General features: G+C 44.9%; 1 protein-coding gene across 1 annotated transcript; it reads left to right on the top strand.

Annotated features, from left to right (window-relative positions):
* The first annotated feature begins 95428 nt into the window (after nt 1-95428).
* Nucleotides 95429-274050, top strand: SPATA16 (spermatogenesis associated 16). The gene is made up of 11 exons (XM_030215677.1): nt 95429-95473; nt 139326-139958; nt 146283-146428; nt 179317-179406; nt 199447-199531; nt 215402-215549; nt 224257-224403; nt 227667-227779; nt 241800-241964; nt 246557-246640; nt 273514-274050. Exons 1-11 carry the CDS (start codon nt 95429-95431, stop codon nt 273709-273711), a joined length of 1854 nt encoding a protein of 617 aa, XP_030071537.1. The 3' UTR covers nt 273712-274050.
* The last annotated feature ends 14308 nt before the right edge of the window (nt 274051-288358 follow it).

Genomic DNA, 288358 nt, shown 5'->3' with positions numbered 1-288358 from the left:
CACACACAGACCTTGCCAACTGTATGATTAAGAATCGTCTAATGATTTGGGGAAGAGATCAATCACTGTAAGAAAATTAAATGAAAGACCTACAATGTGCACATTTCATTTACAGTGGCAGTGGCTATATTCCAACTTTCACCATTATACATGTACACAGTTCCCTAGCAGTAAAATACGGTTTTAGGGACTAAAATGTTAACATGAAGAACACCCTTTGGGTCAACTAGCCAGGACCGTTCCAAGACTCCAGTTGCACTAAAATGAATTAAATTGGTAACATGCTCAACGTCCCCAACATTCTAACAAAGATGACGTCTGTAGTGATTTTTTAAATTGGTGCCACAGGACCATAGGCAGAAGAATCTACCCTTCTTTCAAACTGCAAAAATACTGACAACACACCTATTTGTAGCATAAATTATTTCCAATTTAGATTCACAGCCCAAAGAATTTTTAATTCGGTGCAGGTGCTTTTCCACAGCCCCCCCCCCCCCCCCCCCCCCAGACACCCCAAGAGTCAGTTCAAACCATATTAAATGTTTGGATTTCCTTCCTATCGCTGAGGAACTGAACTCGGTCTACATATATAGCTGTACGTCAAGCTTTGATGAGGAATATGCTAAAAACTGTGTTTAATAAGAGTCAAAGGGGAAATGAGTGTACAGTTCCAGAGACTGAACGGTTTGCCAGGGCATGGGCTACACAGCTCCTCAGCCATCTGCACAAAGCCTGCCTTCTCAGTCTTGCAAGCTAGACCTTACCCTTCATCATCTTTTCTGCACACTTCATTTCTTTTATAGCTCTCTTATTCCTGAATCTTGATTTCTCCCTTTCTAGCCTCCCTCAGTCATCCTTCTCATCTTCACCAAAGCTCAGTACCTTTGTTCACCACGGTGCAGAAAAGCTGCAATAAATATCACGCCGCCTTTAGAATGCAGCAACCCCCCCCCCCCCCCACACACACACACACACACACACTCGTTCACACCTGCCCCCCCCCCCCCATCTTTCCCTCATGCACATTATCTTTCTCCCCATTCCTTTTTGACACATACCTACATGCGATTAAAGGGTCAGCCCATCATGGAAGAAACGAGGGGGTGGGGGGGGGGGAGGGGAATGAACGGCATAAGAACAAGTGACAGCTTAAAAAAAAAACCCACGGATTTTATAAACCAACAAATCTTTCCCATAAAGAAATAGAGAACTGAAGACTTGCCTTATAAATGACAGCCTCAGTCTAGACAACAGAAAAACCAGTTAGTCCCAGCTGGTTGCAACTCATGTCTTAGAGCTGAAATGGGAATATTTCCATCAGATAATGAAACTGAAGTAACTTTTTTTTTTGTATCATATACTCAGATCCAACCCCCATCTTTGGAAAATATTTAGTTACTAGTGTATTGAATTCCCATTTAAAACCTTCATTTTATCCCAGTGTCCAGTCCTTCTCAGAGAATTGTTAACTGTTTATCTTTCCTTTTAAATGCAAATAGAGGCTTTTGTGCCCAGTTATTCACAGAGTTCAAGAAACTGTCCTGGTCAAGAAAGCAGGGGATCTTGTTTATCAGACACCTCAAATGCAAAATCCTTGTTTTCCATAACAGAAGCGTTACAAATCTTTCAGTGTGGATGCCAAGAAAACTCTTTAGTAACAGAATCGTTAAGTGAGATATAATAAGCAGCAACCTGCAAGCCGAAGAAACACAAACAAAAACCTGGCAAGACAAGAACATCCGAGTGACAGCAATTAAGCACAATTATTTTGCAAAAAAAAAAAAATCCCCAGACCCACAGAACGAAAAGTTGTTTGCAGTACGGTGAATGAGAAGGAAGAAAGCAGTGGTTCTTATTAGCACACTTACCTTTTCAGTCATGTCCATTTGTTCCAGATCGGTAATCACAGATGCATGCTGTTGCTTAATTTTAAGTTAAAGCGTGATCACATTTAACCTATAGCTTCATGCACTATATAGTCATACACTAAAAATAAAAAATAAAATAAAATCGCTCGCGACTACCTTTAAAATCCAGCGGCTCCTCCAGACATTCCAAAGGTTTCTCTGAAAACGAGTCAAATATCTTTAGCAAGCTCTCTCTGTACGTATATAATCCTTCAGAAAAGAGCGAAAGGCTTGTTACTAAAACCCAGAACTTGGGAGAAAGAGGTGGATCCGTGGAATCCCGTGTGCACAACTGCAGAAAAAAAAAAAAAACCAGAGAATTCCCATCGAGAGGATAACAATTAACAACAACCCAAAAATAAAACCCCACTTGAAAGGAGCAACTGAGCAGATCTTTTCAGCTACTGTGTGCAGAGACGTCAGCAGCTGAACCCTCCGCCTGCTTACAGTAGCGAAGTGAGGCTCTGAAAGCCTGCTGCAAAGCCCCCGAATGCACTCGGACTGTGGGGACCTCGGAACATGGCTGCCGTCCCTGTTCCAACAGCTGTTTCGAGGTGGGTTCTAAGGCCAGAGCAGGGCAGGAGGTTGTTGTGGAGGGGTAGGGAGGTAGTTGATTGCAGATAGAGGTAGGGCAGGATGAAAGGCCAGGAGGCTGAGCAAGGAGAAAGCTTAGAAGCAGGGGGAAAGAAGGAAAGTTATTTAGAGTATAAGGTTCATTAAGCAGCTACAACAAGGGGAGAGGGGGGCATGAAAGTGTTCATAAGTTGTTCTTCAAAGCCAAAAATGTTCAGCACAAAAGGAAGCCCTGGTTGAGTTACAAGAAGGTTCATCACAACTCTGCTCAGTGTTCTGCTGGTGGTTAAGAAAGCAAATAGAAGGTTAGGTATTATTAGGAAAGGAATGGAAAACAAAAATGAGGACGTTATGATGCCTTTGTATCCCTCCATGGTGCGACCGCATCTCAAAAAAAGATATAGTGGAATTAGAAAAGGTACAGAGAAAGGTGACGAAAATGATAAAGGGGGATGGGACGACTTCCCTACGAGTAAAGGCTGAAGCGTCTAGGCCGGGGCTGTACAGCTTGGAGAAAAGACGCCTGAGTGGAGATATGATAGAGGTCTATAAAATAGTGAGTGCAGTGGAACGTGAATCATTTGTTTACTCTTTCCAAAAATACTAGGACTAGCAGGCATGCAATGAAGCTACAAAGTAGTAAATTTAAAACGAATCAGAGAAAATGTTTCTTCACTCAACGTGTATTTAAACTCTGGAATTCGTTGCCAGAGAACGTGGTAAAGGCAGTTAGCTTAGCGGGGTTTTTAAAAAAAGTTTGGACGGCTTCCTAAAGGAAAAGTCCATAGACCTTTATTAAAATGGACTTGGGGAAAATCCACTGCTTATTTCTGGGATAAGCAGCATAAAATGTATTGAGCTTTTTTGGGATCTTGCCAGGTATTTGTGACCTGGATTGGCCACTGTTGGAAACAGGATGCTGGGCTTGAAGGACCTTTGGTCTGTCCCAATATGTCAATACTTATGTACTTAGTTCACACTGGGCCCCAAGAAAAGATAGTGATAAAAAAATATATATCTGCAAAACATAGCAGTGGCCCCACTCGACTCACTCCACTCTCTCTCCTGCACCCCTAGAAGAAGAGAAACAGGACAAAAACAAAAACATTTTGCAGAGAACAGAAACAGCAAAAAGCAGAGCTGGCCAGGGGGATAATGATGTCACTGGAGCCATGAGTCAGGGGTCCTTATCCTCTCTCATAATCAGTTGATCCAACAAAGATAGTGCTACACTATTCAAAGCAATACTGAAACAGATGGTCTTCACTAGAAGGAACCAGAACAAAATGAGAAATCTTTGTTCATTTTATTCTGGTTCCTTCTAGTGAAGACTTTCTGTTTCGATACCTTTTTGAATGGTGTAGCAGTCTCTTTGTTGGATCAACTGTTTATAAGAGAGGCTAAGGTCCCCTGACACAGGCACTTGCTGAAACACGGCCGTGTCAGGTCGACAATAAAACTAGTAACCTGAATGTAGCTCCAGTGACATCATGATCCCCATGGCTGTCTGGGCATTCCCTCTGCCACTGACATCACTAGCCTGTCACTGTTACATTATTGGAGATGCCCTGGCACTGACTGACAGGGAAGAGGGTAGAGTTAATCCACAGCGAGGGACCAGCATTAATATGACTGCTTCGAAATGCTGGTCCCTCTTTGTTCCTGCACCTGCTATGGCTTTGCGAGTCCCACTTCTCTCGTCCCTGGATGCGAGCAGGTTTAGGCCTTCTTCCCACCAGCACTGGTCTTCCAGATAAGGGAAAATTAGGTTCTTACCGTGATAATTTTCTTTCCTTTAGTCATAGCAGATGCAGCCATTACAGATGGGTTGTGTCCATCAACCAGCAGAGGGAGATAGAGAGCACACTTTTTTCAGTGCCTCATACCAGCTTGCTCCACTGCCTCTCTTCAGTATTTGAAGCTTCCAAAGCAGTATGGCAAACCGCAATGGGAATAACATAAGCTTTCCTCACAGCGAACGATGGCCCTACAACAAAGGGCATTAACTCAGAATGGAGGGAATGAAACATCCTCCCGGAGGGCATAAACTCATCCTCCACTGAGACATAACTGGAGGGAATAAACTCATCCTCCCAGAGGGAATAAACTCATCCTCCAAAACATGAAACTGGAGGGAATTAAGTCATCCTCCTTTAATTGAACAAGAATCCTGAAGACTGTTTTCCGACTTTCTCCCAAGGACGGAATCTCCAGGAAACACGAACAGAACATGAAATAGATTTAGAGCAGATAGCATCAGACAGGGAGGGATTATGGCTGCATCTGCTATGACTAAAGGAAAGAAAATTATCACGGTAAGAACCTAATTTTCCCTTCCTTGTCATCAAGCAGATGCAGCCATTACAGATGGGATGTATCAAAGCAATCCCTAGATAGGGTGGGAACAAGCCACACCACGTGCCAGCACTTGCGCTCCAAAATGTACGTCCCTCCTGGCAGCCACATCCAGCCTGTAATGTCGGGCAAAAGAGAGCTTAGAAGCCCATGTTGCTGCACTACAAATCTCTGAAAAGATAGATTCTTTAAGCCAGCGGGCAATAGTGGCTTTAGACGCTGGAGACCCTCTGCGAGGACCTGATAGCAAAACAAACAGATGATCAGAGGTCCTGAAAGAGTTAGTAACTCGCAGATACTGCAGCAGAGTCCTGCGCACGTCCAACAGGTGCAATTGCCCAAAAGATTCTGCAAACTCCTCCTCGACAAAGGAGGGCAAGAAAATAGGTTAGTTTAGGTGAAACGCTGAAACCACCTTAGGCAAGAAGGAAGGCACGGTCCAAACCGTGACCCCGGACTCTGAAAACTGCAGAAAAGGGTCTCTACAGGACAGCGCCTGGAGCTCTGACACCCGTCTCGCCGAAGTAATGGCCACTAACAAGACGGCCTTCAATGTCAAATCTTTCTCTGAAGCACGTCGAAGCGGTTCAAAGGGAGCACCCTGAAGGGCCTTCAGCACTAGCCCCAGGTTCCAAGCTGGAAAAGGTGCACGCACGGGAGGACGGAGCCGAAGCACCCCTCTAAGAAACCGTGCCACATCCGGATGAGCAGCTAAAGACACGCCTTCAACCTTGCCACGCAGGAAGGCCAATGCTGCCACTTGCACCCGCAGGGAATTATAGGCCAAGCCTTTTTGTACACCATCCTGCAAAAAGTCCAGAATTGGCGAGACAGGAGCCCGCAGGGGTATGATCTCTCTGGAAGCACACCAGACTTCAAACTGGTGCCAAATCCTGGCATAAGCCACGGAAGTGGAACGCTTGCGGGCTTGCAGGAGAGTGGTAATTACTTTATTGGAATAGCCTCTGCCTCTCAATTGCGCCCTCTCAATCGCCAGGCCATAAGTCCAAATCGGTCAGCGTCCTCCATGGTCACCGGACCCTGTGACAACAGGTTGGGAACCAGAGGTAACTGAAGGGGATCCTCTACGAGCATCTGTCGGAGGTCCGCATACCAAGGTCTCCTGGGCCAATCCGAGGCGATGAGGACCACTTCTCCTGGATGCAGCCGAATCCGCAGGAGCACTCGCCCTATCAAGGGCCACGGAGGGAACACATACAGTAGGCCCGGAGGCCAGGGTTGAGCCAAGGCTTCCAACCCCGCCGCGCGAGGATCTCTCCGTCTGCTGAAGAAGCACGGGACTTTGGCATTGGAGCTTGTCGCCATTAGATCCATCATGGGCTTGCCCCACTTGGCACATATCTGCAGGAACACTTCGTCTGCAAGTTCCCACTCCGCTGGATCGATCTGATGCCTGCTTAGATAATCGGCTTGCACGTTGCTCTGACCTGCAATGTGAGCTGCCGACAGAAACTGTAGATGCAGCTCGGCCCAGTGGCAAATTTGTTCGGCCTGCGCGGCTAGAGCTCTGCACCGAGTGCCGCCTTGTCGATTTATATAGGCCACCGTTGTCGTGTTGTCCGACATCACTCTGACAGCCAATCCTTCCAGGGTCACTTGAAAGGCCAGAAGCGCCTGAAACACCGCTTTCAACTCTAGGCGGTTGATGGACCACTCCGACTCCTCGGGTGTCCATAGACCCTGGGCATGCTTCCCCTTGCAATATGCGCCCCAGCCTTTCAGACTGGCATCTGTCACCACTAGGCACCAATCGGGGAGCGCCAGCGGCATTCCTCGCCGCAGCATGCTGTCTGAGAGCCACCACTCCATGCTGAGTCGGGCCGCAGGGAGCCAAGAGAGTCTGCATTGGTAATCCTGAGATACTGGAGACCATCTTTGGAGTAGAGCATACTGTAGAGGTCTCAGGTGCGCTCTCGCCCAGGGTACCAGTTCCATGGTGGCCGTCATCGATCCAAGCAGCTGGACAATGTCCCAAGCTCGCGGGCGGGGCATCCTCAGGAGCAGACGGGCCTGATTCTGAAGCTTGCACCGCCTTTGCTCGGGTAGGTACACATACCCCGAGACTGTGTCGAACCTGGCCCCCAAATATTCTAGAGACTGCGAGGGGGTCAGGTGACCTTTGGCCAAATTGACGACCCAGCCCAGAGATTGAAGTACTGAGACCACTCTGGCTGTTTCATGCTGACTCTCTGCAGCAGAGTTTGCTCGAATGAGCCAGTCGTCCAGGTACGGGTGAATCCGAATACCCTCTCGCCTTAGAAAGGCAGCTACTACCACCATAACCTTCGAAAAGGTGCGGGGAGCTGTGGCGAGGCCAAAAGGCAAGGCCCAGAACTGGAAATGCTTTTCCATCACCGCAAGCCTCAGAAACTTCTGGTGCGGGGGCCAAATTGGAATGTGCAAGTAAGCTTCTTTCAGGTCCAGAGACGTGAGAAACTCTCCTGGCTGTACCGCCGCAATGACGGAGCGCAGGGTTTCCATGTGAAAATGCCGCACTCTCAGGGATTTGTTTAATTCTTTTAAGTCCAGAATAGGGCGAAAAGACCCTCCTTTTCGCGGCACCACAAAGTAGATGGAGTAGCGGCCGCAGCCATGTTCGGCGGGAGGTACCGGGGACACGGCCCCTATCTGAATCAGACCTTGTAAAGTCTCCTCTACCGCCGCCCATTTGGCGGCAGAACCGCATCGGGACTCCACAAACACGTCTCTTACAGGGGCGTCGAATTCTATTCTGTAACCGTCTCTGATCAGGTCCAAGACCCACTGATCTGAGGAAATGTTGGCCCACTCCACGGCAAAGAGGGAAAGACGTCCTCCGATGACAGGACTCGAGGAGAGGGCCGGCGCACCATCATTGAGAGGGTCGCCCCTGAACTCCAGGCCTTGAGCCAGTGGCTGTGGAACGTTTGTCCGAGCGAAAGGAGTTCCTCTGCTGAAAACGGGCATGAGAAGTGAACCCAGCAGAACGCCCCGGGCGGTACCTTCGAGCTTCACGGAAGTGAGGTCTGTAAGAGGAGTGGACCGCCGCACCCTTAGAGGAAGGCCGAGGCCTATCTTCGGGCAAGCACTGGGGTTTAGCCTCACCCAGGCCCTTCACAATTTTCTTCAACTCCTCACCAAACAGAAGGCCTTGAAAGGGCAACTTCACCAACCTTTGCTTAGAGGCCATGTCCGCCGCCCAATGCCGTAGCCAAAGAAGACGGCGAGCCGCCACTATTACTGCCATGTGTTTAGCCGAAGGTCTGACAATATCATAAAGGGCGTCAGCAAGAAAGGACAGGGCCGACTCCATCCGCGGAGCCACATCTGAAAAGGGCTCCGCTCCATCACCGGGCTGTTCCACTGCCTGTTGCAACCAAGCCAGGCAGGCTCTAGCAGCATAACAACTGCATGCAGACGCCCGAATAGTGAGACCTGCAATTTCAAATGACCGTTTAAGTGCTGATTCCAATGCGGGCTCAGGACTCTCCATCTCAGCGGAGGTCGCGCCATGTGGTAAATTTACCACATGGCGCAACCTCCGCTGAGATGGAGAGTCCTGAGCCCGGGGGGAGGCCTCGGAGTGAGGCTGATATGGGAGCCACTAGCCCCGGCAGAGATCTGGGTGCCCAGGGTGAGTTTTTCTTCCCTGATTTTGTCTTATTAATGCATAAAGCATACATGCTTAAAAGAGCTCTCCCACAAAGCCCGGCATGGGCCTCTTCTAATCCCCCCCCGGTGGATTCTAGCCTGGGTATGCCCTCTGAGGCGTTATTCCCTGATAATTGGCAGAATATGAAGCGCAGAAGGGCTCATTCCCCTTCAGAGAGTGCTGCACCTCCTCCCCCCCCCGTGGTCGGGCTGCGAGGATTCGGAGGACTCTGGCAGGCCTTCATGGTCTGAGGAGCCACAGTCTGGTGCAGAAGTGACTCAGGATCTGGACGATCCCTCTGCGGTGAGGATTTTCCACCGTGATGAGCTGCCAGCGCTTTTTTCTGATGCCCTGTAGGCTCTCTCTATTGAGGACCTGCCAGTGGCACAGCCTCCCTTTTCTTTGCATTCCCTTTGCTACCCTGGGGTGTTGTGAAACTGAACCCATAACTTGCATCGCAGAGGAAGAGCTACCTAGCATTAAGTAGCCTGATGGTTAGTGTAGTGGCCTGAGAATCAGGGGACCAAGTGGAAGGAATAGAGCAACAAAACTTCTCACAGAGAGTGTTCAAATCAGAGTTTATTCAAAATTCTTCAAAAACATTGATGACAACCCGACACTCCTTCTGTTTCGGCCTTAACGGCCTGCCCCAGGGGTCTAGGGGTTTGTAATTCAGTACGTACAGATATTTTTTATTTATTTATTTTTGTTACATTTGTACCCCACGCTTTCCCACTCATGGCAGGCTCAATGCGGCTTACATGGGGCAATGGAGGGTTAAGTGACTTGCCCAGAGTCACAAGGAGCTGCCTGTGCCTGAAGTGGGAATCAAACTCAGTTCCTCAGTTCCCCAGGACCAAAGTCCACCACCCTAACCACTAGGCCACTCCTCGCAGCACTCCATACAGCACTCATTGCTGTATCCGTTTTTGGAAATCTACTTAGATTGGATTTTAACTGTTTGATGATTAGTCTTGGAAATACGTATTGAATTACAAATCCTTAGACCCCCTGAGGCAAGCCGTTAAACCGAAACACGAGGCGTGTTGGGTCGTCATCAATGTTTTAGAGGAATTTTGAATAAACTCTGATTTGAACACCGTTTTGATTGTAGCCACAGAAAGGCGAAATTTTAAGTCCCATCCCGCCTATTGTCGTGTAGTGCAGGGGCATGGCATCCCTCGAGTCAAGTGGTCTGGCCGCTTTTTAACTCCCAAATGGAAAAAGGTAAAAAGAGGAAAAAATAACCCCCCCCCCCCCCCCCCCCCATATCCAAAGCTTAATCCAGTCCGGTGTTTCCAGCTAACCAGTCAAACTCGAAATCCTCACAGATCAAAACACAATCAGCTCCTGCTCCTCCGGAGCCGAAAGATATCCTTAATCTTATTTTCTTACACAAACTTTTGGTAGTGCTGTCAGGAACACATCTTCCAGGCTCTTCTCCCCTCCCCCACCAAGTCCAGTGCAGTTCTAATTTAGAAGGGAAGAAAAAAAAAAACCTTCCAGTATCTTTGCACAATCACAGGGCTCAGGGCAGAACCCCCTGAGTGTTAAAAATTCACACCTGCCTACACACCCAGCACCAAAGGTTATATAAAGCAAAAAAAGGAAGGGTTTAAAAATCCCATCCCACAGTGTCTCCCACGCTGAAGTTCAATCAGTTAATGCACTCCCTGTAATCCTAAGCACACTGTTGTAGAAGATTCAGCTTCTAAAGCCACACCTCCCACTTCTCAGGTGTTTTACTGGCCCGATACCACCCACAGTCCTCCAGAGTCTCAATTGCTACTTGCAGGTCCATTTCACTCTGTATAAATTTCCTTCTCCTCCTTCCATAAACTCCATCTGTACCAGCTCACTCCCCATGTCAGCATCTTCCCTGAAAGACAAACCTGGCCCACCCCTTCCCAGCCTCTCTTTGGTTCCATCATATACTGTTTAGTCAGCCAGGGATATTGGGCGTGGTCTAAGTCCTGCCTGCCCCTGAGGACTGACTCCAGCTTTTCTGGGAAGGAGCTACAGATATGGTCTGGCTCGTCTCCCAAAGACATTCCGGGTTTTCCCCTGTCCTGTGGACTCAATGTCCTGGGTAGAATACCTACTCCCTTTCTCATCTCACTATGTAAACCATTTTGATTGTAGCCACAGAAAGGCAATATATCAAATCCCATCCCCTTTCCATTAGAATCAGTGCAACCAGGGTTTTTCTTTTTCAATTCTACTTTCTATTTTATTTTCTGGGGTTGTTTAATAGTATTCCTTGCTTTAGTTGCTCTTGGTGCTGCCATGCTGCATCATGCAAAAGTTTTCCCTTTTGCCCTCTCCTGGCCCAAGATCAGTAAGAGGGGGCAACCCACACGAATACCCCCACCTCCAATGATCTAGCTGCTGTCGCTGTGGTTGACCATGTCTTGTGGAGGCAGCACCATGCTCCCGAGCGTTATATTGGTTCAGCTGATCTTCCACTCCCAGCAGTCCTTCAAGATTCTGAGCCTCCTGCCACGGCTTTGAAGGCACCTCAGAGCAGGCTGTGCAGTGCTGGTGACTCAACCTTGACTTTGAATGCTGTTGAACTACATCATCGACCTTTAACTCATTCAGATGACTAATGATAGTACTAACCCACACAGTATACTGGGCACTGGTCTTACACAGGATTCTTCAGCTCCCCACCAGAGTGGTCCTGCTACCAGGAGTGACAATACAAGGATACATTTGCTTCAGCCAAGATGCCTCTATTGAGCCTCCCCTTAGCATTCTGGCTCTGAAGTTTGCAGATGCCATTCCAGTTCCACCTTGGCATCTCCAATATGGTGGTCTTCACAAGACAGTGGCAGACACAGCAGTCCTATGGGAGGTATTCCAGCCAATCCTACTCCAGTTCTCCAGAGAGGTGTCACTCGCACCACTACAGATCCAGGTAAACCTCACGGGGCAGAAGTGGGTGATGTTGACATTAATATGAGTATAGCCCCAGTAGATCACAGCATGGGGAATTGGAATGCCATAGACATCGTAGCCACCACTGTGACCATCACTCTTGAACTCCATGTACAGCTTCTATGCTCCATACACCAGATTGTCATACTGCCCACCTACTCTCTGAATTAAATTCAGCTTATACTACTACTACTACTTAACATTTCTAAAGTGCTACTAGGGTTACGCAGCGCTGTACAATTTAACATAGAAGGACAGTCCCTGCTCAAAGAGCTTACAATCTAAAGGACACGTGAACAGTCAGTCTGATAGGGGCAGTCAAATTGGGGCAGTCTGGATTTCCTGAAAGAGTTAGGTGCCGAACGCAGCATTGAAGAGGTGGGCTTTAAGCAAAGACTTGAAGATGGGCAGGGAGGGGGCTTGGCTTAAGGGCTCGGGAAGGTTGTTCCAAGCATAGGGTGAGGCGAGGCAGAATGAGCGGAGCCTGGAGTTGGCGGTGGTGAAGAAGGGTAATGAGAGGAGGGATTTGTCCTGTGAACGGAGGTTTCGGGCGGGAACGTAAGGGGAGATGAGGGTAGAGAGGTAGTGAGGGGCAGCAGACTGAGTGCATTTGTAGGTAAGAAGGAGAAGCTTGAACTGAATGTGGTATCTGATTGGAAGCCAGTGAAGTGACCTGAGGAGAGGGGTGATATGAGTATATCGGTTCTGGCGGAATATAAGACGTGCAGCAGAGTTCTGAACAGATTGCTAAGTGGGAGACCAGTGAGGAGTAAGTTGCAGTAGTCAAAGCGAGAGGTAATGAGAGCGTGGATGAGAGTTCGGGTGGTGTGTTCAGAGAGGAAAGGGTGAATTTTGCTGATGTTAAAGAGGAAGAAGCGACAGGTCTTGGCTGTCTGCTGGATATGCGCAGAGAAGGAGAGGGAGGAGTCGAAGATGACTCCGAGGTTGCAGGCAGATGAGACGGGGAAGATGAGGGTGTTATCAACTGATGCCTGTATGGGTTACGATTACCTCCCCTCTGTGCATGCCCCTGCAGACTAGCAGTTCTGTACCCCTGTACAGCAGATGTAGCAGTTCCACCCATTAGTGTGCCTGGAAAACAAATGATCCCTGCTTCCAACGGAGCATCAACAGCACTATTGGGGTTTTCTGTTGGTGATACAACAACAGCTCTACAGATTAAAGGGGACAGAGGTGGTTTAGCGGAAGACCTGTGAGAAGCAAGTTGCAGTGATCTCAATGTGAAATGACGAGAGTATGAATGAGGATTTTGGTGGTGGGCTTAGAAAGGAAGGGATGAATTTTGGTGATGTTATAGATAAAGAAACAACAGGTTTTAGCAATCCGTCGGATATGTGCAGAGAAAAAGAAAGGAGTTAAAAATAACCTCAAGGTTATTAGCTGAGGAGACAGATATTCCCATCCACCCACTCAAATTTTGATCTGCAGAATAAAGCCCAAATTCCCCGTACAAATCTAAAAGACCTCAGATTCTTTTCATATTCAGAAACAAAGCACTGATCTTTCAGCAATGAGCTACTTTTTATAATTCAAGATTTATCTTAATTGCATCCCTTTTGACAATTTTTGCAAACAGAAGCTAGGAACTGAATATCATCAACAAATAGATGGTTAAAACCAGAGAAGACATAAAAAATATTAAAACAATAACAAGATAAAACAATTCCTGTGTTGAAGGGTGGGAGGGGCGGGAAGGAGTTGGGGGGGGGGGGTCTGGGTGGATGGAAGGGAGGGTAGGAGTGGAAGGGAGAGGGAGGGTGGGGTTGATAAAGAGAACAACTTATGTTAGAACCCTTGGTTGCTATATTGTACTTACCATTTGAATAAAGAAGATTTAACCATAACAAGATAAAACAGAACCTTGAGGTAATCCACACCATAACAGTCATGCATGGGGGTATTCATCTCCTAAAATAAACTGGTTCTGACGTCCTTGCAAAAACGACCGTTTTAACATGGTCCCCCCAACTCTCATCACCTTCAACCTTTCCAATAACAGGCAATGATGAAGAGAATTAAATGCTGCAGTTAGAGCTGCCTAAATCAGCATCCTAACCAGGCCCTGATCTAATGTAGGATAAACCTGGTCCACCACACAATGATATTTATGAAACCTGGATTGATGATCATGTAAGATGTTTTTACTATCCAAAACTCAACCAATTGCCTTTCCACAGTCTTCTCAATTTGCCGTTAAAAGGGACATTCTAAATATGTCTCTAACTTTCAACTAATGACAGTCTAGGGCTCTTTTCTTGGGGGATTTGGTAGATGAAAATATGTGGTTCTGTTTCTGGTCTAAAGTTATGAAACCTCTTTCCTCTGCAGCGGTTTTGCAGTCTATGTTTTTTTTTATATCATAAAACCAATTGGACTCCTCGAAAACTTGCTACTGCTGGCCTGAGCTCATCAGACAAATGTTGGCACTGTTTGCTGCAAGTGGGTACTTTCTCTCATATGCTATAAGAGTGTCCTCCGATCTTTCAATTCTGGAAGGCTGTTTGGAATATTATACAAAAACTTTTGCCCATAACTGATGACCTGACTTATTCAATTGTAATTTTTCAGTCCGTTCATGCAACTTTTGATTTGACCTCCCCGCAATCAAAACTATTGGACATTCTCCTCACTATTGCTCAACGGCATATTTTGCAAAACTGGAAAAATGCACAGTTGATCAATATTCATTTCTGGTGGAATACTGTCCTGCAGCATCAGAAGTTTGAGCTCGCCATGGCTGCAAAAAGTCGGATGATAGTATCTAAGAAAAATATTTGGTCTATTTTGGACAACTACCTCCAAACTATTCAGGCCACACCTTAAACCAGTACAAAGGACTTATTTGTTAAACACCTGGATGCTTTCCCCTCCTTTTTTCTCTTCTTTCCTTTCCCACCTGTTGTGTTTCTTGCTTCCTATGTTTTTCCATCATTGTTTTCCTGTTATTTGTATTCTTTGAAAATTAATAAAATATTTGGAGAAAAAAAAAAAAGAAAAACTTCTTTCATGATGAGGTATTAACAATCTTAGCCAACTCTCAGGGGTCCTTTTACTAAGCCACGGTAGCGTTTTTAGCTGGCGGTAAGTGCTGAGATGCCCATAAGAATATAATGGATATCTCAGCGTTTACCACCAGCCGATTTCTGCCGCGAGCTCAAGATTTTACCGCAGCTTAATAAAAGACCCCCTCAGTGTTTTAATTCTACCGTGAGTTTTATTGTCAAAGAGGAAATCTAAGCAGTTTACAATTGAAAATTGGGGGAGGGGAATCATTGGGAAGTAACTAAAATTAGTCAGGCATGGGGAAGTCCATTGGTACACGTGTACTAATCTGGATACTAAGTGGACGGAAATTTTCAACCCAAGAAATTTTGCCAGGTTGCTATTTAGTGTCCTGGGCAAATTCTTTGAAAACTGGCCTAATAAATTCTCTATTTTGTCTATATTCTTTCAGAGCCATCAAAGAAAAGCTAAATATCATTTTCTTTTTAGATTTGCACATCAGACAAATCATCTGTAATTCTCATTCTCTGGCCTTCAGTTTCACTCTCTGGGTAATCCACTCTTAGCAACCAGGGTGAAATGACATGCTCAGCTTCACTGATAGCCCATTGCTCTACCCATTAGACTAGTGGTTCCCAAACTGTGGGTTTGAGGGGGGGAGTCACAAATCAGTGGACAATCTCCTCTCGGAAGCTGTGTTGCAACTGCTACCCAAACAGTCAATGCATATTCAAGGTCCTGTCCATTTTTCCTTTTGGACTTTGTTAGACTGGAAATCAATGCATAGGGCTGGAGTCTGTGAATGTGTCAGCATACCACCCTCGATCACTGTTCCAGCCACCTCCACTTCTCTGCTTTGGACATGCAACGGAAGGAATGGGGACTAGTGATCTTCTGGGGGGGGGGGGGGGGGTCATGTGAATTTTTAAACATTAAAAAAGGAGGTTCACTGGAACAAAAAGTCTAGGAAGTGAGAAATTTGGCCACTCTACTCAAAGCATGTACTTGCATAGACCCCCATCCTCACTCATAACTGCTATACCCAAAAGTAGGCCCTGCAGTTTTCCCCCACATTACTTCTGGATAGTTGAAGTATGAGATGGAAAGGCTATAAATAAAAATTGGGGGGGGGCTGGAAAAGAGTGAATATGACTGGGGGGAGGAAGGTGGAGAAAAGAAGTAAATGGGAGTGGCTAGGACTCAATAGTGTTATTACCACATCTGACACTGCAAAGCAAAACACCTTTCCAACCCTGGAAATCAGTGAGAGACTGCCCTCCAGGTGAAATCCCTGGGTCCACATTTGTTTCTCTGCTCTTCTGAGCAATGTCCACTCCTTTGACTGATAAGCTCATCACCTATCCAGCTTACCACAAAATACATCCGTCCATGCTTGCCTTCCACCCTCTGGAAGCCCTTCATCATTGTGAGAGGAAGTCCTAATGAGATGAGGTCAATCCCCATTTGCCCCTGTCCTTCCACTGCCATAATCCAAATGGCGCTGGCTAAAGTCATCACTCCCCTTTATTCCGTATTTTAAAAGGTAGGGAGACACCTTAAGTAACGAGGTTAAAAGAAGATGATGATGTGCAATCTTTTGCTAAGATCGATTTATTGTCAAGGCATTTTCGAAGTGATGATAAAGAGAATGGTAATCCACCTATCCAATGCCAGATGTTTACAAATCATTAATCCTCAGCTTGCATTAAAATATTGCACCATTCTCTTTCCAGTTGCAAGAGTAAAATAGCAGGAAAATTACAGCTGGTTAAACTCAGAGTGGAGTGATATCAGTAGTAAGGTTACCTAGCTTTTGTCAAACCTAATCCATGCACGTAAGTCTGGGTGCACTGGAATGATGTATTGCTTGGCCACAGGGGAATGGTTTTAATTAGCATAATCCCTATCCAATTATAAATGAGGTTAATTAGAAGCAACAGACATAGGTGAAAGTGCAGTATCGGTGTTAATGTACAAGAAAACACCGGAGGTAAATATGTCAAGAAAGACCAGAAAAAAAGTGGAAGAATTAGTCATTTCCACACACAAAAAAAAAAAACCCACCTTGATTTATGAATTGAATTTACAGTTTAAGAATGTGTGACCAGCCCATTAAATGCAGGATTTTAATGGCTGTAAAATATGGTTAAAGTGTACAGCACTGTAAAAGGTAATTGTTGCAAGATAACTGTCTGGCTGCACTTATTAGTTTCACATATGGGAAGATATTCCAGTGTTGCCTTGGGGGAAGAGCTGATGTAGTATATTTTATAGTTGGTAATAAAGCTTCCTTTGGCATGTCTTCCATTCCGTTTCCCTTTCGTAGATTTTTCTGCATTTTCCTTGACAGGAATACACTGTTGTCCAGCTGCTGGCTAATACAACACATCAGAAGGACACCGTGGGGCTTTTATAAAGAAACTTTACTTTTCCACTTGAACTATAATCTTCCTCTTCCCTGTCACCTCCTGGGTCCCTCACTAGCAGTCAGGGAACCTTGACAGCATTTATAAATGCAACAGGAAGAATCGTTGCAAAAAAAAAAAAATGTAATCATTTCTGCGCCCACAAGACACAGCAACGGAAAGTTCTCAAAAGGTGACGACTCTGCAAACAGAGGGCTCGTAGGAAAAATCTCACTGATTTCTTCCAGTAACACATTTTCTAAGAGGCATGTTTTCAAAGCACTTAGACTTACAAAGTTACATAACCCCCCCCCCCCTGTTTACTGAGCTGCGCTCGCAGCTGCTGTGCAGCAATGACGACGCAGCCCATTCATTAGCACACGGCAGCTGCTAACGTGGCCCTTTAACCAAGTGGTGTTGGGCTACCACGGGTGTAGCATGGACTACATCGACACCACTGCCTGGTTAGGGCACCCACCAGTGGTAATTTCAAAGTCGGCACGCGGTAGAAAATATTTTTCTATTTTCTACCGTGGGGGGCATTCCCGGCAGTAATCAGCAGCGCATCCGCATTGGAGCATGTTGCATGAGTAGCACATGAGCCCTTACCACTAGGTCAACGGGTGGCGGTAAGGGCTCAGGCAGTAAATAGCCATGCCCTACGTTTAATTTTAGCACAAGGCCGTTTACTACCCCCATTTTAAAAACACTTTTTTCCCCAGCCACGGTAAAAAAAATGGCCCAGTGCGTGCCAAAAACACGCACCCACACCACCGCAGGCCACGTTTTACCTTGAAAACACACCTCTTCACTCAGGCTTTCCATGGGTTGGCAGCGGCTGTCTTAGACCCTCTCTCCCCTTCCCCCCCCCCCCCCTTTTTCTGGCTCTCCTTTGACCTTTGCTTTCCTATCATTGATTTGTGGTTCCTTGCTCTCTTTTTTTTTTATTTTGCTTTATAAACTGCTCTGATTACCTTGCATTGAAGGATAGTATATCATGTGTCAAATAAACATGAAACTGGAAATGCAGCAGGAACCAGAGCTGGAGCTTGAGAAACCAGAGCAGAATCTTAGAGGTGCAGCTGGAACCCGAGGCAAAGAGCAGAATTTTACTGAAAAAGAAGCAACTTCACCTTACTGAAAAACTTGGATAGCACTCTGGTTACTGTGAACAACTTCCTGTTCCCAATAACCCCCTTTCAGCCTGACTTTGGGCAATTCAGTTTATCAAGGGAGAAGGGCCAACTTACAGTCCTTGGCCCTGCTTGTCCAGCTTCCTGGTTTCCTCTGTTGCTAAGTCACCTGCCCTTTATTTGATGGCTATTGGAACCTCACCGGTCTATTTCTCTGACATGATGTTGCTTACTTTCATTATGCTCAGGGCCTGTCTTAGCAATTGCGGGGCCCTGTGCAGACCAGTGTAGTTGGCCCGGGCCTGCACCCCCCCCTCCCCCATCACTATAAGCCATAATTTTTCAGTTTAAAAGGAGGTTTCGCGCTCTTGGAACACTGCCTCACCCCATACCTTGATATGCATCCACCATGTTTCAGTAGAGAGCGGCAGATAGTGGCAGCGATTTTCATATCCTGTCAGCTGCTGAGCCCAGAGCCTCCTCGCTGCTTCATCCCGCCCTTGCGGAAGCAGGAAGTGACATCAAAAGGAGGTGGGCCACAGCAGCAAGGAGGCTCTGGGCTCGGCAGCTGACAGGATATGGAAATCGCTACCGCTGCCTGGCGCTCTCTACTGAAATGTGGATGCACATTAAGGTACAGAGCAGGGAGGGGTTCCGAGACAGGAGGACAGACGTGCCAGAGATGCAGGGCCCCCAGGAGCGCAAGTGTGAACAGCCCTGTCACTCCTGCCTAATACCGGCCCTGATTATGCTGCATTAAGAATAATGACAATTGCTCAACACCCATGTGACCTGATTCAAGTACTGACGTTCAAGTGTTCTCTTCTAAAGGCGTGCTTGGCTCTAGTCCCCATTTAACTTTCTCTCAAATAAGAGTGAAATGCATGCTACTCTGGAGTGTAGTGACCCGGAAATGCACCCTGTGTGACATGCCTCCAAGTGCTCCTGCCCACCCTCCCCCCCCCCACCCCGTCACCACCAAGCAAAGGAGGATAATTTTGGCACCCCCGCCTCCATTGCACCTTAGCTACGGTCTTAATTCCACCTGAGGAACACTTTTGTAACTGTTTAACCTTGTTGTGTTTACTTCTTGTGACCAATCATACTTCTAATGATTATCAGATACTTAAGGACAGGGGCGTAGCCAGACAGCCAATTTTGGGTGGGCCTGAGCCCAAAATGGATGGGCACAGAATTCAGCCATCCTGCCCCCCCCCCCCCCCCCCACTGTGCTCGCCACATTCTGCCTCTCTCCCTACCCTCAAACGCAAAATATTAAATACCTGAGCTGGTGGGGATCCATAAACTGCACCAGCTGATCATTTCCTCCTCCTCCTCGGGTAGCTGATTCTCTTCCAAACAGCAGCTGGCAGCACTTGACTTGAGCTGACACCACTGACAGTAGTCCGTACATGCTCAGTGCTTCCGCCTGGTGAAAACTGAGCATGTGCAGAGGGGCCAGTGTGTGGTGCCAGCTCCCATTTGGAAAGGCATTGGCTGCCTGAGGAGGAAATCTTTAGCTGGTGGGGTTTGGGGATTCCCACCAACCACAGCAAGAGAGCCACAATATTGGGTGGGCCAGAGTACAAATTGGGTGAGCCACAGCCCAACCAGGCCCACCTTTAGCTACGCCACTGCTTAAGGAGTGTTTTTTTTTTCCACAAAAAACAAAACAAAAGCAAAGCAATCATTTATAGGATTGCGTTTTGATAAAACAATAAAGAGGGTCAGGTACTAATATGCCAGCACTGCTTGTATCTGAGAAATTGAACATACATTTTTTTCAACCAAAGAGTTATAGTCAAATAAAGCCAGTAAAAATAACATGTACAATAAATATGGCAAGAAAAAATTTACAAAAAAACAAAAACCTACACTTGATGGAAAATACACGCACAAGCCAAATTTCCTGCTTAGTTAATATATTTTATTCTATGTAAATGTGAAAAACTTTGCAAACGGTGCTTTTTCTAGTAAAATGCAAAATAATATGTACTGTTTTGTGGTCTAGAATGCAAGCACCATTTATAAAGCTTTTCATATGTTAGTACAGTGCAGTGGTGTGCTGGAGGGGGCTCTCACAGGCTCGCAAGAGCCGTTTGTTAAGTTTTTAAGAATTTTGGGAGCCGGTTGTTAAAGTAGCCCCCCCCCCCCCCCCATGGCTACTTTAACAACTGGCTTAGAAAATGCTCCTGAATTCTCTTTTACTTTGCTGGCAGGGATGCTGAGCCCTGCAAACCAAGTAAATAGACTGCTGCTATTCCCCGCTCCTTGTTTCCAGCTCTGAGCAGCAGGCTGGGACTTCTCATGCAGAGCCAGACTGCTCAGAGCCAGAAACAAGCAGTGGGGAGTGGTAGCAGACCATTTATTGGTGGTGGGGCTCGGGCTCCCTGCCAGCAAAGGTATGCCTAGCATGCACGCACGAGGGAGGAGAATTGAGACATAGATTGCCGCACCAGTCCACCCCTGGACCCCCCAAATTGCAGGACTGGCTACGCCCGGAGAGAGAACCCATTGTTAAAAATTTACCAGCACACCCCTGGTACAGTGTGTCCGCATCAAAGGCATCAGCCAGCATAAACAGTATGTAGCAGAAGTGTCATTTCTTTTTGAGATTTGTATCAATTCAAATATGTTATCTTACCATTAAACCTGTGTAGCACAGCCCCCACAAAATGTCCTCTAGTTCACAAGAGAACATTTTGCAATCCATACTCCTGATTTGACCCTGTGAGGTATTAGAGACTAGGCCTGCCTATCAGTCATTGGTCAGGGATTCAAAGCAGGAGTTTTGGGACACCAATATATAGGTACTCTTGTTTGGGCACCTATACACATTGGCACCAGACTTTTAAGAGGGGGTTCAAAAAGTCCTGCTTTCTGTCCAGCCTATTCTCCCTCTCTTCACCTATTTGAAACGGGGGCCCAAACTGGTTCCTGGACTTTCTCGAGATGGTAAGGATTTTTCTGCCGTCATCTACTATGTTACTATCCTGCTTATAATCGAACGAGAAAAACGCCCAAGTTCCGACCTAAATCGGGAGATAGACGTTTATCTCACAAAAACGAATAACGCAGTATAATCGAAAGCCGAACTTGGACGTTTTCAACTGCACTCCATCGCGGAAGCGTACAAAGTTGATGGGGGCGTGTCGGAGGCGTGGTGAAGGCGGGACTGGGGCATGGTTATCATCAGAACAGAGATGGGCGCCTTTCGCCGATAATGGAAAAAAAAGTATGCGTTTGTAGCTAGAATTTAGGGCACTTTTCCTGGACCCTGTTTTTTCACGAATAAGGCCCCCAAAAGTGCCCTAAATGACCAGATTACCACCAGAGGGAATCGGGGATGACCTCCCCTGACTCCCCCAGTGGTCACTAACCCCTTCCCACCACAAAAAATGATGTTTCACAACTTTTTATTTTCACCCTCAAATGTCATACCCACCTCCCTGGCAGCAGTATGCAGGTCCCTGGAGCAGTTGTTAGGGGGTGCAGTGGACTTCAGGCAGGTGGACCCAGGCCCATCCCCCCCTACCTGTTACAATTGTGCTGCTTAATGCTTATTAGTCGTCCAACCCCCCCAAACCCACTGTACCCACATGTAGGTGCCCCCCTTCACCCCTTAGGGCTATAGTAATGGTGTAGACTTGTGGGCAGTGGGTTTTGAGGGGGATTTGGGGGGCTCAACACACAAGGGAAGGGTGCTATGCACCTGGGAGCTCTTTTACCTTTTTTTTTTGTTTGTTTTTGTAAAAGTGCCCCCTAGGGTGCCCAGTTGGTGTCCTGGCATGTGAGGGGGACCAGTGTACTACGAATCCTGGCCCCTCCCACGAACAAATGCCTTGGATTTATTCGTTTTTGAGCTGGGCGCTTTCATTTTCCATTATCGCTGAAAAACAAAAACGCCCAGCTCACAAATTGTCGAATAAAACATGGACGTCTATTTTTTTCGAAAATACGGTTCGGTCTGCCCCTTCACGGACCCGTTCTCGGAGATAAACGCCCATGGAGATAGACGTTTTCATTCGATTATGCCCCTCCACGTATGTTAAGTCTTATCTGTCCCCGTTTCCCCACAAGTGGAATTTGACTTGCCAGCAGCGGTGCAGAAGTCTGGCACAGTGTTGCTGGTGGTGGAGGTCTGGGCTGGCCAGGGGTGTAGCCAGACCTCAAGGTGGGAGGGGGACAGAGCCCAAGGTGGGGGGCACATTTTGGTCACCACCCCACTGCCGCCCCCCTTCGCCGCCTCGCCACTGCCACCACCCCCTCTGCCGCCCCCTGCTACCACTGTAACACCTTGGCTGGCGGGGGTCCAAACCCCACCAGCTGAAGCACCGCTGCCGCAAACACCTTGGCTGGCGGGGATCCCCAACCCACAGCAGCTGAAGACTTTGTCCAGCGCTGTTGCATTGCCTGCCCTGCTCTGTCTTCCCCTCACGTCCAGCACACTCATTTTAGTGAAACTGAGCGTGCTGGACGTGAGGGGAAGAGAGACAATGCGCCGCAACCGCCGCCGCCACAGACTAGCGCTGGACCCCTGCCAGCCAACCAGGAGCCCAGAGCAAATTTGGGGGGCCAGACCCCCGTGGGCCCGCCTAGCTACGCCACTGGGGCTGGCAGCAGTGTATTTCTCTTTTGTGAGGCAGCTGTGGTCCTCACAGCAGAAGGGAGATCATAGCTGCCTCAGGCAGTGCTCATGGCTGTCCCAGGTGATGTCTGTGAGAGAGGATAGAATAGGCCCTGTCCTCCCTCACAGGCAGTGCCTGGGGTGGCTATGATCTCCCTTCTGCGGTGAGGACCACTGCTGCCTTGCAGAAGGCAGATGCACCGCTACCAGCCTAGGCTGCTGCCGCCTGTAGCACAGTGCCTGTTCCAATCCAGACAGCTCCCAGCTCAGATTTACAGAGTAGTTTTAGATGCTGCCCGTTTAGGCATCAATATAGTAGGGCCCCAAAGTCACAGGTGTCCAAATGGCAACACCCAAACAGCAGTGCTGAAACGGCTGCACCCAAAAGTCATGCTCCCCAGAGAGTGTTTCCTTCATTGCTTTTGGAGGGAAGGATAAAAGACCTATATCCAGGGGCCAGGTATCTTCTTATTGACTCTGCGAAAGTTCAGGAAGAGAGACTGCAGAAGCCCAAGGGGAGGGAGGCAGGGCCGGTCAAACCCGGTAAGCAGGGTAAGCGACGCAGGGGGGCGCCTGCCTTCAAGGGCGCCGCTGCGGCGCTGCGCCACCATACCGCGCTGCCCTTGGTGCTTTAAATCTTTAATTTACCTCCGTTCCAGCAGCCGCATCATTTGAAAGCCCTGCCCCGTCTCTAGCCTTCCCTCCCTTCGTGAGTTCTTTCCGCAGCCCCGCCTTCTGACGTCTTTTCCTCGAGGGCGGGACTGCAGAATGAATTCACGAAGGGAAGGAAGGCTAGAGATGGGGCAAGGCTTTCAAATGATGTGGCTACTGGAACGGAGGTAAGTTAAAGATTTAAAGCACCAAGGGCGGCGGGGGATGGGGGCGATTCGGGCGAAGGAGAATCGCTGGACAGGGGCAGGGTGGGAGAAGAGAGAAAGGAGATGCTGGGGGGGGCGGGGCACATGGGTGCCGGAGGGGGGGGACGCGTGGGTGCCAACTCATCATCTGCAGGGGGGCGCCAGAGACCCTAGGACCGGCCCTGGAGGGAGGGCAGACTTTCTTGTGGTTGGCTAGGTTATAAATGGCAGAGAGTGCTGTTAGCTCTAAGCTGGCTAGGTTTAAACCACAGATAAGTCTGAAGTATTGGACCCTAGAGACAGGTGACGTGGAAGGGACTCCGCGGTGTCTATAAACTGAGGAAGCAGCTAGGAGTGTTTTTACCTCAGCAGGGTGAACAGGATCAACAAAGTCCCTCACGTCCTGATGAAAGAGAGATTTGGAGCTCGTGAATTAGGCAATTTTGCTGAAATTCTATAAAATTGTGCATGCAAATTTAGGCTCGCACCCAATTTAATTAGCAAGCCAATTTGTGTTGATAATTAGGTGCTAATCAATTATCAACACTAATTAGTCTTAATTGAAATTTACCCATGTATTTTTAGCCTGTGGCTGGCTCGGGTGGGGTAGGGGAGCAGAGTTTTATTTCCCCCCAAACAATCAAGATTACATTAAACCCCCCCCCCCCCTGTTTACTAAGCCGCGATAGTGGCTGCAGGTGCGCTAATGCCGACACAGCCCATTCACTTTTTTTAAATATTTTACCCCCTGTTTACTAACCCCATTAGTAAACAGGGGGTAAAATATAAAATCAAATCATCATCCAGTATGTAGATAAAACCTTTAAAAATTACCTTTTGAGGGAGCTGAAATCAAGCAACTGCATAAACAAATATGAATGTTAAATAAAGACCACACTGCTCCTGAACTAATATTGTTCCAACAGTGAACGCAATCAGATTATTCAGGGCCAAAATTTTACTGTACCTAATTTTATAGTTTTATTTCAATGCAAATCGAATAAATTTGCAACTCATCCACCCTGTGAACAGAAAAGCTACTGATGAGGAAATCTAAATGACGAGGAAACCTGCCATAGCAGACATTTCATGTTAAAGAGAAATCTCCTTGAGTTTGACAAATATTCTCTCCAAATACTGTACACAGGGCCGGTCTTAGCAAGTGTGGGGCCCTATGCAGACCAATTTGGTGGGGCCCCACCCTAGCCACGCCTACCCTAGCCCCGCCCCCACCCTAGCTCCATCCCATTGATAAGATTATTCCATTTTTAGCACATTTTTTTATTTACGAAATTTCAAATAAAGACAAATGAAGTTAAACTTGTACAAAATAAACTGATTGAAAGAATAAGCACAATGCTATCATGAAACCTCCCCTCCCCAGGAATTATTCAGTTCAAGTCCACTACAATTAGTAGCGGGCCCAAGCCGGGGGTGGATGCTGCGCCGGCGGTGGCGGGAGCGGAGTGGCTGAGCTGCGGGAATGGGGATCATCTCAGGCGACTAAGGCGAGCAGCGGTGGAGGTCGGAGTGGAGGCACGAGCGAGGCAGAGTTGAGGCGCTGCGCGGGGCCCCCTTAGGCGCGGGGCCCTATGCGGTCGCCTTGGTCGCCTCTGCCTAAGACCGGCCCTGACTGTACACGCACTAGAGAATGGCACGGGGATAAAGTTTGTCCCCACCCCATCCCCATGAGCTCTGTCCCCATCCCCACCCCGTCCCCGTGAGTTCTGTCCCTGTCCCCATCCCTGCAAGCTCTAACTCCATCTCCTAATGGATTTCACCAATGATATGTACTGGGGACTGAGTGAAGACATAGCAAGATATCCATGAGGAAGAGGAAGTAGGCTTTAGGGGAAGAAGCCATACTGGGGACAGCAAAGAAAGAATTTAGGGATAGACTACTTTAAGCCAATTTTGGAACGAACTACTTTAAGCCAGCCTGAGAAATGTATTTCTCCCAGATCACTCCTTTATAACCAGTCGCATCCCCTATCCCCAGCTCTGCTTCTCTTGTACCTCAGTACAACTGGGGAGCAACCTGTGCATTTGCATAAGATGGAATTTTCTGGGGCATTGCAGGTGGTCTGGCCCTGCCACCTGAAGAGGAGAAGAAAGAGCTGGCAGTTAGGGATGGGGGGGGGGGGGGGCTGGCGGGGCCTACATGGTAGCGGAGGAGGGTGAGCCCGGAGTTCAGGGCGCTGAAGGATGGCAGGCACATCCACTTCACGCCATAAGTAGCAGCACCTTACTCTCACACTCTGGAGCACTGATCGGTAATCCTAGGCTTGGTGTCTGTTGAACGAAAAACCCTCTCCTTTCCCTTTCTCCTCAACATGAGTATTACTTACATTTTCCTGCAGTGATTCAGTCACAGGCCAACTCCATGGCCTTCCTTCTGCCATGTCCTGCTTGTACTACTGCTTCCTGTTTTGACGCAAAACAGCTGGCTGAAAGATTCTGTGCTTTAACCCCCTAATTTTACTAAAGTTACCAAACATTGCGCATGCGCCCAATTTAATTGAATAGCGAGCTAATTAGCACCAATAATTGGCTTTTTAACAAGCAATGATTGGTACGAATTAGAATTAATTGGGATTTATGTGTGTAAATTTAGGCACATCAATTTAGGGATCCGTGTCTAAATTTTACGCACAAGTATAAAATGGGGACGCAGAGATGTGAGGGTCATGGGTGGAATAGGGGCGTTCCAAGCATTTACGCACGTTGTTATAGAATATGGGGATGGCGTGTACATTTGCATCGTGTTTCCATTGGTGCAAGTGGCCACACCTAAAGTTAGGCAGAATTCCTGGGCATAAGTGCTATTCTTTAAACCACACCTAACTTTAAGCTCAGCTTAAAGAATAGCGCTTTTTTTGCTGCCGATTTTTTTTAGCGCCATATATACCTTAGAAGTCTCTTTTTATTGTTTCTCCCCATCAGAGTGAACCAGGTTAAATCAAATCAAAAGCAAACTCTGGCAAGTCAGGAATGACCAGAAGGAACCTGTACACAGTAAGGTTTTATTTATTTAGGGTTTTTTTTTTTTTATCACTGTCAACATGATTGAAACGATTGCCATTAAAGGAACTTTCAGAAAGTAATCCAATGTGCAGTCTGAAATAAAACAGCACATGAAAAGAGGGGAAAAAAAGAGACCAGGGGGACTTCATTTTATTTTTCAGCGTCTTTCTCTGTAGCCCTACGGTTTTCTACCAAACCCATTTTTCTTGTCAACAGTCTGATTTCCATCTGTGAAGTCTGCATCTTCTAAATGTAAAGTCGCTTTGTGATTCCAAAATTTTCCCCAGTGTTTCAGTGCCTCGATGGCAGAATTAATTCTTAAAGTTGCTGTAGATATTCTGAGAGCTTGTGCATTTCTCCAGTCCCCATTTAACTTTATTTCAAATCAGTGTGGAAGATATGTCAACTGAGCACCCACTTTTGAAACAATGACGTCAATATTCAAAGATGGATGAGCATCTAAGTTAGGTGCCCTTTTCCTAAGCTGCAGCAAAAAGTGGCCTTAGCACGCCCTTGTGCAGGTTTTTCCACACGCTTAGGTCATTTTTGCCACAGCTGTAAAGGGGGAGATTCTATATATGGCACCTAAAAAAATCTGCGTGGAAAATATTTTCACCTAAGCGTATTTTATAAGCGGCACCTAGATTTAGGCGTAGTATATAGAATACCCTTAGTTGATATCCCAGGGCCTAAAACTAAGTGCATCCATTTACACCAACGTAAATCCCAGCATGTAGATTTAGGCGCAGAGGGCCATATCCTATAACTATGTTTGTAAATTTCGGAACGCCTATTTCTATGCCTATAACCATGCCCCTTTTTGTCTGAGTGTGTTAGAAGTTACAAACAGCGCGTTACAGAATACGCTTAGCGAGTTGTGCGCATAAATTCTAATTATTGCCAATTAGTGCTCATTATTGCTTAAGTGCTGTTATCAACGTTAATTAGCTTGTTAAGCCGATTAAGTAACGGACATTATTAAGGAATCCTGCCTGGATTTTGGGCTTAGATCTCTAAGCGCGCTATATAGAATTGGGGGGGGGGAATAGCCGATTTTTCCAGTTTTTGTATTAATAGCCATGTGCTAATGGCAACATTAGCACATGGCCATTAATAAAAATTACCATGTGAGCACTTACGACAGTGATCCTGCGCTAACCAGTTAGCGTGTGGTAATGGAGTTGGGCTAATTGGTGCAGGAATGCCCGACATGCCCCTTCCCAAAAGGCATAGAAATATTTTTGAGCACATGGATTAGCAAGGGTTAACATGGTACTTATTGCAGGATGCCTGAGCGCATCCCGTGGTGCACCATTTAAAGCTACATTAGGTGCATGTTAGGTGAGGAGCTTATATTCACAAGCCTGTTTGGCTGATTAAATAAGGTTTTTTTTAGGCTTCTTTTTTTTATTAACTAGTAGGGATGTGCATGTGTTTGAAACAATATGAGAAATATCAATATCATGTCATTTTAATGCTGAAACTTGAAATTTTGTTTTATTTCCCTGTGTTGGAAATAGAGGGATCCTTTTACTAAGCTGTGGTAAAAAGGGGCCTGCAGTAATGTGGGCATATGCTTTTGAAGCACACTGGACCATTTTTTACCGCAGCTGGGAAAAAAGGCTTTTTCCATGTTAGGAGTTACGGACCAAGAAAGGGATCTTGGTGTCGTCGTCGATAATACACTGAAACCTTCTGCTCAGTGTGCTGCTGCGGCTCGGAAAGCGAATAGAATGTTGGGTATTATTAGGAAAGGTATGGAAAACAGGTGTGAGGATGTTATAATGCCGTTATATCGCTCCATGGTGCGACCGCATCTTGAGTATTGTGTTCAATTCTGGTCGCCGCATCTCAGGAAAGATATAGTGGAATTGGAAAAGGTGCAGCGAAGGGCGACTAAAATGATAGCGGGGATGGGATGATTTCCCTATGAAGAAAGACTAAGGAGGCTAGGGCTTTTCAGCTTGGAGAAGAGACGGCTGAGGGGAGACATGATAGAGGTCTATAAAATAATGAGTGGAGTGGAACAGGTGGATGTGAAGCGTCTGTTCACGCTTTCCAAAAATACTAGGACTAGGGGGCATGCGATGAAACTGAGGCAGTGGGCAAAGAAAGTGTTAACTCTGATACATAAGAAATGATATTAAAAGCTTGAAGTTTGAATTCTAGCTTTTTACCTTGCAAGCAAGATAAAGGAATGCAGGCTGGAATTAATTACTAGAAGTCTAGCGTTTGCCGGGCTGGGTTAGAAAGGTCAGAGACAGGAATTTCTTTCACCCTTGTGAATAATGAATGCTAGCTCAACATTTGTATACTGTTAGGCATACTGTAGTTTAAAGCTGAAATACTATTTCAGAAGTTCTTGATATGTAGATTTTGTTATAAGAAGATAGCTTAGATATATAGACCATTATAAGTATGTAGAATATGTCTTATAAGGATGCTTACTTTAGAATATGCTGTATTCTGTGTAAATTAATAATTCTGTGTGGAATGTTTGTTCAACTCTCTGTCTGACGTTCTGAGTAGGGCTGCAGTGAAGAGGTCAAACATGTGTTTTGACTTATCTGCAGTTCTGGCTGGTTCAATGTATAAGCTGATAGGTGAAAGAGGTCAGGACTAGTCAGCTCTCTTCTCCTTGATTAATTGTAGGTAAATGTAGAAATGGTCCTGAATGCCATTAAGTAAGATTGGCTTTTGACCTCTTTAATGAATGCCAGAGTTCAGCTAGCAGGTAGTATGAAGCTGATTAGGAATATGAGAAATCAATCATAATAACATGTAAGAGACTGGAGCCCAAATGTCTGGTGTAAGGGGCCCCAGGTCACAGGTCAGTTTGAGAAATATCAAACCTATGTAACTGATATTTGTATAGTAATGATTGGTTGAGGCAAAGTGACCAATCTATTCCTTAACCAATTGGAGAGTAAGGGGGGGCTAGGCTAGGAGGGGGATAGAACAGTATTTAAGTAGGAGCAGAAGCAGTTTACGTCAGAAGGAGAGCTGGAAGAAAGCTGGAAGACAACAGGAGAGACAGCAGAAGAGAAGCAGCTGAGACAGAAGCCACATGACACAAAAAGAGCTGAGAGAGAGAGAAGAGAGCTAGAACTGATGTCCTGCTTTGTTTGCTGGCAAATAAAGAAGATTTCTCTCTCATACTGGTGTGTGCTGTCTGACTCCTGAAGCATCACAAATTCCTATCTCAATTCCTGCAACAATTCTTGGTGGCAGCGGTGGGATGAATCCTGCATTAATCCCAGCACCCAACTGACTGGAGAACATTCGCCGGGTATGTATTCTGTATTCTGTATTGTAATCCTAGCTAGGAAATTGTAAATCAGCCCCTCAAAAAATTGAGGAAGGAGAGCCTGATCAACTCTCAGCGAAGGCCCTAGTACCTTCTAGTCGCGGGGACTAGAAGCGAAAACGCTTGAGCTTATCTGTATCTGAGAAATCTGAAATTGTTGGGTGGGATTTTCTGTATGGAATGTGTGATGCGTGAATGATTAACTGAGTGCGGACTTCTTATAGCTGCGTTTTCAATTAACGCGAGTTCAATTGACCAGCAACGGAAGGAAGCGATTGTTGTTTGTTCTACCCTTTTGTTTCCGGATCTGCGGACCCCTTACCGCAAATCCAAAAACTCCCTCCCTTTTGTGTGTTGTAACTGTAAGCATTATGGGTGGGACATCATCTAGACAAATTGCTACCCCCCTAGATTGTATGCTTAAGAACTTCAAAAAAGGATTTTTAATTAATGACTATGGACAGACTTTAAGCTCAAGTACTCTAAGAACCTTGTGTGAAGTTGAGTGGCCATCTATGGGAGTGGGGTGGCCCCCTAGTGGCAGCTTAGATATTGAAGTAATCCGGAAGGTCTACAGCATAGTTGTAGGAGAACCAGAATATTCTGAACAACTCCCTTATATAGATTCCTGGGACAGCCTTGTGACTGACCCTCCCTCGTGGTTGAAAACTTATATGGGATCCCCAGTAAAATTCATGTTAGGCCAAGTTCAAAGAAAGATTAGAAAATCTAAACTAGAAGAGGGAAAGAGCCCTAGGAAGCCTACCACCCAATCGGTGGCTTCCGCCCCTACCCTGTCCGAGAAACCCATACTCTCTGATGACCCCTCAGACCTTGAGCCACCACCTTATGGCCCATTGTTGGGGTTCCGTGCCACCCCCAGAGATCCACGCCGCCCAGCCCAAGCCTCTCCAGCACAGGCTTCTCCGGATAGTTCTTCCCCTCCTGTGCAAAACCTGCCACACCCTAGGTTGGACTTTTCACCTGGCCTCTACCCTTCTGTGCCACATCCTCTCCTGTTAACCTCTGAAGACCCGCTTTGGGTTCCACTCCCTGACTCCTCAACTCCTGACAGCCCAGCCTCTCCCTCTAATACCCCTACCCATTCATTAGGGGCCCGGCATCCCTTTCAATGGACTGAATCACCTGTGACCACCTCTCAGTCTATGAGTACCCCTCCCCATCCCTCAGGGGTTCAACCTACCTCCACTGAATGGGTTAGACCCGCTGCAATCACTTTTGAGCATGATAGGAGGGTAGCTCCTAGCTCTACCTCAGGTTCCATTCCCACCTCCTCGAGAGTTCTGCCACTCCGACAGGTAACCATCACTCGACCGGATCCTAATAATGAGGGTCAGGTTATACAGGCACAGGCCTATCAGTATGTACCCTTCACAACCACTGATCTCCTGAATTGGAAGACGCATTACCCCTCTTATACTGAAAAGCCTCAGGCAGTGGTGGACCTAGTGACTAGCATTATGGCCACCCATAACCCAACCTGGACTGATTGTCAACAACTTCTCCTGACCCTCTTCACAACTGAGGAGAGGCGGAAGATTTTGCAAAATGCTGAGGCCATCACGCGAGAGCGTGTCCCCGGGGGGACACAGGACCCAGAGGGATGGGTTAGAGCTCGGTTTCCTCGCGCAGCTCCAGATTGGGATCCAAATGATGGGCAGCACTATGAACTGTTGTCTGGCTATCGCCGGGACTTACTGGAAGGTATGAGGAAAGGCATAAAGAGGCCCATTAATCTAGCAAAGGTCTCTGAAATTCTCCAAGGGGCAACTGAATCCCCTGGGGCCTTTCTAGAGCGACTAATTGAAGCCTACAGAACATACACCCCATTTGACCCTGAAGCCCAAGAAAACCAGAGAATGGTGAATAGTGCATTGGTGGCCCAGAGTATGCCAGATATCCGGAAGAAGTTGCAGCGTCAGGAGGGATTCACAGGGATGAATACCACCCAGCTAATTGAGATCGCAACCAAGGTTTTCATTAATAGAGATCAGGAGGTGCGCCGAGAGGCTGACCGGAAGATGCAGAAGAAGGCCGACCTTTTAGCGGCAGCCATTACTAATTCCACCCTTAATCGAGGTCGACCTCTAGCTAATGGGAAGCCAAAATGGGACCCCGGACCACCAGCCAGGCCCCGAGATTCCTTCAATCAATCCCGGCCAAGGGGGGAGAATCCCAGACCAAGATTGGAGAGGGATCAGTGTGCCTATTGTAAGGAAAGAGGGCACTGGAAAGATGAATGCCCCCAGAGGCGCCAGGGACTGAGAAGGGGACCAGGAGATCGAGGAAGCCGAGGCCGAGTTCGAGAGGGAAGATATGAGCCTCCTGAATCTGACATCATCGGGATAGCTGAGATGGCAGAATGGGACGAATAGGACAGACCGGGTTCCTACAAACTGGGCTCCCAGGAACCTATGGTCAAGTTAACTATAGGGAGCCGCTCAATTCCATTCATGATTGATACGGGAGCTGAACATTCTGTTGTAACGGAGCGATTAGCGCCTGTGTCTGGAAAAACTGTCCGAGTGGTGGGTGCCACGGGGGTGCAGAACCGGAGGCCTTTCCTGACGACCCGTAGATGCCAATTAGGCTCACACACAGTCACTCATGAATTCCTGTATATGCCAGACTGTCCAATCCCTTTGTTAGGCCGAGACCTGCTGTCCAAGCTTAGGGCCCAAATTTCCTTTGATTCTGATGGCCAGACTTCAGTCTCCTTTCGGCCCCCGATATCCAGCCCTAAGGGTATATTGAGTTTCTGCTGCCCTCTTGAAGAAGAATGGCGGTTGCATCAGTCGCATGGCCAAGTTGACCTACCCCTGGCAGACAGCTTTCAGGTCAGTGGGGTATGGGCAGAAGATAATCCCCCAGGGTTGGCCCGAAATATTCCTCCTGTCCATGTAGATTTACTTCCAAGTGCCCGGCCAATCCATCTTCGCCAATACCCAATTCCCCGAAAGGCTCTGGAAGGGATTCAAGCACATCTGAATCGTTTGTTATCCCATGGAATTATTCGTCCTTGTCAGTCTCCATGGAATACGCCACTATTGCCAGTTCAGAAGCCAGGGACTGAGGACTACCGGCCAGTCCAAGACTTACGAGTGGTCAACAAATCCACTATTTCATTACACCCTGTAGTGCCTAATCCATATGTCCTGCTAGGATTGATACCTTCTGGAGCTACCCATTTCACGACACTAGACCTAAAAGATGCCTTCTTTTGTATTCGGGTGGCCCCCGCCAGTCAATTGCTTTTTGCCTTTCAATGGGAAAACCCAGTAACAGGAAGGAAGCTTCAGTATACATGGACCCGCCTGCCACAGGGGTTCAAGAATTCCCCCACTATTTTTGGGACAGCCCTAGGGCAAGACCTTAAGACTTTTAAATCTGAGCCTTCCAGGCGAGTTTTACTCCAGTATGTAGATGACCTCCTGATTGCAGCAGTGACCCAGGAAGAGTGTTTTGAGGCTACTAGAGAATTGCTGGAGCTACTCTTGGATGCAGGCTATAAGGTCTCACGCTCAAAGGCCCAACTCTGTCAGTCAGAAGTGAAGTATCTGGGCTTTTGCATTTCCCAGGGAAGTCGGAGACTGGATGCTAGTAGGAAGCAAGCAGTTGCTGCAATTCCCCAACCCAAGTCCAGAAGAGAAGTTAGGGAATTTCTGGGAGCAGCCGGATTTTGCAGAATTTGGATTCCAAATTTTGCATTGATGGCGAAACCCCTTTACCAAGCCACAAAGGGGGGTGAAAAGGAACCATTTGAATGGGGACCTACAGCTCAACAATCCTTCATTGCTATAAAGAAAGCCCTACTCCAAGCCCCTGCGTTAGGCCTTCCTGATGTGGAGAAACCTTTCTCATTGTATGTCCACGAGCGACAGGGGGTTGCTCTGGGTGTGCTGACCCAGATGATGGGATCCTGGCAGAGGCCTGTTGCATACCTGTCTAAACAGCTGGATGGAGTGGCTAAAGGATGGCCAGCCTGCATGAGGGCCATTGCAGCAACAGCCTTACTGGTCCAGGAAGCTGATAAGTTGACTTTGGGGCAAGAACTGGTTGTTAAAGTCCCCCATGCAGTTCTCACCCTCATGGAGTATAAGGGCAACCACTGGTTTACAAATAACCGCATGGTTAAGTACCAAGCCAGCTTGTGTGAGAATCCACGGATACACCTGGAAACAGTGGCTACATCCAATCCTGCTACTCTTTTGCCAGCATCTGAGGGACCACCAGATCATGACTGTATCCAAACTATGGATGAAGTGTACTCCAGTCGACCAGATCTTAAAGATGTGCCTTGGAGGGACCCAGATGTAATTTATTTTACAGATGGAAGCAGTTATGTGGAGAACTCCAAGCGACTGGCAGGCTATGCTGTGGTGACAGAAGACAAGGTGATAGAAGCAAGAGCCCTGCCCCAAGGAACTTCAGCCCAGAAAGCAGAACTTGTGGCCCTCATACGAGCTCTGGAGTTAGCAGCAGGACTGGTAACCAACATTTATACTGATTCCAAGTATGCTTTTACAATTCTACATGCTCATGGAGCTTTGTATAAGGAAAAGGGACTCATAAATGCTGCAGGCCAACCTGTTAAGTATGGACCTGAAATACTTCAGCTGCTAGAGGCTGTGTGGGCCCCTAAGAAGGTAGCTGTTATTCACTGTAGGGGACACCAAAGAATAGATACTCCAGTGGCCCGAGGGAATCGCCATGCTGATCGGGTGGCCAAGGAAGCTGCTCGAGGACCCCCAGCAAGTACTGTGACTCCCCTGTTCCAAATTCGATTGCAAGAATGGACACCTATGTATACCCAAATGGAAGAGAAATGGGCTCAAGAGGAAGGTGCAGTAAGGAGACCTGATGGCTGGTTACATCTCCCTGATACCAGAGTTCTGGTGCCACGCCACCTAGCTTGGCCTGTAGTGTCTCAAGCTCATGACCTATCACACTTAGGGAAAACAGCACTAGCCCGCCTACTCAGTCGAGCAGTGGTGCTGGAAGGATTGGATAGTCTGGTTGCCACTGCCTCTGCCCGATGTACTCTCTGTGCCCAGAATAATGCTCGTCAGGGACCCCGTATTCCACCAGGAGTTCAGTCTAGAGGACTAACACCCTTTGAGTCCCTAGTTATAGACTTCACAGAAATGCCCAGGAGTGGTAGGTTCCGATACCTCTTAGTTATGGTTTGTACCTTTTCTGGGTGGGTGGAAGCATATCCTACAGTCACTGAGAAAGCCACAGAAGTAGCTCGAGCCCTCCTTAGGGATGTCATCCCCAGGTATGGACTGCCCCTTGCCATAGGTTCAGATAATGGTCCTGCCTTTGTTGAAGCTACACTTCAGGCCCTGTCCCGCGCATTGCGCATTACCTGGAAATTGCATTGTGCCTATCGTCCCCAGAGTTCAGGGCAGGTTGAGCGAGCAAACAGAACCTTGAAAAATAGCCTAGCAAAGATTTGTCAGGAAACCCAATTGAAATGGCCACAGGCATTGCCACTAGCCCTTTTCCGCCTCCGATGCACTCCAACTAAAGGAACAGCCCTCTCTCCCTTTGAAATTGTGTATGGGAAGCCCCCAGCCATTTTACAGGGAATTAAGGGAGACATAGGGATTTTAGGGTCTGCCCAGGTACAGGAGCAGGTAGCCCTCTTGGGCAAGATAATTTCTGAGCTTCAGTCTTATGTGAGAGAAATAAACCCTGTCCCCTTCCAGGCTCAGGTACATTCCTTCCTGCCAGGGGATAGAGTTTGGGTGAAAGATTGGAGGCTTCAGCCTCTGGGGCCCCGATGGAAAGGACCTTTTACTGTTTTGCTTTCTACCCCTGCAGCTGTGAAGGTCGCAGGGATTACTCCATGGGTCCATTGGTCTCGAATTAAGTCTGCTGACCAGACTGAGCCCAGCACGGATCAGACGGAGCCTAGACAGTGGAGAGCAGAAAGTGATCCAGCGGAGCCATTGAAGTTGCGCTTGACCCGAACCAAAGAATCTACTAGCTGAAAAGAAGGGTCAACTGCATACTGCAGGAGCGGCTGAACTTCGGCTTCACACTGAGACTCTTTCTTGCCTGATTCTGGCTTTCTTGGAATTTGAAAGCTTGATCCTTGTCAGTTGAGGGTCTATCCCAACTGGTATAAGAACTCAAAGACTGAGAACACTATATGAGAGTAATCTGTGATTAGCACAGACTGTTGAAATATTATTGCTTAATTAGTTTGCGGTATTTGTTTTAGATTAGGAAGAAAGAAAATGTTAGTAGTTTGGATGCTTTTGTTGTTTTCTACTCCTTGCCTCCTTGTTCCTAATACCCCAACTCGCTCCAACCTTTGGTTACACTCTGTCCAGGAACTAATTAGCCAGGCAAAGATTACTTCCCCTTGTATTGTGTGTTCCCGATTTTCTCCTTATACCACAGATGTCCCAGCTGTTCCTGTTCCTGTGCAACTCCCAGCTCTTATACCTCCCTATTTTTCGAGTTCAGGTCCTTGGAGCCAGGATTATACTTGGTGGTCCTTTTATAATGCTACTTCCCCCTCTGACTCTTCTCTAAGGCCAGTTTTTACGTCTCCCTATCCAGCCTCTGGAGTGTTTTGTTTAACAAGAAACATCTCAACTGTTCTTCCCATTCCCTGTAACTATACTAATGTTCTCCCAGAAAAAGGAGAATCTGTGTGGGTAGTTTCTTCAGGTACTCCTATGTGCCCTACTACCGTACCTGCAGATTATGACCCAGGTGATTATCTGGCTCCTAAGCGTACCACTGAGAAGACTATAGTGTCCAAGCTTATTTTCTACTTTCATAAGTCCCCGGGGTATGAAGAGTTACTAACAAATGAGCAGCCTGTCACAATTGGGGATTGGCGCCTATGGTGTGCAAAGTCTCCATTTCGACTTCGTTCCCCCTGGGATAGGGGCTCGCATTATGGGCACCCTAAGTACCTTGTCCAGCCTGAGCCAACATTTATTGGGAACTTTCCTCACCCTCTCCTTGGTCATTACTGGCTCTGTGATAATGTCCTCCACATGATTCTTCCCTCCACATATGATTTTTGTGTATTGGTAACCTTGAATTATTTTCCTAAAGTTATTCCTCTCAAGCCACCATCCCCGCACCGCTCTAAGCGAGAGGCTTTGTCCTTACCTTCCTCCGTTGCCACAGAGGATGAGGCGATTGAATTAGCCCTCCAGTATATCAATTCTACTTATCCTCTGACTAAAAAGAGACTTGTAGCCCTTTCTGCCACGGCCTGGATTCCAATTGGAGGCCCGGTAGCGGATATTACTGAACTAGGTATGGCTACCCGGAGACTTCAGTCCCTACTTCATGTTTTAGTTCATGAGCTGAACGTGGTAGTCAATGCATTGCAGGATCAAATTAATGAATTAAGTATAGTTTCTCGGTATAACCGTATGGGTCTTGACTACCTCTTTGCAGCCCAGGGTGGTCTCTGCACAGTGCTAAATTCTTCAGAGTGCTGTACTATTGTCATAAATAGGACGCATGTAGTTAGGCATGCCATGGATAAAGTCCTACAGTTGGCTAGCCTTAATGTGGAGGATTACCGAGGAGGATTAGACTTTACCTCCTGGTGGTGGTCATTGACCTCCTGGATACGTCCTTTGTTCATTTCCCTAATAGTCTTAGTTTTAGCAGGGTTGTTGTTTTGTTTCCTGGCCTCATGTGCTTCGGCAGTATGCCGTCGGACCTTAACAAGTAGGGTAATGGTGATTCACAAGTCTATTCCCAGTTAGGATCACTATAATCTCCAGAGTTTGAGTTATGAGACTTATCTCTGCATAAGCTGATTTTAGTCTCAAAGGGGGGAATGAGGCAGTGGGCAAAGAAAGTGTTAACTCTGATACATAAGAAATGATATTAAAAGCTTGAAGTTTGAATTCTAGCTTTTTACCTTGCAAGCAAGATAAAGGAATGCAGGCTGGAATTAATTACTAGAAGTCTAGCGTTTGCCGGGCTGGGTTAGAAAGGTCAGAGACAGGAATTTCTTTCACCCTTGTGAATAATGAATGCTAGCTCAACATTTGTATACTGTTAGGCATACTGTAGTTTAAAGCTGAAATACTATTTCAGAAGTTCTTGATATGTAGATTTTGTTATAAGAAGATAGCTTAGATATATAGACCATTATAAGTATGTAGAATATGTCTTATAAGGATGCTTACTTTAGAATATGCTGTATTCTGTGTAAATTAATAATTCTGTGTGGAATGTTTGTTCAACTCTCTGTCTGACGTTCTGAGTAGGGCTGCAGTGAAGAGGTCAAACATGTGTTTTGACTTATCTGCAGTTCTGGCTGGTTCAATGTATAAGCTGATAGGTGAAAGAGGTCAGGACTAGTCAGCTCTCTTCTCCTTGATTAATTGTAGGTAAATGTAGAAATGGTCCTGAATGCCATTAAGTAAGATTGGCTTTTGACCTCTTTAATGAATGCCAGAGTTCAGCTAGCAGGTAGTATGAAGCTGATTAGGAATATGAGAAATCAATCATAATAACATGTAAGAGACTGGAGCCCAAATGTCTGGTGTAAGGGGCCCCAGGTCACAGGTCAGTTTGAGAAATATCAAACCTATGTAACTGATATTTGTATAGTAATGATTGGTTGAGGCAAAGTGACCAATCTATTCCTTAACCAATTGGAGAGTAAGGGGGGGCTAGGCTAGGAGGGGGATAGAACAGTATTTAAGTAGGAGCAGAAGCAGTTTACGTCAGAAGGAGAGCTGGAAGAAAGCTGGAAGACAACAGGAGAGACAGCAGAAGAGAAGCAGCTGAGACAGAAGCCACATGACACAAAAAGAGCTGAGAGAGAGAGAAGAGAGCTAGAACTGATGTCCTGCTTTGTTTGCTGGCAAATAAAGAAGATTTCTCTCTCATACTGGTGTGTGCTGTCTGACTCCTGAAGCATCACAAATTCATGTATTAATTCCTGCAACAAAACTACAGTGTAGTAAATTTAAAACAAATCAGAGAAAAATTTTCTTCACCCAACGCATAAATAAACTCTGGAATTCTTTGCCGGAGAACGTGGTGAAGGCGATTAGCTTGGCAGAGTTTAAAAAGGGGTTAGACTGTTTCCTAAAGGACAAGTCCATAGACCGCTACTAAATGGACTTGGGGAAAAAATCCACAATTCTGGGAATAACATGTATAGAATGTTTGTACGTTTGGGAAGCTTGCCAGGTGCCCTTGGCCTGGATTGGCCGCTGTCATGGACAGGATGCTGGGCTTGATGGACCCTTGGTCTTTTCCCAGTGTGGCATTACTTATGTACTTATGTAAATGGGGGATGGTAAATGGTCGTGCGCTACAATTAAAAATAGCGTGCAGCTATTTACTGCCTGAGACCTTATTGCCAGCCTTTGACCTAGCAGTAAGGGCTCACGTGCTACTTGAGCGGTACTCATGCAGCACACGCCAACGTGGGCACACTGCTGAGTACCGCCGGGAACGCCTCCCCCCTCCGGGGTAGAAAATAGAAAACTATTCAACTAATTGAGGTTGAAGGGGGCAGACTCAGGAGGACTAATGTCAGGAAGTATTTTTTCACGGAGAGGGTGGTGGATATGTGGAATGCCCTCCCGCGGGAGGTGGTGGAGATGAAAAGGGTAATGGAATTCAAACATGCGTGGGATAAACACAAAGGAATCCTGTTTAGAAGGAATGAATCCATAGAATCTTAGTGGAGATTGGGTGGCGACGCCGGTAATTGGGAAACAAAACGGGAGCTGGGCAGACTTCTACGGTCTATGCCCTGATCATGACTGAATAGATAGAGATGGACTGGAGTGTAAATTTAAAGGGGCTTCGATGTTAGCTTCAGAACTTAGTACAAGAACAGTGCTGGGCAGACTTCTACAGTCTGTGCCCTGAGAATGGCAAGGACAAATTAAACTCGGGTATACATATAAAGTATCACATATCATGTAAAATGAGTTTATCTTGTTGGGCAGACTGGATGGACCGTACAGGTCTTTATCTGCCGTCATCTACTATGTTACTATGGGCCCTGTTTATTAAGCCACACTGTAGATGTGCTCGCATTTTTAGCACTCGCTAAGGATTATTGCGCACTAATGCTAGACACACCCATATATTCGTATGGGTGTCTCTAGCGTTAGTGTGCGTTAAAAACACTAGCGCACCTTAGTAAACAGGGCCCTGAATGTTACTATGATAAGCTATAGTGTCATGCGGTAATTTGAGAATGTATATGTGCTAACCATGCACTAAATAATTTTCTCTATTTTTTTTGAGGGGGTATTCATAAGTGGCTATTCGACACCGCTTAGCAACTTCGTGGGGTGGGAGATAAATTATTAAAATGTTGATAAAGTTATTTACATTTTATGGTTATTTATTTAATATGGACTTGTAATAAAACTGCAACCAATGTTTTGCCAAGACCTCCAGTATTCTTTGAGGCCGATTTTCAGACCGTGGGAGTTAGATCGGCTACTGCGCTGAGATCTAATTTTTCAATGCCAGGCTGTTTCTGGTGACCGGCATTGAATTTCTGGTTTATCTTTGGACAGTCAGAATTTAACCGGCCAAGCTGATATTCAACCCTGGCCATTTAAATTCAGACTGGCCAAAGATATTCTAGGGTTGTACACGGTCAAATATGGCTGCCAAACTTGGCTGGTCACAGTTTAAAAATTGGAACTATTCAACGGTGCATGGTTGTCCATATACCACTGAAGATTGGTGGATGGCTGGTGCTGATCCTGGCCGGTCAAATGCCGCTGGATATCGGTGGGTGGGGGGTTGCATTTATTTGAGTTTTGAATGTTTGGGTTTTGGCTCATCACAGAGTGAGAGTTCGAGTGCCAATGTTATACAGTGGGATGGGCTCCCCAAAAGTGTGGAGCTTGTAATGACAGTCCTGGTTCATCCTCCCTAGGGATGGTCCTGTGGGAGTTGAGTTGCACTTGCTGTTTGTAACATGTCGATGTTACCAGATATCCCTACTGCTAAGGACTTGATCATGGGTTTCCTTTCCAAAGCTGTTCTATATACTGCAATAATTGATGTTTTATTTAAATTATGTTCCTGCATTCAATTTTGGATTAATTTTGTTATAATTTTGAAATTCTGTTGTATATAAACCTTTAGTAATGTTTGATAATGTGGTTATCAGGGGCATGAGAGGTTTTGGGCAGAAGTGGAATAGAAAAAGGGGAATGAGATTTTGGCTAGGATAGATACAAGATTGGTCAGGATGCTGAACAATTGTGCTATTGGTACAGTTGTATTCTTACTTAGTTGTTACACATTTCTGCTAACATTAAAATGTTAACACTGCGTACGTATTAAACATTTTCTCACAGCTGTTCACAATCAAACTCATGAATGAATTAGTCCATGGCGTTCACTGCATTCCTCTTTTCTATCTTTTATTGTTGTTGGGCATTCTGCAGGATGAAATTGGAAAGCATGTGTATGCCATTTTTCCGTATAAGCATTCGCAATACTATGGTCGTTGTGATGGAGGGACTTCTCTTCACAGCATCAAATATTTCCGCTTTAACAGATCCTCAAATTAATGGCTCAGGAGGAGACTGGTTACACCATCTGTTCCACAGAAACTGTTTATGCAGCCGATGAACCAGTCATTTATTTCTCGCCATTTTCTAGTCAGATTAATTGAGGATTTTTCGAGTCTTGAGTAGCTGACAGTACAAGCAGAAGATATAGAGAAGAGAAGAAAATAGCTTGTAAAATAGGTATCACCAGAAACCTACATTTTCATTCTAATTTTATGTGGACTAACGTAGGGCCCCTTTTACTAAGCCGCATAGGCGCCTATGCATGCCCAAAGTGCGCCAAATTGGAGTTACCGCCCGGTTACCGCCTGGCCCTTGTGGTAATTTCAGTTTTGGCATGCGTCTGCTATGTGTGTCTGAAAAATATATATCTTTATTTTTTAGCACACGTAGCGAATGCGTGCCAAGTGGCATCTAACGTGCATAGGTCATTACCGCCCAAATTCTTTACCGCTAGGTCTATGGCTGGCGGTAAGGTCTCGGACCCAAACTGGACGCGCGTGGCAATTTTGATTTTGCCGCACGTCCATTTTCGGTAAAAAAGGCATTTTTTGTAGGTGCCCTGAAAAATAATTCTTTGCATGCCCAAAACCCGCGCCTACACTACCGCAAGCCATTTTTCAGCACGCCTTTGTAAAAGGACCCCATACTGAGCAAATTTCTTTATACAACAATAAATACATCTATGTACTTTAAAACATTTTCTCAGTTACTGGCAGCAAATTCCATTGCCAAACGCTTAAATTTTATTCAGTTGGGTTCAATTTCCTTCCTCACGGATTTTCTGTCTAATAAAATGCTTCAACTTTCTTCAGATGTTCTTTCTGTTATAACAAATGGCGTAGATTCAAGTAAATATTGCATGAACATGGATGAGTTCTCTGTGGATGAGATTTCTAACATGATACACAATTCATTGCTTGCTTTGACAAACGTGCATTGGACCTATAATTATACAACAACTCCAAATTGCAAAATGTTAGGCTCTGAAAAAAGGAAGTGGCAATTTGAAATGTAGACCCAGAGAGGTAGATAAACTATCCAAGGTCAGGACCAGTGCATAGTTTTTACCCTTGGGGTTTGCCACAATAATCAAAGTTAAATAAATAAAAACAATTCAGGTACTTAACAGCTAAATGAATAAAATTAAAATGTGAAAAATAAAGGAAAATCTTGACAGTAGAATGTTATTTTTTGCCAACTAATCAGCCATGCCTTATATTTATTGTAGAATTTTAACTTTTTCAAATCCTTTTTCAATGAGTCCATTTTCAAAAGATGTAACCAACTAATGTTGAGGTATATTTACTAGAGTGGGGTAACAAAATGGAATGAGAAAAATTATTTATGGAATTTCGAAGAGATTTATGAACCTATGGTATCTGAGTACTGCAAGTTCGTGTAATCCATGGTAATTTTTCCTGTAGTCCGGCGGGAATTTTATAAATGGTGCTCAAAATTCAGCACCTGAAAAAATCTGTGCTAAGCGTGCCCACTTTATAGACTCAGTCTTAGTGCTGATTCCCATTTCTAACTATAGGCGCCACACTTACGCCTGTTGCAACCTGGTGCTTAACTTCTTGGAATGCCTCTGACACGTTCATAATCCTCCCATGGCCATGCCCAGTCTTGAGTTGCGTGCTATGGAGGTAGGCGCCCTGCCTTATAGAATAGCGCACAACTAGATGTATATGCAAATTCTAATGGGTGCCAATTAACATCAATATTTGGTTGTTAGCACCCTGATGGTTATTCAATTAATTTGAGCTTGTATCTCAGGAGAGTGCCTAAATTTGGGTGCGCAAAACTGGGCACCTTATATAGAATCCAGAGGATTGTGTCTTCTATGTCACCTTCCAATAAAGTAAAATTTCAGGTGAGCTAATGGACACAGAGCATCCTCTACATAGCCCTGGTCTAGGGCAAAATATAAGATTAGAGGAGGTCCCCTGAGTAGCTCTGCCCCCTCCCACCCCCCAAAAATACAAAGCCAAGCCTCTTCACCCTCCTGGACCCCCAACTCATCCCTCCATTATAAAATACAAAATGGGCGGAAGTTATCCTTATTCGGCAGCTTAAACCCTAGTGGTACGTTTTGTGAGATTACTTCTAGAGGTGTCATTCTGAACCCGGGCTAGCAACAGGGCAAGATCATCCAGGGATTGCTTTTGCCCCATCACTAAAACATGAGGTGGAGGGAAGGTGGCCATGATGCTGTTTGAGGGTTGGGATCTGAACGCTACCAGGCTGCTTAGGGATATTGGAAAGGGATTAGGGGAGCCATTTGTTTTAAGCAGTAGGCTATATGGGGATGATAAATGCATGCCAGTAGCCCAGGTGCACATTCCCCAATATCTACCAATGCATATATTGGAGTGGAGGAGTAGCCTAGTGGTTAGTGCAGTGGACTTTGATCCTAGGGAAGAGTGTTTGATTCCCACTGTAGCTCCTTGTGACTCTGGGCAAGTCACTTAACCCTCTATTGCCCCTGGTACAAAATAAGTACCTGAATATATGTAAACCGCTTTGAATGTAGTTGCAAAAAAACTTCAGAAAGGCGGTATATCAAGTCCCAGTTCCCTTTCCCCTTATTTCCCTACTTACCACACATTCATTTTTGCACCTAACGCAAAGTAATTGGAAAATCTCACCACAATTTAGTACACAGGCCTCTTAACAACAGTTAGGGCCCTGTTTACTAAGGTGTGCTAGCGTTTTTAGTGCATGCTAAAATTAGTATGCGCTAAACGCTAGAGATACTCATATGTTTCTATGGGTGTCTCTAGCGTTAACGCGTCTATAGCGAAGCTTGGTAAACAGGGGCCTAAGTAAACTGTGCTGTTTGTGGTCAGTCGAAATTTGCTAATGATTCTATTGGCTTTCTATACACAACAGCTGGTTTTCAACGGATGAAGCAGTTAATAAGCATGTTCAAATTAAATTAAACACTTCAGTATGCAATATTATCACAAGCTGTTGACTTTGGATCAGGATTTTATCTTACATTTCCAATGAATGTGAAAATATATAATAAAAAAATTTTTTTATGCTGTACCCTACAATTTGGATCAGTTTTAATTTTTTTATTGAAATTTTAACAAAATTAACAGGAATTCTCTCCTTACGGAAATGTAGTTGAAACAATGAAACAAAAAAAAAAAAAAAGAAAAGAAAATTAAACAGCACAGGTAAATTAGACATCCACTTTCAACCTATCACCATAAGAAGGATTCCAAAGCTCATAACAGTCTTTGCCAGTGGTTCCCAAACCTGGTCCTGGAGGTACCCCAGCCAGTCAGGATTTCAGGATATCTACAATTAATATTCATGAGAGCTTTGCATGCACTGCCTCCACTACATGCAAATCTCTCACATGAATATTTATTGTGGGTATCCTGAAAACATGACTGGCTGGGGTGCCTCCAGGACCAGGTTTTGGAACCACTGGTCTATGAAACGCAATGATGATAACAGAGACTACTTTCAAAGGAAGAATAACAATCCCAATTTTTCACTAGATGGGTATTGCCAGGCTATATATCTCTCACTTTGCTTTCTCAGCCTGGGGCTGTACCTGCCTCAACAACTCAACAAAAATATTACACATTGAGATGGATTGAAGAATATATATGTATTATCTTGATACTTTATCATACACTTACAAGGAAATTTAAGTACGAAGAAAGCCCCTATATCCAAAACTCTAGAGCATATCAAAAGGAATTGCTTTTGCCCCCTTTCCAACAACAGGAAACATTCTTATATTCAGTGAAAGAAAAGGGGAGTTTTTGTTTCTAAAATAGAGTCGCACAAGCCAGTCCCTGTCAGGGTCCAATGCCAGTGTCACTATCAATATGGCAGATGTAACGAGCTGTTCCCGAGATGATTCCAGAAAAGAAGTCCTGAGAAATTGGTGAAAGAATGACTTGACCATCTTCCCCAACTTTTTTCTTAAAAGGAGATAGGTACAGGTGGAAGAAATTGAGAAGGTAGTTGCAGGTGCTCAGTCGTATATCTCCAAAACATCTCTTGAGGTGAAACTCCAGGTTTCTTAAGAAAATTGATCAAATGGCGATTCCTGCGTCTGACCAAATTTTCCAAGTTCTCACATTCTACAAGCAAATTTGAGTTGAGTTATCTCTTGAAACCACAAAGAGGGTCCACTTTGGGAAAACATTCTTCCAATTTCTGTAAATGACTTTCCATTCCCAGTAAGCATGGTCATCAATTCTTTTTTCCAATTTTGAAAATTGACCTCCACTCAGCACTAGCTGTTTAAAGACAGATTCTGGCCAAGTGACACTATTAAAGACTACAACAAATCCTCCAAAGTATTAGGCCTTACCCAATTAAACTCCAAATTTCCCATGGCTGGGCTCACCACACAGCTTTGGGCAGTAACAGCAGACGTGCAGTCATCCCCTGGAACCTTTAAGTTGGGTAATCAACCCGCTGGCCACTTCCTGAGGCCATAGCCCTCGTGAGACCGCTACAGCCATGCCTCTACTTGGCACACTCAGAGAGGAAGTGAAGTCATCTGCCCATGCCTGTTCCAGCACAGATTCGGTTTTCCTCATGCCTGCCAGGTCGATGCATTCCAGAGGAGCTGGAACATGCATCTTGCCTCCAGCTGCCCCAAGTGAACCATCCCCAGATGCTGGTCCTTCCACCACATAGGCATCCATCAAAGAAGCAATTGGGAGAGGAGCTGACAAAGCCACCTTTCCTTTTCTTTTTACCGGGCATATGATTAGTTAAGGAGTCAATGTGATAGTGTCCTCTCCTTAGGATACCATTTTGGAATCCATCACTGGTTCTACCCTACAATTTGGATCTATTGGTCATAGTTTTTTTCGGTGTACCCCAAAAAGCCATATATTTTTCAAAATTCATATATACTGCCTACACGTCCAAAAGCTATTGAAATGGTATATATTCAGATACAGTAGGTATTTTTCTGTCCTTGGAAGGCTCACAATCTGAATTTGTACCTGTGGCAATGGAGGGTTAAGTGACTTGCCCAAGATGCCAAGGAGCAGCAGTGGGATCTGTACTGGGCTGCCTTGGTTCTTAAGCTGCTGTTCTAATCATTAAGCTACTCCTCCACTTCAGGTAGACAAAATAGGTCAAGATTCTAGTCCAAACATCTACCTGACAGGCCTCTAAATCAACTACCTAACTAAAGCCTACACATTTCAGACAGGGATAACTAAACTGATGCACTCATTAAATGAATTTAGAAAATAGAATTTATACTTGTGAGTCAGCTGCCAGACTCAGCGAGAATTAACTAACAGCAAAGGCTTGCATGATTTTCTCGCTGATGTAGCAGTTTAAAACGTTTATGAAAAAAAATTTTCTGTGTTATTTTCTACTAGTATTAGTCACCTCAGCAGTGAAGATTATCATATAATTACAGTTACTTCTTTACTGGATAACTTTAGTTTTGATACAGAACACTTGTTAAAATGCTGGCCACATCAATATTTTTAATATGATGTATTTCTCTCTTGGCTTCTATCATTAATATAGTTTCCGGGACTGCACTGACTGAAAGAAAGATATAAACACTACTTATACATCTATTCCGAGAAAGGATAAGATAAAATGCTCTTTATTATCTTCTAGAGATAATTGCTATTTGGTGGGCTACGATAACACATCGCAATTAAATGTTATATCAGTGAGACTGAGTCTGAGAAAGGTTGAAATCTAAAGTCCTGAGCTGGCTTTAATGTCTCAGAGTGCATGGGGTTTGTTTGTTTTTTCTAAATTCCTAAAGGACTTTTACTCTAATGAAAATGTTATATGGTGGGGGGGTTGGGAGGACAATTCCATTAAATGGGTACTAACATTTATATGCATACTATCAGGGCAATTCTATACCCTGGCAGACGTACACATGTATGATCATGTATGTCAATCAATGGTAGTGAGCCACATAGATTATTGCAGTGGAATATATGCGGGTTGTAAAGTGCAGCTTATGAAAAAACTACAGACAGCCCAAAACACAGCTGCCTGACTGATATTCAACAAAACAAGGTTTGATAGCGCAAAACCTCTTCGATTGAAACTACACCGGCTACCTATCAAGGACCGCATTACTTTCAAAATTTGCTCTCTGGTCCACAAGATTATCTACGGTGAGGCCCCAAGTTATATGATTGATTTAATAGATCTCCCAGCCAGAAACAGCATCAGTTCATCACGTACTTATCTAAACCTTCACTACCCAAGCTGTGTTGGACTCAGATACAAGACAACCCACGCATCCAATTTTTCTTACTTAAGTACGCAAATGTGGAATGCATTACCAAAGAGCGTTAAAATAATGCCTACCCATCAAGACTTCAAACAAACTCTAAAGGCATACCTGTTTCATAAGGCCTACCTTATTGATTCTACTTAATAACCTCAACCCTACAATGCAACTATATATACATTGCAATGAATAGTTTATTTCTAATCCCCTTGTCCCTTATTGTATCCATTTACCCCTACCTTACCTGACCCTTTTTATTATTGTACTTGTTTAAAAACTACCGTACTTGGCATCCACCATTACGGTATTTTGTAAGCCACTTTGAGCCTGCTGATGTGTGGGAAAATGCGGGATACAAATGTTACAAATAAAGAAATGATATAAAATATAACACTTACCAACACCATAGGTGCAGATAATTGGCAGTTACCCCCCAGATTCTATATATGGTGCCTAAATTTGAATGCCAAAATTTGGGGAGTGCACCCAAGATGCATATGCAAATTAATTGGCTAACAATCCATTATCGTCAACTGGGTGCTAACAACCAATTATTGAAGTTAATTGGCACTCCTTAACATGTGTGCGTGCATCGAGCTGCACATTAATTTATGGCACCTAATTCAAAAGGGGGCAAGGCCTTGGGAAGGGCATGGGAATGTCAGGGGTGTTCCGAAATGTTATACATATTGTTACAGAATACTGCCGCAGCAAACCTAACCTCCTCAGGAAATTCTCTGAGTAAAATATGCACCAATCATTCTGGAACAACAATACACAACACAACCTCTAACTGTAATGCATCTTTTCAGTTAAGAAACCCAATGACTGTTCCATAAGTACTATCAGTTATCTTGCCAGCCACTGTAAAACACAGCATCATACAACCTTGTAAATGTAAATGAATCAATGTACTCTCTAACAACTGTAAAATGTAAACCACATTGAACCGAAACTCGTTTTTGGATTATTGTGGGATACAAGTATGAATAAATAAATAAATTAATAACTTGGATGCCAGCATTTACACCAGGTTTCAGCAGGTGTAAGTCTGGCGCCTAAATTTAGGCATGGGAATTGGTGCTAGGTGCAAGTCTATGAAAGGTGCATGTCCTTTATAGAATCGCACTTAGCAACGATTTTTTTCTGGTGCTGAAATTTGAGCACCATTTAGAGAATCCCTCCTAGGGGCTAGATTCTAAAAAAATCAGTGCCAAAAAAACACTTTTCTATAAGCTGCACTTAAAAAGTTAGGCACAGCTTATAGAATAGCTCTTAGGACTAATTCTATATATGACGCCTAAACAATCAGCGCCAAAATGAAAAACACCTAGGCGTATTCTATAAAGTACTTTATTGAATAAGCCTAAATTTTCGAGTGGTTTATAGAATACTTCAAGCGCCCATCTGCACAACTAAATTTAGTCAGGGGGCAGTAACACCAAGTAAAATTGATGTCAATGCCAATACCTAAATTATGGGCAGACCAGTTGTATTCTATAACCACATGCATAGCTTTTAGAAACACCCATGACCCACCCATTCCATGGCCACACCCCCTTTTCAGCAATGCGACTTAGAATTTATGTGCATCACGTTACAGAATATGCGTTAGATAGTTGTGCGTGTATATTCTAATTAATGCCAATTAGTCTCAATAATTGCTTAAGTGGCAATTATCAGCGCTGATTGGCTTGTTAACTAAGAATACGACTGGATTTGCAAACGCAACTTAGGTCGCGCTAGATAGAATCTGGGATTTAATGTGTGTAAGTGCTGGGCACTGTTCTATAATATATGCACCAAAGTCACTTACACCCAGATTCTATATATGGTGCTCAAAGTTAGGCACGGATTTCCGTGTGCAGTTTCCATTTCCACACATATCTTAATTGGCTCTTAATTGGTGCAAAGGCTCAATCAATTGACCTTTTCAAGCATTAGTTGGAGCCAACTAGTAGTTACACATGGAAATTTTGCACCCTATTCTATATCCCCTGTACATAATTTCCATCGTGCTTATTTATTTATTTATTTAACACATTTATAACCCACCCATCCAAGCATCTTAGCAGAGTACAAAAAAACCCACTCATAAAATTAACATACAAAACATTCACCACTTTCTACCCAAAAGAATCAAACACTGTCCCACATCAGTCAAAAGCCTTACAGAACAACAAAGTCCTCAGCTCATTCTTAAACTGAGAGACAGAAGAGATATGACGCAAAGCGAGAAGAAGAAGAGAATTCCACAAGCAGGGACCTGCAACAGCAAAAAGTCGCTCACAAATTTCCTCCAGACGCACTTGGTGAAATAAAGGAATGACCAACAAGTCCAAATCATGAGACCTCAAAGCCCTTGAAGCAGTGGGGGGGGGGGGGGGGGGATCCACAGGGGCCTGGGCCCCCTAAATTGACACTGGGGCCCCTGGTTTGGCTGGCGGGGTCCGCAACCCCTGCCAGCTGAAGCATCTGTCCCACGCTGGTCTTGGCACATTGCCTGCCCTGTTCTTCTCAGTTGTGCCACGCATGCTCGTTATAGTGAAGCTAAGCGTGCCCAGTCAGTGTGACTGAGAAGAGCAGGGCAGGCAATGCAAGACCAGTGCGGGCAAACGCTTCAGCTGGTGGGGGTTGGGAACCCTCGCAAATCAAAGGATGATGATGCGGCGACGGTAGGGCGGTGTGATGGGCAGGAGGGCCAAAATGTGCCCTCCCCCCCCATCAAGGTCAGGCTAAGCCACTGCCTTGAAGGACAATATATCTGCAAGATATTGACCAAGGCCAACGGTGCACCATTACAAACTGCACAAACACCAGCAACTAAAGCTTAACTCTAAAGTGGGCGTGGCCATGGGAGGGGCTTAGTTAGATCAAGGGCTTGCTTAGAAATTAGGTGCAGGGTTATAGAATACTATCATTACCACACCTAACTGCTGGACGTTTGGCACTATTATTTACACTATTTGGCCTAATTGCTAGCGACCAAAGTTAGGTACGAGAATGATTGCTAAACTAGCTTTGGGCGACCTTTACTGAATTCCCCTCTCAGTATGTAACTGTGAGGGGGGAGCCAGAAAACAAGTAGGCAAACGATCCACAAGATCCAGCATGGAAAATAACATAGCAGATCACAAACATAAAAATGCAAAGGTCCAGTTTATTCACCACATAAAACAATAAATAATTAAATAATTAAAAGCCCGACATGGCCATATTTCATCCTTTCAAGGGCTGCATTAGGGACTTGCAAGATTACTTTCAGTGAACACATAAAATTATGCTAGTACAAATCATAAGACCAAAATACCCCCCTAAAACTTTTGAATAAAAGTTCTATATATACCAGTTGTTAATACAAATCATATAGAAATAAACAGGAAAGAGCAGATTTATTTCCTGCCCTCGATGAACCCACAGCCACTAGACCACCAGGGCCCTTCAAAGTAGGGGTGGACAACGGCAATACGGTGAGTGGGGGCACTGGTTGTGGTGGGGGCAGCAGCAGCATGGCAGGGGTCTCAGAGTACTTTCAGTGCCCAGGGGCCCAGAGTACTCTCAGTCCGCCCCTGGCCTGAGCAGCGCGGAAGTCAGCAGTGTGCTTCAGTCATTGACACCAGCAATCCTACGCATGCATTGGTGGCTGAAGAGTGCCTCTGCATTGTTCAGGCAGCACAAGTGGGGGCTCAGGCAGTGGACCTCTTCGTCTGGTGGAGCTTGGCTGTCCCCACTAACCATTAAAATTGGTGCCACAATTTTGGAGGGGGCTTGAGCCCATAATGGGACAGCCCAGACCTGCAAGGCCCCCTCATGGCTAGGCCTCTGGCCCAAAACACTCCCTATCCACACTCTATTTATTTATTGTATTTGTACCCCACATTATCCCACCTTTTTGCAGGCTCAATGTGGCTTACAGAGTATGGAAATGAGAACGTCATTACATGATATAAGGAAACAGTTGATCGATCATAAGCTGAGGTGAAAGAGGAATTTAGGTAGAAGGTGTTAGGTAAGGTTGTGAAAGAGGTGTTTTGTCCATATCCCCTGGAAATCTCTGCATGACATGAAAATCCACATGTAAATAGAGGCTTTCTAAAATCGTTGTTTACATGTGTATGCAATCTACAAATATAAATGCCATTGTTTACACATGGAGATGATTCTATAATAACCCTTATAATTTACTAATTATAATATGTGACATGTGCTACAGAAAGATACTGAAAATACCATGAAAGTGGATAAAGAAATAGAGAATATGCCCAGAAATGCAGATAAGGAGGAGGGTCTATCTCCTCTAACCTACAAAATTAAATTCACTGAAGATGATCCTGTGATGACCTAATATTCCACAAGCGATCTTTGGATTGATGGCTGCCTTCAAAAGTCACAGTATTTAGTCAGCAGCGCGTATAATAGGCGGAGAAGAAAATATGTAACTATCAGCATAGTGGAAATGAGAAAAGAATTGATATGAAAAAGATAACTGAATGCAGTTGCAGCAATTAAAAAAAAAACCTTGCAAGAAGCTATGCCAGAGGATGTCAATGTTACGAAATACAATACCAACACATTTGTGATGATTCACAAAAGAAAAACAAAAACTAAATGAAAATGAGAAGACAAATGGAGACGGGACAAGACCAGATGTTCTCCCCCATGAACAATTAAATCGGGAAAAAATGGTGATAATTAAAGACAGAGATGGCTTCCTGCAGACGTTCAAAAAGTTTCAATGCCAACTCTACTGAATGCATCCGTAGAGACACAGTAGGCATGAGTATCCACTGTGAAATAATGCATTCCCATGGATAGAGGGTATGCTTTCTGCCTTGCCAGATGCGAACAGATTTGGTGGTTTAGAAAGGTTGCCTACCCTTGACTTCCTACTGCTACTTTATCAGTCTCTACAATTCCTCATTGTTCAATAATGTACTGTCTATAATCTTTACGTTTGCTCTTTACCAAATGGTAATTGAAGGGCTACGAAATAAGCCATACATAGGAAAAGGGAGATCAGAGATTTCTTTTATCAATACAGCGTTCTCAAAAATTTTGAAAACTTATAATTGCAATTTATGAATAGAATTCAATATGAAGTAGTTTCAATGGTATTAAAGAAGCTATAAATGTGGCTATTAATATTATTCATCAATCAATATGACTGTCAGAACCACTATTATCACGTCAGCATTAGAAACAATACAGCTAACAACATTTATCCCCAGCTAGAAAAAATTGCAAGAGTTATGTAACAGCCTAAAGGTGGGGGGGGGGGGGATGACAAGTTTCACGAATCAGCAGCTAGAAGGAACAGCTGTTAGCTGGCTGATGGATACAGAATAAGCTAAGGATATAATAACGGGATGTGGGGGGAAGGTTAAGTATATCCGTATGGAAGCAGGGGGGATGGTTTTGTGTTGGTTTGACCAAGGTTTTGGATGTTGGCTGTTATGTGAGAATTGTATGATAAAGGTTTAAAATTCAATATAAATTAAGGGGCCGTTTTACTAAAAGGTGTTATGTTCTAATGTGCAATTGACGCGTGAGAAAACGCTTTCTGCAAAGTATGTTAAAGCATTTTGCAGTCATTTCGCCTTTTCTGTGCACTAACTGCCCTTTTTAAAAATAGTTTTAGGAGGGGGTGTTTTCCGGTCAGGGAATGGGCAAGGAAACATTATTTAGCTAACGTGTTCTGATTAGCGTGTGCTAACTGGATAATGCAGGGTTAACATGGGCGCATTTAGCACCTCTTAAATAGAAGGCAGTACGGGCTCCCATATTAACATTTTGCTGGTAGCACAATGCTAATGGCAACATAAGTGCATAGTCTGCCAAAAGAAAAAACAAAAAACAAAGGAAAATGTTTTTCAGAAATGTCGTGTTGAATTTGGGCTTAGCACTTGGGGAAGTCCCGCGTTAAAATGCACAAAGCCCAGATTCTAACGCCTTTTAGTAAAAGGGCCCCTAAAGACTAAGTCAAATGCCAAACACTAATACAAAAAACATTTTATAACCACTGTTCTCCCTAAGCTGAGCGGAAGTCATCCAACTGCACTGCTGCCAGTTGGGGGTGGGGACAGGGGTGTGCTGGTAAATCTTTAACAACAGGCTCTTTCTCCAGACATAACCAGCTCTGCAGTTGGAAGGACTAGGATTGGCCGGGGTGGGGGGGAGCAACACTTGCCTCTCTCTCCTCCCTCCCTTCATGCGGGCACGCAAGGCATACCTTTGCTGGCAGCCAATAAATGGACTGCCACCACTCCCAACGTCTTGCTCTGAGCAGCATGCTGAAACTTCTCACACATGCTGGAGAAGTCCCAGCCTGCTGCTCAGAGCTGGAAACAAGGAGCGGGGAGCAGCAGCAGTCTATTTACTTGGCTGGCAGGGCTCAGCATCCCCACCAGCAAAGTAAAAGAGAATTCAGCAGGGGCCCAAGCCCACATTTTGGAAGCCAGTTGTTAAAGTAGCCATGGAGGGCCCTACTTTAACAACCTGCTCCCAAAATTCTTAAAACTTAACAACCGGCCAGTGGCGTAGGAAGGGGGGGCGGGGGGCGGTCCGCCCCGGGTGCACGCCGCTGGGGGGTGTCGGCTCCCCGCTGGTGAATTGCCCTCTCTGCCCCGGAACAGGTTACTTCCTGTTCCGGGACAGAGAGAGCAGTGAACCAGCGCGGAGCCGACACACCCTAGCAACGTGCAGTCGGGGCGGATCGGCCCTCCCGCCCGTCCCTCGCCGCAGGTATGCGCTCCGGGGGGGGAGGTAAGCGCTCCGGGGGGGGTGCGCTCCAGTGGGAGGAGGGTGCACCGTGCTGCACCCGGGGGGGGTGCGCAGCGGCGACCCACCCCGGGTGTCAGCTCCCCTCGCTACGGTTCTGCAACCGGCTCTTGCGAGCCTGTGAGAGCCTGCTCCAGCACACCACTGGTTGGGGGTTTGCTACAATATTGTGTTTTCAATCGCTAGGGACAGGCAGGTTCCCTGGAGTCCTGCAGAGCTTGCTTGTCCTTCACTACTGAAAATGTGATACTGAAACAGCACCCCCTCCTGGCAGGACTGTAGGTGGAGGACTCCCACTCAGCTTAGAGGGAACAGTGCTTATAACTTGGTAGTCTGGTACATCATTACAAAATGAGACAATGAGGCTGATATTCACTGGAAGATAACCTACATGGTTATTCACAAGATTATCTACGGGGAAACCCCAGGTTACATGTATAATCTGATTGACCTCCCAGCCAGAAGCAGATCAAAATCTTCTCGAACGTATCTCAATTTGCATCTTCCTAATTGCAAAGGACTTAAGAACAAGACATATTACGCATCCAACTTTTCCGTCATAGGCAGTCAACTCTGGAATGCATTCCCAAGATCCATTCGATTAGTCAATGTTCTTCTACCTTCCGAAAACTACTAAAAACTTACCTCTTCAAGCAAGCCTACACAAATAACCTTACTTAAATTTACAAGACCAGACAATAAAACTGAATCTGGAATATCCTCCCCATTTTTTCCTTTATTATATCCCTCTTCCTACCCCTCCCTACACTATCTAATACATCCCCCTTCCTATCCCTCCCTAACATTTTCCCATACTAAACTACATGTTAATCCCTATACACTCCCTCCTACCATTCCCCTAACTCTTGCATCCTCCTTCTTGCCTATCTTACCTTTCCACACATAAACGAGTACCTCTTTACTTACAATATCATAGCTGCATCCATTTTATATCACTTTGTTAACATGATTTCTATGTAAGCCGCATTGAACCTGCTATTGAGTGGGAAAGTGCGGGGTATAAATGTTACAAATAAATAAATCTCCCAACGACCGGGTGATCCCTTGATTTTCAGTGGTACATAACCAGATAATCCTGTTGAAAATGTAGGAAGACCACCATAGCATTATCTTGTTAGTGTTGGGGCAGCCTGGGGGTGGACTCATGGCAGAGTTACCTAGGCATCACTAATATTCCGTGGTGTTACTTGAATAACTAGCTAGTTAACTTAGGGCAGCAAAAGTGCTGTTCTAATTTTACCAGATCACTGTTGAATATCGGCAGTACCTGAGTAATTTCTGGCAAGCTGCCATGTGTCCAGATATAGCTGATCCCCAGATAAGAGCCAGCACAGAATACTGAGGCGCAACTCAGCCAGCTGACCACTGTTGGATTAATATTATCCCCAATATTTTATAACTAAATAAAAGCACACGCACGCTCATTCTATAATCATGCACGCACTTTTTTACAATTAGCTGCAGTGGCATAGCCACAGGTGGGCCTGGGTGGGCCAGGGCCCACCCACATAGGATTCAGGCCCACCCAGCAGTAGCACACGTTTAGTGGTAGCTGGTGGGGAACCCCAGCTCCACCAGCTGAAGACCTCCACCTGATGGTAATGAAAACAGCGCATGCCTGCTGCAGACTGCCAAGGTGGAAAGAAGCGTTTTCCCGCCAGCTGAGATATTTTTTTTTGTGGTGGTGCAGGGGGGGGGGGGGGGGGGAGGGGAGAACACTTGGTGCCCACCCACTTCTTGCCTAGGCCCACCCAAAATCTGTTGTCTGGCTACGCCCCTGGTGTGCAGGTTAGAGAAGACCGACAGTTATGTACAGGACTTAAGTGGTAGACAAACAGGAAGTGGAATTATGGAGCTGGAGGAGGGGGCAGGCGGGCCAGGGCAGGAGCAACAGGCACCAGCGCAGCATTTCACATGCTATTCATCATTTTTCTCTTTCATCAACGGTCTTTTTAGAGACCAGCTTATGTTTATTTTACCAGACGTATTGTCAAAGATAAAATATGATTATCAAGTATACACATCAAGACTCCTGAGGCACGCACGTATGTGCCGAAACATGGTACCATGTCGTCGGCATAAATAAACACCTATAATTTTACTTCGGAGCCCTGAGTCTGTTTTTGATGAGCCTGATCCTCTTCCCACTCCTTGTTTTTTGACTTTGTCCACCCCGTGGGACCTTTGTGTTCTTTCCATCTTTGTGGTCTTTTTTTTCCACTGACAGGAGGGTAATATATGGGTTTCTGGCCCTGCTGCCACTACACGGACACTTTCTCCATGTTTTGCATCGAGTTTCAAATTACATATATATCGTGTGGATGGGGTTTCTGTATTTCCCAACAGTTTCCACTTGCATTCGTCCCCTCGGTCACACTGAGATTCGCACATGTGCTTTTTGCTATTTTGACTTTCTCTGTGTTTCTGGGGGCATAGATATATCCATTTTAGATGGGACCTCACGTGCGCACCTGCTTTCATGAAAACATGCAGTAAATCTACACATGGTCACTTCCGTATGCCTGATTATACTTAGGGGTCCTTTTACCAAGCTACGCTAAAAAAGGCCCGGCAGCAGCGGCAGGCGCCATTTTTCCCACTTGCCAGGGACCTTTTTACCGCAGTGGGTAACAGTGGCATAGCTACGTGGGGCCAGGGGGGCCTGGGCCTCCGTAGATTTGGCCCTGGACCCCCCTACCGACGACCCGCCCAAACCCCACTGCCACCACCAACCCGCCATCGCCTGCTTTTGCTGGCAGGGGACCCCAACCCCCGCCAGCCGAGGTCCTCTTCTTCTTGCAAAAGGCTTCCTTCTGTTTCTGCAGGACGTCAGAAACAGAAGGAAGCCTTTTGCAAGAAGAAGAGGAACTCGGCTGGTGGGGGTTGGGGGTCCCCCGCCAGCAAAGGTAGACGACGGCGGGTTGGTGGCAGGAGGGGGTGTCGAGAGGGTCAGCAGCAGGGGGGGTCGGCAGCGCCGGGGGGGAGCTAAAATGTGCCCCCTCACCTCGGGCTCTGGACCCCCCTCCTGCCGAAGTCTGGCTACGCCCCTGGTGGGTAAAAAGCCCCTAAAACTAAAATGGCCATGCGGTAAGATTACTCCTACTGCATGGCCGTGTGGCAGGGAGCACTTACTGCCACCCATTGAGGTGGCGGTAAGGGCTCCCACGGTTACCCCGGCGGTAACTGGGCAGTGCACGGCACTGCCTGATTACTGCCAGGTTAGCGCTATGGTAAAAATAACAAAAATATTTTTCGGCATGCTTGAAATGGCGCACATTCGAAGGCAGAACTACCGCCAGCGGCCACATCAGGCCTTCGGTAGTTCCGGGTTGCCGCTTAGCAAACCTTTCATAAAAGGGCCCCTTAATGAGCACTAATGAATGACACCAGCTTGCTACAAGGATTTTAATATACCAACATATGTAGGTGCCTTCAGAGCAGTGTACATGGTATATGCCAATTGCATGCAAACATACGAACAAAAACAGAGAGAAAACGTGAGTAAAAAAAGGTTAGGAAGGAGCAGGAAGGAAAAAAGTACTCCATTTGGTAAAGGACAGTGAAGGACTGGGCTGCTTCAAAATGTTTAAAACATGAGTAACTCAAGGATCTTGCTTGTCAGCAGTGTCATTCAACATTTTTTTTTTGTTACCGTTATGCCGGCTGTTGAATTATTTTAACATTTAGTTCAGACTCTACACGGACGACATCCAGTTTTTACTGCCATTTGCTAATTCAGTTCAAGCTACTTTTGATATGTTGACTTTAATTTTACTTTCAATATATTACTGGATGAAGGCAAATTGACTTAAGCTGAAATGTTAACAAAATAAATATTTTCTTACTTGCTACACATGTTTCTTCTGATATGCGTTTGAACTTTAAGTTCGGTAATAAGGACATTCTGATTATGCATGAATTACATCATTTGGGGGGGGGGGTGTTCTTGTACATTCCAACTTATTAATGAGGGATTACGTTTATAAAATCATCAAGGATGTGTTCTACAAGTTGACCATTACCGAAGCCCTATAACTTTCGAATGCTACTACTACTACTTATCATTTCTATAGCGCTACTAGACATACGCAGCGCTGTACACTTGAACATGAAGAGACAGTCCCTACTCGACAGAGCTTACAATCTAATTAGGACAAACAGGACAAACAAGAGATAAGGGAATATTAAAGTGAGGATGATAAAATAAGGGTTCTGAACAAGTGAACAAGGGTTAGGAGTTAAAAGCAGCATCAAAAAGGTGGGCTTTTAGCTTAGATTTGAAGATGGCCAGAGATGGAGCTTGACGTACCGGCTCAGGAAGTCTATTCCAGGCATATGGTGCAGCAAGATAAAAGGAACGGAGTCTGGAGTTAGCGGTGGAGGAGAAGGGTGCAGATAAGAGAGATTTACCCAGTGAATGGAGTTCCCGGGGAGGAATGTAGGGAGAGATGAGAGTGGAGAGCTGCAGAGTGAATGCACTTATAGGTCAATAAGAGAAGTTTGAACTGTATGCGGAAACGGATAGGAAGCCAGTGAAGTGACTTGAATGGTAGCACAAAGCCTAGTTTGACCTTGTTTTGATTATTGCAATGGGCTATTTGGAGGGATTTAGAAGACTCATGTTAAAGCCCTACAGGTAGCCCAGAATGCGGTGGCTAGGGTCCTGACTTAAGACTCCTGAGTGGTGGAATCTGATACGAACACATAACTCCAATTTTGAAGGGTCTGTACTGGCTCCCTATTAAACAAAGATTATGTACATTGTTTTAAAAATAGTAACTGGACAAGCCTCAAAGATCTCAGCATCCAGACTTCATGTATATCAGCCAAGTTGGTCAATAAGATCAACTGATCAGGAATTATTGGAGTGGAGGAGTAGCCTAGTGGTTAGTGCAGTGGACTTTGATCCTGGGGAACTGAGTTCCATTCCCACTGCAGCTCCTTGTGACTCTGGGCAAGTCACCCAACCCTCCATTGCCCCATGAATATATGTAAACCACTTTGAACATAGTTGCAAAAACCTCAGAAAAGCAGTATAGCAAGTCCCATTTCCCCTTCCCCTTCCCATTTCATGTAGTAAGATTAGAAGAACTTAGAAATTCAGTTTTTCATATTGTGGGTCCTCTGCCTTGGAATAAATTGCCCTTAAGGCTAAGAAAGATCAGAAGCACATCCTGAGTTTAAAAAAATTTTGAAAAATTTTTTGTTCATACAGGCATATCAGAGTGTGGAAAATTAGTGAAGAAGATGGGATTTATTAGACCTGTAACTAGCTAATGTTGGTTTGTCATAGAGTCTGTTGAAAGATTAACTGTGTATGTACAATTGTGATCTGCCAAAGACCTTTGGGAATGAGCAGAATACAAGTTTTTAAATAAAGATTTTTAAATAAATAAAGAGATAAACTATGCGGTCCCACATTGCATGGCTTGGCTTGTCCAAGGTATACTACATGCCGGTAGCTAAGAAGGGTAGGGAGGGTTAGAGAGGATAAGCATCCTTGCAAAGAAAGGTTTTAAGGACAGTACAGAAATCAGTGAAGGAAGACATTGATCTTAAGTGGGCAGGTAAGACGTTACAGAGAGAAAGACCCATAATACTGAAAATTTTGGTGCAAGTAAAATCGTAACGAATTTGCTGAAAAGAAGAAACTTGTAATAACTTAGACTAAGATGAGCATAGGGTCCTGGAAGGAGTACAGGGAACTAAGTGCCGAAAAAGATAAAATGATGAGCCTAAGTGGTTAATTTTGTGGACCAGGGTAAGAATTTTGAAAGTGATTCGAAGAGAGATGGGAAGCCAGTGTTCATTTTTTAGCAAGGACGTAACATGGTGATATTTTTTGAGTTAATAATTTTATGGCCATGTTTTGTACTAATTGGAGATGACAGAAAGATAAGGTGAAAGAGGCTATTATAGCCAAAAGAATATCTTTCAAAAAATGGAAAAAGGATCTGAATGAAGAAACGAGAAGATGGCATAAGCATTGATAAATTAGATACAAACCATTGAAAATGAAGGCAAAAACTCTTCATAAAAACTTTTTCACGCACATTAGAAGCAGGAAGTCGGTTGAACCCTTAGATCAGGGGTGGGAACCTTGGTTCTCAAGGGCCACAACCCAATCGAGTTTTCAGGATTTCCCCAATGCATATGCATGAGTTCTATTTGCATAAAATGGAGGCTATGTATTCAGATAGGTCTCATGCATATGCATTGGGGAAATCCTGAAAGACTAACTGGGTTGCGGACCTTCAGGACTGGGGTTGCCCCCCCCCCCCCCCCCCCCGCATTAGATCATTACAGAGTTCAAGGAGCACTCAGGGAGGACAAGGACAAAGGACTAGATTTTATTTATCACGCCTAAAAATATCGGTGCTGAAATGAAACTCGCCTAAGTGTATTCTATAAAATACGCCTTAATTTAGGCATACTTTATAGAATAAGACTAAATTTCCATGCAGTATATAGAATACGCCAAGCGCTGCTCCGTGCAACTAAATTTAGTCGCAGGCACTTATGCCAAGTAAAACTTGGTGTAAATCCCAAGGCCTAAATTATGCGCAGACCGGGTATATTCTATAACAACGCGCATAGATTTTATAAATGCCTATTACCCACTTATTCCATGCCCACTTTTAAACTACACTACTTAGAATTTACACGCATCAGGTTATAGAATATGCTTACACAGTTCTGCACGTAAATTCTAATTAATACCAATTAGTGCTGATAATTGGTTGTTAACATCCAATTATCAACACTGATTAGCTTGTTAACCAATTAGCTTATGTGCATTGTTATGGAATACACTTCAATTTCCGCACAGAAATCTCGACCCAATATATAGAATTCTTGGGATAGTGGACAGATTAAATTAATTCTATGTTTTGGTCTTTACTGAGGGAGATAAAAGACAGCTACTCAGAAATGGTATTCAAACATGCCAATTCAGAGGAACTGAAATGAATCTTGGTGAAGCTGGAAGATATAATAGGCCAAACTGGCAAGCTGAAGAGCAGAAATCACCCAAGAGTACTGAAAGAAATCAATAATGAAATTGCAGGTCTACTATTATTCAAATCATTTGCTATGCCTAAAGATTGGAAAGTAGGCAATGTAAAAACAATTCTTGAAAAGGGTTCCAGGGTTGATTTAGAAAACTACAGACTGGTGAGCCTGACATCAATGCCAGGAAAAATGATAGAAACTATTAGAAGGAACAAAATTACCGAACACATAGATAAACATGGTTTAATGAGATAATGTCAACATGGATTTAGCCAAAAGAAGTCTTGAGTCATGAAATTGCTAAAAAATTTTTTGAAGGTGTGAATAAAAAAATGTGGATAAAAGTGAGCCGGTTGATGTAATGTGTCTAGATTTTCAGAAAGCTTCTGACAAAGTTCCTCATGAGAGAATCCTGGAGCAATTTTTTAAAAAGTCATGGAATAGGAGGAGATGTCCTGTTGTGGATTGGGAACTGATTTAAGGGTAGAAAACAGAGACAAAAGTGGATGGTGGGACTGATGCTTTTTGATATATTTATAAATGATCTGGAAAAGGGAACAATGAGTGAAGTGATCAAATTTGCTGAAGACAAAATTATTTAAAGTTGTTAAATTGCATGTGGATTGTGAGAAATTGCAGAAGGAACTCAGGAGACTGAAAGACTGGGCATCAATAGTAACACAGTAAGTGATGGCAGATAAAGACCTGTACGGTCCATCCAGTCTGCCCAACAAGATAAACTCATTTTACTTGATATGCGATACTTTATAAGTACATAAGTATTGCCATACTGGGAAAGACCAAAGGTCCATCAAGCCCAGCATCCTGTTTCCAACAGGTCACAAATACCTGGCAAGATCCCAAAAAAGTACAAAACATTTTATACTGCTTATCACTGAAATAGTGGATTTTCCCCAAGTCCATTTAATAATGGTCTATGGACTTTTCCTTTAGGAAGCCTTCCATCCCTTTTTTAAACTCCGCTGAGCTAACCACCTTTACCACATTCTCTGGCAACGAATTACAGAGTTTAATTGCATGTTGAGTGCCTTTCTTGGTCCGTGACTCCTAACGTGGAACCTTGCATGATGTAGCTATAATTCGGGTTCCTCTTTCCCACATGCATCACTTTGCACTTGCTCACATTAAACGTCATCTGCCATTTAGACGCCCAGTCTCCCAGTCTCGTAAAGTCCTCTTGTAATTTTTCACAATCCTCCCGCGATTTTAACGACTTTGAATAAATTTGTGTCATCAACAAATTTAATTACCTCACTAGTTACTCCCATCTCTAGGTCATTTATAAATATGTTAAAAAGCAGCGGTCCCAGCACAGACCCCTGGGGCACCCCACTAAATACCCTTCTCCATTGAGAATACTGACCATTTAACCCTACCCTCTGTTTTCTGTCTTTTAACCAATCCTCTCCATGAAAAAAATACTTCCTGCTATTACTCCTAAGTCTACCCCCCTTCAACCTCGATTCATGTCCTCTAGTTCTACCACCTTCCCATCTCCAGAAAAGGTTCATTTGCGGATTAATACCTTTCAAATATTTGAACGTCTGTATCATGTCACCCCTGTTTCTCCTTTCCTCCAAAGTATACATGTTCAGGTCGGCAAGTCTCTCCTCGTATAGTTTGCAACGTAAATCCCATACTGTTTTCGTAGCTTTTCTTTGCACCTCTTCCAGTCTTTTTACATCCTTAGCTAGATACGGCCTCCAAAACTGAGCACAATACTCCAAGTGGGGCCTCACCAACGACTTGTAGAGGGGCATAATGTTTGCCAGTTATCACAGTATTTTCCCTGGCAAGTGCATATATTTCCCAGGAACTTGACTGTAATCATTTATTCATGCCACTGGGTACACCAATTTTATTTGCTTCACTAACCAACAGGTAAATAATGTTGCGTCAGGCCTCTGACATATAAGTCGCTTTAGCGAACAGCTGCATTTCCATGAAGGCATTTTTCAATGGCTTAATTTTCTTTTTCAGTTTAAACATATGCTCTGCCTTCCTGCATTTTGTGCTGCTTTAAAAGAAATGTCTGTGGTTTAAAAGAAAAATACAGAAGTCCCTCAGAAACCTGAAGTATGTCACTACACAAGCTCATCCTTCATCTCATGCTCTTGAATTTAGAAATTTGCAACCAAATCATACACATGCATTTGACTGGAAGAGCCAATTTAGTTTTGAAAATACAAGTGGTATCATAACCTTTGGGATGACGTTCAAAGGTATTTCCAGATTCCCCCCCCCCCCCCCCCCCCACAGTAACCATTTATCATCGATACACTTTCTGCAGAATTTCCCAAAGGATACAACATACTAAGTGTGTGAGCAGCCTTAATTATGGGAAAATTGCACTGTCTACCTAGACAAATATAATCTGAATGAATAGTGCTGAGGAGGAAAACACGCAGGACCAAATATTGGGATTTTCAGCATTAAAACAATGAAAATACCTGCTCACTTAACTGCAACTTAATTTATATGAAGAGCGGTGCAGAATGTTAAACACCTTTCTTGGAAACGAATGCAATTTTTTCCCCATCCTCTGAGGAAGTATTTTACATCTGTTGTCAAGTCGTTGCTGAGATACCATCAGGCTTATTTTCGAAAGTGATTGCCGGCCATTTCTCGACATAAATCGGGAAATGGCCGGCGATCTCTCAAAAGCGGCGAAATCGGTATAATTGAAAGCGGCGTTTTTGACAGCATCGCCGCTTTCCCGTCGCCTCGCCGGCGAAAGTTCAAAGGGGCGTGTCAACGGCTTAGCAAAGGCGGGACATGGGTGGGCATGGGCGTGGCTATCAGATGGCCGGCTTTCACGGATAATGGAAAAAAAAGCGGCGTTAAGCAGTATTTCGCCAGGTTTACTTGGTCCTTTTATTTTCACAACCAAGCCTCAAAAAGGTGCCCCAACTCACCAGATGACCACTGAAGGGAATGGGGGATGACCTCCCCGTTGTCCCCCAGTGGTCACCAACCCCCTCCCACACTAAAAAAAAATACAAATAAAAACCTTTTTTACCAGCCTGTATGCCAGCCTCAAATGTCATACCCAGCTCCCTGACAGCAGTATGCAAGTCCCTGGAGCAGTTTTTAATGGGTGCAGTGCACTTCAGGTAGGCAGACCCAGGCCCATTCCCCCCTACCTGTTACACTTGTAGTGCTAAGTGTTGAGCCCTCCAAACCCCCCCCAAAACCCACTGTACCCACATGTAGGTGCCCCCTTCACCCCTTAGGGCTATAGTAATGGTGTAGAGTTGTGGGGAGTGGGTTTGGGGGGGATTTGTGGGGCTCAGCACCCAAGGGAAGGGAGCTATGCACCTGGGAGGGGTTTTTTTTGTATTTTTTAAACATTTTTAGAAGTGCCCCCTAGGGTGCCCAGGTGGTGTCCTGGCATGTCAGGGGGACCAGTGCACTACAAATGCTGGCTCCTCCCATGACCAAATGCCTTGGATTTCGCCGGGTTTGAGATGGCCGGCATTTTTTTTTTCAATTATCGCTGAAAAACAAAACCGGCGATCTCAAACCCGGCGAACTCTGGCATTTGGCCGGGCTAAACCGTATTATCAAAAGAAAAGATGGCCGGCCATCTTTTTTGAAAATACGGTTCCGGCCAGCTGTAGTGCTGCCGCCACAATAGATCACCGGCGAACTATTTGGCCAGCGACGTTCGATTATGCCCCTCCATGTCATCCTGGTACTCAGTGTGATTTTTTTTAAGTATTTCTGTAGGCATCATTCTTGAATATTTCCTATCTTTTTGTATTCAGCTCCTTACATCACTGTTAAGTAAGCACATCTGAACAAGTGAAAAGTGTTTATGTTTATGACTCTACTTATATACCGCCTTTCAGAAAGTGCCCATGTGGAAAGTAATTTTATCTTGTCGCGCCTAGCTCAAGTGCATTTTCATGCATCTATTTTATGCCTAGTTCAGAGAGTCAAGTACTCACCTACTTGACTTCATACAATACTAGGTTCACATATGTGCATGTAAATAAAGGAATCTTGGGGTCTTTTTACTTTTACTGAGGAGAACCTGTCACGTAGTTACACCGTTATCAAAATCAGGGCTCAAGGGTCCATTTTATCTCCAGTTCTTTTTTTTTTTTTTAATTTATAGAAGTCTTTATTTAATTTTGAGAAACAGTTCAAATGCAAATACATCTCAATGGCAAATACAACGCAAATGTAACCCCCCCCCCCCCCAAGGACTTTGAACAAGCCTCAAAAACAGATAGATAGTATATTATTTTCTCAAACTAGAAAGTTAACAAATAATCTTCTCATGAGCCTTTTACCAACAATTATTCAGGAATCCACCGTGCCTTTTTTATGCAGATGACATATTGCTAATTCATTTACTAATCCATTCAATCCTGACATTTCGCCTTTACAATCATGTCTTAGAACTATTGCAAACTGACTAACTGAACATCGCCTTATTCTGAAGACTACTGTTTGTTGGCTTACTGGTGACTTTTCCTGTCCCACCTTTGATCTCTCTACTCTTGGCACTACGATATCCCCAGTTACTTCTTTTCGGTATTTGGAAGTCATTCTGGACTCTCAACTCTCCTTTAAACCACAAATAGCTTCTGTCTGCAAATCTGGCTTTTACATCCTCAGACAACCTCGTTCTGCGATTTTTTTTTATTTTTTATCATGACTCTTTCCATTCCCTTTTTCTTTCACTTCTTATGTCTCGGATCGACTGTTGCAATATTGTCTACACCAGTGTAACAAAGGCTACTCTGAAAAGACTTCAGACCTTACAGAATACTGCCATTCAATTACTCTGTCGTGCTCGAGCTTCCATCAGTGTCACCCCACTTCTCAAACAGGACCATTGGCTTCCGACTGAATTTCGTGCTTCTCACCTTTAAGGCCTTCAGATTAGGTACTCCTCAGTATTTGAATTCCCTTACTATTCCCTATACGCCAACCCATTTGTTGAGATCACTGAACGATCACCAGCTGGTGCTACCTGGTCCCAAACATGCCCAATATGAATCTACATGTCACTCTGCATTCTTCTTTACTGCTCTTTCCCTTTGGAACTATTTACCCTTAACGATTTGTGGTGTCTGTTAAACAGTCTAAATTGTTAATCAAGACATGGCTGTTTCAACAAGGACGCTCCACTTCATTCTCTGGATCCTGGGTGTATCTCCTCTTGCCCTCAACACCTTTGTTTGCCTACCCTACTATTTTATGTCTGTATGGTCTTGGACAAGTGTCTTTCCTATTTATAATATGGAGTTCCTTTTCCTTGTGTTACTTTTTTTTAGCCTGCAAACCACCTAGCATTGCTAGTCAGATGCGTGCGGTATAGAAAGTTCCAAATAAATAAATAAACCACATTAAGCACTAATTCATGCTTAATGTGGGGGAAAAAGGCCTACTGTAAAACATGTTAAAGCATTCTGTGGTAGTTTGTCTCTTAGCAGGCCTTTTACAAAGCCACGCTAGCATTTTTAGCTTGCGGTAAAAATCAGCCCATGGGCATCTCAACGTTTACTGCCAGCTGCTTTTGACCGTGAGCTAAAAATACTCTTGCGGCTTTGTAAAAGACCCCCCTCAGCACGCACTAATTGTGATATTAGCGCATTCTAACTGGATAACATAGGAGGCAGGAAGTGTTCCCACATTATATTGTTGCAAGTCCCGCATGCTAATTGAAAAATTAATGTAGCTTAGCAGTTTTAAAAAGGTTTGGTCGGCTTCCTAAAGGAAAAGTCCATAGACCATTATTAAATTGGACTTGGGGAAAATATTTCTGGGATAAGAAGCATTAAATGTTTTGTACTTTTGGGGGGATTTTGCCAGGTATTTGTGACCTGGATTGGCCAGTGTTGGAAACAGGATGCTGGGCTTGATGGACCTTTGGTCTGTCCCAGTATGGCAATACTTATTTACTTATGCTACTATTTGAGATTCTGAATGGAATCTTGCTAATCTTTGGGGTTCTACATGGAATTAAATATGACCAAAACCGAGCTTCTCATTTTCCCCCCCAAACCCACCTCCCCGCTCCCCCCATTTTCTATTTCTGTTGATGGCTCTCTCATTCTCCCTGTCTCCTCAGCTCGAAACCTTGGGGTCATCTTTGACTCTTCTCTCTCCTTCTCTGCTCATATCCAGCAGACCGCCAAGACCTGTCGTTTCTTTCTTTACAACATCCGTAAAATCCGCCCCTTTCTTTCCGAGCACTCTACCAAAACCCTCATCCACACCCTTGTCACCTCTCGTTTAGACTACTGCAATCTGCTTCTTGCTGGCCTCCCACTTAGTCACCTCTCCCCTCTCCAGTCAGTTCAAAACTCTGCTGCCCGTCTCATCTTCCGCCAGGGTCGCTTTACTCATACTACCCCTCTCCTCAAGACCCTTCACTGGCTCCCTATCCGTTTTCGCATCCTGTTCAAACTTCTTCTACTAACCTATAAATGTACTCACTCTGCTGCTCCCCAGTATCTCTCCACACTCGTCCTTCCCTACACCCCTTCCCGTGCACTCCGCTCCATGGATAAATCCTTCTTATCTGTTCCCTTCTCCACTACTGCCAACTCCAGACTTCGCGCCTTCTGTCTCGCTGCACCCTACGCCTGGAATAAACTTCCTGAGCCCCTACGTCTTGCCCCATCCTTGGCCACCTTTAAATCTAGACTGAAAACCCACCTCTTTGACATTGCTTTTGACTCGTAACCACTTGTAACCACTCGCCTCCACCTACCCCCTCCTCTCTTCCTTCCCGTTCACATTAATTGATTTGATTTGCTTACTTTATTTATTTTTTGTCTATTAGATTGTAAGCTCTTTGAGCAGGGACTGTCTTTCTTCTATGTTTGTACAGCGCTGCGTATGCCTTGTAGCGCTATAGAAATGCTAAATAGTAGTAGTAGTAGTAGTAGTAATGTTGCTACTAGTTGAGAATCTGAATGGAATGTTGCTACTCTTTGGGGGTTCTACATGGAATGTTGCTATTGTTTAGATTTCTGCCAGGTATTTGCAACCTGGATTGGCCAGTGTTGGAAACAGGATGCTGGGCTTGATGGACCTTTGGTCTGTCCCAGTATGGCAATACTTATGTACGTATGACCTGCAAAACAATTAAAAATCTTTAATATACTGCTGAAGTAAATCTGAGCTTAGTGGGCAGGGAAGTCCTGCATTAGCATGTGCTAAGCCTAGATTTTGCCACAGTTTAAAAGGGCCCACTTGTAATCTATGCATATCTCTGCTCCAGCCATGAAATGTAAGTGTGTACAGTCACACTAAGCAGTATTTTATAAGAGGTCATTTATAAGAACATAAGTGTTGCTATACTGGAACAGACCGAAGAAACACCAAGCCTAATATCCTGCTTCCAACAGTGGTCAATCCAGGTCACAAGTGCCTGGCAAGATCCCACAAAGTAAAGCAGATTTTATGCAGCTTATTCCAAGACAAGCAGTGGAGTCCATACCTTTTTAAAGCCCTGCTAAGCTAACTGCTTTTATCACATTCTCTGGCAATGAATTCCAGAGCTTAATTACATGTTGAGTGAAGAAATATTTTAACTGATTTGCTTTAAATTTACTGCTTAGTAGCTTCATTGTGTGCCCCCTACTTCTTGTATTTTTAGAAAGGGTAAACAAGTGATTCACGCCTACCATTCCCACTCCACTCAGTATTTTATAGACCTCTATCATATCTCCCCTCAGCCATCTCTTCTCCAAGCTGAAGAACCTTAGCCTCTTTAGCCTTTCCTCATAGAAATGTCATCCCATCACTCTTATCATTGTTGTCATCCTGGTGGCCAAAACTGCACAGTATTTGAGGTGTAGTCGCACCACAGAGCAATACAAAGGCATTATAACATTCTCATTTTTGTTTTCCATTCCTTTTCTAATAATTCTTAACATTCTGTTTAATCACTTATCCATGTAAATTACTAAAATATGAGTATCTGCATACATTCTTAGCATCTAAAGCTCAGGGTACATTTATAACACTGCACTTTGGTTAATGATCTGAAAATGGGAATGATGAGTGAGGTGATTAAATTTGCAGCCAACACAAAACTATTCAAAGTTGATTGTATGTATGTAGATTGTGAAAAATTGCAAGAAGGTCTTAGGAAGTTTGAAGATTGGGCATCCAAATGGTAGATGAAATTTAAGGTGGATAAATACAAAGTGATACTCATTGGGAAGAATAATCGACATCATAGATATTTGATGCTAGTGTCCACCTTGGGGATTAGTATCCAAGAAAAGGATCTAGGTGTCATCGTGGACTGAAATCTTCTGCCCAGTGTGAAGATGAGGCTTCTGCTCCCACTCTCCAACAGGCCTCACTGGCCTGTGGCCTCTGAACAGGACTCCAAACAGTCTCCTCCCAGCATCCTGAGCAATCCAACCTCAAGCTCCTGGGCCCCTTTCTCACTCAGGGTGAGCTGGTTCTCAGTATGCAAATTGTATGCAGATTAGCATGTTATCCTTTCACGCTCAGGGTGACCTGGTTCTCCAGAGGCAAAATTAAACAGGTCTTACCAACAGCATATTCAGGCAATTCTTTATTCCAGCCCCTGGGCACAGTTCTTCTAACTTAAATACTTTATACATATACATATCTTCACACTGAGCCTCCCCACACAGATTCCTGGGCTCAGCATTAACCTCAATACTTTGGGGACTTCTAACCCCAGGCTTTGCAGCCTGCTTCTCAGTACTGGGACACACAGCCCTACTTCTTCTTTGGACACCCAGTCCTTCCTTTCTTTAGACTCACAGTCCTTTCTTTAAACACACAGTTCTTCTAAGTACTGAGGCTACATAGTCCAACACTAATGCTTTAGGGACTTCTTACCCCAGCCTGTTTTTCTTCCTTGAGCACACAGTCCACCACAAGTCCATAGGGTTTAGCCAGTTCTTTCCAGGGGGATCCTCTTTCTTCAGCTACCAGCTCTCTCCTTTTCATTTCACATCTCAGGTGGGGTATAAAGTGGTTAATTAGCTACACAGGACCCAGCCCATAACCTCCTACACCTGTGGACCTCCCAGGGCTCTCCCCGGTCCTAGCGACCTCCATCTATTCTCCCAGCGCCCTCTAGTGGCCTACCCTGGACATCCTGGACATTTTTAGGGGAACAGCACCATCTAGTGGCCTGCCCCGGCTAGGACAGCCTCTTATTTATCACACCAGTGTGTGGCAGCAGTCAAAAAAGCAAACAGAATGCTAAGAATTATTAGGAAAGGGATAGAAAATAAGATAAAGAATATTATGATGGCTCTGTATCGCTCCATGGTGTGACCTCACCTTGAGTATTGTGTGCAATTTTGGTCACTGTATCTAAAAAAAGATATAGAAGAATTAGAAAAAATTCAAAGAGTGACCAAAATGATTAAGGGAATGGAACTCCTCTCCTATGAGGAAATGCTTAAGAGGATAGGGCTCTCAGCTTGGAAAACAGACAGCTGAGGGGAGATATGATTCAGGTCTACAAAATACGTGAGTGATGTAGAATGAGTAAATGTCAATTGATTTTGTAGAACAAGTAAACGTCAATTGATTTTTTTTTACTCTTTCAAAAAGTACAAAGACTAGGGGACATAAGTACATAAGCATCGTCATGCCGGGACAGACCAAGGGTCCATCGAGCCCAGCACCCTGTCTCCGACAGCGGCCAAAAGAACAAACAATTTGTCCCGCCCATCCCAGAAATAGTGGGCGGGAAGTTACATGGTAATACTTTTAAAACGAACAGGAGGAAATATTTTTTCTCAATGAATAGTTAAGCTTTGGAACTTGTTACCAGAGGATGTGGTATCAGCGGTTATTGTATCTATGTTTTAAAAAGGTTTGGACAAGTTCCTGAAGGAAAAGCCATAGTCTGTTATTGAGATAGACAGGAAGCCACTGGTTGCCCCAGGATTGGTAGCATGGAATCTTCTTGCTACTCTTTGGGGTTCTACATGGAATGTTGCTACTATTTAAGATTCTAAATGGAATCTTGCTACTCTTTTTGGGGTTCTACATAGAATGTTACTACTATTTAAGATTCTAAATGGAATCTTGCTACTCTTTGGGGTTCTACATGGAATCTTGCTACTAAATGGGTTTCTGCCAGGTACTTGTGAACTGGATTTTACACTGCTGGAATCAGCGTACTGAGCTAGATGGACCATTGGTCTGACCCAGTATGGCTATTTTTATGTTCTTAAGACAGGAAGGTAACTATTTAACTTATTTTATGAAGCTACATAGGGGTTCCTTTACAAAGGTGCAGGAAAACATGATCTTAGCATGCCATTACGTGGATTTTTCCCACAGGCTTAGGCCATTTTTGATGTAGCCAGAAAATGTTTAGTTTGCAATTTCTGGCATTAATGGCGAAGCACTAATATTGCCATTAGCGTAAGGGCCCTTACCGTCATCTATTTTGTAGGTGGAAAGAATAGGGCTACCATATGGCTCCAGAAAAAGGAGGACACATTGATCCAATCTGGGTTTTGCTTCCATTGAAAGCAATGGAAGTAAAACCCAGACTGGTTCAATCTGTCCTCCTTTTTCTTACTTAACTTCACAATCCTCGCACTCTCTCCCTCCCCTCATACTCTCTCACCTCACTACTAGCCCCTTTCCCTGACATTTTCTAACCAATTTCTATCCACCCTCACACTTTTTACCTCCCCTAACCTCAGGGCCATGCCTAGGGTCTCCGGCGCCCCCCTGCAGTTGGCCCCGCCCCCCGAAAACAATTGCTACACTACCCGCCCTGCCCCCCCGAAAACGATCGCTACACTACCCGCCCTCTTCTCCCCAGATCCTTTTCCTTTGTTTAAATTTACCTCTGTGTCCGGCGGCAGCGTAGCATTAATGAGAAGGAGGCGGCGCTCCCCCGCCCCGACGTGTCAGTCTTCCCTTCGCTCAGTGTCCCGCCTTCTTCTGAGGTCATTTCTGATGTCAGAAGAAGGCGGAACTGAGCGAAGGGAAGACTGACACGTCGGGGCGGGGGACCACCGCTTCCTCACTAACGCTACGCTGCCGCCAGACAGAGGTAAATTTAAAAAAAAAAAAAAAGGAAAAGGATCTGGGGAGAAGAGGGCGAGGTAAGCATGGTGCGGCGGGGCGCCCCCCCCAGAGGATGGCGCCCTCCTGCCATGCTTACCTCGCTAACCGTGTTGGCACGGCCCTGCCTAACCTCCTCCTTTTCATACTCTCTCTTTTCCTCTGTCCTCCTCCCCCCTTTTACTGTCTTCCCCTCCTCTATCCTCATCCCCTTGATACTCTCTCTTGTATGTTCTTTCCCCATTCTATTGTCTCCCCCTCCTCTGTCCTCCTCCATTCTCTTCTCCTCTATTCTCCCTCCCCTTCTTACTATCTTCTCCTTCTCTATCCTCCTCCCCTCCATACTCTCTCTTCTCCTCTATCCTCCTTCCCCCTTTTACTATCTTCCCCCTCCTCTATCCTCTTCCCCTTCATACTCTGTCGTCTCCTCTATCTTCTCTCCCCCTCTCCTTGTACTGTCTTCCCTCTCCTCTATCCCACTTCCTCCATGCAAACAAGCTTATCAGCACTGTGTGGACTGATGGACAAATAACAGACAGACAGAAGGACCAACAGGCGCTAAATTATTAATCTCCTTTTTCTGAACTGGGCAGATGTATCTGAGGTTTCTACCTTAAAGAATCCCACATCTAGTACAATGCTGAACTTTACTAAAATGAAATATGCAAATCTTTATTTTTTTAACACAGAAAGATCATTAAAGCTTGTAAAGAACCTTCATAATATTATATACTTCAATCCTAGAACAAATCAGAGCAATGCACAAATTTGTGAAGATCAAGATAAACACCTCACATACACAATGGTTCATTGAGATATGTTAGGTTATTACCTGAGAAATCCCAAACAGAAGCTGAGACACAAATGGGGAATCTAAAATATTTATAGCAAATAAGTGAAGGATTGCTTTATACTGACACACAGATCAATTGCAGTAGCATAAATTACTGGAATACTTAAAGCATGCCATCTAGTGGTTGATTAATGCTCTCACATTTTTACATTTCTAATAGCATTTATAGAATTTTAGTTGCACGATATAAAGCATAGACTACGCTGATTGTCATTACCCGGCACAGTACTGACCTTGCATGGCTGCTTCATAAAATATAGACAAACTTATAATCCAATTCTTAAAACAGCTGGGCTACTGCTTACTAAAGCCTTGCAGATACCACATGGAAATTGCCAAAATACTACTACTAATCATTTCTATAGCGCTACTAGACGTACGCAGCGCTGTATTAATCTGTGGTAACTGCAAACCTTCTGTATTAAATATTGGGAGATGCTGCCAGCATTTTTGAGAGGGCTGTCATGCAGAGCAAAGTTTGTTATCTTGCATTGACTGCACAGCAGATAACAAGTTTTGCAATTAACTGATGCAAGTGATAGCGTGGCTAGCGGACAGGCTGGGAGCCCTCGCAGACACAGACAGAATGTAGTGTAAAGTCAAAGGAAAAACATTATTGGTGAACAAGTAATCAAAGCAATACAGACTATTCCCGTTACAGCAGTGGCGTAGCGAGGGCAGGACGGTGGGGGCGGTCTGCCCCGGGTGCACGCTGCAGGAGGGGTGCAGGGAACAGCCGCGCGGCTGTCAGCTCCGCCGGTTTCCTGCTCCCTCTGCTGTTACTTCCTGCTCCGGGGCAGATGGAGTATGGAACTGGCGGAGCCGACAGCCGCCCGGTTGCTCCCAGCAGCACCCCAGCAGGCAAGAAGAATGCACCAGGGTGGGGGGGGGGGGAGGCTTGGAGGTGATGCGTCGGGTGGGGGAGGAGTGTCATGCTACACCCAGAGAGGGGGAGTGTGCAACAGCGAACCCCCACCCCGGTTGGCAGCTGACCAAGGAACACCACTGCGTTACAGACTCAGTTCCAATCTAAGCAACAACCACATTAATATTTACTTCCATCCTACTTCTCTCTTAGTTACTCACACATAAATCCAGGCCTGGCTCCAGCTGGGACACCCAGGACCTGAGTCTTCCCAGACAAATAAAGGCATTCTTTTACCTTTGCAGTCTTCTGTACCTTCTTGTGCAATCCCTGGACATCTACTTCTTAACACAGGGTGCAAAAACCTCTGAGCTAGGGCCACTCCTCACTTCCCTGGGATTCCCCCACAGGGACTGCAGCCCAGCCAACACTTTGGGAGGATTCCTTCACTTGGAGCCTCCCTGCAGGAGATCTCTGCTCTCAGGATTTCTCTCCTGGAGATCTCTTGCCTTGGGGCCACTCTGCTCCAGGACATTTAACCACCTCCCGGTCAGAACCCTACCCCTTTGACTCAGTCTCTGACATGGCAGGTTAGCGCCACCTGCCATAAGGAGGCTAAACTTCAACCTCAGAGAGGGAGTGTTCTTAGTTAACAGTTAATATGCAGTAATAACCTCAACCCTTCCCTGTTCATTCCCTGCCCCAAAAGAGCATTTTCTGTAGTCATACATATGATTCAATTATTAGTAGTATAATCCTTTTAGTACTGGCTTGCTGGCTAAATGGATAAATCCTTCTTATCTGTTCCCTTCTCCACTACTGCCAACTCCAGACTTCGCGCCTTCTGTCTCGCTGCACCCTACGCCTGGAATAAACTTCCTGAGCCCCTACGTCTTGCCCCATCCTTGGCCACCTTTAAATGTAGACTGAAAGCCCACCTCTTTAACATTGCTTTTGACTCGTAACCACTTGTAACCACTCGCCTCCACCTACCCTCCTCTCCTCTTTCCTGTACACATTAATTGATTTGATTACTTTATTTTTTTGTCTATTAGATTGTAAGCTCTTTGAGCAGGGACTGTCTTTCTTCTATGTTTGTGCAGCGCTGCGTACGCCTTGTAGCGCTATAGAAATGCTAAATAGTAGTAGTAGTACTAAGCCCTAATGCTGGCTTAGTGCACCGAAAAAGGCTCACCACATAAGAAGTTAAATTAATCACTCACTATTTATTTTTGGAATTATTTTTTTGGAGGGGGCATTTTGTGTTCATGGAAGCACTAACCAACTAGCGCATTTCACATTAGCGTGCTTAATGCGGGGATAATATGGGAGTAGTTACCGTCTCCTAATTAGTTCCTGCACAATAATAGAAAAATTAGCACAGGACCAGCTGCACTAGAAACAGACTTAGTGCAGGGAAAGTACAAAACCTCTTTTTTACCGCAGCTTAGTAAAAGGGCCCCCAAATTAAATTCAAATTAGCTGATTAATACGGCAATTTGTTCATGCTGGCGGTTCACATGTTTTACTGTTAACATGCTGTAAAAGCTGTACTAAGTGCCAATTCTGTAATGACATTTGCGTGTGAAATTGATGTTATAGAATAAAGTAAACATCATCTTGCGAGTGTCTAACTTTAAACACGAGCAACGGTAATGGAATTCAAACATGCGTGGGATAGACACAAAGGAATCCTGTTTAGAAGGAATGGATCTATGGAATCTTAGCGGAAATTGGGTGGCGACACTAGTAATTGGGAAACAAAATGGGAGCTGGGCAGATTTCTACGGTTTATGCCCTGATAGTGACTATATAGATAGGGATGGGCTGGAGTGTAAATTTTAAGGGGCTTCGACGTTAGCTTCAGAACTTAGTATAAGAACAGTGCTGGGCAGACTTCTACGGTCTGTGCCCTGAGAAAGGCAAGGACAAATCAAACTCTGGTATACGTATAAAGTATCTTGTTGGGCAGACTGGATTGGACTGTACAGGTCTTTATCTGCCGTCATTTACTATGTTACTCTTTGGGGTTCTACATGGCAGAGGCGTAGCAAGACACCCAATTTTGGGTGGGCCTGGGCCCAAGATGGGTGGGCAGAAGAACGCCACCTTGTCCCACAAGTGATTTGGTCTCTCCTTCTCTCACCTACATGCCATATGGAGGCATATTTTCAAAGCACTTTGGGAGGCTAAGTTCCATAGGTTTCTATGGAACTTTGGGAGGCTAAGTGCTTTGAAAATGAGCCTGATGGTCTCTCAAACATCCCCCTTCCCCTGCATACATTTAAAATAGCAGATTATCACTAGCAGCGAGCAGTAACTAATACACACTGCTCATCTTGACCCCATAGCCTTCCATCTGATGCAACTTCCTGTTTCCGCATAGGCAGGAATACATCAGAGGGAAGGCTGTGGAGCCGGTACAAGCAGTATGTATCAGTCGCTGCTCACTGCAGGTGAAGATCTACTATTTACAAGGTATGCAGGAGGGACAGTTGTTGAGAGTTTTTGGCTGGTGGAGCTTGGGGATCCCTGCCATCCACATCATAGGTTTGCTACTACTGGGTGGGCCTGAGCCCAAAGTGGATGGGCCTGGGTCCACCCAAGCCCACCCTTGGCTACGCCACTGCTACATGGAATGTTGCTACTAATTGGGATTCCGGAATCTTGTAACTCTTTAGGATTCTAGAATCTTCAGAACTTTTAGTACAAGAACAGTGCTGGGCAGACTTCTACGGTCTGTGCCCTGAGAAAGGCAAGGACAAATCAAATTCGGGTATAAAGTATCACATACCGTGTAAAATGAGGGTTTTTTTTTGTTACATTTGTACCCCGCGCTTTCCCACTCATGGCAGGCTCAATGTGGCTTACATATTGTATGCAGGTACTTATTTGTACCTGGGACAATGGAGGGTTAAGTGACTTGCCCAGATTCACAAGGAGCTGCCTGTGCCTGAAGTGGGAATCAAACTCAGTTCCTCAGTTCCTCAGGACCAAAGTCCACCACCCTAAACACTAGGCCACTCCTCCACTGTTGCTACTATTTGAGATTCTACATGGAATGTTGCTATTCCACTAGACGTTGGCCCTTGCAGATCACCAATGTGGCCGCGCAGGCTTCTGCTTCTGTGAGTCTGACGTCCTGCACGTCAGACTCACAGAAACAGAAGCCTGCACAGCCTTCTACATGAAATGTTGCTAGTGGAATAGCAACATTCCATGTAGAATCTCCAATAGTAGCAATTTTATTTTTGTTACATTTGTACCCTGCACTTTCCCACTCATGGCAGGTTCAATGCAGCTTACATGGGGCAATGGAGGGTTAAGTGACTTGCCCAGAGTCACAAGGAGCTGCCTGTGCCTGAAGTGGGAATCAAACTCAGTTCCTAAGTTCCCCAGGACCAAAGTCCACCACCCTAACCACTAGGCCACTCCTCCAAGTTTATCTTGTTGGGCAGACTAGATGGACCGTACAGGTCTTTATCTGCCGTCATTTACTATGAGCACTTAAGCCATGTCAAATGCTGCCACCTAAAGTTCGCAGTTGCGTATGTAAGTGAAAGTATTCTGCAACTTTTATGCGCAACTGCTAAACCTGCTCCTGACCCGCGAATGGACTTGCCACCTTTGTAGTTGCGCGCTACAGCATTACGGCCCAGATGCTCAAAACTCCAGCGCTGTTCAGTACGGTGCCAGAAAAATACTGCTAAAACAGTGCTGCAACACAGTTCCCTAATGCTGAACGCTAATGACATGCAAATTTAGGCACACTGTTAACGTTGAGCGTTAGGGAGTCCAAGGGAGGATCGTGCCTGTTGCATGCGCTCAAGAATTGTGCATTAGGTACAGCTCTTGAGCACATGCCCAGAGCACCAGAGGGAGGACGAGAGAAGGGGGAAGAAGAGGTGCCAACTTGATCAGAGCTGCTCATTTCCTGGACGAGAGGCAGGGCAGTGGTGCTGATTCCTGCAATCACAAAGTCAATTTTTGAAAAACAAGTTAGCTTTGACAAGTCACACCAGGTAACATGGGCAATGTATATCCAGAGGCCATTTCTCCTTCCCTCCCCCACCCCACAAAAAAGTCCCCCTACTTGCATTCAACTTTGGAAACAAAATAAATGCAGGACATGCCAGACTGCTTCTCGGAGCTGTAGCTTCTTTTATGCCCAGGTCTATGGACTGTGTTTGTTGTGGCTTCATTTGCCCTGATGCTGTTGTAAACTTGCTTCTCTTTCTTGGGACCCTATCGCTAGCTCCGAGCTGGCGTAGGGTTTTCAGCAACAAAAGCACTATTGTTTGGCACACTTGCTGCTGAGCATTGCGGAGGAATAGGGAATTAGCTCATCAGCATGCATTTGCATTCTGGTCAGGGCCACCGAGGGGGTTGGGTAAACTTCCCTGGGCCTGGCCTATAAGGGGGGGGGCCTGGCGCCGGAGTCTGTTTCTTTCCTGCTCCTGTCGGGACCCGGGTGATTGCGTTAATGTGATGACCCAGTCCTGGCACAAAGGAGCAGGAGAGAGACAGACCCCGGCGCCAAGCTTCCTTTGGAGACCGGAGAGGAGCAGATGCACTGACACAGAAAGGTAGAGGAGGGGGTGGTGGCAGCCTAGCAAGCAAGCGATTGAGGGGCGGAGGCAGCTGCATCCCAAGTGGGGGGGGGGGGGCGGTGGCTGCATCCTAAGTGGAGAGGGGGCAGTGGCAGCTGTGGCAGCCCTTCCCCAAGACCGGCTCTGTCTCTCGGCGGCCCTGATTCTGGTTGCGCTATCCCTTGGCACGGTCATTATTCCCCATGATAGGGGCCTTTAAGAATGGTGTGCCAGCAAACGCGGGCACTAATCTGGCATTAATGGCCTCTAGCACCCACATTTCTGGGGCCTCAGGTGCTAAGTTTAAGTGCGGTTTCGTCCATACCTACAAATTAGCACTAATTAATGCCACTTATGGGTTAATATTGGTACTTAAGGCCAATTCATACTTAATATAACAATCAAGTTAGATGCACAACTGGTACTATTTTATAACTTGCACTTCCAAATTTGTGCACTAGTTGGAAATTTGGTTGCCCAACTTTATAGACTCTGAGGGACAGGTGCTGTTTCAATACCATAGGGCATGCAAGCAACATATAAGAAAGTACAAATAACTAACTTTGCAGAGAATTCTGGTATGGACCCCGCGAGCCATTCCTATGTGCATAAGTCCTGCAGAACATTGGCATGTCCATGGAAGGCGCATGGGCGGGTTAGGGACGTTCCTAAAATTTGCACACAGTGTTCTAGAATACCGGGGATATTCACCCAAATTGGGCACCAGGAATTTCACCTGAGTTCCGTAGGCGCAAGTCATGCCTGCCCAAATTTGGATGCCAAGATTGGCGCTTGGTGCTGTTCTATAATGGGAGCTCATCTTTGAGTGCCAGTTATTCAACAGCATTGAACGCCAATTTTTTTTCCAGCGACGATATTTCAGTGCTCTTTACTGAACCTAGCCCTAACTGCTGGATTCTATGCCGAAATCCAGGCATATCCTATAACAGCGTACGTAACTTAATTGGCTTAACAAGCCAATCAACATTTTTAACAGCACTTCACAAGCAATAATGAGCACTAATTGGCAATTATTAGAATTGACATGCACAGCTGGCTGTGTATTCTGTAACTCACAGCGCATAAATTCTAATGCACAGAGTCAAAAAAGGGCATGGTGATGGGTGAAGAAATGGGCGTTTCACGGGCATTCCAAAATTTACATGCACTGTTACAGAATATAGCTCTCTACGCTAAATCTATGCGCCGGTATTTATGCCACATTTTCCTTGGTGTAAATGGATGCATGTAGTTCTAGGCACTGGGATATCAACTAAGCATATTCGATATTCCACGCCTAAATCTAGGCACCGCTTATAGAATGCACTTAGGTAGAAATTTATTCCGTGTGGATTTTTCAGGCACGATATATAGGATCTAGCCGTAAGGGTGTGTAATACCAATTGTATCTTTCACTCTGGAATGGCGATCGCCATGACGGAACAATGTATTTTATTTATTTATTTATTTGTAGCATTTGTCTCCCACATTTTCCCACCGGTTTGCAGGCTCAATGTGGCTTACATTATGCCGTAATAGCGATCGCCATTTCCGGGATTACAAATGATGTTGTATTAAGGTGCATACATGGTAAAGTAGAAAACAAAGTGGTAGTGCGTAGAAGTTCCTGAGTGAAAGAATAAATGATAACATAAGTTAGATGGTTAGCTATAGAAAGTTCATTTCCAGCATGAGAGATAACGTGATAGTGCCTATTGCGTAACTTTCATTAATAGCAGCAAGGTTTTCAGTCAAGTACAGAGAGTTTGGTTTTGTCTAGTTCATGTAAAGTCTAGTTGTCTAGTATTTAGGATACATCGTTGTGGTATGCCTTCTTGAATAGGTCAGTTTTCAGTAGTTTTCGGAAGATAGTTAGGTCGTGCATTGTTTTTATGGCCTTTGGTTGTGCGTTCCATAGTTGCGCGCTTATGTAGGAGAAGCTGGATGCATATGTGGATTTATATTTAAGTCCTTTGCAGCTGGGGTAGTGGAGATTCAAGAATGTGCATGCTGATCCTTTTGTGTTCCTAGTTGGCAGGTCTATGAGGTCTGACATATAGATCGTGGCTTCACCAGGAACGATTTTGTGGACCAGGGTACAAACTTTGAACGCAATTCGTTATTTTAGTGGGAGCCAGTGTAGTTTTTCTCTTAGGGGTTTCGCGCTCTCGTATTTCGTTTTACCAAATATGAGTCTGGCTGCTGTATTTTGGGCAGTTTGAAGTTTCTTAATGATTTGTTCTTTGCATTCGGCATAGATGGCATTGCAGTAATCTAGGTGACTTAGCACCATTGATTGTACCAGGCTGTGGCATATTTCCCTTGGGAAGAAAGGTTTGATTCTTTTGAGTTTCCACATTGAGTGGAACATTTTCTTTGCTGTGTTTCTCGCATGGCTTTCGAGTGTGAGATTTCGGTCAATTGTAACTCCAAGAATTTTCAGGCTATCTGAGATGGGAAGGGTGTAGTCTGGGGTGTTTAAGGTGGTGGGTTTGTTCCTGTTGTATTGTGAGGAGAGAATGAGACATTGTGTTTTTTCTGCGTTTAGCTTTAAGCCACATTGAGCCTGCAAATAGGTGGGAAAATGTGGGATACAAATGCAATAAATAAATAAATAAATGCTTAGTACAGCTTAATAAAAGGGTCTGTTAATTTTAGTTTGAGAGAGAGCCTGCCTGTCAGAAGCGCAGCTTTAAGTTATGAAAACAGATCTGTGTCCACACCGTGCACACATTTGCCGTGTTCTGGTATGATCGATAATGAGTGTGACAGAACACAAGGTCACAGAGGAAATCATGTGACAGTCAAAGTGAATGCCAGAGAATAATCTAATGATAATTTTGCATGTATAATAGTTTAAAATAAAATTGATCCAGCTACACAATTACGTAAACCTTTGATTTATCTTATTCAGTAAATGCTTCTAATTTGCTTCACTTGGGTAATGACTCATTTCACTGAAAAATACATTGCTGGCGTTTGCTCTGTTCCCTTTAGACTTTGTTTTGAAACACGTCCTTGACAAGTTTGAAGCCACAGCCTCATATTAAATAAGGGAACGTAGTGAGCTGAGAAAAGGGGTCATAGAGAGTACATAAGTATTGCCATACTGGGAAAGACCAAAGGTCCATCAAGCCCAGCATTCAGTTTCCAACAGAGAGACAGCTCAGTACTTAGCTGGATGGAGAAAATAATGTTTCAAATGTCTTGGGTAGTTTCAAATCATTCATATAGGGGTATTGTTTACGAAAGGACATTAAATCCGTGCTTAAAACATTTCTGCGTATTCTATAAGTGGCACCTCGATTTAGGAGCGGAAATGGCTTGAGCGGCGATAACCCAGAGGTAACTGGGCATCACCGCGTGCTGCCTTGTTACCTCCAGGTTAGTGCGGGAGCACTTATCGCCACCTCAATGGGTGACGGTAAGGGCTTCCTGCCACATGGCCATATGGTAAGAGTTGGCCATGTGTGCTGGGGGCTTTTTTACCTGCTGCGATAAAAAGGGCCATGGCGTGCGGGAAAAATGGCCCCCATTGCTAGCACAGGGCCCTTTTTCCCACAGCTTGGTAAAAGGACCCCTTAGACCTTGTCCAACATGTATCTGGCCCTATGTATAGTGGATGTAATTTTTTTTACATAGCATTTCACAAAGACTAGCAGGGGATAGGGTGGAGTGGAAAAGCAGTAGCTGAATCTTGTTCCTTGTTTCCACCTAACTCAGCTGAATATTAGTGCTTAGCAGCTAGCCCGGTCACCGGCTATGTCATGCAACATAGCCGGTTGGCGCCAATATTCATTGGCTAACTGGTTAAGTTTAGCGATCAGATAGACCCGCATAAATAGCAGGCCTATTTTTGGCCATTAATATCGCCTTAACCGGCCATGTGCATAGTAGCCAGAAAACCCCTGGAAATTCAATGCAGTTCACTGGATATGGCCCGGCATTGAATTTCTAGGTTTGCCGCCCACTGCGGGAGACAACCCAGGTAACTCCCACAATCTGAATATCGGCCCCCGAGTCTTTAAATAAACATAAACACAAACAGCAGATGATACCAAAAACCCTTCATTTTCTCTGATCCCATCTACAAACTCACATGTAAAGAACATACTGCTAACTATATCGAAATTAACAGGCCCCAACAGCATCTCAGGATAGGTTTTTTTTCCCCCAAAAATTCTTTTTACTTGTACAACAACTGTTTTATCTAATTCCCCGGTGTGATTCTATGTAGTGCTGACTCAGAAACTATTGTGGAGAGTGTTGTGCAACTATAATAGAGAGATACAATTCATTTTCAGCCTCCTACACACAGGCACTTTGCTTTGATCTGATAAAGAGTGTGCTGTTCTTGAAAGCTAATCGCAAATGTATTAAGTTAGTCCAAGTAGAAGGTATCCTCTCCAACTGTTTTGCGTATCGTTATGATTGCCTATCCAAGTAGATTATCATAACAACCAGTGCGTTTTTTCTACCAAAAAAGGTGCCGGTATTCAAATACTAGGCCACCCTTCAGGGATGGGGTGATCACTGAGGTACCCACCCCACAAGAGCCAGGCCCCCTGCAACCAGTCACAGAATCTTTGATAAGGCAGAATTGGTGTGTAGAGCCTGAGCTCTTTCATTAAAACTCGGGGTCCATAGGTCAATATTAGCAGACAATAGAAATGGTGCCGGTATTGAGTACCCCCAAATACCCCCTCAAAAAAAGCCCTGATAACAGTAGTCTATGTAAGCCATCTAGAACTAATTGTATAACTGGAAACCATAGATGCAAATTCAATTATTTATCTGTTTATTCAAATTAATAAGTAGACGGTTTCCAGTGGAAACCCAGGCAGGGGCGTAGCCAGACAACAGATTCTGGGTGGGCCTAGACAAGAAGTGGGTGGGCACCAAGTGTTCTTCACCAGCACCACCACCACTAAAAAAATAGCTGGCGAGAAAACACTTCTTTCCACCTTGGCTTACCATCAAAGGGAAGTCTTCAGCTGATAGAGCTTGGGATCTCCACCAGCTACCACTAAATGTATGCTATGCCACTGAACCCAGGTGACATACAACAGTCATAACAACACAAGGAAATGCAATATGAAACTAAATAATGTATATAAATATAACAAGTAAAATTACAAGATCAAGATAGTGACTACTGGGGAGGCTGTGGCTTGAGTCACTCTTTGGTGGTCTAAATCACATGGGGATGCACGCAGGGCAAAAAATGTTTTGGGTTTATTTGAGCTTTTTTCACAACTTCCAGTCGTTTTTTCTATCTCATTTCACACACTTTTTTTTAATATGTGTTACTTTGTAAGTTAAAAATGCTCTAAACTGATTTAGCAGACCCTTAATTTGTTGAGAAGCACTAATAAATTGATTGTTATTACTACAAATAGTGGCCTTTTCAGTACAGCAGGAAAACGGGAGTCTGGTACCAGTGCAACTGTGGGACTGACCGATCTATTTAAGGGCTATTCCTCCTGCCCCACTGGATTCAGCGCTGACTTCAGTGCATAGAGCCTTGAATGACTCTGTACAGATAGGATCCAAGGAAGCCATGGAGGTTGTGCTGATGATACCTTTTGCAAAGCAATCCTTGTTACTTGCTGCATAGGGGGATCAGCCACTCTTAGTGGAGAGAAGCATAGGAGCAAGAGTGGAGCCAATGGGGTCCCAGACAGCAGTCTTAAGTGAAGAAGATGGTAGCAAACACCATAACTTAGATCAGTTCTTCGTATTTAAAACTCAAAATATATATCTATCTCTCTATGTATATATACATGGATAGATAGATAGATAGATTTTATTTATTTTTATTTTAGTTACATTTGTACCCCCGCACTTTCCCACTCATAGCAGGCTCAATGCGGCTTACATATACAGGTACTTATTTGTACCTGGGGCAATGGAGGGTTAAGTGACTTGCCCAGAGTCACAAGGAGCTGCCTGTGCCTGAAGTGGGAATCGAACTCAGTTCCTCAGAACCAGAGTCCACCACTAGGCCACTCCTCCACTCTAGATAGATAGATAGATAGATAAAGAACTCCAAACAGCTCAAAACACTGCAGCCAGGTTCATATACAAAATCTCTTGTTCTGAAAGTGCCTCCCTTTTATTAATCAAATTACACTGGCTTCCCATCAAAGTGAGAATCACCTTCAAATTAGGTACCTTTATCGTTCAAATCCTAAATGCACAGTTCTAGACTATATGGTACCATTAATAAACTTACCTCAAAGAAACACTAAATATGAGGCAAGAAACTTTCTCAGACTACACCTCCCAAATTGCCAAAAAGTGATCTACAAAACTGTTCACTCTGCAGACTTCACTTACCTGGGAACCAAACGGTGGAACTCCTTACCACCCAAAATAAGAAATACACAGGAATATACTAGATTCCACAAAATCCTCAAATCATTCCTATTCAAACAAACCCTCACAAAGATCAACCATATCGCAAACAACTAATTATTACCTGAATTGGTTATTACTCTAGTTACCATTAACCTTCTCTTTGCTTCATGTACAATTTCTCGTTCATAATAGATTTTCTAAATGTTAAACATCCATAGTTATCCCGGTATGTTTATGATACTGTATTGTAAAATTGGATTCTTACAACAAATTACTTTCTTATGCGTTATTCTTGGTTATGCATCCTATACTGTTTATTGTAAGCCATATTAAACTCAAACTTGTTTGGGATAATGAGGGATATAAATGTCACAAATAAATAAATAAATAGTTTATTGTACTGTGCATATGATTTGACTCCAGTTGAGCCACTCATCTATTATCCCAATGACTTTGTACTACCCATCTTGTCTCCTCTATATATCTCAACTGCACTTGGCCCCTTGGCTACCTATTAAAATGTTTTATTTTATTGTATGAACAGCATTAATATCATATCTATGTTATTTGAATGTTTTAATTTGTGCCTATTAAGGTGTTTCATTTGTAATGTGCTTATATTGCATCATATCTATATGAACATTCTTCCATGCTGCATATTGTGATGTCATTTGTATTCTACTGATATTTATCAAATTTTTGTTCTGTGGTTGTTTTACATTGCTGTTAAATGTGTACGTTTCTTATACTTTATCACGTTAGTCTTACTACTAGGATTCTTTGAGCGGAGACCTCCAATAGATCACGTTGAAGTAGCTATCCCGCCATGTACTGTACAGAACCCAAAATCAGGTTGTCTAGGAATAATGTAGTTCCCAGATCTCCTGGGGTGCTATGGGAGACAGGTGCCCCCCTTCTCTCCATGATCCAGTTGATTTGGAACCCAAGAGCAGATAGGAGGAGGCTGTGTCTCTCTTTTAGCATAGCATGTGTTCATGGGAGCTTAGTGCTAGACAGTCAGGCATGACATAACATGATCACTCCCTTCTCAACACTCTTTGAGTCTTGGTATTAGTATGCGTTGAACTGGCAGTATGACTACCAGGGCCGCCGAAAGACTGAACTAGGCCCGGGGCAGGGCCGCTGCCACTCCCCCCCCCCCCCCATAACAGAATTGAAATACCTTGGCTGGTGGGGATCCCGAGGCCCCACCAGCACAAGACGCCTTCCTCCAGCACTGACTGCCTGCCCCTGTGGCCGCTTTTCCTCTCAGGGCATGCTCAGTTTCAAAACCAAGCATGCGCACCTGAGAGGAAAAGCAGCCACTCAGCAATGGGCGGAAGAGCAACGCTGAAGTAAGCTCCAGGACCTCCCCAGCCTCCAAGGGGGGCACGATGCCGGAGTTTTCTCTCTCCTGCTCCTGTCGGGATGCAATCACTTGGGTCCCGTCAGGAGCAGGAGAGAGAGAGAGACCCCGGTGCCGGGTCCCCCTTGGAGGCCTGGGCCCAGGAAATTTTGTCCCCCCTGCCCCCCCCCCCCCTCTTGGCGGCCCTGATGGCTACCAGCTGCTCTTCTTATTCAGCTAAAAAGATGCAATGTTCTGTTTAGCGCCTATAAAATTTGTACATATAAACATTACAGAGTGTTTCAGACATCATCTCCCCCCCCCCCCACCAGCCTATCTCTCCCTCTTTTACTCTCTCAGAAAAGTATTTCCAGCAGCTGCTTTTATAACTTTCAAATTCTTCTGCACCTCCCATTTCACTTGTTAAAAGCTTTTAAATTGAAGAGTTTGGAAAATGTTCTAAATCCAGTTGTCAAAGTGAGTCATAGCCATCTGTCTCATGCAGATAGGAGCCATTAGTGGGCAAAAGCAAGGAATGTTCCGTACCGTATGCAAATGTCTTATGTTGTTTTACATTTTCATGTTTAGTTATTTTACATGGCATATTGGATTGGGGTTTTAAATACCTTGAATAATACCAGGTATGGGAAACAATCTTCTGTAAGAAGACCTGATGGTATTCATCCCAGAGTATTAATAGAACTAAAAAATGAACTTGCGGAGCTACTGTTAGAAATATGCAATCTGTCCCTAAAATCGAGTGTAATACCGGAAGACTGGAGGGTAGCCAATGTTACTCCGATTTTTAAGAAAGGTTCCAGAGGAGATCCGGGAAATTATAGACCGGTGAGTCTGACGTCGGTGCCGGGCAAGATGGTGGAGGCTATTATTAAGAATAAAATTGCAGAGCATATACAAAAACATGGACTGATGAGACAAAGTCAGCACGGATTTAGTGAAGGGAAGTCTTGCCTCACCAATCTAATGCATTTTTTTGAGGGGGTAAGCAAACATGTGGACAATGGGGAGCCGGTTGATATTGTATATCTGGATTTTCAGAAGGCGTTTGACAAAGTGCCGCACGAAAGACTCCTGAAGAAATTGCAGAGTCATGGAATCGGAGGTAGGGTATTATTATGGATTAAGAACTGGTTGAAAGATAGGAAGCAGAGAGTAGGATTGCGTGGCCAGTATTCTCAGTGGAGGAGGGTAGTTAGTGGGGTCCCGCAGGGGTCTGTGCTGGGTCCGTTGCTTTTTAATGTATTTATAAATGACCTAGAGATGGGAATAACTAGTGAGGTAATTAAATTCGCCGATGACACAAAATTATTCAGGGTCGTCAAGTCGCAGGAGGAATGTGAACGATTACAGGAGGACCTTGCGAGACTGGGAGAATGGGCGTGCAAGTGGCAGATGAAGTTCAATGTTGACAAGTGCAAAGTGATGCATGTGGGTAAGAGGAACCCGAATTATAGCTACGTCTTGCAAGGTTCCGCGTTAGGAGTTACGGATCAAGAAAGGGATCTGGGTGTCGTCGTCGATGATACGCTGAAACCTTCTGCTCAGTGTGCTGCTGCGGCTAGGAAAGCAAATAGAATGTTGGGTGTTATTAGGAAGGGTATGGAGTCCAGGTGTGCGGATGTTATAATGCCGTTGTATCGCTCCATGGTGCGACCGCACCTGGAGTATTGTGTTCAGTACTGGTCTCCGTATCTCAAAAAAGATATAGTAGAATTGGAAAAGGTACAGCGAAGGGCGACGAAAATGATAATGGGGATGGGACGACTTTCCTATGAAGAGAGGCTGAGAAGGCTAGGGCTTTTCAGCTTGGAGAAGAGACGGCTGAGGGGAGATATGATAGAAGTGTATAAAATAATGAGTGGAATGGATCGGGTGGATGTGAAGCGACTGTTCACGCTATCCAAAAATAATAGGACTAGAGGGCATGAGTTGAAGCTACAGTGTGGTAAATTTAAAACGAATCGGAGAAAATTTTTCTTCACCCAACGTGTAATTAGACTCTGGAATTCGTTGCCGGAGAACGTGGTACGGGCGGTTAGCTTGACGGAGTTTAAAAAGGGGTTAGATAGATTCCTAAAGGACAAGTCCATAGACCGCTATTAAATGGACTTGGAAAAATTCCGCATTTTTAGGTATAACTTGTCTGGAATGTTTTTACGTTTGGGGAGCGTGCCAGGTGCCCTTGACCTGGATTGGCCACTGTCGGTGACAGGATGCTGGGCTAGATGGACCTTTGGTCTTTCCCAGTATGGCACTACTTATGTACTTATGTAAGAGCTATGAACTGTGTTAAATCATGTACACTTGCTCTTTAAATCATCAGCAATTTTCTTGACTAGATATCAGTTTATTATTCCTATTGTCAGAAGTTTTTGTAAGCTTTTATCATATCCTTCTGCACGAAGGCACTGAAGCAGTTATTAAGGGAATTTATATAGTTAAAAAATATAAATGTCTATCTCTTCATCCTACATTAGGAATACTATTGGGCTCATTTTCGAAAGAGAAGGGCGCCCATCTTTTGACATAAATTGGGAGATGGGCGTCCTTCTCCCAGGGTCGCCCAAATCGGCATAATCGAAAACCGATTTTGGGCGTCCTCAATGCTTTCCATCGCGGGGATGACCAGAAGTTCCTGGGGATGTGTCAGAAGCATAGCGAAGGCGGGACTGGGGCGTGCTTAATACATGGGCATCCTCGGCCGATAATGGAAAAAAGAAGGGTGTTCCTGTCGAACACTTGGCCGACTTTACTTGGTCCTTTTTTTTTACGACCAAGCCACAAAAATGTGCCCTAATTGACCAGATGACCACCGGAGGGAATCAGGGATGACCTCCTCCTACTCCCCCAGTGGTCACTAACCCCTTCCCACCCTAAAAAAAGAAATGTTAAAATATTTTTTCCAGCCTCTATGCCAGCCTCAAATATCTTACCCAGCTCCATCACAGCAGTATGCAGGTCCCTGGAGCACTTTTAGTGGGTATTGCAGTGCACTTCAGGCAGACGGACCCAGGCCCCCCCCCCCCCCCACCTGTTAAACTTGTGGTGGTAAATGTGAGCCTTCCAAAACCCACCAGAAACCCACTGTACCTACATCCAGGTGCCCCACTTCATCCCTAAGGGATATGGTAGTGGTGTACAGTTGTGGGGAGTGGGTTTTGGGGGGGGGGGGGGGGTTGGTGGGCTCAGCACACAAGGTAAGGGAGCTATGCATCTGGGAGCTTTTTCTGAAGTCCACTGCAGTGCCCCTAGGGTGCTTGGTTGGTGTCCTGGTATGTGAGGGGGACCAGTGCACTACAAATGCTGGCTCCTTCCACAACCAAAGGGCTTGGATTTGGTTGTTTCTGAGATGGGCATCCTAGGTTTCCATTATCGCCGAAAATCGGGGACGACCATCTCTAAGGTCAACCTAAATGTGGAGATTTGGGCGTCCCCGACCATATTATTGAAACGAAAGATGACCACCCATCTTGTTTCGATAATACGGGTTTCCCCGCCTCTTCGCGGGACGTCCTGCGAGGACGCCCTCAGGAAACCTTGGGCGCCCCGTTCGATTATGCCCCTCCACGTCTTCTACATGGCACCATACAACTGTAGTTCTCATTAAAATATCAAATAACATGAAAAACACAGTGGGGCTAATTTTTCAAAGCGGCAAATGAATGATTTTCTTTTTTATCCAAAACATCCAAATCAACTATTTTTGAAACACATTTTAAAGTCTGTTTTCTATGCAGTTCATCCGCAGTGCATCCAAATCATAAAGGGGCGTGTTGGGGAAGGATTTGGGCGTTCCCAAAACCTGGATGTTTTTCTGCCATAGTGGAACAAAGTGAAAACGTCCAGGGCTAAAAGTTAGTCATTTGGTCTAAACGTGTTTCATTCACAACTAAGTCACAAAAAGGAGCCCTCAATGACCATATGACCACTGGAGAGATTAAGGCATTACCCCCTCCCACCCCCTAAAGATGTGTAAGAAGCAGTACATACCAGCCTCTATGACAGCATCAGATTTATTTATTTATTTATTTATTTGTTACAATTGTACCCCACATTTTCCCACCTTTTTGCAGGCTCAATGTGGCTTACATAGTGCCGTGAGGCGTTAGTCGCCTTCAATGATAAAACAGATACAAAGTGATGTTATTATCAAAGAGGTTCATGTGTTATCGAAGATATTAGTGGCCAGTCCTATTAGAGCAGCAATCGGGTCCCTGGAGTAGCCTAGTGGTTGGTGCAACGCAGTGTAGAGAAGGGGACCCAGGCTCATATAGTAACATAGTAGATGACGGCAGAAAAAGACCTGCATGGTCCATCCAGTCTGCCCAAGACAAACTCATATGTGTATACCTTACCTTGAATTTGTACCTGTCCTTTTCAGGGCACAGACCGTATAAGTCTGCCCAGCAGTATTTCCCGCCTCCCATCACCGGCTCTGGTACAGACCGTATAAGTCTGCCCTCCCCTATCCTCGCCTCCCAACCACCACCCCCTCTTCCCCCCAACTGCTCCGCCACCCAATTTCAGCTAAGCTTCTGAGGATCCATTCCTTCTGCACAGGATTCCTCTATGCATATCCCACGCATGTTTGAACTCCGTTACCGTTTTCATCTCCACCACCTCCCGCGGGAGGGCATTCCAAGCGTCCACCACCCTCTCCGTGAAGAAATACTTCCTGACATCTTTCCTGAGTCTGCCCCCCTTCAATCTCATTTCATGTCCTCTCGTTCTACCGCCTTCCCATCTCCGGAAAAGATTCGTTTGCGGATTAATACCTTTCAAATATTTGAACGTCTGTATCATATCACCCCTGTTCCTCCTTTCCTCCAGGGTGTACATGTTCAGGTCAGCAAGCCTCTCTTCATACGTCTTGGAACGTAAATCCCATACCATCCTCGTAGCTTTTCTTTGCACCGCTTCCATTTTTTTAACATCCTTCACAAGATACGGCCTCCAAAACTGAACACAATACTCCAGGTGGGGCCTCACCAACGTCTTATATAGGGGCATTAAAACCTCCTTTCTTCTGCTGGTCACTCCTCTCTCTATACAGCCTAGCAATCTTCTAGCTACTGCCACCGCCTTGTCGCACTGTTTCGTCGCCTTCAGGTCCTCAGATACTATCACCCCAAGATCCCTCTCTACTGATATAGTTGTGGTGGAAAGTGTGAGCCCTCAAAACAACCAACAAAAAACCTACTGTACCCACATATAGGTGACACCTACAGCCATAAGGGCTATTGTAGTGGTGTACAATTGGGCACATTAGTTTTTTCGTGGGTTTTTTGAGGGCTCATCATAAAATATAAGGGGGTAACAGTGAGATGTGTACCTGGGACCTCTTATGTGAAGTCCACTGCAGTGCCCCCTAAGGTACCCCTCCAGTGGCATTCCTAGGCTGGCTGACACCCGGGGCGGATCGCCGATGCGCCCCCCCCCCCCCCAGCGAAATTACCCTCCCCCGGGTGCACGCCGCTGGGGGGGTGCCGCACGCCTGTTGGCCGAGTCCACTCGCTCCCTCCCTGCTGCTCCCTCTGCCCCGGAACAGGAAGTAACCTGTTCCGCGCAGAGGGAGCAGCAGGGAGGGAATGAGCGGACTCGGCCAACAGGCGCACGGCACCCCCCCCCCCATCGGCGTGCACCCGGGGCGGACTGCCCCCACTGGTACGCCACTGTACCCCGCTGCTCTGCAGGAATGTGTGTGTGGTCAGTCTACTAAGAATGTTGGCCACCATACATCCCAATGACTTGTTTATGTGCATTTCCTAAGCTCTTCCATAGTATGCACTAACTGTGCTAATTCATGTGGTAACTGCTTACCATGCGTGAGTAAATAGGCCCATTAGTTCTCTAAAAGAAAGGGCAAGTTCTAATTTTCCCTACAAATGCATACCATAAAAATAAAGCAATAAATATATGCAGAAGGAGAAAGTATCGCTGTGTTTAAAAAGATACTGAACCCATTTATTACCTGTTCCCTTGCATTTCAAGTTTATGATTCTAATGCAAGGCATTTGGACTTTAAATGTATTTAATTACTTATTATGAGCTCAGTATATACCATAGGGACTTTTCTTTCTACTCCTGTAAAGGGGTGGGGGTGGGGGGGGGGAAGGAAGAGGTCCCTGACAGGACCTGTGAGAGGGTAATGTTTTGGATTAAAAACATATTTTCTTCTTTCGAGGACCCGTAGCACTGTGTTTTATTTTACAGCTGTACCTGCATGGTGCCCTTGGCCTGGATTGGCTGCTGTCGCGGACAGGATGCTGGGCTCAATGGACCCTTGGTCTTTTCCCAGTATGGCATTACTTATGTACTTATGTCCTCTACTTTGCTCACTTTTATTACATAGAGCAGTGATTTAACCTATTGTGATGTCATAGTGGCTCATTCCACCAATAAGAGCCAACCTCATTAGTGATGTGACAATGGCTTGATTGTATAGAATGTTTGTACATTTGGGAAGCTCGCCAGGTGCCCTTGACCTGGATTGGCCGCTGTCGTGGACAGGATGCTGGGCTCGATGGACCCTTGGTCTTTTCCCAGTGTGGCATTACTTATGTACTTATGTCCTCTACTTGGCTCACTTTTATTACATAGAACAGTGATTTAACCTATTGTGATGTCATAGTGGCTCATTCCACCAATAAGAGCCAACCTCATTAGTGATGTGACAATGGCTTGATTGTATAGAATGTTTGTACGTTTGGGAAGCTCGCCAGGTGCCCTTGGCCTGGATTGGCCGCTGTCGTGGACAGGATGCTGGGCTCGATGGACCCTTGGTCTTTTCCCAGTGTGGCATTACTTATGTACTTATGTCCTCTACTTGGCTCACTTTTATTACATAGAACAGTGATTTAACCTATTGTGATGTCATAGTGGCTCATTCCACCAATAAGAGCCAACCTCATTAGTGATGTGACAATGGCTTGATTGTATAGAATGTTTGTACGTTTGGGAAGCTCGCCAGGTGCCCTTGGCCTGGATTGGCTGCTGTCGTGGACAGGATGCTGGGCTCGATGGACCCTTGGCCTTTTCCCAGTGTGGCATTACTTATGTACTTATGGGGAGAGCACCTTCTCATGTGTTTGGGTGCTCCTTTAACTACATATCATTTATTTATTTTTAGGGGGTGATGGCTGTCAGTGGTATTAGTCAGTGGTGATTTATACCAATTGCATAAAGATATCTTCATGGAATGTAAATGAACATATGTTGCTTACATGTGTCATTTCAGCTGCACATTTTCTGGTTGCCTAGAGGCACAGACACAAATTTCTAAATTGCTCTGACTCAGTGTATTACTAAACATAAGCTGACCAATATTAAAATCCACTAAGGTAAATCAGCAGTGAGTGCTAAAGGCATAAGTGGTTTTGTTTTAAAATGCTGGTGTGGAGATTGGATAAAATTTTCATCGGTACTTGGCTAAAATCTATCAAATGCCTGGAAGGGAGTTTACAGGTGGTTCAAGGGTTGGGCCTGAAGTTATACAGACATAACAGCGACTCTCTGCGTAACTTTCCCCGTTAAATTGGAATTGGTAAATGACAGGTGTAACTTTACGCAAATATGTTATCCATATGTTACTGTTTTTTAAAATTTAAATACCAGTACTCAAACACCAATAATGCAACAAATCAAATAACGATAATGCCGGAGTGTGAATAATTTATTTATGGGTTACTTATATCCCACATTTTCCCACTCATGCAGGCGCAATGTGGCTTACAGAGAATTAAATAGAAGTACAAAGTTAAAACTTAGGCAAGTACACAAGAAGCAAATAGGGGAGGAGAATCTAACAGCGTGAGCTAGGCAGGGTAAGGGACAGGGGATGCATCAATCAGCAGAGTAAGTTGGGGAGTAGGTCTTGGCAAGGGCATGGTCTACTTCTTGAAAAGGGCATGGTCCACTTGAGTTTTAAGGTGGCGAGGTAGTGTGTTCCAGTGCTTGGGACTCCAATAGAGGAAGGACGAGGCGACATCAAACCAAAGCAATTTTAACAGAAAACAGCACAAATAATTTTAAAAAATAAAATATTTCCCCTAAATTAAAGACCTGTCTTTAATTGTTTTCCAAACAAGCAGGTAAGATGACAAAAAACAAAGATATATATGAAAACTATTTCAAGTTTCTTGGGCAGTATAAGTAAAAGCTCATTTTCTTGTCGATTGTGAAGGAGCATTTTGGATAATCCCCAATCCTTCTTAAGAGACAATAGTCCAACTAGAGTGGGGCCTAAGGGAAGAAGCTAAAAGCCCAGGCCCAGAGAGAATCAGAATGCCCAGACCAGGAAGAGGGAGATCTCCAGCTTACTTTCACAGGATTTATATTTCAATAAAGGTAGGGTCCTCTTTTAAGAGGACATGTCCTCCTTTCGAACTTCTTCAGATATGTCCTCCAGGTTTTTTAATTTTCAGGAAAATATCCTTTTGTATGTGCCTGCGATCAACACATCTATCCACATAATGAGAGAAACTATCTCTGGCCTATTAGTCAGTCTGGACACATGGGGGTGCTAAAGAGAGAGAGAAAGGCATTACTGATCTCCTCTCTGTTTCCCTGCTGGTTGAATCTGTCAAAGGAATTCCATTTGTGCAGCACAATTTTAAGGATATGTTATACAGAGACTTTCACTTGTATCTCAGAAGCCAGCCAAAGTTGTTGAGGTACATCTGCTTTTCTGATAAGTACGCTTCGGCTCAGATTCAGTCAAACTGAAATCCAGAAATTTTTGAAAACTAAGTCAGTCACTGTTTTATCTGTGTTCATTAACTAAAATCCATTTACACATTTGCTACGATTAAATATTTCTTATCAAAGATAGCAACCGTTTTTATTTTTTTGTGTCATTTTGTCTCTGCAAGTATGGTAATCCTGCATAAACAATATCCAGCTATAAAGCCTACAATGGTAAGTCAGGCTTTCTTTTGTTCCTTTGTGCTAAATAAAGCTTGTTTTGTGCTCTGAACCTGGCTTAGCTGGCTTGAAGGACCTCACCACAGAGCCAGAACCTATAGGTGCCCTCCTCATGCCTACATCAATAACCATACTTCTATCAAACCAGGAAGAGCTAACAAACTCTGGTACAAGGAGTGCCATTCCCTTTTAAGATTATATTTCTGCAGGCATACCACCAGAGAATGTGGCACCCCTCAAACCTGACATTTATACTCCAAGCATGACACTCGAAAAATCAATCTTTTTAAATTGAAAGCCAGTTCAAATGAATCAAAACTAATGGAAAGTATACAGAGTGGAGGAGTAGTCTAGTGTTTTGAGCAGCAGGCTGTGAACCAGAGACCAGGGTTCAAATCCCGCTGATGCTCCTTGTGGTCTTGGGTAAGTCACTTTTACAGAGCCGCGCTACCGATTCTCGGTGTGCCAAATGAGAGAAAGCCCATTCAGTTCCTATGGACTTCCTCTCATTTGCCATATGGGAATCGCTAGCCTGGCTTTGTAAAAGAAGTCCTTAACTCTCCATTCTCTCAGGTTCAAACTTAGGGGTCTTTTTACTAAAGGCCTTTAAGACCTTAACAAACAGATAGCACATGTTAACGGGCTCCTGCAGAACGCGCTAAAGCATTTTGCAGTATTATGCCTGTTTGCACGTGGTAACCTGCTCATTTCTTATTTTTAAACATTTTTAGGAGGGGGTATGTCATGGACAGAGAGCGGGCAGTCCTATGTTATCCAGCTGCTACTACTACTATAACACAGGGTTAACACAGGACCACTTACTGCCTCCTAAATAGGGAAGCGGTAAGTGCTCCCGTATTAATTTTTTGCAGGTACCAAACGCTATTGCAAACAGCGCACAATCTGTGCAAAAAAAGACCCCCCCCCCCCCCCCCCAAAAAAAAATGCTGTGTTAAATCTGGGCTTTGTGCATGGGAAAGTCCTGCATTAGAAAAAGCCAAGTCCAGATTTTACCGCACTTTAGTAAAAGGGCCTCTTGGCTTTTAAGCCCTCTAAGGACAGGGAAGAATTTGTTGTACCTGAATGCAACCACTGGAAAACCATGAGCTAAATAAAGGATAATATTTCCATTTTGAACAGCAGCAGTCTGTCAGCTCTCTTTTGCAGAAGTTGATGTGTCTAAACTAGCAACAGGTAACATAGTAAATGACAGCAGATGAAGACCTGAATGGTCCATCCAAACCAGGGTCACTGGGGGGAAATTCCCCAGGCCTGGCATCCAAGGGGGGGGGGGGAAGGGGCCTAGTGCAGGCAAGCTTCTTCCTGCCTGCTTCCGGGATGGGTTTGTCTTCTCTTGGTTTCTCGCTCCTGCTGCGTGCCACCCAGGACCGGATGGTTGTATTAAAGCGATATCGCGTTAACGCAATCATCTGGGTCCTGGGCGGCACACTCAGCAGGAGTAGGAGAGGACAGCAGCAGTCAGTAAGGGGATGAGCGGCGCAAGTTGGTGTGGCGGCAGTCTGAGTATGGGGGGGCGGCATGGCGGCCCGAATGGGGGGGGGGGACGCAGTGTTCCAGTCCTGGCCTGGCTAGGTCTCTCGGCAGCCATGATCCAGTCTACCCGACCATCACACTCATTATCAACTCATGATTAAATCAACAATGAATGTGATGTAAAATACATCGTCATGGTCTTTGTTTGGCGTTTCTGGGACATAGATCATAGAAGTCCACCTGGCTCTGACCTTACGTTTTTACTGGAGTTGCTGTCGAAGCCTGCTCCAGCCTATCCATCTTGTCATTGCTGTCTTGTCTTGTCTTGCTGTCGAAGGCCTTCCAGCCTAATCGTCTTCTCATTGACAGCCTTGTAAACAAGTATAATTTGTTACGATAATCCATTTTATTCATGAGCAATGCATGAATAACTATAGCAAAATCATTACTATCTAAATAAGGACATTGCTGTCACAAATACTGCAAAGATCCCAAATACTGAGCAAATTGCAGAGCAAACCTGATTTCACATTTTTAGATTACCATCAATCTGTATTTCCAGACTGGTGGCTACCTCTACGGACACTAGCACTGTGCCTTCAGTCTGAAGCAACACTAAAGGTGTTCTTTTTTTTTTTCTGAAAATCCACAATACCTTAGACTTTTCAACATTAAATTTTAATTTGTGCATTGATAGCCAGGAAGTTACTGTTGCCAGACAGCTGTCCAATTGTGCTGTAAAAAGATGTCTGTTCTCCATCCATAAAACCTATCAACTAGACATTATTGGCACAATTGAAATATTCAGTGCCAAAGGTAGTAATTAATGTTTACCAAGGGAAAGAACTGAGATTGCCATGTTCGTCTTCTTGGATATGTGGAAATGAAGTAATAACAACCAAGTTGTGGGTGAGACCTTTTTTTTTTTTTTAACTAACTACATTAAGTTAAATCAATGGAAAGATAAACAGATTAGGGGATGGGAGAAAGGGTGGAGACATGAGGGACCACATAAGAAGAAAAAGGCAAACCAGAACAGAGAGAGAAACTGAAGGTCCTTTTACGAAGCTGCAGTAAAAGGGGGCCTGCGCTAGCGTCAGCACGTGTTTTTTGACATGCAGCGAGGCCCCCTTTTTCCGCATTGGGTAAAAAGATGTCTTTTTTGCTGGAAAACATGGCCATGCGGTAAGTGAACCACTTCGCTGTGCGGCCATTTCAGGGAAGAGCGCTTACCGCCACCCATTGAGGTAGAAGTAAGGACTCCCGTGCTAACCCAGCAGTAATCTGGCAGCGTGCAGTGCTGCCCAATTACCACCAGGTAAGCACTGGCGCTACAAAAATAGAAAATGGCGCCCAATGGGGGGTGGGAACTACCACTGGGCTCCAGGGCCGCCAAGAGGGGGGACAGGGGGGGGGCAAAATTCCCCGGGCCTCCAAGGGGGGGCCCGGCACCGAGGTCAGACCGCTGGCGCTGCAGTCCCCGGTCTCACCTGCCTGCCTCCACAGCTCCGGGCCCCCTGCATTCGAAGCTGCAGTCGCAGATCGCCTCTTCGGGCCTTCCCTCCATGTGTCCCGCCCTCGTGGAAACCGGAAGTTACATCAGACGAGGGCGGGACACAGGGAGGGAAGGCCAGAAGAGAGGCGATCTGTGACTGCTGCTTTGAACGCAGGGGGCCCGGAGCCGTGGAGGCAGGCAGGTGAGACCGGGGACTGCAGCGGCGGGGGGAGTGATGGGGGGCGGCAAAGTTGGGGGGGAGCGACAGGGGACGGCAGGGGGAGCGACGGGGGGGCAGTAGCAGCGGGGGGGGGGGGGCGGAGGCGAGGCGGCCTTGCCTCGGGCCCGGCCTAGTCTCTCAGCGGCCCTGCTGGGCTCCTGCAATAGCCCAGCAGTAGTTCCAGATTGGCGAATAGCAAGCCAGTTGCTGCGTACCAACCCTTTAGTAAAAGGGCCTCTGAGAGACAGCCTGGGGGAGGGATAAGAGGGAAAAAATAATATGCTACTGATAAATTACTTTGAAGTGTCCTGCTCGCCTTTAAAAACATTTCACATTGATTCAGTGGAAAGCACTATAGTTTGATATCAAATGCTGAGATGACTTTTTGGCAAGAATTTAGGGTGAGTCTGAGGAACTAATCTATTCTGGAAGAACTGCAGGAAAGAAGAGTAAGAAACAACAGCTCTAAAATTCATGCTGTTGACTAGAACGACACCTTTGCTGGTTCCAGAAACTGTATGAATTGCTCATGAAGTTCATTATAGAGGGGTAATCCTAGGAGTGGCCTAGTGGTTAGGGTAGCATAGTAACATAGTAAATGACGGCAGAAAAAGACCTGCATGGTCCATCCAGTCTGCCCAACAAGACAAACTCATATTTGCTACTTTTTGTGTATACCCTACTTTGATTTGTACCTGTCCTCTTCAGGGCACAGACCGTATAAGTCTGTCCAGCACTATCCCCGCCTCCCAACCACCAGCCCCGCCTCCCACCACTGGCTCTGGCACAGACCGTATAAGTCTGCCCAGCACTATCCTCGCCTCCCACCACCGGCTGGCTCTGCCACCCAATCTCGGCTAAGCTCCTTAGGATCCATTCCTTCTGAATAGGATTCCTTTATGTTTATCCCACGCGTGTTTGAATTCTGTTACCGTTTTCATTTTCACCACCTCCCGCGGGAGGGCATTCCAAGCATCCACTACTCTGTCCGTGAAAAAATACTTCCTGACATTTTTCTTGAGTCTGCCCCCCTTCAATCTCATTTCATGTCCTCTCGTTCTACCGCCTTCGCACCTCCGGAAAAGGTTCGTTTGCGGATTAATACTTTTCAAATATTTGAACGTCTGTATCATATCACCCCTGTTTCTCCTTTCTTCCAGAGTATACATGTTCAGGTCATCAAGTCTCTCCTCATACGTCTTGTAACGCAAATCCCTTACCATTCTCGTAGCTTTTCTTTGCACCGACTTTGGTCCTGGGGAACTGAGGAACTGAGTTCGATTCCCAGCACAGGCAGCTCCTTGTGACTCTGGGCAAGTCACTTAACCCTCCATTGCCTGCCACATTGAGCCTGCCATGAGTGGGAAAGCATGGGGTACAAATGTAACAAAAAAAAACAAAACACACATCAAGCATTTGACAAAAATGGCCTTTTTTAAGTTGAGGCTGGTAAGGCGACTTTGATCCTATCGTGCAATGGAGAATCTTCACACAGAGTTTCATTAATTGCTTATGTCCAAGGAGGTTGTATGACAGAAGACGGCATGAGCCTACCTAGACCATTCTGTGGACTGAAGCCAGTAGACGGAGTTTGCCACCATATTGTGTGACCCCAAACATTCGCAAACACTGTTGAAAGCAATAGTAAACTTGAGAAGTTTATGACTGCCTGTGTGTGGGGTTTTCTTATTTGAAAGCTTCCCATACGTAACCGGAGGGTTTTTTTTAATGTCTGCGGGGTCTTGGGGTGTAAGCTGTGGTACGTGGGTGCGGATGCTCCAGAGCAGCAGCCTTGTTTTTGTAGCCACAGGAGGCTTGATATTTGTAGAGGGCAGCTTTAAGAAAGACATTGGCTCTACCTGAGCCTCAGGGCCGAGTTGTGGGGGCCCCTCATAGGTTTAAAAAAAAACCTTGGGTTGCATATGGGAAGCTTTCAAATAAATAAAACAAAGCTGTCAAATAAAAAGAAACCACACATAGGCAGTCATAAACTTCACAAGTTTGCTGTTGTTTTCAATAGCATCTGCAAATGTTCGGGGGCACACAATATGGTGGCTGATGCGTGGAGGAGACGGCTTCAGCTTTTTGACATCATGCCATCTCCTTTCATAGAACCTCCTTGGTTATGTCTTTAGTTGACTACTGCAGCAGTCTTTTGTTGGGTTCACCTACATCTGTGATTAGAGTACTACTAGAATTCCATGTAGGGATCAGTCTTGGCTTCATTGCATTGGTGACCAATGTCAGTGCAAGTCAAGTGAGGATGGGAATGGGAAGGAATTTTGCTCCCACTTTTTCAGTACTAGCTCCTAGGTGAGTTACATTCAGGTACAGTATATATTTTCCTGTCCCTGGAGGGATTGAAAAGCACAAGGCTTCTGATCATCGGCTCATAAGTTTGTAGTTGAAGCAATGGAAGGTTAAGTGACTAGCCCAAGGTCACAAAGCACATCAGCAGGATTTGAACCCTAGATTTCCTGGTCCTCAGGCCACTGCTCTAACCAATAGACAACTATGCCACTCACAGCAGAGAAAAAACATTTACACTTTTAACCAAATTACTGTCATGTTAAAAGGTGCAAAATGAATTATTTTAGCTAAGAATACAGCTCCAGCCGAAAGAAGATGTCAGAGCTCAGTTTACCAATCTGTTATTTTTTCAAGGGTGTTAATAAACATGCAGGTAAGGTCGAGCTGGAGGATATACTGAGTCAATATTCAGTCATAGGTATTGAGCAATGTGGACAACATCTAATTTGAAATGTCTAAATACCTATCCCAGAATATCCATGTAGAACTTGAAGCAAATTAGGCAACTCAAATTCACCTGCTGTTTGTGCTGTCCATCTAGATGCATAATTAATACATCTAGCAGCGAAACTATTGCTACTTAGACATTTAAATTACATGTGTCAAAGTGGCTCTGACCACCAAATGCTCCAAAGCCCGCCCACTTTGCAGACAGAATTTTGGTCCCATTGCCAACTACATAAATATCTAGATTTTCAGAAGATGTTTGACAAACTCCTTCATGTTAGACTCCTGAGGAAGGAAACAGGAGTTAGAGGTGACAGATGATATCCTTGTATTGCAAAAATCTTCACTATCCAAGCTACAAAGGACTCAAATGCAATTCAACCTATTTATCCAGCTTTTCCTACATAAGCACACTACTATGGAACGCATTACCAAAAGCCGTGAAAACAACTTATGATCACCTAAACTTCCGGAAATCATTCAAAACTAACCTGTCCAAAAAGGCATACCCTACCGACCCAACTTAAATGCCTGTACCCTGCAACACAACGAAACCAAAGCTCGTAATGGACATATAATAACTCTTCCTCTCTACGATTCCCTAATGTGTCTGTACACACGAACCTTATTCTACCATAACATTACTGTATTTATTCATACCGGACTTGGCGAACGCCTCTACAGTACTATATAAGCCACATTGAGCCTGCAAATAGGTGGGAAAATGTGGGATACAAATGTAACAAATAAATAAAATAAATTGTAAAGCTTAGCTATTTGAAATCTCTTTTTTATAGTTTGAATATTAAGGGGCTCTTTTACTAAGCTGCGTTAAGCAGCTTTATCAGCATGGTAGACAGTAGAATAGGCCCACACTACTGTCTTCTGTGCTAAACCAGGAACCGTCACGTTAAAATTGCCATGTTAGTTGCCCTGGGTGTGACAGGGGCAGGAGGAGAAGTGACAACTAGCTCATAGGGTCTTTACCATGTGCAAACTATCCTGACCGCCGATAGTGCAGCTGAACTTACTACCACCTCAACAGGAGCCAGTAAGTGCGGTTGCACTACCAGCAATCCCATGGTGCAGCTGCATAATCAGCAGCAGCACAGACCCCATTCTTTTCAATTTCCCCCCTCCCCCACCGCAGTGGCGTAGCCACGGGTGGGCCACCTTATTTGGACTTTGGCCCACCCAAAATTTTGCACTCTTGCTATGGCTTGCAGAGGTCCTCAAACCCCCGTCAGCTGAAGATTTCTTCCTTCTCAGGCAGCCAGTGCTCTTTCAAACGGCAGCTGGCATCACTTGCCTCGAGCTGAAACCAACACCAGCCCCTCTTCACATGCTTAGTTGTCTTGCATTCACAGCCTGCTGGCCGTGGCATCAGCTCAAGGAAAGTGCTGCTGGCTTGTTTGGAAGAGCGCTGACTGTCTGAGCAGGAGGAAATCTTCAGCTGGCGGCAGAGCCGTAGCGAGGGGAGCTGACACCCGGGGCGGGTCGCCGCTGTGCACCCCCCCCCCCCCGGGTGCAGCACGGCGCATCCTCCTCCCACTGGAGCACCCCCCCCCCGGAGCGTGCATACCTACAGCGAGGGACGGGCGGGAGGGCCGATCCGCCCCGACTGCACGTTGCTGGGGTGTGTTGGCTCCGCGCTGGTTCAGTGCTCTCTCTGTCCCAGAACAGGAAGTAATCTGTTCCGGGGCAGAGAGGGCAGTGCACCAGCGCGGAGCCGGCACCCCCCAGCGGCGTGCACCCGGGGCGGACCGCCCCCCCTTCCTACGCCACTGGCTGGCGGGGTTTGTAGATCCCCTCCTGCTAAGGTATTTAACATTGTGGGCTTGCAGGTGGAGGGAGGGATGAAGAGCAGAGCAGAGGGGGGCTAGGGACGGGGGAGGGCATGAATTCCATGCCCACTCACCCTGGACTCAGGTCCACCCAAAACTGGCTGTCTGGCTACGCCCCTGCCCCACCGACCATTTCAGAAAGAGCATGCTCTTTCCAAATAGTGCACTGTAATTCAAAAGAGCAGCTTTGCTCCCAACATGAAAAGAATGGGCAGCAAAAATGATCAAAATGAGCACAAAGACCTGGCTTGACCACTGTTGGAAACAGGATACCAGTCTCGATGGACCATTGGTCTGACCCAGTAGGGCTACTCTTATGTTCTTATGAACATTTTCTGGTTGCCCATCTCTAATTGTGCAAAGCATATGTAGAATCTGTCCCTAAGCGCTAATCTTTAAGCGTTGCTTCAGGCTGAACGCCCTCTGTAGAATACTGCATAGAGTAGATTCCCGCACCCAACTGTGTACATAGAGACTTACACCAGCTTGCAAGTTTGGGCATGTAACCCCGATATTCTATCACAATGTGCCTAAATATTTGGAACACTATGACCCACCCATGCCCCTCGCGTGGCCACACCCCCTTTGGGTTGCATGTGAGATGTTTTGTGCACGCAACATGGTGATGCCCCTGGTTATATGATTGACTTCATTGATCTACCAGCCAGGAATCGTAGCAGCTCATCTAGTACCTATATGAATCTTCACTATCCTAAATGCATTGGCCTTAAATATAAGATGACCTACGCGTCCAATTTCACTTATTTAAGTACGCAACTGTGGAATGCATTAGCAAAAGCAGTGAAAATGATACATGACCATCTACAATTCAGGCGAACTTTGAAGACCTATCTGTTTTGTAAGGCCTACCTTGCTGTTTCTGATTAGCAGCCTCAACACTGCACTGATTTAAAAGACAATGTTATTTCTTATATCTTTCTTCATATAACTCTAGAAAACCAGTTTAGGTAAGCAAAAGACAATTAATTCTAAGGAGGAAAACGCCTTGAGAAGCACCTCTTCTGCTTGCTTGCAAAAGGAGGGCTAGACTTTCTTCATCATCAGCTAAAAACCTCCTAGTCTTTATGACTTGTTTAGATTCTTCTACTCAACTCTTCCTTCTCGAATTTACATTAGCTTTATTTAAATGTACTTAGTTTAAAGACGTGTGTTATCCTTCCGTCTTTCACTGTTGCTATGATCTTTGCCATTTATTGTTTCCATTTACCCCTATCTTCCCTTACCCTGATTCTATTTGTATTTTTTAACATCGACCGTATTGGAGCTCCCAAATACAGTGACTTGAAAGTCACATTGAGCCTGCTAATGTGTAGGAAACTGGGGGACACAAATGCTGCAAATAAATAAATAAATAAAATAGGGCATAGGCAGATGTGCGTACAAATCCAAATTAGTGCCAATTAACTGCCAATCAACTCCAGTTAACATCAATAATTGGTTGTTAGCACCCAATTGACTAATTAGTTTGTACATGCTTCTGGGCCCTGGGACCAAATTTGGGTGCCCAACTTTGAACAATCTAGAGGTATGTGTCCTTGTAAAGTAGCAACACTCATCCTGCAGAAGTCGTCGCTAAAATGAAGCTGTGGACATACATTCTCACTTGGAAGCAAGAGTAAATATTTGCTTGCAAAGTATTCACAAGTATGCACGTAAAGCACAAGTCCATCCATGCTCTACCCAAAACCCATCTCGTAAAAGTATTGCATGCTCTGGTCATCACGTGTTCTATTGTCCAGGGCAATTTTATAAGCCTTAGCAAACAGAATGCTAGAAATTATTAGGAAAGGGATAGAAAATAAAACCGAGAATATTGTGATGCTTCTGTATCGCTCCATGGTTGTTGTTATCTCGCCTTGAGTATTGTGTTCAGTTCTGCTCGTCATATCTCAAAAAGATATAGCGGAATTAGAAAAGGTTCAAAGCAACCAAAATGATTAAGGGTATGGAACTCTTCTCGTGAGGAAAGGCTAAAGAGGTTAGGGCTCTTCAGCTTAGAAAAGAGAAGGCTGAGGGGAGATATGATCGAGGTCTACAAAATCCTGAGTGGAGAAGAGCGGATAAAAGTGAATTGATTTTTCACTCTTTCAAAAAGTACAAAGACTAGGGGACACTCAAGAAAGTTACATGGTAATACTTTTAAAATGAACAGGAGGAAATATTTTTTCACTCATAGAATAGTTAAGCTCTGAAACTCACTGCCAGAAGATGTGGTTACAGTAGTTAGCGTATCTGAGTTTAAAAAAAGATTTGGACAAGTTCCTGGAGGAAAAGTCCATAGTCTGCTATTGAGATAGACATAAGGGAAGGCACTGCTTACCCTTGGATTGGCAACATGGAATTTTGTTACTATTTGGGATTTTGCCACTGTTGGAAGCAAGATACCGTCTACATGGGCCATCAGTCTGCCCCAGTGTGGCTATTCTAATGTTCTTATGTTCTTAAAATCAGTGCCTTGGGAACTTACAAATTTCCCACCTGCTGGAAATCTGTGACTCCTTTTGAATACTAACTTGGCAATTTATATTACAATTTATGTGCACAGGTCTCAACTACTTATATTAATACACACTCCTGGATGTATGACATTCAGAGTCTGGAAGAGCAGAAAATGAGCAAAACATGCCTGCTACTTGGATTATCTTTATCTACCAAGACTAATACTATTGCCAAATACATATCATTATAATTAGTTCTTTTTCAAAATATCAAGGATTTGTAGTGAGGTGCAATGATGTACAGTGTTAGGAAGTGAATGTATGAGCAAAGTAAGGCAGAAGGAAGGAAAACAAGAATTCACTGTAACAGATTTATTTTTAATGATGATTCAAAAAATGCCACAAGACCTTCCATGTATCAGCCTTTAGAACTGTGTCTGGCAGCCAGTGCAACAGTGAAATGTTGGCAGTACCCCAGGAATATGTCAGTACAAGCAAGTCATAAAAGTTTTATCCACAATGTTCAAAACAAATACCTATCAGGAAAAATCTCTGAAAAAGAAACTCAAGAGACTTTAGACTTAGAAATTTAAATAAAAATGGTTTTTTACCTGCAACCTGTTCAGTCAGTGGCAAGATCGAGAACAAACAGCACCTCACAGAGGGACAGGCTGTGCTGCTGATGCCTACAGTGAGTCAAAGAATACGTCCTTTGTGAATGAGTTAGACTAGGAAAAATTTTACTTTGGCTTTGATGATATTCTTAGCAGTACTAGCTCTGACTTTCCTTATTAGCACTGGCACCTGACTCCGTTTCATAAGGGACAGGCTAATCATACCTATAGCTCTAATTGTCCCATTTAATTGACATATAACACAAAGGGCCTGCGCCAGCTCCAGTTGATTCACAATGCGGCAGCAAGACTCACAGAAGGTTGCAAGCGACGTGACCCCATCACACCATTTTTGCAAAATCTTCATTGGCTACTAGTACACTACAGGGCTAAACTTAAAACTCTATGTCTGATCGTCAAGGCCCCCAAAGGAAATGGCCCTGAGTACCTGAAGAATAGGATGATCCTCCACACACCGCCAAGGACACTAAGGTCCTCTCAAGGACTGTCACTAACCACACCCTCTCCAAAAGTCATTACAGGATGTGAAACCTGCAAGCGAGCCTTCTCCGGAGTAGCCCCCACACTCTGGAATGCATTGCCTGAAAGCCTCCTCTTAACACTACTTCAGGAAGCAGGTGAAAGCTTGGCGCTAACCGGACAGTAATCAGCATTGTACACGCACTGTCGATGAGCACCTGGTTAATGCGTGAGACCTTACCACTAAGTCAATAGGTGGCGATAAGGTCTCAGACCCAAAATGGACGCACACCAATTTTCATTTTGCCGCACGTCCATTTTCGCCCCCCCCCCCCCCCCAAGGCTTCTTTTGTAGGTGTGCTGAAAAATGGACATGTGCGCATCCAATTCATGCATCTACAGCAGCGCAGGCCATTTTTTGGCGCACCTTAGTAAAAGGATCCCCATAGTCCTTCACAGTACCTGCTTTTAATGTGAGAAGGGGAAAGGAATTAAGAATGCTCAGCTCTGAAGAAAAAAAAACCCTGAGTGTTCTCGTCTGTGAGCCATTCTTAGAATGTAATGGTTTGAACAGTTCAGAGCTTGGCCACTGTCTTCAGAGCTGATCTTGGTAAGATGATGTTAAAGTGTGCAGCTGGAGGGTAAGTTCCCCTTTTTAATTCTGTTCTTTTCAAAGTGTAAATCTGAGTGCTAAAAACAAGGGGGAATAGGGCTTTCTTCTTTCTGGAGAGATCATTATTAATAGAATTTAAAATGTTCTGATATTCTTTCACTGTCCTACAATTATGCAGTGGAAGTTGCTGCTGGGTGGTGGGATCAAGTCAAGTAGTGTAGCTGAGTTTATTAAATGGTTTTGACGATTTCCTGGAGAATGAGGGGCCCTTTCACTAAGCCGCCTAAGCATCTACGCGCGCCAAAAATGGAGTTACCACACGGCTCTTGCGGTAATTTCATTTTTGGTACGCATCCGATACCCGCTGCCGAAAAGTCATTTTTATTTTCTGCCGCGTGTACCGGACATGCGCCAAGTGGCATTTGGCGCGTGAGACTTTACCGCTAGATCAATGACTGGGGGTAAGGTCTCAGACCCAAAACGGACAGGCGGCAATTTTGATTTTTGCCGCACATCCTTTTTCAGCAAAAATTTTAAAAAAGCCTTTTGTACAGGTGCGCTGCTGAGAAATGATTCTGTCAGTGCCCCAAACCCGCGCCTACACTACCTCAGGCCGTTTTTCAGCACACCTTTAGTAAAAGGACCCCTGAGCCAGGGAAGACTTGGAGATCACCACCTCTTAATTTTTTAGGGCAAGCACAATGAGATGGGTCTGCTAATTGAGATCTGTTGAGTACTTCCTGGTGACCTGGACTGGCCATCGTCAAGCGATAGGATGCTAGGCTAGATGAACAGTTTTTCTGAGCCAGTGTGGCACATTTTCAGATTCTTATGTTAAAGTTTCTTTTAGTAATAAGTTTGAAGATGGGGGGTGCTGTTCATTTCAGGGTTCATTTCTTATTATAAAATGGGCTGTACTCCAGCCTATACTCTCCCACAGAGGGGAGCAAGTTCCCCTTTCAGCTGAGACCAGTCTTCTGTCCTGGGAAACAGAAAAGATAATGGTCAAGAGATAATGTTTTCATACAGCACTGTGGTGATAAACATTCAGATAAGTAATAAACACAGGGGAAAATATAACAGACCCACCAAAAATGTATATATATTATGCAGTGTAATTTGAACCATAACAGGCATGGTTTATTATGACAAAACCAGAATTTATCACCAAAACTAATTAGAAATATAATTGAACAGACCTTGTTTCCCCTTAGAAGGAAGGTGTGTAGTCCTTTCTCCATCAAAAACAGTTTTTGAATTAAATATAGCAATATAAATTATAATGCCTTCAAAATAGGCCTTCACATCATCTCGTATTCCACATCAGTCCCCAGATGCAGGGAATACCCGTGCCTGTGGAACCGGCACTTTCAAGCCCTCTTCTGTTATTGTTGGGTTGACAAGAACTTGCCTTGAGTTTAAGTAACCATCAAATTATCCCAACTGATTCTGTACCACACATCTTGTTCCCATCACATATCTGCTCTTGGTCCCTCAGCTATATGTTAAGCGGTATTGTAGAAACTATTTAGCATCATATCTATGTTAGTTGAATGATGTAATTCATGCTTATTAGGTGTATCATTAGTATTATGCTAACGTTGTATTATATCTCTGGTATTTGAATTCCAGTGCTGTTAAATGTGTATATTTTTGATACAGTTTCATTGTACTTCTATTATTAGGTTTCAATTTATTGTTTTCAAGTTTACCTCATTTATTGTATGTATGTTTATTCTTGGTTATTTTACTATTGTTATGCTGTTAACAAAATTGTGTTATTCTATAAGCTGCGCCTAAAGCTCAGCGTGGTTTATAGAATAACGCATAAGTGTTGTGGTTGTGCGTAAATTTAGGCATGACCATTTGTACCAATAAAAATGTGGTGGAAATGCCTGCACCTAAATTTTACGAGCAGTGCTCCAGTAGTAGTAGTAGTAGTGCACTGTTATTCTGTAATTACATGCGTAACTCAAAGCCATGCCCACGTTCCACCCTGAAACGCCCATGACCGTCCCCTTTCCATACCCCTTTTGGGGGGGGGCACGCGTAAAGTTTAGGTGCAGATCCTGCACTAACTTTACACATGTAACACCTAATTAAATCTAATTAGTGCCAATTATCCCTTGTTATAAAACCAATTATTGGCACTAATTGACTCATTATCCTATTAAATTGTGCGCACAGATCAGGACCGTGTCTAAATTTGCATGCTCAATTTTCAGTGTAGCCAGACCTCGAAGTGGGAGGAGGGCAGAGCCCAAAGTGGGAAGGCACATTTTGTCCCGCCTCCCGCCGCTCCCCCCTGCCGCAACACCACATACCTTGGCTGGCGTGGGCCCCTAACCCCCACCAGCTGAAACGTTTCTCCAGCGCTGCTGTCCTTACATGCTTGTACGTCTTTCCCTCACATTGCGCATACTTAATTGAGCATGCGTGAAGTGTCACGCATGCTCAGTTTTACTAAAGCTGAACATGCGCACAACGAGAGGGAAGCAGGGCCAGCCAAACCTGGAGCCCTGGATTTATTTAGGGGGGCAGGCCCCTGTGCCCCCCCCCCCATAGCTACACCACTGGTGCAATCGTTAAGATGCAAATAAAATAAGATACGATGTGTGGTCCGAGCAGGATTTACCCTTCAGTGGACCCTAGACAAATCAAGAACATTGACCTCCCCCCACCCATCACAACGCAAATGCAGTTTTAAAATTCCACAACAAGGACCCAGCATGGCTCTGATTGCAAATGAAAACCAGCAAAGCAAGAAGCAGCTGATAAGAATCCTTGTCCATTGCCAACACCTCATGCCAAATTGAGGACAGTGCACTGGAGGATGGAGAGAAGAGACATGCATCTGTGAGCAGAGGTAGCTGTGGTCTTCCTCCCCTCCCCCAACACACTCTCTTCTTTCTGCCAGCAGCTGATTTATCAGGAGCATAAATCTGCCAGGGAAGCCATTGGCTTAGCATATCTGAAACAGCCCTTCCTAAACATTTGGGCCCTAGGGGGTGTGCCTAGTTTACCTATACTTTGATTCTGCCCTATGTATTATGATGGTGATCTTGTCTAGCCAGTTATCTTCCAGAATTCTGAACCAGAATTATTCTACACTACCCGTCCGAGTTTCACGTTCTTTGTATTACTTGAGTAAATTTTCCTCTTACGCATGCATGAATTCCTCTGTTGGCAGGGATGACCTGTGCATTTTTTTCTGCAGAATCAAACTCATAATCACTGATGCAGAAGTGCTATCTAAAGAGTTTGAAGTAGGCCCTTAGGACTTGATTCTGCCAAATTCAGGGATGCGTTCAAAATTGTGTATCTCGGTCTATTTAATTAACTGTCTCTGCTTGTGACCACGGAACGCTTTCAGCTTTACCTCATTTTCCTTGTTTATTTTTTCTGGATATCTCTTCTCTTCCCCTGCCCCAATGATATTATATACCTATGAATGCCTCAGCTGCAAATGGCACTAAGGGGGTGGGGGGGGAAGGGGAGAGACATGCTTTATGCTCTGCAGTTTCAGAGGAGAAACTATTCAGGTAGTTTCCCATTGATAATTAACTGTGTGCATTAAAAATGCATGCCTACTTTGCAGTTCTGAAAAGTGCCCTCATTCTGTCTGATGCTCAGGTGCTTGAATCACAAAGAAAGGGATAAAAGCAAGTTATTTCAGGCTCTTATAAATATATATTCTTCTTTTCCTGGGAAATTGTGCTCAAACCTAGCCAGCTCTTATTTATTTATTTATTTATGTGTTTATTGGGATTTATTAGAGGTGATAGTGCCTTTGTAAAAGTCTCTGGTGAGGCCCCGTTTAGAGTACTGTGTGCAATTATGGAGACCGCACCTACGGAAAGATGTAAACAGGATGGAGTTGGTCCAGAGGGCGGCTACAAAATTGGCAAGCGGTCTCCATCATAAAACATATAAGGACATGCTTATGAACCTTACATGTATACGTTGGAAGAGAGGCGGGAAAGAGGGGATATGATAGAGACGTTCAAATACCTCAGTGGCATTAATGTACAGGAGGAGAGCCCAGGGCCGGCCCTAGGCTTTCTAGCGCCCTCCTGCAGAGTATTAGTCGGCGCCCCTACCCATCCAGAGGCGGGATCACTATGGCTCCGCCCCCACAGTAGACACACCCCTTTTACCAGCCATGGCATCATTGAAAATATTACACCAGTATAGAAGAAAAATAACTTAGCACACAGACCAGGAATTAGGAGAACAGACAGTCTTGCCAACTCTGAAAAACAATGTGTTATCAAAATTTCAGAATCTAACAAACAGATCCCTATTCAGACACTTGGCCTTGCAGTCACACATGTAGAACAGAGATAGCCCCTCTTCAAATTCTTCAAAAATTAACCTGAAATCCTAAGAAGTTAGACTCTGCATGCAGCACAATAGCCTTCCCATCGAGCACAGCTTAGGATCTAGCTAGGACAGACTTAATCAGCATAAACTAACATATTCTACAATCTGAGTTGGACAGACTAACAGGAGTTACTGAAGTGGGAATGAGAGATAGGTGATGGTTAGGAATTGAAAGCAGGCATCTAGCCCTCCTGTCCTGTGAGTTGCTGTGTTGGGGGTGGGGGTGGAAAAGGGTGGGTCAGGTGCAGCACTAAACAGCAGTCTCTGACAAAACAAGGGTCCAGGCTCTGCTGTGCTGTCTCTGTCTGAGCCCTCTCTGGGCAGAGGACAGAGGTTAGCTGAGCTCCCACAAGTTATTTCAGTCAGAGCCAGATTAAGTTGGAGCAGTGATGTCCTCTGACAAACACAAGGAAGATATTTCTCTGCTTGGGAGAGGGGAGGGGACGGGACAGAGAGCTGACAGCTTTGGAGCCAGACTGAGATGAGCAGCAGAGATTAGATACTCAGCAGAGCTTGATTGCTTGCAAAGTGGTGCCCTTGTAAGGCAGGTGCCCTCCTGCAGTGCTTACCCTGCTTACTGGGTTTGACCGGCCCTGGGAGAGCCTTTTTCAAAGTGAAGGAAAATACTGGAATGAGAGGGCATAGGACGAAGTTAAGAGGAAATAGGCTTAGGTGGAATCTAAGAAAATACTCTTTCACGGAAAGGGTGGTGGACACGTGGAATGGCCTCCCTGTGGAAGTAGTGGAGACAAAGACTGTTTCAAAATGTTAAAAGATGTGGGACAGGCATGTGGGATCTCTTGGGCAAGGAGGGGTTAGTGGTACCTGAGATGGGTAGACTGGATGGGTGATTTGTGTCAAAAGATGGGCGTCCTTCCCTTTCAAAAATAAGCTAGATATTGATTCTCCTTGAGAGAGAGGTCTCAAAGGTATATAGAGGGCTAACTTATTCTTTAGATACTCTGGTTCTTTTTGTCTGAGGACCTTAAAAATCAAATATAGAGCTTTAAATTTGGCCAGGTAAGAAATGGTAGCCAGTATTGCTTTGCAGGAAGGGTGTGATATGGTCATGCCGCTTACAGCCTTCTCTAAGTCATGCTGCTGTGTTATGAATGACTCATTTAGGTTTGACCAATGTCCAGTCATTATATCTTCCCTTGACCACCAAGGAATCTGGGAACGGGAACATTTTAAATGCATCTTTTTAAAACAAAGGTTGAACATCCTTTTCAGGCTTCTTATCTATCCTTATCCTGAACTGTCCCTTAACCATCTCATCTCACCCCAAAGACGCAGACTATGCCCTCCAAAACTCACAAAATTCATTGTATAATCATTTTGCTTGTTTATCTGGTTGAACCTTCCATTTAGGTTTTTATCACACTCCTCAGACTCTGAAGGAGAGAGTGTTGGTAATTTGGTATTTTAGGTTGTTTGAGATTTTTGTTGTTGTTGTTGTATGTCATAATTTTTTTGCATTTACTGTATGTTTTTATTTGGTTTAATATATATATATATACTTCTTTTTTTAAATTGCTTCCATTTACCATTTTGGATGATTCCAGTGTATTGAGAAGGTAGTCTACAGAATTTTAATAACTAAATGCTGAAAAACACTTAAGTAGTCAGCATGTTTTTTAAAAAAGATATAGTGGAATTAGAAAAGTTACAGAGAAGGACGACAAAAATGATAAAGGGGATGGAACGACTTCTCTATGAGGAAAGGCTAATGTGACTAGGGCTCTTCAGCTTGGAGAAAAGATGGCTGAGGGGAGATATAATAGAGGTCTATAAAATAATGAATGGAGTGGAACAGATAGACATGACTCACTTGTTTAATCTTCCCAAAAATACTCGGACTAGGGGCATGCAATGAAACTACAAAGTAGTAAATTTGAAACGAATCAAAGAACATATTTCTTCACTCAACGTGTAATTAAATTCTGGAATTCTTTGCCAGAGAATATGATAAAAGCAGTTAGCTTAGCAGGGTTTAAAAAAGGTATGGCTAGCTTCCTAAAAAAAATTCATAAGCCATTATTAAAATGGACTTGGGAAAAATCCACTGTTTATTTCTAGAATAAGCAGCATAAAATGTATTGTACTGTTTTGGAATCTTGCCAGGTATGTATGACCTGGATTGGCCACTGTTGGAAACAGGATGCTGGGCTTGATGGACCTTTGGTCTGTCCCAGTATGGCAATACTTATGTACTTATGCTGTTATATGGATAAATTTTAGTTGTATAAGTCACTATGGGGTCCTTCTACTAAGCTACAGTAAGCACCGTGTACCACAGTTTAAAATGGCATACCGCAGGATGCGCTCAGGCTTCCTATGGTAACTTTGGAATCTACGCATGCTAAAAAATATTTCGTAATTTTTCTGGAAGGGGGCATGCCTGGAGGAAGAGAGTGAGCATGTCTGTGCTAATTAATTAGTGCATCTACATTACCTTGTGAACTCTTACTGCTTACAAAATGGGTGGCGCTGAATGCTAAGAAGAAAAAAGAGGAGTAGGCGAGGACCAGTCCCAATCCAACACAAGGGAAAGAATTTGGTGTACAAATTCTTTATTATACAGACTCAAAGCAGATCTGCGTTTCGACACAGAAGCACATAAGTACATAAGTAATGCCACACTGGGAAAAGACCAAGGGTCCATCGAGACCAGCATTCTGTGTACGATAGCGGCCAATCCAGGCCAAGGGCACCTGGCAAGCTTCCCAAACATACAAACATTCTATACATGTTATTCTTGGAATTGTGGATTTTTTCCAAGTCCATTTAGTAGTGGTTTATGGACTTATCCTTTAGGAAACCATCTAACCCCTTTTTAAACTCTGCCAAGCTAACCGCCTTCACCACGTTCTCCGGCAATGAATTCCAGAGTTTAATTATGCGTTGGGTGAAGAAACATTTTCTCCGATTTGCTTTAAATTTACTACACTGTAGTTTCATCGCATGCCCCCTAGTACTAGTATTTTTGGAAAGCGTGAACAGACGCTTCACATCCACCTGTTCTACTCCACTCATTATTTTATATACCTCTATCATGTCTCCCCCTCAGCTGTCTCTTCTCCAAGCTGAATAGCCCTAGCCTCCTTAGTCTTTCTTCATAGGGAAGTCGTCCCATCCCCGCTATCATTTTAGTCGCCCTTCGCTGCACCTTTTCCAATTCTACTATATCTTTCTTGAGATGCAGCGACCAGAATTGAACACAATACTCAAGGTGCGGTCGCACCATGGAGCGATATAACGGCATTATAACATCCTCACACCTGTTTTCCATACCTTTCCTCATAATACCCAACATTCTATTCGCTTTCCTAGTTGCAGCAGCACACTGAGCAGAAGGTTTCAGTGTATTATCGACGACGACACCCAGATCCCTTTCTTGGTCCGTAACTCCTAACTTGGAACCTTGCGTGACGTAGCTATAACTCCCTCAGGAGTTGACAAATCAGTATGGATAAGAATTAAAACTACTCACAGTTTCATGTACAGAAAATGCAAAATCTATAAAACACAGCGTTCATGACGAAGCAGATAACAGCCCAAAAAGGTAGTCACTAAAGCTGCAAATAATCAGGAATTTGTGGAAGTGCTTGCATGGTGATTGTTATTATTGGCCTGCACTAATTAGCGCATGGCCATTAATAAAAAATTGAAAATTGTCCATTTTATTGCTATGGTAAAAATGGTCTTAGTGCATAGGAAAAATTCGTAGCTTAGTAAAAGGACCCCTATATGGCCACAAATGTATCTGCAAAAAGTAGAGCGGGATTAAGGATAATCTGAGGCCAGATGTTTTACAGACAGTGACAATATTTAGCCCCTATTCATAAAACATTATCTCTGCATTTTCAGGGGTAACAGATAAACAGAGTGTGGCTCAGAATATTTGTATTCATTTGCTGAACTGCTGCATATTAACCTCATTGTTTCCATGGACTTCATTGAATGCCCTCGTCTAGTTCAGCTACACAGTTCACTGACAAGGAGCATACACCAGCCCCTCCCCCTGCCCCCCCCCCCCCCCCTCACCACCACCACCACCACATTGGTGCACATTCTGCAACAACCCAACAGAACACTGCTCTCAACTCTTCCCGGCAATTAACACTGAAAACACTCGTGGATTAATAGAGAAATACCTTAGTAGTTAGAGAAGCAGATTGCAAAGCAGGGGAGGCGGGGTTCAAATCCTACTTATTCCACTGTCACTCATGATGACCTTAGGGAAGTCACTTCATCCTCCATTGCCTCAGGTACAAATTCAATTGTGATCCCATTTGGGCAGGGAAATAACTCAGGTACCTGAATGAAACTTGCCTCAGGCACAGGCTTAAAAAGACAAGCAATCAATCCAAATCCAGGATGCAAGGGATCTCCCTATATAAAGAAACAGGTTGGTTGCTCATGATCCTTCTTGTTATTGCCAGCAGGAGCTGAGCTCTTTTTTTCATATAATTTCAGGATTTTAGGATAATAGTAAAGGGAGGGGGGGGGGGGGGAGTCAGGTTAGGACAAATCTACACAAGAGAAGTTCCACTCCAACCTGTACTGTATGATTCTGCCTATGACATTTATAGTGATACTACTACTACTACTACTTAGCATTTCTAGAGCGCTACAAGGGTTACGCAGCGCTGTACAAATTAACGAATAAGGACGGTCCCTGCTCAGAAGAGCTTACAATCTAAAGGACGAAATGTCAAGTTGGGGTAGATGAGATTTCCTGAGAAGAGATGTAGTGATTAGGTGCCGAAGGCGACATTGAAGAGGTGGGCTTTGAGCAATGATTTGAAGATGGGTAGGGAGGGGGCCCGGCGTATGGGCTCAGGGAGTTTGTTCCAAGCATGGGGAGAGGCGAGGCAGAAGGGGCAAAGCCTAGAGTTGGCGGTGGTGGAGAAGGGTACTGAAAGGAGGGATTTGTCTTGAGAGCAGAGGTTACATACATGAAAAGTGAATTCCTACTGTTCAGTATTTAATCACTGTAGTCAGCATGTTTCTTTTAAATATAGTCCAGCTATTCATATATTTTGCACGTATTTTATGCACCTCTCTGCAGAAGAAGTGGTACTGAATATATGCAGATCGCCTGGTGGCATTCAGCCACTGTCGGCATAGCTGTACAGATAAATTTAAGATAGCCTTTTGCTGTTCTATTAACTTAGGTGGAACCAGGTCTAGCCCAAGGGTGTCAGACACCCTAAACCCTAAACCAACCTTCAACCATCAGGCACATCAGGAAGCATCTCCGCTTTCTCTCTGTATCCCACTCAGGGTTTCCAATATCTCCCCTTCCCTTCTCTACGCTCCCCCCTCCCCCCCTGTTGCCAGCATCTGCCCTTCTCCTCCTACTACTACTACTATTTAGCATTTCTATAGCGCTACAAGGCATACGCAGCGCTGCACAAACATAGAAGAAAGACAGTCCCTGCTCAAAGAGCTTACAATCTAATAGACAAAAAATAAAGTAAGCAAATCAAATCAATTAATGCGTACAAGAAGGAGGAGAGGAGGGTAGGTGGAGGCTTAGTCCACCAATAAGAGCCAACCTCATCAGTGATGTCACAATGGCTTGATTGCCTGATACTTGGCTCACTTCTGATATTGTGATGTCATAAGGGAAAGGGGGAAAGGGAACTGGGACTTGATATACCGTCTTTCTGAGGTTTTTGCAACTACATTCAAAGCGGTTTACATATATTCAGGTATTATTTAGTACCAGGGGCAATGGAGGGTTTAGTGACTTACCCAGAGTCACAAGGAGCTGCACTGCACTAACCAATATGCTACTCCTCTACTACTACTACTAGTACTATTTAGCATTTCTATAGCGCTACAAGGCGTACGCAGCGCTGCACAAACATAGAAGAAAGACAGTCCCTGCTCAAAGAGCTTACAATCTAATAGACAAAAAATAAATAAAGTAAGCAAATCAAATCAAGTAATGTGAATGGGAAGGAAGAGAGGAGGGTAGGTGGAGGCGAGTGGTTACAAGTGGTTACGAGTCAAAAGCAATGTTAAAGAGGTGGGCTTTCAGTCTAGATTTAAAGGTGGCCAAGGATGGGGCAAGACGTAGGGGCTCAGGAAGTTTATTCCAGGCGTAGGGTGCAGCGAGACAGAAGGCGCGAAGTCTGGAGTTGGCAGTAGTGGAGAAGGGAACAGATAAGAAGGATTTATCCATGGAGCGGAGTGCACGGGAAGGGGTGTAGGGATGGACGAGTGTGGAGAGATACTGGGGAGCAGCAGAGTGAGTACATTTATAGGTTAGTAGAAGAAGTTTGAACAGGATGCGAAAACGGATAGGGAGCCAGTGAAGGGTCTTGAGGAGAGGGGTAGTATGAGTAAAGCGACCCTGTAGGAAGACCCCAGATTGCCAGCATGTCCCTTTGCCATCTCTTCCCTCCCCCATCCCCCATGGCCAGGATCTCATCTCCTTTTTCTTATCTCCACCCCACATCCAACATTTCCATCCCCTTTCTCACCCCATTTCCAGGCCTCTGCCACCCTCCCTTACCTTTTCCTGTTCGAGTGCTACTCAAGCCATATAAGCACAGGCCCGCACTGAAGCTCAGCTGGCCATTTTGAATTTAGGAGAGAGATAGTGTGAGACGCAAATAAGGGTACTGTCTGTTAGGATTTATATTTATGTAGCTTTTTAGTAATTTAAAATATTTTAGTTTATATTTGTGCTTTCAAAACACAACCGTGTCAGCACGTTCCCCTTAACTTAAGATAAGTAAAAGTTTCATATGTTTAAGCAAGTCTATTGAGAGATTTACAGTGAATAATAAATGCATAAAAAGTTTTTTAAAAATTTCTGAATTTTGGACCGACAATGATTTGAATGACAGTTCCCTGAATGGGATTTGTATTCATTCAGCAACAAATTGCACTTCCGATGGTCCAGTACCTATATTAAGGAACTATATTTTGTACTAATGAATGTGATATTGGTACAAACTGGAGAGAATACATTTCACCTGTCAACACCTACTGAGTTCCATGACGTGATGCCCTTGTTGTCTAGTTTCAAATTAGAAAGGTCGGTATAAGTTATCACGGAGGTAAAATCACAAACAGCCCCTTTTACAAAGCTGTGGTAAAGGGGGCCTGTGGTAGCATCGGCATGTGGATTTGCCGCATGCCGAGGCCCCCTTTTACCACAGCAGGGAAAAGGCTATTTAGGAAGCAGTAAGGGTTCCCACACTAACCCTGCAGTAACCAGGCAGCATGCAGGGCTGGTCGATAACCGCCAGGTGAGCCTCCAGCTCTAAAAAAAATTAAAGTATTTTTTCAGCGCTGGAAATAGTGCACAGTACAGAAAGGGACCCAGGTCCATATTCCACTTAACTGTTTACACTTGTGGTGGAAAGTCTGAGCCCTCCAAAACCCACCAAAAACCTACTGTACCCACATATAGGTGACACCCACAGGCATAAGGGCAATTGTAGTGATGTACAGTTGGGTACAGTAGGTTTTTTGTGGGTTTTGGAGGGCTCCCCGTACAATATAAAGGGGTAACAGTGAGGTGTATACCTGGAACTTTTTTATGTGAAGTTCACTGCAGTGCCCCCTAGGTTGCCCCACTGTTCTGCTGGGGGACCTTTGTGCCAGTCTACTAAGAATGCCGACTTTCCTGCTTCCAATGGACTCTAGATAAATCTGGCTTTTTTTCAGCTCATTATCTACATGGCTTTCCTGCTCCTGGTGGACTCATTATAAAAGTGACTTTTGTTCAGCTCCTGGTACTATTCTGCAATCTACCATGGGTGGACTCTTCCTCGTCTTCCTCATCATCAGCGTTGTCTTCCGTTGTCTTTCTTGTGAGCTCTGTACATGGAGAAACCATCTCGTAAGATCAAGTGAAGTGTGGGAAGCAACAAACCCAGCTGGCCAACGAATCTACTCTAGGGTGGAGAAAAGAAGAAGAAAAGCTGAGAGGTTTGCCCTGTAGTATGGAAAAGGAAACAGAATTACAAAGGAAAAACAATTAAAAGTGCCTAGCGATGAAAACTTGTTCAATATCAGTGGTTCGTCCAAGCTCGGTCACAAGGTTTCCCTATTTCAGGCCTCATTATGAAAGCACAGGCTGAAAAATTTGACCAGCAGCTAAATGGGCAAGAGTCAATGTTCAAAACCAGCAACGGATGGCTTGACAGATTTAAGAAAAGGCATGCCATGTTTGTTTTCAGAAAACCGACCACACTAGATGAGTTCTTGTACTAGTACTGTACAATAATGTTTTAATAATGTTATATATATATATATATATATATATATATATATAGTTCAACAGTGTGTATGCCTAGTTTCGTAGCAAATAAATATTTTGCACCAGATCAGTTATTGCTTCATTTGCTTTCACTTTCAGTTGACCCTGATATAACATGACCCCGTATCTTCAAATCCTTGCTCAAAGCCCACCTCTTCAATGTCGCTTTCGGCACCTAACCATTATTCATCTATTCAGGAAATCTAGACTGCCCCAATTTGATTGACTGCACTTTTTTGTCCTTTAGATTGTAAGCTCCTTCGAGCAGGGACTGTCCTCTGTTGTAAATTGTACAGCGCTGCGTAACCCTGGTAGCGCTTTATAAATGTTAAGTAGTAGTAGTAAGTAGTATATCCACTGTAATATGAAATGCTGGAGAAAACGTGAAGCGGCATGTTAAGAGAGGCAAAAAAGAAATGCAAGAATTAATCAATTGAATAAAGAAAGCTTTAGTGTCCTTACGACAAGATTTGGCTTTTTTTATTTTCTTTGTACTCATGAAGAAGCCCTCAGGCAGCCCTTGGGCAGAACAAGGGCTGTGATGGGAGAAAATACTCTAAAGACTGCTATAAAAAATAAATGTCCAAACTCAGATACTTAAGGTATTTTGAACTGAACTCTCTGAGCAACAAATGCTTACATATACCTACTACCACAGCTGGGGCACCGTTTTCTTTGAAATGAACCTTTGGAGAAAAGTCTGCATCTCTGTTTAAGACAATTTATGTTTTCCACATTATATTGTCACAAGGGTTGGACAGAAGGTTTTTGGAATGCGTGATGATTAGATGAAATATCCTCTGGGAACCCAGGTGTTGAAATATTGGATTTTATGACTACACTCCTAGAGATACATTAGGCCTGATATTCAGCCAGAAGCGGGCAGTGCTTTTGCTGTCTGCCACCGGCGTTAAATCCGGATATTCAATGCTCAGTCATTTCAGGAAACCAGCATTGAATATCCAGGGGTTTTTTAACTGGTAAAAAGTTAACTGGATAAGTTACTATTCAGTGCTTTAGCGGTTAAAGATAGGCCTCTGCTCAGTGTGCGGCGGCGGCGGCTAAGAAAGCAAATTGTTAGGTATTATTAGGGAAGGAATGGAAAACAAAAATAAGGACGTTATAATGCCTTTGTATTGCTCCACGGAGCAACCGCACCTCGAATACAGTGTGCAATTCAGATCATCGCATCTCAAAAAAGATATAGAGGAATTAGAAAAGGTACAGAGAAGGGCCACGAAAATGATAAAGGAGATGGGACGACTTCCCAAAGCAGCTAGGGCTCTTCAGCTTGGAGAAAAGATGGCTGAGGGAAGAAATGATAGAGGTCTATAAAATAATAAGTGGAGTGGAATTTCTTGTTTACTGTTTCCAAAAATACTAGGCCTAGGGGGCACGCAATGAAGCTACAAAGCAGTAAATTTAAAACGAATCGGAGAAAATATTTCTTTACTCAAGGTGTAATTAAACTCTGGAATTCGTTACCAGAGAATATGGTAAAAGCAGTTAGCTTAGCAGGGTTTAAAAAGGTTTGGCTTGCTTTCTAAAAGAAAAAGTCCCTAAGACATTATTAAAATGCACTTGGGGAATATCCACTGCTTATTTCTTGGATAAGCAGCATAAAATGTTTTGGGAACTTGCCAGGTACTTGTCACCTGGGTTGGCCACTGTTGGAAACAGGATTCTGGGCTTCATGGACCTTTGGTCTGTCCCAGTATGGCAACACTTATGTACTTATAAGCCTGATATTTATGCGGCCTATTTTAATTGGTAAATATAGCCATTTAAGTGCTGAGTATCTGTGTCTCGCCAGCTATGTCAAGCGATATAGCCAGTTAGTGGCTACCACTATCCACGGTTATTTAGCAGGAGATAACTGGTTATCTCCCACTGAACATCCACAGTTAGGTAATGATATGCTATTTAACTGGTCAGTGGCCATGTCTGGCCAGTTAAATAATTTTGAATATTGGGGGGATGGTCTTTTATTAACATTGTTTTAAGCATAAAAGCTGATTATTCAAAATGCTACAAAATGTTTGCTTTCCAATTAACTGTAGAGATCCATATTTTATTGTTTATTTGTATTCAATAGACTGTATTATTGTTTCGCCTTTTGCTTGCTGGCGTGTGCCAAGCTAACTCATTTGGAGACATTACCCTTAATAGAAGTGTCAGCATCAAGTGACTATTTTGTGTAATGAAGGGAGGAAAAAAGATCCCCAAGCACCAATGAATGCAATCAGACAACAAGAAAATGTAGCAAAAATAGGCAGAAATGGTCCCAATTGTATTGGTCAGCACTATCCTGATTTAAAAGAACTTCCAAGCACACCTTGATGTATAGCCTGTACGTTCTGCAAAGTTATTCAGGGGGGAGAAACATTAGCTTTGAGGTCTACAGTGTTAGGACACCATCATCGCCCGGGGGGGGGGGGGGGGGGGGGAATCATTTGAAAACCAAACAGGTTACTGAAACATGGGTGGTGTTCAGTTGGCAAAAAGCCTGAAGAGCAATTCTATAAAAAGGTGCCTAAATCTAGATGCCAATTATGCACACACTTTTATAGAATAGATGCGCTTGCACGCGTGAATGATGCCAAGAATGGGCATTTATGCACGTATGTGCAATGCACTTTTCTAGAGAATTGGTGCACTATTTGCATGGCGTGTAAGAGCAAATGTGCTGTCGTTGGAGCATGGGCATGTCATGGGCATTCCGACTGGCAATGCATACACCTTATAGAATAGTATCTCTGCAACACAACGTAACTAAATCACAGTACAGACTGGACACAAATCTTCCATTGCACGATCCCAATGTGGTTGCGCCACATTAACTCTATCGAACTACTTAACCACAATGTCACCTTGTATCTTTCTACATTGGAGTCTGCAAGTGCTGCTCCGGAACTATGTAAGCCACAATGAGCCTACAAATAGGTGGGAAAATGTGGGATACAAATGTAACAAATAAATAAAATAAATAAATAGTATCAGATGGATGCATTTTGAGGTGCACTTAGGCGCACCCGCTTATGCCTGCCGTTGACCTGGCATAAGCTGTCGTGCCTATGTTTCAGCATGCCAAAGTGGTTTTGCACTATTGCTCTATGATTCGTTACGCATGCCTTATCACTATATAGAATTGACGCTAACCGCCGCATTCTATATATCGTACCTAGCATTCTGCACCAAAATCCAAACGTATTCTATAAAAACGCGTGTAACTTAATTGGTGCAACAAGCCAATCAGCGTTTTTAACAGCACTTAACAAGCAATAATAAGCACTAACTGGCAATAATTAGAATTTACATGCACAACTCACTAAGCGTATTCTGTAATGCACAACACCTAAATTCTAATGTATGTAGCCAAAAAGGGGTGTGGCTACAGGCGGGGAAATGGGCGTTTCATGGGCGTTCCAAACTTTCTGCACACTGTTCTAGAATATGCATCACTGTGCCTAAATCTACATGCCGGTATTTACGCCACATTTTCCTTGGTGTAAATGGTTGCGTGTAGTTCTCGGCGCTGGGATATCAACTAAGCATATTCTATACTGTATACCACGCCTAAATCTAGGCGCCGCTTATAGAATACGCTTCGGCAGAAATTTATTCTGCACGGATTTTCCAGGCGCCATATATAGAATCTATGCCCTGTGCGCTTCTTTGTCTCACCTACATTTAGGTTCCTCCATAGCTTCTGTGTGTTACATCAGTCAGTAATTTGCAAGCACAGAAATAGTTGTACTGGACAACTCTATTCTCCCAGCTCTCTGCTGTGTATTCTAACATAGTAACATGGTAACATAGTAAATGACAGCAGATAAAGACCTGAACAGTCCATCCAGTCTGCCCAACAAGATAAACTCATTTTACGGTATGTGATACTTTATATGTATACCCAAGTTTGATTTGTCCTTGCCATTCTCAGGGCACAGACCGTAGAAGTCTGCCCAGCACTCTTCTTGTACTAAGTTCTGAAGCTAACGTCGAAGCCCCTTAACATTTACACTCAGCCCATCCATATCTATTCAGTCACGATCAGGGCGCAGACCGTAGAAGTCCACCCAGCATTGGTTTTACTCTCCAATTACTGATGTCGCCACCCAATCTCCACTAAGATTCCGCAGAACCATTCCTTCTAAACAGGATTCCTTTGCGTTCATCCCACGCATGTTTGAATTCCATTACCGTTTTCATCTCCACCACCTCCCACGGGAGGCATTCCACGTATCCACCACCATTTTCTATAGAGATACTTCCCTCTGGGACTTTCCCTTCATTGGTATCTGATCAGTAGCAGGCAAATCTCCTTCTCTAGTAGAAGAACTAGAATAATTCTTCTGAACGTTTACCGCTGAGCCTCTGCTGGTACCTCTTAGCAGCAGCAACTCTGTAACAGCGTCACAAGCCTGGGAGTCCTTCCTCTCTGATTTTGGCAAGTAAATTCACTCTCGGTCCAAACAAGATGGCCTCCAATGCAGGCTACGAGTATGGCACCAACTCGCATCTAGACTTATCATCTTCATTTCTTTTTTTCTTGGGATCCTACTGGACCCAAGTTGATCAATATTCAAAGTGGTTTAACTGGTGAGAAATGGCACCTGGCTGGTTAAATCATTTGTTTGGGACTAACCAGTCATTTTCAGCAGCACTTAACCGGTTACTGCTGCTGAAAATGTCAAGTTAGCACCTATCTGAAAACCGACTATTTTGAGGGCATTCTGAGGGCGGAGTCAGCACTTAGTCGGTTAATTACTGATTTTCAGCACTTAACCAGCCAAGTTAACTGCATAAATAGGGCTGCAAAAAAGTCAGTGCTGTCTTTACATGGTAACCTATAGCTGAATATCGCACTTAACTGGCTATGCATTAGCCGGCTCCGAAAGCCCAGAAATTCAATGCTGGTGCCCAGGCATGGCCCAGCAATGAATTTCCCAGCATAACACTAATTATCAGGCCCCAAGTGTGCTATAACTCCTTGAAGACCCCGTGACTTCTGACTTCTGACCTTGAATCCAGTCATCTTCCCTGGAGGAGAGGTAGAAGAAAAAGAAGAAAACCTTTTAGGTTACTCTACAGAATACCATCTCTCCACCCCCCCCACCCCCCCCACACACATACACAACTTCTCTCTCCCATTGGGAAGTGTCTCCTTCTTGTTGACATCATATGTAAGAATCTATGGAAGTATTTTGGCAATCAGTAAAGGAAAGGTTCTTTTGCGACCCGCTTATATAAGCATTAAAATGAGAACAAGCAGTAAATTTGAGAAATCAAGTGCACCCAACACGCCCTAGCATATGAGAAAGATTCATTCCTTCACGGTACATGCAAAACTAAACTATTTGGAGACTCTACCTCCGAGAAAAAAGCTTGATACTGCAACACCAGATAGAGTAGTAAAAGAGGAAAGCGTGCAAGCTGTATTTGTATGTGCTAATAAAAGTGTCAGTAGCAAGCAACTACTGAGTACAATACAAAGAAAAAGAAGACCATCAGTTACCAAGCAAGGATGATACAACATCAAACCTGAGAAACTGAGAACCTCTCCAATATACCACGGCTTAAGAAAGGTGAATTCCTGTCATTCCATGCACAAGACAAACGTACCCCTAAGAAAACAAGTCTTAAAAAGATCCATCACGTCAGTCTATCTCGGAAACACAGAGAGCAGGCTGAACAAAAATAGATTAAAGCATATTTTTCCCAGAAGAAAGCTAAAAATAGGATCAGTGGTGTCAGACATTCCAACATTAAGAATAGTGAGATGAAAGAAATAGGTTGTTCATTGCCTAAAAATGGTGATAATCTTTATAAATTTAGGAGTCTATTTAGGAGCCAGATGCTAAGACAAGATTCAATCTGCACAGACATCACATGAAGATAGCCGATGCCAATCAGGTTCCCACCCCGGTGGGCCAGCATTTTACAAGACCAGGACACTGCACCAGTAGTTTCATAGTTAGAATCCTGAAAGGTAACTTTAAAACAATACAGGAACGTAAGACCTTTGAAGTCAGAATGATTGAATATTTTGACACCCAACAGACAGGACAACAAGGATCTGGGTTTTCTAGCCCATTATAAACCATAAAATTGTATTTCTCTGTTTATCACCATCCTCTCACCTATCCACACCCATCCTGTTAGAATATCAATGAAATGCTTTGATGTCCCCATGCATACCTCCTTCCCACCCTGTCAGACTGTCAAAGTAATGCTTGGATGTTTCACTTATATATACTATCTGCTACCACATTTGCTTATTTACGATCTGAGGAAGAAGGGCAACCTTCGAAAGCTAATCAAGAAATGTATTAAGTTATGTCCAATAAAAAAGGTATCATCTTATTTTCTTTTCCATGTTTTATTCTGTTTGATTTTTATTGATATCCTTAAGAGTGAACCAACACGGCTACCATACCTCTCTACTTAGGAGTCTATTCTGAAACCTAGCCATTGTACCCAATAAAGGGATAGATTCTATATATGGTGCCTTAACATAGTAGATGATGGCAGATAAAGACCTGTATGTTTCATCCAATCTGCCCAATGAGATGAACTCATTACATATGATATGAAGTGATACATCATATGAATACCTGATCCTTGATTTATCCTTGCCATTTTTAGGGCATAGACCATAGAAGTCTGCCCGACACCGACTTTCCTACCTAACCTCCACTGAGCTTCTTTGGATCCGAACCTTCTAAACAGGATTCCTTTGTGTTTGTCCCACGCATTTTTGAATTCCGTTACCATTTTCATCTCTACCACCTCCCACTGGTAGCACAGAAGCACTTAGTGCTTGCTAAATAGGAGGCAGTAAAGTTCTCCCAAGCAAACTCGGGGCAGGTAATGCGCATTAATCCAGACAATAACACATGATCTGCGATTAAACAATTGTGCGAATGCCCCTTCTTGATGCTGCATTAGTTTTGGGCTTGCTGTCCGTTAAAATTCAGCATTATAACGCATTGAGGGGCATAATTGAACGAAAACGTCTATCTCCATGGGCGTTTATCTCCGAGAACGGGTCCGTGAAGGGGCGGAGCAAACCGTATTTTCGAAAAAAAAATAGACGTCCATGTTTTATTCGACAATTTGTGAGATGGGCGTTTTTGTTTTTCAGTGATAATGGAAAATGAAAACGCCCAGCTCAAAAACGAATAAATCCAAGGCATTTGTTCGTGGGAGGGGCCAGGATTCGTAGTGCACTGGTCCCCCTCACATGCCAGGACACCAACCGGGCACCCTAGGGGGCACTTTTACAAAAACAAAAAAAAGGTAAAAGAGCTCCCAGGTGCAGAGCACCCTTCCCTTGTGTGTTGAGCCCCCCAAATCCCCGTCAAAACCCACTGCCCACAAGTCTACACCATTACTATAGCCCTAAGGGGTGAAGGGGGGCACCTACATGTGGGTACAGTGGGTTTGGGGGGGTTGGACGACTAAGCATTAAGCAGCACAATTGTAACAGGTAGGGGGGGGATGGGCCTGGGTCCACCTGCCTGAAGTCCACTGCACCCCCTAACAACTGCTCCAGGGACCTGCATACTGCTGCCAGGGAGGTGGGTATGACATTTGAGGGTGAAAATAAAAAGTTGTGAAACATCATTTTTGTGGTGGGAGGGGGTTAGTGACCACTGGGAGAGTCAGGGGAGGTGATCCCCGATTCCCTCCGGTGGTAATCTGGTCATTTAGGGCACTTTTTGGGGCCTTATTCGTGAAAAAACAGGGTCCAGGAAAAGTGCCCTAAATTCTAGCTACAAACGCATATTTTTTTCCATTATCGGCGAAAGGCGCCCATCTCTCCTCGGCCGATAACCACGCCCCAGTTCCACCTTCACCACGCCTCCAACACGCCCCCGTCAACTTTGTACGCTTCCGCGATGGAGTGCAGTTGAAAACGTCCAAAATCGGCTTTCCATTATACCGATTTATTCGTTTTTGTCTATCTCCCGATTTGGGTCGAAATCTAGGCATTTTTCTCTTTCAGTTATAAGGTGGATTACGTCCTAAACTGAATGCATTTTAGTAAAAGACCCCCTATGTGTATAGAGGTAGTATATAAAACTCATTTAAATAAATAAATACAATAAAATGATGTAGGAGTAAACATATACACAAGTGCTGACAAGACCGTGTGTGCGTTCCCAAGAGCATAGTGGGCCAAATTCTATATATGGTGCCTTAAAAATCGGGGCTGAATACCACGTGGTAGCGTGATTCTATAAACTACGCCTAAAGTTAGGTGTAGTTTATAGATATGCTTACGTGCCATTCTTGCGACTAAAATTTGGGCATGTGGGCTCCCTAAAACCAGGCCTAAATCCTTATGCCTAAAGGTGTATTCCATAATAGTGCGCATAGATTTTCAAACGCTCACAACTTGCCCATTCCACACATGTGGCTACACCCCATTTTTGACTGTGCACATTAGAATTTACACACACCGCGTTATAGAATACACCTAGAAAGTTGTGCATGTAAATTCTAATTAAAGCCAATTAGTGCCGCTAACTGGTTGTTAAGTACCAATTATCAGCGCTGATTGGCTTGTTAATCAATTAAATTCTGCACTCGATTTAGCCATGCAGCCAAATGAAGTGAATTTCGGGTACCGTGGCTGGAACTCTGGCAGAGCTGTGATATCCATGTGCGTTTTTGTGAAATATACATGTACAAGCATACACACAAACACACACATTTATATTTCTTTGTAGCAGGTGTAAATTTGGGCGAGAGAGTCTTTTTTATAAAGGCACATATGTTACCTTTATAAAACACTCAACAACACAGATGATACAAGGCAAAAGACGAATAAGACATTGCTGATTTGGGTTAACGGTTTTAGTACACGCCTAAGGGGGAAGTATTGGTAGAGCTGCATAATAAAGATGGTTTATAAATCCGTTCAATAATGTCAAGCTAAGTATACAGTAAAGAAAAAAGTGGGTGCTGGTTTACGCTGATGCAGCACCTTGTGAAAATTGTATGTTATTGGAAAACAGAATGAAAAGTGCTTATGCTGTATTTGGTTTAAAACATTTTGTGGAGAACAAGTGAACATAATTGTTTAAAGTTGCACGGAATGATTCTTGTAGCAGTTTAAAAATAATCATTGGTAAAATGAAACAGCAAAGAACTGTGGAGCCGTCATTCTATTTCATATTGTGGTGGCCAGAAAAAGTGCTCTGACGTTTACAACATAGACTCCTTTTCAATGTAATTTTCATGCTGCTCTTTTTCTTATGTCGTCTGTGTTTTGAGTGCATAGATCAATGCTTCTCAACCCAGTCCTTGAGGCACATCTAAGTCCCAACAGCTTTTCAGGATATCCACAATGAATAAGCATGAAATAGTTTTGCATGCATTGCCTCCTTGGTATGGAAATCTTACTCATGCATATTCATTGTGGATATTTATTTATTTTCAGCACTTGATATACTGCAAGTGATCCCTGAGGTGACTATTGGGCTCATTTTCGAAAGAGAAGGACGTCCATCTTTCGACATAAATCGGAAGATGGATGTCCTTCTCCCAGGGACGCCCAAATCAGTAAAATCAAAACCCAATTTAGGACGTCTCCAACTGCACTCTGTCGCAAGGACGGCCAAAGTTCAAGGGGACATGTCGGAGGCGTAGCGAAGGCGGGAGTTGTGCGTGCCTAACACTTGGACGTCTTTGACCCATAATCGAAAAAAACAAGGATGTCCCTGATGAACACTTGGACGTTTTCACCCGGACCTGTTTTTCTTATAACTAAGGCACAAAAAGGTGCCCGCAATAACCAGATGAACACCATAGAGAATCGGGGATGACCTCCTGTTACTCCCCCAGTGGTCACTAAACCCCTCCCACCCTCAAAAAACGTCTGTCAAAATATGTCGTGCCAGCATCTATGCCAGCCTCAGATGTCATACTCAGGTCCATGACAGCACATGCAGGTCCCTGGAACAGTTTTAGTGGGTACTGCAGTGCACATCAGACAGGCAGACCCAGGCCCATACCCCCCCCCCTACCTATTACATTTGTGGAGGGAACAGCGAGCTCTCCAAAACCCACCACAAACCCACTGTATCCATATAGGTGCCCCCCTTCACCCATAAGGGCTATGGTAGTGATGTACAGTTGTGGGTAGTGGGTTTTGGGGGGGGGGGGGCTCTGCACACAAGGTAAGGGAGCTATGTTCCTGGAAGCAATTTATGAAGTTCGCTGCAGTGCCCCCTAGGGTGCCCAGTTGGTGTCTTGGCATGTCAGGGGGACCAGTGCACTACAAATGCTGGCTCCTCCCACGGCCAAATGGCTTGCATTTGGCCGTTTTTGACATGGACGTCTTTGGTTTTGAAAATCGCCAAAAGTCAGAAACATCCATGCCTAGGGACAACCAAATCTAGGGACGTCCAAATTTAAGGATTTGGACGTCTCTGACGGTATTTTCAAAACAAAAGATGGATGTCCATCTTGTTTCGAAAATACAGGTTACCCCACCCCTGGATTTTGCCACTTTACAAGGACATTCAAATCGCAACTTAGACGTCCCTTTCAAAAATGCTCTTCCATGTGGTTTACAATTTCTGTTACAGGTACTTTGCACTGTCCCTAATGAGTTCCCAATATAAGGGGCCCTTTTACTAAGCCATGTAAGCGCCTATGAGCGCCCAATGTGCGCCAATTCTGAGTTACCACCCAGCATGGCCTGGGCAGGAATTTCATTTTTGACATGCGTCCCCTATGCGCGCCAGAAAATAATTTTTATTTTCTGGCGCATGGCACAACTGGGCAGTAAAAGGCATTTGACACACATAGACCATTATTGCCCGGTTAACGAGTGAGACCTTACTGCTAAGTCAATGGCTGGCGGTAAGGTCTCAGACCCAAACTGGAAGCGCGTCAATTTTCATTTTGTCGCATGTCCATTTTCGGTCAAAATGTTTTAAAAAGGCATTTTTACAGGTGCATTGAAAAATGGATCTGCGCGCGTCCAACACACACACCTACACTACCGCAGGCCATTTTCAGCACACCTTAGTAAAAGGACCCCTAAGTTATATATTGTACCTTGGGCAATGGAGGGCTAAGGGACTTGCCCTGGCTCACACAGAGCTGCAGATGGAATTGAACCTGGTTTCCCAGGGTCTCAACCCACTGTAGATCGTCAGGCAGCAGCAGGAAGCAAACCTAGTTCCTCAGGTCTGCAACCCGCTGTACTAACCATTGGGCCTCAAGGTCTGGGTTGAGAAGCACTGGCATAGATATTCTTTTCGAATGCTTTGGGGGACGTTTTATATAGGCTCCCAGTTATGAAATTACCCCCACGCTGTTCAGTAGCATGTCTAGATGGGAGTTGCAAGACATGTTTTACTAAGTTTCTCACCTACCCTTACAAAAAAAAAGTTATGGAATGAACCACTCAGTAGGTAGACATTAGACAGAGAATACGGGCTGTGTTGTGAAATTCGGCCACTAATTCAAGCAGTAAATCCGGCTCTTATTGAAGGTCTTTGCTGTCCTGGGATAGATTGGTATAGAGCATTCAATCACTGCGATCTTCTTATATGGTTGCCCATGTGTGGAGATGTTGAGGTGGGAGGGGATGGTGGGTGTGGGACCATACTACAAGAATACTTTATTACTATTTGAGAGGAGGAAATATTGTGATTTACATCTGTCATATTTTTGAATATTATACTTTTCAATAAAATACAAATGAAAAAATTTTTTTTTTAAGAATTTCTGAAACTTAAATCTTATGACATCCTTTTTGGACCATCAAAAAACCACACAGTGAAGAGTGACTTGTCAAGGAGGAAAATGTCTCATACACCCGTGGCAAACTATAACACTTTATATGCACACAGCAAAAAAAGTAATCATCGACAAAAAACCCCAAAAGAAATTTTTTAGTGTTTTTTTTCTTTTGACCTATGCAAATATTTTTGTATTTTTTAGAAATTTCTTTTTTACATCGATATACAAAAAATTCGTTATTAAGGCATGAGAATTGCACTTCCCCACACTGGTTCAATGTGCAGTGCAGTGCTGTACTGTACAACAGCACACTAGAACTGAAAAATAAACAACTTATCTTAAACCCCTCTGTCTAGTTCATGTGAAGAGTGGTAACACCCCAGCTTCCAAAACTGACAAGTGTGTGGGGACCTCGGGGGCGGCGACTTCGGGGGGGCGGCAGCAGGGGAAGGGCCCCAGGGGTGACCTTGCCCCGGGCCCAGCCCAGTCTCTCAACGGCCCTGAAGTGTGCAAGTAAGTATGAGCTGCTTTATATGCATTTTCATGTTTTGCATCTCATATCTATGTAGCACAGAATAACCTATATAACGCAATATAACGCTTTTTACTTTTCTTCACACTCTCCTTAAAACTGGCAATCTCAAAATATCTCTTGATTATATTCAATTAAGGTAACATGTAGCATTAGAGGGGAAAAAGTCTCAGAATCAATCCTTCAATACCAGTCTCTTTATATAAAGTGATAGGATTTTCAGGGTAGTTCCAGTCTTCAGCATAGAAAATTCCTTCAATATCTTTATGATACACTGAGTTACTGGTCAACCCTTTTGTTTGTGACAAGTTAAAAAGTGACTATTATGAAGCACTTTTTTGGAGAAGCTATCATGCTGTGGACCCCACCGACTGTGGCCAAAGTTTCACTTGTGGCTGTTTCAAGGTACTGCGGTCAAGTCAGCTTATTTTTGCATTCCTTCCTTTCCACGTCACCATGTTCCCCCACTATATAAAGTTTCATTATGGGGTCCTTTTACTAAGGTGCGCTGAAAATGGTCTGCGGTAGTGTAGACGCGTGTTTTGGGTGCACGCAGAATTTTTTAGCGCACCTTATAACCCGGCGCCTCTCTTGTACAGCCAGGGATAGAACAATCTCCTCTAACCACAGGCTCCCGGTACAATAAAGAAACAGATATCCACCAGTAACTTCAAACTCAAGGACTTTATTCCATGCAGGTTTCTAGTACACAGTCCCAACAGCAGCATTCACCTTCAATCCTAAGTACCTATAAGTCACCTGAAAGTGTGTGGCCAGTAGTCCCCTTTAAGCAGAAGGCTCTTAGCACATCAGGATTCAATATAGGCTACAGTCAGCTTCAGTCTAGGCTTCTTATCCAGTGCACCATAAACATTAGTTCAATTCCAAACAGCAGCAGTCCATTCAATTCATCATCATAGTTAAATCACAAAGCAGCAGTTATACTCCTATTCTCTTCAACCTCATAATGAGCTCCATATTTTAGGGACTTCTCACACCCAAGGGATTCCCCCTGCAACAGCTTCACTAGTAAGGTCAATACTTTAGGGACTTCTTCTTACCCAAGGGTTTTCAGCCTGCAACTGCCTCTCAGACTTCAGTACTTTAGGGACCTCCCTGCCCAAGGGTTTTCAGCCTGCAAATACTTCTCGCCTTCCTTGCTGCTCTCCCTGAATTGAACTCTGAGACTCCTTCCCACCTGCCTAATCAATCCCTGGCTTTTGCTCTTACAACCAATCATTCTCCACTCATTAGCTTCTCTACACACCCCTACCAGCTGAGTTGAGCATGAGCCTAATGAGGAGCTCCTTCACACAGGGTTTCCTAGCTCTCTTTCCCCCTAGGGGCAGCCAATCTACACATCCTGTCAGCTTATTCCCTTGTCTTCCCATATTGCAGCTAGAAGTCCAGTCCGGGTTCCTCATCTCACCCCCTGGCTCCTTGCCTGCAATGCCTTCTGGGACTTGTAGTTCAGATTGAAGCTGCCTTAATCCAACTATCCTGGATGTGACTTTATCACAACCTATAAAAAATGCCCTTTTTTGCCAAAAATGGATGTGCGGCAAAATGAAAATTGCAGCTCGTCCATTTTGGATCTGAGACCTTACCACAAGCCAATGACCTAGGGGTAAGGTCTTACACAGTAACCGGGAGGTAATGGTCTATGCGTGTCAAATTCCACTTGACGTGTGTAGCTGCTGTGTGTCAGAAAATAAAAAATATTTTTCAGACGCACATAGCGGGCACGCACCAAAATTGAAATTACCGCAAAGGCCACACTGTAACCGGGCGATAACTCCAATTTGGCACGCGTTGGGTGAACATAGGCGCCTACGCGGCTTAGTAAAAGAGCCCCTAGGGCGCCAAAACCAATGACAGAGCCCTTTAAAACACATTAGGGTACAAATAAATCAGGTTAGTACCCTAACGCATCTGGATATGTGCCCCTAAATCTTTTCCCTTCAGTATTTCTTAAATTGGAATTTACACTGTATGATTTTACAAAGTTCTCAAGTCTAGCACTAAACTCTTCCCAATTAAAGAATAGGTGATTTTGCAAATGTTCATCAGTAAATAACTTAGCTGACAAAGATAATGATTGTTGAGTAGCTTTTTCATGAATGCATTCTCTTTATTGAGACAGTGATTAAAGTGCATTTTCATTGAGTAACAGCAGGTCTCTGTAACACTTCCTAACTTCACATTAATCACTTTAACACATAAAGATAACAGACAATCACATTTTTCTTGAAATCTACTAGATTAAATGGGAGGAAAGATTCCAAATCAGTCTTGAATTCTGAAAGCCTTAGTTCTCTTTATCTATCTATCTATCTATCTATCTATCTATCTATCTATCTATCTATCTATCTATCTAATAGATAGATACTTTGTTTTCCATAAATTTACTGATAGAACTATTTATTAATGTCCACTAAAAACACATCTTAATATACTATCCAGCTTATAATTGAAAAAGAAAAACGCCTATATTGCGACCCAAATCGGGAGATAGACGTTTATCTCACAAAAACGAATAAAGCGGTATAATCGAAAGCCGAATTTGGACGTTTTCAACTGCACTCCGTCGCAGATGCAGACAAAGTTGATGGGGGCGTGTCGAAGGCGTGGTGAAGGCGGAACTGGGGCGTGGTTATCGGGTGATCAGAGATGGGCGCCTTTCGCCGATAATGGAAGAAAAATATGCGTTTTTAGCGAGAATTTAGGGCACTTTTCCTGGACCCTGTTTTTCCACGAATAAGGCCCCAAAAAGTGCCCTAAATGACCAGATTACCACTGGAGGGAATCGGGGATGACCTCCCCTGACTCCCCCAGTGGTCACTAACCCTCTCCCACCACAAAAAATGATGTTTCACAACTTTGTATTTTCACCCTCAAATGTCATACCCACCTCCCTGGCAGCAGTATGCAGGTCCCTGGAGCAGTTGTTAGGGGGTGCAGTGGACTTCAGGCAGGTGGACCCAGGCCCATCCCCCCCCCCCCACCTGTTACAATTGTGCTGCTTAATGCTTAGTCGTCCAACCCCCCCCCCCAAACCCACTGTACCCACATGTAGGTGCCCCCCTTCACCCCTTAGGGCTATAGTAATGGTGTAGACTTGTGGGCAGTGGGTTTTGAGGGGGATTTGGGGGGGCTCAACACACAAGGGAAGGGTGCTATGCACCTGGGAGCTCTTTTACCTTTTTTTTGTTTTTGTAAAAGTGCCCCCTAGGGTGCCCGGTTGGTGTCCTGGCATGTGAGGGGGACCAGTGCAGTACGAATCCTGGCCCCTCCCACGAACAAATGCCTTGGATTTATTCGTTTTTGAGCCGGGCGCTTTCATTTTCCATTATCGCTGAAAAGCAAAAACGCCCATCTCACAAATTGTCGAATAAAATATGGACGTCTATTTTTTTTCGAAAATACGGTTCGGTCCGCCCCTTCACGGACCCGTTCTCGGTGATAAACGCCCATAGAGATAGACGTTTTCGTTCGATTATGCCCCTCTATACGTATAAGGAGGCAAAAAAAATCAGGTCATATTTAGAATTTTTGCACATTTTCCTGATTTTTGGGGCTTTTATTAGCATTGCTTTTTTGTTTTAATTTTTTTTTAAATTGCAATATATATTACAGCTTGTATGTAACTTCATAGGTTAATGAAAAGGTGGGCAACCACGGTCCTTGAGGGCCACAACCCAGTCTGATTTTCAAGCTTTTCACAATGAGTATGCAGGAGATTGTTTTCATGTAGTGATTCCATTATGTACTAGTAGATCGTATGCACATTCAGTATGGAAATCTTCAAAACCCAACTGGGTTGTGGCCCTCGGGGACTGTGGTTGCTCACTAATGGCCCTTTGACTAAAGTGCAGTAAAATCTGGGCTTAGTGCATTTAATGTTAAGTCCATATTTAGAGGCCCTTTTACTAAGCTGTAATAAGTACTAATATTTCCAAATTCCAAGTTTCCATGTTCAGAGCCACGGGGGAGGGGGGCAGGAGGGGGCAAAGTTAGGGTTACCATATTTTGTCCCCCAAAAAGGAAGACACATGCCCCGCCCCGTTTCACACCCTGCCCCACCCTCTGTCACACCCTCGCTCCACCCCCTGTCACATACCCCATCACCCCCCCTCCCATTACCTTACTACTGCCCTGGTGGTCTAGTGACCTCTTCGGGGCAGGAAACAGCCCCCTCTTTCCTGCCCGGAGCGCTGCCCTGCATGCATCCTTCCTGTTGGTGATCTCAGCGCTGATTCAAAATGGCCACTGAGAGTTGAAGTCTCGCCAGGTCACTTCAACTCTCGGCAGCCATTTTGAATCGGCGCCGAGGATCACCAACAGGAAGGATGCATGCAGGGCAGCGCTCCGGGCAGGAAAGAGGGGGCTCTTTCCTGCCCCGAAGGCGGAAGAGGTCAATCAACCACCAGGGCACTAGTAAGTAAAGGGAGGGGAGGCTAGCCATCTGCCCGTTTGTCCGGATTTCTGGACAAACGGGCAGATTGGCAAAACCCACCCGGTTGCCCGGACATGCCCTCAAAAAGAGGACATGTCCGGGTAAATCCGGACATATGGTAACCCTAGGCAAAGTTCCAAGGAGGGCCCGGTGCACGCCCAGCTCTAGCATGGCTCTCCTGCTACTGTGTGCCACAGAGCAGAGTTATCGTGTTAACTCTGCTCTGACAGCCACAGGTCCTTCTTCCTGCCGCATCCAAACAGGAAGTACTTTACACAGGAGGCGGGATGCGGCAGGAAGAAGGACCTGTGCTGCAGAATGGAGCTAGCAGGAGAGAAGACAAGCAAATAAGCAAGCCCGGGGGGAGCCTGGAGGGGGGTGGCGTGGGACTGGAGGGTGTGTAGCGCATGGGCCCTGAGGGGAGGCAGTGTGCAAGCCCAGGGGGGTGTTTGCCTCAGGCCTCGATTTGTGTCTCAGCGGCCCTGTCCAAGTTTATTTAGCTACCCTGCCCTATGGAAACCATCAGGGTGGTTTACAATCTAATATAGTAAAAAAAAAAAAAAAAAAGGAACAGATAAAAAGACAAAATAAAATAAAACAAAGGACATGATACAATAAGGGTAGTTGCAGTAGAGAGGGCAGAATGCGGCAGAAGGAAGGCCACAGAGATGGCCTCTCACTGTGAATCGCTGGCTGCAGGATCCTGTAGGTAAGACCTGCATGGAGGAAGGGGTAAAAGGTTATGTTCCTGTATCCGTGATGATTGTCAGCGCTCCTGGCACCAGGACCTACTTGGAGGCTGGGCCCAGGGAATTTTGCCCCCTTTCCCCCCTTTCTCATTGGCCCTGATAAGAGTTAGTCGGCCTCATAAACCCAGGTATTCAATCCAGTGTCTGGATGTTGTCCAGCATTGAATATCTAGGAATAACACCCGTGGCACCTAAAAAAAAACACTGCCACCGGCTGAATATTGACCACTTCATTTATTATCTGTGTCTTAGTTTTTTAAAACAGACTGATTGGACCTGTATCTTCCCTGTATCCCCCTGGCTGGTTTGGAACAAAAACGATGAAACCTATCATTAGTTTATGTGCCGGTTCAGATGGCAATAGCACACATGTTATTGATGTTTTCACATTATTTTAAAATGCCTAGTTATATATCTATCTATATGTTTCTCAGTGATAGTTACCTGTAAGATCACGTGGAGGGGTGTAATCGAACGGGGACAACCATCTCTAAGGGTGTCTATCTATAAGGACGTTCAGGCGAAGGGGTGAGGGAAACCCATATTATCGAAACAAGATGGATGGCCATCTTTCATTTCGATAATACGGTCGGGGATGCCCAAATCTCAACATTTAGGTCGACCTTAGAGATGGTCATCCCCAGTTTTCGACCATAATGGAAACCGAGGGTGCCCATCTCAAAAACAACCAAATCCAAGCCCTTTGGTCGTAGGAGGAGCCAGCATTCATAGTGCACTGGTCCTCTTCACATGCCAGGACACCAACCGGGCACCCTAGGGGGCACTGCAGTGGGCTTCACAAATTGCTCCCAGGTGCATAGCTCCCTTACCTTGCGTAACCCCCCAACCCCCCCCCCCCTAAAACCCACTCCCCACAACTGTACACCACTACCATAGCCCTTAGGGATGAAGGGGGGCACCTACATGTGGGTACAGTGGGTTTCTGGTGGGTTTTGGAGGGCTCACATTTACCGCTACAAATGTAACAGGTGCGGGGGAGGGGTGGGCCTGGGTCCGCCTGCCTGAAGTGCACTGCATCCATTAAAAACTGCTCCAGGGACCTGTGATGGAGCTGAGTATGACATTTGAGGCTAGCATAGAGTCTGGAAAAAAATGTTTTTTAATTTTTTTTTAGGGTGGGAGGGGGTTGGTGACCACTGGGGGAGTAAGGGGAGGTGATCCCCGATTTCCTCTGATGGTCATCTGGTCAGTTCGGGCACCTTTTCGAGGCTTGGTCGTGAAACAAAAAGGGAGGGATGGGTGTCCTTCCCTTTCGAAAATAATCTAGATAGTCTGACTGAATATTTCAGATATAGTTTTACAAATTAACCATAAGTGGCCTAAAAAAAAAGTCTGGAGTATTGAATTAAAATGTCAGCTTTAAATTCAGCTATTGTCTCTATATAAGTAACCGGCTGAGTGTTTCATAATAACATCAGCTATTCTGATTTCTGCTTTGGTAGATGCAAAATGAGCTATGGAAATGGAATGCCCAACACGAGTTAATTTGACTTATAAGTTAATCAATATGTTGTTTTGAGTTGGCTGCATCACGTGAAATGAAGCCCTGTATTTGTTGCATGAAAAATCTAGAAAATAAAATGTATTACAGATTTTAAAAAAATAATAATATAATGCCTACTATTGTTTGCCTTTTGACGTCAATTGAGATTTCATGTTTTGTTGACCTTTTCACACAGGACTGTTTAAAAGCCATGGACGCAGCAGGTGGCATAGATTTTGAAAGCACCGGGAATGAGAGGCATCAGGGAGAGGCTTCTCAGAAAGTGAATTCAAGCGGTGGTGTCAAAAATATCATAGAAGGAAAACAACTCAACATCCCTGACACGTTGCAAAATGTCAAAACCGGCGCAGAGGCGCCACCGGACGAGCTTGGAGTGGAACGAGTCAAAGCCACAAGTGGCTTGAAAGAAAAACAGACTCTTGATTTGCCGAGAGTGGGGTTCAAACGGAAATCTGAAAACGAAGAAAAGTTATCAGTGAAAAAAGATCCTCGGCTATTAGAGGTAGAAAACCAGTTAGCAATTCTGCCTTTACCTCGCATCCCCCTGAAGAGTATAATGGATGTGGAAATAAAGTTAGTCTTTGTTGATGAGCAAGACATTTCTTATGAGTTCGTCGAGTCCCTTGCGTCTACCAGTGCACAATCAACATGTCGAGCTGTTGAAATAGTAGACTCCCTGAGTGCACCTAATTTCAGTTTTCTGCCTCAGATTGACAAATGGCTTCAAGTGGCATTAAAGGATGCCAGCACTTGCTATAGACAAAAGAAATACACAATCGCAGCAGGACGGTTCCGAACAGCACTTGAGGTAATAAAGACAACCATTTCATTTGTATTAAGTGTTGTTTTATTTTAGAGTATTGTGATCAAATACTGTGACCAGAAAAGATCTAGAAATAAGCAGATAGTGGATTTTCCTTTGTTTTCTGTGATGCTGTTACGGCCTAGATTAAGTTTTCCTGCTTAAAATCCCTTTGTTCTCTCTACATGCGTCTTTTCAAATGAAATATCGTTTTACATATCAGACGAAAATAGGCCATGATAGATCATATGAGGAGGATTCAGTTTAATGATCTGGGCAGGTCTTTGCCTACAGACAGAAAGTCAAAAGTCAGGATTTTTGTAGTAGCAATGGGTCCTTCTTCATACTTACAGTAAGCAAAAAAAAAAAAAAAAGAAAAGGTTTTTGTTAAAATAAAATATGAGCTTAGATTCTATATATGGCGCCTAAAAAAACCTACATCGAAAAATACCCACTTAAGTAGGTGCCTTAAGTTTGGCGTGGTTTATAGAATAAATGCTTAAGCAGAGAGGTTGCATGTAAATTTAGGCGCAGCCTATTGTACCAACACTACTACTACTTATCATTTCTATAGCGCTACTAGATGTACACAGCACTGTACACTTGAACATGAAAAGACAGTCCCTGCTCGACAGAGCTTACAATCTAATTAGGACAGACAAACAGGACAAATAAGGGATAAGTACAAAGAGAGCAAGATTCCGGAATCCCAGAGACTACTACTACTACTACTTATCATTTCTATAGCGCTACTAGACGTACACAGCACTGTACACAGAGCTTACAATCTAACTAGTACAGACAAACAGGACAAATAGGGGATAAGGGAATTACTAAGGGCTCCTTTTACTAAGTGACAGTAAGCCCAATGCAGGCTTACGGCCCGCTATATCAGAAGTACCACCAGACTACCGCAGCAACTCGGCGGTACTTCCCACCCCTACCGTGCCGTCATTTCCGGCAGTAATTGGGCAGTGCCACACGCTGCCCGGTTACTGCTGGGTTAGCATGGGAGCCCTTACTGCCACCTCAATGGGTGGTGGTACGGACTCCCCCCCCCCCCCCCCCGAACTGGCCGCATGGCAAGTGCTTTACTTGCTGCCCAGCCATTTCCTGCAGGAAAACGAGTCCTTCCCTTTTACTAGCTGCGGTAAAAGGGGGCCTCGGCGCGTGTGCAAAACAGTAACCCCTGTTTTTTATAGTGCAACTCCAAAGGGGGTGTGGCCAAGGGAGGGGCATGGATAGGTCAGGGGTGGTTTATATGGAATAATTGCACGTACTCATCTAAATGCTATTAGATGTGAGCATTTGCACCGACCTTTACCTAACATAAATCCTCATTGCCTAAAGTTAGGTATCAAAATGCAAACTTACACTAGTAATCTTTAATGGTAGAACTGTGTAGAACTGCCTTTATAGAATTCATGCTTGGCACCCTATATCCTGGCGCCTAATTGTAGGCAACGTTTTCTGAATCTATCCCTAAATATCAGGGCCGGCAAGAGACTAGGCCAGGCCCGGGGCAAGGCCGCCCCGCCTCCGACGCCCCCCGTCGATCCCCGCCGCTGCAGTCCGCGGTCTCACCTGCCTGCCTCCACGGCTCCGGGCCCCCTGCATTCAAGACGGCAGTCACAGATCGTCTCTCTTCTGGCCTTCCCTCCCTGTGTCCCGCCCTCGTCTGATGTAACTTCCGGTTTCTGTGAGGGCGGGACAGAGGGAGGGAAGGCCCGTAGGGAGGCGATCTGTGACTGCCGCTTTGAATGCAGGGGGCCCAGAGCTGAGGAGGCAGGCAGGTGAGACCGGGAACTGCAACGCCGGCGGCCTGACCCCGGTGCCGGGCCCCCTTGGAGGCCCGGGCCTGGGGAATTTTGTCCTTCCTGCCCCCCCCCCCTCTCGGCGGCCCTGCTAAATATAAGCACCATTTATGCACATAGAAGTCCTTTTACCAAGCTGCAATAAATAGGGGCCTGCAGTAGCAGCAGCAGCGTCCGTTTTTGCTACGCACCAGGGCCCTTTTTATTGCAGCAGGTAAAAAGCCAGAAAAAACACATGACCATGTGGTGGTGGTAAGGGCTCCCGCACTACCCCGGCGGTAGAAATTTTTTTTTCAAATCCATCAGCGCTGGAACTGGTGTGCACTGGAGGCAAAACTACTGCCGGCAACCGCATTGGGCCAGCAGTAGTTACGGGTTGCCGTGTGGCAAGCCTTTAGTAAAAGGGTCCCTAAGATTATAAGATACTAGCGCTTACACACATGAATGTAACATTCACGCACAAAAGTGGTAGGCGCACACTGAGCAGAAGTCTATAATGTGAGTGTGGAACAGATAATCTTCAACACTCTTACACTTGCTTTTAAGGTCTTCAGATTTGGCCTTCCTCTCTATTTATCCAGTCCCTCTATTCCATATTCCCCAGTTAGACTTTTTGTTCCATTACGGGCCTTTTAACTAAGCTGCAGTTGGGCTAGTGTGCAGGTAGCGTGCACCAAATCGACAATACTCATCGGGTAGCGTGGACACCTGGTGGTAATTTTGAAGTTGGGATGCACTGTTTCCTGCAATAGAAAATATTTTTCTAATTTCTTCCGCAGGTGACGCCCCCGGCGGTAATCGGCAACGCGGCCACATTAGCGCGTGCTACATGACTACTATGCGAGTAGCATGTGAGCCCTTCCCGTTAGGTCAATGGGTGGCAGTAAGGGCTCAGGCAGTAAATAGGCACGCGCTACTTTTCATTTTAACGCACAGCCATATACTGCCCCAATAAAAAAAGCCTTTTTTTCTTAGCCACAGTAAAAATGGCCCAGCGCCTGCCAATTTCACACATCCAAACTACTGCAGGCCACTTTTTATCACAGCTTAGAAAAGGGCCCCTTAAAGATCATTGTTTATGCCTCCCTAGTCCCAGGTTTGCCCAATTGGAATCCACCCAACATCACGCCTTCTTCTTTGCCGGTCCCTCTCTTTGGAATTCTTTGCCTCTACCTATCTGATCTGAACCCTCTTTCGAGACTTGGCTGTTTCACCAAGCGTTCGGTTCCATTTAAGAATGCCCTCCATTTTGCTACCATTGTTCCTATCAAATAGCTTTATTATCAATTCCTTGTTACTGTTTTCCCTTTCCCTTACTGGAAATTTTGATTGCTTGATTGTTCGAGTGTGTTGTCTTCTTTCCTATCTGGATTCTACTTCCTTTTCTAATTTTTTTCCTTCTGTTTGTTATTTTTTAGATTGTAAACCGCTGTGATCTGCTAATTAACTAATGGCAGAATAGCAAATTTTTATAAATTATAAGTTACTAGTAAAAGAGGCCCATTTCTGGAGCAAATGAAATGGGCGCTAGCAAGGTTTTCCTCCCCAACACCCCCCCTCCCTCCCTTCCTCCCTCCCTACCTACATACCTACCGACCCCTTCGTGGTTCTGACGCCATTGCTCCACACCTCTTGAACGCACCATACGCCATTGCTCTGCCCTCGTTGTGTGACGCCATTGCTCCGCCCTCTACGTCATCACGTTTGACGCGAGGGCGGGGCCCCGAGATGGCGATTTTGGTGGCTTCACCACCACGAACCTTCGAACCCGTCTTGATGACGGAAGTGACGTCAGTGTCTTCAGAACGTTGAGGGTGAGTTTTATTATATAAGATATTGAGTAAATGCAAGGAGACATGCACAGAGGGAGGCATATGGAAGGGGTATGGGCGTGTCAAACATTTATGCAATTAGGTTATAAAATACTGAGGGGCCCTTTTACTAAAGCGCACTGAAAAATGGCCTGAGCTGGTGTAGGCGCCTGTTTCGGATGCACGCAGGTCCATTTTTCAGCGTGACTGCAAAAAAGGCCTCTTTTTTTGTCTGAAAATGGACGTGCGGCAACATTAAAATGAGCTCTGAGACCTTACCACCACCCATTGAGTTGGCGGTAAGGTCTTACGTGCTAACCGGGTAGTAAACACCAGCGCGCATACACTGCCAATTACCGCCCGGTTAGCACCACATGGTAGATAATAAAAAATATATTTTCTGCTGTGCGTATCAGACGCGCGTAAAAAATTGAATTACTGCCCGGGGCATGTAGTAGCCGGGCGGTATTTCCAAATTGACGCACGTTGGACACATGTAGGTGCCTACACACCTTAGTAAAAGGGCCCCTTGTCTTTTCCCTGAAAGTGCTACATTTAGGATGTTATTGACATGGCGTAAGTGGGTGCGCCTAAATGTTGCTGCGCGACTCATTTTCTGCCAGAGTCACTATGCTCACAATAGCCCTCTCCTCAAGCCAGTTCACTGGCTCCCTATCCGTTTCTGCGTTAAATTCAAACTTCTCTTACTGGCATATAAATGCATTCACTCTACCGCTCCCAAGTACCTCTCCACTCTTGTCTCTCCCTACACCCCCCCCCCCCCTCAGGTACTCCGTTCTGTGGATAAATCTCTCTTGTTGTCCCCTTCTCCTCTACTGCTAATTCCAGACTCCGTTCCTTTTAACTCGCTGCACCTCACGCCTGGAATAGACTTCCCGAGCATATACATCTAGCCCCGTCTTTGGCCGTTTTCAAATCCACGCTAAAAGCCCACCTCTTTAACGCTGCTTTTCATTCCTAACCACTGCTCTGTACCCTTTTTCCCCCTCCTCTTTAATTCCCTTACCTCTCAGTTGTTCTGTCTGTTTGTCTATCTTATCTAGATTGTAAGCTCTTTGAGCAGGGACTGCCTTTTTATGTATAATGTACAGCGCTGCGTATGCCTTGTAGCGCTATAGAAGTGATAAGTAGTAGTAGTAGTAAATAATGACTTATGCCAGCATTCTAGAACAGAAACTGGGCACCGAGATGCCGTTAGACAATTTGTGCTCAACACATTGCATTTTGGTGTCTAAACTTTGGCGCATTTTGTAGAATTGCTCCCTATCAATACATATGAAAACGTTGGCACGAAAGGAGCATCCTGGGTGCATAGAGGGGCCAATTTTTAAAATGCTCACAGAGTGGAGGAGTAGCCTAGTGGTTAGTGCAGTGGACTTTAATCCTGGGGAACTGAGTTCAATTCCCACTGCAGCTGCTTGTGACTGTAGGCAAGTCACTTAACCCTCCATTGCCCCTGGTACAAAATAAGTACCTGAATATATGTAAACCACTTTTAATGTAGTTGCAAAAACCTCAGAAAGGCGGTATATCAAGTCCCATTTCCCTTTCCCTGTAGACTTTATACTACAGCTACAGTTACTAACACGCACTACTGAGTTACCATGTGCTACAACTGTTAATTTGTATAATTAACATCCAGACATTGGTCAAAGGAGAATGTTATTATGTGCATTATTCCCTTAACACACATTAGCAAATGCCTCTTAATTGTTTAGTTGCACAAATTAACAAATTTCAGGTTATAATCTCGGGATGCTCAGTGAACATATTTTCGACTATATTGCTTTAACTATTCAGGTAGGCAGATATTTCAGCTTGGAAAATTACTCCAAGGAATTTATATGTTTACATTTACACCTGGTCTTTGGCATGCACAAATGTTCTGACTTAATTTACATGCATACATGCGTATTTTCAAAAGTATGAACATGCTTACCCAGGTAAATGTTTGGTCCGATTTGGAGAGACAAAATACATTTTTTATTCCCCAGAGCAATTAAAAGCTTTTCTTGATTTAAAAAAGTTAAAATAATATTGGAAATAGTAACATAGGTTAGGTAATCACACGAAGCCTTTATGTCTATATTTGGTAATACTTATGAATAATCTCCTACGATCTAGTCACGCCTCCCAATTAATGGTGGTCTAAGAAAGTTGACTTTATTTTAATTTGTGATGTTTCTTCTATTTGCTTTGGCTTCTACTGTGTTTCTGAATGACAAGTGTAAGGCTTGCAAAAAGTTTTGTAAAATTATTTTAAATAAATAATTAAAAAAAAAAGTATGAACCTAACTGCAAAACCTTATCCATCCTTAACCCCAAGAATGCTTCCCATCCAGTTTGGGAAAATGTACCCACATAGCTTTACCTGTTTTACCAAATGCATGATTTTGTCTTTCTGTTTGGCTCCTAGACTTCGCTTCTGCTGGGCAAATAGAGAGTTAAAATGATTAGTAAATGAATGCTCATGGCACTGTATCCTCACAGAACTCAATACTGATTGAGCTGGAAGCCTAATGCGGGTGGAAGGAACTGCCAGGGCGGAAAAAAAGGAAAAATGTGTAGATTTGTTTCACTGGGAGCTCTGCTCATTGAAGCCTCCTTGAAGCAGTAGCTTATAATTACATGATTCACTGAAGTGCATTCCAAAGAACCAAGAAAATGTTTTTTGTCTTGTAAAGCTTTGCAGCAAAGGTGCAGCATTAGGAAAACCATTCGATACATCTGCTGATGATATTTCAAGTGTTGCCAGTTATATCGAAACGAAGCTTGCTTGCTGCTACTTGCGGATGAGAAGGCCGGACCTTGCCCTCAATCATACACACAGGTAAAAATGTTTTCCAGCAGAGTCGCACATTGCTAGAGTGTACAGTGAATGTTAAGTAAAACAATTTTTAGATTCACAGCATCCTTTTCAGTATGACCCTAACAACCGAGTTCAAGGCTTTGGTTCCATGTTAAGTTCTGGGAAGTTGAAAATTTCCCAGGATCAACCTTTGGAAGTCAAAATAATAGAAAGCCTGTGGATTTTCAAGAAAAAAATTACTCTTTCTGGAGTAGGCCTAATGGTTAGTACACTAGATTGAGAATTTGAGGGACTGTGTTTGATTTCCCCCTGCAGCTCCTTGCGACTCTGGACAAGTCATTAGGGGCTCTTTTATGAAGCTGCATTAGGTGCTAATGTATACCTAACACAGCTTAAAATGGCGTTCCTTGGGGCGCACTCAGGCATCTTGTGGTAAGTGCCAAATCAGCACACGCTAAAAAATATTTGGGGCTTTTTGTTTATTTATTTATTTATTTATTGCATGTGTATCCCACATTTTCCCACCTTTTTGCAGGCTCAATGTGGCTTACATTATGCCATAATGGCGATCGCCATTTACGAAATGAGAAATACAAAGTAGTATTACATTTAAAGTACATAAATGTTGAAATTATAAAGTAAGTTAGGTAAACAGTTCATTTCAGGCATGAGAGATAAGGGGGTAATGCATTAACGTTCATTAGTGACAAATTGATTGAAGCGAACAGGTATAGAGAGTTCGATGTTGTCTGGTTCTGGTAGAGTTTTGATATCAGGTCATTTATGAAGGATCATTATGGTATGTCTTTTTGAACAGGTTGGTCTTTAGTAATTTCCGGAAGGCTGCCAGGTCATGCATAGTTTTTATGGCATTTGGTAGTGCATTCCATAGTTGCGTGCCGATGTAGGAGAAGCTAGAAGGGGTATGTCAAGGGAAGAGAGCGGAAGTTAACACAGCTTCATTACCACACGACAAGATCACCACGTCAGCCCTTACTGCCTACAAAATGGGTGGAGTATGTGCTCACACAGTATTTTTTTTTGTAATGGCCATGCACTAATGGCAACAAAATTAGAAAATCGGCCATTTTACAGCTGTGGTAAAAATGGCTTTAGTGTACAGGAAAAACCCACGTGAGGGTGTACCAAGACCACTTTTTACGGTAGTATAGTAAAAGGATCCTTTAACCCTCCATTGCCCCAGGTACAGAAAAGCTTAGATTATAAGCCCACTAGGGACAGAGAAAGCAGATGTATCGAATATGTAAACTGCTTTGGTTGTACCACAGAAAGTTGGCATATCAAATCCATGATCCTTTACCCCTTTGACAGTAAGGGTAGGGTATTACAGCCCAAAATTTTGTCTTAATTTCTTGTGTTGTTTATAGGAATTTTTACTTTTTGTTGTTGTTGTGTTAAATTTTGAATGCTTGGCGTTCTGTAAGGTTACACTTTGTTTTCGCTCATTGGTGTATTAGTCTAACGATCTGGTGCTGGGAGTAGCACTCTCCAAATTATTGTTTCCCTTCATGAGTTTGAAGACCCCTGAGGAAGGCTGTTATGCCGAAACGAGGCCCGTGTAGGGTCAAGATTGTATACATATTTGATGGGTCAAGACTGTATGTGTATTTGGAAAATTGTTGGAGAATAAACGAGTTTTGGAAACTTTGGACCTTTGGTCCTTAGATTGATTTCCTGGAGCATGACCCTTCCACCTTTTTACTGTTTTTCGTTGGGTTAAATTTTTCATTTCGAACAATGTTGTAAATAGGGCACATGCTTAGGAAGACTGGAGGCTGTTTATGAAGAGTAGACACAATTTATGACATAGGGAAAAAAATCCAGAATTTGGGATTTTTCCCTTGTTGTTTCGGTGTAAACACAGTATGAACCAACATCGGAAATGTCAATGGCACTTCAAACAAATGTAGTAACAGTACACAGTGGGAAATACCAGACAAATGAGCAAGTAGTCCAAATGTAACAGCTCTTTATTGTAGAAACTTGCAATTGGGACTTGACACGAGTCATGTTTCGGCACAACTGCCCTCCTCAGGAGTCCATAAATCATACAGTACTATGAAGACGCATAGAAAGCTGTTTCGGATAACAAAATGGAGAGCTTTCTAAGATAGCAAAATGATCGTGCTTTTAGGAGGAGATTCTAGATATGGTGCCTAAAAAATTGGGGCTGAAATCAGTGCTGACTAAGCGTATTCTATAATTGGCACCTATTTAGGCACCAATTATAGAATATGCTTAGTTGATATTTCAGTGCCGATATCGGTGTGCATCCATTTACACCAATGAAAATCTGGTGTAAATCTTAGCATGTAGATTAAGGCGCCCTGGCTCATATTCTATAACTAGGTGCCTAAATTTTGGAACACCCATGAAATGCCCATTTCCCCCACCCATAACTATGCCCCTTTTTGCCTCTGCACGTTAGAAGTTCAGCACACATCATTACAGAATACGCTTAGAAAGTTGTGCGCCTAAATTCTAATCAGTGCTAATTAGTGCTCATCATGTATTTATTTATTTAACACATTTATACCCCACATTTTCCCACTAGTCGCAGGCTCAGTGGGGCTTACACAATACCATAGGGCAGACTACAGTTCAGTAAAATACAGTTAAAAATGTAAAGTAAGGTAATGATCGTATAGGTATCGTATAAAACAACAAAGATAATAAGAGATAATATAAGATTAATAAGGTCCAAACATTTTGCTGTGACAAAAAAAGCAGTAACTTAAGTTGATTCTGGAGGATAAGCCTTCTGGAATAAGGACATCTTCAGTAATTTCCTGAAATTTAGATGGTTCTGAGTTGATTTTAAGAATTTGGGCAATGCATTCCATAGCTGTGTGCCAACGAAGGAGAAGCCGGATACATAGGTAGATTTGTATTTTAGGCCATAGCAATCTAGGTAATGTAAGTTTAAATAGGATCGGGAAGAACTGGAATTGTTTCTAGGTGGTAAATCTATTAAATTTAACATGTATCTTGGAACGTCTCCGTAAACAATCCTATGAACCAAGGTGCAAACCTTAAAGGCAATACGTTATTGCTTGTTAAGTGCTGTTATCAGCACTCATTAGCTTGTTAAGCCAATTAAGTTACGGGCGGTGTTATAGAATCCGTGCCGATTTTTGGCGCCTAAATGTAAGCGCACTGTATAGAATCCAGGGGTTATTTTTGTACGGTGAGCCCGATACAAAAATAGACTTCAAATGAAAGCACATCCCAAACTGAAGGAAATCTGTCTACTGAGGCTAACAGTAACTCATTTCCCTCACCTGCATGTAAAGAGGTGTGTTAGCCGTGTTAGTCCACTCTTAAAGGTAATCAATAGAAATCAAACAAAATTAAAACATGGAAAAGAAAATAAGATGATACCTTTTTTATTGGACATAACTTAATACATTTCTTGATTAGCTTTCGAAGAAGTTAATCAAGAAATGTATTAAGTTATGTCCAATAAAAAAGGTATCATCTTATTTTCTTTTCCATGTTTTAATTTTGTTAGATTTCTATTGATTACCTCACCTGCATGAAAGCTTTGCTTACTTAACAATAAATGACAATTGTGTGGGAAAGTAATGAAAGATTTCTTAAGAAAGGTCTTCATTATTCAGGAGGTTTGTCATGGTATGATACACAATCAGTTTATCATGAGGTAATGAGAGGGAGTAAAATGTGACCCACTGAGTGAAAAGGTACCAAAGTGGGGTATCTGACTCTTTTTTTATATACTACAAGATAAAGGGGTCCTTTTACTAAGGTGCGCTGAAAAATGGTTTGCAGTAGTGTAGGCGTGGGTTTTGGGCGCGCGCCAATCCATTTTTCAGCGCACCTGTGAAAAAGGCCTCTTTTTTTTTTTGCCAAAAATGGACATACGGCAAAATCAAAATTGCTGCACGTCTATTTTGGGTCTGAAACCTTATCACCAGCCATTGACCTAGCGGTAGAGAATCTAGGCGGTAATGGCTTACGCGCCTCAACTGCCACTTGGCGCGCGTCCATTACGCGCGTTCCAAAAATAAGAAATATTTTCAGACGCGCCTATCGGATGTGCGCCAAAAATGAAATTACCGCAAGATCCACGCGGTAGTCAGGTGGTAGCTCCATTTTGGTGCGCGTTGGGCGTGCGCACACGCTTACGTGGCTTAGTAAAAGGGCCCCAAAGGGATGTCAATTGCATAACCCTGCAAAATGTCACCCTCAGGTATGAACTAGTTACAAAATGAGAAATGTTTATCAATAAAAAAGATATTTGGAAAAATGCATTTTAAAAATAGCAATAATAAGCTATAGAACAATTGCACAGTCCCTTTCTACTGACCCTATAGCAGTGGCGTAGCCAAGGGTGGGCTTGGGTGGGCCCAGGCCCACCCACTTTGGGTTCAGGCCCACCCAGTAGCAGCATACCTATGATGTGGCTGGCAGGGATCCCCAAGCCCCACCAGCCAAAAACTCCCAACAAGTGTCCCTCTTGCATACCTTGTAAGTAGCAGATCTTCGCCTGAAGTGGGCAGTGACATACATACTGCTCGCACCGGCCCCACAGCCTTCCCTCTCATGTATTTCTGCCTAGGCGGAAACAGGAAGCTGCATCAGAGGGAAGGGTGTGGGGCCAACATGAGCAGTGTGTATTAGTTGCTGCTCACTGCTGGTGAAAATCTGCTATTTAAAAGGTATACGGGAGAGGGGGGATGTTTGAGAGACCATATGGCATGCAGGTGAGAGGAGAGAACAAATCACCTGTGGAAAGGGGCGAGGTTCTTCTGCCCACCCATCTTGGGCCCAGGCCCACCCAAAATTGGGTGTCTGGCTACGCCTCTGCCCTATAGTACACAAAACTTCGAAAACTGAGAATTGCCCCTCCAAACTTTATAACCTTTATTTCTGTTATCACTTTTGGTACCTTTTCATTCAGTGGGTCACAAATAATTTTGCATTTTTATTTAGGTCACTGATCAGGATGAACAAGGTAGAGACTGCTAACAGACTGGATTTACGATATCTGATTAGATCCAATGACTGAACTCTGTGAAAAAAAAATCATATGGCCTACTAAGCAAAGGAATTCACTCCAGGAGCCCTTTTACTAAACTGCGTAGGCGCCTACGTGCGCCCAATGCGAGTCAATTTGAAATTACCGCCCGGCTACTGGCGCGCAGACAGTAATCGGCATTTGAACGCGCACTGACCATTACCGCCCAGTTAACGCGTGAGACCTTACCGCTAAATGAATGGATGGCAGTAAGGTCTCAGACCCAAAATGGGTGCCAATTTTGCCACACGTCCGTTTTTGCCCCGCCCCCCCCCCCCCAAAAAGGCAGTTTTTACAGGTGCGCTGAAAAATGGATCTGCGCAATTCAAAAACACATGCCTACACTAGCACAGGCCACTTTTCAGCGCACCTTAGTAAAAGGACCCCTAAATACTCCAAAATGTCCTACTTAGTAGGGGACTGCAGAAGAAGAACAGAAACATTGGAATGTATTACTAATGTGCATCTTATGCTGCATCTTTCAGTTTAAGTACATAAGTAATGCCACACTGGGAAAAGACCAAGGGTCCATCGAGCCCAGCGTCCTATCCACGACAGCGGCCAATCCAGGCCAAGGGCACCTGGCAAGCTTCCCAAACGTAGAAACATTCTGTACATGTTATTCCTGGAATTGTGGATTTTTCCCAAGTCCATTTAGTAGTGGTTTATGGACTTGTTCTTTAGGAAACCGTCTAACCCCTTTTTAAACTCTGCTAAGCTAACCGCCTTTACCACATTCTCTGGCAACGAATTCCAGAGTTTAATTACACGTTGAGTGAAGAAACATTTTCTCTGATTTGTTTTAAATTTACTACACTGTAGTTTCATCGCATGCCCCCTAGTCCTAGTATTTTTGGAAAGTGTGAACAGACGCTTCACATCCACCTGTTCCACTCCACTCATTATTTTATATACCTCTATCATGTCTCCCCTCAGCCGTCTCTTCTCCAAGCTGAAAAGCCCTAGCCTCCTTAGTCTTTCTTCATAGGGAAGTCGTCCCATCCCCGCTATCATTTTAGTCACCCTTCGCTGCAGTTTAGGTCAATGGTCCTCAAACCTGTCCTGAGAGAGCACCGGCCAGTCACTTGTTCAAGATATCCCCCAAGAAATAGATCTGCCAAGTCCACCTCTGTTGCATATAGATTGATCTCATGCATATTCGTGGTGGATATCCTGAAATCCTGACTGGCCGGCTGGAGCTCCCCCAGGACCAGCTTGAGAACCACTGATTTAAATGAAGATAAACAAAGAGCTGAAGCCTTAAAACCCTGATGGCCACATCCTCAGTGATTCAATTCAATTAAAATACAATATGCAGAATAAATCTCCGTGTCTTCGCCATGCTTGTAGCGGAGTGCGGAATTGCAGATGTTCATATATGCTGTAATATGAAAACATTCAGAGATACAATTAACATCAAGCCTGAATCTGAAGTATAATCAATCGCCATATTTCTGAAAATGGAGAAATAAATTACTCTGATTGCTCCTACTATAAATAGCTGTGAGTCATTAGTTATCCAGTGGATGGGAAATGTTTACTCTTGAGAACGTTTTTATGTCATCTCTACATTGTAATGGTTCGTAGTAATCATGGAGCAAAATTAAAATGTTAATTTTCTGCACTTATTTGCATTCACTGGTACATTTTTGCTGTGATTTCATGTAAATGTTAAGGTTACTGCATGCACATTAAGGGTTTTATTAACCAAATTCAGCTTGCAAATCCTCATACCTATAAATGTTGCATTGTATATTGAAGGTCCTCATTAAAAAGACCTCGTCTTGAAGCTCCTGCCAGGCTCAGCCAATAATATAACCGGGGCTTCCGATTCTAGGTTTTAACCAATAAAAACTGGTAAAACATCCCTAATGTAAAAATAAAAAAACAAAGATAGTTATCGGATAAACACCACTTCCCTTCAGGGCCGGCCCAACCATCGGGCAAGACCAGGCAGTCACTTCGGGTGGCAGTTTTTTGGGGGCCATTAAAGAGCAGCTTCAGTCTAAGCAAAACAATAGCCACAAAAACTCAAGGAGCCATCAGCATCTGTATTTTTATAGGATTTTTGTGTGATGGTCATGATTGTTGAGTTTAATGATCAAAACCTTGACTGGGAGAGGCTGTAGGGTAGGGGCCAGACAGTTCATTGAGGAAAGGCTGAAGGTTCACCTAGGGCAGCGATTCCCAAACCTATACTGGGATAACCTCAGCCAGTCAGGTTTTCAGGATATCCACAATGAGATCAATTTGCATACAATGTCGCCTTGGTATGCAAATCTATCTCATCCAAGGTTGGGGAATCGCTGACTAGGGAATCCACTCCACTTGCACTCTCTGTTTCCCTCGTATTCTCTAACTCCTCCCATGGCTCTTAGTGTACCATCCACCCAGTTTTTGTGCCTTTACTGTTCTGAGGACTCCTAAGTGATAACAACTGTGCATATTTGAAACCACTGGTAAAGCCAACCCTGATTTGGGAATAGAAAACTGAAGAGTTATGTCATTGCACCTAGGCCAGCTCAGTGGTGCTCTGAGCCAACTTTGCGCTGGCACCCCTATTTTAGAGCTGCATTACCCCCCCCCCCACCCCCTTACACACACCTGCATTAGCTCCCTTTCAGCCAGTCTTGCCTACCCCTCATGCACATCAGCATCCTTCCAGCCAGCTCATTCCAATAGTCCTAAGGAAGATAGGGACAGGAGCGATACCCACAGTGGCTGTCTTCTTCAAAATGGTGCCACTGATCTCTCGCAGTAGTCCTGTGGTATTACCACAAAGGGGTTCAACTAAAAAAAAAAAACCTCAAAAACTAATATCGTAGCTTGAACCCATTAGCGGTAGTACCATGAGTCTATTGCTAGGGGTCAGTGGTGCCATTTTGAAGAGGGGCAGAAATCCCTCCTGTCTCAGCAGCCCTAGGGATTCTGAGGGGGTGGGGAGTCAGGATGCTGATGATGGAGTGAAGTGGGGTGTGGGAGCACCAGCTATTTGGTATGGGAAGGAGCAAGGTTTAGAAAGGGAGGGGCTTCAAGGGACACATTTACGTTTTAGCCCTGCATCAAGACTTGGAGGTTACATAGAGCGCAGTGGGCCAACAGAGATTTAAGGTCGCCCCAAAGGAGGCCATTCCAGGGACCTCAGATTCCCTGTGCTGCTACCGGCACCACTGCAAGAAGAGAACATACCTTTTCTCACCTTTAAACCTTGACTTGTGCCATCAGCAAGGAAGAGAGCACAGCAGTGAGTTCAGAACAACACGCTCATGCTCCTGTGAAGGGTGAGCCTGTGGCTCAGCCTTGTGATGCCCTGGAGCTTTGGAGGGGAATAATCGAACGTCGCCGGCGATCTATTTTGGCGGCGGCGCAACAGCTGGCCGGAACCGTATTTTCAAAAAAGATGGCCGGACATCTTTTTTTTTCGATAATACGGTGTGGGCCGGCGAAATGCCTTGGATTTCGCCGGGTTTGAGATCGCCACTTTTGTTTTTCCGCAATAATGGAAAAAACTGCCGGCGATCTCAAACCCGGCGAAATCCAAGGCATTTGGCCGTGGGAGGAGCCAGCATTTGTAGTGCAATGGTCCCCCTCACATGCCAGGACACCAACCGGGCACCCTAGGGGGCACTTCAAACATCTTTTATAAACAACCAAATTAGCTTCCAGGCGCATAGCACCCTTCCCTTGTGTGCTGAGTCCCCCAAATCCCCCCCAAAACCCACTGCCCACAAGTGTGCACCATTACCCTAGCCCTAAGGGCTGAAGGGGGGGCACCTACATGTGGGTACAGTGGGTTTTGGGGGGTTTGGGAGGGCTCAACATTACCCACCACAAGTGGAACAGGTGGGGGGGGGGGATGGGCCTGGCTCTGCCTTTCTGCAGTCCACTGCAACCAACAACAACTGTTCCAGGGACCTGCATACTGCTGTCTGGGTGCTGGGTATGACATTTGAGGCTGGCATACAGGCTGGCAAAAAAGGTTTGTATTTTAATAATGTTAGTGTGGGAGGGGGTTGTCGACCACTGGGGGAGTAAGGGGAGGTCATCCCCCATTCCCTCCGGTGGTCATCTGATCAGTTGGGGCACCTTTTTGAGGCTTGGTCGTGAAAATAAAAGGACCAAGTAAACCTGGCGAAATACTGCTTATCGCCGGGTTTTATTTTTCCATTATCCGCGAAAGCCGGCCATCTGGTAGCCACGCCCAAGCCTGCCCATGTCCCGCCTTCGCTTCACCGCCAACACGCCCCTTTGAACTTTCGCCGGCGAGGCGAAGGGAAAGCGGCGAAGCTATCACAAGCTTTTGAATATATGCTTTTTGCCGCTTTTGCGAAATCGCCGGCCATATCCCGATTTGTGTCGGGAAATAGCCAGCGATTACTTTCGATTATAAGCTGGTTGGTGTCCTGAGCTAGTGCCTCGCCTGCCTTATGCCTTAAACCAGCCCTGCATTGCACAATAGCTTGTGTGTGTTTCATGAAATTCTAAACACAAATTCTTTGTAAGATAAGGATATACTTTTTTTTTTTTTTAGAAACATTTTGATTCCTGCTCTTTCTGGGATCATGGTTGAGCACAATCTGTTTTCATTTTATAAATTAGGTTTAATAACCGGTTGGCTCCCTGCATTTCGTCGATGCTGACCATTAAATGTCGTCATTATATTCCCTGATTCCATGCCCTGTCTGGATTTTTAAATTGTTGATTCTGACTAGCACCGGTATTAAGTACTCACTGCAGAGGACATTACAAAAGCAATATTCTGAAGAGCTCCAGAGTGGCTGCCATCCAAGGCTCGGGAGATTAGATTGACTTGACACTAGTTAGTGGCTCTGCCACAGATCTGGTTGAATGAGCTCTAATTTAACCTCTAATACCACAAAGGAATACAAAGTAGAGAATTAGCAGAGTGACTGAAATACTTATTGATATTGCTCTGCCCAACCTTGCCCGTACGCATAACAAATATCCCAGGGAGTGGGTAGCCTGCTCAGCACTGCACCCCGAGTATACTAGAAAGCAAGGTATGCATCCTGTTTTCAGCACCAGGTTGAAAACCAAAGGTCCAGTTTATATTCTTCATTGGATAATGGTCCCCGAGGCGATACCCTGCCTCTGTTGGGCCAAATATCTAAGACCATATGTGGAATGGCAAATTATAATGTTCTAGTATTGTGCCATCATAATCATTTGTATCTTTAATTGTTAACCAGTCAATTCAAGGCTTTGTGCTTTTCTTATCTGATTTTGCTGAAAACTACAAGAACAGTTTGATAATATATAATTTTATGTGATCACAATACAAAGAAAACAAAAAAATAAATCAAAAATACCCAATACAGGTGATGGAAAATTCTATCAAACATATAAACGGCAAGTGACCGACTCACCTGCAAATGCGCAGTAGAGACTTCCCTCTCTGTCCCTCCCTCGCGTCAAGACGTGATGACGTCAGAGGGTGGAACAGAGAGGGAAAGGGAGTCGGAGTCACTGTCGGACGCTGCCGCCTGGAAACGAACATCGCGCGCACCAACCTCTACCCTCCCCTTCCCCTCCCCCATCCCCGCCACCGCTCCTGCCCTCCTCCGTATCGGGCCCCCTGCACTGACCTAACAGCGCCTCTCACCTCCATGTGGAAGCGCTGCAGGCAGCAAAAGAGCGCTGCTGCTGCCTGCAGCGCTTCCACACGGAGTGAGAGGCGCTGTCAGGTCACTGCAGGGGGCCCGGCACGGAGGGGGGAGGGAGCGGCGGCGAGGAGGGTAGCTGGAAATCTCACCCGTTTTAACGGGCTTAACGGCTAGCTAACATATAATTGGAGCATGATTCAATCACCTTGTAAAAGTTATTTGAATATGGAAGTACTAAAACAAACCCATCTTTGGGGCAATTAGACTGAGAAAAGGTGGAATAAAGATGAATTTTCATCAAAATATAGTTGATGGTCAACAAACGGTCATACAGTTTTGCTTGTTCAGAGTCTATCCCAAAAACAAGTGGTATCTTTATTATATACTTTATTTAAAAATTTTTCAAAAAACTTTATGAAAGTATAAACAGCCCTTTATTAATCCAACAGTGTTCACAGTCTCTCCAGTAAGACTGAGCTCCCACAAAAAGATAAACCCCTAATTCTATAAAAGTTGCTAAAAACTGCACATGTAAATTTGGACACGTGCTCAATTTGCGTGTGCAATTTAATTGAATAATGCGCTAATTAGCACTGATTATTGGCTTTTTAACAAGCAGTTATTAGCACTAATTACCGTATTTTTCGGACTATAAGACGCACCGGACCATAAGACGCACCTAGGTTTTAGAGGAGGGAAATAGGAAAAAAAAAATTTCCTTTTTCCCTCCTCTAAAACCTAGGTGCTCCGGTGCGTCTTGTCCGAGTTTTGGATCGCCGTCCCCTACTTACGCAATGCCATGTTCCCTGGTGGTCTAGTGACGTCGGGGCAGGAAAGAGCCCCCTCCTGACCGTCAGGAAGCAGTCAGGAGCACGGAGAGCAGCGCGATGGGCAGGAAAGAGGGGGCTCTTTCCTGCCCCGACGTCACTAGACCACACGGGAACATGGCATCGCATAAGTAGGGGACGGCGATCCAAAACTCGCTACCTTCGGACTATAAGACGCACCCCCCATTTTCCTCCCAAATTTTGGGGGAAAAAAGTGCGTCTTATAGTCCGAAAAATACGGTAGATTTAATTGAAATGTACATGCGTAAATTTAGGCGCAGGATCCATGCATCAATTTTATTCGCATGTCATGGAGGGTCATGGGCAGATTGGGGGCATTTTCTTAAGTTATGCGCATAGTTGGAGAATAAGGGCATCCACGCCTAAATTTATATGCGGGTATTTATGTCCGCGCCCAAAGATAGGCGTGATTCCCGGGCATAAGCACTAGTCTAGAAACTGGTCCTAACTTTAAGTGTGTTTTATTGAATAGCGCTTTTTTCAGTGCCAGTTTTTTTTTTTGCGCCATTTATACAATTTACCCCAAAGTGAACAGTCTCAAACAGACATTTTTAAAAATGTTCAACATCAGCTCCAAACTGCCATAACAATTCTTTACACTTGCTCCAACTGGTTTCACACTCCACAGACTTCTTCAGGGAGCAAACACTATAACCAAAAATAAAAACCAAATATAAACCACATATAACCCAGTTATAGGCATATTACCAAATATATACATATACTAGCCGTTGAGCCCGTGTAAACGGGCTAGTTTTGGAATGGGGGGGTTCCGAGGCCCCCCCCCCCCGAGGTCGCCGCTGCTCCGCCCCCCCTCCCGGCCCGAGCACTGTCTGTTATTGAACTTACATTGCACGACGCAGACGCAGCAGGCACATCAGCAAAGCTGCCATCGGGACGGGCTTCCTTCTCTGCCTGTGTCCCGCCCTCGCCGCGTTACGTCACAGGCAGGAGGGCGGGACACAGGCAGAGAAGGAAGCCCGTCCCGACGGCAGCTTTGCTGATGTGCCTGCTGCGTCTGCGTGGTGCGATGTAAGTTCAATAAGAAAGACAGTGCTCGGGCTGGGTGGAGGGGCGGCGGTGGCGGCGACTCCGGGTGGGGGGAGCGGTAGCAGTGACCTCGGGGGGGGAGGGGGAGGGCGGAGCGGTTGCGAGTACGTCTGCGGCATGCGTAGTAGAGACTTCCCGCTCTATCCCGCCCCCCTCATCATGTATCGATGCAGGGGCGGGGCAGAGAGGGAAGTCTCTACTGCGCGTTTGCGAGTGAGTACGACACTCGCCTTTTATATGTTTGATATACCAACTACCTTCAATTCAGAAAAGAACTGAAAATCCACCTCTTCAAAAAAGATTCTATAGCTAACCAATTAAGTTACCAATGACCTCATTTACGGAGTTAATGAAGAACACTATTGAAATTTTACCTAACTTTTGTAATGCCACCTAACTGTAAATTGTAAGCCACTTTGAACCAAAACTAGTTTTTGGATAACAGTGAGATACAAGAGTGCATAAAGCGAATGCTACATACCTGTAGAAGGTATTCTCCGAGGACAGCAGGCTGATTGTTCTCACTGATGGTGACGTCCACGGCAGCCCCTCCAATCGGAAACTTCACTAGCAAAGTCCTTTGCTAGCCCTCGCGCGCCCGCGCGCACCGCGCATGCGCGGCCGTCTTCCCGCCCGAAACCGGCTCGAGCCGGCCAGTCCAGTATGTAGCAAGACAATACACTTCAAGGGAAGACACAACTCCAAAGGGGAGGCGGGCGGGTTGGTGAGAACAATCAGCCTGCTGTCCTCGGAGAATACCTTCTACAGGTATGTAGCATTCGCTTTCTCCGAGGACAAGCAGGCTGCTTGTTCTCACTGATGGGGTATCCCTAGCCCCCAGGCTCACTCAAAACAACAACATTGGTCAATTGGGCCTCGCAACGGCGAGGACATAACTGAGATTGACCTAAAAAATTTACCAACTAACTGAGAGTGTAGCCTGGAACAGAACAAACAGGGCCCTCGGGGGGTGGAGTTGGATCCTAAAGCCCAAACAGGTTCTGAAGAACTGACTGCCCGAACCGACTGTCACGTCGGGTATCCTGCTGCAGGCAGTAATGAGATGTGAATGTGTGGACAGATGACCACGTCGCAGCTTTGCAAATTTCCTCCATGGTGGCTGACTTCAAGTGGGCTACCGACGCAGCCATGGCTCTAACATTATGAGCCGTGACATGACCCTCAAGAGCCAGCCCAGCCTGGGCGTAAGTGAAGGAAATGCAATCTGCTAGCCAATTGGATATGGTGCGTTTCCCTACAGCCACTCCCCTCTTGTTGGGATCAAAAGAAACAAACAATTGGGCGGACTGTCTGTGGGGCTGTGTCCGCTCCAGATAGAAGGCCAATGCTCTCTTGCAGTCCAATGTGTGCAGCTGACGTTCAGCAGGGCAGGAATGAGGACGGGGAAAGAATGTTGGCAAGACAATTGACTGGTTCAGATGGAACTCCGACACAACCTTTGGCAGAAACTTAGGGTGAGTGCGGAGGACTACTCTGTTGTGATGAAATTTGGTGTAAGGGGCCTGGGCTACCAGGGCCTGAAGCTCACTGACTCTACGAGCCGAGGTAACTGCCACCAAGAAAATGACCTTCCAGGTCAAGTACTTCGGATGGCAGGAATTCAGTGGCTCGAAAGGAGGTTTCATCAGCTGGGTGAGAACGACATTGAGATCCCATGACACTGTAGGAGGCTTGACAGGGGGCTTTGACAAAAGCAAACCTCTCATGAAGCGAACAACTAAAGGCTGTCCTGAGATCGGCTTACCTTCCACTTGGTAATGGTATGCACTGATTGCACTAAGGTGAACCCTTACGGAGTTGGTCTTCAGACCAGACTCAGACAAGTGGAGAAGGTATTCAAGCAGGGTCTGTGTAGGACAAGAGCGAGGATCTAGGGCCTTGCTGTCACACCAGACGGCAAACCTCCTCCAATGAAAGAAGTAACTTCTCTTAGTGGAGTCTTTCCTGGAAGCAAGCAAGATGCGGGAGACACCCTCTGGCAGACCCAAAGAGGCAAAGTCTACGCCCTCAACATCCAGGCCGTGAGAGCCAGGGACTGGAGGTTGGGATGCAGCAGAGCCCCTTCGTCCTGCGTGATGAGGGTCGGAAAACACTCCAATCTCCACGGTTCTTCGGAGGATAACTCCAGAAGAAGAGGGAACCAGATCTGACGCGGCCAAAAGGGAGCAATCAGAATCATGGTGCCTCGGTCTTGCTTGAGTTTCAACAAAGTCTTCCCCACCAGAGGAATGGGAGGATAAGCATACAGCAGACCTCCCCCCCAATCCAGGAGGAAGGCATCCGACGCCAGTCTGCCGTGGGCCTGAAGCCTGGAACAGAACTGAGGGACCTTGTGGTTCACTTGAGATGCGAAGAGATCCACCAGGGGGGTGCCCCACGCCCGGAAGATCTGTCGCACCGCACGGGAATTGAGCGACCACTCGTGAGGTTGCATAATCCTGCTCAACCTGTCGGCCAGACTGTTGTTTACGCCTGCCAGATATGTGGCTTGGAGCACCATGCCTTGACGGCGAGCCCAGAGCCACATGCTGACGGCTTCCTGACACAGGGGGCGAGATCCGGTGCCCCCCTGCTTGTTGACATAGTACATGGCAACCTGATTGTCTGTCTGAATTTGGATAATTTGGTGGGACAGCCGATCTCTGAAAGCCTTCAGAGCGTTCCAGATCGCTCGCAACTCCAGAAGATTGATCTGTAGATCGCTTTCTTGGAGGGACCACCTTCCTTGGGTGTGAAGCCCATCGACATGAGCTCCCCATCCCAGGAGAGACGCATCCGTGGTCAGCACTTTTTGAGGCTGAGGAATTTGGAAGGGACGTCCCAGAGTCAAATTGGAGCAAATCGTCCACCAATACAGGGATTCGAGAAAACTCGTGGACAGGTGGATCACGTCCTCTAGACCCCCGGCGGCCTGATACCACTGGGAGGCTAGGGTCCATTGAGCAGATCTCATGTGAAGGCGGGCCATGGGAGTCACATGAACTGTGGAAGCCATGTGGCCCAGCAATCTCAACATCTGCCGAGCTGTGATCTGCTGGGACGCTCTCACCCGCGAGACGAGGGACAACAAGTTGTTGGCCCTCGCCTCTGGGAGATAGGCGCGAGCCGTCCGAGAATCCAGCAGGGCTCCGATGAATTCGAGTTTCTGCACTGGGAGAAGATGGGACTTTGGGTAATTTATCACAAACCCCAGTAGCTCCAGGAGGCGAATAGTCATCTGCATGGACTGCAGGGCTCCTGCCTCGGATGTGTTCTTCACCAGCCAATCGTCGAGATATGGGAACACGTGCACCCCCAGCCTGCGAAGCGCCGCTGCTACCACAGCTAGGCACTTTGTGAACACCCTGGGCGCAGAGGCGAGCCCAAAGGGTAGCACACAGTACTGGAAGTGGCGTGCGCCCAGCTGAAATCGCAGATACTGTCTGTGAGCTGGCAGTATCGGGATGTGTGTGTAGGCATCCTTCAAGTCCAGAGAGCATAGCCAATCGTTTTGCTGAATCATGGGGAGAAGGGTGCCCAGGGAAAGCATCCTGAACTTTTCTTTTACGAGATATTTGTTCAGGGCCCTTAGGTCTAGGATGGGACGCATCCCCCCTGTTTTCTTTTCCACAAGGAAGTACCTGGAATAGAACCCCAGCCCTTCTTGCCCGGATGGCACGGGCTCGACCGCATTGGCGCTGAGAAGGGCGGAGAGTTCCTCTGCAAGTACCTGCTTGTGCTGGAAGCTGTAGAACTGAGCTCCCGGTGGACAATTTGGAGGTTGAGAGGCCAAATTGAGGGTGTATCCTTGCCGGACTATTTGGAGAACCCACTGATCGGAGGTTATAAGAGGCCACCTTTGGTGAAAAGCTTTCAACCTCCCTCCGACAGGCAGGTCGCCCGGCACTGACACTTGGATGTCGGCTATGCTCTGCTGGAGCCAGTCAAAAGCTCGCCCCTTGCTTTTGCTGTGGAGCCGCGGGGCCTTGCTGATTCGCACGCTGCTGACGAGAGCGAGCGCGCTGGGGCTTAGCCTGGGCCGCAGGCTGTCGGGAAGGAGGATTGTACCTACGCTTGCCAGAAGTATAGGGAACAGTCTTCCTTCCCCCGAAAAATCGTCTACCTGTAGAGGTAGAAGCTGAAGGCTGCCGGCGGGCGAACTTGTCGAATGCGGTGTCCCGCTGGTGGAGAGACTCTACCACCTGCTCGACTTTTTCGCCAAAAATGTTATCCGCACGGCAAGGCAAGTCCGTAATCCGCTGCTGGACTCTATTCTCCAGGTCGGCGGCACGCAGCCATGAGAGCCTGCGCATCACCACACCTTGAGCAGCGGCCCTGGACGCAACATCAAAAGTGTCATAAACTCCTCTGGCCAGGAATTTTCTGCACGCCTTCAGCTGCCTGACCACCTCCTGAAAAGGCTTGGCTTGCTCAGGGGGAAGAGCATCAACCAAGCCCGCCAACTGCCGCACATTATTCCGCATGTGTATGCTCGTGTAGAGCTGGTAAGACTGGATCTTGGACACGAGCATAGAGGAATGGTAGGCCTTCCTCCCAAAGGAGTCTAAGGTTCTAGCGTCCTTGCCCGGGGGCGCCGAAGCATGTTCCCTAGAACTCTTAGCCTTCTTTAGGGCCAAATCCACAACTCCAGAGTCATGAGGCAACTGAGTGCGCATCAGCTCTGGGTCCCCATGGATCCGGTACTGGGACTCGATCTTCTTGGGAATGTGGGGATTAGTTAATGGTTTGGTCCAGTTCGCAAGCAATGTCTTCTTCAGGACATGGTGCAAGGGAACAGTGGACGCTTCCTTAGGTGGAGAAGGATAGTCCAGGAGCTCAAACATTTCAGCCCTGGGCTCGTCCTCCACAACCACCGGGAAGGGGATGGCCGTAGACATCTCCCGGACAAAGGAGGCAAAAGACAGACTCTCGGGAGGAGAAAGCTGTCTCTCAGGAGAGGGAGTGGGATCAGACGGAAGACCCCCAGACTCCTCGTCAGAGAAATATCTGGGATCTTCCTCTTCCTCCCACGAGGCCTCACCCTCGGTGTCAGACACAAGTTCACGGACCTGTGTCTGCAACCTCGCCCTGCTCGACTCCGTGGAACCCCGTCCACGATGGGGGCGTCGAGAGGTAGACTCCCTCGCCCGCATCGGCGAAGCTCCCTCCGCCGACGTAGTCGGGGAGCCTTCCTGGGAGGTGGCCGCGGTCGGCACCGCACGCGGTACCGACGTCGGGGACCTCAACCTGGGCGATGGGCCAGCCGGCGCCACGCTCGACGGTACCGGTGGCGCAAGCACCGCCGGTACCGGAGGGGTAGGGCGCAACAGCTCTCCCAGAATCTCGGGAGAACGGCCCGGAGGCTCTCGTTTAGAGCGGCTGCAGAGAAAGGCTGAGAGGTCGATGCAGGCGTCGACGTCAGTACCTGTTCCGGGCGTGGAGGCTGTTCCGGGCTGTCCAGAGCGGAGCGCATCGACACCTCCTGAACAGAGGGTGAGCGGTCCTCTCGGTGCCGATGCCTGCTGGGTGCCGAATCCCTCGGCGACCCAGAGCTCTCGGTGCCGACACGGGGAGGAGACCGGTGTCGATGCTTCTTCGATTTCTTCCGAAGCATGTCACCGGAGCTCCCCGGCACCGACGAGGAGGACGTCGAATCCACCCGTCGCTTCCTCGGGGCCGAGACTGAAGAAGGTCGATCTCGGGGGGGCTGTACCGCAGGAGCCCTCAGGGTAGGGGGAGACCCACCCGAGGGCTCACCGCCACCAGCAGGGGAATGGACAGCCCTCACCTGCACTCCACCCGATGCACCACCGTCCGACGACATCAGCAGACGAGGTCCTGGTACCACCGACGTCGATGCAGCTATCCGATGTCTCGGCGCCGATGCAGAGGCCCGATGCCTCGATGCACTCGATGCAGGGGCGGCCGAGGAAGATGGTCTGGACGCTGACGACGTCGATGCACTCGAAGATCCCGGTGCCGATGCCGACGAAGAGCCCGAGAACAACACGTTCCACTGGGCTAGTCTCGCTACCTGAGTCCGCCTTTGAAGCAGGGAACACAGACTGCAGTTCTGAGGGCGGTGCTCGGCCCCCAGACACTGAAGACACGACGAGTGTCGATCAGTGAGCGAGATAACCCGGGCGCACTGGGTGCACTTCTTGAAGCCGCTGGAAGGCTTCGATGTCATGGGCGGAAAAATCACGCCGGCGAAATCAAAAGCCGAAATGGCGAAATTTGAAGCACCAAATTTAGAGGGAGAAAAAATCTCGACCGAGGCCGAAAAAAGGCCTACCCCGACGACGAAAGAAAACTTACCGGGGCAAAAAGCTGGAAGTACGGGGAGGATTTACACGAAACCCGGCGGGGGGTTTCCGGAGCACTTCCCGACTAGGACAAAGCTTTCCCGAAGGAAAAAAACACGTTCAAACAAATTGGACGCGCGAGGTCGACTTTCCGGGGCTCGACACGGCGAAAACACGACCGTACCGAGTGCGGACAAAAGAAGACTGGCCGGCTCGAGCCGGTTTCGGGCGGGAAGACGGCCGCGCATGCGCGGTGCGCGCGGGCGCGCGAGGGCTAGCAAAGGACTTTGCTAGTGAAGTTTCCGATTGGAGGGGCTGCCGTGGACGTCACCATCAGTGAGAACAAGCAGCCTGCTTGTCCTCGGAGAAATAAAATTAATAAAAATAAGAAACTATAAAAACTTACAACATCACAGGACTGCATCACCTCCCATCCCAAATACTGAGGCAATATGGCGGAGTTTTCACAAAAACGCCAATGCACGTGCGCTCAAATCTTAAAGACACCCGTGCATGCTTGCTCAGTTCTTAAAGATATCCATGCGTGTGTACTCAAATCTTATGTTTTAATCATTTTTATTAGTCAACAGAACTGACATTTCAAGCTAAACATTTCACCAATCAGCATATCACGTATATTCATAGCATTATAACTTGACGACCTTTTTTACAACTTTTATACCCCAGCTCCCTATCCCCCGACTTGACCTTTTCCATCTTACTCTTTCCGGATAAGATTCCCAATCTTGAGTCAAAGTCGTTTCCTTATCCCACCCTTCCCACCGTACTCAAATCTTAAAAACACCCACGCATACGCACGCTCAGTTCTTAAAAGCGCCCACATATGTGGATACAATTTCAAATAGATAACTCACATATGTATGTTCAATGACTATGGCCCCAAATCAGCACCAAAACTACATTTAAAAAAAACACGCCAAAAGACACACTGGCATGTGTCAGTCTTATAGTGGTAAATACCCACAGAAGGAGATCTCTCCACAAGAGAAATGAAAGTCAAAGAAGACGAACAGTGGATCCAAAAGAAGTCCTCTCACAAGTGGTGTTTCCTAAACAAGGTCTTTATTCAAATCAATGACCTCGAGATGGGAGTAACTAGTGAGGTAATTAAATTCACAGATGACACAAAGTTATCCAGGGTCGTCTCATCGCGGGAGGAGTGTGAAAAATTACAGGAAGACCTCGTGAGACTGGGGGATTGGGAGTCCAAATGGCAGATGAAGTTCAACATTGACAAGTGCAGAGTGATGCATGTGGGAAGGAGGAACCCGAATTACAGCTATGTTATGCAAGGTTCCGTGTTAGGAGTTACGGACCGAGAAAGGGATCTGGGAGTCATCGTGGATAGGACGTTGAAATCTTCAGCTCAATGTGCTGCTGCGGCGGCTAAGAAGGCGAACAGAATGTTGAGTACTATTAGAAAAGGGATGGAAAACAAACATGAGGATGTTATAATGCCGTTATATCGCTCCATGGTGCAACCGCATCTGGAGTATTGTGTTCAGTTCTGGTCGCCTCATCCCAAAAACAATATAAAGGAATTGGAGAAGGTGCAGAGAAGGGCGACAAAAATGATAAAAGGGATGGGACGACTACCCTATGAGGAGAGGTTAAGACGGCTAGGACTCTTTAGCCTGGAGAGAAGGCGGCTGAGAGGTGATATGATAGAGGTTTACAAAATAATGAGCGGGATAGAGCGGACAGATGTGAAGCGTTTGTTTACGCTTTCTAATAATAATAGAACCAGGGGACACAAGATGAAATTAGAATGTGGTAGGTTTAAAACAAATCGGAGAAAGTTTTTCTTTGCTCAGCGTGTAGTTAGATTCTGGAACTCATTGCCGGAGAAGGTAGTGACGGCAGCTGGCCTTGCTGAGTTTAAAGGGGGTCTGGACAGATTTCTGAAGGAAAAGTCCATTGATCGTTATTAAATTTGGGGTTTTTTGCCAGGTTCTTGGGGCCTGGATTGGCCGTTGTCGGAGACAGAGTGCTGGGCTTGATGAACCTTTGGTCTTTTCCCAGGGTGGCAGTGCTTATGTGCTAATCCGACACGAATCGTGTTTCAGCCGTGACGGCCTGCGTCAGGGCTCCATTGATCTTTGATACAAGAAAACTGGTAAAACAGATGACCCAGTCAATTGTATTTAACAAAGATATCGCATGCAATACACCGCTGCAAAACCTCTCTGTTAACCGTAGGATGCCAAATGACAGAGAAGTTTGTGCAGCGGTGTATTGCATGCGATATCTTTGTTAAACACAATTGACTGTGACTCATCTGTTTTACCAGTTTTCTTGCATCAAAGATCAATAGACCTCTGACGCAGGCCGTCACGGCCGAAACACGATTCGTGTCGGGTTGTTTTTATTGATTTGAATAAAGACCTTGTTTAGGAAACACCACTTGTGAGAGGACTTCTTTTGGATCCACTGTTTGTCTTCTTAGTCTTATAATGGTACCAAACAATCATCGCACACACACCAAAGCAATCCAAATGTGCCGAACTCTTACACAGAGAAGCAGCCATCTAAAGATATACACAATCAAAGAAACTACACACCCTACAGGAACACTTGCCATTGAATCTCTGAGTTTAACCCCAGAGGGGGCAAAGTTTCCCATGTAAAAGTGAAACACTGTTCCCATTGTACTAAACATTTATTCAAAACACCCCCCCCCCCCCCCACTCTCCTGAGAAGTTGTTCCAAAACCCATAACCTGAGATCTTGTACCCTATGACCCTTTTCTTCCCAATGCTGGGTGAGAGGGCCTGCCTTCCTGCGACATCAAATACCTGAGCAATGCTCAGTAGTGTGAGTTTTCTCTTTTCTCAAAGTTTTCCCAATATACAAAAGGGGGGAAGAGGTACTGAATTACATGCTCCTGGGCTGATAGGACTGGGTCCCCCTCCCCCCAAGCAAACTCCTCTTCCTGATCAAGACCCCCCTCTGGCCTCAGAACCCCCTGAGCAAGACCCCTCACCCCCAACCACCATTGGGCTACCTTTCACAGCTCTAGTGGTGCAGTAGGGGGTCTCTGGGGAGTCATCTGGGGGTCCAGGGGAGATCCAAGGGGTCTTCAGGCAGGAGAAATTCCAATCGCTCCTGCCCTATCCAGCGCCACTCTCAAAATGGCATCCCTAATGATAGTCTTGCATGACTACCACTAGGGGTCAGATTTACATGTTATGCTGCTTGATGAATCCCTCCCCTCCCCCCCCCCCCCCCCCCCACCCAGTACCACTAATGCAAGATAACATTTTCCTATCTGAATGCCATGCTATTAATGTATTGATAAAATATAGGAAACCTTTTAACAGGCACTCTCTTTTTGTCAAGCTTGAAGAAAAAATAATAGCAATCAATTATTTTTAAGAGAAAACGTCAGCAAGAAAAAATGAAAATGTCAAAAAAGCAAGATGAAATATTGCTAAACTGTTGAGAAGAACTGACCAGATGATTTACTGAAGGATTTTACTGAACCTTCTTTGGGTTGGAGAATAGATGAAAAATAAATGAAAATCTATTTCATGTTTTCTTCAGCCTAGCCCTCTGGTAGATATAGCAAGACTATCCAAACCATAATTTAATATTTAGCATGGTTCATTTTGTGTGCAGCATTCCAGTTGGGTGGTCCCCATATGTATAAATATTTCTTTAAATGGGCATTTTTTTTCTGCTATTTAAAATGATCACTATTCTTGAAAACTCATTACAGGGCCCTTTTTACTAAGCCACACTAAAATGTCCATTTAGTGCAGCTTAACATGGGACTTTACAGTGCGGAATCTGAAAATTTAGGACTCCTGTTATCAAGCCACGCTAGCGGCTCCCGGTGCAGTAATGCCGACAGAGCCCGTTCACTTTGAATGGGCTTCAGTAACATTACCGCGCAGGAACCGCTAGCACGGCATGTTAAAAGAAACCCTTTAACACGTTAACTATCGGAAGCATTCCCAGCATTTGCTATTACAGGTGCCGCATTAAAGGACCCTTTTTCTAAAGGGCCTTATGTCGTAATGCACGCTTAACACACAGGAAAATGCTTACTGCAAAACCCGTTAAAGCATTTTGTGGCAATTTTTGTATTTTCTGCATACTAAGGGCCAGATTCTATATATGGCGCCTAAAAAATCCACACAGAACACATTTGCACCTAAGCGTATTCTATAAAATTTATGCACGGTGTATAGAATACGCCCAATTGATGTCAGAGCGCCTAAAACTATGCACATCCATTTAAATCAATGAAAAGCTGGTGTAAATCCCTGAACAAGTCCCTGGATACATGACAGAACTTATAGACCTACCACTCAGAAACATAACCAGATCATCTCGAACATACCTAAACCTCCACTACACAAACTGCAAAAACATTAAATACAAAACAACCTATGCGTCCAGCTTCTCCTATACAAGCACACAATTATGGAACGCACTGCCAAAAGTTGTGAAGACAACCTACGGCCACCTAAACTTCAGGAAATCATTAAAGACCTACCTGTTCAAAAAGGCATACCCCGCCGACCCAACATAAATGCCTGCACTCTGCAACACAACATAACTAAAGCTTGTACTGGACACTAAATAATCTCTCCTCTCCTTGATTCCCATTGTAACTGAAACATATGTTCCTTACTGAACCATAATACCACCTGTATTTGTTTCTTTACCGAACTGGCGAATGCCTCTACGGTACTATGTAAGCCACACTGAGCCTGCAAATAGCCTGCAAATAGGTGGGAAAATGTAGGATACAAATGTAACAAATAAATAAATAAACATGTATTTAGATGCACTGGGCTATATTCTATAACAAAGCAAACACCCACAGAAGGTGAACTCTCCACAGGAAAACCAATGAAAGGCAAAACACACAGTGGATCCAAAAAAGTCCTCTCACAATGAGTGTCTTCCTGAACAAGGTCTTTATTAACAGTAGCAGAAATGACCCGACACGTGACGTGTTTCGGCCGTGAGGCCTGCGTCAGGGGTCTAGTATTATCTGTAGAAAAAAGTACCTTGTAGATCAGATGAACAAAATAGCACTAAAGCTGCTAACAACGATATCGTACACAAGAAAACGCTGTGCTGCTTTGTAAAACGAAATGTATGGCATTTTACAAAGCAGCACAGCGTTTTCTTGTGTACGATATCGTTGTTAGCAGCTTTAGTGCTATTTTGTTCATCTGATCTACAAGGTACTTTTTTCTACAGATAATACTAGACCCCTGACGCAGGCCTATATTCTATAACTGCACATAAAAATCTATGAAATGCCCATTTCCATGCCCTTAACCACGCCCCTTTTTTGCTTCCTCATGGTACAATTTAGGCGCACTGCATTATAGAATACGCTTAGCGACTTGTGCACGCAAATTCTAATTATTACCAATTAGTGCTTATTATTGCTTGTTAAGTGCTATTAAAAACGCTGATTAGCGTACTAAGCCAATTAAATTACGTGTGTAATTATAGAATTTGTGTGATTTTTGGTGTGGATCTCTAAAAGCGGTATATAGAATCTGGTGTTAAGGGGTGAATTCTATATATATGTGAAAGTGCAAAACCCCTAAAAGTTACACTGGCTTCCACTTAAAGATCATATCGCGTTCAAGGTCTGCACCCTAGTTCACAAAATCATTCACGGAGATGCCCCGGCCTACATGTTAGACCTTGTTGACTTGCCACCCAGGAATGCTAAAAGATCAGCCCGCACATTCCTTAATCTTCATTTCCCCAGCTGTAAAGGACTAAAATACAGACTAACACATGCATCCAGCTTTTCCTACATGAGCACGCAGTTGTGGAATGCATTGCCACTTAACTTAAAAACAATTTACGAACTAATTAACTTTTCGTAAATCTCTGAAGACCTATCTCTTCAACAAGGCATACCACAACGATCAATAACTGTAATTGTAACACATCACCACTTTACCTTAAATTCTGAATGTTTTATTACTATATCTGTTTGCTTAATTCTATTATGTCATCCATGTTCTCTATGTAACACCAATTGTATCTTTTACTCTGAAATGGCTAATGCCATGACGGATCATTGTAAGCCACATTGAGCCTGCAAATAGGTGGGAAAATGTGGGATACAAATGCAACAAATAAATAAATAAATATAGCGCCAAAAAAGCGCTATTCTATAAGCTATTCTTAAAGTTGGGTGCGGTTTACAGAATAGTGCTTATTCCAGGGACTCACACCAACTTTAGGTATGGCCATTTGCACCAATTGAAATATGGTACAAATGTACATGCCTAAATTAGACATATATTCCCCCTTATTCGCTAACAATATGCGTACATACTAGGAATGCTCCATTCCACCCATGACCCTCTCATTTCTGTGCCCCACCCCCCTTTTTTACTTGCACATAAAACTTAGGTGCAGATCCTGCACCTAAATTTATGTGTGTATTTCCAATTAAATCTAATCAGTGCTAATAATTGCTTGTTAAAATGCCAAGTATTGGCACTAATTGGCTCATTATTCATTTAAATTGCAAATGCAAGTTGAGCATGCTCCCAAATTTGCACATACAATTTTTGGTGACTTTTATAGAATTAAGGGGTAAGTGTGCATTAGTGAATTTTTAAAAACTAGTTTTTGGAAGGGACGTGCCATGGGTGAGGAATGAGGATGCCTGCATTAACTAGCTACTGCATTCTGATTAGTGCTCGCTAACTGGTTATTGCAGAGTTAGCAAACATTTGGACACTAGGACTTACACTTGCTGAAACTAGATGTAATTCCCAGAGTCCAATTTGGGTGCTCATCCCCGGTATTCTATACCATTGTGCGCAAATTTGAGGAATGTCCCGACCCATCCATGTACCTTCCATGATCATGTCCCCTTTTGGGTTTGCTCGCTATGGGATTTGGGTACATATTGTTATAGAATAGCACATATATGCGCGTATAAGTTCAAATTGGTGCCAATTAGCACCCAATTATTGGCTCTATTTGGCTCATTAGCCTATTAAGTTGGGCACACATCTTAGATCAGCACCAGTTTTGGTTGCCATTTATAGAATCCGTGGGTTAATATGGTTTAATTCAGTGGTTTCCAAGCCCAGTCATGGAGGCCAGTCAAGTTTTTAGGATACCCACAATGAATATTCATGAGAGAGATTTGCATGCAGTGGAGGAGGTGCACGCAAATCTATCTCATGAATATTCATTGTGGGTATCCTGAAAACCTGACTGGGAACCACTGATTAAAGGTTCCCATGCTACAGTCTGTGGTTCAAGGCTTGTAAGTCAAGGAACCTTCTCTGTATTCTATTTGAAACGTGTATGAATTCGGTATCAGTGTTTTGCTAACAGCAACTTCTCTAAGGACTTTAGTGAATGACAAAAAGTGAATATATTTAATTGAGAGAGTTTGCTACAGTAGGAAGGTGTTGATCCTTAACATTAGGAAGGAAAGGATGAAAAAAGTGTGAATCAGTCTCCAAGTTGATCACCATTTAAACTTGATAATACAAACCTAGCCAAATAAATACCAGTCTATGATCTCTAAAAATGTACTGTTAACTGGAAGAAAAATATTACCGCCCCTCCCCCCCCCCCCCCCCCCATTTACTAAACCACAGTAGTTGCTGCCATGTGACAATACTGACACAGCCCATTCAAAGTGAATGGGCTGTGTCAGCATTAGCACAAAGCTTAGTAAACAGGGGGGTTAATATTTAGCCCCTCCCTACCTCTCTACCTTCATCTCCCCCTACGTTTCTACCCGTAACCTCCGCTCTCAAGACAAATCCCTCCTTTCAGTACCCTTCTCCACCACCGCCAACTCCAGGCTCTGCCCTTTCTTCCTCGCCTCACCCCATGCTTGGAATAAACTCCCTGAACCCATTCGCCAGGCCCCCTCCCTGCCCATCTTCAAATCCTTGCGCAAATCCCACCTCTTCAATGTCGCCTTCAGCACCTAACCACTATACTTCTATTCAGGAAATCTAGACTGCCCCAACTTGACATTTCGTCCTTTAGATTGTAAGCTCCTTTGAGCAGGGACTGTCCTTCTTTGTTAAACTGTACAGCACTGCGTAACCCTAGTAGCACTCTAGAAATGTTAAGTAGTAGTAGTAGTTGTGCTCAGCTGTGGTGTGGTCAAAATGGAAATAAAATTGGCAATGCTATTACAAGCTGTTGAATACAGTATAAAACAGCAGTGATCGTCTTAGAATATCTTTGCTCCCATAGTTGGCAATCCTTTTATTGAACTGTTAACGAGCATGGCGCTTGGTCAACAGGCCAACTGTTAACTGTAGGTAACATCTGAAGACTTAGAAATTATTAATTGCTTACACTTCGTGTGTATTGCTTTCTGAGGTCAATGGAGCTGTGCACGGCTTATTATCTTTTACAAAATGATAGACAATTCCCCTATTATAAGTTGCCTTTTAATTAGACTTTTAAGAAGACATTTTTGTGTTTGCTCCAATTTGTTTTAACACATATTTCTTGCACCTAATTAGAGATAAATTGTTTTGCTCATAACATTATGATCAAAAACTTACTGTAAATGTTTTGTTCATAAATGGTCTTTTCCAAACACACTCTTCTTGTTCTCCTATGTGGGTGGCCCACCTCATGTAGGCTCCATAGTTGTAGCTACCTTCCACCATGCTGTCCAATCAAGCACGGTTCTCATGTCTGCGCTCCAGGCCTCAACGGCCTCATGAACAACACTGAACTGCATTGTCTCACATCGTTATTTGGGCCTTGACCGCCTAGCTTGTATTTCCAATGCCTTCCTATAAATATACATGCCATCTCTTCTTCATACATGCGCGAACTATAGAATCTTCCTTCCTTCATCTTCTCAGTAATTTCAATTGTTGTCCTTTTCTTAATTTCTTCATGAATTTTTTTTCCATCCGCATCATCCCATGCATCCAATGCAGCATCCTCATTTCTCTTACACCCATTTCTTTTTCTTTCTTTCAGCATTTCTGCTTCCTTCTTGCTGTCTGCTGATGCTGGTCTTAATGCTTTTTTACGATTTTATACCGCTTTCCTTTCAAGTAAGCCAGGATCATTTATCATAGATATTTTTATAAAACAGACTTAGGGCCCTCTTTACTAAGCTGCGCTAGAGGCGTGTTAGTGCTTTTAGCGCATGCTGTGTAAGCGCCCACAGTATTCCTATGGGTGCCTACACAGTTAGCACGCGCTAATTTTGTGCATGCGCTAAAAACGCTAGCGCACCTTAGTAAACAGGGCCCTTAAAATAGGTGCCTGCTAGGCCTTCACATATAGGTGGCCTGTTATAAAACTACCTTCCTTAAAGGCTACATTTATTTTATTGTGAACACTTATATCCCACAAAATCCCACTGAGGCAGACTCCATGTGGCTTACAACATTCAAGTAAAGTAGTAACATAGTAATGCTAGAGCAACACAGAATAAGGCAGAAGAGGGGAATGGAGGGAAACAAGAGGATAAAGGGATGAGGAGTTGCAGGAGGTCAAGCAGCAGAGCAGTATGATCCATCACATAGGTAGGTCTTCAGGGACTTCTTGAACAGGCTGTGATCGGATATCTCTCTTAACGATAGTGGTAATGCGTTCCAATAATGAGGACTCATAAAGCTAAAAGTAGCTTGTATCTCAAGTTTCTGCAGTTTGGAAAGTGTAGATTGAGATAGGTGCGGGACGACCTCATGGAATTTCGTGGAGGAAGGTCAGTCAGGCTATACATATAAGCAGAAGCGTCCCCATAAACTATCTTGTGCTTAAGAGCACAGTTTAAATTCGATACGTTCTTTAATTGGGAGCCAGTGCAGCTGTTCATGAAGGGGTTTTGCTGCTGCAAACCGAGATTTGCCAAACAGAAGCCTCGCCGCCGTGTTCTGCGCAGCCTGGAGTTTCCTAAGGGTACATCAAAATGAAAGCGTGAATAACACAACCATTTTCGTGCTGGTTCAATACATTTGGGATCTCTTGCTTCTCTTCTCCCTAATCTGCTTCCCCATTCTTTAATCATCTTCCCAACACTGCTCCACTCCACTAATCCTTTACCGTGATCTCTTTGCTCCTCTCCTTCCATCTACTAACCCGAATTATAGCTACGTCATGCAAGGTTCCACGTTAGGAGTTACAGACCAAGAAAGGGATCTGGGTGTCGTCATCGATAATACGCTGAAACCTTCTGCTCAGTGTGCTGCTGCAGCTAGGAAAGCGAATAGAATGTTGGGTATTATTAGGAAAGGTATGGAAAACAGGTGTGAGGATGTTATAATGCCGTTGTATCGCTCCATGGTGCGGCCGCACCTTGAGTATTGTGTTCAATTCTGGTCGCCGCATCTCAAGAAAGATATAGTAGAATTGGAAAAGGTGCAGCGAAGGGCAACTAAAATGATAGCGGGGATGGGATGACTTCCCTATGAAGAAAGACTAAGGAGGCTAGGGCTTTTCAGCTTGGAGAAGAGATGGCTGAGGGGAGACATGATAGAGGTATATAAAATAATGAGTGGAGTGGAACAGGTGGATGTGAAGCATCTGTTCACGCTTTCCAAAAATACTAGGACTAGGGGGCATGCGATGAAACTACAGTGTAGTAAATTTAAAACAAATCGGAGAACGTTTTTCTTCAGCCAACGCATAATTAAACTCTGGAATTCGTTGCCGGAGAACGTGGTGAAGGCGGTTAGCTTAGCAGAGTTTAAAAAGGGTTAGACGGTTTCCTAAAGAACAAGTCCATAAACCACTACTAAATGGACTTGGGAAAAATCCACAATTCCAGGAATAACATGTATAGAATGTTTGTACGTTTGGGAAGCTCGCCAGGTGCCCTTGGCCTGGATTGGCCGCTGTCGTGGACAGGATGCTGGGCTCGATGGACCCTTGGTCTTTTCCCAGTGTGGCATTACTTATGTAAGTTCTTATCTAATGGTGGAAAATTATCTTCAAAAATAAATGAACCAAAGAAAAAAAAAGTCAAAAGAACATTGTACTATGAATTGTAGGAATACAGAAAATTCATATTTAGGGGCCTGTTTACAGAACCATTTTATTTCTCTAAGGGGTCCTTTTACTAAGGTGTGCTGAAAAATGGCCTGCGCTGGTGTAGACGCATGTATTGGACATGCGCAGGTCCAGTTTTCAGTGCACTTGCAAAAAAAAGCCCTCTTTTTTGCCAAAAATGGACGTGCAGCAAAGTAAAAATCAGCGTGCGTCCATTTTAGGCCTGAGATCTTACCACCAACCACTGACTTAGTGGTAAGGTCTCACACGTTAACCGGCCGTAATCGTCGGATGGCAGACAGAAGGGAGCTGAGGGTAGGTAGGTGGAGATTGGGGACTGCGGCGCGGGCGGCCTGGGAGGAGGAGAGGGAGGTGACAGCAGTAGTGATTGGGAGGAGGTGGGGTGATCCTTGGGGGGGGGGGGCTGGTGGCGCCCTTTCCCCGGGCCCAGCTCAGTCTCTCGGCGGCCCTGTGCATGACATAGATTTGCGTGCCCTAGCTCCATTGTATGAAGATCTATGTCATGCATATTCATTGTGAGTATTCTGAAGATCTGACTGCCTAGGGCTGGGTTGTGAACCCCTGACTTACAGCAGAGAGGTAACAAACAAAAAAATGTTTGCTTCATTTTCAGTTCATTTGCATTTTTTCCCCTTTTCCAGTGGTTTCGTTGTTGGTGGAAGGTGATGTTGGTGTTCATTTCATATATTAACGTTAATAACTTTTTTGCCTGTGTGTTAGAACATTTTAACACAGGCAAATCAGTTTTATGTGCATTAATTCTTAAGTTTATGAGCATAGAATTGATTTTGTATGCAATACATTTCTAAGACACCCAGGCTAAATAAGGGCTAATAAATACACATTCCTACCTCACAGTTTATATGGAGATTTATACAGCAGATAAAAGAGGAGTGACTAATTACAGCACGTTATTCATTCATTTCAGTATTTATATACTGCTTACACCAAAGCAGTTTACATTTTCATTTTATAGGTCTGTCCCTAGTGCGCTCACAGTCTAAGTAGTACATTGTACTACTGTTGTACCTGGGGCAACAGAGGGTTAAGTGACTTGCCCAGGGTCACACAGAGCTGCCGAGGTAATTGAGCCCAGTTCCCCAGGTCCACAGCCCACTGCACTAACCATTAGGCTACTCCTCCACTCTGCTGTCTTGAGCGAATGCCTGCTAAAGGTATTTCGCTTTCTTGCATCAACTGCATGGCAAGAAATCCTGGGGATGTCCCCAACCACTGTTCCCTCTAAGCTGAGTGGGAGTCCTCCAACTGCATTGCTGCCAGTGGGAGGCGGTGTTTCAATATTGTGTTTTCAATCATTAGGAACAGGCAGGTTTCCTGGAGTCCTGCAGAGCCTGCCTGTCCTTCACTATTGAAAATGTGATACTGACACAGCACCACCCATTGGCAGGATGGAGGACTTCCACTTAGCTTAGAGGGAAAAGCATACTCAACAGTTAATGAGGAGGTGTTGCAGTTACTGTGCATTAATTTGGGTGATTACCACTCAATAAAGCCAGTGGCGATCCTAGGTCGGCTGCCACCCGGGGCGGATCACCGCTGCGTACCCCCCCCCCCCCCCCCCCCCCCGGATGCAGCAGCGTCCGTCCCCCCCAGGGTGCAGCACAACACCCCCCCAGCGTAATAACACCCCCTCCTTGGCGCATCAAGCCCCACCACCACGGGTGCATTCTTGGCTGCTAGAGGGTGCAGAGAGCAACCATGCGCCTGTCAGCTCCACTGTTCCGGGGCAGAGGGAACAGGGAACCAGCGGAGCCACCAGGCGTGCGGCTGCTCTCTGCACCCTCCAGCAGCGTGCACCCAGGGTGAACCGCCCCCACCACCCCACCCTTGCTGCGCTACTGAATACAGCCAAAACTTAGCACAATGTCGTAAACAAGTTCCTTAGCTTTATTGTAATGCATAGAAACCAGTTTCAAACCATTTTAAATGCATTTCAGAATGATGGAAATCTGTTCATTTTACCATTTAAAACTGATTCGAGACTGATTTTCAACAGACTCCTGTAAAAGCTCTACAACAAACCTGGTCCTGGAGGCACCCTAGCCAGTCAGGTTTTCAGGATACCCATAATGAATATTCATGAGAGAGATTTGCATGCACTACCTCCACTGCTCTATAACACAAGATGTGACTTTAAGAGAAAATACTTCTGATTACTACAAGGGACACACCTACCAAATTAACCATTTCTGGGGGAGAGATTTTAACCGCTCATGGATGTCTAATCACTCTGTCCTGGTGTATTATGAGACCTGCAGCCCTGGTTTTAGTGGGTAGAATCAGGGACCACAAATACCACACCACATTAGGGGGTCCTTTTACTAAACCACATTAGCACGTGTGCACACCCAACATACGTCAGTTCTGAGTTACCGCCCAGCTATCGTGTGGCCCGGGCGTTAATTTCAATTTTGATGTGCGCCCAATATGCGCGTCAGAAAATATTTTTATTTTCTAGCATGCGGACGGTAATCGGCATTCTGGCACACACTTACCATTACCACCCGGTTAACAAATGAGACTTTACTGCTAAGTCAATGGCTGGCAGTAACGTCTCAGACCCAAAATGGACACGTGCCAATTTTCATTCTACCACAAGTCCATTTTCGGCGCCCAAAAAGAGGCATTTTTTACAGGTGCGCTGAAAAATGATCCTGCGCATAGCCAAAACCCACGCCTATACTACTGCAGGCCATTTTTCAGCGCATCTTAGTAAAAGGACCCCTTAGATTGTAAGTTGAAAAGCAGGACTTGCCAAAAAGTCTCCCTCCTGGAACTGGGAAACTTTGTAGTTCGGAAGATATCCGAGGTAGATGGTGTAGCTGAGTCAGTCTGTTATTCCTGAGAAAAAGAACAAGCATTCATCATTGACATGATTAAGACACAGATGTGAACTTTAAAGAACCATTATGTATGTCTCGTGATGGTCTTTTTATGTAGTATAATTGAGCATTCCTTTTTTCTTTCAAAGGAGCATTACTTTAAATCCAACATATTTCCGGAACCATCTTCGCCAAGCCACAGTCTTCAGATCTTTAGAAAGATATCCGGAAGCTGCCAGGTCTGTTTGGTCATATTTATGCAAATATTAACATAATGTATTAGCGACTTGTCTAGTGACCTTCTTTAAACTGTAATTTTCCATGTCCACTTAATCTAGCAGGGCTCGATACAAGAAGGTGCCAATTTTGGAAGCCCTGTTTGTGATTTGCACATGTAAATACCGACAAGTGCATGTCATATAAATGTAAAAATGCCAGTTTTAAAAACTGGGATTTACACATGGAAACCATGAATACCGGTGTGTGACAAGGGAGTGTGGCATAAATATAGTTAATTCAAAAGTCAGATTCACTAATTAATACAGTTGTGAAACAAAAGTGTGACATGAATCCTTAAAAAACATTAATAGACCACTTCTAAAGTGGCTGCTGGTTTTACATGCCGGCAGACTACAGCTCTCAAGGGACAGTAGTGAAGACTCTTGAAGAAGCCTGCGCGAAACGGGTCCGTCGGGACCTCACCCCGCAAGAGAGCAGCACTGCAATAGCCGATGCAACACAACCTCATACAGCACAGAGAAGTAATTTTTGAACTGTTCTGTGTTTTTGCTGACAACGTTTGGGAGGTTTTTCAGCTTATGATCACTTTTTTGCCGTAGTGCTCTTCCTTCATAAGAATTCCGGGTAACATACCGAGTTGAGCAACGGTAATATGAAGCTTTTACTCCCTTTTTGCATACAAACTTTAGAAGTGGTCTATTAATGTTTTTTAAGGATTCATGTCACACTTTTGTTTCATAAATGTAGTTAAGACAGGCTAAAATATTTAGTGGTCCTTTTACTAAAGTACGCTGAAAAACGGGCTGCGGTACTGTAGGCACGTGTTTTGGGCATGCTCAGAAACATTTTTCAGCGCACCTGTAAAAAAAAGGCCTTTTTTATTTTTGCCAAAAATGGACGTGCGGCAAAATGAAATTGGTGCGTGTCCATTTTGGGTCTGAGACCTTACCACCAGCCATTGACCTAGCGGTAAAGACTCATGTGGTAACCAGGCGGTAATGACCTGTGCACGTCAAATGGCACTTGGCACGCGTCCAATACGCGTACCCAAAAATAAAAATGATTTTGCAATATCGGACGTATGTCAAAACCGAAATTACCGCAAGATCCACGTGGTAGCTGGGTGGTAACTCTATTTTGGTGCGTGTTGGGCGCGCTTAGAAGCTTACGCAGCATAGTAAAAGGGCCCCTTAGTTTATTCCACACTTAATATACTGCATTTCTGTAGATACAGTCATAGCGGTTTACATATACTATTTTTGCAGGTATTTTTCTGTCCCTAACGGGCTCACAATCTATTTATACCTGGGGCAATAGAGGGTTAAGGGCCCTGTTTACTAAGGTGCGTTAGGATTTTTAGTGCGCCTACACTTAGCACGTGAGCTAACCATGTAGGCGCCTATACGGGTATTGTAGGCACGTACATGGTTAACGCATGTTTAAATGTTAACGTGCCTATAACGCTGCTTAGTAAACAGGACCCTAAGTGACTTGCCCAAGAAACTGGAGTGGGAATCAAGCCCAGTTCCCCAGGTCCAAAAACCCACTGCATTAACCATTTGGCCACTCCTCTACCCCATGTAGAGGAATGGCCACGCATTCAAAAATGCATGGGATAAACATAAAGGAATTCTGTTCAGAAGGAATGGATCCTCAGAAGCTTAGCGGAGATTGGGTAGCAGAGCCGGGGGGAGGCGGAGCTAGTGGTTGGGAGGCGGGACTAGTGCTGATCAGACTTCTACGGTCTGTCCCCTGAAAATGGAAGATACAAATCAAGGTCAGGTATACACATAAAGTAGCACATATGAGTTTATCTTGTTGGGCAGACTGGATGGACCATACAGGTCTTTCTCTGCCGTCATCTACTATGTTACCACGTTACTATGTGTGCATTGCTCATTTCAGAAGGGGAATGCATGTCTAAGCTCACCATTCTGAAGATCAGAATTTACAGCTGCTCCCTAGAATGTCTGGGCTTTCTGAAAGTGCTCATTTTGGGCAGCGCTCTACAGGAGGGATCAAGGGATGTTGCCCCTTAATCCCCCTGTTGTCTCCTCCTCCAAATTCTCCCAAATTCTGCTGAAAGATTGCAGGATCTGTATGTAATTGAGCATGTATTGATGTGGAGGTTTAAGTACGTAATGGTCATAACACAACCCTTCCGCTTCATGATTCCCTAATGTGAATATTCCACAAGAACTTTATCTTACCACGACATCATTTTGTATTTGCTCACTCCGGAGTTTGTGAACGCCTCTCCGGTACCATGTAAGCCACATTGAGCCTGCAAATAGGTGGGAAAACGTGGGATGCAAATGCAACAAACAAATAAATAAATAAAATGGCACACATACTTGTCTATATGTCTGAATACCGACATACATGTGCAACACGTGGAAGGACATTTTCGATATGACGTCTAAGTCCGACTTTGGATGTTTTGCAAAAAATATCCAAAATCTAAATAGAAAAGAAGATCATTTTCAAAAAAGAAAAACATCTATCTTTTTTCCCGAAAATACTGTTTTGAACAAGGTTTTGTGATTTGGATGTTTTGTTTTTTGGTCCATTTAAAAAAACAAAAACGTCCACGTGCAAAACGCACACAATCAAGCCATTGTGATGTAGGAGGAGCCAGCATTTTTAGTAGACTGGTCCCCCAAACATCCCAGGAGATAAATGGGGCACCCTAGGGGGCACTGCAGTGGACTCCCAGATACACATCTCACCGTTGCTCCCTTATTTGGTCTGCTGAACCCCCCAAAACCCACTACCCCCAACTATACACCACTACAGTAGCCCTTATGGGTGAAGGAGGCACCTATATGTGGGTAAAGTGGGTTTCTGGTGAGTTTTGGAGGGCTCACAGTTTCCACCACAAATGTAACAGATAGAGGGAGATAGGGACCAGAGTCCCCCATGCCATGGTGCATTGCTTTGACCACTACACTACTCCAGGGACTTGCATTCTGCTCTAATAGACCTGGCTCTAACATCTGAGGCTGGCATAGAGGCTGGTAAGTCATATTTTTATTCACATTTTTTGGGGGTGGGAGGGGACCAGTGACCACTGGGGGGGGTATTGGGGATTTTGATTTTATTTTTGTTACATTTGTACCCCGCGCTTTCCCACTCATGGCAGGTTCAATGCGGTGGGCAATGGAGGATTAAGTGACTTGCCCAGAGTCACAAGGAGCTGCCTGTGCCAGGAATCAAACTCAGTTCCTCAGTTCCCCAGGACCAAAGTCCACCACCCTAACCACTAGGCCACTCCTCCACATACACCCCTGGTTCCCTCCAGTGGTCATTTAGGGCACCCTTTTGTGCCTTATTCGTTATAAAAACAGGTCTAGCTCAAAACGTCTTAGTTTTAGTCCTGGACGTTTTGATTTTGTTCCATTATGGCTGTAAAACATCCAAGTCTTAGGAACGCCCAGATCCCATCCTTAATATGCCCCCGACACGCCCCCTTGTGTTTTGAATGTACTTCTGACGGACTTCATAGAAAAACATCTAAAAATTGTTTTTGAAAATATTGATTTGGATGTTTTCGTGAGAAAAACATCCAAATGCTGCTCTTTTTAGACGTTTATCTCTTTTGAAAATGAGCTCTTTAGACAAGTAGCCCATGTAAACACATCCATTCTTGCATCCTTTTTTATTTTAGAAGAGGCTCTACGTTGGCAGACCCTTTTCTAACTTACTAGTGGAAATTGACACATCTAGACTTGGACGTCTCCATTCCTATTTCTATGTTGCTTCACATCATCCTTTCCACGAGACATTTTGCAACATACTACTACTACTTAGCATTTCTATAGCGCTGCCAGGGTTACGCAGCGCTGTACAAGTTTAACATGGGGAAGGACCGTCCCTGCTCAAAAGAGCTTACAATCTAAAGGTTACAAACTATGTAGTCAGTGTAGGTATCATGAGTGGGGAAGGTGGTTATGCGCCAAAAGCAAGGGAGAAGAGATGGGCTTTGAGTAAGGACTTGAAGATGGGCAGGGAGGGCGCATGACGTTTGGGCTCGGGAAGGCTGTTCCAGGCATATGGTGATGCGAGGCAGAAGGGGCGGAGTCTGGAGTTAGCGGTGGTGGAGAAGGGTACAGATAGGAGTGATTTGTCCTGAGAGCGGAGGTTACAGGTGGGAACATACGGGGAGAGGAGTGTAGAGAGGTACTGGGGGGCTGCAGATTGAGTGCATTTGAAGGTTAAAAGGAGAAGCTTGAACTGTATACGGTAGCGGATCGGGAGCCAGTGAAGTGACTTGAGGAGAGGGGTGATATGAGAGTATCGGTTCACGCGGTAGATAAGACGTGCGGCAGAATTTTGGACAGATTGAAGGGGGGATAGATGGTTAAGCGGGAGGCCAATGAGAAGAAGGTTACAATAGTCAAGACGAGAGGTGACGAGCGAGTGGATAAGGGTTCGGGTGGTCTGTTCAGAGAGGAATGGGCGAATTTTGCTAATATTATAGAGGAAGAAGCAACAGGTCTTAGCTGTCTGCTGGATATGGGCAGAGAAGGAGAGGGAGGAGTCTCATTGTTGTAGTTATTGGCTGCTGTAAATATACACTGACTCCCTTCCAAATCTACATTTTTATTTTCCAACTCTGGACATAATTCAGAACAATTCCAGGCTGGTTATCTCAGATGCCAATATCCAGATTACTTCAACTTTAATTCCTATCTGTAACTCGGATTATTAGAGCATGGTCATGTAGCTACTGTGAATTTGTTGCCCAAACAGATTTTAATGAAAGGGATATTAAGATTGTGATAAATCATTCTACTCACCTTCTTCGTTGAAAGCTGGATATATAGGTGCTAGCTTACACTGGAGGGCAGAGACAAACTCAGAAACCCAACTCAAACAGGAAAATCTTGAGAGAGTTTTATTTCCTAAAAATATTTGAAATTGTGGGATAGCAAATTTGAACATAAATATATGGTTGGATTAATGAAAAGTGCTACTGTGGACTTGCAGCATGGAGAGAGCATTTGTGAGATCATTTCACAGAGGGATCACAGGACACTTGAGAAAATATTTGGGGGATAAAACAACATTGAACAGAAAAAAGAGAATAACACAAATGGGAATTATGTAAATGTAATTTGTTTTCGAGTTTTGGAATACCCTAATGAAGGTTCATCTTTAAAACCCAAATGCCAAGTATTATGTAAGGTACTCGGGATCTCAAAGCTGACCCTGCCAATGCTTTAAATTATTTTCCTATATCTAACGTCCCCTTTGTTTTAAAAGTCACTGAGAAATTTGTAACTGCCCAATTCTTCAACTTGTTTGAGAAAAGATCAATGGCTTGCACCTCACACAAACTGGTTTTTGCACACAATAATACACTGAGCATTCATTGCTTGAGCTGTTAGATTTTCTTACTATTAACTTAAGTGCCGTTTTAGCGGCCATTTTCATTTGAATATCGGGCGGTATGTACCCACCAGAGTGCATGTGTAGTTTAATATGTGCACTTCTGCTGAAAATGAAATCCAGGGGCGTAGCCAGACTTTAACGGTACGGGGATCCAGAGCCGAGGTGAGGGGGCACATTTTAGCCCCCCCCCCTGGCGCCTCTGACCCCCCCTCCCATTGCCAACACTGACCCCCCCCATTGCCGACACCTCCCCCGCCCACCATTACCGACACCTCCAACAACTTTGACCCCCCCCCTGCCGATGACCCTCTCGACCCCCCGCCCGCCGTCGCCTACCTTTGCTAGCAGGGGACCCCAACCCCCGCCAGCCGGTCTTCTTCCTTCGTTTGGTTTCTTCTGACTGAGTCTGACGTCCTGCACGTACAACATGCAGGACGTCAGACTCAGTCAGAAGAAACCAAACGAAGGAAGAAGACTTCGGCTGGCGGGGATTGGGGTCCCCCGCCAGCACAGGTAGCAGGCGGTGGGTTGGCAGTGGGAGGGGTGTTGAGAGGGTCGCCGGCAGGGGTGTCCAGGCCCAAATCTACAGGGGCCCAGGCCCCCATGGCCCCATAGCAGCTACGTCCCTGGATTAGGCGTCCAGCACTGTATCAGTCATGTAAGAGCCATTTGAAAACTGATCGCTTTGTTTCTTGCCCTCTGGCCCTCTCGTTCGATCACTAGGGTTTACTTTTTTATGCATGCTGATGACACCCAACTGCTGGCTGGTGTGGATTCAGACTCCCCTGAACAAAATTTCAGACATTTCACTGAAACTGAAGAAAATTGCAGAGTGGCTGTCTAGGAATGAGCTTAAGTTGAATCCCAGGAAAATGGATACTGTTATTTTCTCTTGAGGCAACACTTGACTGCTTTAGCACGTGCCTTCCCTTCATGGTATCCAAATTTCATTGAAGGAATCTGACAAGATTTTGGGTGGCACTTTGAACAGGCAACTTAACTTTGACATATTTTTCAAATCTAGTGAAAAAGTCATCTTTTGCCCTAAAACAAATCTGGGCAGCTTGTTCCCTGCTGGATAAAAATGCTTTATACAGTGGAGGAGTGGCCTAGTGGTTAGAGCACTGGTCGTGCAATCCAGAGGTGGCCGGTTCAAATCCCACTACTGCTCCTTGTGATGTTGGGCAAGTCGCTTAACTGTCCATTGCCTCAGGTACAAACTTAGATTGTGAGCCCTTCTGGGACAGAGAAATATCCAGAGTACCTGAATGTAACTCACCTTGCACTACAACTGAAAAAGGTTTGAGCAAAATCTAAATTAATAATTATTCAGATCTCTGCAATAAACCTTTAAGATGAATGTAATTCCCTCTTCTCAGGGCCTGATGTCCTCTCACATTAGGAGATTACAGGCTATCCCTAACAGTGAGCTCAAGTCACCCGCCACCCCCGCCCTCACAACTGATGAAAGAGCACCAGCTGCCAATTTCTTTTTAGAATTCCATTCAGAATTCTCACTATAACTCACCAGGTTTTCTATACAGATATGCTTGTCTTCTTGACTAGTTTGCTGATCCCCTATTCACCTTTGTGGTTACTTCGGTCCTCACACCATAATCTAATTGTTATTCTGTTGTACCATCAAATCTGGTTTGGTTCCAATAGGTTTTCAGTGCACTGGCCCCTTCCCTTTGCAATTGTTTTCCATTAGATATAAGACTAGAGATTTTGAGGAAGAAGTTTAAATAATCCTTGATGACCACCTATTGCTTTGGATAAGCATTTCCACCTGACTTGGCCTATCAGTCACTGCCTCCCTGTATTCAGTGTGTGGCTTTATGGTTCTGTCACCTGGCATTCTGGCACTGCGTTTTATCTTTTGCCTTCGCTCCGTGTGTATACGTTTCTTTGATTGTCAGTCTAGTTTTCATTATGTTGCTTTCCTGTGTTTCTCTCTACTTGCCCCCCCTCCCTTTTTTTTTTGTTAATATTGTAAGTCACTTCAATTTTCTGAGATGCAGTATATCAAATAAAGGTGAAACTTGAAATATATAAGCTATAACTGTACAACAGGATGCAGCAAACCTTTGGAAGAGCATGATAAGGCACAAAAGACAGACAAAATGAATAGTCTAGGGTGACAACATAAAAAATTGTTCAATTTCTAGAAACAGAGGTGAAGCAAAGTGGAAAACTGAGCACAGAAAGAACTGGTACATCATAGTTTCCTGCCGTCATAGCAAAGACTTAATAATGAGAATAAATAAACCTTATTTTTACAAGTGCCTGGATATGAGATTTCTCTCTAGCAGGATCTAAAATGGCAAATGAGCCTGTTATAAAACGCCTACCCCATGGCAAAAGTTCTGATATACATAACATTATTGCTCACAGTATAGCAAGTGAAAGGGTAAAACATTTTAATAAACATATTAATTGCTCAGAGAGGCTCATCTTATGTGCACAACTAGCTTGAATTATAATGGTTAGAATCTCTCCCTTATATGGTGTGAAGTCACACCCAGCATATCCCAGGATGCACTGGGCAAGGATGGGCGCCACCATTTTCGAGACGGCGCTGCTGGAAGAGGAGGGAGTCTATCTCCCTCCTCCAACAAAGGTACAGGGGGGGTGGTGGGGAAGAGGGCCACTAGACCAGGTCGGGGAGGGTTGATTTGCGGCCCACTGGGCCACTATGGTTTTACTTGGGGAGATGCTAGGGGGGTTAGGGAGGCTGGAAACCCACTGGATCTCCAGCCACCTCTGAACTTGTGTAGGGGGAGTCGGGAGGACTGGAGGTCCGCTGGACCTCCAGCCCCCATGTCTCTGGCTCAGGGTGGGGGTATTATGCCACCAGGGCCATGCTGTTTGGGGTCTGGTGGTCCCACGGACCTCCAGCCCCTGTGTTTGACAGGTCTGGGCTTTTGACAGCCTAGAGCTGTCAAACAAGTGTGGGAGGATTAGGCAGAATCCTCACGCACTTTACCCTATGATCAGAGATAATAGCACACATAAATTTGCATGCTACTATCTGTGATCATAGGGGCGGTAAAGGCCCCCACTGTTCCAGAGGTATTTTTAGAGTGCTGTTTTGATCATCTGGGCAAGATTAGCATAGGGGTCAATATTCAAAGTGATTTAAGCGGTCAGACCAGTTAAATCACTTCTGTGCTGCTATCCACTGATATTTAATGGTGCTAACTGGTTAGTTCAGCTGAATATCAGCACTGATTTCTAAGCTGAATGCCCATTATTTTGTAGGTAGTCCAGGGGTAGATATTCAGCATTTAATCACCTATGTTAAGCAGCTAAATCAGACTGCATAAGATACAGTCCTAGAAGTTTGTATTTCATTTATGGTGACCCCTGAGGAAGACTTTATGCTGAAACACAGCCCATGTTGGGTCATGATTGTTTATGCCCCTGGCAGATCAAGATTATATACCTGCTTGTTCACTCCCTGAAGAATAAAGAGCTTTTAGAAGCCTGGACTTCACTTCTTGTCTGATTACCTTGGAACATTTTTCTTCTCCTCCATCTTGGTGCTTCTGATTTAGTCCACCATGGACTGTTGTTGGGCTGTTGTCATAGAATTGGTATTATAGGAGCAGTTGAGTAGATTAGATCTTTTTTTTATGGGAAGACATCGCATAATGAATATAGAAAGCATGCAGCTGAATGTAGTATGCCACAAGGAATCTCATTGTCTCCTTTACTTTTCAGCATTTTTCTGTGCCCTCTTGGTGTCTTTACCTGTTCTTTGGGTACATCAGTTAACTTGTATGTGAATAACCTAGTACCCTAGTGATAGCAGATAAAGACCAGCATTGCCCATCTAGTCTGCCCAGTAAGGTGGAGGAGGATTAATCAAAAGCTGGCAATTATGGTACAAAGAACATAAAATATTGTTTTATTGTTGTAGAAAGAAAAGACAGAGGTGTTATGGGTTACTAGAATAAGCAAGATTTTGTTCTCCCCGTTTCCCCCCTAACATGGAAGATAAAGCACAAGTTGGTGGTGGATGTTGATAACGTGAAGGATTTGGGGCGGTTCTGGATGGGTGTTTTGCTTTAGAATCATAAGCGTTTTTGCAGTTGAGAGAGTTGAGAAAGTAAAGACTCATTGAGCATTGACAGTGGTTATTTGTCAGGAAGAATTCAGTAATATCATGGAGACTAATATCTTTGAGGTGTTCTCAGCATGCCTTGCTGTCATACCTTTGCAAAGGAAGACTTTGTGATAAAGGGCCCTGATCTATGGAATTCCATGCCTTTGGAGTTGACAGTAGAGGAGGATGATATGAAATTTCATGAACCTCTGATGAAGTGGAGAGATTGCGATGATGGTTGGTGAAGTCTGATCAGGGAGATATTATCTGTGACATATTAGTATAGGCAAGATGTGTCTGATGGGTGGGTGGAGTTGGTAATCTTTCTGTTTTCTGGGGAATTTATTTGTGGATTGGGTCTTCTGTAAGAGGAATTGGTATTTTTATTGTTTTCAATTGTTTGTTATATAGTTTTTAATTGCACTGGGGATGCAGTATATAAGTAATAAATGAAATGAAATGAAATATTCAGAACTGCTACCTAAATGAATAGCGGTGCAGAATGTATGGGTTAAGCCACAGACACTGGTAAACTTATTTGGGTCACCATGTTGACTCCTTTGCAACCCTGAGCAAGTTACTCAAACACTTGTGCTTATGCTTAGGTTGTAAGTTTTCAGAGCATAACAATTATAACTATTTGAATAATATTGCATAGTAATGTATACAGTAGTGATAGTAAATGCATATAGTTAACATCCTTCTTTGAGAACATCCACTAAAGGTTTCCCATGCATTATGCCCATAACCTTTTGTGCCAAGATTTGTTGACTTGTGGCCAGTGGCGTAGCCAGACACCCAATTTTGGGTGGGCCTGGGCCCAAGATGGGTGGGCAGAAGAATGCCACCTTGTCCCATAAGTGATTTAGTCTCTCCTTCTCTCACCTACATGCCATATGGTCTCTCAAACATTCCCCCCTTCCCCTGCATACATTTTAAATAGCAGATTTTCACTAGCAGCGAGCAGTAACTAATACACACTGCTCATCTTGACCCCATAGCCTTCCATCTGATGCAACTTCCTGTTTCCGCATAGGCAGGAATACATCAGAGGGAAGGCTGTGGGGCCGGTACAAGCAGTATGTATCAGTCGCTGCTCACTGCAGGTGAAGATCTACTATTTACAAGGTATGCAGGAGGGACAGTTGTTGAGAGTTTTTGGCTGGTGGAGCTTGGGGATTCCTGCCATCCACATCATAGGTTTGCTACTACTGGGTAGGCCTGAGCCCAATGTGGATGGGCCTGGGTCCACCCAAGCCCACCCTTGGCTACGCCACTGCTTGTGGCTGAGCCACAAAGGCTGATAACTAGCAAAGTGAGCTCCGAGAAGCATGTCCACAAGCAGCAGAAGGTGAAGCTCCCCTCCCCCCCCCAGGAGACCATTGGAGTCCAGTCAGACACACCCTTGCTAGTTCAACACTTTATGCTGTGCCCAACCTGTGTCTACTTCTATCCCAGCTCTTTGTACTGGTTCAGTACAAGTTCTTCCCTATCTGCTTCACACTTGATTCCTGCTCTACCCTTGGTTCCCATCTCATACCTGATTCTTGCAGCTTGGTTGGTTCCCACTCTGTCTCATGATTCCTGCTCCATAGCTGGTTCCTGGTCTTTGCCTGGTTTCCATCTTGCTTGACTCTACCCTGGACCTAACCTTCTCCATCCATAATCTTCCCCAAGAATGTTCTTGACACCCTCTCCAATGACTTTGAAATGTATTCCATTTGTATTGATCCAAAGTTAAATCTGCACTATACAGCACTTTTTTTTTTTTTTCAAACAAAGGTTCTGCTGCAAAGTGAAAAAAAAAATCAAGTTTTCATAATACCCTAAATAAATATGCATGAGATAAATTTGCATACAATGAACTGATTACCATGATTTGCATCTGCCTTGATTAGGCTAAAATTGAAAAAAGTACACAACAGCAACAGACTGAAACTGAGTACCTGTGTGCTAATATTTTATTCTGATATTGATTAACCTTTCATTCTATTTCTCTCCTATAACCATCCATGTAAAACTACTGCATGTTAATTAGAACCTATATAATTTCAAATTGCCTCTTGTTATTTTTGTAGATTAAATTACAAGGTGAACTACTGTTTCACTTATTGTAATTGGAGCACTGCATATATGCAAATACAGTCCATTTTTTTTTACAGCTATTCGTTCTTGTATTCCACAATTATCCAAAAATAAGTTTTGGTTCATTGTGACTTACAGTAGGAATTGGAGGTAAAATTCCTTGACAAAAATCAAGGACCGTTTTATGGAGCTGCAGGTACAGGAACCAACAAGAGGAGGAAAAACTCTAGACCTAGTCCTTATTGGAGCAAATGATCGGGTGCAGGAAGTAATGGTGCTGGGGCCGCTTGATAACCGTGACCATAACATGATCAGATTTGATATCGGCTTTGGAGTAAGTACACACAGGAAATCCAATATGTTAGCATTTAACTTTCAAGAAGGAGACTATGATAAAATGAGAAGAACAGTGAAAAAAAACTTAGGGCATCTTTTACTAAGGCATGCCCATGTTTTTAGCGTGCACTAAAATTGTGGGCGCGCTAAACGTTAGAGACGCCCACAGGAATGCATTGGCGTCTCTAACGTTTAGTGCTCCTACAGTTTCAGCACGCGCCAAAATTTTGAGCGCGCCTTCGTAAAAGACCCCCTTAGAGAGCAACTGCAAAGGTCAAAAACTTACATCAGGCTTGGATGCTGTTCAAAAATGCCATCCTGGAAGCCCAGGCCAAATATATTCCGTGTATTAAAAAAGGAGGAAGGAAGAACAAACAGCAGCCGGCATGGTTAAAAAGTGAGATGAAGGAAGCTATTAGAGCTAAAAGAAAATCCTTCAAAAAATGGAAGAAAGATCCAACTGAAAATAATAAGAAACAGCACAAGGAATGTCAAGTCAACTGCAAAGTGCTGATAAGGAAGGCAAAGAGGGACTTTGAAAAAAAAGATTACGTTGGAGGCAAAAATACATGGAGGGGCATTTTCGAAGGGGGGACGCCCATCTCTAAGGACGCCCATCGCTGAGGACGTAACCGCAAAGGGGCGGGGCATCCCGTATTATCAAAACAAGATGGGCATCCATCTTTCGTTTGATAATACAATTGGGGACGCCCAAATCTCAACATTTAGGTCAACCTAAGAGATGGTGTCAGAAGATGGGCGTCCTTCTCTTTTGATTATGCTGCTGATAGTAAAACTTTTTTTAGGTAAATTAAAAACAAGAAGCTGGTAAAAGAATCAGTTGGACTGCTAGATGACTGAGGGGTAAAAGGGGCGATCAGGGAAGACAAAGCCATAGCAGAGAGAATAAATGAATTCTTTGCTTCAGTGTTCACCAAGGAAGATTTGGGAGAGATACCAGTGCCACAAATGGTATTCAAAGCTGACAAGTTAGAGAAACTGAATGAAATCCCTATAAACTGGGAAGATGTAATGTTGCAATTTGACAAATTGATGAGTAGCAAATCTCCTGGACTGAATGGTATTCATCCCAGAGTACTGATAGAATTGAAAAATGAAGTAATATGTAATTTATCTTTAAAATCAAGCATGGTACCCGAAGATTGGAGGGTAGCCAATGTAACGCTGATTTTTAAGAAAGGTTCCAGAGGAGATCCAGGAAATTTATAGACCGGTGAGCCTGACGTCGGTGCCGGGCAAAATGGTAGAGACTATTATTAAGAACAAAATTATAGAGCATATTCAAAAGCATGGATTAATGAGACAAAGTCAACATGGATTTAGTGAAGGGAAATCTTGTCTCACCAATCTACTACATTTCTTTGAAGGGGTGAACAAACATGTGGATAAAGGTGAACTGGTCAATATTGTGTATCTGGATTTTCAAAAGGCGTATGACAAAGTACCTCAGTCAGTAAGTGGACAGGATATTTTTAACTGAATTTGAAATGTCAGTAAGATACGCTAATAATGCAACTGGTGTTTTGGGCTCTACCAGAGGAAATTGGAGAATCATGGGATAGGAGGTAGTGTCCTATTGTGGATTAAAAACTGGTTAAAAGATAGACAAACAGAGAGTAGGGTTAAATGGTCAGTATTCTCAATAGGAGATGGGAGTAACTAGTGAGGCAATTACTGTTGCTGATGACACAAAGTTATTCAAAGTTGTTAAATCGCAAGAGGATTGTGAAAAATTACAGGAGGATTTTACGAGACTGGAAGACTGGGCATCTAAATGGCAGATGACGTTTAATGTAAGCAAGTACATAAGTACATAAGTAATGCCATACTGGGAAAAGACCAAGGGTCCATCGAGCCCAGCATCCTGTTCACGACAGCAGCCAATCCAGGCCAAGGGCACCTGGCGAGCTTCCCAAACGTACAAACATTCTATACATGTTATTCCTGGAATTGTGGATTTTTCCCAAGTCCATTTAGTAGCGGTTTATGGACTTGTCCTTTAGGAAACCGTCCAACCCCTTTTTAAACTCTGCTAAGCTAACCGCCTTTACCACTTTCTCCGGCAATGAATTCCAGAGTTTAATTATACGTTGGGTGAAGAAAATGTTTCTCCGATTTGTTTTAAATTTACTACACTGTAGTTTCATCGCATGCCCCCTAGTCCTAGTATTTTTGGAAAGAGTGAACAGATGCTTCACATCCACCTGTTCCACTTCACTCATTATTTTATATACCTTTATCATGTCTCCCCTCAGCCGTCTCTTCTCCAAGCTGAATAGCCCTAGCCTCCTTAATCTTTTTTCATAGGGAAGTCGTCCCATCCCCGCTATCATTTTAGTCGCCTTCGCTGCACCTTTTCCAATTCTACTATATCTTTCTTGAGATGCGGTGACCAGAATTGAACACAATACTCAAGGTGTGGTCGCACCATGGAGCGATACAACGGCATTATAACATCCTCACATCTGTTTTCCATATCTTTCCTAATAATACCCAACATTCTATTCGCTTTCCTAGTCGCAGCAGCACACTGAGCAGAAGGTTTCAGCGTATTATCGACGACGACACCCAGATCCCTTTCTTGGTCTGTAACTCCTAACGTGGAACCTTGCATGACGTAGCTATAATTCGGGTTCTTTTTTCCCACATGCATCACCTTGCACTTGCTCACATTAAACGTCATCTGCCATTTAGCCGCCCAGTCTCCCAGTCTCGTAAGGTCCTCTTGTAATTTTTCACAATCCTGTCGCGATTTAACAACTTTGACAACTTGGGGTGCAAAGTGATTCATGTGAGAAAGTGGAACCTGAATTACAGATACATAATGCAAGGTTCCACATTAGGAGTAACCGACCAGGAAAGGGATCTAGGCATCATCGTTGATGATACGTTGAAATCCTTCCAGTAATCTGCCTCAAAGAGTACCCCAAACCAGGAGTAGAGGGGTGACTGCGAAAAAATGAAAATGAATTCACACATTAGTTAACTTTTATTTATTTTTTATTTATTTATTAGGATTTATTTACCGCCTTTTTGAAGGAATTCACTCAAGGCGGTGTATAGCAAGAAAACTTTATCATATATCTTGTCATCTCACATCTTCCTTGCACATGTATTTCTACACATGAAATCTAAGAGCAGTCCCACAGTTTGAAGTATGAAAGTCAAAAGTACACACATAATTAAAAGATCCATACCATAAGTGTGGAAACCTTTTTCCCACAGGTGTGAAGCTGTGATAAGGTGTAGACTCATGAATAAACAGACGATACTTCAGATGGTCTAATCATTTCTTGTGAAACAAATGAAACGACACAGCTCTGTTTCAGCCAACAAGGCCTGCATCAGGAGTCTGTTACAAAAAATATGTAAATAATCATAATAAATACATTTAAAATAAACAAAAGATAACAAATGTTAAAAACAACATAAGATCAAAAACACAAAAGTGAATGATAAAATATAATGAACTTTAACACAGTAATCCAGATCAACAGCCATAATATCTTACAAACAGAGAATCAGATATTATGGCTGTTGATCTGGATTACTGAAGCATCGTCTGCTTATTCTCGAGTCATCTACGCTGTTGTGTTACATATTTCCTATCTTGCAAGGATTTGCTTCTTCTGTGTATACAAAAAGGCGTAGACTTCTATCACTCTATTTTAGTCAGTACCAGTGGCGTTCCTTGGCTGGCTGACACCCGGGGCGGATCGCTGATGTGCCCCCCCCCCGGGTGCAGCGCGACCCCCCTCCCCGGTGAAATTACACCCCCCCCCCCCAGTGCATTTTTACTTGCTGGGGGGGGGGGGGTGCCGCGCGCCTGTAGGCTCCGAGTCCGCTCGTTCCCTCGCTGCTGCTCCCTCTGCCCCGGAACAGGAAGTAACCTATCTTTGCCCAGTTACCTATCCAGACACTGGTATGGAATTTCAGATGATATCCAGATAATTTTCCATGGATCTTCAGATCCCTCAAAGAGGGTAGTGCTGCAGAGGGATTTTAAAGCATTCTCCCCCAGATTCCATATATGGCACCTAAACAAAACCATGTGTAAACCAAAATGTATTCTACAACACTGCGCATAATTTAATTGGTTAACTAGCTAATCAGCTATGTTAATTGGATGTTAAGCAATTATCAGCACTAATTGGGATTAATTGAGATTTACGTACCTAAGTTCTAAGTCACATAGTTGGAAAGGGGTGTGGCCATGGGCAGGGCATGGGTTTTTCTAAAATCTATGCACATTATTATAGAATACATACGATCTGTGCTTAATGTATAGAATGTAGGTTTGGGAAGCTCGCCAGGTGCCCTTGACCTGGATTGGCCGCTGTCGGGGACAGGATGCTGGGCTCGATGGACCCTTGGTCTTTTCCCAGTGTGGCATAACTTATGTACTTATGTCCTCTACTTGGCTCACTTTTATTACATAGAGCAGTGATTTAACCTATTGTGATGTCATAGTGGCTCATTCCACCAATAAGAGCCAACCTCATTAGTGATGTCACAATGGCTTGATTGTATAGAATGTTTGTGCATTTGGGAAGCTTGCCAGGTGCCCTTGGCCTGGATTGGCCGCTGTCGTGGACAGGATGCTGGGCTCGATGGACCCTTGGTCTTTTCCCAATGTGGCATTACTTATGTACTTATGTAATTTAGGAGTCAGGATTTTCACCAAGTAAAACGTGGCCTAAATGGATGCGACCAAATTTGATCACATGGAGAGCCGCTCGGTGTTTTCTATATACTGCGTGGAAAGTTAGGTCTATTCTATAATATTTAAGCATAGTTTAGAGAATATACCTAGGCCTAATTTTATTCTGCGCAGATTTTTCAGGTGCATATATAGAATTTGGCCCTCTGTGGCTACAGAAATCATTATCAGATGAAAATCATGTTTTAAGAGGGCTCCGTATTCAACAGAGCAGGTAGGAAATGCAGCCTGTCCTTCCTTCATATCCATGTTCCTATTAGATCACGGACTGTCAAAGAAAGTTACATCAAAGAATTGCCTGATTGGTTTCCACAGGCCAGGAGCACAAAAGCCCCATGTCTGCCTTCCTTCTTAACAGCACAATGTGTCACTATCAGACAAACTCAAAGTCTTTTTACTTTCACTGGCTCTTAGCACTCTGCATACCCGGGGAGCAGAGTATGAGACATTTTCTGAAAGGATATTACTTTCAATAAGACATCTATGCCATAAAACAGGGCGCAGTGTTTTTCTCAATTCAATTTACAAACATAGCAGAGAAGAATTAATGTACAGGTAATGATAAGTAAAACACACACACACAACAGGCTGATAGCATCACATCAATCACATCATTGTTGGTCATAGCAATTACATGCACTTCGTTATTATGCTTTTAATTGTGTAAAATGACATTTTGGAATCACATCCAGCCTCATTTAATTGGATTGACAGTATTTAGAGTACCTAAATACATTGAACAGATTTTTATGCAGGCGTACTGGTTCGCGGGCTTTTTAACAACAAGAGCTTACCAGGTCTCAGTGAACTCGGTTACTTCTGATCTGTGGAAGGCCTCCTGTGGGGTTCCGCAGGGCTCCCCACTTTCACCAGCCTTAATCAATATTATGTTGATGCCTTTAGCTGCTGCTCTCGCAAAACTGGACCTTAACCCTTTCATCTATGCCGACGATATTACCGTCTACATTCCCTTTCGCACCACCGTGTCAGAAATTGTTCACCTCATTGATGCCTGCTTCTCCACCTTAGAACATTGGGCTCAGGTCTTCCGTTTCAAATTAAACAAGGACAAAACACAGTGTCTCATCCTCTCGTCCATCCACACTCCAGTAACTGACACGGTGCTCCCAGTATTGGGCTCTGTCCTTCCGATTGCCACAAGCCTGCGGCTTTTAGGAGTGCAACTGGACACACACCTCCAGCTGGACAATCATGTGCACTTGAAAAAATGTTTCACGCCATGTGGAGGCTTCGGCGTATCAGATACTTCCTTACTAGAGATTTGTTCTGCACACTTGTCCACTGGCTTGTCCTCTCCCACTTGGACTATTGCAGCGGAATTTACGCGGGCTGCCAGGCCTCTGTTGAAAAAGTTCCAAACAGTTCAGAACACTGCTGCGAGACTCATCCTGAGAGAGCAACACTTTGCACATGCCGAACCCTTACGGTTCAAATTACACTGGTTGCCTGTTCAGGAGCGCATTGCCTTTAAACTCTGCTCCTTGACCCATAAAATTATCTATGGGTTTGCCCCGGAGTATATGCACCCCTTGATCGACCTCCCGCCCAGGAATGCCAACCCTGCTGCTCGTTCCTTCCTCCACCTTCACTTCCCAAACTGTAAGGGTGTCAAGTACAAGAGGATCTTCGCCTCGTCTTTCCGCTATTGGAGTCCTAAGCACTGGAATTCTCTCCCGCAACACCTTAAAACTCAAGCGGACCACGCCCTCTTCAAGAAGTTGTTGAAGACCTACTTCTTTGCCAAGACCTACTCCTCACTTTATACCGCTGCTTGATGCACCCTCCCTGGCTCCTACCCTGCTAGTTCACCCTGTTAGATGCTTCTCCCCCTGCATACTCCTTGTATATTCTTCTAAGTTTTCCTATTCTGTATTTTATTTAATGTTTGTAAGCCACATTGTGCCTGCATGAGTGGGAAAATGTGGGATATAAGTGAACAATAAATAAATAAATAAAAGTAAACTGTTTGTTTTAAGGTATGTTATAGTCATGCGTCATGCGTAAACATTTCTTCCTTTCTATAACAGTTGTTAATATGCAAGTTAAATAAGGGCGATGTTGCAGCAGGGTTCCACAATCAGACCCTGAAATGAGCGACACTGTCTCCGAATTCTATACAGGTCACCCAAAGTTAGACTCTCAAGTGCATGCATAAACGAATTAGCCAATTAGGTGCTAATTGGCATTAAAATAGAATTAATTGGCACTAATTTGGATTTACTCACTCATCTGTCTACGTGCTACTCTATAACGCTGCATGTCCAAAGTGTCCCGTGCACAATCCAAAAGGGGCCATGGCCAGGGGATGGGACTGGGCGGGTCAGGGGTATTCCAAATATTGAGGCACTGTGGGCCAGATTCTATGTAAGGCATCTAAAAAATCCACGCGGCAAACATTTCTGCCTAAGCGTATTCTATAAGCCATGACTAGATTTAGATACGGTATATAGAATACGCTTAGTTGATATCCCAGAGCCTAAAACTACGCGCCTCCATTTACACTAATGAAAATGTGTTGTAAATCCCTGCGTGGAAATTTACACGCACTGGGCCATATTCTATTACTATGCGCGTACATTTTGGAGCACCCATGAAACACCCATTTCCCTGCCTATAACCATGCCCTTTTTGAACTGCACGCCTTAGAATTTAGGCGCCATTCATTACAGGAATATGCTTAGTCAGCTGTGCGTGTAAATTCTAATTATTGCCAATTAGTGCTCAGTATTGCTTGTTACGTGCTGTTATCAGTGCTGATTAGCTTCTTAAGCCAATTAATTTACGTGTGTTGGTAATGAATACGCTTAGATTTCAGCACAGAACCCTAGGCGCGCTATATAAAATCCGACAGTGTGTTATAAAATATCGGGGTTACACGCCCAACTTGCTCACCAGGATTTACACCAAATTTCAGAGGCGTAAAACCTTGCTCCCAAAATTACTTTAAGCGCAATTCTATGAAGAGTACGCAGCCTGGAACACCCATTGATTATTCCTAGTGCCTAAATTTTAAGCGTCTTTTACAGAATTTACCCCGTGAAGGCAATCCTTCTTCTAGCAGCAGTTTAAAATGTGTATAAAATCTAATTAGAAATAAACTTTTGGAGGAGGGATAAAATAATGTTGTTTTCGGATTTATGTGAATACTATTCATGTTCTGAAAATACGTGAAGAATGTTTCGTAGAATTTGTAAGAATTCATTCTAACAAGAGATCTGTTCAACTTAGAAAAGAACTATAAATGAACCTCCATTTCATGGAGGTTTCAGATCTTAGATAAATGACAGATCTATTTTAAATATTGCCCTTGTGCGTTTGTGAAATTCACTCGTGTATTCTGTCCTTTTTTATTAGGAGCGCTATGATTGCCGACTACATGTACTGGATGTCAGGAGGCAGCGAGCAGCACATAAGCAAACTCATCAAACTCTATTGGCAGGTAAAAATTGATGTTCCCACCAGGAGGGAGGAACCCAGCTTGTTTGTTGAACTGAGATGAACGATTAGTACCTAAAAGACTGCAGGCAAAGGTAGCACTAGACTAGTCATATCAATCAGCAGGACCTCTGCAGTGGTAACATATTTTTAATGAAGTTAAAAGCTCAACCCTTGGCACATACAGCAGCTGAATCTGGAGGGGCAGCTGGAAACTTTAGCATTGTTAAGACCTCGATTTTTGTTTCCCGTTGGTTTTGCCTCATGGTTGTCATCCTTACTTTATAGAATTGAGACCTTATATTAAGAGTTAGGAATGTAGATATGCCAAAATAAAGATTCTCTCCCTTTCAGGTCGTAAATGTAGACGCCTGCTTTTACTAGGTTGCTAAATTTAGTTCCCTAAAAAGTAGGTAAGGCCTGATCAAGAGAATGAAGTTAGGTGCTCAGCAGCGGCATAGCTACCATTGAGTGCGCCCAGCAAAACGCCCAGGACCACTCAATAGTAGTAGGGGCTGCAAGCTGTGCCACTCCTCTTTCCATTTGCTGCTGTCAGCCCCATGTGTCATGCACTATCTCTCCCTTCCCTGCCCCTCCCGCAAGTCTGACATCTTTCCCTTTACCTACCCCCCCCCCCCCCATCCCTGTAAATTTGCAGTGGGTCACGGGCAACAGCCGCAATGCAAAGACATGCCGATAATGGAAACCGAGGACGCCCATCTCAAAAACGACCAAATCCAAGGCATTTGGTCATGGGAGGAGCCAACATTCGTAAGGCACTGGTCCCCCTGACATGCCAGGACACCAACTGGGCACCCTAGGAGGCACTGCAGTGGACTTCACAAATTGCTCCCAGGTGCATAGCAACCTTACCTTCGGTGCTGAGCCCCCCCAAAACCCACAACTGTACAACACTACCAAAACCCTTATGGGTGAAGGGGGGCACCTACTGTATATGTGGGTACAGTGGGTTTCTGGTGGGTTTTGGAGGGCTCACATTTACCACCACAAGTGTAACAGGTAGGGGGGATGGGCCTGGGTCCGCCTGCCTGAAGTGCACTGCTCCCACCAAAAACTTCATACTGCTGTGATGGAGCTGGGTATGACATTTGAGGCTGGGAGGGGGTTGGTGACCACTGGGGGAGTAAGGGGAGGTCATCCCCGATTTCCTCTGCTGGTCATTTGGACAGTGTGGGCACCTTTTCGAGGCTTGGTCGTGAAAAAAGAGGGACCAAGTAAAGTCGGCCAAATGCTCGTCAGGGACACCCTTCTTTTTTCCATTATCGGCCGAGGACGCCCATCTCTTAAGCACGCCCCAATCCCGCTTTCGCTACCCCTTCGACACGCCCCCATGAACTTTGGTTGTCCCTGCAACGGACTGCAGTTGAGGTTGCCCAAAATTGGCTTTCGATTATGCCGATTTGGGCGACCCTGAGAGAAGGACGCCCATCTCCCGATTTGTGTCAGAAGATGGGTGACCTTCTCTTTCGAAAATGCCCCTGATAGCGTTGTTAGTGCATGCTAAGCATTAGTGCATGCTAACCGTGTAGACGCACATAATATTCCTATGGGCATCTACACGGTTAGCACTCACTAATTTTTATCACGTGCTAAAAATGCTAGTGAACCTTAGTAAACCTTAGCCACCCAGAAACAGTACCAGTCTATCCCGAACTTACTTAAATTTACATTATCCAGACTGCAATGGTCTTAGATACAAATCAACTTATGCATCCAGCTTCTCTTACATAAGTACACAACTGTGGAACGCACTGCCTAAAACCGTGAAATCAATTCATAACCATCTTAACTTCAGGAAGTCACTGAAAACCACCTTGTTTAAGAAGGCCAACCCCTCAGACCCAACTTAATGCTCTACTTCCTGTGATACAGCAAAACTATGGACCGTATTGGACTTTTTATCATATCTTTGTTGCCTTATACTTATGTTATTTATAGGTTTACTACTATTTTGTGTATTTGTATTTTACCGAACCGGAGCCTGCCTCTATGGTATTATGTAAGCCACATTGAGCCTGCTACTAAGTGGGAAAATGTGGGGTATAAATGTGTTAAATAAATAAGCAGAGTCCTTAATGTATGTTGGATAAAGAGTAATTTAGTTTTTAAAAAATACTGTAAAAAAAAATAAGATCGTAAGCTTTGGAAAACGCACCAAAGATAGCATCAGAAATGCTATCATTAGAGATAACATAACAGTTGTCTCTCCTATCAAATTATAGCAATTTTATGGCAGACTGTTCATTTTTAAGAAAACACAGCCTCTGAACAAACTTTCTTGAGGTGCCTTGTTTCTTTAAATGTCTGGGCACTCAAGAATCATCCATCAGTAGATAAATACAGCTGACTGCATCCAAGTTCTAAAATTAATTCTGTACCGGGCCACAGTTTTTTCAAAGTCTGTCTCTTCAGAGGAATTAGTGCAGTATATCAGCCTTGAAACAGTATTTAGTGCATCAGAGTGCATGGCTAAGTAAAGATGGATTTCTTCTTTTTCTGAGAATACTAAAAGGTAGTGAAACAAATGAACCTTATTTATTTGGTATTTATTTTAAGTATCTTTTCTGCCTTTCTGAAAGAGTTTTGCCATAGAAAAAGAGTGGAAGAAAGTCCCTTAAAATATGATAGGGTAGGGGTTTGTATCACAAGACACATGAGAAAAGACTTTGAGGACCTGAACATATATACCCTGAAGGAAAGGAGAGGCAGGGTTGATATGATGCAGACATTCAAATATTTGAAAGGTATTAATCTACAAACCAACCTCTTCCAGAGACAGGAAGGTGGTTCATAACATCCTGACGTCAGCTCGCCTCCAGAGTTCCATTCCCTCTCACTGTCCCACCCTCAAAATGACATCAGAGGAGGGCGGGACACTGAGAGGGAAGGGAACGCTGGAGGCGACCTGACGTCAGGATGTTATGAACCCAGACAACCAGCCAGAGGAGGACGGGACACTGAGAGGGAAGGCAACGGAACGCTGGAGGGCAGAGGAGGGCTGGATAGGGATGGGAGGGGAGGGGAGGGGATGGGAGAATTGCTGGACGTGGAGGGATAGCCTTGCTAGCACCCATTTCATTTTTTCCAGAAACGGGCTTTTTACCTCACTAGTCATTAGATAAAAAGCCCGTTATATTCCTATGGGCGTTTTATCATGTAGTGCGCTGTAGTCATTAACGTGTGCTAAATCTGTTAGCGCAACTTAGTAAAAGGACCGTAAAGTTAGGACAGCTGTTTTGCTTAACTAACTTTATATGGGGGTCCTTTTACTAAGGTGCATTGCAAAATGGCCTGCAGTAGTATAGGTGTGTGTGTTTTGGCCACGCGCAGGATCACTTCTCAGAGCATCTGTAAAAAAAATGCCTTTTTGGGAGGGGGGGGGGGGCCAAAAATGGACATGTGGCAAAGTGAAAATTGGCGCTTGTTTCCATTGTGGGTCTGAGACCTTACCACCAGCCATTGACTTAGCGATAAGGTCTCGTATGTTAATTGGGCGGTAATAACCAAATGCCACTTGGCGCGTGTCCGATACGTGCGGCAGAAAATAAAAAACTATTTTCCAGAGGCGCGTATCGGACGTATGCCAGAAATAAAATTACTGCAAGAGCCACACGGTAACCAGGCGGTAACACCATTTTGGCGCACGTTGGGCGCACATAGACGCTTACACAGCTTAGTAAAAGGGCCCCCACTGTTATTTACATGTAGAATTATCCCAAAAGGCTTCTATAAATAAATAAAGAAAACGACCTCCAAAATGTCATAATATCCCTTCTGATGTTGCCTTTTATTTTTATAAAGAACACAGTATTACAATGTCAGAAATAGAAACGTACAGGCCAGTTGTATTCAGATAAGATGAGGTGACACATGACCTTTATCAGTGGGGAGGCATTGCACCATTGATAAGAAGGCAGGCTCTGAATAATAAGATTTATGCACAGCATAAACAGATTAGAAAAGTTCAAATGTATTGCACCTTTACAGATAGTAAAAATAACATTGAAATTAGACCCCCCCCCCCCCCCCCCCGCCGAAAAAAGAAACCTTTATATCATAAAACAGACACGCTAAGTGCCCCCTTCTGTCAGACAACTGCATAGCTGCTGTACTTAGCATGGGGTTTACCTCAAAATTACCAACAATCTCTCCCTCCTTTTTCCCGTTTCTCCTCTGAAAGTCAGTGCAGCAATTCAGCAGTGCAAAGCAAAAACCATCAAGAAAGTAACAGCTTTCCCGTGACTGATTCTATTAAAAGTAATTAAATCATATCGAAACACATCAGATCCTTCTCTAATGTACAGTAGCCAAGTTCAAGCCGCAGACAGGAGAATGCTTGGCTAATTTTAGAGAGCGAGATAATTAGACCTGTTCCTTCTCTTCATAGGTAAAAGATTACGTTTAGGAAATTCTGAATTACTGTATACTGAACAGCATCTCGCAGTCCTAATTATCAAGTTACTGTAATCTCACAGTTCATTTCTTCTTTTACCATTTGGGTGATGTACTAAAATTTGATAACATGGACCATTACTGCACATTAATTATGTCACTTTTACAGTCCCTGTTAATGGCATTTAAATCAGTTTGTGGAAGATGTGTCTTACATTACATTTGGCGCTTCAGTGCCGACAATAACGCAAAAATTCTTAACTCTAGGGGTGACAAATGTAAATAAAGAAATCAACTCTGCCTCCCGAGGTGTAGTTACGAAGCCGTGCATAGAATTCACGCATGTAAATAGCGTCATTTTCATATGTAAACTGCATACGTGGATAAATGATGATCTGAAAAATGCCGCTGTTAATATATGTGGATGGCCCGGGTGCTCAGATTCAGAGTGGGTGTGTCTTGGGTTTGACAGTCCCAAAATTATGGGGTCAATAGTCAGCTGGTGGCGCTCATTGTTTTGCTTTAGGACCAGAAATCTCAGTGCTGGGACACATCTGGGCCCTATCATTGAATTTCGGGGTTTACGGCGCAGCTACACCATAGCGAGTTAAGTGCAATATTTACCGGCTGTGGTGCATTGTATAAAGGTAGGACTGACTTTTATGCATATCTATTTGTGCGGTGACCTTGGCTGGTTAAAACCCCAGAATACACCCAAAAAAGGCCTTTTAAGCAGTGGCGTAGCCAAGGGTGGGCTTGGGTGGGCCCAGGCCCACCCACTTTGGGCTCAGGCCCACCCAGTACCAGCATAGCTATAATGTGGCTGGCAGGGATCCCCAAGCCCCACCAGCCGAAAACTCCCAACAACTGTCCCTCCTGCATACCTTGTAAATAGCAGATCTTCACCTGCAGTGAGCAGTGACTGATGCATACTGCTCACACCGGCCCCATAGCCTTCGCTCTGATGTATTCTTGCCTAGGCGGAAACAGAAAGTTGCATCGGAGGGAAGGGTATGGAGCCAACATCAGCAGTGTGTATTAGTTGCTGCCTGTTGCCGGTGAAAATCTGCTATTTAAAAGGTATGTGGAGGGGGGGGGGGGGGGGGAGAATGTTTGACATTGGTATGCAGGTGAGAAAAGGAGAGACCACATCATCTGTGGGATGAGGCGGGGTTCTTCTGCCCACCCATCTTGGGCCCAGGCCCACCCAAAATTGGGTGTCTAGCTACGCCCCTGCTTTTAAGTGCCACTGAAAATGAGTGGTTAACCCCAAACAATTAATTTAAGTGGCCAGGAGCCATTTCTTGACCCTATGTGAGCATTTCTCATTTTATGATAGGAATACACACATCTTTCTGCAAAGTGCTTGTTTCAGTCACTGCTTAAAAGGAGTGATTGAGGACATGATTCTGCTTAGCCTCCTCCTGGTGCTTTCTATATAAACTTTAAAATATAAAATTTAACCTGTCAGGACTTTGCTCTTTAATTGGAATATGATTCTTACACATACCTATAAAAAATAGAGGAATGGAGGAAAAGGTATGGCAGCCTTAACTCTAGACTTCTAAAAAGCCTTCAGTCTGTTCAAAACACTTAGCGGTAAGGTCTCATGCGGTAACGTGCAGTAATTGTCTACGTGTGTAGAATGACAATTACTTTCCGGTTTCCGCTGCATGCAGGAAAATAAAAAATTATTTTCCGGCGTGCGTAGCGGACGCACATAAAAAATGAAATTACTGCCCGGGCCTCGTGGTAGCCAGGTGGTAACTCCAAATTGATGCATGTTGGGTGCACGTAGACACCTATGCGACTTAGTAAAAGAGCCCTTAAAGCAGTAGCTTACCAAGGGCACCACATCTCCCAAAGCTTATCACACCCCCATCTTTCCTCCTAGCAAGGGGGTGTACGGAGCAGGCACACAACTGTCGGCTCTGCCGGTCCCCTGCCTCCTCAGATGTTACTTCCTGTTCTAGGGCAGGGGACAAGCAGAGCCAACAGCTGTATGCCTGCTCCGCACACCCCCTTGCTAGGAGGAAAGGTGGGGGTGTGACGCGCTTCGGGAGATGTGGCATGCTGGGGGGGGGGGTGACACATCAGGAGACGCAGTGGCGACCTGCCCTGGGAGGTCAACAAGCTAGGAATGCCACTACATTAAAATGTTACCGGTAACATGCTGATACACATTAACATGAATCAGTTTGAGTCAAGCACATAGTACTATATAGGTCCTATTGAGAATAATTTGACTTGCATTTTTTAAGGGCAGATGCTCAAAACTCTGGCGCTGTTCAGTACGGTGCTGGAAAAATACCACCACAACAGCCCTGCAACACAGCTCCATAATGCTCAGTGCTAATGACATGCAAATCTAGGCGTGATGTCAGTGCTGAGCATTAGGGAGCTGTTTCGAGTTCTACAGGAGAATTGTGCCTGGGTTTGTCCTCAAGAGCTGTGTGTTAAGCTAATCTTCGGGAGAAGGGGTCCTTGCCAGGGGTCCCACTGGACCATCAGGGTTTTATTTATTTTTGGGGGTGGGAGTCTAGGGTCCACTGGACCCTGGACCACCAGGCCTTATGTGTTTGGGGAGTAGGAGGTCTAGGGTTCTGGATAATTGTGCACAATATTATAGAATACCGCAGGCCAGGATTTACACCTGGTTTTGGTTTATTTAAGTCCTTGCACTCAAAGTTGGGCATGGAATTCGGTGCATAATGCTATTCCATAAAGAGCACTTCTCCCACAGTGCCCTTTCTAATATAGTACTGAGTTCCATTTATTGAATCCAGCCCTTACTCCCTTCTATACTTGCCACATTCTTGTCCAACCCAAAATACCCCCAGACCATGCCCTCTTGCCACTTGCATGTATTTCAGTTTGATACATGCATTTCCTGGCTTTGCAAAATGGGAACTTATACGTTTATGCAAGATAAATGTTTTAAGTGCTGGTTTATGCACATATCAGATGTGAATAGGGCTTTTAAAATGAGGGCCACAGATTTTAACAAAACACATTGTTCAAGAATTCCTAGGATCAATGAATTAAATTGGCCAGCAAAATATTAAGAACAAAATTATTTTCAGAGTTTCTGTGTTTAAGGTATTCTAACACTGGCGGGATCCATGGGCAGTCGTTTTAATGAGAAAGTCTGGTCTTCTTGTGATTCCCTACAGAGAAACAAGTTATGAGCAAGACTTACGTGGAATGCAATTTATGGCAATTGTGTCTTGTAGAAAGCTTTACAGAACACAGTTTAATTTTGGAAAACAACAAGTACAGTAAGTCTAGAAGAGGTTAGCAAGGGGCATGATTCAGATTTTAAAAAACAGGGAGTGTATTTTATCTTGTCCTTACATTTGTAAACTAAGGGATCCTTTTACTAAGCGGGCTTACTGCAGTATGTGCATGCCTCAGACCCCCTGTACCTTTACATTTAGAAAAGTAATCAGTATCATTAATATTAACATAATTGGATCAGACCAAAGTATTATTATTATTATACATGGCACATAACACAAAGATTTCTCTGGTATCACTGGAGAATTCAACCTTCATCCTGAAGCTTAGCAGTTATCCAGGTATCTTCATAAAATGTAGCTTGAACCAAGTAACATAGTAACATAGTAGATGACGGCAGAAAAAGACCTGCACGGTCCATCCAGTCTGCCCAACAAGAACACTCATATTTGCTGCTTTTTGTGTATACCCTACTTTGATTTGTGCCTGTGCTCTTCAGGGCACAGACCGTATAAGTCTGCCCAGCACTATCCTCACCTCCCAACCACCAGCCCTGCCTCCCAACCACCGGCTCTGGCACAGACCGTACAAGTCTGTCCAGCACTATCCCTGCCTCCCAAACACCAGTCCCGCTTCCCACCACCGGCTCTGGCACAGACTGTATAAGTCTGCCCAGCACTATCCCCGCCTCCCAACCACCAGCCCCGCCTCCCGATCTTGACTAAGCTCCTGAGGATCCATTCCTTCGGCACAGGATTCCTTTATGCTTATCCCACGCATGTTTGAATTCCGTTACCGTTTTCATTTCCACCACCTCCCGCGGGAGGGCATTCCAAGCATCCACTACTCTCTCCGTGAAAAAATACTTCCTGATATTTTTCTTGAGTCTGCCCCCCTTCAATCTCATTTCATGTCCTCTCGTTCTACCGCCTTCCCATCTCCGGAAAAGGTTCGTTTGCGGATTAATACCTTTCAAATATTTGAATGTCTGTATCATATCGCCCCTGTTTCTCCTTTCCTCCAGAGTATACATGTTTAGTTCAGCAAGTCTCTCCTCATACGTCTTGTAATGCAACTGTTTTCTGTAAGTCTGGTATTGTGAAATCTGAAGTTTGTCCAACCTAACGCTGCCTAAAGCTCCTACAACAATAAGGATAACCTGACATGACTTATTCCACTAACTTGCCATTTATTTTTTTTTTCATTATTATTATTATTTTTATAGGACTGACCGAACTTCCCTGTTCACAATAAAATGATCAACCATGAGCTAGAACCAGCACTCTACGTGGGTAGAATGGACAATGTCCATAGTTTCAAACTAAAAATGTGATGCTAAGAGGACTGAGGAAAGCAAAAGCTAAAATCTATCAAATGTCTCCCATAGAGCAGAAAAGGCCCATGTAAAAAGAAACACACACACACAGACAGCGTTAGAGATGAGGTAAGGCAGATCAATCCATTCATGCCCTTATAGCACCTGAATGTGCACCAAGAGCCTGAGGAAAATGCCTCCTTTTGTTCATGAATGGCTCCACAGTCTCCACTTTTACAAGTAACTCCCAGTACAAAGAATGAGGGAAGAATAAGAGAGCTTCACACTGAGCCACTGCAAACTATGCTCAATTTGCTGTCCAGAATGTATACAATGCTGGCTGTTTTCGCTTTTATCTGAAGTAGGTTCCATTGTATTGCATACCTGAGAGCCCTCTCTAAATAATATCATAAGCAATTGACTGAGATGCCCCGGTGCCGAATTCCACTTCTTTTTGCCAATGTTGTCAAAAGTCGGCTTGAAACAAATTTTTCACAGCACACTTGTCAGCGGTATGAGCAAAGGCTGGAAGTAATATGATAATAGGCACTCATCGTAGATTGAGTCTACTAGACGAACTCTAACATGTGATTAAGTCTACAAGATGGCAGGGAATGCAAATAGCCTGTTGATTCGTAGGTGTAGAAGCACTCAGAAAATGCTGGGGTCTAGGGGCAAACTCTGAAGGTGCTATTGAAGTGATGTGCAGTATCTTTAAACGGGCAGTGAGATAGTTTGTAAGGTCTAGAGCAGAGGTCACTTGGTTGAGGTGTGCATTAGCACACATGTAGTTAATGCATGTAAATCACTTGTGCACATGTATAGCAATGAATGAATGTATATAGAACCAGTTTATATAAGAATAGCCATACTGAGTCACACCAGTGATCCATCTAACCCAATAGCTTGCTTCCATCAGTGGCCAATCCAAGTCACAAGTACTTGACAGAAACCCAATTAGTATCATCATTCCAAGCTACCAATCCTAGAGCAAGCGGTGGCTTCCCCATGTCCATCTCAATAACAGACTATGGATTTTTCCTCCAGGAATTTGTCCAAACCTTTTTTTAAACCCACATAGGCTAACTTCCGTTACCACATCCACCGGCAACAAGTTCCAGAGCTTAACTATTCTTTGAATTGTTTGTTTTAAAAGTACTTTCCATGCAATTTCATTGAGTGTCCCCGGTCTTTGTACTATTTGAATAAGTGAAAAATTGATTCACCTCTACCTGTTCCACACTACTCAGGATTTTGTAGCCCTCAATCATATCTCCCCTCAGCTGTCTCTTTTCCAAGCTGAAGAGCCCTAACCTCTTTAGCCTTTCCTCATAGGAGAGCAGTTCCATCCCCTCTGTCATTTTGGTCACTCTTCTTTGAACCTTTTCGAATTCCGCTATATCTTTTTTGAGATACGGCGTCCAGAACTGAACACAATACTCAAGGTGAGGTCGCACCATGGAGCGATACAGAGGCATTATAATATTTTTGGCCTTATTTTGCATCCCTCTCCTAATAATTCCTAGCATCATGTTTGCTATTTTGGCTGCCACCACACACAGCAGAAGATTTCAGCATATTATCTACAATGACACCTAGATCTTTTCTTGATTGCTGACTCCTAAAGTGGACCCTAACATCAGATAACTATGATTCACATTACTCTTTCCAATGTGCATCACTTTGCATTTGTCCATATTAAATTTAATTTGCCATTTGGATGCCCAATCTTCCAGTTTCCTAAGGTCTTCCTGCGTTTTGACATATTCAAATAGTTGTAAGCACAAAACTGCATTTATGTGTGGAAAACGTGGAAAAAAAACGTACACAAAAATCAGGAAAATTTGAGAATGAATGAAACATTATTTTTTTTTTGGGGGGGCGGGGGAGTCATGCACATCCCTATCAGTTGGAATCATGGAGCTGGTAAGTGCAGAGCTCGAGAAGAGTAGAGACCTGACAGCCAAAGTTAAGTTTTGTCTGATTTTTGATTTTTGAGCTGTTATAATTTTGAAAAATAATAGAAGCCTAATAGCCAAGTCACACTGAGCCACAGAGGGGGGGAGGCAGGGGGGACAAAATTCCCCGGTCCCAGGCCTCCAAGGGGGGCCCAGCACCACAGTCCCCGGTCTCACCCGCCCACCCTCGGCTCCGTCGACAGCCCCTCTCCATCCGCCACCGCGCCCCCTGCATTCAAATCAATTCGGCAGCGCCTCACCTCCATGTGAAAGTGCAGCGGCAGATCGCCTCCCTTCGGGCCTTCCCTCCCTGTGTCCCGCCCTCGTCTGATGTAACTTCCTGTTTCCGTGAGGGTGGGACACAGGAAGGGAAGGCCCGAAGGGAGGCGATCTGCCGCTGCGCTTTCACACAGAGGCGAGGTGCTGCCGAATCGATTTGAATGCAGGGGGCCCGGTGTGGAGGACGGAGAGGGGCTATCTATGGAGCCAAGGGCGGGAGGGTGAGACCGGGGACTGCGGCGCCGGGTGGCCTGAGTAGCCATTGGGGAGGAGCGGTGGCGGCGGCCTCGGGGGGGGGCCCGGCTCAGTCTCTCGGCGGCCCTACAAACAAGAGAAACAGCACTGGCAGGCTGAGCCATCTGGAAGAGGGGTAGAGTGCCTAAGAGCAACCAGCACTATGGAACCAGAGAGGGGGCACTGGTAGGAGAGAGTTTTCACTTATGCATGTTTGATGTCCTATTTTCTGTACAGAAAAGGGGAAGTACTATTTTTGTTACTTGTGGTTTTTGTATATTATGGAAGTCCTACGAGGAAGACGCCAGGAATAAAGGTTTGTATTTTCTGTTTGTTATATCCACAATAAAAGACTGGGTTTTGGGAAATGCTGAGAATTGTGGTTATTTTAGGAAAAGGCTCCCATAGGATTAAGTTGCTCCAGTTCTGGGGGGAAGTAGAAATAGCAGAAAGGCTGGAGACAAAGCAGACTGACTGTACACTTGTCCATAGGCGCCCCGTATAAGAGGCTTGGGGAGGCTAAGCCTCCCCAGCCCAATCGTCGACTTCCGCTTGTGGTGCAGCCCACCCTTCCGCCCGGCGTATTTTCATCTTTTATTTCCGTGGCAGCGACGTCAATGAAGAAAAAGACTACAGGCTCGCCGCCAGCTTCTCCCTTCTCTCTGCTCTCGCGGAAACAGGAGATGCATCACGGGACACTGTGTGCAGAGAGAAGGGAGAAGCTGGCGGCGAGCCTGTAGTCTTTTTCTTCATTGACGTCGCTGCCACGGAGCGTATGGAGGTAAGCTCCGCCCTCTTTAGCCTCCCCAAACAGTTGGGCTACTGACCGTCTATGCACTTGTCCTTTAGATTGTAAGCTCCTTGAGCAGGGACTGTCCTTCTCTGTTAAACTATACAGCGCTGCGTAACCCTGGTAGCGCTTTAGAAATGTTAAGTAGTAGTAGTAGTAGCAATCAGGTGGGACTTTGATCATTTGAACTCTCCTGATAGTTTGGATCTAACTACGTTTTTGCAGCCATCACAGGAAAATATGGTTAAAAGAGCTACTTTGTCAGTAACACTGTCATCTACCGAGAATAAACTGTATATATTGAGGTCTTATTTTAAGAAAACGAATGTTCCTTTCTATGGGCAGGTGGTTATGTATGTTCCCAGATGTGGCCAGGGCAACACAGTTTCAACATAAGGCTTTTCTGCAGCTTAAGGCATGTGTCATGTTTACTGGAGGTCTTTTTTTTTTTTTTCTTAAATTTCCTTGTAAATGTATGGTCACTTTTGAGAACCATACCAATCTGTTCCTGGATCCTGCTGATTTAGAAACATTTCTTACTACTAAGGTTCCCTCTGTTAACATTTCTTAGTGTATTGTGGCAGGTTATATAGGGTTATATATGGAGGGGCATAATGGAACAGAAACGCCTATCTCCATGGGCGTTAATCTCCGAGAACGGGTCCGTGAAGGGGCGGACCGAACCGTATTATCGATAAAAAATAGACGCCCATGTTTTATTCGCCAATGTGTGAGCTGGGCGTTTTTGCTTTTCAGCGATAATGGAAAAGGAAAGTGCCCAGCTCAAAAACGAATAAATCCAAGGCATTTGTTCGTGGGAGGGGCCAGGATTCGTAGTGCACTGGTCCCCCTCACATGCCAGGACACCAACCGGGCACCCTAGGGGGCACTTTTACAAAAACAAAAAAACAGGTAAAAGAGCTCCCAGGTGCATAGCACCCTTCCATTGTGTGTTGAGCCCCCCAAATCCCCCTCAAAACCCACTGCCCACAAGTCTACACCATTACTATAGCCCTAAGGGGTGAAGAGGGGCACCTACATGTGGGTACAGTGGGTTTGGGGGGGTTGGACGACTAATAAGCATTAAGCAGCACAATTGTAACAGGTAGGGGGGATGGGCCTGGGTCCACCTGCCTGACGTCCACTGCACCCCCTAACAACTGCTCCAGGGACCTGCATACTGCTGCCTGGGAGGAGGGTATGACATTTGAGGGTGAAAATAAAAAGTTGTGAAACATCATTTTTTTGTGGTGGGAGGGGGTTAGTGACCACTGGGGGAGTCAGGGGAGGTCATCCCCGATTCCCTCTGGGGGTAATCTGGTCATTTAGGGCACTTTTTGGGGCCTTATTCGTGAAAAAACAGGGTCCAGGAAAAGTGCCCTAAATTCTAGCTACAAACGCATCCATTATCGGCGAAGGGCGCCCATCTCTGTTCGGGTGATAACCACGCCCCAGTTCCGCCTTTGACACGCCTTCGACACGCCCCCGTCCACTTTGTCCGCATCCGCGACGGAGTGCAGTTGAAAGCGTCCCAAATTCGGCTTTTGATTATACCGCGTTATTCGTTTTTGTGAGATAAACGCCCATCTCCCGATTTAGGTCGGAACTTGGGCGTTTTTCTCGTTCGATTATAAGCTGGATGGGGTTATATAGTTTTTGTGCCTGCAATATTTGCTTCTTGATTTTCTTTAATCATTTTCTGTAATGGATCAATGCTTACTGTCTCCCCTTGATGTGGGCTTGAATTTTCTGTTTTTTACTTTAAACATTTTTTCTTGGTGTATTTCTATTTTTCTTAGTGCTTATTTGTATTAGTTTGCAAATTAATAAAAAAATGAGAAGAAGAAATAGCAGATAGACTACAGCAAACTCTCAGTACCAAGCTGTACCCGAGTGAGACTCCTTCAGGGCCCAGTCACTCGACTTAGCCCGTTATCAAAACCAGAATTTACACCCCAGAGTGACCCCTGGTGGTGAAATATTGTCCAAAACTGACTAAACAATTTTGGGGTCCTTTTACAAAGGCATGCTGAAAAACTGGCTTGCGGTAGTGTAGGCGTGGGTTTTGGGCATGCGCCGATCCATTTTTTACCAGGCCTGTAAAAAAAGGCCTTTTTTTGCCGAAAATGGACGTGCGGCAAAATCAAAATTGCTGCGCTTCCATTTTGGGTCTGAAACCTTACCGCCAGCCATTGACCTAGCAGTAAAGAATCCGGGCGGTAATGGCCAACGTGCATCAAATGACACTTGGCGCGCGTCCGTTACGCGTGCCTAAATATTTTTCAGACGCGTGTATTGGACGCGCACCAAAAATGAAATTACCGCAAGAGCCACGCGGTAGTCGGGCGGCAACTCCATTTTGGCGCGCGTTGGGCGCGCGTAGACACTTGTGCGGCTTAGTAAAAGGGCCCCTTTATCTTGGTCTTTTTTCTGCTGCTCATGCTTTTTGATTCGTACCTTCCTGACAAATGCTTCAACGGTTTCCTCAAATCGACAGGACTAATAGTAAGGGATGTATGGCAGTTTCGTTATTATTTTTGATATCACGCTTTTATTTTTTCATGGTTTTTGATATCGTTTGGGGGAATCACACTCTGGACTGGGTTCGGATCCAACCTCGTGACTTTGGCGCTCAGTACATCATTGGACAAGTTTTTCAGATAAGTACTATTTTTAGTGACTTGCTGTGAGATTGTTATCAGCTCACAGAAGACAATGCTTTTTCCATCAACGGATGTCCTTATAGCGTTTATTCATTTCCTCAACCAAGGGAGGCTTCACTATTGGTCTAACATTTGCTTTGGACAATGTAATGTGAGATAAGGTTATACAACTACAGTATCTCTAATTAGTATAAGTATCTGTTGGTGTAACTACTTGATGCAAGCACTTTTGTTATTTACCATACAGCTAACGTAGTCATTCAATTGAGTCTGCCTGTTGTTACAAATATGGGGCCAAATAGATTGACTCCTTATATTTAAGAACGCCAAAGTGTGATGATGGTTCTCTACTCAGCCAGTCCCGGTTCTCCCTGCCCATCTTCAAGTCTTTGCTTAAAGCCCACCTCTTCAATGCTGCGTTCGGCACCTAACTCTTACCTTTCAGGAATTCCAGACTGCCCCAATTTGTCTGCCCCTATCGGTCTGACTGTTCATGTGTCCTTTAGATTGTAAGCTCTTTGAGCAGGGATTGTCCTTCTATGTTAAATTGTACAGCGCTGCGTAACCCTAGTAGCGCTTTAGAAATGTTAAGTAGTAGTAGTAGTGTGAACTGAGCACTTTTCAAAATTAAAATTCTAATTCCATAAGTAATTGAGCATCAATATACAATTTCAATTTGTTCAAAGGGGAAAAAGTGTTATAAAAATTCTTGTATATCTTATGTTTAAACATTTTAATTAAGTTCAAATTTATATATTTCCTATTTATACAGTTTGTGTTATACAACTTGTAAAGAAGAACATTTATTCAATTCATTTTCCTTCGGGGCAGATTGTTTATGTTACATTTTTGCTCCCCCAAAATCTTAAGCCCTATTGCTCTTCAGACAGGCTGCAATTTTTGAAATAGATTACATATATCCTTACGTTAGGTTGGAAGAATTATTGTTGTTCTTATGTCATTTATGGAACCTCTTTTCTCTTAGGCTATGATCGAAGAAGCTATCACCAGAGCAGAATCCTTCTCAGTGATGTATACCCCGTTTGCAAAAAAATTAAAGGCTGAGAAAAAAGAAAAAGTGAAGGAGATATTTATAAAGAGGCACCCTACCTATGCAGAGTACATATATTCAGGTAAAAGAAGAGTGATAAATAAATCCTAATAAATATATAAAACTTTTTAAAAAGCTAAAAAAAACCAATGTTTACATAATGTAGGCGCTCCTTTACTAAGCTGTGCTAAGAAAGGGCTTAGTGAGCCCTTACACAGGTCTTTTCTGCATGCTAAACCCATTTCTTGCATGGCTGCAAAAGGCCTCTTTTCTATTTGTTTTATTTATGGTCATGCGCTAATGTTATCATTACCGTGCAGCCATTGAAAAGATGAGCACTTTTGAATTCTTCTGCATGCACTGGTACTCTCGAATCTAGATTATTGCAGTTCATTCTTTAAGGGTGTCTGTCTAAGGGAACTTAGGCATTTGCAGCTAGTACAGAATACCACGGTGAAATTACTTTTGAGAGGGAAGAAATACGATCATGTTACCCCTTTACTACAAGCAGGACATTGGTTGCCAATCACTTTTAGGATTTCCATTAAGATGCTGCCGCAGTGGCGCAAGGCTTCCTTTTACTGCTGCCAGTAAGAGGACTTTTTTTTTTTTCATGGAAATGGCAGTGCGGTAAGTGTAACACTTGCCGCGTGGTCATTTCCAGGTGGAGCCCTTATCTCCTCCTATTTCGGAGGCGGGGAGGTCTCCTGCGCTTAACCCAGCAGTAACATGGTCCATTCCACAATAAGCAATGGACCATGCCAACTAGGCAAAAATGTCTTTCTTAAGTCCTAGTTTCTGGTAAAATGGCAATAGAATACCTTGTCACCAATTTGGTATTCCTCGGAAGTAGTCCCTTGATCATAGTAGGTATTCTACATCTAGTGCTATGTTTCAAGTTCGTTTGGGCAAAGACAAATGCACTCTGCAAATGTTGGCGTAAATGAGTGACAAATATAAGCAGTAGCAGCACCGAATAAATTCACATTATTAATTCTGTACAACAAATGAATAAGTAACAACATTTCCCTACCTGTCATTATTTCAAAAAGAAACACTCCTGTGGAACAATTGAGGCGTGGCACAAATGGCTATGGGGACCAACGGTAACTTCCTAACCCAATCCTTTTCAGAAGTTCATACATACTTCTTCAGGATGATAATGATGGTACGGTTGGCACTTACTGGTAACATGCAGGTCAGTAAGTCCACAATCATAGAAACCCTTGTACTTGTACAACAACTCAGTCAACTGTGCCGTCTCTTCTTCATCAGTAATAGAAGCATCAGCCTGCTCCAACTGATCTTTCACAATGTCATCACACTCGGAGAAAGGCTGGTTGGATGGAGTTTCCACTTGCTCTTCAATGTCCTCCTGAAGAGATGAAGTTGCTGTGGAATTGACCACTCTAGGAGTTTGGGGTAAAACAACCTTCTGGACAAAATCATGAAGTCATCCTTAAACGTCACTTAGGAACACAGGCCAGACCAGTTCAAGATAAGGCGTTTGGGAGGGGTGAAAAAAACAGTCAGGTGTCTTCCCTCCCCCCCCCCCCCCCCCGGCAGATATCCCAAAAGGAAGGCAGTCTGCCAATGATAGGCAAACTTACCTCAACATATGACAGCATCTGCAAGTTGAGAATTGATGATCAACAAGTAAAAGGGAGAATCAGTCTTCTCGAGGCAATGCAAAGCACCAAGAGACATGCCCCCATCCCAAACGTGAGCATGGGGATCGAAGAACACTATCTTGTCCAGGAGTCTCTGGCCCTGTGCCAGGCAGAGCTTGAGAGAAAAGTCTTCAACCTTCCCCAGAATCCGCACATCTTCAGCGCACATCGCTTCACAGACCAGAGGTTTGATCTGTCCAGACTTCAGGCTGGCACTCATGGTCTGGGACTCCACAGGGGTACCTAGCATTCCACTCCAAAGTACTTGATTCACCAAATCAACATAAACTCCCTGTCTGACTAGGCAATCCAAAACCAAACATAAGTGGAAGGGCACTTTTGTGCAGGTACCTGGGCAAGGTGTCAAGCCTCTTATGGGGATTTGCAGTTTACCCATGACCTTGGGTATGAAGACTTTCACCCACCACTTCTCTATTGACTGAGGCCTGCAATAGCCCTCATGTTTGGTTTTGGACTGCCTCATCAAACAGGGAGTTTATATGAATTAGTGAATCAAGTAATTTGGAGTGGAATGTTAGGTACAGGGAGTCTGGTGCCTGGTGCTCCTGAGCACCATCTGAAAGGGTCAAAGTTGCACAAAGGTGTTACCCCCCCCGGACCCTCCAAAGAGGCCCCCAAAGAAGACCCCCCCCCCAAAAAAAAAAAAAGATCCTACTAAAGACTCACACACCCCCTTAGGCCTTTGAGGGCTTATTTCTTTCAGTCCCTGCTGGTCTAGGGAGTCAGGTGCAAGATTGATTCCCATTGCTCCTGCCCCTGCCAAAACTGGGGCAGGAGCAACTGAGTACCACTGCCAGGATGTCAACCCAGACCCCTAGACCACCAGAGATTGATAGAGGGGGTCTGAGGTGGGGGTCTTTGGGGGGAGCACTGTTCAGCTTTGTGTAGCTCTGTCCCCTCTGGGTTCTGAAAGGAGCATCGGGCTGCACATTAGCTCCCACAAATTGTGTTATCCATTTACCACAGAAATCACTAACCTGTGGTACTAAGTTATCATAGGTTCCTGACTCCTGTAGTTAACTAAGATGCGGAAAATGCCAGCATAGTAGCTTCCAAAGTGTGCGGCAGCAGCAAGAAAAACAAACAGAATGTTATTAGGAAAGGGATGGTAAATAAGACCAAGAACATTATAATGCCTCTGTATCATTCCATGGTGTGACCTCACCTTCAGTATTGCATTCAGTTCTGGTAACCGTATCTCAGATGAGAATTAACGGAATTAGAAAAGGTTCAAAGAAAAACAACCAAAATGAAGAGGATGGAACTCCTCTCATATAATGAACGCTAAAGAGGTTAGGGCTCTTCAGCTTGGAAAAGAGACGGCCGAGGGGAGAGACTTTTAAAACAAATAGGAGGAAATATTTTTTCACTCAAAGAATAGTTGAGCTCTGGAACTCGTTGTCGGAGGATGTGGTAACGACAGTTCACGTAATTGGGTTTGAAGGGTTCCAGTAAGGAGAAGGTTGGCTAACAGAGCTTGAGGATCTCCACCAGCTCAGGTATTTCTATTTTTAGTTAGGGGAGCTCTGGTGGGGGTGAGGAGGATAGGGGGCAAAGATGGAATTTTGGGCCCACCCACTTTGGGCTCAGGCCTGCAGACAGAGAAACAGAGAAATGCAGTGGAGAAGAATGATGTGCAATGGCTCATACATTTTGCAGTGTACCCAAGAAAACCTCAAGGAGCTTTGAACACTGAAAAATAACTAGGACCTGCAGTCCAAAAGGGTGAAAGAGGTTGATTTGAAGTTCTCTTGTCACACTAGTAAAGACATTTCTATAAAACAGAAACCTGCCAATATTCAGCATGAATTAACCGGCCAGAAATGGCCGCCAGCCGGTTAACTCGCATCTTGGCAGATAGCCAGTCATTTTCAGCATCATTTAACTGGTTATTGCCACTGAAATTGCCCAATTAGTGCCGAAAATAAAGTGGGCGATGTTAGGGGCATTCCGAGGGTGTAACCGGTTAAGTCTTGATATTCAGAACTTAACCGGCCAGGCTTAGTGGCCAAATAAGGCCACATAAAAAGCAGGGCCTATCTTTTCCCGCTAAGCCACAGCCAGTTAAATCTGAATATCGACTTAGCCAGTCATGCGCTGGCCGGCGTTGAAAACCCGGATATTCAATGCTCTCCACCAACTGAATATCAGGCGGAAAATATCCAGACCACTGTTTTCCAAAGAAGAAAGAAATTGGTTTTCTTGGAAACTGTTATTTAACAATAGTGAAATGCTTTTCTGTCATTTATTTGAGTTTTAGTATCTTTGCAGTAATTATGGAACCTGCAAGCAAATCTGGACCTATCAGCAGCAAATTGAAAGCAATTAGCCTTTCAATAGATGTGGCATTACAGCAGATGGTTTGGCTATTTAATAGCTGTTAAGTGGTTTTTAATTGAATTCTCCACACCAGATTTTGCACATATACCTCAAATATAAAACCTTTACATATCAGTGAAGCAAACTCTACTAGATGTAAAAAAAAAAAAAAAAAAAGCTTGCATTTTGCATGATTGGTGTCCAAACTGCTTTTCTGCTCAGCAAATAATCAGAGTGCACACAACTGTGTACATAAACAGGAAAGACATGAATGGTTTAACATAGATTTGGGGGTCCTTTCACCTGATTTACTGTATTTATGTTTATATTTGGTCGTTTTTACTATTGTTGTGCTCTTAACAAAATTGTAAGTTTTATGTTAAACTGTATCCTGCTGTCCATAGCCTTGGGTGAATCTCTTCACAAAGGCTGTTAATAAATACCATTAAATAAACAAATTATCTGTGTTAAGCGCTAATGCACGTTTAAACAGCATAATTAAACTAATGTGGGGCGTGCTGAAGCATTCAACATTAGTTATGGCATCTGCGCCTGCTAAGCAGCGGTAATTATTTTTTTCTTATTGTTTTTGAGTGGGCATGTCGGGGGGGGGGGGGGGGGACAGAGAGTGGGCATTCCTGTGCCAACCTCTAACACGTGTTGTGAAAAGCTAGCTGTCTATCCTACTGAATGAGCATAGCAGGGTCAGAACAGGGGTGTAGCAAGGCCCCTTTAGAAACTTAGGAGGGCCGTCCTCTGGATTTTGTTCTACTTTAGGGCGGGAAAGGGGGTGGGTGGGAGGGAGTGAGAGGAGGGATGGAGTCGTATTGCTATTTTTAAGCTTTTTCTATAGCTGTCAATGTATTAATTGCTTGTTATAATAAAAATTTTCAATTAAAAAAAAAAAAGAACAACGGCGTTGCCATTGGTAACAGAGAACGTGCAGCACGGTACCACACGCTAGCTGACGTGACTGCTGATAGTTAGTACCACCTTAAGAAGATGACTCCTTATATGGAGGGTTGAACCCTAGTGGTAGAAATGCAAGACAACCACTAGGGTCATAGTGGCCATTCTGTGGGCTGGAGCTGGATGGGTGGGACCACTTCCGCCCTACCCCACCAACGATCATCTCCAGGGGCCAGAGAGGGTGGGGAGAAGGTTTAGAATGCTAATGTAGGCATGGCTTGGGGCCAGGGGAAGGGCCTGTTGAGTTGTGATGTTCAATGGAGGGGAAAGATTAGAGGGACTGGAGAGGTAAGCAGTTGGCAGAGTGTTTGGGGTATCAGGAGAGTGTCAGGGTGGGCAAAAGGATGGGGAGATCAGAAAGGGGGGATGTGGGGGGGGGGGGAGTGCCACCACAACAATAACCTGTATGATAACTTATTTCATTTTGGGCCCCAACTCATTATTTATTTATTTATTTATTTTTGAACATTTATACCCCACTTTTTTCCATATAAAGCAGACTCAAAGTGGCTTACAATGTACTTATGAATCAATTACAATGACATTAGAGAGGGTAGACGGAACAGGAGAAGAAGTGAAAGGGAAGGGAGGGGAAAAGAGTCTAACATGGACGGTGGAAATCCAGACGCTGAGATGGATCAGAGTGGCTGGAACAGATCCCTGCAAGGCACAGTTGTAAGACCCAGCGAGCGCAGTCGAAGTGCAGAGGAAGCAGCAGTATGCGGCTTGGAGAGTGGAGGAGATCACTGGAGGCAGACGACAACAGCTGGAGGCAGACAATGCCGGCGGGGCCAACGGGTCCGGCAATAACACCGCAGAGGAATAGGGATCGTAGGCTGCCTGAAATTAAAGGCAACAGCCCCCCCCCCCCCCCCCCCCCCGCAACATCCGGCGACTCAAAAGGAAGCAAGTCCCCCACAAGGTGCAGCTATGCCCAAAAAGACTCCCCAACGCGAAGTAGGCCTCGATGCCCAGCAGCCGGCAACAAGCAGCGTAGTGGACTATCACGGTCTGGAGCAGTCCGATGGAAAGGCTGGAGGAGAGCTGGGTCAAATAATCATTATCTGCATGTAACCCATTGCCTTGCCTTTAACCTACAGTAAGTGCAAAATCTTGCCACATTTTAGTAAAAGGGCCCCTGTAAACCTTTATAAAGTAGACTTTCAGAACCAGATCCAATAGTGTGTAAATGCTCACATACATATTTGTAGCTGCTCCAAAAAAAGGTGCAATTATTTTTGTCTAATTTACCGTGTACCCACTGCTTTATAAAATATATGGGCACCTCACATCTCTCTCCCTTTGCCCGTACTACACCCTGGGACTGCCTGTATGCAGTTCACATTACTCTCATTATGTGCTGCTTTCAGTGCATCTTTTCTAGCAAAAAAGGTGCCGGTACTCAAATGCTAGGCCACCCTTCAAGGGTGGGGTGATCACTGAGGGATCCACCCCACAATAGCCAGACCCCCTGCAACCAGTCACAGAATCTATGACAAGGCAGAATTGGTGTGTAGAGCCTGAGCTCTTTCATTTAAAACTTGGGGTCCTTGGGTCAATTTTCGCAGACAATGGAAAAGGTGCCGGTACTCAGTACCCCCAAGTACCCCCACAAAAAAAGCCCTGGCTGCTTTATTCTTGCATGCCAGTGGTTCTCAAACCTGGACCTGGAGGCACCCCATCCGGTCAGGTTTTCAGGATATCCACAATAAATATTCATGAGTGAGATTTGCATGTAGTGGAGGCAGTGCATGCAAATATCTCTCGTGAATATTCATTGTGGGATATCCTGAAAACCTGACTGGCTGGGATGCCTCCCGGATTAGTTCTTGGAATCACTGATGTTTGCTGTCACTTTATAAAGTCCTTCTCTGTATGTAAAACAGGTTTTACAGGTGGAAACTTGTTAATAAAATTCCCCTCTTCCAGCTGAAAATATGAAGAGGTGCACTTTGCAACGTTTGCAGTGAAGCATTGAAAAAGTGGAGAGATGGCCTGCGAGTAAAAATGGTGCTTGGAAAAAGAAACGTGTCATCGAGTGGCCTAGTGGTTAGGTCCTGGGGAACTGAGGAACTGAGTTCAATTCCCACTTCAGGCACAGGCAGCTCCTTGTGACTCTGGGCAAGTCACTTAACCCTCCATTGCCCCAGGTACAAATAAGTACCTGTATACAATATGTAAGCCGCATTGAGTCTGCCATGAGTGGGAAAGCACGGGGTACAAATGTAACAAAAATAAAAAATTTGAGATTCTGGAATGTTGCTACTATTGAGATTCTGTTGCTACTATTTGAGATTCTACATGGAATGTTAATGTTGCTATTCCACTAGCAACATTCCATGTAGAAGCCTGCCCTTGAAGATCAGCCGCGCAGGCTTCTGCTTCTATGAGTCTGGCGTGCAGGACGTCAGACTCACAGAAACAGAAGACTGCGCGGCCGTGTTGCTGATCTGCAAGGGCAAGCTTCTACATTGAATGCTGCTAGTGGAGGAGTAGCCTAGTGGTTAGGGTGGTGGACTTTGGTCCTGGGGAACTGAGGAACTGAGTTTGATTCCCACTTCAGGCACAGGCAGCTCCTTGTGACTCTGGGCAAGTCACTTAACCCTCCATTGCCCCATGTAAGCCGCATTGAGCCTGCCATGAGTGGGAAAGCACAGGGTACAAATGTAACAAAAAAAAAATAGATATGAAGAGCACGGAAATGACGCTTTCCACTCAGTGTTATTCTGCCTTGATAAAAAGGACTGCATGAATCTAAAACCACTGAGGGCCTTGTTTACTAAGCCGCATTATAGGTGCGGTAGCCTCTTTAACGCATGTTAAACATGTACGCCCACTAACCATGCAGGCACCTACAATATCCCTATAGGCGCCTACATGGTTAATGCGCCTGCTAATTGTAGGCATGTTAAAAACGCTAACACACCTTAGTAAACAGGGCCCTGAGTGACCACCTGGAGCCCTATACTTTAAAGGATCCCCGAAATTTTGCGACAAATTGTTATGGGGGGGGGTAAAGATTTTCAGAAGTTGTTCTGTTTGAATTTTAACACATATATAGTAACATAGTAACATAGTAGATGACTGCAGAAAAAGACCTGCACGGTCCATCCAGTCTGCCCAACAAGATAAACTCATATGTGCTACTTTTTGTGTATACCTTACCTTGATTTGTATCTGTCATTTTCAGGGCACAGACCGTATAAGTCTGCCCAGCACTATCCCCGCCTCCCAACCACCCGTCCCGCCTCCCACCACCGGCTCTGGCACAGACCGTATAAGTCTGCCCAGCACCATCCCCGCCTCCCGCCACCGGCTCTGCCACCCAATCTCGGCTAAGCTCCTTAGGATCAATTCCTTCTGAACAAGATTCCTTTATGTTTATCCCACGCATGTTTGAATTCTGTTACCGTTTTCATTTCCACCACCTCCCGCGGGAGGGCATTCAAAGCATCCACTACTCTCTCTGTGAAAAAATAGTTCCTGACATTTTTCTTGAACCTTTTATGTAATTCCTTCAACAAAGGTTGAAAAGATCTGTGCTACAACTTTCGTTGTAGATTCACAGTCAGGATAAACTAAATGTGAAACTGAAAATGTCCACCTTGCTCTTAGATCATCAAACTTAACCCTCTGAGGAGCCCAATTGACCAAGGACCTTAACAACCCAAAGGTCACCACTGCTGAATCCACCTAGGAATCTTCACTTACGTTGTTAATAGAGTAAAATAATTGTTTGCATTGTGAAAAATATCCTACCTTCATTAGTATATTGTATTCAAGAAACACGTCTTCCTTGTATTGTTGCAGATTCTCAAGTAGTTCATATTTTGCCTCAGACCGTTGACTGGTCGTCTACCACACCACAGCAGTACTTGCTGATTTTGGGTTTTAAAAGCAAAGAAGATGGTTGCTTCTTGGAAAAGATGTCAAGCAGAAAATTACCAACATATATAGGTACAATCCAATGGCCAGAGCCAACACAATGGTCATTCTAACATTCTGAGTAAATAATGCCATGATGTAACATATTTGCATCAACATACGAGTATAACACCTTTACAACTTTCCTACAAATGCTTGAACAAATCCTCTTGCCTTCTTTAACTTCTTTGTAACACCACATTGAGCCTGCAAATAGGTGGGAAAATGTGGGATACAAGTACAATAAATTAAATATATCATTCACAACATCCTTTATGAGGTGATAAGATCTAAACTGTGACAAATATCATGTGAATTTGTGTAATATCGTAAAAGAAATGGTGGTTAAGTTTTTGCCCTCTTTATTAAGAATTATCTACACAAGGATACCATGTTTCAATATTCATAGTTACATAGAGGGGCATGATCGAACGGGGCCGCCCATCTATAAGGGCGGCCATCTGTAATGACGGCCCCGTAAGGCGGCATACCCAACTGTATTATCGAAACAAGATGGCCGGCCATCTTTCGTTTCAATAATACGGTCGGGCCGTCCAAATCTCCACGTTTGGGCCGGCCTTAGAGATCGCCACCATTGGTTTTCGCTGATAATGGAAACTAATGACAGCCATCTCAAACCCGACCAAATCCAAATCATTTGGTTGTGGGAGGAGCCAGCATTTGTAGTGCACTGGTCCCCCTCACATGCCAGGACACCAACTGGGCACCCTAGGGGGCACTGCAGTGGAATTCAGAAAAAGCTCCCAGGTGCATAGCTCCCTTACCTTGTGTGCTGAGCCCCCCAAACCCCCCCCCCCAAAACCCACTACCCACAACTGTACACCACTACCATAGCCCTTATGGGTAAAGGGGGGCACCTAGATGTGGGTACAGTGGGTTTCTGGTGGGTTTTGGAGGGCTCATATTTACCACCACAAGTGTAACAGGTAGGGGGGGTGGGCCTGGGTCTGCCTGCCTGAAGTGCACTGCACCCACTAAAACTGCTCCAGGGACCTGCATACTGCTGTCATGGAGCTCGGTATGACATTTGAGGCTAGCATAGAGGCTGGCAAAAAAAAAAAAAATTCAATATTTTAGGGTGGGAGGGGGGTGGTGACCACTGGAGGAGTAAGGGGAGATCATCCCCAATTCCCTCCGGTGGTCATCTGGTCAATGTGGGCACATTTTTGAGCCTTTGGCATGAAAAAAAATTGACCAAGTAAAGTCGACCAAATGCTCGTCAGGGACCCCCTTCTTTTTTCCATTATCGGCCAAGGACGTCCATCTCTTAAGCACGCCCCAGTCCTGCCTTTGCTACTCCTCCGGCACACCCCCGTGAACTTTGGTCGTCCCCGCGACGGACTGCAGTTGAGGGCACCCAAAATCAGCTTTCGATTATGCCGATTTGGGCGACCCTAAGAGAAAGACGCCCATCTCCCGATTTGTGTTGGAAGATGGGCGCCTTTCTCTTTCGAAAATGCCCCTGAAAGTCAGCATGCAGTCCCTTTGCCTTACAGATGTGCAAGGAACATTTTTAGTTTGTTTTGGGTCAAGTTTTAACCTTTTCCTCTGATTTTTGAACCTTTGTTTGTTTCTTTCACACATTTGTGATAAAGGGACCCTTTTACTAAACTGCTTTAAGTGGTAACGTGCGCTTAACGCAGGACAAAAAAGGCTTACTGCAAAATGCGTTAAAGTGTTTTACAGTAATTTGCCTACCAGCGCGTGCTATTTATTTATTTGGGCGCTGGGCCTGTCATGGGCAGTAAATGGGTGTGGAAGTGTTATCCAGCTAGTGTGATTGCATCAGCACACATTAACTCCCAGGTTCTATATAGCGCGTCTAGAGTTACGCGCGGTTCTGTGTGTAAATCTAGGCGCATATGCATATAAATACGCATGTAGATTAATTGTTTTAACAAGCTGTTAAGCATTGTTAACAGCTCTTAAGAAGCAATAACCAGCACTAATTGACAAAAATTAGAGTTGATGTGCGTACATTGCTAGGCGTATTCTGTAATATACTGCGCCTAAATTCTAACGTGTGCGGGCAAAAAGGGGCGTGCTTAGGGGGGGGCGTAGAAATGGGTGTTCCATGGATGTTCCAAAATCTACACGCTTTGTTATAAAATATGGGCCAGTGCACGAAAATCTACGCCAGCTTTTTGTTGGCATAAACGGACGCGCGTAGATTTAGCCTTGTGAACTACGCCTAAGCATATTCCGTGTGTAGATTTATGTGTGGTATTTAGAATACGCTTAGATGTGATTGCCAATCAGGCATTAATTGTAGGCGCCATATATAGAATTGGGCCCTAACTGAATAACACAGTAACACTTAGCAGTCCTTTCACTAGGGGGCGCTAAAAATGAGCACATGCTAAATGATAAGATGACCATAGGAACATAATGGGCCCCTTAGCATTTACTAAATCCATTAGACCGCCTTTTTTTTTTTGTTACATTTGTATCCCACGCTTTCCCACTCATGGCAGGCTCAATGTGGCTTACATATTGTATACAGGTACTTATTTGTACCTGAGGCAATGGAGGGTTAAGTGACTTGCCCAGAGTCACAAGGAGCTGCCTGTGCCTGAAGTGGGAATCGAACTCAGTTCCTCAGGACCAAAGTCCACCACCCTAACCACTAGGCCACTCCTCCACTGTTGCTACTATTTGAGATTCTAGTGGAGTGGAATAGCAACATTCCATGTAGAAGTCGGCCCTTGCAGATCACCAATGTGGTTGCGCAGGCTTCTGCTTCTGTGAGTCTGATGTCCTGCACATACGTGCAGGACGTCAGACTCACAGAAACAGTAGCCTGCGCAGCCTTCTACATGGAATGTTGCTAGTGGAATAGCAACATTCCATGTAGAATCTCCAATAGCATCTATTTTATTTTTGTTACATTTGTACCCTGCGCTTTCCCACTCATGGCAGGCTCAATGCGGCTTACATAGGGCAATGGAGGGTTAAGTGACTTGCCCAGAGTCACAAGGAGCTGCCTGTGCCTGAAGTGGGAATCGAACTCAGTTCCCCAGGACCAAAGTCCACCACCCTAACCACTAGGCCATTCCTCCACTCATATGCAAGGAACCTGAAAAAATAAAAGGAAAGAAGCCCTATTATAGGTTCACATTGGAAATGGGCTTAGAACATGGTAAAGTCCCACTTTAAAATGCGCTAATCCCCAACTTCTATAAAGGGCACTATAAGTTATATGCGCTAATGTGGCATTGTAATGAACTTCCATAGATGTTAATAATAGGTGATCCTATATTTGTGTTTACTGTTAGAACGTAAGAGTCTCTTCAGCCCTTTTACTAAAGAAGAAGCAGAGAGGAACCTTGAAAGCTTGGGGAAGAGGGTCTTGCCCATTCTGGATTTTATCCGATGCACCAAATTGCCTGTGGGTATACAAACCTTTATTTTTTATTTGCAAGGCATAGACCAGAATTCAGTTTTATCAGCTAAACTCGAGACGCATGCGGTGTTTTATGGTACTAACACAGAAAAAATATCTGAATATGTCTGTTTCTTGGTAAACAAAAGGCTTGGCGACAGGGGTGTAGCCAGACAACAGATTTTGGGTGGGCCTTGGGAAGGACTGGGTGGGCACCAATTGTTCTCCCCCCCCCCCCCCCACCAACCACCACCCAAAAAATATCTCAGCTGGTGGGAAAGCGCTTCTTTCCACCTTGCAGTCTGTAGCAGGCATGCCCTGAAAACTGAAACTACGCAGGTGCCGGTATCATGGAGAGTAGCATTTCGTTACCGTCAGGGGGAAGTCTTCAGCTGGCCGAGCTTGGGATCCCACCAGCTACCACTAAACATGTGCTACTGTTGGGTGGGCCTGAGCCCTAAGTGGGTGGGCGTGGCCCACCCAGGCCCACCTGTGGCTACGCCACTGCTTGGCAACAAGCTTTTCTTCATTCAAAATATAATTATTTCAGATATGTGTCCTATTCCAGATGTTTCATAGAGTAATATAGAAAAAAAATTAAAAATCAGTATTTTACTTATTGATAATCTATATTCTATTAATCTTCATGTTCTGGGCTGTATTAGTTATCAGATGAGTGCAGGGCACTGTTTCCTCTAAGCTGAGTGGGGGGTCCTCCAACTGCTTTGCAGCCAGTGGGGGGCAGTGCTTCAATATTGTGTTTCCAATCTCTAGGGACAGGTAGGTTCTCTGGTGTACTGCAAAGCTTGCCCGTCCTTCACTACTAAAAATGTGACAGTGAAACGGCACCCCCTGCTGGGAGGACTGTAGGTGGAGGACTCCCGCTCAGCTTAGAGGGGTGGTGCAGGGCATGGGCGAGAACTCAGCACGTGCAGGGTGTTGGTGTCAAAAGTCCACCACCAACTGCTGCAGTTTTCTGACAAGGGTTTGACACTTTGGTGGGCTGTGAATGTCTTCAAATAACAGGAGGATCTGTGCAGGGCCGCCGAGAGACTAGGCCGGGGCAAGGCCGCCCCGCCGCCGCCCCCTATCGCTCCCCCCACTGCTGCCACCCCCCACCGCTGCAGTCCGCGGTCTCACCTGCCTGCATCCACGGCTCCGGGCCCCCTGCATTCAATGTGGCAGTGGCAGATCACCTCTCTTCTGGCCTTCCCTCCCTGTGTCCCGCCCTCGTCTGATGTAACTTCCGGTTTCCGCGAGGGCGGGACACAGGGAGGGAAGGCCCGAAGGGAGGCGATCTGTGACTGCCGCTTCGAATGCAGGGGGCCTGGAGCCGAGGAGGCAGGCAGGTGAGACCGGGGACCGCAGCGCCGGCGGCCTGATCCCGGTGCCGGGCCCCCCTTGGAGGTCCGGGCCCACCCTGTCTCTATACCTATTTATTAAAATGACACATAACGGGAATTTACCCCAAATTAAGCAAAGAGCAATTCATGCAGAGTCACCCAAAGAAGTAACACGCAACCTTTGTCCCAATTGATTTGAAAATTACCCCTTAAGAGTGGATATCGGGAGGAATGATGCCCGCTAGTGTGATATTTAACAGAATTGTGAGTAAATTCCAATGCCTAAATTAGGCACAGAGCGGGTGTATTCTATGGCAACACGGATAGATTTTAGTAATGCCCATGCCCCACTATGGCCACACCCACTTTTCAGCTATGCGCCCTAGAATTTAAGTGCACCACGTTACAGAATACACTTAGAGAGTTATGCTTGTAAGCCTTAATTAATTCCAATTAGTGCTGATAATTGCTTGTTAACATCCAATTGACAGCGCTGATTAGCTTGTTAACCAATTAAGTTACACACACTGTTATAGAATATGCTCCGATTTCTGCGTGGAAATTAAGGTGCGATATTTAGAATCCTGGGGATAATGGGCTTCTTAGCACTTGTGCATGCTAATGTCTGTGAGCGTACGCAAAGCTTTTAGGAAAAAGGTCCCTTAGTGCCAGGGGTGTAGCCAGACTTCGGCGGGAGGGGGGTCCAGAGCCTGAGGTGAGGGGGGCACATTTTAGCCCCCCCCCCCCCCTCGGCGCCGAGGTTTTTGCAACTACATTCAAAGCGATTTACATATATTCAGGAACTTATTTTGTACCAGGGGCAATGGAGGGTTAAGTGACTTGCCCAGAGTCATAAGGAGCTGCAGTGGGAATTGAACTCAGTTCCCCAGGATCAAAGTCCACTGCACTAACCACTAGGCTACTCCTCCACTCCACACTCCACACCTAAACTTAGTTGCAGTGTTTAGAATATCACATAGGGCTTGGGAATGCGCCTACATTTAGGTGCGGCCATATAGGAGCATTCCTCCGAATTCTAGAACAATGCGCATAAGTTTGAGTGATGCCCTGACCATGCCCCCTTTTCAGCTATGTGTGTTAGAATTTATGTGCACCTCTTTTTAGAATACGCCTAAAAGAAGCACATGTAAATTCCAGTTGTTGACGATTAGTAATGACAATTGGTTATTATCGGCCAATTATTATCATCTCTGATTTATTTATTTATTTATTTATTTATTTATAGTACATTTCTACCCCACATTTTCCCACACATGCAGGCACGATGTGGCTTACATAGAAAAATAACAATACAATATAATAAGAGATATGTTAAGAGACATTAAGCGAGTAAAGGGGCATATCAGAATCAGGGAAAGCAAGTGGAATTATTAATCGGTAAGACTATAGGAGGGGTAGGTTAATCCAAATAGGTGAGTTTTCAGCAGCTTCTTGAACAGTTGGTGATCCATTTGTAGTTATAAGTATTTCGGCAAAACATTCCAGTTCTTAGCACAGGAGTGATGGAAAGACGAAGTGAAGATCGATTTGTATTTGACGCCTTTACAATTTGGGAAGTGCAGGTTGAGATACGAACGCGAGGTGGCCACTGAGTTTCTGGGTGGGAGGTCAATAAGGCGAAGCATATACTCCGGAGCTTGACCGTAAATGATTTTATGAGTTAATGAGCAGATTTTAAAAGAGATACGTTCCTTCCCAATTTAACTCAGGCTACTCCCTGCGCCTTTTATAGAATCCAGGGGTTAAGGCGCAAAATTGTATGCAGGCTAGAGAATACCTACAGTTGCACATGTGACTTAATTGGCAATAACCAATTATTGGTGATAATTGGACTTAATTGGCACTGATTTGCTAATGCATGCCTCATGCAGCAAAATATGGACTACGGTGGGACACGCTACAGCGTCCCAAGGTAGTTTTCAAACATATGCATGTTCCGTGTCAGGAGTGGAGAATGAGTGTTCCTGCACTAACCAGTTAACTCTTCTACATTACCAGGCATAGGAGCCAATGTTTCGTAATTATTGGGGGTGCTAAGCCCAATGGAAATAACCCCTCCCTGGACAAATAAAGGAATTTTCTCAATATTGGGGGTGCTCAAGCACCCACAGCACCCACAGAGTCGGCTCCTATGTTACCAGGGGCTAATTGTGTTAACTGAACGTAAAGCCACAGAGGACACACCCAACAGATAACACGGAGGTTTTGCAGTTGCAAATGTAATGTAAATAGGCTCTTAAACATGTTATCATGTTTAATGATATAAATACCTCATTCCTTAATGCATCTGTGCTTTACTTATGTTATTTTGTTTATTTTAAAATATTTATATTCTGCTTGGTCCACAGTTCCTAGAGGATTACAATAATAACCAAATACATAACATATATTAAAAAGAATAAACAATACAACAAATTCACAAATCATACAAAACAAACTCCACATCATGTCACAAAAAACAATTGAGAGCTAGTCCCAGCCTTTATGAAAATGCCGTCTGGAATAAACAGGCCTTAAGCTGCTTCCTAAAAAAGATATGAGTCAATTTTCCCTAAATCCACAGGTAATGAGTTTCATAGAGTGGGACCCATTACCTGAAATGTAAAAGACCTAAGGGCAAGTAGATTAACAGTACAAAAACCAGGAATTTCCAGAAGGAATTTATCAGCAGACTGTGATAGTGTGAGTGTGGTTAGAGCAGGAGGCTTTCATAAAATACAGCCAGATAAGAATAAAAGTGAAGCAAACTCTTTTTTTTTTTTTAAACAAATACTGATTCCTGTTACCTCATAGGTACAGTAAATAAAGAATACAGTTTCACAGGCAAACTTCGCTCAGGCCTGTAGCTGACAAGTCCCAAACCCACAGTATATACAGCTACTTGCAGGATTCCACAAACACAGGCCTGGCTCCAGCCAGCTCTCAAGAGCAGGTTAGAGTTAAAGTTAGAGTTAAAACTTGGCTTAACTCAGTCAGGTTTTGGTAACTTACACATAAGCAGGACTAGGGTTACCATATTTGGTCCCTCTAAAAAGAGAACACATGCCCCGCCCCTGTCACACCCCACCCCCTGTCACACCCCGCTCTGCCCCATCACGCCCCGTCCCCTGTCTGTATCGCCCGCCCCTCCCACACCCCTCTAAGGGTGTCCTATCCCCTCCCCTTACTTTATCTTACTGTACTGCCCTAGTGGTCTAGTGACCTCTTCGGGGCAGGAAACAGGGGATATTAGCGGTATATAACACCTAAATTGAATTGAATTAGGATGATGCTGTTGTCATCCTATACCTCTCATCTTTTCTCTCCATAGGCAGGCTCCTGTAAATTATCAGCAACATATAATTCAGACCAGTGACGTAGCTAGGTGGGGCGCCAGGAGAGCGTCGTTCCCCCAAACGAAATTCTGCCGGCACTGGTGCTTATTTTTTCTCAAGTTGTGTTGCATTGAAAATGTGCACCTGCGGAAGTCCGCTCGCGCCGGCAGAAATCTGGTCTCGCCCCGCTTTTGCTTCCCCCGCGCCGTCAACCTGGCTCCGCTTCTGATTCAGACCTCCCGTTTTTCTATTATTTTAACCTATAGAGATCATTAGAAATCAAACAAAATAAAACATGGAAAAGAAAATAAGATAACCTTAAGAGTGGACTAACACGGCTACCACACTCCTCTACTTAACCTATAGAGATAAATTTTCCTGTGTGTTTTTTTTTCTTTGGGTAAACATTGGGAAAACACCCCTGCCTGTGATGTCCCTCTCTTTCCCTGCCTTGGAGCTTCCAGTCTGTTTTGTGCCTTTTCTGTGCTGATGATTCCTCAGCTGTGCAATGTTTGAGCAGCTGATGGGACTCTGTTACTCTCCTTCCTCCTGTTCCACTGAACAGCTGTTCCCAACTGTGAGCATTGAAGCTGAAGATAAGAGGATTGAATGAGCAGGGGTGGCAGATTTAAAAGTGGAAAGGGTGAGGAATGTGCATTTGTTTTGCAATGAAATTTTAAAAAAAGGAAGAAAACAGGCTTTTCATTCCCAAACATTAAAAGAAATACTAACACTGAGATTTTTAATTTTCATTTTGTTTCATTTCATTTTTACTGCATGCTATTTATCAATAACAAAGGTCATTTTGGAAATGCTACACTCTATTGGCACATGTAAAAAGCTCATTTACATATGTAAATAGACACACGCTGCACACACAGTTTTGCACAAGGTATGGTTTGCCTAGGCCTGAAAAGTATACGTTTTTCCTGCTTCAAAAAACTCCCCCTTCACCATTTACTCCTGCTCCAAAGCAGGCGTAGGTGTCCGCTAACTGCTCATTTGCATCCAGGCTATGGAGGAGTGATTGAGTGGGTAATTGGGCTTTCTTCTCTAGTGTTTAAAACCACCTTAGAAATGCAAACGTTTGAGTTAGATATGCAGTTTTGTAAAATCTGCAAATTAAACAAAAATGGCAACACATGTGCCGGTTGTAAAATCCACCCTACACGTCTCAGTGCTGCATCTGAACATCTAGGAGGCAATTCTATAAATTGACACCTCCATATAGATGTGCCAATGGTGCATGTTTGATGCCATTTCTATAATGGAATCTTCAAGGTGGCATGGGCATGCCCAAGTTTCAGAGCCACTGAGAGGTGGAGGCGAGGAGGCAAGATTCCCCATGCCCAACCTCTAAGGGGGGCCCGCCTGGCACAGGCAAGGCCTCCGGAGACAGACAGAAGGTTCTGTTTCCTAGGTCTGTCTCTCTCCTACTCCTGTGTGTCGAGACCCGGATGATTGCGTTAATGCATTAACCTGAGTCCCAGTACACAGGAGCAGGACAGTGACAGACCAAGGGAGGAGCAGACACAGGAAAGCAAGGGAGCGGGGGGAGGCGGCGACCTTAGTGGGGGTTGGCGGTGATGGGGCAAGTGGGGGGACGGCGGTGGCCCAAGGGGGGGGTAGTGGTGGCCTGAGTGGAGAGGCGGCAACTGTGGCCTAAGTGGGGGGGGGGGGGGGGGGTTGCAGATGCAGCTGCAGCAGCCCTGCCCCGGACCCAGTGGCCCTGCCAAGTCTAGATGCGACCACTTATGCCATGTCAATGCAGTTGTAAATGGGCACATTTATTTGTGCAGAGTGATTTGCGTAACTGATAGTATTCTATAAGCTACACATGTCACTTGGAGCCACGTCCATAGCCCTCACGCTCCACCCATATATACACCCCCTTCATGTACATGTTATGCCACTTAGGCCAATGATTCCCATGGGCATGTCTTTAGTTCCATCCAAATACTGCAGAGTCTGACAGCTGGGAGAACTTCTACAGTTCCTGAACAAAAACCCCAACCCTTGTTTGACTGTCCTACTGACCTCCCAATTCCTCAGAGGTGGGTAAGAACTAGTACTGCCTTCCTGGCTCAACAACTGTAAATTTATCAATTCCTTGTTTAACACACCGAGCGTTATTCTATATAACACATCTAAAGTTAGACGCGGTGTATAGAATAGCGCCTAGGGCAGTGTAATGCGCCTATATCTAGGCACTGTCATTTATGCGACTGAAAACTTGATGCAAATACCCGCACCTAAATGTAGGCCCATTCCCCCAAATTCTATAACAACATTCGTAAATTTGAGTAACGCAGACACGCCCACAATCCTCCCGTGGCCATGCCCCCTTTTTTAGCTAAACAAATTGGAATTTACAAGCACCTTTTTTTAGAATATGCCTAAAAAAAAGCACTCATAAATTCCCATTTTTGCCATTTAGTGATGATAATTGGTTATCGGCCAATTATCATCACTGATTGACTTGTTACTCAATTGAGTAGCGTGCACAATTTAGCACGCATCACTTTCCGTGCCCTTATATAGAATCCTGTCCAAACTGCAATAAAAAAAAGAAGGAATGCCCCTCCAGAAGGTGCCTTGTTAGATCTGGGCTTAGCACATGGTAAAACCCTATGTTACAATGTGTTCAGCCCAGATTCTGATGCACCGTATAAACCTCGTAAGAACAGAGCTCTAATTATTTACTGTAGGGTTCATTACTTTCAGCAAAAAAAAAAAAAAAAAAACAAAGAAAAGGAATTGAATCATAGAAACAAGTGTGCCATGTTGTAAGGTACAAGATTAGCCTTCCCGACTGCCAAGTAAGGTAACTTACTTAAGGGAAGACAAAATCTCTCAGACATGCTTAATTGCTTTCTAGTTTAAAAGTTTATCAGCCTCCACTGGAAAATAAGCAGTAAAGTCGGCCAGGCTTTTCTTTCACATGCAATAAAAATATCGTACTCTTGCAGTCTCAGTGTGTGAGGCCGCTCTTACCTTCATAAGTGAGTTACCAGTACACCGCCTGAAGAGTTAAGTGATAAAGGTCAATGGAGTGGGTGGTAAATGCCATCTGGCTAATGAATGCATTGAGTTGCATGCAGGATCATAAACTCAAGGATGGTTTTGCTCCAATTATTAAAGCCTCTTTACTTCATAGCAAGAAATGAAACCAACAAGAGTCACGTGAGCCCAAAGAAATGTTACAGACACTTGTACGAGCCTGGTCATGCTCATAGAATTTTGCTTGTTATGGCCAGGAGCATTTTATTCGAATCAACCTCATTTTATAAAAATGAAAATACATTGGGGTCGATATTCCGCAGCGGCGTTCAGCGTTTTGCTCACTGCCACTAGCTTTATGCCCAGAAATTCAATGGAGTGAAGGAGTAGCCTAGAGGTTGATAATCCAGAGGTGCCCAGTTTAAATCCCACTGCTGCTCCTTGTTATCTCGGACAAGTCACTTAGCCCTCCTTTGCCTCAGGTACAAACTAGATTGTGAGCCCTCCAGGGACAGAGTAATACCCAGTGTACCTGAATGTAACTCACCTTGAGCTATTACTGAAAAAGGTGTGAGCAAAATCTAAATAAATAAATATTTGAGATTCTACATGGAATGTTGCTACTATTAAAGATTCTACATGGAATGTTGCTACTATTTGAAATTCTGTTGCTACTATTTGAGATTCTACTTGGAATGTTGCTGTAGTGGAGGAGTGGCCTAGTGGTTAGAGCACCGGTCTTGCCATCCAGAGGTGGCTGGTTGAAATCCCACTGCTGCTCCTTGTGATCTCGGGCAAGTCACTTAGCCCTCCTTTGCCTCAGGTACAAACTTAGATTGTGAGCCCTCCAGGGACAGAGTAATACCCAGTGTACCTGAATATAACTCATCTTGAGCTACTATTGAGCAAAATCCAAATTTATAATAACAATGTCTGGGCTTTGTCATTGCATTTCTGGGTTTGCAGAGCCAGCCAGTTAAGTACAATAACCGCATAAAGATAGGACTGACATTTATGTGGTTATCTTGGCCAGTATAGGGCCCCTTTTACCAATGGCTGGCGGTAAGGTTGCAGACCCAAAATGGATGTGCAGAAATTTTGATTTTGCCGCTCATCCATTTTTGGCAAAAATTTAAAAAAGGCCCTTTTTACTGGCGCGCTGAAAAATGGATCAGTGCGCACCCAAAACCTGCGCCTACACTACCGCAAGCCATTTTTCATCACACCTTAGTAAAAGGACCCCTAAAACTTTTCAAGTGCCCAAATAAACCGAATGCGTGCAAACGACTTCATGTCTCTATCTTTTGTTGTTTATCTGCTGTTGAGTTAATGTCATCTCATGATGACTCTATGGATAGTTGTCATGAGCTGTGTTCAGTCTTCACTGAGGGGGCTAATTGTTGACAGAGGGGCATCCATGGCTATTGTTATCCTATCGATCCATTGCATTGCCGGTCTTCCTCTTTCTCTAATGATCTTTCTCTCTGCATGATGTATCCAACCTCACCTTTTATAGTTTCCTAAATGCTTTTTTACAAGCTCTCATCTGGCATCACACTTTGGTATTCTTGAAAGCAATAATTTCTCTTATACCCAGTCTGTCTCTTCCTTAGCTTTTAGCACACACTGGGCCTGGAGTAGCACCTTTGAGAAAGGAAAAAAATAATGTCAAGCATGACACCCTTTGTTTCAGAATTTGCCACCTGGTACTTCTACAGGTCCTAAATGATTCTCGCTTCGCTCTTGTGACTTTTCACAGCATTTACAAGAGAGCAGGGATGTACATTTACTAGCACATAGTCAGTTTGTTAAAAAAGTTCCAATTCACATTTAAAAAAAAAAGTTGTATTAATTTGCAAAACAAACAAAAAAGGCAAAGCAAACTGAAAACACACGGAGACCGACATTCAAAGTGATTTAAGCAGGTAGGGAGGCTCCTGCCCGCTTAAATCGCTTGTCGCCGCCTCCTCCCCCCTCCCCCCCCCCCCCCGATGTTCAGTGGTACTAAAGCGGGCAGTGCCACTGAATATCGCCTCTGACTGCCACCAAACAAAAAGGGACAGGTCAGGGGTGGTATGAAGGCGGCTTTCGGGAGGAGCCTGGAGTTATGCAGGTGCTGGTAATATACACTGTCCTAACTTTGGTCAGTCTAGCTGTGTGGGTCCTGCTGGCATAACTTTGGGATTTTTTTGTTTTTTTTGTGGGGAGGGGTTGTTAAAAAAAATCTCCTGGGCCCCCTTCTACCCCCCCCCACCCCGATAATAGCCATTTTTCCTTCCCCCATCCCCCCAGTCCTCTGAATATTGACCAGGCCCGCATAAGTTCCAGCAGCCTGTCTGGCCCAAATTATCCCCCAATCGGGGGATATCGGGGGAAAATTTAGCCAACAACGATTAGCGTTTTAAAAATCATGGACTGCCACCAGATGAATATCAGGGGTATAGTTTCTAAAATAATTTTTCCCTATACAGATCCCCACAAGAGAGTGAAGTATCCGTATTTATGATGAGAGCCTGTCTTGGTTTATATAGTTCCTGGCATAGAAGGGGTTCCAAAGCCCCTGACTGACACATTCCTTTGCCTTTCTTGGGTCTTAGATATTTCTGCTTACATCGCATTAGCATGTGAAAGTCGTAACCGTGATTCCTCTCAGGCTGTTCTTTAAGTGAGATTATTTTACAGTGGCGTAGCCAAGGGTGGGCTCGGGTGGGCCCAGGCCCATCCAATAGCAGCACACCTATGATGTGGCAGGCAGGGATCCCCAAGCCCCACCAGCCAAAAACTCCCAACAACTGTCCCTCCTGCATACCTTGTAAATAGCAGCAAGCAGTGACCGATGCATACTTCTCGCACCGGCCCCACAGCCTTCCCTCTGATGTGTTCCTGCCTATGCAAAAACAGGAAGTTGCATCATGGGAAGGCTGTGTGGCCAACATGAGCAGTGTGTATAAGTTTCTGCTCGCTACTGGTGGAAATCTGCTATTGAAAAGGTATGTGGGAGAGGGGGGATGTTTGAGAGACCATATGGCATGCAGGTGAGAGAAGGAGAGACCAAATTACCAGTGGGACGGGGTGGGGCTCTTCTGCCCATCTATCTTGGGCCCAGGCCCATCCAAAATTGTGTGTCTGGCTACGCCCCTGTTTTAGAAGACAGAGAGTCTTCAGAAATAATGGGCTTTCTGCCCTTTTGGAAACTAGCAGTTAGTAAACACTTAGCTTGCCTGAAAGGAGTGAAAATGCCAATGAGGGAAAACTATGAAGGTATGAGGGTAACTTCATAACAGATTACCCAGATTGGAAGGCCAAGTAGGCACTTATCTAACCCTCTTTTATAAACACAGGGGTGCCTAACCTCTTTGTAAAATACTGCAACCTCACAAAACCTGCGCGCTAAGGCCTTTTTTACCGCAGTATGTAAAAAGGCTGAAAAAAAGAAATGGCCATGCGGTAACTTCACACTTGCTGCATGGCTATTTCGGAGGGGGGGGGGAGCTCTTACTACCACCCACTGAGGTGGCGGTAAGGGATCTCGCGCTAACCCAGTGGTAACCGGGCAGTGCGCGGCACAGCCTGATTACCACCGGCTAACCCCCTGCGGAAATAGTTTTGAAATATTTCCTGCTAGCACAGGAAATGGCGCACACTGGGGGGTGGAACTACTGCCAGCACCCGCGTTGGGCCAGCGGTGGGTTCCAGATTGCCACGCGGCAACCCTTTTCGTAAAAGGGCCCCTTATAGAATAGCACTTAGTCATAATGGCGCCTTTGATGTGCGTCAGTCAGTGGCCTAGCCAAGGGTGGGCTCAGGTGGGCCCAGGCCCACCCACTCTGGGCTCAGGCCCACCCTTGATGTGGCTGGCAGGGATTCCCAAGCCCCACCAGCTGAAAATGCCTAATAACTATCCCTCCTGTATACCTTGTAAATAGCAGATCTTCACCTGCAGCAAGCAGCGACTGATACATACTGCTCGCACTGGCCCCACAGCCTTCCCTCTGATGTATTCCTGCCTATGCGGAAACAGGAAGTTGCATCAGTGGGAAGGCTGTGAGGCCAACATGAGCAGTGTGTATTAGTTGCTGCTCGCTGCCGGTGAAAATCTGCTATTTAAAAGGTATGCGGGAGAGGGAAGATGAGAGACCATATGGCATGCAGGCGAGAGAAGGAGAGACCAAATCACCTGTGGGATGGGGAAGGGTTCTTCTGCCCACGCATCCTGGGCCCAGGCCCACCCAAAATTGGGTGTCTGGCTATGCCTCTGGCGTCAGTGCCAGGGGCGTAGCCAGACAGCCAATCTTGGGTGGGCCTGAGACAAAAATGGATGGGCATGGAATTCAGCCCCTTCTGGGCCCCCCTCAACTCTGCTCTCCCCATACCCTCAAACACAAAATATTAAATACCCGAGCTGCTGCGGATTCCCAAACTGCACCAGCTGAAGATTTCCTCCTCCTTGGGCAGCCAGTGCTCTTCCAAACAGCCGAAGCAAGATGTCGCTACCGGTACTCCGTACATGCTCAGTGCTTCCGCCTGGTGAAAACTGAGCACGTGCAGAGGGGCTGGTGTGTGGCAGAGCACTGGCTGCCTAACAAGGAGGAAATCTTTAGCTGGTGGAGTTTGAGGATTCCCACCAGCCACACATCAAGAAAGCCACAATTTTGGGTGGGCCTGGGTGCAAATTGGGTGGGCCACAGCCCACCCAGGCCCACCTGTAGCTACGCCACTGCAGGTACTGATTTTTGAGCTGTACTCTTACAAAACATCTTACACACCAGTTTGTGCATGTCTAACTCTCAGTTTCGAAAGGCACAGATTGTTTGGTTGTCAGGTAATGTTGCATGTTATTAAATGTTTTGTAAAGCCTTCTTTTGCAGATTTTCTGTAATGATCCTGTGCGTTCCCCCCAAAAAAGGAAAAGCAGATATGAGCCTTCAACTGCCAGTGTCAGATGTTAGAATATAACATTTGCATTTCGACATCGTTGTAAGCTCTTTAATGGCCTTCAAGGTTTGGGATTCTTTGTAAAATGTAGAAGTGGTAAAATGAAGTGATAAGTATGCGATCAGAAGCAGCCTTTCAAATTAACAAGCTGAAATGCAAAACTGTGGCTGTATATTAACTAAATCATATATTATTCAAAGAGGCAAATAGCTTTTTTATTTTTGTAATGATTTGTTCTGTAGGATTAACGTGCACTAATTGGTTAACACTGGGTTAACAGAAGAGCATTTACTGCCTCCTCAATAAGGGGCGTTAAGTGTTCCCGCATTAACATTTTGCAGATACCGTGCGCTAATGACAACATTAGCGCAAAACCTGCAAAAATAATTGAAAGTTTCAAAAGGCTGCGTAAAATATGGGCTTAGTTCACGGGGAAAGTCCCACCTTAGGACGCACTCTGCCAGATTTTGCCACCCTTTAGTAAAATGGCCCCTGAAATGTGGGAAAAAACAAATCTTTCAAATTAAACTTTATGTTTGTTGGGTCTCAAATCTGAGCAGGCAAAAACAACGAAGGTGACACAAAAGAAGATATATGAAAAAACATCCAACGGACTCAGAGTTCACCTCAGAAGTTTTATTCAAAAATATGCAATGAACTGGACACGAATCGTGTTTCGGCCGTGAAGGCCTGCCTCAGGAGTCCCTGTACACGACCCCCGCCCCCCCCCCCCCCCCCCCATGGAGGTTGCCTCCGCCGCTCCCCCCCTCCACCAGGCCGGGCCCCCTGCATTGAAATCACAGTGCCTCTCACCTCTGTGTGAAAGCGCTGCAGGCAACAGATCGCCTCCCTTCGGCCCTCCTTCCTTCCCTGTGTCCTGCCCTCACGGAAGTTACATCAGATGAGGGCAGGACACAGGGAGGGAAGGAGGCCCGAAGGGAGGCGATCTGCTGCCTGCAGCACTTTCACATGGAGGTGAGAGGCGCTGTGATTTCAATGCAGGGGGCCCGGCCCGGTGGCTACACATACAGGTGCACGTCAGGCAACCAGTCTGGATTTTAAACTAGCTAAGCCATATACAAATTAGTCATGTTTAATGTGGTTTATTCAGAATTACACAATGCACATTTGTGATATATTATGAAAGCCATGATGGAAAGTAACTTGTCTTGATTATTTTTAGCGTCCTGCAGGGTTTACTGTACTATTACTAGTCTGAGTGTTGTCTGGTTGTAGTGTGCTTGCTTTACGAATGGCTCTGTGGCTGAATATTATGAAGCAGTCATTCCCAGAAGTGCTCCCTTAATGTGTGTTCTGGATCTGTAGCGCTAGGCTTCCGGCAGAGGTCTCTGGGGAGAACTGTCGCTTTTCAGGGCTGCTCTTCTAACACCTTTGCTTTTGCCGAGAGGACAGGGGACTTTCTCTGCATGTTCAGGTGTGATCGAAAAGCTGCAGTACGCCAGTTTTCTCTGTCAGTCGCAGCGAGGGAAGGAAGAGTCCCAGGTGATTAATCAAGCCATGGCTGAACTTGCCACACTTCCGTATCTACAGGATATCAGTCCTCAGGATGCTGAACTGGTATGTGTGCTTTTTTTTTTTTTTTTCAATCCTTCTGAAGCATTCTTTTGACCTTCCACAAGCAGCAAACCAAGAAGGAAGGAGACTGAATTGTTCTTTGGAATACAATTCATTTATTAATACATGAACTAATTAAAAGAGGTTTTTGAAGTGGTCCCTGTAGCACTCTGCTTCTGGAAGTGCTAAGAACCCAAAGGATTAAATTATGCCAGCCACTCTCCACTCCGCGTTTACCAATATTTGTGCTTTGGAGTGGAGGAGTAGCCTACTGGTTAGTGCAGCGGACTCTGATCCTGGGGAGCTGGGTTCGATTCCCGCTGCAGCTCCTTGTGACTCTGGGCAAGTCACTTAACCCTCCATTGCCCCTCGTACAAAATAAGCACCTGAATATATGTAAACCGCTTTGAATGTAGTTGCAAAAACCTCAGAAAGGCGGTATGTCAAGTCCCATTTCCCTTTCCCTATTTGAGATTCTAAATGGAATGTTGCTACTATTTGAGATTCTACATGGAATGTTAATGTTGCTATTCCACTAGCAACATTCCATGTAGAAGCCTGCCCTTGCAGATCAGCAATGCGGCCATGCAGGTCCTGCAGGACGTCAGACTCACAGAAACAGAAGCCTGTGCGGCCGGCCAGCAGCATTGCTGATCTGCAAGGGCAGGTTTCTACATGGAATGTTGTTAGTAGAGGAGTAGCCTAGTAGTTAGCACAGTGGACTTTGATCCTGGGGAACTGAGTTCAATTCCCACTGCAACTCCTTGTGACTCTGGGCAAGTCACCTAACCCTCCATTGCCCCAGGTACAAATAAGTACCTGTATATACTATGTAAACCCCTTTGAATGTAGTTACAAAAACCACAGAAAGGCGATATATCAAGCCCCATTCCCTTTCCCTTTCCAAGAATGTTCTGGAATTACCAGTTCATCTTGCGAAGAAAATGTGTAGACAACAGCTCAGAGCACATTGAGGGCCCCTTTTGCTAAGCGGCGGTAAGCCCAACACGGGCTTACCGTTCGCTAAACAGGAAGTACCGCCAGGTTACCGCAGCAGCTCAGTGGTACTTCCCACCCCTAGCGTGCCGGTGGTGCAAAAATATATTTCTTTTTTGTAGCGCCGGAGCATACCCGGCAGTAATCGGTTACCTTCCGGGTTAGCGTGGGAGCCCTTACCGCCACCTCAATGGGTGGCGGTAAGGGCTCCCGCCCCCCCATAATAGCCACGCAGGAAGTGCTTTGCTTGTCTAAAGAATAAAAGAGTATTTAAAGTAGGGGTGAGGACAGACAGAACATTGGTGCCCAATACCCCTGAAGGGTGAAAGAAAAAGAGAAAAAAGTGATAGAAAGATAACATAGAACATTTGAACGCACAATATAAGTATCCCCTCTTGCGTTCAAAAGAAGAGAAAGGAGGATAGAGTGAACGGTCAGCGTACGGCTGGTCACCACTGTTTTAATTTCCCCCTCTTGGACCTCTTTCTGACTCCAGATCACACGGGGGACTAAAGATACCTATTTCACATAACAGGTTCTGTATGATTTCTCCCACCTTCATTGTCACCCAATCACAAGGAGGTCTGTTCTGGGTTTGCATTAGGGGCTGTAATCGAATTCTAATTCCCATAACTACTGCTTTCAGTCTTCCTGGATCTAGGTATACTCTGAGCCATTTATGTTCCCAGATAATGCCTATTAAAAATCTGTCTAAGTTTCTCCAGAGACTGAGTGTATGTGATGTGCCTTGTAAGCTAAATGTAAGGTAAAGAGAAGATAGAATAAAGACAGAGAAAGGTTTAAATAGATAGATACATTTTATTTCTTACCCAAAGACAAGTCTTCAAGTTGGTACGAATACAGACATCAGACTTTAATCAGGTACAATCAGCCCCAAATCGCAGTCCTTACTTTAGACACTTGCCACACAGCCATTTCCTGTAGGAAAGAGAGACTTCCCTTTTACCCGCTGTGGTAAAAGGAGGCCTCGGTGTACGTGAAAGACATGTGCCGATGGCAGTGCAGGCCCCCTTTTGCCGCAGCTTGGTAAAAGAGGGCCTGAAATCCCATAGTAATGAGGTAGAAGTCTAAACCGTGACACAACACTAGGGTTTTAATACCAGGTCTGGGGAAGTATAAAAGTTTAGCTCATTCTTTCCTAGTAGAGTATCTAAAACTACAGTATTTTTCAGGGTTTTATAAACAGCATGGGTTAAAAAAAAAAAAACAGCAGCAAAAAGACAGCACTGAAGCCCAGGTGCTGGGACAAAGAGCAGAGTGCTGACTTGCATGCACAGGTCTGAGCACAACAAACTGGAACAGCACCCAGAGTTTACATTTTATTAAAAGCTTGATATACTCCTAATACAACAGAGCTGGCCAAAGCGGTTCACAAAATTAAAATGCTAAAAGAGTTTTAAAAAAAGGAGGCGAAAAGGAAGGCCAATATAACTAGGACAGCAGATATTCAGTCAACAAACATTCGTTGGCTAGGAAAGAGGTAGGGTCAGGGAATAGGGTGTCAGCTGCTGCAAAGACAGGTCTCTTGGCACTTCAGTTGTTTAGAGAAATGGGTTCTGCTTCTCAAGTAACAGAATCAGTTGGCCCGAAAGCTCACTGAAAAAAAAAGTGAGTTTTTAAAAGTGGTTTACATTTTGGAAACAAAAAAGCTTCGGCTCTGATTGACGGAGGTGGAGATCGTTCCAAGGTCTTGGAACCACAAAGAAAAAGGCAGAGGAATCCGTGGATTCATAGTGAGCCTTTTGGGGTGAAGGTCAGGTCAGCCGATTTGCATCCAATGACCTTAAATTACGGTTGAGAGAGTAAGGAATGATCAATGAAGAAAGATGTGAGGGCAAACCTAAGATAGATGGAAGTACAGGAATGGTATTTTGTGCAGATATATCAGTCATGCAAAAAATGTATGTTCCACATAGCATTCCAGCATTTGCACAGAAGCATGGGCTATGTAGGCTCCTCCAACTCTAATTTTACTGTGCTCAGACCTGTACTAGCAAGAAACCATGTGCATATGTATCCAGTGAATTCTCCCATGTCAGTGTACTTTATTTTGCAAGCAACCACCTATTTGCATACTATTTGGCTACTGGAGTCGAGGAGTGCAGTGGCCTGGGAACCAGGTTTCATTCCCACTGCAGCTCCTTAGGCTGAAACTGCTCATTTCTATGCATGTGTGTTCACATTTATGCACATACATGTAGGGCTTTTTTTGAGGGGGTACTTGAGGGTACTGAGTCCCGGCACCTTTTCCATTGACTGCTAAAATTGACCCATGGTCCCCAGGTTTTAATGAAAGGCTCTACACACCAATTCTGCCTTGTCATAGATTCTGTGACTGGTTGCAGGGGGCCTGGCTATTGTGGGGTGGGTCCCTCAGTGATCACCCCACCCCTGAAGGGTGACCTGACATTTGAGTACCGGCACCTTTTTTGCTAGAAAAACACACTGCATGTCACCTAAAACTAGGTGATTCCTTACAGAATCACCCCCACAGTGCAAAATAGTGGATGCATCATGTCATTCACGATTGTCACTAGTTTATGAACCTCAGAGGTGTGCAGAAAATCATTCACAGGAGCAGTGGCGTCACGAGGGCAGCTGACACCCGGGGCGGGTCGCCGCTTCGCACCCCCCCCCCCCCGCCCGCCCGCGAGAACATACATGGAAGGCGGTGAGGGGAGGGCCAATCCGCCGAGTGCACGCCGCTGGGGGGGGGTGTCGGCGCCTCACTGGTTTCTTGCTCTCTCTGCCCCGGAACAGAAAGTAACCTGTTCCGGGGCAGAGAGAGCAAGGGACCAGCGAGGCGCCGACACCCCCCAGCGGCGTGCACCCGGGGCGGACCGCCCCACCGCCCCGCCCCCTTCCTATGCCACTGCACAGGAGTACACCATTACAGTCTGAATGTCCTTTTTTGGTAGTATGAATGAAAAGGAAGCAAATCTCTTTAACATTTTCAGCTATGTTTGTTACTTGGGAACTTTGGAGTGTGCAAATATCTGATGAGTGTTCATCCATGCTCTCCTGAAAAAACCATGGTTGTAGACTTTGCTTCTACAGGTTGTTCTACGTTATTACGCAGAGTGGCAACCACGGTCCTTGAGGGCTACAATCTAGTTGGGTTTTCAAGATTTCCACAATGACTATGCATGAGATTGATTTGGATGTACTGTTTCCATTCTGTGCAAATAGATCTCATGCTTATTCCTTGTGGAAATCTTGAAAACCCGACTGGGTTATGGCCCTCAAGGACCGTGGTTGCCCACCTCTGAAAATTTGGAAACGCATTCATTCAGCAGAGTACCGAGCACGACAAGGCATATTTGCATAATGAAATGTATAATCAAACCCAAATGGCATTCTCTAAGAGATCCCGCTTGTGGTTAAGTACTTCATACCTGCCATGACATTTTTTTGCAATGGCCGCAGTAAAGACGAGATGACAGTGCTCCCTTCTGTGAAAGATGAGTAATAAAATCACCAGCATACAAATGATTTTTTAATTGGGTTTTAATCTGTGTATTTAGAGAAGTTATTTCCGTGTGAATTCCACTCTGATAATTTTTATCTTGGTGCCACAGCTGCAATCACTAATGGCAGATGCCATGGACAGCCTCGAAGGAAAGAGGAGCAATAAGGAACGTGTATGGAATAAAATTCAAAAGGTAAAATATTTTCTGCTGAAAGGCATCTAATGCACCATGTTTTGCCAAATCAACAGCGGACCCATCTCTGCTCAACTCCTGTTGCAATCCTATCCTTTCTCTTTAACTTAGCTGGTACATATGCAGCTTACAAAAGGGAGGTGCAGTCTACAGAGAGAATATTTATTTATTTCTGTATTTATTTCTTATTGCAGCTTTTAAAAATACTCAACCAAGTTCAGGCCTAATCCTATTTGTGTCTGATTACGTCTATAAAATGGCACTTAACTGTTTATCTTGCATAAACGTTTAAGTTCCCATTTTACAAAGCGGGGACATGAACATATCAAACCCAAGTGCATGCAAATGGCAAGGGGGTGCGGACTGGACTTGACTTGGGCGGGACAAAAAGTGTGGCAAGATCATAGACATTTATTCCCCGTTTTAGAAGGGGACAGAGGACTAAGGGCGTCTTTTACTAAGGCACGCTCACGTTTTTAGCACTCGCTAAAATTGTGGGCGCGCTAAACATTAGAGACGCCCATAGGAATGCATTGGTGCCTCTAACATTTAGCGTGCCCACAATTCCAGCGCACACTAAAAACGTGAGCGCGCCTTAGTAAAAGACACCCTAACTTCAGTAAATGGTGTCCAAAGTTACACGCCGTTTACAAATTGCACGCTGAGTGCTGTTCTGTAAACGGGCACTATTTATAGACTAGCACCTAGGGCCAGGATCCATGCCCAACTTTTAAGTGAGAATTTACACCAACTGACCCTGGCCTAAATCCAAGTTCTTCAATTAGGCATGGATCTCCCAAATTCTACAATAATGCATGCATCTTATGTGAGTGCCTCTGACCCGCCCACTCCCCTCCCATGACCACGCCCCCTTTTCAGTTGCATGCTAAAAGATTTACATATGCATCTTTATGGAATAGCGCTTAGCAAGATGCGTGTGTAAATCTGGATTGTTCCAATTTGCACCAATAATTGATTATTAGCACCCAACTATCGGCACTAACAGGCTCGTTATGTGCCCAAATTTGCACATGCAGTTTTAAGCACCATTTATAGAATGCCCCTGTAAATGTCTAGTATCTTAAAAGATCAACTTTAGGACTTATAGCTGCTACTAAGTATATTTAGGAATTGGGAAACAGCTGCAATTGAGCAGCACTCTACTGGAGAGATTATGGGGGGGGGGGGTGCCGCCTTTTCCCCAGTCGCTTTTCTCCCCCAAATGGCCTTAACATGCAGGAAAGACCCATGTAAGGGTGTGCTAAGGCCAATTTTTACCACAACTTAGTAAAGACTCCATAGATTGCAGACCCTCAGAAAAGAGAAACAGCTCCATAAACAATGTTGGAACCCTTAACATGTCAACATCTGAGAAAATTGATAATTCTCATGTGAGTTATAGAAAATAACACAAAACCTTAGCACAAAAAATATGTAGTGGCTAAAATCCATAATGAATCGTAAAAACCACATTTAAAACAGTCAATAAAAAGTCTGTGCTAACATAGACATTTACTTATCTTGAAAGTTGCACCAAACATCTAGGAACCAACAGCCATCCAGGTACAAATCAAGGTAAGGTATACACAAAAAGTGGCACATATGAGTTATCTTGTTGGGCAGACTGGAAAACTCTTTTTATTGGAAAAAACTAAAAACAAATAACATACAAATCAAAAACAAGCCCCTAGCTATACACGGTCCTCCTATCTATGTACACCCCCTCCCCCTCCTCAATAGTACAGTGGAAACTGTTTATTAGAAAGACCAAAGAAAAAAACCGGACATGCAAATCAAACCCCAGGCTCCTAGCTAGACATGGTCTGCCTATCTATGTACACCCCCTCCTCAATAATACAATGGATCAACCCCCCCCCCCCGACCCCCCACAACCCCTTCAGACAACTGGCACACAATCCCCTGGGAAGCATGTCCCCTCATGGCGGCTTAAGCCTCACGTGTCTCCACCACCTCGAAGCCACCCCCACCCCTTTTTCCACCCTTTCCCACTTCGCCGCTTCCTGCACCGCCCTTACCACATCCCAGCTGACTACCTCCGCCAGCCGGACCTCCTGGTACAGGGACACCCTGCAGCGCGCCATCCAGAGGCAGTACCGCAATATCACCGAAATCAGAAAGCGTGTTACCGGATCCCCGCGTCCCTCTCCACCCTCTGGGCCATACACCCAGTCCGCATAGCTGTAGTTGCGGAAACTGGGGATCTGCAGCAACGAGGAAACCCGGTCAGAGACCTGGACTGTAAATGGGCACCTCACCAGGAAATGCTCCATCGTCTCTTCAGTTCCAGCACATTCCTCCCGTGGGCACCCTCTATCCCGCACATTGCGATATTTCAAATTTCCTCGGACGTACAGTCTACCGTGAAAGGACAGCCACGCCAGGTCTTTATACTTCACCGGGATGCGGTTCGAAGCAATCAACCGTAACCCCTGCTGCATCCGTGGGGCCGGCGCGTCCCTCAGCGCCAGAGGAGCTGAGAACACCTGCGCCCGTACTCTGTCCGTCCAGAGCCCCCGTTGTCCTGCCTTCACCTCCCCCACCGTCAGCCCCCACACCCTCACCAATTTCACTAGGGTCTTGCAATAACTCACCCCCCCCGGAGCCCCCCTTCGCAGTGCCACTACCCTCCCCCCCTCCCGCCATAGGTCCCAATATCTCGGCCACCACTGCAGGACACTCCTAGCCCACCCCGGTGGCTCCCGCCCTACCGCCCTCCCCAGATTGAACTGCAGGAACAAAGCGCTGAAAAACAGGACTGGGTTTATCATGCCCACCCCCCCCTCCCTCCTAGGCAGATAGGTAACATTCCGTTTTACCGGATTCGTCCTGTTGCCCCAGAGCAGCCGGAAGAACACCCCATACAAGGCCGTGTACCGGCTCTCCGGCAGCAGGCAGATGTAACTGACGAACAGAAACAAAGGAACTAAGTGTGCCTTGATGAGCTGTACCCGCTCCCCCATGGTCATTTTCCACCCCTTCCATCTATCCACCCTCCCCTTCACTTCTTGGAGACACCTATCCCAGTTGTAGAGCCTATAATCCCCCTTCTCGAAGTATATTCCCAAGACCCGTATACGTTCCACAGCTGTAGGAAACCTACCTCCCAACTCAAATTGCAGCCCCTGATCCCCAACCCACAGGCTATTGGACTTTTGAAAATTGACCTGCGACGCTGTTGCCTGCGAGTATTCCTGGATCAGGTTCTGCAATCTACCTCCCTCCCTCCGGTCCGCTACCCACACTGTAACGTCATCTGCATACGCCACGACCCTTAACTGGTTATTGTCCCCCACCTCCACCCCTTCCAGCCCCTCCGCCCCCCCCTTCTCCAGCCGTCTTATAAAAGGGTCGATGGCGTATGCATACAACAGCGGGCTGAGTGGGCACCCCTGTCGGACCCCTGCCCCTACCTCAAACCCCTGCCCTCTCCACCCGTTAACCAGGGGAAAACACCCCGCATGCCGATAGAGTAGCTGTAATTGCTCTATCCAACCCTTCGGAAACCCATAGCGCTCCAGAATGCTCCATAGGACACCCCACTGCACTCTATCAAACGCTTTTTCCTGGTCGAGTGTTACCAACAGCCTACCATGCCCTCCCACTCTACTGCGTTCTACCCCCTCCCGCACCCACGCTGCAGCTTCCAAGACCCCTCTCCCTTTAACCCCACATGCTTGCGAGGCTGCTAGCAAATCCCCAGACACCTGCCTCATTCTCTGGAATAGCATTCGCGCAAAGATTTTTCGATCCGTATTAAGCAGTGCTATAGGCCGCCAGTTGGCCAGCATCGCCGGGTCCTTCCCCTTACTTAGTAGGATAAGAGCCGCCTCTGTCAAGGAACTAGGCAAGGAACCCTCCAACTGGGCTGCCCCCCATACCCTCACCAGGATCGGCACCAGCTGCTCCTTAAAGGCCTGGTAGAACTCAGTTGTTAGCCCATCCGGCCCCGGCGAGGTCTTCCTGTGGAGCGCCCCGATGGCTTCCTCCACCTCCTGTTCTGTCCACGGGTTCAAGAGGGCCTGAAGCTGGGGTCCCCCGTGACCTATCCCCGGGGTTCCTTCCACATAACACTCCATCTGCTCCATATCAATCTGCTGGGCTGAAAGGAACGCCGCAAAGTGGTCCCTCACTGCCCCCAGAATCCCCTCCCTGGTGTCCTGCAGGACCCCCTGTGCATCCCGCACCCCCTCCACCACCCTGCGCGCCCTCCGCTCCCGGCAGCATGCGAAGGGGTCCGGGCTACACATTTTCCCGAAGTCCCGCTCATACACCAAGGAGGTGTAGCGGTTGTACTGTACCTGCTCCAGGAGTGCTTGGAGATCATGTATTTCTTCCTCCCTCCCCCCTTGTGAAATCAATGTGTCCCTCTTTTTCTTTATTGCCATGCCCAACTTTGTCCTTTCCCTCCCCTCCCTTCTCGCCTGTCTGAGAAAGAATCCCCGCGTTCGTCTTTTCACTGTATCCCACCACTCCCCCAATGACTGAAATGCCCCCTGCACTGACACCTGATCTTCCAAAAACCGGCGGTACTCCTCCCGCACCTGCTCGCTACCTAACCACTTTAAATTTAGTCGCCATAACCCCCTCCCTGGCCTCTGCGCTGCCGCCCCCCCCACCTGAAGGAGGACCATGTGGTGGTCTGAAAAGTCCACGTCCACGGTTCGTGGACCCCCCAGACAAACCCCCTTCTTTACCAGGAATCTATCGATTCTACTTTTACACTGCCCTCGAAAGAACGTGAACCCCTCCTGTTCCTCACAGAAGGCCACATGCGCGTCTACCAGCTCCGCCTCCCGCATGATCCCTGCCAGCCTCACCCCGTCATAGCCCACCTGTACCGATCGTCCCCCACTATCCTTTTTCCGCAATATGGTGTTAAAATCTCCCCCCCAGACTACTTGGCGCGAAGTGTATAGGTAGGGCTTGATCTTCCCAAAGAGGAGCACCCTTTCCTTCTTGCTTTGGGGCCCGTACACATTCACCACCCTCAGTGCTCTATCCTCCCAAATCGCATCCACAACAAGACATCTCCCCACCCCCAGCTCCACCACTCGCTGAATATTCACCCGGTGGGACTTAAATAAGATCCCCACCCCACCATACCTCTCCCCCGCCAACCCCCACACCGAGGGACCCCACTTCCAGGCCCGCCTTGCCCGCCTGATCACCTCAATGGACCGCAGCCGAGTCTCCTGGAGCAGGAAGCAATCTGCTTGGACCCTCGCGAACCAGTCATACGCTAAACCCTGCTTCTTCGGAGAGGCGATGCTGGCCACATTCAGCGTGGCAAATGTCAACACTAAGCCTGCCATCCTCATTGCGAGTCACGGGTCTGCTCACTCCCAACTTCTTTCCTTATCTCCTGGGATACCCCCTTCTTACCCTGAAGCAGGTCCTCTGCTATGCGGTCTACATCATCCCCTGCCAGATCCCCCTCCCCCCCCCGCAGCCGTCCTGTCTGCACCTTACCCCCCCCTCCCCCTTTCTTCCTTCCTTTCTTCTTTGCTCTATCCGGACCCACCCCCTGATCCCTCCCTCTCCCCTCTTCACCCCCGCCCCCTACCTCCTCCTCTGAGTCCTCCACCTCCCCCAAGTCCTCCAAGTCCTCCAGATCCTCCTCTAGCTCCACTCTGTCCCCCCAAGCCTGCACTTGGGCCTTCACCACCTGCCCGGCCCCCTCAGCTTTCCTCTTACTCCCCTTTCCCCTCCCTCCCTCCCTTCCCTCTTCCTCCTCCCTCACCCCTCCCCCTCCCCCCAGAGCCTTCCCGCCCTTCTTCCTACCACCAGTACCCTCCTCCAGTGCTTCCTCATATTTCCGTTTGCCCTCTCCAATCCCCCCTGCCGCCCCCTCTTCCTCCATTAACTCCACCTCTTCTCCTTCCCCCTGTTCTTCCTCCTCCCTCCCAACCTCCCTATCCTCCTCCTCCTCCTCCAACACCTGAAATCTGTTCCCCCCCCTCTTCCCCTGCAGCGACCCCTCCCTGCCCACCCCTACTTTCCCCCCCCCTCCGAAACTTCCCTTTCCTCTGTGGCACTTGTACCCACTCCCCCTCTCCCCCCTGCTCCACTCCTGACCCAGCCCCCTGCCGCCCCCCCTCCTGCATCCCCTCCTTCTCCCCCCCTTGCCCCTCCCTGCCTATCACCCCCTGCCCTATCCCCTCCTCCATTACCCCCCCTCCCCGTCCCTTCCCCCACATATCCCACTCGTTATGGGCCGCCCTAGGGCAGTTCCGATATGCATGGCCTAACCCGCCGCAGAGGTTGCACCTGATCGCGGTGCAGTCCTCTGTGGCATGCTGATCCCCGCATCTTCCACACTTTACCACTGGGCATGACATGCTGAAGTGCCTAAACGAACCACATCTGAAGCACTGCCGCGGCTGCCCCTTGTAAAAGCACAGTATCCTGTCACGACCGATAAAGGCAGCCGAAGGAATGTGCTGGACCACATGGCTCTCCTGTCTCAATTTGACCAGGGCTCCCCAACCTCCTGCCCAAACCCTGCTTGGATCCGGTAACTTTGTAAGTGGGGATCTCAGCTCCGCGTACCTCTGTAGCCAGTAGGCTAAATCTGCCCCAGAGATAGACTCATTTCTCACGAGCAGGGTGATCTGCACCAGGTCCGGCTTGCTGACTGGAATGGCCCTGAGGTCCCGCCACTCCCCCTTTCCCCTCACCCCCTCGTACCTTTCCCAGAATATTTCCATCCCCCTCTGGGTCATGAAGCTCAAGTCATATTCTGGGATGTTGATGGGGTGTATACATGCGTAAAAGTCCTCGGGTATAAACCCCATCCCCATCACCAGCCTCAAGACCCGATCCCTGGAGGGCATTGCCCCCTCCCCTATCCATTTGAGCTGTACCACATTTCGCCGCTTAGGCAGCTGTCCACCCCCTGTCCCCGCTCCCCCCCAACCCCTCCCTGGGCCCTCAAAACCACCCGATCTCCCCCCCTCCCTCCTTCCCCCTCCCTGGACTACTGCCGCAAAGGACTTGGACCCCAGCCCCCACCGCCCCCCCTCCACACTTGTTCCAGCCCTTCCCTCTGCCTCCCCCCCCTTCTGTCCCTCTGCCCCTCCCCTCATCCCTCTCCCTTCCTCAATATCCACCGCCCCCTCCCCCTCCCGTTGTCCCCCGTCCCCTTCCCTCTCAGACAAACATCCAGCAACGTCCATAGTCAGTTCTGCGGCTTGGGCTGCCTCCAACTGATTGTCCTGCCCATCACCACTTCCTGGAACGTCCCTGCTCGTCCCTGCCACTGCAGGCTCCAGCCTCTGGGCTAATCGCCTCCTCTCCTCTGTCTCCTGGCGATACTCTGGCACCTGCCCAGTCAGGTCTGCAGCTGGCGATACCAGACTCCCTGCTCGCTCTGCCCCCGAACTCCCTCCAACCTCCGGCACCAGGGGCGAAGCCTCCGGAACTCCGCCGCTCCCCTTGGCTCCTCGCTCCCAGCCGTCCTGCTGGCAGGTCTGCTCCACCACCCGCTGCACATCTGTTAGACTTGCCATGTCCACTTCTGTAGTCAACGAAAGTCTCTCAACAATCGGGTTACTTCCCCCTTGCTTCTGGTGCAGTCCCTCCTGCGTTCTCCCAATGGCTGGCGCTTCCCGGGGGCATGGCTTGTCTGTTCCTGATTCCGCCACAGGCTGGCTGTTAGCACCCCCCGATTTCACCTCTTGTAATGGACAGCTGGTCAAATGAGCTCCCAGCTGCTGCCCGCTCCTATTCCTCTCTCTCCGACCCCTCTCCTGTAAACCGCCAGCTACTCCATGCTCAGGGAAGACCTCCCCTGCTCCCGGACTTCGTGGGCGGGGCTTCTCCAGATGCCATGCTGCTTCGGTTTCCACTTCAGTCATTGCAGACCCGGCCAAAAATACCGGAGTCTGCCTCTGCTGACCCTTTTCCAACAGGGCTTCCTTCACGGCAACTGTCTCTGCTGTTTGCACAACTGCAGGTAAGCCCTCTGAGACTTCGACCACCACCTCTGTAGAAAACAGGCTGCTACCTGCGTCTCCCTCTGCTGCCTCCATTATCTGGAGTTTTGAGAAGTTACTGAGTTCTGTCCTCCCCTCCACAGGTAGGATCTCTACTCCAGCCCCCACCTCAGAGCCATGTCCTGCCGCTGCCTCCTTATCCTCTGGCTGCTGGGTAAGTGCTCTAGACTGTGTTGCCAACTGTCTCATGTATTTTAAAGTGGGGTCACCTCTGAACCCAGACAACTCTTTTGAGTCTAATGCTGCTGAAGACACTGAAGCTTGCTGCAACTGTAGTGTTCCTGAACCCCCAGACTGTGGTATTGAAGCCATCCTTTCTCGGTTAACATAGAGCTCCCTCAAAGGATTCACAGAGCCCTTTTTTAAACAGTTCAACAAGTGTTCTTTTTTCCCCAACAACTTTGATATCCGGGCTTCCTCTTTAACATACATTTGTCTGTGCTCCGCTGGGGCAAATTTACACATAGTTCTTGCCATTTTCAGACGTTTTCCTAGCTCCACTACTTCTTTTTCCACCAGCTTAATTCGTCTTACAATATTTACCACACTACTTGCTGGATCATCAGGGTCATAGCTCACTTCAAGGAACTCCTCATCTGACGATCCACTCTCCTCATTCTCACTCTCAGCTGCCTCCAGCAAAGGCTTCTGGCAAACTTCCATCGCCTCTTCCTTCTCCCTTCCTTGGAAGCGCCCTTCTGGGGCCTGTACTATCTTCCTCCCCCCTCCACTGTCTTCTCGCTTACCTTCCGCAAGCTGGGCCATGGAGGGGGAACTGCTCTGGTGGCCTCCACTGGGCTGCTTCTCCCTTCGGTCCACTGGACTCCTTTCCCTTCTCCCGGTAGTCAAACCAGGGAGAGAGCCACTCCTTTCGGCCTTCTGGTCCCGGGCCCCAGGAGGCCCCATAGCCTGGGACTTTCCTGAGGCCTTCTCCCCAGGGACCCTCCTCATCTTTGGGGAGGGAGCTAGGTCTCACTCCCTTTCCACTGGAAGTCAGCAGAGCTCTCTAAAACACCTCCTTCCTCCTCAGCAGACTGGATGGACCGTGCAGGTCTTTTTCTGCCATCACTTACTATGTTACTATGTTTCAGGTTGGTCTGCCTCAGGGATATACCCAGGGATTCTGTATATCACGCCTTCATTTCTATTGAAGCATATTCTATAAAAATGCAGGTAACTTAATTGTTTAACTAGCTAATCAGCACTGTTAATTGGATGTTAGCAAGCAATTATCAGCACTAATTGGCATTAATTAAGATTTACGCGCACAACTCGCTAAGCATATTCTATAAGATAGTGCATATAAATTCTAAGTTGCATTGGTGAAAAGGGGGCATGGCCAGGGGTGGGGCATGGGTGTTTCTAAAATCTATGCACGTTGTTATAGACCACACCCGCTCTGCACCTAATTTAGGTGTCAGGATTTACACCAAGTAAAACATGGTGTAAATGGCCACAACTAAATTTGGTCGTTTGGAGAGGCACTCGGCGTAATTCTATATACCGCATGGAAATTTAAGCCTATTCTATAAAATGATGATTTTCCATCTGCTAACCAGACAACTATCTACGTAAAGTTTCCTAACTTCATCCAGCTAGTTATCTGGGTACCAGACAGAATTTTTCTAGTAGCCAGTCACATGCAGGTAGGTGCCAAAAACCTGGATATTCAGGGCCAGTATACAGGTACAGCACAGAACTGAATATCCAGTTATAGAAAAGCCCACAGCAGACAGCATTTTAAAAAGCACTGAGTACCGTGTGCTTGGTTTTGCCCCGTAAACATTCAAGTAGTACATAAGGGAGCTTGTGCTACAGGGGCGTAGCCAGACACCCAATTTTGGGTGGGCCTGGGCCTAAGATGGGTGGGCAGAAGAACCTCGCTCCATCCCATAGGTGATTTGGTCTCTCCTTCTCTCGCCTGCATGCCATATGGTCTCTCAAACATCCCCCCTCTCCCGTATACCTTTTAAATAGCAGATTTTCACCAGCAGCGAGCAGCAACTAATACGCACGGCTCATGTTGGCCCCACACCCTTCCCTCTGATGCAACTTCCTGTTTCTGCCTAGGCAGAAATACATCAGAGGGAAGGCTGTGGGGCCGGTGCAAGCCATATGTATGTCACTGCTCACTGCTACTTACAAGGTATGCAGGAGGGACACTTGTTGGGAGTTCTCGACTGGTGGGGCTTGGGGATCCCTGCCAGCCACCCCATATGTATGCTGCTACTGGGTGGGCCTGAACCCCCACCCAAGCCCACCCTTGGTTACGCCACTGTTGTGCTATCATGTATGTTGTTGTGGAATAAATACGTGATATATCTGCTGCTAAGTTGAAAGAGGCCAGTCAGTGGCCATGAAAAGGAAACAAATGGACTCCATAATGTGTTCATAATATTCTGCTGTAATTGAACTGTTTCACATAACTCTTTCTGCTGCCCCATCACATTGTTTTCATCAGTCTGCACATAGATTTCCTGTCATCTAAACATTTCTGCTATCTGTACGCTTCTGATTGCACATCCATTTTAAGCAGTTGGGAATTTCACTGAAAAACAACAGATTAGAGCAATAAACCCTTCTGATTAGTCAACAGTAAAAGATTCCATGGTATCACGGTGCCTAATCCAAAATTATAGGTGTCAGTGTATGGATATTTGCTATAGTAGTTAGAAAAAAAAGAGGCAACACAAAACTGTGGAAAATAAACCAGAGGCATAGCCAGACACCCAATTTTGGGTGGGCCTGGGCCCAAGATGGGTAGGCAGAAGAATCCCTTCCCATCCCATAGGTGATTTGGTCTCTCCTCTCGCCTACATGCCATATGGTTTCTCAAATATCCCTCCTCCCCTGCACACCTTTTAAATTTCAGATTTTCAGTGAGGAGCAACTAATACACACTACTCATGTAGGCCCCACATCTTCTGTCACGATGGTGACTGTTTCCTTGTCTGTGCTCTCCTCACCCTGCCTGAACAGCACCCGTAGCTGCCTTGTGATTCCTGCAGCTGAACTTCAGCCGCTGATGGGCTTTATTAATCACCGGGAAACTTCTGTGTTGGCCTTTGCATCGTCTAAGGTCCCTGGTTTGTTGGTGCTTTGTTGCACTTCTGCCTAGTCTGGTTTCTTGTTTGAGTTTCTTGTCCGGTTCTAGTTAGTCTGTGTGTAGTTTAGCTTAGGTTTATTGCTTATTTCCTAGTCTTGTTTCTGGTCTGTATCCTTGGTCTAGTTTCTGTTTGTCTGTGTCTCTTTCTTAGTGGCTGCGTGGCAGCTTTCAGTCCTGACTCTTTTCTGTCTGTGTTCTGGCTTAGTGGCTGCTCTGCAGCTTTCAGTCCTGTCTCGTCTGTCAGTATTTGTACCCTGTTTTAGTGGCTGCTCTGCAGCTTTCAGTCCTGTCTCTTGTCTGTCAGTATTTGTACCCTGTTTTAGTGGCTGCTTGGCAGCTTTCAGTTCCTGTCCTTTAGCGTGTCCATTTCCTGCTTTGTGTAGTATTGTCTGTCTGTGAGTCCTACCCTGTTTCCTGCCTTGCGGCCCATGTTTATTTCTTTCCCCTCTGACCCTTAGTCTCTGTTCAGCCTAGTTGGTATTCAGTTCTTGCTCTGTCCGGTAAGTCCTGCCAGCCGCCTGCACCCAGGGGCTCAACTCCTGGGGAAGGGCGGTCAAGTGCAGGTGAAGTCTAGCTGTTTCTGTCAGAGTTCTGCCTTGTCTCTGGTGTGGGGTGATTTTGCCTGCCACTGCCACTTCTCGGCAGTGGCCCAAGGGCTCACGAACTTAGTTTCTGCCTTGAAAACCTGACATCTTCCCACTGATACAGCTTCCTGTTTCCGCATAGGCAGGAATATGTCAGAGGGAAGGCTGTGGGGCCAGTGTAAGCAGTATGTATCAGTCGCTGCTTCCTGCAGGCTAAGATCTGCTATTTATAAGGTATGCAGGAGGGACAGTTGTTGGGAGTTTTCAGCTTGGGAATCTCTGCTGGCCACATCATAGGTGTGCTGCTACTGGTGGGCCTGAGCTCAAAGTGGGTGGGCCTGGGCCCACCCAAGCCCACTCTTGGCTACACCACTGAAATAAACAGAGTTCTAAAAATGTAATACACAGGAATGGGATCCACTGGAATAAGGTATGATAATACTAAACCTGTGGTTCCCAAACCTAATCCGTGAGGCACCCCAGCCACTCAGGTTTTCAGGATATCCACAATGAATATTCACGAGATAGATTTGCATTAGGTGGAGGCAATCCATCTATCCTGAAAACCTGACTGGCTGGGGTGCCTTCAGGACCAGGTTTGGGAGCCACTGTACTAAACAATGATCACCAGCCAGTTGGGATTCCAGGGTTTCCACAAAAAATATGCATGAGAGAAATCTGATGCAACGGAGACAAGGATGCAGATCTCTCTCCTGAACATTCATTGTGATGTCCTTCCAGAAAATCCCAGGTCAGATTTGGGAACAGCTGTGCAGAAATATGTGATCTTCTCAAGATATGAAACGGCCTGGATTTCACCCTATGTACAATTAGGTTTATCTGCGTACATTTTGTCTGAGTATCAGGTTAATTTGCATAGGTCAGTTACCTAGAATATCAGGCCCATTGACGGGCAGGATTCTGCACTTCTGGATTAAAGAATTGCTCTACCGAGACATGGCTCCACTGGTATCTACAGAGGAACAGAAAAGTGAGGTGAAAACAAGCATTGAAGAAGATAATTCTCTATATCAACCTTCAGTGTGTTTAGGAGAGGGGAGGGGTGACCCAGGAGCAGAGCTGAGAACAGTCACCCTACTCTCTATCCAGCCCTTCTCCTGTTGCTCCTGCCCCTGGCCTAACCCACCCATAAGCATAGTTTGGGAATGAATCACCCCCCCAAATATAGGTATTAATGTTGAATTCATTACCCCTCTTCCACTGCCAATATGACTCCCTTACCCTTTAGCTCCCCCCACCCCCAAAGCAAGCACATAAGCTACACCTTATCACCCATCCCCTCCTGCAGCTCTACAATCCCACTTCCTTTTTCTGTACAAACTAGCCGTTGAGCCCGTTAAAACGGGCTGGTGGGTCGCCGCCCCCGCCTCCCCCCCCCCCCCCCGAGTTCACCGCCCCTCCACCCGGCCCGTCTCTTCGCTATTCAACTTACATCTCCGCAGCAGGCAGAGATCAGCTGAGCTCCCGTCGGCCTTCCTTCTCTGCCTGTGTCCCGCCCTCGTGTGACGTAACGTCAGCGAGGGCGGGACACAGGCAGGGAAGGAAGGCCAACGGCAGCTCAGCTGATCTGCCTGCTGCGGAGATGTAAGTTGAATAGCGAAGAGACGGCCAGGTGGAGGGGTGGCGGCAGCAGCGACTCCGGGGGGGTACCAGTGGCGGCGACCTCGGGGGGGGGGTATCGATGGCGACCTCGGCGGTTCCCTCCCCTTCGCGCAGTTTCCCTCTCTGTCCCGCCCCCCCCCCCCCCCCCCCCGTCATCACGTATTGATGCAGGGGCGGGACAGACAGGGAAGTCTCTACTGCGCATTTGCGAGTGAGTACGGTCACTCGCTGTTTATATGTTTGATTAAGCCCTGGGTTCACTCCATCTACTGTGTTGCTTTCTCAGTTAAATGGACAAATACAGGGAGAAAACAACATCTGTACAGCAGTTGACAGGCAAAGTGAGCTCAGTGTACAATCACTGAAAGAAGCTCCCAGGAAGCCACTAAAGTGTGTCCTGATTTCAACATTTCAAAAAAATCTACACATATAAGCAGTGCCAATTAACTAGTGAAGCTTGCAAAAAGTTTTTTTGATTTTTTTTTACTTTTGAGGCATAATTAGGAAACGAATAACTAAAGAAAAGTACTCATTTAATCCTGTTTAAAGTCTTGGCTGAAGCGAGCACTTCTGTGGAGGAGTGGCCTAGTGTTTAGGGTGGTGGACTTTGGTCCTGAGGAACTGAGTTTGATTCCCGGCACAGGCAGCTCCTTGTGACTCTGGGCAAGTCACTTAACCCTCCATTGCCCCATGTAAGCCGCATTGAGCCTGCCATGAGTGGGAAAGCGCAGGGTACAAATGTAACAAAAATAAAATAGATACTATTGGAGATTCTACATGGAATGTTGCTACTATTGGAGATTCTACATGGAATGTTGCTATTCCACTAGCAACATTCCATGTAGAAGCCTGCGCGGCCACATTGGTGATGTGCAAGGGCCAACTTCTACATGGAATGTTGCTAGTGGAATCTCAAATAGTAGCAACAGTGGAGGAGTGGCCTAGTGGTTAGGGTGGTGGACTTTGGTCCTGAGGAACTGAGTTTGATTCCCGGCACAGGCAGCTCCTTGTGACTCTGGGCAAGTCACTTAACCCTCCATTGCCCCATGTAAGCCGCATTGAGCCTGCCATGAGTGGGAAAGCGCAGGGTACAAATGTAACAAAAATAAAATAGATACTATTGGAGATTCTACATGGAATGTTGCTACTATTGGAGATTCTACATGGAATGTTGCTACTACTGGAGATTCTACATGGAATGGATGTAGAAGGCTGCGCAGGCTTCTGTTTCTGTGAGTCTGACGTCCTGCACGTATGTGCAGGATGTCAGACTCACAGCAGCAGAAGCCTGCGCGGCCACATTGGTGATCTGCAAGGGCTGACTTCTACATGGAATGTTGCTAGTGGAATAGCAACATTCCATGTAGAATCTCAAGTAGTAGCAAGAGTGGAGGAGTGGCCTAGTGGTTAGGGTGGTGGACTTTGGTCCTGGGGAACTGAGGAAATGAGTTTGATTCCCACAGTCAGGCACAGGCAGCTCCTTGTGACTCTGGGCAAGTCACTTAACCCTCCATTGCCCCATGTAAGCCGCAATGAGCCTGCCATGAGTGGGAAAGCGCGGGGTACAAATGTAACAAAAAAAAAAGCACTGTGTGTCTCAGAGCTGATGTAAAACCTCTAGAAATGTAAGTCAGGGCCAGCGTTGGGGGGGGGGGGGGGGAACAAGGCAACTACCCTGGGCCCCACATCTCCAGGGTGCCCCCATGGTCCGGCATCTGTTCCTCTTCTCCCCACCGTCTCTCTCCTTTCCCAGTCTACTTTAAGAACCATTTCCCTTCATAGAGGAGTCACCGGCATTGCAGTGATTCAGGCATGACCATGGTTTAAAAATATCATAGTGGAAACCCAGATCAGATGTAATCCACATATTAATTAAAGTGGTAAGAAGAGCAAATGCCTGCCAGAGTGGTTAAAAGGTGACGTAAAGGAGACTATTAGCGCCAAAAGAGCATCCTTCAAAGATGAGAAAAGGATCCGAATGAAGAAAATAAGAAGCAGCATAAGCAGTGTAAGAAGGCTAAAAGAGAATATAAAGAAAAACTTGCCGTGGCAACAAAAACTCATAGTAACACCTTTTTCAGGTACCTCAGTAGCAGAAAGCCTGTGAGGGAATCCTTGGAACCATTAAATCATAAAGGAGCAAAAGGGGCACTCAGGGAGGACAAACCTTAACAGAGAGATTGAATGAATTATTTACTTCGGTCTTTACTGAAGAAGATGTATGAGATCTACCTGTACCAGAAATGATTTTCAAGGGTAATGAGGCAGAGGACCTGAAAGAAATCTCAGTGAACCTGGAAGATATATTGAGCCAAATTGACAAATTAAAGAGTAGTAAATCACCTGAACCAAATGGTATACAACCCAGATCTGCTGTTTAGTGATCTGTACCCTGTCGTTAAAATCATCTGTAATACCTGAAGATTGGAGGGTGGCTAATGTAACACCTGTTTTCAAAAGCATCTAGGGGTGATCCAGGAAACTACAGATCAGTAAGCCTGATGTCAGTGCCGGGTAAAACAGTGGAAACTATTATAAAGAATAAAATCATAGAACACATAGAGAAACATGGTTTAATGGGAGGACAGAGTCAACATAGATTGCCTCACCAATTTGCTTCATTTCTTTGAATGCATGAATAAACATATGGATAAAGGTGAGCTGGTTGATGTAGTGTAGATCTTCAGAAAGTGTTTGACAAAGTCCCTCATGAGAGACTCCCGAGAAAATTAAAAACCCATGGGATAGGAGGCAATGTTCTGTTGTGGATTGGTTGATGGATAAAAAACAGAGGATAGGGTTAAATGACCAATTCTCTCAGTGGAGGAGGGTAAACAGTGGAGTACCTCTAGGATCTGAACCGGGACCAGTGCTATTTAACATATATAAATGATCTGGAAATGGGAACAACGAGTGAGGTGATTAAATTTGCAGACAACACAAAGATATTCAAAGTTGTTAAAAAGTATGCAGATTGTGAAAAATGGCAGGAAGACCTTAGGAAGTTGGAAGACTGGGCATCCAAATAGCAGATGAGATTTACCCCCTAATTCTATAAAAATTGCCAAAAATTGCATGCACAAACTTAGGCACGTACAATTTAATTGAATAATGAGCCAATTAGTACCAATAATTGGAATTTTAACAAGTTATTATTGGTGTTAATTGAAATCAATTAACATGTACACGTGTAAATGTAGACACGTGATCTGCACCTAAATTTCACCTGCATCCCAGAAAAGGGAGTGCAGAAATGGGATGGTCATAGGCGTTTCAGGGCCTGGATTCCAGTTATAGCACAATTATAGAATAAGGGGGTTCCAGGTGTAAATTTAGGTGGGGCATTTGTACCACGTTTTTGTTGGTACAAATGGATGTGCCTAAATTTACATGTGATCCCTGTGCTTAAGCACTATTCTGTAAACCATGCCTAACTTTAGGTATGGCTTATAGAATAGTAACATAGTAAGTGACGGCAGATAAAGACCTGAACAGTCCATCTAGTCTGCCCAACAACATAAACTCATTTTACATGGTATGTGATACTTTATACCCGAGTTTGATTTGTCCTTGCCATTCTCAGGGCACAGACTGTAGAAGTCTGCCCAGCACTCTTCTTGTACTAAGTTCTGAAGCTAACGTTGAAACCCCTTAAAATTTACACTCCAGCCCATCCATATCTATTCAGTCACGATCAGGGCGTAGACCGTGGAAGTCTGCCTAGCAACGGTTTCGCTTCCCAATTGCCAACATCGCCACCTAATCTCTGCTAAGATTCCGTGGATCCATTCCTTCTAAACAGGATTCCTTTGTGTTTATCCCACGCACTTTTGAATTCCATTACCATTTTCATCTCCACCACCTCCCGCGGGAGGGTATTCCACATATCCACAACCCTCTCTGTGAAAAAATACTTCCTCAAATTACTCCTGAGTCTGCCCCCCTTCAACTTCAATTCATGTCCTCTAGTTCTACCGCCTTCCCGTCTCCGAAAAAGATTTGTTTGCGGATTAACACCTTTCAAATATTTGAATGTCTGTATCATGTCACCCCTGTTTCTCCTTTCCTCCAAGGTATACATGTTCAGGTCAGCAAGTCTCTCCTTGTATGGTTTGCAACACAAATCCCATACCATTTTTGTAGCTTTTCTTTGCACCACTTCCAGTCTTTTTACATCTTTAGCAATATATGGCCTCCAAAACTGAACACAATACGCTTAAGTGCTTTTTTCCTCTTTGATTTTTTAGGGGCAATTTATAGAATCCACCCCTTAATGTGGACAAGTGCAAAGCGATGCACGTTAGGAAGAATAATTCAAATCATAATTATTTGATGCTAGATTCCACCCTAGAAGTCAGCACCCAAGAAAAAGATCTAGGTGTCATCCTGGACAGTGCACTAAAATCTTCTGCTAGCATGTGGTGGCAGCCAAAAAAGCAAACAGAATGCTAGGAATTATTAGATAGAAAACAAGACAAAGAATATTATAATGCCTCTGTATCGCTCCATGGTGCAACCACACCTTGAGTATTGTGTATATCTTTAAAAAGATATAGCAGAATTTTAAAAGGTTTAAATAAGGGTGACGAAAATGATTAAGGGGATGGAACTCTTCCCATATGAGGAAAGGCTTAAGAGGTTAGGACTTTTCAGCTTGGAAAAGAGAAGGCTGAGGGGGAATATGATAGAGATCTACAAAATACCAAGTGGTGTAGAGGTGATCTGATACAGACATTTAAGTACTTGAAAGGTATTAATATACAAGCAAACGTCTTCCAGAAACGTAGGGGTGGTAGAACTAGAAGACATGAAAGGAGGTTGCAGGGAGGTAGACTTACAAGTAGCATCAGGAAATACTTTTTCACGGAGAGGTTAGTGGATGCCTGGAACGCCCTTCTAGGAGAGGTGGTAGAGTCAAGAATGGTGAACAAATTCATATTAAAGAGTAGTAAATCACATGAACCAGATGGTATAAACCCCAGGGTACTGAAAGAACTCAAATATGAAATTTCAGATCTGCTGTTAGTGATCTGTACCCTGTCGTTAAAATCATCTGTACTACCTGAAGATTGGAGGGTGGCACAGGGGATGCCTAAATAGAAAGAGGAGGAAAATACATGTTGAGGTATGGTGTTAAGAGTAGTGGGAACTTCTACAGTCTATGTGCCACAAATGGCAAAAGACTGAAAGAAGTTTCACCAAATCCAGCATGGAGAAACTAAGGTCAATGCCGGACAGACTTTTATGGTCTGTGCCCTGCAAATGGCAAAAGACAGATGAAATATGGCAACGCCAGTGTTGTAGATTACTTTATTGTCATGTGCTGCAAGTGAGGGTGCTATTCAGCTCAGGGAGGAGGGGTAGACATCTTGGCTGGTACGTTGAATACTGTTAGCAATACTTGGGGATGATGATATGTGGTTATAACCATCATGTTTGCCTGCCTATATGGTTGTTATGGTGGAGACTTGACAACCAGTGTTTAAGCATAGATGACTAAGGTGGCTCTATCCACCTTGTTGGGCAGATTGGATGGACTGTGCAAGTCTTTATCTGTCGTCATTTACTGTGTTACTGATGTAAAACCTCTGTGTGTCTCAGTGTTGCTATAAAACCTCTGTATGTCTCGGTGCTGATGTAAAATGAGTAATATATATGTATATTTTTGGTCTGCCCTAGCCCCCTTGAAATCTCTGCATCCCAGCCACCCATACGTGTAGATAACAGCTTTCTAAAATTGCTGTTTACAAGTGTAGCCAATCCACATGTGTTAATACCACATAAAGATGCTTCTACAATGACCTCCATACTGTAGTTATACTGACAAAAGTAAGTTAAGACTTAAAGCTTAGAAGTACCTTTAGAAAATCATTTTTAAACTTTATTTTAAAAATGTATATATAACCAATTTGACCACAAATCATTCAAATCAATTAACAAAGCCATAAAATACACATACATATTAACTAACGTTAAAATCCTAATAACACATACACACCCCACATCCATAACAGTACACCAAGGAAAAACGATCTTTCAGCAATGCCAACAGATCACTGTCCATTCAATCTCACAGTAAACCTCCTTGATCTGATATATTAAGATATGCTCATTTCTTTCACAATTGCAACATAAAAACTATACTTTTAATAATGCATAAAAATGTCTTTTTTTTCAGCCCTAAAAATGAAATGATTGTATAACTCAGAAAGTCAAAATGCATTAATGAAGATATGGTAGAAGTGCTCTAATGTGAAGGCAAGGATGAAAGAAGACGGAGAGCTTCCCTCATTCTCTTTCTGCCTCCACATAAGATAATAAGGTAGTAGCATGACAAAATATAATAAAGGACACCTCCCAGAGGGTTTACTTTCACTCAGAGCTCTCTGTAGGCAGAAGATGCCCCATAGTGAGATCAAACCCATCTTTCCGTTTTAAAAAATGACTTTGAGAAACTCATTAACTTAGGAGAAAGATAATTTGGGAAACATAATTATCATATTCTGCATATAATTTTTTTTTTAAAAACCTTAATACTCATTTATGTCACATCTTTTTCACTTATCCGTAATTAGACAAGGACTGAACAAAGGATTAAAGTGATAAATGCATTTGAAAACAACTATATTTGGAGGGATTGTCATTGTACTTGGGCTATTCAGTTAATTGGACCCTTTGTACCATCCAGTGTAAATATAAGATTACCTAGTGAAGGATTTCCCATTTACAGGTCGTCTAAGCAGAAGAATTATTCCCCCCCCCCCCTCCCCAGTATTCAGGAGCCTAAAGTGATCAGGAGGTAGCCTCTATTTAATTAAGCAATAGTCCCCTTGGTAAAAGGTTCTATTGCCAGTTAATTGCTTGTGACTTAAGTTAGCTGTCCCAAGGTGCTGGCAAGGACATTTCATGAACACAAAGACAATTATTCTGCCACCCAGAGGGACCATTATTTTAGGAACTGAAATTTACTTTACAATACATATTCATTTTTTAATACCCTAACTTCAAAGTCCAAAAACAGATGAAAAAGACTTAATGAAATATATATATCCTCAGATTTATATGTAAAGGAACTCATAAGGTATTTTAGCCATCCTTATCTTCCCAGAGTCAGGGCTGATGAAAGACTATTAGGCACTGTACAAAAACTTTCAGTCTTGTGCCCTGCCCCCACCCCTCCATCACAATCCAGCATCTCACTGCTCCCTCTCTTCCCAACATAGTCCAGTATCCCCCCCCCCCCCCCGCCTAATCTAGTTTCTTCCTGCCTCATAGATCAGCAATCTCCCTCTCTCTGTTCTTCTTCCCCTACCACCTGACAGCCTAGCATCTTGTGTCCTCCCCTACCTAGTTGTCCAGCATCTCCTTTTTGTTATCCCTTGATGCAGTGGCTGGGTAGAACAAACAGAGCTCAGCAGGCAGACCCAGATACACCAAATCCACGCTAAAAGCCCTTCCCTTACCAATCCCCGGTTGCTGCTTACCAATTTTGTAAACAACGGGCGTGCATGAAGGAAATCACATGCAAATGAGCTGCTCACTATTAGCACGTTTGCATGCGATCCCCTTGCAGCCACTCGGGCAGCCGAGCATGCACAGAGCAGCCAAGTGTTAAGCGTGGCTGCTCTGCGCATGTCACAGGTGGCTTCATACATGCAGACAAGCTGCATGTATAATAGCCATTTATAGCACTTGCCTGCCTGCCTGCCTTGCCTTCCAATCACAATATGTTTAGCTGACACTGGTGTCTGCTAAACACGCTGTGATTGGTGAGAGAGACCAGGACTGTGTAAATGGGTCGAGAAACAAAAAAAAAAGTGTTTTCTGTTGGAGTTCAATTCTATTTCAAATCGGACCTTTAAAAAAAAATGAGAAATCATTTTCTTGAAGAGACATGCTTGTATTTTCCCCTATCCCGTTTTCTTCAAGTGCTTCTGGAAGAGATAACTTCCTGCCCTACAATGCCAGCACCAGATGAGAGCAAGAGGGCACAAGGGAGATTTCCAATGAGCACCGAGCAGCTCCTGAAGATCAGCTTCCTTGCACCAGCAGCCCAGCCAGGGATTAACGAGAGCTGCAGACCTCCCGTTAGATTTTCCACGGTAAAAGTAGGAACTGCTTTTGTGCACGGGGTCGGAAAACAGCTGTGCATTGCATTGCATGCACATTAGTAATTAGCTCATTATAATAGCTTTGCATTCTGTTTTCATTATCTGCTACCGTGACAGGAAAATAGCTCGGAGAACCCCTTTGTGCATGTCTCGTTTTACTACTTGCTCGTTAACCGGCTAGAACTAGTTTAAAAACCACGTTGTTGGCTCGTTATGTTTAATGCATCTGGGCTTAAACCACAAGGAAGTACAGGGCTTCAATATATGTGCACACAGAAGGCCGATGTGTACCCACCCACTCCATAACAGGAGGTCTGCATTGGAGTAAGGATGGGCTATCATTTGAAACTAATGTCATTTGCCGATAAGTGAGTGTTCTTTCCATATCATGCGCACTTTTCTTAAAGAACATGTGCTAAATGTACACAGAGGAGTGAATTCAATAAAGTTCTTTAAAGGGAGCATGCCCTTTATAGAACAGCATTCAGTGCAGATTCTGTGCTTAACTTTTGGGTGCTGTACATACACCTGCTAAAAGCAGGAGTAAATGTTGGCACCCAACTTAGCAATGCTTCCGGCGAGTTCTGTACATCCACGAGCAACTTTTTGGAACACCCCCGACACGCCCCTGGCCTAGCCCCCTTTTCAGATACACGCGATTGAAGTTAGGTGCCATGTTTATAGAATAGCGCACAGCATTATACACGTGCAAATTTTTAAGACTGCCAACTAACATCAATATTTATTTATTTGCTACACTTGTACCCCACACTTTCCCACTCATAGCAGGTTCAATGCGGCTTACATAGTAATAGGAATACAAAGTATAGTGCAGAGAAAACAGGCTAAGCTTAGCAGAGTAATGGGGAAGTGTAGATAGGTAATATAATAAGGGAGAGGGATTAGAGGAGGTAGGAAGAGGTGCTGGGTTTAGGCTAGATTGAAATAATCAAGGGATAGGGTCAGGGTGAGCATAGGGAAAAAAATTGGAGGAGGCGTAGTCTGAATCATTGCCGTCGTAGGATTGGGTGATGAATAGGTGGATTCTTAGGGTTAGGTTATGGCGTTTGGATAAGCTTTCTTGAATAGATGGGTTTTCAGCAATTTTCTGAAGGGTAGGTAGTCTTTAATAGAGCGAATGGGTCTGGGTAGGGCATTCCAGAGTTGACTGTCTTTGAAGGAGAAGTTGGAATCATGCAAGGATTTATACTTGAGCCCTTTGCAGCTAGGGTAGTGCAGGTTGAGGTAATTCCGAGAGGATTCAGAAGTGTTTCTAGTGGGTAGGTCAATCAAGTTGGTCATGAAACTCGGAGATTCTCCATGGATGATCTTGTGAATCAGTGTATGAACCTTGAAGTTTATTTGTTCTTTAATAGGGAGCCAATGAAGCTTTTCACGAAGGGGTGATACACTCTCAAATCGTGATTTACCAAAATTGAGTCTGACTGCTGTGTTTTGGAAAGTCTGGAAATTAGTTGTTAGCACCCAACTATTGATGTTTCCGAGCTCATTAGTCAATATATTTGCCCGCACATCACAAATTTGGGTGCAATACATAGAATCTGGGAGCTAGCACACACTTTTTCTCAATAGTGCACATGTGCACACCCGCGAAATGCTTTGCGCTTGTGTGCACTATCAGAAAAGAGTGTGCAGTACAGAGGTTATTCCATACAGGTTGCGTAATTACCATTATAAAATACTAGTGTAAGTTGACATGTATGCGCTGAACTTTAGGCGTGAGCACTTATGCCATGTCAAAGGCTGGTGTAAATGCTCGCGCCTAACTGCTGTCAGTTATGCGCATAACAGTATTCAGTTCCATAGCTGTTGGCATGTGAAGGTATTTGCTACAATAAGCTTTTATAATTCTTTGTTTTATTGCATTAGCCTGAGTTGATATCATAGATCAGTCTCTTAGGGGTCCTTTTACAAAGGTGTACTAAAAAATGGCCTGTGGTAGTGTAGGCGCGTGTTTTGGGCGCGTGCAGAATTATTTTTCAGCGCGCCTGTAAAAAAATTGCCTTTTTTAAAATTTTTGCCAAAAATGGACGTGCGGCAAAATGAAAATTGCCACACATCCGTTTTGGGTCTGAGACCTTACCGCCAGCCATTAACCTAGCGGTAAGGTCTCACGCAGTAACCGGGCGGTAATGACCCATGCATGCCAAATGCCAATTGGCACACATCTGATGCGCACATCTGAAAATAAAAATTATTTTTCGGATGCGGGTATTGGACGTGCGTCAAAAATGAAATTACCGTAAGAGGCATGTGGTAGCCCGATGGTAACTCCATTTTGGTGTGTGTTGGGCACACGTAGACACACGGCTTAGTAAAAGGGCCTCTTAATGACTGTCATCTTGCTCTGGTCCTAGGTTGGGGATAAAGCAGGTTGTAAAAGCCTAATATAACATAACACGATGGGCTTGTGGCACAGAGCACAAGGGGCAGGGAGGTGTATCTGAGAGTGAGATGACAGCTGAGATAGAGCAACTGCAACTGAGATTCTAAAGTTGACTTGATAAGTTTTCAGGTACTATTGCAGAGACTGTAGTATATGAGTGACTCTCTTGAATTATGTACTCAGCGTCATTCAGGTGTCAGCATTCTAGATGAGTCTGCAACACTAAAACAGACTTCCAAACGATAACAGTGCAGTTATGCTAATATTTCCTTGCTTTGATGAGACAGTAAAAGAAATGAGGGTCTCACACAAAGCATTATTAATGCACGAGATAGTCACCTTTTCTTGTAGATAAAAAAAGTGGCTCGTCTATAGCTCTTCAACAGAAAATAAACTAATGAGATCTAACGAATGTTATGGACTGGCAGAGGCAGGAAAGAGCGCTCGAGAAATGCAGAGGTAGGGGGAAAGTGAAAGCGAGGAAGACAGAACGGGGAAAGACTCTGGGTAACAGAATAATTGTGGAAGAAAGAGATCTGATTAGTGCTGCGAGTGGAACGGATCCCTATAAAAGAGCAATTATAACACTGGACATGTTACTCGAGGGTACACTAGAATCCGAAACAGGTCCGGCTGAGCTTTCACTGTCTATTGGGACTGCTGCATTGAAATATGGTCCTACTGAACATGAGTTGTAGACTATTCATCTGGCCTTCTTTAAAGTAGTGATTTCCCCACGCAACGTCTAGCTTTATGATGGTCACACAGCTGACAGAAGCATAAATAAAGATATGTGAGTTATTCCAGGTAGCTGATGGTCAGTGCTAACTGACCATTTCTTCTGAAGCATGGAACTGATGGAAGGACCCTAGTACTGAGCCTGATGGAGTTTTTTTTTCCTCCTAAGGATGAGATTTTTAAAAAGCTGCAGTTAAAAATCTGCCCTTCTTTCTACAAAGTTGTTTTTTTTTTAATCGCAAAATTCTTCAAAACAGAGATCAGCAGATTTAATTTTAAGGTCCCTCGTATAGACTTCATTCAGAGACAGCAGAATTACTACGAAAAAGGCTGAGTGTGTGAGAAAGCACTTGTGAATAGCACTTAGTTGTGACTATGCATAAATTGAAAGGAGAATACTGCATAAAAGTACTATAGATTGAAATATAATGTAACTTGATTAGACCAAAAGACTACTTCACACAGTACTTTTGTTCTTGCTGCCCAGGAACAGTGAGTGGCTCCTGGGGCTGCTGCAAATGTGGCAGTTTCAATCAGGGGCGGACTGACAGCGATCTGGACTCCCGGGCAGTAAAGTGTGCAGCGGCGGCAGTCCGACTGGGGGGGGGGGATGCAATGGTCCGGTCCTGGTCTGGGCCTGGCTGGGTCTTTCGGTGGCCCTGTTTACACCAACTAAACCCTCACACTTAAATTAGGAACGGATCTCCCTTATTCTATAACAGCTCGTATAAATTGTGGGAACACCTCTGATCCGCCCCTGACCCACCCATGGCCATGCCCTGTTTTTGGAGCTGTGCATAAAATTTACGCATGGATCCCGGCACATAAATGTGCATGTGGAAATTTAAATTAATCCCAATTAACACCAGTTTATTATTTGGGTCAAATTATCAGCATTAATTGGCTCATTATTCAAGTCAAATTGCGCACGCAAATTGGGCGCATGTCCAAACTTGCACACACAATTCTGAGTGCCATATATAGAATTCAGTGCATGGTGCATAACTGTGGGGGAGCACAGCTGTGGGCCATGGGCATGTCTGCAATGATGCAACTCTATCATAGATAGTAACATAGTAGATGACGGCAGAAAAAGACCTGCACGGGCCATCCAGTCTGCCCAACAAGACAAACTCATATGTGCTACTTTTTGTGTATATCTTACCTTGATTTGTAACTGTCATTTTCAGGGCACAGACAGTACAAGTCTGCCCAGCACTATCCCCGCCTCCCAATCACCAGTCCCGCCTCCCACTACCGGCTCTGGCACAGACCGTATAAGTCTGCCCAGCACTATCCCCGCCTCCCACCACCGGCTCTGGCACAGACCATATAAGTCTGGCCAGCACTATCCCCGCCTCCCAACCACCAGCTCCACCACCCAATCTCGGCTAAGCTCCTGAGGATCCATCGGTTACTCACTTCACGTGGCTCATGTAGGACTACCCATTTGCCCCTGCCATTCACATGGCATAAACCAAGGCACGGCCATGCCGACTTTCACTAGTACATCTTTGCACACATCTTTGCGCACAGATTACATTTTAGAATTGGTGCCAGTGCATAACGTCAGTGCAACTAAATTGGCAACGCCAATTTCTACAGTTGCCTTCATTACAATTTGTAGCATAGACAATGGTAATATAAGCTCATTCCAAACTCTTAAAAATCTCTAATTTTTAATCAAAACTAAATGACAGGATTACTCATTCTACACCAACACCAATGCCTGTGAAGAAAATGTCTTCTTCTTCTGTTTCTTTCACTGTGCACTCAGCTGGCTAATATTTTATAGGAAACATATTTATTCAGTTACATGTTGATTTCATAGAAAAATGGTTCTTGCCATAGCAATGTACAACGCTCATTTTTCTTTCCCTGCAAGCATATGGCATTTAAATGCCACAACCTCTGTTTGCTTTCCGTATTCTTTTCTTATAAAAAAAAACTGCAAAAGATTAATTTCCTCATCATGCATCTCTGTTAAAGTGGCTGTTTTTCAATGCCATTAAAGGACAGCTTTTTGACAAATTCCTATTCCCATCTTGCAGGGTTTTCAACATTTGTAAGGGACAGTAGGCTAGTCTGTATTTGTAAAACAATTGATTCCCACGGGGCGATAAAAATTCTTTTGATTTTAGTTCCACAGTTGAAAGTGTGGCAGTTATTCCTAATCTACTTTTGAAATAAGGTAATTGGAAAATGAAGGGGGTTTTTCCCCCCTTTTTTTAATGTTTCTGTTTAAAAAGGGGGTATGTTTTATCTAGACACACTTTTTTTTTATTTTAGGTTGGACTAATTGAAGACTATTTGTACCAGTTAGAAGACAGCTTCTTAAGAACAAAAAAACTTAGAAGCGCTCGGAGGCAGAGGATGAAAATGAAAAGGCTTCAAAGCGTGCAACTCTGCCAGTCACAGGAAAGCACCCAACCATCCCCAAGGCACCCTGCGGAAGGGGGCAAGGACATGCATACAGTGGAAATATGACAGCTGGGACAGCAAAGGCTTCTCAGCTAATGAATGAGGTGTCTCCTCACGGCACCTCATCTGCAGTACAGGGTGCTCCTACACTTCATTTCTCAACTGGCAGAAATAAATGTTTTGAGGAAATTCAAGCTTGCTTCTCTAAATGTGCTGTCGACGAATCATTAATTCTGCTCACTGTCTTCTTGCTTGCTCTATAACCTGTAATAAAGATAAATCCTCTGCCTAAAATTGGCCACAGATATTTATTATTGATTAACAAGCTTTAGAAGGAATTTCATATTATTAAGGACAAGACATGGTAGGTATTTCATATAAAGGGACTAGAGTAAAGCTTGGTCACATGGAACAGTCTTCTGATAGCATGATTTTAAAAAATTGGTCCACAGTAGAAGTCATTATTTACCTTTTAATATTCAATTTCAGTTCAGAGTTGCTTAATATTGTATTTGCTGTGTCAAATTAAAAGACTATCTGTGTTTATGACTTTCACTAAAATGTAATTTTGTTGCATAAGGGGCCCTGATTCTTGATTCCAGGAAATAGAAAGGGTAAATATTAAAAGTAATTGTATATAATCTATCATACTTTTCATAAGAAAATAGTTTGTAAATGTAAAGGAATTGTAGAGGTTTTTTTTGTATAATTAGTAGAAATAAGAATCAACAAATTGCAGATAATTTTGAAGTGATTTAATACATCTGTCACAGCTCAGTCCATTCAACTGCACTTTCAAACTGTGCATATGGGCTTATTCTCCTCCACGTTTTTGAATTTCACTAATATTTTTTGTCTCTAACCCCTCCTCAGAAAGGAGGAAGGGCACTTCAGGCATCCACCATCCTTTCTGCTGCTGTTGCCCTTCTTGGCATTTCACATTGTGGCCATTATTCAAATGAGGATACACATTCACCAGCAGCCAGTGAATTTATAACTCTGCTATCCAGACATTTTCTGCTGCCCCGTGGAGAGTATTGGTCCAAAAATCTATCTACTGCGTGCTGGGAGGCTGGAGTGAAGATGGACTGTGAAAATTATCCAGACAGCGGTGATAGTCAGCAATTTTCAAAGTGCAAGAGGATTCACAATTGGTGCATAATTCACCACAACTTTGCAGCAATGCAGGTAGTGTGAAAATTGGTTTTAGGACCACTTCATCTTAGCATAGAAAGGAAGTGTAATACCATTCTGCTACAGCATCATCTCTCATTGCAATTCGTCACCTGGATGCTTCACAATTCCGTGCACTAATCCTCTCTCTCTTTTTTTTTTTTTTTTTTTTACAACCCGTCTTGAGAGAGGAAGGCGGTAGAACTACAGGACATGAATTGAGGTTGAAGGGGAGGCAGACTCAGAAGTAATGTCAGGAAGTATTTTTTCACAGAGAGGGTGGTGGATACACGGAATGCCTTCCCACGGGAGGTGGTGATGATGAAAACGGTAACGGAATTCAAACATGCGTGGGATAAACACAAAGGAATCCTGTTTAGAAGGAATGGATCTACGGAGATTGGGTGGCGACGCCGGTAATTGGGAAGCAAAACCAGTGCTGAGCAGACTTCTACGGTCTGTGCCCTGATCGTGACTGAATAGATATGGATGGGCTGGAGTGTAAATTTTAATGGGCTTCGACGATAGCTTCAGAACTTTTAGTACAAGAACAGTGCTGGGCAGACTTCTACAGTCTGTGCCCTGAGAATGGCAAGGACAAATCAAACTCGGGTATACATATGAGTATCGCATACCATGAAAAATGAGTTTAACTTGTTAGGCAGACTGCATGGTCCGTACAGGTCTTTATCTGCCATCATTTACTATGTTACTAGGTTTGTAATGTTGTTTATGTTGGTTTACCTCATCACGCACTAAAGAAACTTCAGTCGCTCCAGAACACAACCATCAGATTACTCTGCCATGCCCGTCACTATGATCATACTTCACCTCTGCTGAAACAATATCATTGGCTCCCTGCAGAGCCGTAGCGAGGGGAGCTGACACCCGGGGTGGGTCGCCGCTGCGCACCCCCCCCCCCCCCCGGATGCAGCATGGCGCACCCTCCTCCCGCTGGAGCGCACCCCCTCCCCCCCGGAGCGCATACCTCCCCCTCCTCCAGAGCGCATTCCTGCGGCGAGGGCCGGGCGGGAGGGCCGATCCGCCCCGACTGCACGTTGCTGGGGTGTGTCGGCTCCGCGCTGGTTCACTACTCTCTCTGTCCCAGAACAGGAAGTAACCTGTTCCGGGGCAGAGAGGGCAGTGCACCAGCGCGGAGCCGACACCCCCCAGTGGCGTGCACCCGGGGCGGACCGTCCCCCCTCGCCCCCCCTTCCTACGCCACTGGCTCCCTGTTGAGTAAAGGATCACTTATAAAATTGCCACCCTCATGTTCAAGGCCTTTAGACTTGGTCTCCCTAACTAACTCCCTTGTTTAATTATTCCTTTTAGCCCCTCCAGAACCCTCTGTTCATTAAATGATCATCGCTTAGTTCTGCCTTCTCCAAACCGTGCCCACTTGGAATCAACCCGTCACAGCGCTTTCTTCTTCCTGACTCCTCATACCTGGAGCAATCTCCCCCTTTCTCTGCGTAGCAATTCCTCTTTTAAGGATTTTAAAACTAAGCTGCAAACCTGGCTTACATTTTGGTAAAACAGTTTGCTGAAATTATCAGTGTTACCCTTTGACCCTGGCCTTTCTTTTTTGTGTTTGTTTTACCTGCTGTTTGCAAAACTTATTTATTTATTTAGATTTTGCTCACACCTTTTTCAGTATTAGCTCAAGGTGAGGTACATTCAGGTACTCTAGATATTTCTCTATCCCAGGAGGGCTCACAATCTAAGTTTGTACCTGAGGCAATAGAGGGTTAAGTGACTTGCCCAAGATCACAAGGAGCAGCAGCGGGATTTGAACCGGCCACCTCTGGATTGCAAGACGGGTGCTCAGTGGCGTTCCTAGGGGGGCGGACACCCGGGGCGGCGCCCTGCCCCCCCGGGGTGCAAGCCGCTGGGGGGGGTGCCACAGCACACGCCTGCTCAGAGTTCCCTGACTTTGCGCGTTCGCTGCAGCTCCCTCTGACCCGGAACAGGAAGTAACCTGTTCCAGGGCAGAGGGAGCTGCAGCGAACACGCGAAGTCAGTGAACTCAGAGCAGGCGTGCGCCGCCGCACCCCCCCCCCAGCGGCGTGCACCCGGGGCGGTCCGCCCCCACCCCCTTGGTACGCCACTGCGGGTGCTCTAACTTATGTCTCTTAACACACTGCTTTCCTGTACATTAATGGAGTTCTTTTCTTGTTTCCTAGGTGTGGCTTGTCCACTGCACTGTTCTGTCAGCTAGAGCAATATAGAAAGTTATTGCAAATAAATAAAATAAAAAGGGGTGTTTGCAATGGTTCTGCCTGCCCTTACATTAGGAGGATGCAAACAAGACAGTTGCCCCCAGCCTCCTTGAAGCTGAATGACATTACAGTCCGCCAGTATGCTTTCAGGCTCCTTCCCAAATTGCTACCCTAGGCTCCAGCATGTGTGCCAGCAGCACTGCATACATAAGCCAGAGACCCCCCTCCCCCCCCCCCCCCCCCCCAGTACAGATTTTCAACCCAGCCAGGCGGGGTTTTCAGGATATCTCCACTGAGAACTGGGTTGAAATTATCTGCCCTAGTATTTGTGGGGTGGCTTTTCCTGAGAGCAGCAGTGCTATTAATTAAATCTCAGCTTTTATTTATTTGTTATATTTGTATCGCACATTTTCCCACCTATTTGCAGGCTCAATGTGACTTACATAATACCGTAGGCGTACGCCAAGCCGGTAAAGAACAAATACAAAGTGGTATTATGGTTGAATAAGATAAATGTGTTACAGACACATTTAGGAATCGTAGAGAAGAGGAATTGTGTTAGGTCCGATTACCCGCTTTAGATAGTTGTGTAGCAGGGTTCAAGCTTTTAGGTTGTGTCATTAAGGCAGTGATTTCCCGAAGTTTAGGTGGTCGTATGTTGTTTTTACAGCTTTTGGTAGTGCATTCCACAGTTGTGTGCTGATGTACGAAAAGCTGCTTCCATAAGTTGATTTGTATTTGAGTCCTTTGCAGTTTGGGTAGAAAAGATTGATCTGATTGTGTTTCTGGTAGGCAGGTCTATAAGCTCTGTGATGTATCCTGGGGCTTCGCCGTAGATAATTTTGTGAACCACGGTGCAGATTTTGAAGGCGATACGTTCTTTGATTGGGAGCCAATGCAGTTTTTCTCGTAGGGGTTTGGCACTTTCGTAACGCGTTTTTCCAAATATTAGCCTGGCTGCCGTGTTTTGGGCAGTCTATAGTTTCTTTATGAGTTGTTCTTTGCATCCTGCATCGATGGCATTGCAGTAGTCCAAGTGGCTTAGTACCAATGATTGTACCAGCCCTAGTTACTGTAATTTGGAGGCAAATATTTAAAAGGTGCTAAAAATTGGGCTCTAGGCCAGATCTGGGGAGAGAGATGCAGGACAAAGGGGGTAATTTTGGAAGGCCCACCCAACTTAAGCCCACTGACCTGTGGAGTGCACCTAGGAAAATTTGGGGCTGATGGAATTTGTACCTGCTATGCAACAGGTACAAAGTACATGGAGTAAGTATACACAAGGACTTCACAATAGAATCCCTGTACCTGTTGGTTAACCCCTTTTCCCATACCTGAAATGGTGTATACACTTTTAGCTGTTCAAAGTAAGAAAATTCTCAGCCTGGGGCATTCCAGCTGGGCAGCTATTTTGAATAGTTCCTTTACAATACACCACATCTACTGCAGCCTTTAGACCCAATAGTCTAGTCTCTTCAAAGCATTCAAGCAGCACAGGTCCAACCCAAGCAGTGTTCCAAGGCCTGTTGTGTGTGAAAGATTTGGTTCCCTGCTGTGTCCTGAATCAAACTAGCCTGGACTGGGTGACTGAACCTAGCTATGACCTGGTCAGAGCTACCAGTCAAGACAAAACATTGCATTCCAGAATGAACCCTGTAAGATTACACCAGGACCACAAGGCTTTTCTTCAGTTCTATGGCTTGTTACTCTGCAGTTGCATCAGGCCAAGGACTGCCTCTTTATGCCTTTACCATGAGACTAGCTAGATCTGGCCTTGTCTTTAACATGGAAGAGCTGAGAAAGCCTTGTAAAATGGACATTGTTTATGTTACTCAAGCCCAACCTAAAGACTGTTTATAGACATCATTGATAACTACCACTTACTAATTACATTGCAGAGACAAACAGTGGGCTTTTCCATCATAACTAAGTACTTTGCTTGGCATGCTACCATTGCCAATACCTACACTGCAGGGGTGCAGCCAGACCTCACGGTGGGAGGGAGCCAGAGCCCGAGGTTGGGTGCACATTTTGAGTGCCGCCACCACCACCCCTACCTCCTCGCCTGTCCCCCCCACCCAAATACCTTTGCTGGTGGGAGTCCCCAACCCCCACCAGCCAAAGCTTTCTTCATTGCCAGTCTCTTGCGCAGCCGCGTTTGCTTCGCTGCCCTGCTCGTCTTTCTTCTCGCGCTTCCTGTGCACCTTGACGCTCTTTCTCAGTTTCACGTAAAGGAGCCTCAGTTTGCACAGGAGGCGCAAGAAGAAAGACTAGCAGGGCAAGGGCAGCGAAGCAAATGCACCAGAGACTGGCGCTGAAGGCTTCGGCTGGCGGGGGTTGGGGACCCCCACCAGCAAAGGTATTTGGGTTGGGGGGGGGAGGCGAGGAGGTAGGGGTGGTGGTGGCGGCACTCAAAATGTGCACCCAACCTCGGGCTCTGGCTCCCTCCCACCGTGAGGTCTGGCTGCACCCCTGCAGTGTAGGTATTGGCAATGGTAGCATGCCAAGCAAAGTACTTAGTTATGATGGAAAGGCCCACTGTTGTCTCTGCAATGTAATTAGTAAGTGGTAGTTATCAATGATATCACTTGCTCATCTTCCAATGTGGTATATATCATTCAGTGTAAAAAATGTAACGAAGGATGCTATATTGGAAAAACAGGCCAGATGCTTAAGACAAGATTCAATTTACATAGACATCACATGAACAATGCAGCCAGTAGGGCCCCCACCCGGTGGGACAGCACTTCACAGAACCAGGGCACTGTACCAGTGATTTCACAGTGAGAATACTGAAAGGTAACTTTAAAACTATACAAGAACGTAAGACCTTTGAAGTCAGAATGATTGAATATTTTAACACCCAACAGAAAGGACTTAAGAAGGATCTAGGGTTCCTAGCCCATTATAAAGCATAAAGCTGTATGTCTCTGTTGATCACCCCACCCCTCACCTATCCACACCCATTCTGTTAGAATATCAATGATATGCTTTGATGTCCCCATGCATACCTCCTACCCACCCCCATCCTCCCACCCTGTCAGACTGTCATAGTAATGCTTGAATGTTTTCACTTATATACACTGTCAGCTAGCACATTTGCTTATTTCCGATCTGAGGAAGAAGGGCAACCTTCGAAAGCTAATCAAGAAATGTATTAAGTTATGTCCAATAAAAAAGGTATCATATTTTCTTTTCCATGTTTTATTTTGTTTGATTTCTATTGATAACAATGATATCTATAAACAGTCTTTAGGTTGGGCTTGAGTAACATAAACAATGTCCATTTTACAAGGCTTTCTCAGCTCTTCCATGTTAAAGACAAGGCCAGATCTAGCTAGTCTCATGGTAAAGGCATAAAGAGGCAGGCCTTGGCCTGATGCAACTGCAGAGTAACAAGCTATAGAACTGAAGAAAATCCTTGTGGGGCCCAGATTAAATTTGTGGGGGCCCAAGCCCCCCGTAGCTACAACCCTGGCCTACAGGTTTTGCCCAGGACATTAACAAATGGGTAAATCAACTTTGGTGGCCAACCTGTGGCTTAAAGTAAAGGGTAATAGATGTGATATTATTTATTTAGATTTATTTACCATCACTCAAGGCAGTGTACAGCAATACTGCCTCTCTGTGGTGCAACCAAAGCAGTTTACATTATATACAGGTACTTTCTCCATCCCTAGTAGGCTCACAATATAAGCTTTTTTTTTTGTACCTAGGGCAATGGAGGGTTAAATGACTTCCGCAGAGTCACAGTGAACCAAAATGAGAATTGAATTTAATTCCCCAGGTTCTCCGCTCACTACCCTAGCCATTAGGCTACTCCTTTACTTGATATTATATCTTTCTGTAGATCTGACCTTCTGCTCACTGACTATTGCCAAATTAGCTGGAGCCCATTGGGAGAAACACTCCAGCCACCTATCAGAGGACCAGAGACATTCCTGCATTTGGAACTTTCACTAAAAAGGCATATGACTTAGTAATGCAAACTCTCAATATCATGAGATAGAGAGTTAGTTATTGCTTGTGAACTGCTGAGTCAGACTAGTTGGTACATTGTGGTTACATTTATTAGAGAATATTAGGTATTTAGAGTTTTATTAATTATTTAAAATTTGATATACCATGATCCTGAAAAACAGATAGGGGTAGTATTTCAAAAAAGTAATTAAAATAAAAACTATATGATGAAGACAGGGACATAAAACACACATGCAACCACAAACTCATAAATACAATCATCCAACAAAAAACAAATACCAAACAACATAACAACATAGGTAAAGCGCCAGACCTTAGTCAGGGCCTCTTTCATTAAAGTGAGCTAGGAATTCCCATGCAGCAATGCTGGCAAAGCGCATTCAAAGGGAATGGGCTTGGTTGGTATTGCCGCACCGGGAAGCGCTAGCGCAGTTTTAATGAAAGAGGCCCTTAATTTCTATCTGCCAAAGTAAAAAAGTAACTCTCAATAAGGTCTTAAACCGCTTAAAAGAAAGTTCAGCAAAAAGACTTAACACATAATTATTAGTAGTATAGGAATTAGGAACTAATTACTGCTCAGAGTATAATTGCTAGCTATATTCACTCACTTTTGCCATTTATACAATAAACTCTATTTTCATAGAATAGTTGTTTCTTTGCCAGTGTGAACCCAGGCCTGGGGGAGGTGTGCTAATTACCCTAGGCTTAGACAACATTCTTTTTCCCCACAGAACCTGTAACATGCTGGCTTCAAAGTATTTTCCTATAGCATTCTGGACACCCGGATCACAAATTAAATGTACTTTGGCAGTGGCTTTCAGATTGCTTTCTGGATATGCTCAATCAAAATGGCCTTGTTAAATAAATTAGTTTGTTAGCTACCTTATATAATCCTTCTTATTTGGCTAATTAATAACCAAACTAATGCACTAGAAGACTTTTATAACATTCCAGTGATATATACACATAGACAGTTCTCAACATGATTTACAATTCGAGGGATAACCTATTACTGACAGGTGACATTAATCTCCATTTAAACAAACTTGAAGACCCACATACTAAAGGTTTCCTAGATTTCCTTAAAACTTGGCAATTCTGTACTCCCTTTGTAGAGAGGTGTGGTAGCCGTGTTAGTCCACTCTTAAAGGTTATCAATAGAAATCAAACAAAATAAAACATGGAAAAGAAAATAAGATGATACCTTTTTTATTGGACATAACTTAATACATTTCTTGATTAGCTTTCGAAGGTTGCCCTTCTTCCTCAGATCGGAAATAAGCAAATGTGCTAGCTGACAGTGTATATAAGTGAAAACATTCAAGCATTACTATGACAGTAAAATAGATACCATTGGAGATTCTACATGGAATGTTGCTACTATTGGAGATTCTACATGGAATGTTGCTATTCCACTAGCAACATTCCATGTAGAAGGCTGCGCAGGCTTCTGTTTCTCTGAGTCTGACGTCCTGCACGTACGTGCAGGACGTCAGACTCACAGAAGCAGAAGCCTGCGCGGCCACATTGGTGATCTACAAGGGCTGACTTCTACATGGAATGTTGCTAGTGGAATAGCAACATTCCATGTTGAATCTATAGAAATCAAACAAAATAAAACATGGAAAAGAAAATAAGATGATACCTTTTTTATTGGACATAACTTAATACATTTCTTGATTAGCTTTCGAAGGTTGCCCTTTGTGCATCTATTTAAATAGTTATTTTGGCACCAATAGGATGAGAGTGTGCACGTGCACATGAGCATACAGTAACTCAGAGAAAGTGTGAAAAAAGATCTCATATCAAAAATGCAACTGTGCTCTAATGAACCAAAGCATAAAACATAACTATTTGAAAACTGCCCACCCTTGCTGGAGGGTGAAGTGCACACAAAAGTACCAATGCACAGCCAAAACATTTTATTACCCACCCTCTAACTCCAAGAATCATCTGAGTACAGGGTTTTATTGAGATTGAGAACATGTAACAAATATACAATGCACCCTATGTATTTATTTTATTTGTTACATTTGTACCCCGCACTTTCCCACACATAGCAGGTTCAACGCGGCTTACATAGTAGTAAGATTACAATACGTAGTGTAGAGAAAACAGGAGAAGCTTAGCAGCATAATGGGGATGTGTAGATAGGTAATATTATAAGGGAGAGGAGGTAGGAGAAGGTACTAGTTTTAGGCTAGATTGAGATAGTCGTCCCAGGTTATATGGTTGACCTGATCAATCTCCCAATCAGAAATAGTACCAGTTCATCACGGTCTTACCTGAATTTCCACTACCCAAATTGTAAAGGACTAAAATACAAGACTATCCATGCGTCCAACTTCTCTTACATAAGCACGCGTCCGTGGAATGAACTGCCAGTGAAAACAACTCACAATCACCTAAAATTCAGAAAATTATTAAAGACTCACCTATTTGGAAAGGCATAGCCGAATGACCCAACTTAAATGCCTCAACCCTGCAACACTTCACTATCAAAGATCGTATTGGACATTATCAAACCCTTCTACCCTAACCCAATTTGACTGTATCTTATCGTCTCTAACCCATTATAACATCTTTTGTACTTGTCCCCTACCAGACTTGGCAAATGCCTTTACGGTATTATGTAAGCCACATTGAGCCTGCAAATATGTGGGAAAATGTGGGATACAAATGTAACAAATAAATAGGGGATAGGGACAGGGTAAACATAGGGAAAAATTGGAGGAGGCGTGGTCTGAGTCTGTAAAATGCTCCTGTGGGCAAGAAAGTTAAATAAAAACCCATCATGGTTTGGATCAAGGCATAAGCTGTTGATCTACGCTGGCACAGAATATAGGTACCCATCACATTCATGAATGCATAACCTACCAGGATAGGATGGAGATCCCTGCTATTTACTGTAGTTTTCCCACCTCTAGCTCATCTGTAAGTGGAGACTGAAGACCCAGGTTACATTCATCTTCACAAAAATTCACACACAGAGCAGGGATAGCTTCTCTACGCTAGTGCCTGGATTCAAGGATGCATAAAACTGAATTCTACCATTTAATTAGCAATCGGCACTGATCTGTCAGTCATAGCTATTGTAATTCATGAACTGTTGAGTCAAAGCAAAATGACAGCTAATTATACTGTATCCATTAGAGCCTTTGCTAAAGCTTCCATTTCTAGGGTTCTTGGCCTGAGAAGAAGGAAAAAAAAAACCCACCACAGACTCCTTAATGTATTCAGCTTTTTAATTAGCAATCAGTGCTGATTTGTCAACCATGCCCGCGTTAATGCATAAAGCATTGAAACACAGAGAAAAGACACAGTTTGGAAATCAATTATGCTTGTATTTATGTTCCCGGGAGACTATATAGGAGAGGCTACTAAAATATCTTTACCAGCACTGAGTGGCAGAAAGTATGTATGTAAGAGGTAGAAAAATCAGTCAATAAATCATTCACTGTTTGAGGAAAAAATACAATATATTTGAATATTTATAAGTAAATTGGTGTTCCTTGCCTGTTAATGCTGGATGCTACACATGTGCATATTTACCAAAACACTTCCAAATTTCCATCAAGATAGGAGGTGAAAAAAAAAAAGTCTATCCTTGCTTAGCCAAATTTTTACTAAGATTTATAACATGAACAGTGACCCTTTAGTGAGTGCTGCTAAAAATGTCATGCCCGCTAAAGTATTTTTTCCATCTATTAATGGTACATTATTAAATGCTAAAAGAAATGTCCTCCAAGTCCTCCATAGTTGTATGCTATGTCCTGCAGTCAGAGAAACTATCTAAAGTTAAAGAACGAAAAAATAAATGCACTCCTTTTGATGTGTTCAGGCCTAAGAGAAGATAAATGGAAGAGAGTCTTCAAACTATTCCCAGTTCCTTACTGGTATGAAATACAAAGACAACAGGTTGCTTATGTGCCATGCACGCAAAGCAGATGATGGTGAGGACACCTGTTAATGAATGAGCTTTATACTGGCCTTGACAGTTTACTAGCAATCAAGTATTTAAAAAAAAAAAACCCCACACAAACCCACACGACAAGTTCTGGCCCCAGAACTATCTCTCTATATAAAAGGCACCTCCAACGTTCCAATGAAGCCTCAAGCCGGAAACTTGAGGCGCCAGAGATATCCGGTTTGGCTGGCCTGCAGTGTAGCTCCGCCCTCGCGTCAAAACGCCATGACGTCGAGGGCGGCACGGGGAAGGCACGAGTTCAACAAAAGCCACGCAGGGGCAGGAGTACAGAAATACGCCCGCCGTTCCACCGCCCTCGACGAAAACCTTGCTACCGTCCGTTTCACCCGCTCCCCTTCGCATCAGGTACGCGGACGGCAGCTGAAACTCGCAACGAAGTGAGTGAGGGAGGGACAGGGGGGGTGTGGAACTCGGAAGGGAGGGACGGGGGGGTTTAATACCTTGCTAGCGCCCGTTTCATATGTTTCCGAAACGGGCATTTCTTACTAGTTTCATATAATTCACAGGTTGCTCAGAATACAAATTGGTAGTATGAAGGCTGTCCTGTGTAATGGATCTAAACTTGAATCCAATATTAGGGATGTGCATTTTCCTAAAATTTAGGCGCACCCATTTAGGCCACCTAAAGCAGGCCTAAATACCTGCGCCTAAGTTAGGCGCAGATCGGGTGTATTTGTTTGAAATGCCCGCAACCTGCCCATTCCACGCTCCCCTTTTTGACTCCGCCCATTAGAATTTACATGCACAGCGTTATAGAATATGCCTACAAAGTTGTGCGTGTAAACTCTAGTTAAAGCCAATTAGCGTCACTAATTGCTTAGCATCCAATTATCAGCACTGATTTATTTATAGCATTTCCTACGACAAAAGAGTATTATCTACCCCTTTCTATTTTTTTCAAATTCTATATTGATATCCTAATCAAATATTTTTTTTTCTTCCTTATCAGAGTCCTGGATTTAACATTGGGATATATTACAAAATTAATATTTTTTTTTTTTATATCTTGTAAGGTATTTGGTTTGGTTCTAAGAAACCATATTGATATACTTACCTTTCTTAGCTTTATACAAAGATGAATATGCAAGTTCATATTATAGAAATACACACAGGTTGAATGAAAAGAAATGCCTCCATCGTCATAATTCATGAACAGACTCACTAAACAAGTTGACTTGCTCTTTGCAATCTCATCCTTCACCTCAGAAGTCTCCATGTGAAGAGAGAGTTTTGCGTTTGCTTGTAAAACGGAAGCATACAGTGAGCAGTGGTCAGTGTAATTAAAGGAACATAGAAACATGACGGCAGATAAAGGCCATATGACCCATCCAGTCTGCCCATCCTCTGTAACCCCTAATTCTTCCTGTTCCTAAGCGATCCCATGCCTTTTTAAATTCTGGAACAGTCCTCGACTCCAAGACCTCGACCGGGAGGCCATTCCAAGCCTCCACCACCCTTTCTGTGAAATAATACTTCATTAGGTTACTCCTAAGCCTATTCCCTCTTAACGTTGTCATATGCCCCCTCATTCCAGAGCTCTCCATTTGAAAAAGGCTCTCTTCCTGTGCATAAATGACCTTGAGATATTTAAATGTTTCTATCATGTCTCCTCTCTCCCTCCTCTCTTCCTCAGGGGCGTAGCTACAGGTGGGCCTGGGTGGGCCCAGGCCCACCCAATGTCAGCCCAGGCCCGCCCAGCGCCAGCGCCCATTGCCGGCCACTGCTGCTTTTCCTGTTGAGCAGCAGGGCCGGCGCTACAAAAAGAAGCGCTAACGGCGCTAAGGACAAGAAATGTTTTAAAAAAAAAAAAAAGCGCGGCACTGTCTCGGCAGCCTTGAGGCATTGGCTGCTGGCTCGCAGGCTCCTCCCGTCTGCAGGAGGAGCCTGCGAGCCAGCAGCCAATGCCTCAAGGCTGCCGAGACAGTGCCTGCCGGTGCCGCGCTTTTTTTTTTTTTTTTTACATTTCTCGTCCTACGGTCCTTAGCGCCGTGAGCGCTTCTTCTTTTTGTAGCGCCGGCCCTGCTGCTCAACAGGAAAAGCAGCAGTGGCCGGCAATGGGGGCTGGCGCTGGCATGCAGGGCGGGCCTCATCGAAGGAAAACATGGAAGGATGGGGAGAAAAAGAGGGAAAACAGATGGAAGGATGGGGAGAAAAAGAGGAAAAACAGATGGAAGGATGGGGAGAAAAAGAGGGAAAACAGATGGAAGGATGGGGAGAAAAAGAGGAAAAACAGATGGAAGGATGGGGAGAAAAAGAGGGAAAACAGATGGAAGGATGGGGAGAAAAAGAGGGAAAACATGGAAGGATGGGGAGAAAAGAGGAAAAACAGATGGAAGGATGGGGAGAAAAAGAGGGAAAACATGGAAGGATGGGGAGAAAGAGGGAAAACATGGAAGGATGGGGAGAAAAGAGGGAAAACAGATGGAAGGATGGCAGAGAATGAGGGAAAACATGGAAGGATGGGGAGAAAGAGGGAAAACAGATGGAAGGATGGCAGAGAATGAGGGAAAACATGGAAGGATGGGGAGACAGAGGGAAAACATGGAAGGTTAGGGAGAAAAGAGGGAAAACAGATGGAAGGATGGCAGACAATGAGGGAAAACATGGAAGGATGGGGAGAAAGAGGGAAAACATGGAAGGATGGGGAGAAAGAGGGAAAACATGGAAGGATGGGGAGAAAAGAGGGAAAACAGATGGAAGGATGGCAGAGAATGAGGGAAAACATGGAAGTATGGGGAGAAAGTGAATGATACATACCTGTAGCAGGTGTTCTCCGAGGACAGCAGGCTGATTGTTCTCACGACTGGGTGACGTCCGCGGCAGCCCCCACCAACCGGAAAAGGCTTCGCGGGACGGTCGGCACGCAGGGCACGCCCACCGCGCATGCGCGGCCGTCCTCCCGCCCGTGCGCGACCGCTCCCGCCAGTTGAATGACAAGCAATAAAATATGAAACACAACTCCAAAGGGGAGGAGGGAGGGTAGGTGAGAATCATTCACTTTCTCCGAGGACAAGCAGGCTGCTTGTTCTCACGACTGGGGTATCCCTAGCTTTCAGGCTCACTCAAAACAAGAACCCAGGTCAATTGAACCTCGCAACGGCGAGGGTACAACAGAAATTGACCTACGAAGAACAACTAACAGAGTGCAGCCTGACCAGAATAAATTCGGGTCCTGGAGGGTGGAGTTGGATTTACACCCCAAACAGATTCTGCAGCACCGACTGCCCGAACCGACTGTCGCGTCGGGTATCCTGCTGGAGGCAGTAATGTGATGTGAATGTGTGGACAGATGACCACGTCGCAGCCTTGCAAATCTCTTCAATAGTGGCTGACTTCAAGTGGGCCACTGACG

Source organism: Microcaecilia unicolor, chromosome 10 (assembly GCF_901765095.1).
Source record: "Microcaecilia unicolor chromosome 10, aMicUni1.1, whole genome shotgun sequence".
Taxonomy (NCBI): Eukaryota; Metazoa; Chordata; class Amphibia; order Gymnophiona; family Siphonopidae; genus Microcaecilia; species Microcaecilia unicolor.
The sequence above is the reverse complement of the archived record's forward strand: the minus strand, read 5'-3'. Positions and strand labels throughout refer to the sequence as shown.

Excerpts from the sequence above, each read along its gene's own strand:
- SPATA16 (XM_030215677.1), top strand. The coding sequence starts at position 95,429 with ATGGTAATCCTGCATAAACAATATCCAGCTATAAAGCCTACAATG. Across the intron at positions 139,959-146,282 it reads GGTTCCGAACAGCACTTGAG|CTTTGCAGCAAAGGTGCAGC; the intron begins GTAATAAAGACA and ends TGTCTTGTAAAG. Across the intron at positions 215,550-224,256 it reads TGCAGAGTACATATATTCAG|ATTCTCAAGTAGTTCATATT; the intron begins GTAAAAGAAGAG and ends GTATTGTTGCAG.